The 288,358-nt window shown below is 42.5% G+C and overlaps 2 protein-coding genes and 1 long non-coding RNA gene across 12 annotated transcripts; all 3 read left to right on the top strand.

Annotated features, from left to right (window-relative positions):
- The first annotated feature begins 99,954 nt into the window (after positions 1-99,954).
- On the top strand, positions 99,955-101,968 carry LOC128423704 (uncharacterized). Its single transcript, XM_053409141.1, has 7 exons — positions 99,955-100,139; positions 100,494-100,635; positions 100,711-100,829; positions 100,920-101,069; positions 101,469-101,611; positions 101,765-101,879; positions 101,921-101,968. The coding sequence occupies exons 1-7, from the start codon at positions 100,080-100,082 to the stop codon at positions 101,966-101,968; spliced, it is 777 nt and encodes a 258-aa protein (XP_053265116.1). The 5' UTR covers positions 99,955-100,079.
- Positions 101,969-105,151: 3,183 nt separating this feature from the next.
- LOC128423363 (uncharacterized) lies at positions 105,152-106,717 on the top strand. The gene is made up of 2 exons (XR_008332734.1): positions 105,152-105,201; positions 105,291-106,717. It is a non-coding gene; the product is annotated as an uncharacterized LOC128423363 (long non-coding RNA).
- Positions 106,718-130,211: 23,494 nt separating this feature from the next.
- On the top strand, positions 130,212-259,673 carry LOC128423026 (transducin-like enhancer protein 4). 10 transcript variants are annotated; one of them, XM_053407680.1, is made up of 21 exons: positions 130,212-131,371; positions 132,215-132,312; positions 133,614-133,677; positions 135,120-135,164; positions 170,150-170,212; positions 191,226-191,300; positions 205,495-205,696; positions 207,416-207,432; positions 245,144-245,263; positions 246,192-246,245; positions 246,528-246,680; positions 248,790-248,922; positions 249,847-250,040; positions 250,405-250,481; positions 251,959-252,208; positions 253,364-253,611; positions 255,062-255,209; positions 255,648-255,798; positions 256,053-256,129; positions 256,923-257,390; positions 258,847-259,673. In XM_053407680.1, exons 1-20 carry the CDS (start codon positions 131,327-131,329, stop codon positions 257,028-257,030), a joined length of 2,322 nt encoding a protein of 773 aa, XP_053263655.1. In that variant the 5' UTR covers positions 130,212-131,326; the 3' UTR covers positions 257,031-257,390; positions 258,847-259,673. The 10 variants fall into 10 exon arrangements, with proteins under 10 accessions (XP_053263655.1, XP_053263654.1, XP_053263657.1 ...); XM_053407679.1 differs by having other exon boundaries at positions 205,492-205,696; XM_053407682.1 differs by lacking the exon at positions 170,150-170,212.
- Positions 259,674-288,358: the final 28,685 nt, after the last annotated feature.

The raw sequence follows: 288,358 nt of genomic DNA, 5'->3' as shown, positions 1-288,358 counted from the left end.
CCCAAAATTAGGTAGGCTCTACAAATTCCCTTCAAAGTATGACCAAAATTGTAATGGGTTTGATTGCTGGAGCCTAGCTTTCTAGAGCTGGTTCCCTCCCTCCCTCCCATATTACACTGAATGAGCACATTAGGTTTGGGTCCTCAGAGATGCAGAACACTACCTATTTTGTTGTAGCTGCCGTATTGGAACAAGTGTGAGTATGGTGCTGGAGGAGACTCTTGAGAGTCCCATGGACTGCAAGAAGATCAAACCTCTCCATTCTTAAGGAAATCAGCCCTGAGTGCTCATTGGAAGGACAGATCCTGAAGCTAAGGCTCCAATACTTTGGCCACCTCATGGGAAGAGAAGACTCCCTGGAAAAGACCCTGATGTTGGGAAAGATGGAGGGCACAAGGAGAAGGGGACGACAGAGGACGAGATGGTGGGACAGTGTTCTTGCAGCTACCAACATGGGTTTGACCAAACTGCGGGAGGCGGTGGAAGACAGGAGTGCCTGGCGTGCTCTGGTCCATGGGGTCACGAAGAGTCGGACACGACTAAATGACTAAACAACAACAACAGAGTATGTAGTAGAGGGGAACAGAATTTTTGAGAGAAACCTCTCTTTCTTATACGCACCCATCATTCAAATTCATCCAATTTCATCCAAGTGTTACAAATCTAAATATAAAATCGCCTTTGGGTCTGTAAACTTTACAATCCCGTGTTAGTGCTTCTCTGCCAGCTGAGTCCTCTGGCCACCCATGTTGACTGTAAGCCTCAAAACACCATTTTCATTACCCCAAATTAGACTCATCTTAACATGCTCCTAATTACTGACCGACAACATATCTCCATGTGTGTTTATTCAGAAGTAACTCCCAGAAGCATTCAAAGGATTTCAGCCCACATTATTATTAACTTATAATATCGCTCCTGAGTGAAATGGGTCTGTGGTAAATGAACATTATGAGACTTCACCTCTGGCTGATGTTTCTTAAAATATTCTGTGGATCCTCTTCTTATCTAGCAGGTGGGAAACCTGCTATTGCTACTCTTCAGGGCTTCTTCATGCTTAAATTGTACGTTAACTGCCTCCAAGTCTTTTCCTGACAATGTGTTCAAGAGCTGATTGACTAAACATGTAATTTCTGGATATTCCATGGGCTACTGGGAAGAAACCATAGGTTATCTTGTAATGCTGATACTTCTCAAATAATCTGATCTGAGCTTCTGGGAGGTCTTGCTAGAGTCACAGAGGGAACTTTTTTCTTAATTACTGGAGTGACTCACTTTCCATTGAAAGCAAAGAGGTTCCTGTTGGTGACATTAGAAAGCAGTAATGTGCCTTTGCTGTAACAGCTTAATTATAAGTCAGGGAATAATCACACAATATGCTATTATGCTGCAGGTTCCTCACACTCCTCCCTAGGGAATATTGCTGCTGTTCACACTAGGTGGGGGCGGGGCAACAGGCTCCGATCATTTCTGCTATGGAACTGGAGTTCAGAGGTCCCCTTTAGGGATCACAGGCAACAGTTTTGGTCTGCATTATAAAGTAAACTGACCTAATTTGTTAGTCATAGAATTAAATGTGCATCAGAACACATCAGTGGTGTAGCATGGGTTGCTGGCTCCTGGGGCAGGGCAAGTGCTGTGCCACTTGGTTGACTGGGCAGCTGGGGTGGAGGCCCTGCTCTTTCCTCTCTTCCCACCTTGTCCCACCCCAGAGGCGCCTCATAGCCATTGAATGGTGCTGCCACCTGGGCAGCTGGAGCACCTTGCAGGAGAGGGAGGAACCAATCAGGGAGGGAAGCACGAGTTACCAGGTCCCTCACCATTCCAACACTACAGTTCTATGATTCTATCATTTTCTTGGGAAATACAGGAACAATCCTTCATTTTAAAAAGCCTAGCATTTTTAAAACGCTTTGTACAATATGGATGTGTTGGAAACCCAATCTGATTTCTAAAGAAAGAAAATTTTCGAGTTTCTGCACATTTCACTTTTTCTTCTGCCATTTTGCATGCTGCCACATAGTGCTCACTAATGGTACCCTGTCATCCTGGGGAAAAGTGGCACGTGAGATGTCACAGGATTATTCTCCTGGGCTTGTAGTAGTAGCCCTGCTGTATTCTGCCTTGGTAAGACCAGGGGCGGATTTAGAGAGTGCAACTAGTTCACCCACACAACTATACAGTTCTATGATTCTATGATTATTTGGCTACTATTTCAGAATAATGTACTAAAAACCCCAGCTTGTTCTTTGACTGCAATAAATCAGGTATCTGTGAAAGATCTAGTAGGGATTCTCAATATTTTTGTGTGTGTCATGGGGTCACATGTCATCCTGCTTTCTGTGTGGAGGGTGGGATGGGCTGATAGGTGTGTTTTTTCTGGTGTTTGTTTCATGCCACTTCCTTCTGACCTCGTGCAAACTGTCAGTTTGTTAGCTAATTAGTTTGAGTTATGGCAGATAGAAAAAGGAGTTGAGGGATGAGTCTCAGCAGCCGTGCACTTTCATAGACCTTTCAGGAAGGAAGTTCTAGAGGTAAGTTGGTGTCAGTAGTTTCCTAAACGTGCAGTGGCATTCCTTTGATTAAAAAATAAAATTAAATATAGTATCCTGGAATTACAATATAGGCAAGAAGTTTGTAGTCTCAGCAATAGCCTCCTGTGAGGGCTTCTGTGATTAAAAGGAAACTTTCCCTTTTTTCTTTCTCCAACCCCCCCCCCAAATCCCCACATGACAATGTTTGCTGACATTCTGTAAGAGTGTCTGTGGTTAAAAGACAGGCTTTAACTTCTTCTTTCTACCCACCCCCTGAACTAATCCCTTCATGACAATATCTAAGGAGAAAATGGCAGATAGCAATGTGAGTATCAGGATGAGCCATAGTTCAGACAGACAAACACCGCTCCTCTCGTCTAACTTCTTCTAATCTCCTATAGTCCCACAAGTTTAAAATCCTGGAATACTAAGCAGTATATTTTTTTAAAAAAAAACTTGTGAAAGGACTGTGGTCATAACTCAGACATTTGGTGGCTGGAGGAACACAAGGGTAAGAATGGAGTGTGACTACAGCCACATAACTTTTCTCAGTTTAGGAAAAACATCATTGGTGTGTAATTACAGCACTCATGCTATAATAACAGTGACATGCGACCAAAGATGCAAATATTCAGCTCCAAATTCACTCTTATAAATGTTGGCTCACAAAACAACAATACCACTAAAATGGCAAGTGCAGAAAGGCCCCTAATCTCATTAGGTGGCTTTTTAATGGAAACTACTAGCTTAGCCCTTGTTCCCTGGTTGCAATGTGGGACTAATAACACTGACCTTCCTCACAAGTTTTGAACATACTATAGCATTTTATAAATGCTAATGGTGATAGTATGCTAGATCTGTAAGAGGGATGGGAAACTTGTTGCTCTTAAGATCTTATTGGGCTACAATGTCCATTGCCCCTGATCACTGGCCACACTGGCTGGGTCTGAGTGGAGTGGGAGTTCCACAACAGCTGGACAGGAGTGGTTCACCTGGTGGGGCACTGCTGGCCTTCTAGCTCCGACAATTAGTGCCACTAACAAGGAGAGGAGGGGAGGGGAGGCAATAGCAAGGTTGGGGTTGTATGGGAGTAGTTGGCCAATATGACTCCAACTTGGCCAACTCATCCCTCCCAGTAAATGGCAGTGATGTAGCTTCACCCCATGGGGCAAGGTGTTCTTACAGCTGGAGGACCACGGGTTCTCCTATCCCCAGTCTAGAAGAAACATCCAGAAATGTAGTTTGGTGCTGTCACTAGTTGTAGTGACAAATATCAATGGCAGTACCTCACAATGGAGCTCTTCTGTACCGGCTTCTGCCTCGTTGCTGAAGGAAGGAAAAGAAGAAAGCGTCATGATACCCCTTGTCCCAGCTAGAGTTTATAGTCCAAGTCTCATGGTTAGTGACATCTAATAGAGGTCAATGTTCCAAACATTTTCTGGTGCTTTTTAATAAATGGGTGGATTTGTTCTCTTTGCAGTTTCAGCCTGTAGAGAGCTTGATCTGAATCAAAGACCACCTGAAGAAATCCAGAAGGTGATATTGGCTGTCCTCTGGAGCTCACCTTGAATGAGACATTCTGCATGAGTGGCTTTGGCCACATGTATAAGAATCTTAATGATCTGTGCCATCCTATATATGTATTTACTGCAGAATGTACACAAATTGAGGGGAAATAATTAGTAATCTCTGCACTACAGTGATGATGAGACACCTGCAGGGTAATCATCCAAATCAAATATTTGTCTCTGCTTCTTCAGATGATATATCTCTTCCTGCAACTGTGGAATGGCAGCCGAGTGGAGCGTGTGTTGAAAGGTAAGAGCAGCAGATGGAATGAGGAGGGATTCCTCCCTGACTGTACAGAGCTCTTGTAAAGTCACTGCCAGCTATATCTATACCCTTTGCCACCAAACATTACCTTTTTCAGGGCATGTTGGCACAAAAGGTCTCTGAGGTGAAGCACATGAAGAAAGCCTGAAAGAACTGGGTTTGTTTAGTCTGTGGAAACGAACATAAAGCAATGTATATGCATTCATATTGAGCATTATCAAAAATTTAAAAGGACATTTCAAACAAGATGGAGGACTCCCTGTATTCCCCTCTGTTCTTTGCTGTCTCACCGCTCAGCAAAATCCGCTGTGTGGTGACATTATGGGGCCTTCTCTGAACTGGCACCCCATTTCTGGAAGTTACTTCCCTCAGATGTGTGGTGTGCCATTGCTGTTTAACTTTTTGCACCATATGAAGACATACCATAACTGTTTCCCTGGGCAGCTGATACAACAAGGCCAGCAATAAATTGATAATTGTCTGTTGTACTGTAAAGGGCTTTTTGTTTCAATTATGGTTGTCAATTTTTACTTGAATCTTTCAGTGTATGAATATTGTATTGTAAACTGCCCTGGGTTCCTAAATGATGAGCAGTGGCTTAAAAATTGTATAAATAAATAAACTCATCAACATTTTAATTCAGAATAGGACATGATCCACCACCATCCAAAATAATCTCATTAGTTTTGGGTACTATGCACATTGCAGAGGGCATTTGCCTGCAGACGGCATCCGCTGTTCTGCATCAGGCAACAAACTGTCTTGAACCAGCCCTAAACTACCTCCACATAGTCAGAACCAAATAAATGTGTAAAAGTAGCAGTTTAAAGCCACGGTAATCTTATTAGTCAAATGCAGTCCAAGAAACCTCACTTGTTCACCTCCACAACTATTGAAATCTCCACTGCAGCTGAACAACAAGGACAGATCTACAATAGGCTTTTAAAAATACCATTGATTTGAGTGATGTCAAACCAAGCACATTCTTAACAATGCAGTCCTTCATGCATGCATTCTCAGATCTAAGTCACATTGAACCCAATGGGTCTTAGTCTCAGATAACTGGGTGAAAGATACAGTGTAAGGGTAGTATTCAACCAAATTCTTGTGCTAATGCAAGGATGAGCACCAGCACAATGACATTCCCCCCTCCCTCTGCACAGTGCCCTCCCCAGAACTGCTTCAGAGGGTTGTGGTGGAATGTTCACATTAGTACTACAGTGACTATAACCCTAAGTCTCCCTAAGTCAAAGGGACTTTGGGCTGCATCAGGCTTACTCATAAAAAGTGATTCCTATCAGAATTTGTTGTGGTATTATAAAATACCTTCATTTAGAGTTTGCTCAGTTGTTTCCTAATTGGCAGTTCTGCTAAAAACATGAACAATTCTAGTATATTATATGCATTATTATATGTATGATATTATATGAATACACACATATGCATTCCACTTTTCCTAAAATAACCACTCTAAACAATAATACATATAAATGTATAAAAATATGTATGCATTAATAAATAAAATTATGCTGCAAAAATATAGTATAGCATGGGCCTTGGCTCTTTTATGCATATTATACATACAATATACATATTTTGTGCAGAATTTCCTTGTGCTTGCATATGATTAGGTGGGCTCTCTTTCTTTTATTGTTAAAGACCAACAGCAACAGTGCACAAGCAACTTGATGTAAGTGGGCCCTTGATACAAGAGGCGCTTCAATGCAAACAAAGCTTGGTTGGGTTAGAACCTGCAAACCCCATGTATAAATCCAATTAAAATAGATTCTTCCTTCACCACTACATAGCAGTGCCTTCCAGGGCATGTTTCTAAGCCAAGGGCAGCCAACACGGTGCATCTCCTTCTGTGTGCTTTTACTGCTTGCTTCCCTGCCCTAAGCAGTGTCTGAGCAACAGTGACATGAGCAAGGAGAAGCTTTAACCTCTCCCTTTGGGCAGCCACATGGCTTAGGTTCAGAGAATGAGCAGCATCAGAAGTTGCTAGGAGGGTGTGTTGAAGACATGTTGTCCTAGGCTCCCTGAAAAATAGACTCCTCAAGCTGGTGCTGGTTGTCCGGACACTTCATAACACTTGCTAATCAAAGGGCCAGTTGTTTTATATCCCTGGTGCTGGTGTCTTTGCAGCTGTTTCCAGCTCCTAGTTAGACCAGAGGTTCAGCATGACCGATTCTGCAGTTCTAAGCATCTTTGCTTAGGGACCAGGTGTGAGCACAGGGAGGTGTAATTATTTATCCAGGTGTGATAGCAAACAATTTGTTTTGTTTTGAAGTAACAAAGTCTTTGGTGTCTTCACACTCTTATTTTCTGATGGTAGGAGTTGGGAACTCTACAATCATGCACACAATTATCCTCATCAACATTTGAGTTATTCCAGGCTCTTATATTTAAATTATAGGCAATGTCTGACCATGCTTAGCCTGCAAGATGTAGCAAGATCAGAATCCTGTCAATATATCTGCAGGTCACTGTCAGATTTACTTCACTTGGAGATTCTGCACCTCTGATTTTACTCCAACCATATGAAAGGAAAGACAGATGGATTCTCTAACTTTCATTTCAAGAGAAGATGAAATGGATTTTGCTGAGAACATGGATGCTTCCACTTTGACAATAATATCTTACTCACATGTCATGTCCATGAAAAATATAAACATAAGATTTAGAAGAAAATATTTTGCTATACAAGTTCATTTTTTAGGAAATTTAAATACTAGGTATTGGGACTAACTAAAATTACTGAATTGTATCCAATGGTAAACCCACTTAAATCAATGAATATGGCTGATTTAGATTAATGAATATCAGTGGGTCTACTTTGAGTAGAAATTAGTTGGACACAACCCTTTGTTAGTATCAAGTAAAATGTCACAAAGTTATCAAGTTTTTAAAAACTCTTCATCAGGCTTAATGTTAAGGATAACAATGAAGAGGAATTATGAAGAAAACATGGGGCATGTTGTTGAAGAAACCCCCAAGCCTGCAGTTTGTAATAGGCTTAAGATGGGGGCAAGTGCAGGAATCTTTATGAAGTTAAGTGCTGTCTCTTACATTTTGAAAAACTACATTTTAAACCAAACGGACAGAATTACTCTAACTAGGAGCAATGGTGAAATACAAACCTAACAGCATTTTAATCACTTGAAGCTGTATCCCCCCCCACCTGAAACAGGTGCAGGAATGCAGACATCTTAACTTAATGATGCTGTATCAAACTGATTTCTTCACTGCAAGCACAAATGAATTTGTTATCTTGAACAGGTGTTTGAATATCGTCCAATAGACAGGAACACATAAAGCAAGTCTGCCTTAAGGGCATTAAATGTTTTATGATTCTGTCATGGGTTTTGGAGAGGTCAGAATGAGAAAGAACCTTACATTCTCCTCAATTTTCAGAACCCCCATTGATGGGGTGCATATTGGTTGAGGGGCTCATCAGCTGAAAGGACATCAGACCAGCTGTTTTGCATTGGCTGGAGAAGTTCCATAGGGTGTGACATAAGGCACTTATAAAAGCCATCTCCAACTCCTTGAGAGACTCCATCAACGGTGTATCCAAAAAAAATTACACATCACTTGGGAAGACAGACAAACTAATGTCAGTATACTGAAAGAAAAAAAGATCACCAGTGTCAAAGCAATGATTCTTCAATATCAACTTCGTTGGACTGGTCATGTTGTTTGGATGCCTGATTATCATCTTCCAAAGCAACTACTCTAATCCCACTTTAAGAACGGAAAGCATAATGCTGGTGGTCAACAAAAGAGGTTTAAAGATGCTGTCAAGGCAAACCTTAAAAGAATGCAGTATAAGCACTGACAACTGAGAAATACTTGCCTGCGAGCAGTGCCGGATTTACATATAAGCTAAACAAGCTATAGCTTAGGGCCCCACTCTCTTGGGGGCCCCAAAAAATTTAAAGGGAAAAAAACTGGATGTACATTTCCAAAATATAAGATAAAAAACAAATAAAATAAAACCTACATACAGCAGCAGTGTTTTGTGTTGTGTAGGCTCCTATGATGTAAGTCATGGGCCCCACCTACTCTCTAAAATATCACTGGTTTGCTCATTTCTATATATAGGGTGCCTGCATTCTGCATGTGCAAATGGCTTTAGATACCTATTAGGTCCATAAATTACCATATAGCATATATACCACACACACAAAAAGCAACAATTTGTTGTTGACAAAGACAGCTGGATATATAAAGGGCCCCATTACCTTCAGTAGCTGAGGGCCTCATCAAACCTAAATCCAGCCCTGCCTGCGAGTGCTCCAGTTGGAGAACAGCCTTTACCAAGGGTGTCATTGGGCTTTGAAGAAGCACATACTCTAGGTGAAAAGGAGAAACAAGCTAAGAGGAAGGTACATTTGGCAAACCCTCATCGTGATCAGCTCCTGCCTGGAAACCTATGTCCCTGCTGTGGAAGGACGTATGGATCCAGAATTGGCCTCCACAGTCACTTACGGACTTACTGTTAAGACTGTGTTCATGGAAGACAATCTTACTTGGCTACAGCAGCAGCAGCAGGAGGAGGAGGAGGAGGAGGAGGAGGAGGAGGAGGAGGAGAAGAAGAAGAAGAAGAAGAAGAAGAAGAAGAAGAAGAAGAAGAAGAAGAAGAAGAAGAAAGGCCTTAAGGGTATTTGCAAGGATGTGATAAAGGTAAAGTAGATGAGGTTATTGCCTGACCCCCTAAAAATATGTTTTAATATGGTTTGGGCAGTTTCAGAATTGAAACTGATCACATTCTATCTACCCTTTTATAATTTGTGTACATACTGCCTCTGACATTGCCTTTTGTTAAACTGCTTAATGTGTCTTGTCCCCCCTCCCATTTTTCCAACTGCACACAATCAGTTTTCCAACTGCATAATTTTTACTCCAACTGCGAATCTTGTGTCCGACTGCACACTAAAAAACCAAAAACCACCACCTGGGTATGGAGCAGGTACATTTTTAATATGGTAATAAAATTGGTCACACACTTTACAAATTAATTGGAGGAGTGGTGGCATTTACCTTGCTGGGAGTCTTTAAGCAGAGGCTGGTTAGCCATCTGTGTGGGGAATGTTTTAGAATTCCTGCACCAGATTTGAATTAGATGACCTACAAGGCTCACTCCAACTCCAAGAGTTGGGGAAGGACTTTAGCAAGCCGCTAGAACATCTGTCTGGCATGCAAAGTGCCCAGCTCCAGTCCCCATCATGCCCAGGTAAGTCTGGAAACCCTGGAGAGATACTATCAGCCAGGGTAGATAACACACTGTGTGCCTATGGCCAGATTTTGCATCAGACAGTTTCGTGTGTCCCAATGGAAAATATATGTATGCAGATAGAACTATGAAAATTAAGTTTGAATAAAATCGGGAAATTAGTGCTTAATATTTTTCTTTAAATTGAAAAAAAAATACCCATTCTTAGTTTTAGTTTGAATTTTAGATGGAATTTTTCTGTGTATGTAAAGCAAAACTCAATAAAAGTTATTTTTTAAAAAATACCTAGAAATGGAAATAAACCAGAATCGTGATCCAACAGAACTTTTTAATTCTAGATTCCTTTTGTTGTATGGGTGCGTTTTTAGGAGACAAATTCAGTTGCTGCTACTTAGCACCCTGTTCTGTGTTACTGCTCTTCTTGACCTCCACAACTGTACATCAAACGGTTCACTTATTTTCCCTTGGTCAAATGTATTTGAACTCTTCAGACGTATTTTGCAGGCAATAAATGAAGGCCTACCAATGTTGACGCTGCTGAACCTTCTGACAAGAAGCCCTGAATTAGAAATGTGACTACATATGAGATGCTCCGGTGAGATGAGAAGGCAGAATGCCATTTAAGCCTAATTGTAGGCACTGTTGCAATAGCCAATATATTCAGCATAGCTACTTCACAGCCCTAAAGATGCAATCATAATTTGATGAAGGTGTTGACTGAAGACACAGCAGATGAAGCTGCTGACTGAAATATTAGTGCAGTCGTATATAGGTCTCCTCAGAAGTCCCATAGAGCTAACTTGCAGTCTAAAGTGATATTTGAAGTTAATTTGGAACCTTTTTTAAAAAAATAAAAAGCAAAAGCTTTCTCCTTCAGTGATTTGAGGACTTTGGGCAGGCGGTGCCAAAAATGGTTTCTTTCCAAAGGGTTACACACATTACCATTTGAGTTTTACCTAAAGCAAAATGTGAAGCAAACTGAAAGGTTTCTCCATGTGAGGGTGATCCAACATGTGGCCTGAGGGCTACATGTGGCCCTGGATGCCTTTTTTGGCAGCCCTTGACAAAATTTGATGCACTCTGCTTTCCCAAAGCCAAGTAAGCTGGTCTTTGGAAAGGTGACATGAGGGCTTTGACAGGGTGCTAGAGTCCTCCCTCCTAAAGACCAGTTAGCACCTTACCAGTTTTGGGAAGGAGGTGAGAGGGCTCTAGGACCCCGCCAGAGCCTGCCCAAAGCCTGGTGCCTTGCTTAACCGCCAAGCTACTCTTGCAACCCATTTGACAGGAAAAGTTGGACCATCCTGCCTCAGACAGAATAGCTAGTGAATTTCAAGGGAAATCATCTGTGGAAAGACAGGTCAATTTACCAGGGTTGGGGAGAGTTTCTGCAATGAGCCACCATTTATGAGCATTTCTAGGAACATAACAGAATTATTTGGCAGATTTAGGCTGCAATCATATGCAAAGTTACCTAGCAGTAAGTCACGCCAAAGTCCATGGAACTAACCTATGGGTAAAAATACACAAGATTGTGCTGTTAGGCTACGTATCAGTACACACCTTCCGTATCAGGCTGCGTATCAGTACACACCAAGTATAGAGCTGCTCTGTGAAAGCTGCATAACTTTTCACTGCAAATGTTTACTTGAGTGGCCAGATGCAAGAGAATGGTACCCCAACATCTCTCATGCTACAGACACAGTACATCTGCTGAAATTCTCTTTTCTACACAACTTTTAAGGTACAGGAGCCTTGCCATGTTTTGTACCTGACTGCTCCAACATTCATTTAGAACCATAGAATTGTAGAGTTGGAAGGGATCCCAAGGGTCATCTAGTCCACCTCCCTGCATAGCTGTTAACGCTTCCCTTTTTAAAAGGGAAATTCCCTTATTCTGAATAGGGAATAAATAAATAAATAAAAGGGAATAGGTTGACAGCTATGCCTCCCTGCAATACAGGAATCTCAGTTAACGCATGCATGACAGATGGCCATTCAACCTCTGCTTAAAAACCTCCAATGAAGGAGAATCCACTACCCCCCAAGGGAATCTGCTCCGCTGTCAAACAACTCTTACCATTAGAAAGTTCTTCCGCAAGTTTCGTCAGAATCTCCTTTCTTGCAACTTGAAGCCATTGGTTTGAGTCCTACCCTCCAGAGCAGGAGAAAACAAGTTTTCTCCACCTTCCACATGACAGCCCTTGAAGTATTTGAAGATGGCTATCATATCGCCTCTTTTCCAGGCTAAACATACCCTGCTCCTTCAACAATTCCTCATATGGCTTGGTTTCCAGACCCTTGATCATCTTGCTTGCCCTCTTTTGCAGGCGTTCCAGCTTGTCAACACCCATTTTAAATTGTGGTGCCCAGAATTGGACACAGTATCCCAGGTGTGGTCTGACCAAAGCAGAATAGAGTAGTACTATTACTTCCCTTGACCTGGGCACTATACTTCTGTTGATGCAGCACAGAATAGCATTAGCGTTTTTTGCTGCTGCTGCTGCATCCCACTGTTGACTCATCTTAAGCTTGTAGTCCACAAAGACCCTTAGATTTCTAATATCACATGTACTGATATTAAGCCAGGTGTCCCCCATCTTCTATCTGTGCAGCTAGTTCTTCCTGCCTAAGTGCAGAACCTTACATTTGTCCCTACTGAAATTCATTTGGCTAAGCTAGGTGTGGGAACCTTGGATCCTTCAGGTGTTGCTGAACTACAGTTCCCATCAGCTCCAGAAAGCAGAGCCAATGGCCAAGTATCATGGAAATTGTAGTTCAGAGCCAAAGGTTCCCCAAACCTGGGGTAAACCTTCAGAAATCTGATCCAGTTTTATCCACCTAATTTGCTTATATAGCCTTCAAAAACATAAAAGACTTTAACTTTGTTCCACTGTGCTATAGAAAAAAAGGTTTGCTTCAAGAGGCACTTTAATATTACTTTTCAAACTTTTATGGTCGGCAGTGGGTAATTTATAGTGAGAAGAAGGACAAGTATAACACACACACACACACACACACAGAATATTGCTGGTACAAATGTGTAGAGTCTTTGTGCCTAAAGGAAGTCGCATTAATAACATTCATGATCAGCATAAGAGAATGAGTGTTTGTTCCCGCCTTCACAGCCCTTTGCCAGAAACAAAAAAAGAGAAAAGGGGGGGGGGATTGTAACATTTAATGAATTTGCCGAAACCAAAATCTTTATTCAAGGGAAACGAGACGGGTGGCCTGGAGTTACAGCTCTTGTAAAGCTCTGTCAGGGAGGCTATCGAGGAGCCTGCAGCGGCACAAATGCTCAAACAGTTCTTCAACATTCAACTTGACAGGAAGAGGGAAACAATGCATAGGTGGCCTGCAGTGACCCATTCTTGTGAAACATTTGCCATGAACCTAAGACTCATGATCGCTTAGCGCTCGGAGCATTCAAGGAAGGGGAGGGGTGCTGAGAAATGGCCTCCCTCTGAAATCACAGGAAGTTGTGAACACAGCAAATCCTACACGCCTCATGAGGCGTGGGAATATGGCTGGTGACTGCAGAGGACTGCAGGAGAAAGGCCATAAGACAGACTTCTGGGCTACAGAGGTCTAAAGCTACCATAGTATTGCATATCTGGACCTGCTGAGGTGACTCACACCCAGGGCTTTTTTTCTTAAAAAATGTTAAGGCGTACTCTCATTTTGACTGCAGAAAACCACCATTTTATAGTTCAAATTGGATTGGGGAAAATAAATACAGTAGATGGACAAAAATACAAAGATTCACAAAATGTTTAGCATAGCCCCAGAAAAGAAAGCACTGCTTAAACCCATTTCAGTGGTTTGCTTATCTAAAACATTTCTAGGCTACCTTTTAGGGCAAAACCCTCCTAAAACAGTTTACATTAACAAAAAGAAAACTTCAAAAATCACATTCTAATAAAATACAGATATAGATTTAAAAAACAAACAAACACACATTTAACAGGCCAGCAACACTATGGCTCATGAAAGCCAAATGCTTTTCCCTTAGGGAAGAATTTCCACAACATGGTGCCATAACCAAAAAGGCCCTGCTCTCCAGTTCCTGCCAAGGCAAACCACATTTTTAAAAGGTGTGTGTTCTTGTCAATTAATCATTAAACACTACAAGCCTGCAGTCCACTGAAAGAAACCAGCCATATCCTGGGGGCCCCAACTTCTCTTGCTGCCAATGAAAACTTATAAATGAATAGAGAGAAAACCTACCACGTGAAGCTGACACAAAAACCTCACACATACACTATGTAAAAGAAAGATGTCTTCCCCATCTCTCTTCTCCCCCAACCTTATACTGTAGACATTAATGTCTCACATTGAATATAACTGATTTGTAAAAAGACTTTATGCTCTGAAAATAGAAATGATAGCAGTGTTCAAAACGGCCATTGTTCTAGGTGCATTTTGCGACAGGGAATTTCATTGGCACAAGCTCTGGGCTCTGGGCGTAGTGCTGCGCCGAAGATTTCAGATTGAAACTGCAGAGTGGAAGGAAAGGAGGGTCTTTTTCTGCCTCCCCACTTCCAGCTAATCCCTGAAGACTGGAGAAGAGACCAGGGGAAAGACTACACCGTGTGAAAAATGAACATAATGTTTTAGCTGCAGTTCATTTTCAGCTTAGTATTCTTGTTATAAAAAAAAGTGCACCTAGACATTCCGTTGTTGCACCCATAACCTCGGTTTAAGGTGCCATTTAGCTCCTAGCTTTCATATCTCAGTTTCTAACACTGGGCGATATATGTACTTTTGTAATCCAATAAAGGGACGCGGGTGGCGCTGTGGGTAAAAGCCTCAGTGCCTAGGACTTGCCGATCGAAAGGTCGGCGGTTCGAATCCCCACGGTGGGGTGTGCTCCCATCGTTCGGTCCCAGCACCTGCCAACCTAGCAGTTCGAAAGCACCTTCGGGTGCGAGTAGATAAATAGGGACCGCTTACCAGCGGGAAGGTAAACGGCGTTCCGTGTTCTGCGCTGGCTCGCCAGATGCAGCTTGTCACGCTGGCCACGTGACCCGGAAGTGTCTGCGGACAGCGCTGGCTCCCGGCCTCTAGAGTGAGATGGGCGCACAAGCCTAGAGTCTGGCAAGACTGGCCCGTACGGGCAGGGGTACCTTTACCTTTACCTTTTAATCCAATAAAATCTTTTATACAAACAATTTTTAAAAAATAAGTGGCACCATTGTGGAAGAACACATCTTCAAAATACACTTCCATGTTCATAGGTTTTTCTTTTCTTTTCTTTTTTGTTTTCCCATTATTCTTTCATAATTAGACAAGAGCTTAGCATTTTTTATATTTTTTTTATTTTTATTTGTTATTGGTCTATGCAGTACTCCCAAACACTAAATGAACTTATTATGCATACAACTCCTTAATTCCTACAAAAGAAAACAATTAAACATACATTAACCAAAAGAAGTATCAACTTAAATTACAAAAGAAACTAAACATAAAAACATAAATCTTGACTTCCCTCCACCCATGACTTTCTTTATTTCTTTTCTTCTTTTCGCTGTGTTATCAATATTATTTTTAACTATCTCGTTTATACCCATTTCTTCTTAGTCTTTTACTCTATAAATTTCATTCATTTTTATGTATATTCATTTTTTTAATATACGGTATATACAGGGATTTTTTCAGCTGGAACTCTCGGCGCCTCTCAGGTGGGCACCATTGCCATTATGAGAGAACAAGTGATTCAGGGTGTGTTCCAGCACCTCTTTTTCTAGAAAAATAGCACTGTATAGATGTTGCTTTTTCACGTTTTGGTTATTACCACTTTGGAAACATTTGTAAGGAAGCATGTTATAAATCCTTAAATAAAATATATATTTTTGTGAAACTTTTTCCCTCTTGTTAGTCTGGCTGAGGAATGTCCAAGTTTGCCCCTTTGGGTATAGCTTAGAGACTGAACACATTTTTGCATTGCTTCCTTCCAGATCCGACAACAAATGTTGCATTGTCGAAAGGGCATTTTTAAAATGTGAAAATCCAAACCCAGCCACCCACAAAAATAAAAAAATGGGAAGAACCTTGTTTCCTTCACACAGATCCTCAAGACTGTCTAAGTTTTGATCATATGAGATGCAGCAGGTCCTCCAACATTTATAAATCTCTATATAGTTTACTCTTGTTTTTGAGCCACTTTCCTGCTGTAAGAATTCCCAGTCTTACTGAGTACAACTGCTTCTTGTATGCCTTTTGTTCTGGGATCACACATGCCCTCTTGCTCCCCTATCGCACATTCAGTTTCTTTTCCTCAAGGCTGTTCTTTTATTCAGCACTTCCGATAACAAATATTCATGGATAAAATACATTTACTCCAACTCCACTGAAAGTCTCTCTCTCTCTCTCTCTCTCTGTGTGTGTGTGGAATACTTAAAGATGCACCTCTTCATTTGCTTTAGCCTTCTAAAAGTCTTGCTTTATACAGAGAAAGCATAAAAAACTTCTTTGTTGCGGGGGTGGGGGTGGTGTGGTGCATGTGTTTTAAAAAGAAAAGCATTCCAATACTGTGCTGCACCCCCTTTCTTCTTTCTTATACCCTGTGCTCAGAATTCAAAGGCTCTCTTTCCCTTTTCTCCTTGACTGATCATGGGTATGTTGTAAGGAGACATGGGGAGAATGGGTGCTCTGGAAAGCCTCCCACACAGAATAGTAAACAGACCACAGGAACAATCAATGACAGACAGCAGCTGATGTTGGCAGGGCAGCATGTCTTACTCCCTGGCACTTTTCTCCACCAAAGAGGGTTAAGCTGAAGTGGGTGTTTCAGAAATTCAATCTGATCTGTCTGCTTCTGCTCTTTCCCTTTATGACGACCCACTCTTCCTTTACTGTATTTAGTGAATTTCCTTATTGTATTCATTGTGAGAGATAGATAGATGATGATAGATAGATAGATGATAGATGTGGATATATATGAGAGAAATATGGCATAATGTTGTTTAGTGGATTTTTTCCTCTTTCTTCCTCCTGTTTCCTATGCAACTTACAAACAATATTTTTTAAAAACAACGCATTCCTTACTTTTCACAGTGCTCACTGCACCACTCAGGGTCAAACTATGTGAGGCATCCTTCATGAAATATTAATAACTGGATCCATTCATATTATTAATTGTGCAAGCCATTGTACCACACTGCAGTCCTTAACTGGGCTGGAGCCTCCTGTACTTCCTACCATTGTGTTGTACAGTAATATATTATAAATTGATTCAGGGTGCCTCGTGGGAAGCTATTCATAAATGAAACAGATCCCGGCAACAACAATTCCATTGGAAAAGAAACTCCCACTGGAGAAAATGAGAAACTACCCTCCAATGCATTTAGAAGGCACAGGCTGGCTGAAATGGATTGGGACCACAATGACAGGCAGAAGGTGTTTTGTTTTTTAAAAAAACAAAACCTCCCCTTCCAAAAGCCCTGCCCTTGGAGGCCCAACTCCTGCAATTTTAAAAAGTCATTAATCAAAGTGAATGGCCTTGGTCTCAGTCTCTTCAGTTGGTTCATGTGAAGAAGCCATGTTGTCACTGGGCGGAATATTAGAAGGAAATTTGTATTTTTCTATTTGTTTAGCCATATGTCATGGTCAGGACAGTACCTGCCAGCCATGTCCTAGAGGTGGCTTGGGCTCTAGAGCACTGGTGGGGCCTTCTGTGCCTCAGTGGTTGATCCACCAGGCCATTTTGGGTTGACCTCATCCATCTTCCCCTGGTCTACACCAGGCAAGGGAAAGCTCAAGCCATGGCTAAAGGAAGAAGAATTAGGAGTGTGTACTAAGTGTGCTTCCAACTCTTCCTTTATGGGCAAATACATCACTTTTTGAATTTGGTGCCTTTCTTTCTCATTCAGCTCTGGAACTTTACCTTGTGAGGGAGATTTCTTTCCATTCCCATTCTGTAACAGGGAAACTGGGGGGTGGGGTGAGGTGAGGGACATGCCCAACCTGCACACTAAAACTCTGGAGAAAGAAACTTAAGATTTCCATCAAGCCTTCCCAGACTAGCTCCCTTGATTAAGAATGTAAGCAGTTATTGTTGTTTATAGGATTAGGTGTTTCTAGACACCGTAACTCAGTTGTTCAGTGTTTCCCAGCCGGGAGACTTATGGCCCCCTGGGGACCCCCCCCCCAGGATATTCCTAGGGGGACACAGGTGAAAAATGTGTGAATGGGGGGGCATAGCATGTGGCTAGGGGGCCAAAGAGGGAAGTGAGAAGGGAAGGGGGAAATTTCATTTTTTAAAAAAATCTGGATTGGCTGGCTATCCGCTTGGCCTATTACAAGTAGATAAGGGCCCACCAGGGTCAAATGCTCCTTTTTGCCACATGCATTTTCTTGGAGCAGTCCTGGTTTGTTTCTGGAGGGGGAGGGCGATTGCTGAGCCTCCCGCTTTGACCAGTAGAGTCCACGGTCCAGAACCCCCAGGTCAGGTAAGGGCAGTGGTGGGGTGGCAATGGGTAGGGCTGGGAGAGTCAGAGCTGCTTGGTGCCAGTGCTGGGCGTGGTGGCAGCCTGGGCCTGACTCCTCAAGGTGCAATCCACCCCAGCACCTAGCGGATCAGGGCCTTCAGATGCTGCCGAGGGGCGCAGGGGCCATCACCAGCATTGGCCTGGCTCTTCAAGGCACAGGGTGAAATCCACCCAGCACCTAGCCAAGCAGGGTCGTCTGGTGCTGACTTGCATCTAGTAAATAACTGTCTACTCAGAAGAAAGCCGCAGTGAATTCAGTGGGCCTTACTCCCAGGTAAGGGTGTGGGGGCCCATCGTGTTTTATCTAGGCAGCCAGGGCTCCTCCAAATGACAAGATCTTTTTGCACCAGGTCAGTGAAGACCACTTGCTTTTAAACATTCTCCCATATATACAGAACTCCCTGTGTGTGTTTTGGACTATATGTGTAGGATTCCCCCCCTGTGTCAAATAACTGGGGTCAAATAAGTGTTGTTTACTTTTTTATGATACATGGAAGATGGATCTCCCTCAGAAGGTTCTGGACTCTCCTTCCTTGGAGGTTTCTAAGCAGAGCTTGGATGGTGGTCTGTCATGGATGCTTTAGCTGAGTTTCCTGCATTGCAGGGGGTTGCACTAGAAAGATGGCCCTCGGGTCCCCTCCAGCTCCATGATTCTACGCTTTTCAGCTTCAACAATATTCCATTATGTTCCTATCACTTTATGTAATTTTATTTTGTAGCTAAGCCTTCTCTGCGACATACTTCTCATGGTGTGGGGTTTATTCTTTTTTCATGTGAGCAGACTGAAATGATGCAGCTCAGAAACAAATGCATCACTTCTGTAAGAACTAGGCTCAGGTTTGACTATATTTATGAGGCTGTAATGTCAGAAATACTCTCCCCCCTCCCCCAACTATAAACTGCAGCTGAAATCCAATTCTCCCTGTACCCTCCAAGAAGATCATGGCTAGAGTGGCCATTTATGCATCACCAAAAAAGAGGAAATGGAGCAGCATAAAACAGGCTTGCTAAAAATTTGCATGTGCTTATTTATATGCATAAATGCAAATTTAGAACTAAACACATGGAGAAGAGTGTGACCTTTGTGCTTGCTGAATCTACTTTCTGTGTGCTAACTGTTGATAGGCAACATTAAGGTCCTCACTTTCCGTTGTTATGTTTCTTTATCTTTAAACTGGACTTGGACAGGACAGCTTTTCAAACATAAATTGCCTTCCTCTAGAGGGCAGCACTTTAAATAGGCAATTGCCCTCTGTAGAGTAGGACACATACATTTAGACAGAAAACGCCTACAATGAATAGCACAACTTCAGCATTATCTTGGGTGGTGCTTTTTTAATCATTACTGACTTGGGTTTTATTTACACAAACGATAACTGTTTGTGTTCACATAATATAAATCACCTGTGCTGTTTGTTCCATAGTGCCCACAGTTCAGTCCCCATTCATCAAACTGTGAGGTGCATTACATTTGGTCAATGGTCTTCACCCTGACCTGGGGGATCCTCCCTTTCTGCTGACCAAGAGCTGAATGAGCCTTTCCCAAGCCCTGCAAGGCCTTCCTGTTTTTTGTCCTAAAGATGATCCATTGTTCTCATATAAAAGGGGAGATGTGGAAGGAATTCCAGCAGCTTCCTGATCATCATAACAAATAGAGAAGATAAATATAATAGAGCAAGGAGGAAAAGAGCAAGACATAAATTATAGCTACTTCAGAAATATTTTATTTTTTTAAAGGATGACACTCAGATGAACCCTTGAAAAGATTAGTATAGTAAATAGTGCATAATTCAGCATCGATTGCACCTTGCATTTATTTTGCTGTGTTTTGTTTTACTTCATACCTCCTTGAGAATAGCCCTTTGTTAGAAGACATTACTGTGAATATTTGTGGTGTTTTAGTAATATGTGTGTTTGCAAATGTACAGGTTAAGAATGTAGGAAGCAAATAGGCAGCAACTCTTGTCTTAAAGCAGAACTAATCCCAGTAAGAAATAACAGCTGCAATTCAGTTGCCTCCTAAATTATTTCTTGCCAGCCAGCTTCGAATTCAAATTATACAGTTTCATACCTATCCTGCAGGTAAATATCCCATTAAGACATCTTTCAGAAAGCTTTAGTACCATCCTCTCTGCAGGTCTACTCAGAAGTAAGGCCCAGTGAGTTCTATGGTACTTATTTCCAGGTAAGTATAGGCATAATGACCACAATTAGTTTGATGGGACTAATTTGATGGGCTAAGGTGAAAGGGCCAATTATGGAATGCTGTCCCCAGCAAGCCTCACCTTTGATATTCCTTTGGTGCCAAAATTTTTTTTTTAATTATTTTCTCAGGCTTTTAAAGCTTGCTTTGTCTTTCAAATCAATTTCAGCTCTCTGGTTATCATATCAAACTAGTTATCTGAATCTACCTTTGGCAAATAATCTAGTGAGCACTTACATGGACCTTTATGCTTTCAAATTCTTAGGCTTGTGTGCACCTTGGATTTTTCTTTTGCTTGTGATGGTTGCTCTTTGGCCAAATAATATTTAAAATAATAATAGTGCATTTTTTTCAAATAACAACATTCAGACTCAGTCAACAATGTGGTATAGCAGCAAAATAAGCTAATGCTATTCTAGGCTGCATCAGCAGAAGTATAGTGTCCAGATCAAGGGAAATAATAGTATCAATCTGCCTTGGTCAAACCACACCTGGAGTGCTGTGCCCCATTCTGAGCACCACAATTTAATGATGTTGACAAGCTGGAACATGTGCAGAGGAGGGCAACCAAGATGTTCAAGGGTCTGGAAACCAAGCCTTATGTGGAACGGTTGAGGGAAATGGGTATGTTAAGCCTGAACAAGAGGAGACTGAGAGAAGAAATGTTAGTCATCTTCAAATATTTAAAGGGCTGTCACATGGAAGATAGAGCAAGCTTGTTTTTTTCCTGCTCTGGAGGGTAGGACCCGAACCAATGGATTCAAGTTACAAGAAAGGAGATTCCAACTAAACTTGCGGAAGAACTTTCTGATCTTAAGAGCTGTTCAACAGTGGAACAAACTCCCTTAGGAGGCAGTGGACTCTCCTTCATTGGAGGTTTCTAAGCAGAAGTTGGATGGCCATCTGTCATGGATGCTTTAGTTGCGATTCCCTTCTAACTCTACAATTTACAATTTTATGAAGTCATACTTTGAATAGCCCCTTGATATCAGTGCAATCAATGAAATCAATGCAACTTATATAAGTAAATGGGCTTCTCTACGTATGGCTAAATCTGTATCCAACCCAATAATTATATTTATATTCTATCCTTCATCCAAGAAGCTCAGGGTACCATCCATGGTTCTTCCATCCCTCTTTTAATTTCACAACAGTCCTGTGGAGGTAGGTTAGGCAGACAGATCAAGACTGGCCTATGGTCACTCCTTGAGCTTCATGGCTGAATAACAATTTGAACCCAGCTCTCTCAGGCTCAGTACTCTAACCACTGTATCATGCCGGCTCTCAGATCATGTTTACAATTGTCAGGAAATCAGAAAGAGGCTAGTCACCTGCATTAACCTTGGTTCATACGTTAAAGCCAGTTCATATATTCATCAGGGTCAATTGATGAAGCTTCCTGGACACTGACACTTCATATTGTAAGTGATGGTAAGGACATTTGACTGCTCATTTAAACAATCTCCCTGCACAAAGAATGTCAAGGAGGAGGCCACACTGAACCATCCTCCTTGGCACGCTAATTTTATGCACAGAGAATTTTCGTATAAGAAAGGTTGGATTAGATGATTCGGTGGAGTGTATAAAAGTTGGCCTGTTATTGCCAACTTTTGTCCTGCTCCTGTTTCCGCCCTAATGGAAATTATTCAGGTTATTCTGCCTCCAGCTTCACCTCCATGTCAAGAAAATTCTGGCCTCCTTAACACAGAGCAGCTGTGTTGTTCTGTGTTGAGCTGCTGCTAAAGCCATAAGAGCAGATTAGTAAAAAGTGAGCAGCCAATTGTGTATCACAGTGACACACCAAATGATTATTTTATCAATAGTGAGTAGCAACGTGAACCAACAATGTATGGACAGAAGTGCAGTTTCATCTGTAATCTGATTTTTCTGTTTCTGTAACTCCAAATCTGGGCCCATGACTTAGTAGTACTGGTGTATCTTTTGTGTTCAGAATTCTTGGTCCATCAGTCCAATCCTATGACAGGATTTTTTTAAATGTTTAATGTTTTATTATGTTTTTGCATATGCTGGAAGCTGTCCAGAGTGGCTGGGGCAACTCAGTCAGATGGGCAGGGTATAATAATAATAATAGGAATAGTGCATCCCTATTTTCATTGAAGAAATGTTGGAAAGTATGCAAATGTTATCAGAAACTGCTCAATGGGCAAGGAAAATACATTTCATTTTGATTCTTGCCTTCCCACTGAAAGCAAACACAGAAGGGCAATTACGGAAATGAGCATGCATTGCCAAATAAATTAAAGACACAACTAAGCAATTATTGTCATCAGTTAATTTGATTTGCTCAATTTCAGGCAGAACAATCTCGTGACGCAGAGAAAATGTTGTTAATTGCACTACATATGAAAGGGTGGGAAAGGATGACAGGCCCAGCTTTTTAGAGTTGCGTTGCAGTTCTCAGATTCCGTTATATATATTAGGAAGGTGACAGGATCAGTTCAGGGGATTGAAGTATGACATCCTCAGGCATGCCAGCCAGGCCCGCTCAGACCTTGCATTGCCAAGAAGGACTAAAAGGAGCTTCTAATCTAAATGCATTCAGTGAAACACAATTTCCTGCTCACTGTGGAAAAGCCAGGGGTGTGGCAGGTCAGTGGGGATGTTGGAGACATGACTGTCATGCATGCCCTCAAGCCTCCTGCTTGTGTTACAATTCCCTGTTCAGGAATAACCCTGGGAACAGCATGGCTAATTTATTGCCTTCTTTGCAGAAGCAGCTCACCTGGTGAGGTAGAGTCATGGTACCAGCTTCTTGGTAGCAGCAGCACTCTTGCCAGCAGCAAAGTCAATTCTGTATGAGTACACTGCCAGAACCGTTGGACGGACTCTAGAGATGTGTCTATGTAGTCCTGAACTCACTGCAGCCTCACTCCTCTCCCTCCCAGTCGACACTATTGCTCAGAAGCTGGAATTGTGAGTCCACCCCACAAGGCTTGCTGCTTCTGCTTCTTTAGTTGGAATAGAATAGGGATTTTGTTGGTGTGGCAGCCACATGTCTGTCCAAGGTACTTTCTGCCTCCATTGATTCAGCTGGATATACCTTGGAGCTGGTGTTTTATGCTACAGTGGTACCTCGGGTTACGTACTTAATTCATTCCAGAGGTCTGTTCTTAACCTGAAGCACCACTTTAGCTAATGGGGCCTCCTGCTGCCGCCGCACCACCGGAGCACGATTTCTGTTCTCATCCTGAAGCAAAGTTCTTAACCCGAGGTACTATTTCTGGGTTAGCGGAGTCTGTAACCTGAAGCATCTGTAACCCGAGGTACCACTGTATATGAAAAGGTGATATAGATGTGAAGGGAATTAACATAATTCAGATTGGTAGTCCATAATATTTAGACCTACTGGGATCCTTAACCACCTCAGGAATGGGAGAAGTCTCTTCAAGTGGTCTGCTCCAGAATACTACTGGATCAAAATGGGCTTCTGGTAGCTTTTGGGGATTTTCCTATCACTTCTGTGGGTGGTTTTGTCACAGCCTTAACAAATCTCTGTCATGGAGAAACAACTGCTGCAGGTGGCACAATTGCTCTTAAATCCACTCCCTGGTCATAAAAGTAAGTTGTCTTTCTGGTGGTCCAAGGAGCTTCAGATGTTCAGACAAGGGTGTGGGGGCAGAGAAGCTAAAGTCAGTGCAGCAGAAGTGTTTGTCAAATCCAGCTAAACACATGGTATACTGTAATTCATTTTAAAGCCTAGTCCATGGCAATGGTGGGGAAAAGAAATATTAATTTTCTGCCACTATTGTTTCAGGCTGGTGTTGGGATAGATGCAACTTTGGTCACTCTGAGAGATGACAGAAGCCAGAAATTGGATGGTGGGGTGGGGGAGGGGGAGGTGTTGATTAACCTCTTGGTGACAATAGCATTAACTATGGTACCCTGGCTTGGCTGGCACATGGAGGCACTGTTTTACAGTGATTCAGTTCTTTCCTGGAGGAGTAATTCCCAAAGGTAGTGCTGGAGGATTTCTGCTCATCTCCGCGGCTGGGGACCTTCTGGGTCACCACTTCCAGACTTTGGAACTCCCTACCTAGGGAGCCTCATTTTGCCCCATCCTTTTTGGCTTCCTGCCCAAGTGTTAAGACTTTCATACTGAGTATGGGCACAAGATTTAAGACATAATATAAATATGGAGAATTGGGAAAAATTACGGAAAATGAATTTAAAATTTACTGATTGTATAATTTTGAAAGAGAACTATATGAAAATGATGTATCAATGGTATATTATTCCTGTAAAAATGGCCAAAATGTATGGAACAAGCTCCAATAAGTGTTGGAAGTCTAAAGAGAAAGAAGGCACATTTTATCATATGTGCTGGAGTTGTAAAACAAACAAAAATTATTGGGAAATGATTTATAATGAAATGAAAACAATGTTTAAGATAACTTTTGTTAAAAGACCAGAAGCCTTTTTGCTAGGTATTATAGGTCAAGACTCATCAAAAGAGTGGAAAAAACTATTTATGTATGCCACAACAGCAGCTAGGATGTTACTAGCCCAAAGATGGAAAAATGACAAGATACCAACAAAAGAAGAATGGCAAGAAAAACTGATGGAATACGCAGAAATAGCAAAGCTTACTGGAAGACAAGGACAATAGAGACTTTAAAATGGACTGGGAACCCTTTATGTTGTATCTACAGAAATATTGTAAAGAAGTGGACTCACTAGCAGGGTTTGAGTAAACACAATTAAGAAAACAAGCATAAAAGTTAAGATGTAAAAATGGGGAGATAGCAAAGGGTAAGATGTCATTTCGAAAAATATGCTATAAAAAGGTAAGAATATAAAGATATTTAAATATAATATTACAAAATTAAGGTAGAATAAGACAGGCAGGAGAAGCAAATATTTAAAGAACTAGAAGAGGAAGTTGAGGGAAGTCGTTCTTCTTTTTGTGATAATAATGATTGTGTTGAATATAAAACTGTAAAACCTAATAAAAATCAGTAAAAAAGGGGGGGGCTTTCATACTGAGGCAGACTTTTGACTTTTAGACGTTGGATTTATTGTTTATGCAAGCCTTGGGGGCTTTGTTGTGGGGGTTTTCCACTGCTGTTGCTTTTACAAAAATTGTCACTGACTTTGTTGTTCTTTTTACGTATTGCTGTTTTTATAAGCAGATAGGAAAGTTGGGGTGTAAACATATTTTTTAAATGTACTGCTACATGACCACTGAACAGTACAAAAGTTGCATTTTGTATCATTCTCTGCAAGCAACATACTATGATATATGTGTGTCTTTAGAAGCACACTATTGACATCATATAATACTCTTATTTATATGTGGGTATTACAAACGGTTCAGGGATTCCTATGATTCATGACTCTGAGGACAGAATTTATGGGACCCGAAGGAGTACGTATGCCCCTGAATCCACATATAGATAAGAGTAATATATGGTGTCCATAGTCGACTTCTTAAAGACACACTTACATTCTTAGGCAAGGTGATTGAGCAGGTGGTTGCCGAACAACTCCAAGCACGCCTGGAGGATGCAGACCATTTGGATCCCTTCCAATCGGGATTCAGGCCTCATCGTGGGACTGAAACTGCCTTGGTCGTGCTGGTTGATGATCTCTGGCGGGCTAGGGACAGAGGTGAGAGCTGTTTCCTAGTTCTGCTGGATCTCTCAGCGGCCTTTGACACCATCGACCATAGCATCCTTCTGGACCGTCTAGAGGGGCTGGGAGCTGGGGGCACTGTCATACAGTGGTTCCGCTCCTTCCTCCTGGGCCGTGTCCAGAAAGTGGTGGTGGGGGATGAGTATTCAGACCCCTGGGATCTCACTTGTGGGGTGTCTCAGGGTTCTGTCCTCTCCCCCATGCTTTTTAATATCTATATGAAGCCACTGGGAGAGATCATCAGGGGGTTTGGGCTGGGTGTTCATCAGTATGCAGATGACACCCAGCTCTACCTCTCCTTTAAATCAGAACCAGTGAAGGCGGTGAAGGTCCTGTGTGAGTGCCCGGAGGCGGTTGGAGGATGGATGGCGGCTAACAGATTGAGGTTGAATCCTGACAAGACAGAAGTACTGTTTTGGGGGGACAGGGGGTGGGCGGGGGTGGGGGATTCATTGGTCCTGAATGGGGTAACTGTGCCCCTGAATGACCAGGTGCGCAGCCTGGGAGTCATTTTGGGCTCACAGCTGTCTATGGATGCGCAAGTTAATTCTTGTCCAGGGCAGCTGTCTATCAGCTCCTGGTACGCAGGCTGAGACCCTGGTACGCAGGCTGAGACCCTACCTGCCCACAGACTGTCTCGCCAGACACACACGCACACACACACACACACACAATATCTACCCCAGAAGACTCAACCACAACAGCTAGTCAGTGGCCAAAGGCCTGTCTGGATAAAAAAGTATTTGACTGCTTGCAAAAGGAAAACAAGGAGGAGGCCAGCCTAGCCTCTCATGAAAGAGAGTTCCACAATCTGGGAGCAGCCATTGAGAAGGCCCTGTCTCATGTCCTCACCAAACCTGCCTGGGAAGGTGGCAGGATTAAGAGAAAGGCCTACGCAGCAGATGTTAATGGCTGGGCAGATTCATATAGGGACATGGGACCCTTCACATAGCCTGGACCCAAGCCATATAAGGCTTTGTTGGTTATAACCAGTACTTTGTGCACAAAAATGGACCAGTTGTCAGCAAAGCTGTTGTAACAAGGGGTCTCTGTTCTCCCTGTAACCCAAGGGGGGTGATGGGGGAAGGCTAACTAGTTCCTCTGCTTGAGGAATGGAGGTCAGGAAAGGATTGGACCCCTCTTTCCTTCTATTCTGCACATCAAGCTGAACAGGCCTTTAGCTAGTACAAAATGCAACAGGAGTGAATTGAATTCACTCTTAATTCTATTACAGATCTCTCTTCTGCTTAACAGTTTACATGCCTGGCATAGCCAACGTGGTGTCTTCCAAACATTGTGGACTGCAGCGGGTGGTGCTGTGGTCTAAACCACTGAGCCTCTTGGACTTGCTGATCAGAAGGTTGGTGGTTCGAATCCCCGCAACGGGTGAGCTCCTGTTGCTCTGTCCCAGCTCCTGCCAACCTAGCAGTTCGAAAGCACATCAAAGTGCAAGTAGATAAATAGGTGCCTCTCCAGAGGGAAGGTAAATGGCATTTCCGTGCACTCTGGATTCTGCCACGGTGTCCCAGAAGCGGTTGCACCAGAAGCGGTTTAGTCATGCTGGCCACGTTAGCTCAAAAGCACTCTGTGGACAAACGCTGGCTCCCTCAGCCTGAAAACGAGATGAGCGCCGCAACCCCATAGTCGCCTTTGACTGGGCTTAACTGTCCAGGGGTCCTTTACCTTTTTTTACCTTTTACCTCATCACCCTGGCTATTAGACAACATAGTGGCTTGGACTGATAGGAGTTGTGGACCTCAACATCAGAAGAGTATCATATTGAAGACTATTCTCCAATGCTGTAGAATCTATGGGCTGTATTCCAGTAAAATTCTATGAAATTATTGAAAAACTGCTTAGCCAAACTCTTGACATTACTTTTGACCAATCCAATTTGTTCTTGAAACAGAGGAACAAGCAAGCATGAAAACAAGTATATGTCATTCATAGGTTTGAGAAATATGGCCTGTAAACGTGCTGAATCATTCCAAACTGGAGCCATTGTTTCTGCAAAGCCTCTTGTTGTTCATTAGCACAAAAACTGTGTAATAAATATAATGAGAGATTGCTCGATTTACTCTGTCTTTGTCTTCTCAAACTGCCTCATGAATAACTAGAGAGATTTGTCTCAGAATGACTTATTTGCTTCCTGACCAATAAGAAATGTGTAATTTGTGTAATATATGGTTTCCTTGTTATGTTTAGCAGCTGAGTGAGGGAAACAAAAGAACAATTTGGGGTATAAAAATATACTTGATCATTTTAGTATTGCCCAGTATGTATTCAGCTTAACTGCTGGGAAATCTGTGTGTGAATGAAAGGCAGATTCTATTCTGTGGCTAGCCTTGTGGTCTTCTTTTCTGGCCCTCTCCTGTGCTTCTGACAGCATCCTGGCACTCTAAGATGTGGTTGGTGAAGCTTTTCACGTCTTGGAGATAAGTTATGGGAACCTGCTTGTTTTGTGTATCAGATTGCTGTTCAGGGCACAGGCTGGGATTGAAAAGGGATCATGTGGTAGCCCAGGGGGCTAGTTGCTTCAAGTAGTTCTGAGAAACCTGTTTTCTCTTTGCATTCTTGAGATACCTCAGTATATATTTCCTGGGGTTAGTCTCAATGATTAATTTGGCCTTGGAGTGATTCCATTTACACCCAGGTTGTGGCATAACACACCTGTTTATTGTATATTATTTATATCCAGCATTTCCTCCAAGGCATACACATGTGGCGGTTTCTCCCCACCAACCTATTTTGGCTTTGTAACGCCTGTGAAGTAGGCTTTGCTCACTGGTCAACAAGAGTCAACCAACAGTCAAAGTGTCTAACCACTACAAGGTACCTTTCTAAGGCATTTCAGGACATGTTGGGACAGTGTGCCGACTTAGGTTTGCTCAGAAATATGGGTATGAGAAATAGACCTGGGACAGTGGGAATAGAAAGTTTATATCTTCTGTGTGTGCGCGCGCAGACACTCAGAGTAGCCCCATTGAAATGAATTAATGTAAGTTAGTGATGCTATTTATTTCATTGTGTCTAGTCTGTGCGGCTGGAATGTAGACACACACATAGACACCTTTGGATAATGTATAATGGATGCTCCATAGTTTTTCTTGTTCTTCAAGAATGACGCATGCATGTGCACACTCTCATGCACCCACACGCATATGGAAAGTTTTCTTGTTGTGACCCTTCGCTATTGCGGCCACTGGAATTTTGGGTGGAGGCTTGGAAATGCTCTCAAGATTTAGTTGACAACTGCAGTTAAACATTTTAGCGACCTTTTAGCTCCTACACAATCTTTCTCAAAACCGACAGAACATTCCCTGTCACTAGGAGATAAAAGGAAAGGCAAGCTAATAAGAAATTAACATGTGCATAATAAAGTGGGCAAGGCTGAGATCCCGGCCATCCTTAGTGCAATTTCAAGCCATCACAAGGTACCAAACTTGCCATAAAGGCAGTTAGTATAATTGCCTGAAATTCCAACCACAAGGGGCAGATTCTCACGAACTGTTCTTGGTCTGTGGTGTATCCAGCTAGTGAATTTCTGTCATCTAAATTTGCCAGGCAAGTGGAGTCTTTGCATTGGTTCAGAGAGATAACTTCTAATTACATCCCCGATTAATAGTTCCCCAGCCTCCTCCCCTTTCCTTATGCTCATTTAAAAAATTGTTCTGGGAATCCTTTCATAATAACCTAAAAATCAACTTGCAATTATAAGTAGTTGTTTCAGGCAAGTGACAAGCACATAGTGCATTGAAATGCTTGCCCTAAGGCTGTAACAAGCTTACTAAAGCAGGAAAATGCAGAGTTGGGTTGCTCCATTTGTCCTTAACTCACCCCACTGGATTTACCAGCAAGCCCTGTGTTGTCTGAGCCAGAGGCACAATGAGGTTAATTCTAAAAATAATAATATTAATAAATAACACAAAATCACAAAATCTCTCTCGCTCTCGCTCTCTCCACATTTCCTCTCCTGCATTTTTGACTGACCAAGGTTTAGTATTCTGCTTTCCTGTGCACCAATGTTACAAAGTTCGAAATTGGCAGTGTATGTTATGGATTTCCAGAAGCACCTCTGTGCCTTTTTTCCTGAGGATCAATGCCATCATTATCCCTAGCTATTCTGTTCCCCCAGCTGTCTCTACTCATTCCATTCATCTTCCATGGAGATTAATTATTTTAGGGCATGTGTTGCTTGGTTAACAGATGAGGAAAGGTTAAACAAATTATCCATTTGCTTTCTTGCCACTGCATGAAATCATTATTAATTTTAACAAGGGATCCTTGCCCAATGTCAAGTAAAATTGTCAGGGCTGGATTCTACAAATTTGTGTTACTATGTTTATAAGTGACAAGACTATCAATATAAGGTTTGATCTACCTGTGTATCAGCATTGCAACTGACCTACACCAAGTGAATTTGCTTAGCTCTGTTTTATTTACATATTTGCAAGCCCTTCCCTATTCTTTATTATATTTATAAGTTTTATATGTCACCTTTTAGTGGTGGTTTATGAATATAACAGAATCAGAAAACTATATCTGTAGATCATTATTTTTCCCCTGAATTAAATTGAAATGACCGTGTTTTGGTCATTTCTCCACAAATTGCAGATGTTTTTCACAAGGTTAAAATTTTCTGAATTGTTCCTTCACATCTCAGGTCATACTTGTATATTATTCCACTGTTCCTGCCTGTATGTAATACCGAACTAGGAAATATATTGGAGAAACTTCTCTCATATGGAACTTTCATTCTAGCCTGTTAAAAGAAGGAAAACCTGAATTTCCCTAAGGGAAGAATTATAACTGTATAATTCTTACCTCTTTCCATTGTGGGAGTCAGACAGCAATCAGGGGAAGTTCCTCTGATTGGAAGAGATCTCTCTCCCAAATCTGTGGATCTCCTTTGTGTTAATTACCCAAATTATTTTCCCAAAAACACTACACTGAGGGGTGGCTACTGGGCATCCTGATTGTCTTATCAAATGCTAATGTTTTGGGTAAACTGTGTCTGGAACTATGCAAAATTTGCTAATCCTCAGGAATGTCACACCTCAACCTGCCTGAGCCATGGTAGCCCCACTTTAAGGGAGATGTAATTTCTGACCTTTGTAAAGGGCCAAAATGCAAACCTTTAAAAATAGTTTTTTTTCTTTGCTCTTTAGCTCTCCTACCTCCTTGCAAGGAGAAAAGAGAACAAGAGAAAAATAAAGACCTGCCTTGCTTTCTTTGAATCCTGCCTCCATCCATCCATCTCTTGACCGATCATGGGCTATGGGGACACAGTCCCTTGAGGAGTTGAGCTGCAAAAGCCAAACCCCAATTTTTCTACATCGCTGAAGCTGAATATGGCTGGAATCTCCCTGCAGACCTTTAGCTGAAGTTTGGAAGAGGAGTGCAGATGGCAAGACTGCAATGGGATGCTGGTGGTGCGATGGCACAGTCTGGACCTTCAGTTATTGTTATTGTTGTTGTTATTGTTTAGCCCAGGGAGGGCTAAAGCGATGCTGTAATCTGTCGGTAAAGGCAGCGGGGTTTGCCCCTCATGAGACAGGCTTGGGGGGAGTGGAAGAGAGAGAGAATACCACATTTAAAGAGCTATTTTCCAGATGGTAAGTTCCCCCTCCCTCTCATTCACCACAGGTCATGTTTTATATCTGTCACAGTACATGAATTAATCAATTAGGAAAATTGTATCTTTTAATTATCATGATAAAGTTAAACATAATACAGCGGTCACCGAGTGCCAGAAGAGAGTGAAGTGTTTCTTCTGCGCTAGTATGGGAGAGACAATTGTGAATTCAGGGAGTGAAGCCTCCCCCGCCCCTTCTCCATTCTACTGGAGGGGCTGTGCATCGTTTATCAAGCTGACTGGGTTGTCATATCAGTGGAAGGACCCTGGAGAGCCCTGACCATGAGATTGAAGGTTGGTACCAATTTACTGCAACACAAATGCATTGAACAGGAAAGAGAGAGCTCCTAATCTCTTCAATTTTCTTACATTACCCTGAAGGCCAGGGAATTAAATGAAACAGTAGCTGGTGACAACTTTAGAGGGTCCTGAATGCATGACAGGAAAAGTATTAAAATAGCTCAATAGTTTTTATTTTATATATGTGAGTTAATCTTGCCCCTGCATAAAGAACAAGGTTAGAAAGGACTGCCTCCTAGATAGAAGGCTCTTGGAGAAGAGAGAGCGAGCGAAAGAGCGAGATTCAGTGTAGTGCATTCCTCATCAAAATCTAAGCACGGTAAAACATTTCAGCATTGAAACAGCGAAGGCAAAACTATTATAATTTAAAGGGGAAAATATATTGTTGTTGGAATGACAATGTCTGTTTGAACAGTTATTTTAACTATGGCAAGAGGAAAACCATTTATCCTTGCACGTATCTGTACTCCAGTTGTGCAAACTGGATGTATAAGACAGCCTTGGTCCTTCTTCATCCAGTAGATGGTTTGGGTCTGCAGCAAAGTTTCTCCTTCAACCTGCTACATAGTGATGATGGCAGGGGCTGACGGGAGATGTAGCCTAAAATGGCTGGAGGACACCACACTTGTGAAAAATGGTTCAAGACTGAATAAATTTGTCAGCATTTAATATTATGCAGGACTCTTTGTTTCAGCTGAAGACAGTGGACTAGGAAGCTGCAGAATCAGGTGTGCTCCACCCGTGTGGATATGTAGAAAGAAATCGCCAGAGCTTGGTGTTGTCAGAAAGACTGACTTTAGCTAGTGGCATGGAAAGGATGGGGAACAAATGAGAGTATCGCTATAGATGAAGTCTTGCCAGCCTTTGGCAACCCACAAGAGCAGCTGGGTTGCGCCAGGTATAGGGGGTGCAAGGGCCTTCAGCCCCCTCGATATTTTGAAGCAGGGGGCCCAGTACCCCCAATATTGATGGGGCTGACATCCCCCGCCACCACGGGCTCCCTGCATGCCCCAGCCCCACTCAGGGGCCCAGGAGCTGGGATGGGCTTTGGACAAGCAACAGCAAGCTTCACCATCACTTGTCCCAGCCTCCAGCCAGGAGCCCAGGAGCCAGGATGGGGCTGGGACCAGCAAGGGCGAAGATTGCCCCTGCACATCCTGCCCACGCATACGAGAGAAGGAGGCCGTGCACGAAGCCCAGCTCCACACTCCCCATTCCCCCCCCCCCCAGTGTGTGAGCGCCCCATTCTCCCTCAGATTGGCTGTGGTGGGTCAAGAGAACCCCCAGAACAGCATGTGCAGGAGGAGGGGTGGGGATCCTTCTGTCTGGCAAACCAAAATGCTTATCCTGACCAAAGGATCACCTTAGCCCGACAGTGCATACTCTTTTAATGCAAATGATACAACTTTCTCAACAATCATACTAGATTCCATCAGTCAAAACTCAGTCTTTTGTGAAACAGGCCAGTGGTTCTTTCAAAAAAAGGAGTATGCATTACAGACAAGGAACGTGGAACATGACAATTCCTCCCTAGTCCTTTCACCACGGATATAAATTCTTAAATTAAGGCTGCAATCCTGTACCCACTTACCAGGGAGTAAGCCCCACAGAACTCATTGGCACTTGCTTCTGCATAGATACATACAGGATTGCACTGCAAAAGGACTTTCTCTGTTTCGTTCAAAGAAAAGCTGAGGTGGGCATTTGATGAAACCCAACAACTGAAATAATGCCTTTGAAAATCTGTGTGCCTTCCTGTTATTTATTTGTTATGTATTTGAAAATTCATAAAACAAGACTGTTTACAACATATAAAATACAATAAACTCAATCTATAAACATCTATAAAACTTAATTTAAAATTAAACTTTTAAAGGTTAAATTAAATTAAAAATTAACCTTTAAACTGGCTGGTTTAAAGATAAAAAAATAATATTGCGAAGGCCTGGCTAAACAAATTCACCTAACATTCCTAGAACAGTAGTATAATATTGTTAGTGTGGCTACTTACAATTCACTCCTGAACATGTGGACATGCATATAAATTTCAAAGTTTAAAGGGAATTCCTAGTAGATCTGTGTTCAGGTTTTCAGCTTTACTGACTTTTCCTTTCCTGTACTAATTTAATATGTGTTCAAAATTCCCAGCACCCTCTCTCAAAAGACTTCCAGATAGGATCATATGCGTTGTAATAGATGACAGCAAGATATAAATAATACAATGTGGTTATATCTAACAGGAAATGAACATTCAGCATCCAGATCCCTTCAATTTAAACGTCTGCTAAAGGCCATAATTTCTCTTTCTGTGCCTGGGTGGAAAAAGGAGAGTGAAAAATAAAAGGACAGTTATTATAGGATTACTATTTGCAATCCTATAGTTAAAGGTTAGGCTAGTTTTTCAACTGTAATATTTTCTAGGATTTATAGCTCTCCGTGTGTGTATGCATGCACTCTCTCTCTCTCTCTCTCTCTCTCTCTCTCTCACACACACACACAGAGAGAGAGAGAGAGAGAGAGAGAGAGAGAGAGAGAGAGAGAGAGAATATCTCACTCTCACACACAGAATCTAAGAATAGCATTTATTGACTGGGGATGATATTATTTAGGTGAATTAAAGAAACATTTTAATGCACTAGAGAATCATTAACAGATTATAACAAAGCATGCAACAGTCACTTCACCATTCATCTTTGCTCAGGTCCTCTGCAAGATGAGTCAGAGTTCTGTGTTGTATGTTATTCATAGCAGTCTTTGTCTGTTGCTTTCAAAAACAACCAATATTTCCTGTAAATCTGAAGACTGGCAGCAATTGTCTATATCTTTACCTGCCTAGTACATGGATAAGTTGAAACCTCTAAAAAAACACATTGTGCCCCCTGAGAGCCAGTGTGGTGTAGTGGTTAAGAGCGGTAATCTCGTAATCTGGTGAACCGGGTTCACGTCTCCGCTCTTCCACATTCAGCTGCTGGGTGACCTTGGGCTAGTCACACTTCTGTGAAGTCTCTCAGCCTCACTCACCTCACAGAGTGTTTATTCTGGGGGAGGAAGGGAAAGGAGAATGTTAGCCGCTTTGAGACTCCTTCGGGTAGTGATAAAGCGGGATATCAAATCCAAACTCTTCTTCTCTTCTGACCCACCCCCATCGTATCTTTTGTCCCCAACTATCCCAGCACCTGAACTGGGGCTGAGGCACATCAGGGAGGGGATGCCTAGATGAAGCCCTGCTCATCTTCCACCTACCAGCTTTAAGCAAGCGATATCTATATTACAATCATATGCACATTTACCCAGAAGGAGGCTCTGCTGCATTCAGTGAGGGTCACACTTTAGTAATCATGCTTAGGCTTGCAGCCCTGTGCATCTTTATGGGGAGCAGTGATCAAGTTGAACAGTCTCACTCACACACATGCTATTTTTCTTCTAAACGGGGGATCTCTGTCATCAGTAGCTGCCTGGCTCTCCAATATCTGTCCTTGGTCATCCATGCATGGACTGATTGCTCTCAGAAATACAAATTCCCCCAGATTTTAAACTTTATGGGGGGGGGGCAAGTGCTTCTTATAACTGGTTTGCCAGAAGATGGCAAACGAGTTTGCGGAAACGAATCCCTAAAAAAATTAAAAAGGCACACACGGAGAAATTTGTTTTCCAAAAGCCTCAATTGAATTTGAGTGCGATTCTGAGGTCCTCTTCTGCTCTGCCCTTTCAAGTAGGAAATATCATGACATTTGATCCACTGTCATAGAAGCATCTGCGAGACCTAATTCGAAGACTGGGGGGGGGCGCGGAGTGGAGGCTGAAATAACCTCTTTTCCTATGGGGAAAATTTAATTGCCATCTACAAAAGAGGAAATCAAGACAGATGGAGTCATTAGCCTCTGGGCATTTTTAGGGGGGGGGGGCAGAGAAGAAGCAAAGACATGGCTAGATTTTTCAGCAGGCACTGTATGATACACAGCCTCACTTGTGGGTTGCTGGAAAGAAGAAAAGGGAAAGATTTCCTAGATCCAAGGTGGGTTGGTCCTGGTATTTGTACAAGCTTGTTTTTATTTTCTTTTTAAAAAGCATGGAAAGCAATTTTCCCCTCTCTTGCATTTCCTTTTGTTTTCACAAGAAACATGGGGCACAGGGTTGGGAATTGTCTTTTTAGGCACTGGAAGAGAAAGCCTGGAGTGTGAATTGGTTAGAAATAAAAGCTTTATTTAAATTTACATGTGTTTTTTCAGTTGTATATTTTATTCATTTTGAATGTGTCCTAACACATTTTTGAAATTAATTTATACTGAGCAAAAGGGTGGTAGGGTGTCCTAAATTTCAAATAATTATCACCACATCAGTGTTTTGAAGATTCAGAATTCAGTAAACAATGGGCAACCACAACATCTGCTACCAATATGGGAAACTAGTAGATTCCTGATGGCACCTAATATTACATGTTGGTTTTAATCCATCTTTTCTGGATTTGGTAGCAACCTGGGGCGAGTTCTAGTCTATACTGTTCTAGTCTGTACTTGGAAGTACAACCAAAGTGTGAGCCATAATATAGTTGAATATCACCTGCGGCAATATCTCTGATAGCGGCTGAGAAATATCCCCCAGTGACCCCAGATGCTACTGGCTAAGTTCCATTATCCATTATTATTCAGTGCGCACATTACTCTTATACATCCAACTGTGTGTCCATGAATTGTAAATTCCCATGGCAAATCACATCCTCAAAGTGTTTGGATGCTTTGAATGAGGATTTGAAAGGCTGTAGCTGAATGGTAGAGAATCTGTTTGCAGGAAGAAGGTCTCAGGTTCAGTTCCTGACATCTCCAGGTAGTGCTAGGCGAAACCCCTGTCTGAAGCCCTGGAGAGCCGCTGCCAGTCAGGGCATACAATATGAGCTAGATGGACCAATAGGTCTGATGCAGTGTAAGGCAGTTTCCTGTGGGTTGTTATTGGTTATTTGCTGCTTCTATAGCCACAAGCACCTGGGAGAGGAAAGCGGATGTCCAGGCCTCAGGTGCAGCTAGTCTTATGTAATATGTCCAAAAGGGGATGCACAACTTCATCCACATTTAGATGTTAAATACCATGGGAGGAAGGATATAATTGTTTGAGCCACACATAATATAAAATACCATGAAATGTAGTGGAAATCTCCCAACACTTTCTAGAATCATTTAACTAAGCCTACTTGTTGCCTCTGATTTCCAACACAGGCAAGTCAATTGAGACGGATGGCGTGGTCCATGCACATTACATCTTTCCCTCTCCCAGTATAGGTTCTCCTTGAACCCAGGTTGGAAGCTGATCACCTGTTTGGAATGGAGGTGGAGTGAGAAAGATACTAGTTTTGAGTGGGCAGCAGAAAGGTGAACAGGCACTTGAACATCGCTAAATACAAGTTTATCAGCATCAGGCTGGAGAACCTGGCTTTGTAGAGCTAGGTAAAACCTCCTAATACTCTAATATCCCATAATCACGGAGTCAGCACACTGCAGTTCCTCCTTCCATCCAGCTGGGCTGGTGGTGCTCAAGTCCAACAGATAGCACTCTAGTGGTTCCTTCTCCTATAACATGCCACAAGTGGCACTAAGCTTCCCTGTTTTGAGACCCCAAGCAGCTCACATAGATCAAGATGACGTGTTTTCCCCCTAGATGTGGCATGTATAGATTGGATGGAAAAACAGAGCACTGCTGCTATTCTGTACAGACTTGTTATATCGTGTGAGCAGAGCTCAAACAGAGACCTGGTGAGGTGTGGCAGGTTAATTGTTTCGTAAGTACTACTTCTGTCAGTAATGTGGACTTGCTGTTTTTAAAAAGCAGTGGAAGGAACAACATGCACACTTCATATTACGCAGAACTGGTCTGTTTAATTAGGTGAATTTCAAATTTGTCGTCAAATGTCCCCTGTAGCACTGCAAAAACACTGATGTCAAGCTTGCCAAATTGGTGAAACTGGAGGGTTAAGAGAATGGTTTAACAGTTTTGAGCATACTGTGCACTATGCTTTGAGGGGGGGTGGGAGAGAAAGAAAGAAAACAATTACATTGCTTGAGTCAAATTAATCCATAGCTATATAATTTAACAAAATAAAAGCAACGAAAAAAACAGGCTTGATAACGCCAGAGAGACTTCTGTGCACTGAGGATCCCAGCGCTGTGGCTTAACTCTGAAGCTTGATAATTTTCAAAAATATGACAGCTGAAACCCACCGGCACATGCTGCAAAGAAGGATGTGATAAAATAACGCTACTCATCTTCAAGGCTGTCAGTTCAGCAATCAGTACTCCTATTCATCTCCGCGGCCTGCTAACTCAGTGCTACCATGCGATAGATAAACCCTAATCCAAGTGACAGCGTTCAAATCAGAACTGATTTGATTGTTCACATATGATACCACGAGACACCGAAAGCCTAAAGAGTTGATAAAAAAAAATGCCCTGGATGTCTCTTGTAGGCATACTTCCCCTTCAGAATCTCTTGCCGAGTAGGCTATACCAGCTCTTAAACCTGAGGTAATTTCTAGGTCATGAAAATGCTTTAGTGGCACAGTCAGCTCTTATCACAATCTAACTCAGAGATATCACTAGCTGGAGCCTTGAATGTTCAAAAATAAAATGCAGTCCAGACCTTGTAAAAACCCACACACTTTTGCTTTCATGTCTCAGTTACAGAAGGTGAATTTCTTCTCCTTTCTCCACACAGACAGGAATTGTTCTTAAAGAGATCAAACGGGAACAGATTAGTTTCTGTGCATACAGCGCAAGGCAGAGCAGAAATGGTTATTATGGCACATATTACAATATCGCAAAGCCATCATTGACTCCCACAATGTAGCAGATATACTTTCGACAATAGACTCAACAGGATTGTATTTAAATCTGATCCTGTAATTGGAATTCTGCAGGTTGACAGTGAGAGAATTACTTTCAGCTTCTGACACAGAGTCCTCAGCTCGGCTACAATAACATTCTTGCTCCATAGAGATGTCTTTTTTTTTTTTAATGCTGTTCAGTTTGCTTCTTCATTGGAGTCTCTTGAGCTTTGAGAGCACAGCTTCTGAGGCTGACAGAATAATAACAATAATGATTATTTATTACACTTATATTGCACCTATTTCTGGAATACTCTAGATAGCTTCATCAGAATAGGCGTCCTAGATGGCATGGTTTTTTCATATAGTACAGCTTCTTCTCTCTGTATTCTTACCTTTGCACACCATTTTCTCTCTTCACGTCCCCTTTCTCCCCTCCTCAGTTTTCCATGAGGTCCAGCAGCTCTTCTTTCACAATGCCAAACTTCCTGAAAAAAATGCTTACCAAATGACATACAGGTAACTGCCTTTTTATCACCTCAGACCATTGGTCCATCCTGCATTACCTATAGATACTGGTGCTGGTTCCCAGTACTATCAGGCATTGAACCAGAGTCCTTCTGCATGCCAGTGAGCTGTGACCATGGGCATAGCCAAGGGGGAGGCAACTGCCCCTTAAATCAGTAAAAATCAATACAAATCATTGCAAATCTGAGGTTCTGCCCCCCCCAACAAAAATCCTGGCTACACCCATGGCTGTGACCCTTCTTTATCTGTTGCACACTGGGAGAAAAGCTTTCAAGCATCCTACATTTGGAACAGAATAAAGCATTCATAGTTAATAGCATCTTTGCAGAATAGTTTGTTTACTAGTTGCAAAAGCTGGTATTTGTGGCGAGCGTGGGGAACATCAACCGTATATTTTTTTCTGACTCCTATTTGCCATTTTGTTTTCACTTTTGAATTAGGTCAAGTGTGATTATTCTAGATTGCTTTTATTATCTTTGACTCTGTATAAGGTAACAATCTTATATATTTAATTTCTCTGACAGGATGTCTGCTTCTTAGCTACATTTCAGATAATCACTACAAAGCTACCTCTTTTGGTTGCATAATGAAGAGCTTACATGCTATCTCTCATGTAGATGCCTCAAATTACTCCTTGTTCCAAACTTCATTTGCTTTCTTTTCTTTCATAGGTAAGGTAAAGTTAAAGGACCCCTGGACGGTTAAGTCCAGTCAAAGGCGACTATGGGGTGCAGCACTCATCTCACTTCAGGCCGAAGGAGCTGGCGTTTGTCTGCAGACAGCTTTCTGGGTCATGTGGCCAGCATGACTAAACCGCTTCCAGTGCAACAGAACACTGTGACGAGTGCCAGAGCGCATAGAAACACCATTAACCTTCCTGCCGCAACGATACTATTTATTTGCACTGGTGTGCTTTCAAACTGTTAGGTTGGCAGAAGCTGGGACAGAGCAACGGGAGCTCACTGTGTCACGCGGATTTGACAGGGATTCTTTTATTTCATAGTAGAAGGTTAAAAGTATTCCCGGTCCAAAATACCACAGGCCTATTTTTACACCAAGCTATCTTTATACATTTCTATCTTAAAGTAGTTTTAAATTACATTTACACCTACTGTAATGTAATTTTTACACTACTAAAGCATGTGATAGGTTTGAGTATAAATAAGAATTAAACCCTCCCTTCTCATATTAGAATTGCATCTTCAGTTCTAGAAGTTACTGTATATTGTGATTTACAATGTACTCTGAAGCGTTATTCAGTCATTGACGACAGTAGCTGATTTATATTAAATGCAGAAAACCCTTCATCACATTTGAATGGTGTCACAGCACGGACATCTATTGTGCACAGAACACCTTACTCCATTATATGCAAGAGCAGTTTTGTGATTGTCTCTCCATGATGGAAAGTTGTACTGTCTCAATTATTCTCTTATTCTGGCTCCACTTAATATTTGTGAGAGGTGACAAGAACTGGTGGGAGCTGTAGCCCTCTAGAAGTTGTAGACTCCCATCAACCTCAGCCAGCGTGACCCGTGGTCGGGGTGATGGGAGTTGTAGTTTAGGAACACCTGGCAGATCATAGGTTGCCCAGTAGACTCTAGGCAAAATGAAGAGATTCCCAATTTCATGGCTCCCTAGTATGGAGACAGGGCAGGTGGCAGGGAATGCTTAATCCTTCCTTGGCGGTCAATTATCACCTCCAAATGCTTTCTAGGCTGGTTAAAATCATGTTTCCCAAGTCATGTTCCAAAACTGGTAGTAAGAACAACAAGAGGAAAACTTAGCTTGTTACATCAGACAAACTTCACTTTTCCTTCATGATAAGAAATGCAGTTTGTGTTGGAAGTGCTGAAATGCAACTCACCTTGTATTGAAGACTGGTGGTGTGCATAGAAGAAAATAGGTAGAGAATGAAACCTCCAGACTTCCTAGATTGCTTTAAGCTGTGCTAGACTGATACTGATGGCTGCTTTTGTTATTTTCTTCCTCCTCCTCACATTCTTGCTGAGAACAGGCATGGCTCTTTGTATCTCCACTTGAGTTAAACTTAGGATATTTCCTATCAAGTATGTATTTCCTTTAATAAACTTAGCTTTATTATTTCCTTAAACTCATCATCTCAGTGTAATTATAACCAAGGGCAAGAGTGTGTTCCCTCAGCAGATTCAGTGCTCATTTCCACTTCCATGCTATGTGTTAACCTAGCACCCATCTTCCAAGAGTTAACTGACCTCAATCTGGAGTAAGTCAATCACACTTAACTTAAAATCAATGGAATATGTTAGTCACAACTAATACATATTTATGTTGAAATCCTAGCCATGCCTGCTCAGGAATAAGTCCTATCAAATTCTACAAGGCTTACTCCCAGGTAAGCATGGATTGGACTGAACTTAGCTTTCTTCGGTCAGGGTGATTGACATCTTGCACTGCCAGAAAGAAAGGAAGGAAGGAGTAGCTTACCATACGTCAGGAAAATTCCTGACATGTCCTGGTTTTTGGGTGTCAGGGGGGAATTTTGCAGAATTGGCAAAAGGTCAGGGAAAACCCAGGTTTATGGCAACGCGATAGAAAAAGCAGCGGAAACAGCTCCAAAAGCTTTAAATCACTATTTTAAAATCAACAGTGTTGGTGGGTTTCTTTAAAAAGGCTGAACAATCTTGGTGGTTTCCTAAAGAAAAAGAAAAAAACAACAACAATTTTGCGGGTTGGCAACCCTAAACGAGGGGAGAGAAAAGGAGGAATCCAAATTACTAAAACACAACTGTGATATCTATGCCATTGTAGAAGATATATGGCTTTTACAAGACGATCTTGTAAACCAGTGATCCTGGGGCTTATAAAGCCAAAGAAAATAGTCATTAAGTAGAGTCTGGTTTCTTTATTCGCTATTGGCTAAATCCCACTTGTTTGCATTATTAGTTGCCTCATAATCAAGTTTAGAAATATATGTATCTTTATATTTCTTTTATTGTTTTTGTTTGATGGTAAGAAGAGATATAACCTTGCTGAGAGAGTGACAAATTCAGTTACAGTCAAGCAATACTTGACAGGTTCTATCAGAAAACCAAACAAGAGGGGAGCATGTGTGCCTGTGACCAGCTGCCACAGTATTGAACGATGGATGTTTGATGAACTCGACCTGCAAATACACACAGCCCTCTGAAAGTCAGCTTAAAGTAATGACTGGGATGACAAAATTAACAAAAAAAGGTCTTGGTGGATATATGTATTTTAGTTATTTATTTAAGCCTCAGTTAAAAGAACCACAATAGAAAGAAAGAATGTATGAACTGTATCTACAATTATCAGTCAATTTGGTATACAGGGAACTAAAACATCAGTTTCATTATGTGGGTGAGCAGATCACTGGAAGTCTGTGCAGCTGGATTCATTTACAGATGTGCTTTGTTAGGAGCACATCACCTCGCTGAATGTTAATTTTTTTAAAATGGCCTCACCAAAGCCATCTGATATAGGCCTGATACACTCTTGCCTTACTGTAGTTTGACTTTGTCCCAACTGGCACTGGCTGATGTATGGAAGAACACTGAGTGGAACGCTAGAGGAGTGAATCATAATTGCCCAATTGTAGCAAATACTAGGTAAGACACTTGTCGATTTTGATTCTGGAAATTGTGTTCAGCAGATGTCACTCAGCATCTTGATAAGGGAAGTGCTCAGTGTGTTCATTATGTCCTTTCAAGTCAGAATGACAAGCAGAGCTGTAGCCAAAGGCTCCCCCCTCATTGTGCTAATAATATGTCATTTCCCCTCAAATGCTGAGTGACAGTGGCTCCCATTTTTCATCTACCTCAATGCGGCTTAACAGTGCACTAAGTTCCTTGTAGATTACATTTATATTTACTTAGTTTGATCCAAAGTGCAGGGAAGTCATAGAAAGTTTTGAAAATGGTCAACTTTGCAAAGTCTGCAAACAACATGATATATTTGAAAGGGTTATCAAGTTTACCTGGGTGGCCAGTCTGTATTTTTCAGGAGCACATCAAAGATGTACATCATATGACCAAAAGAAGTGCAAGCAGAGATCATGAAATTAATTGAAAACAACTTTGTGTTTCAGAGCCAGTTTTGAACTTATGTCTCTCAGATGAACATTTTGTCAGTTGAATGATGGTTGATTCTCTCAGTGGTGTGGACAGAAAGATCTCTCACACATGTGCCTCTTGATGTTAGGAGTAATTCAATAATCTAATTAGCATAAAGTTTAGGGGGGAAATGTGGAAGTACTTCTTCACAAAACATATAATGATGTGATTCATTGCCTCAAAATGTGGTCAAGGCCATTAATGTAGGGTCAGCCAAGTTATATGAGGATTCCACAAAAACCAGCCTCCCTGTAGTTAGTGCTTAAACTTAGAACTGCATAGCATTTCTACACTGTATAATCCTGGAAAAATCCTGCTGAAAACAAGAAAACTCTCAATATGAGGATAGCCAATCCATGTAATAAGCAGTACTTAATGTAGTAGCTGGGAGGGAATGCTTAAAGATACAGATATTTGTGAGGAATATTGGTTGTGGACATTTGGGAGTGTGAGGATTATCTCAAACTGAACTGTACAGTTATTTCAACATGACCCTTTCAGGGAAAAAGGAGCAATTGCTTTATTTTAGCTTCATTTTCCATTCATTATTGCATATTTGTTTTATTAATATTTTTTATATGCTGATCCATAACAAAGTGTTTTCGGAAGGGAAGGTCCCAAGATAAAACAATATAATAAAAATACTAAAAAATATACAATATGCAAGAACCTCACATGGGATCAGGAGCAAACAGAGCAGAGAGTAAAAATCAGCAAGCAAAAGCAGGGTGAAAGGTAGGGATACAAGAAGGCAGCGATTTTTGTTCCGTGTGTTCATCATGATCAGCGCTGTTTCTGCTTAGCTGCAGTTTTGTTTCCACTAAATACTAAGCTACTTGTCTTGCTGTCTGCTATTTTACACAATTGACATAATTATTGACATAATTTATGCAATTTACATATTTAACATAATTAATGATGTAATTATTTTCATACCATTCATGTCAGTGAAAAGGCCACTCATATCAATGCAAAAAAACACAATTTAAATGGGGGGTTTGTCATCTATTATGTGTTGTTTTCAGACTGAAAACAGTATAACAATGGTGAATACAATTGGTATTCACTAGAATGGTTTCTGTTCCAAACATGAGATGAATAAGCAAACATTGGCAATTTTTCTTCTGTTTCCATTTTCTTGTGAATTTTCTGACACCCTTAGTTAACAGCTACAATGAGATTGAATAGCTATGGGGAAATAAAAATATATTTTCCTGGAACCAATAGGACACTATGTAAATGCCAGGTAGACCTTGAATTTTACTGAATTCTAGACTTGAGCCTAGATTTCGGTGAAAAAGAAAAAGCATTTCTCCCCACTAGTTTTCATACAGAATGATTTTCCGTTATTATCATTGTAGCAGTGAAATGCTGGGGAATTGAGCATATCTATTCTTCCTAGAGCATGAGTGAGGAAGAATTTGTGCCACCAGTAGTACTCAATACACAATCACGAACTGATTTCCCATAGAGTTGCATGAAAAAAGCCGATCCCAAGCTGTGAAGCATCATCATATTAGTTTATGTGGTGTTGATGAATTTTATGATTGCAATGTTAAGCTTTGAAGGCCTTGATCATGCTGGCTGCGGGTGGCAGAGAAGGTGAGCAAACTGGCCTTCTGCCTTGCTTGTTTTATGCTCTGCCACTTCAAAGTTGGTAGCTGTGCCTGATTTAAAATCAATGCCCTCCTCCCCTTCACTGGTTTGACATTTAAATACAAATGTGTCAGTGGAAATCCAGAAAGGAGAAATGAAATGATTTTCTCTTTAGGTGCAATTACTCTGAGCTATACTCCAAATGAACTGATATGCTCATTATCCAACTTCACAGTAATCCAACACCACACTCTTGTGTAGTCAGAATTATATCTTTGGCTGCAGTAACCAAAGCTACCTTTGCAATAATTCATGTACGCATAGTGTATGCTTCTGATATTTGTGGCAACTTCATCATATGAGTTAAAAGAATTCCAGATTCATTTGTACTGGCCTCCTAGTGGGGAAAATGGAACTCGAATGACAAATTGTTCATTACTTTGTCTGATAAACTCTGGGTTTTAGTGACCTCAGCAAATAAAATATGGGGAATATCCCTTCCCAGTCTATACTTTTTTGTACTAAACGTGGTGGGGGTTGCATATTTGAATGCTTCTCTCTGCAAGAAAATTACAAGGATGCTGTAGTTTTATTAAAGTTGGCTGCCCTCACAGTTTACATAGGAGCAGCCATTGCCCTCTCCACCCCAGAAATGACTCAACACCCAGCTGGGCCTGTCATCCTTTCCCACCCTTTCAGGACTTAACACATACCCTCCAACCGCCATTATTTGGTCTGGATAATCACAACTGTTGGTCAAGACCAGCCTGGGCCAAAACTCTTCTAACTGGACTGCTGCCACACAGTACTTTAACCCTCAACATCCCGAAACTGACCATCTATACTGTTACAGGTGAAGAGACCAGAAGCCTGTTTGTAAGTAGCTATAATAGGATATAGGGGACGTGGGTGGTGCTGTGGTCTAAACCACAGAGCCTAGGGATTGCCGATCGGAAGGTCAGCAGTTCAAATCCCCGCAACGGGGTGAGCTCCCATTGCTCGGTCCCTGCTCCTGCCCACCTAGCAGTTCGAAAGCATGTCAAAGTTCAAGTAGATAAATAGGTACCGCTCTGGTGGGAAAGTAAACGGCGTTTCTGTGCGCTGCTCTGGTTTCTCAAGAAGCGGCTTAGTCATGCTGGCCACATGACCTGGAAAAACTGTCTGCGGACAAACGTCTGCTCCCTCGGCCAGTAAAGCGAGATGAGCACTGCAACCCCAGAGTCGTTCACGACTGGACTTAACTGTCATAATAGGATATTTAGGGTTGAACTAAAATGTTTATTTTGCTATTATCTTGAAGCAACATTCTGCCACTTTTATATTTCCTCTTCCTTCTTTTTCTTTTAAAAAAGGTCTTAATAAACTTCGTAAAATTTGGCTGTTGGGTCTTGGGTGCATTTGTACCAAACCTCTCAGGTTTTTCCAACCTCTCATATGCCTAGTCATTTTTGCTCATGCTATATGAGCAGGGATTGACTGAGGCTGTATGAGCAGGGATTGACCGAGAATGGCAGCGTAACCTGGTCTCCAGAGAGGGACAGGTCAATTGGATGCTACCTCTGCATCCAGTTTTGAATGCCCAGAAAGCAGTCTGGGCCAGAGGGAACATAAGTGGGTGGGGTGGTGGCCTGCTTGATAGCCCCTGGCATGACTGGCCTACCCAGACTGGCAGGCATGGAAGGAAGGGAGTAAGAGGTTCTTTACCTGCCCACCATCTGTTACGCTCAGGTCAAGAGCCTCTCCAGCAAGTAGGCACCTTGGACCTAGCCAAGCTTTGGCCAGCTCTTTTCTGACCTTGGCCCATACTCTGTCTTGCGGTCTTAAAAAGGCTACCACAGGTGGGAACACCAACAACAGTGCCCCCAAAGCAGGGGCTTGTGCTGTGGTGCAGCCTTCCCCACTATCCCATCAGTGGAGGGGCACCTTCTGCCCAGCTCTGCCCCTGCTAGCAGCAAGGATCAGGTATTAGAATTCCTACTTTATTTAGATATTTACATCTTAAAGTCAAAAAGTCTTCACGAAGTGGCTTACACTGTTGCCTTAAGGCCTTACAGGACACAGTCTTCAGTAGCTCACAAGACTAATCTAGTTCAGTGGTATTCTTATTTATTCCCAGGCCACATGGGTTTCCCTCAGGACAGGAGAGACGTTCAATTCAGTTTGCATTTAACTGCAAATATGCCCAATTTTCACTTTCCATAAACCAAAACACAGCCATCCTTCAAAATCCACGCTCCCCTTCACAAATCTCAGGTTTTGCCACATGGGGCAGCTGCTTCCCTTTGTACCGAACTGCCCTGTTCATTTCTCATAGGCTCTTGCAATTCTTATCCTGTCTTAGCAGAAGGAGCTGGTCGCTTACCATTGAAAGGGTCCTTTTAAAATGAATGAATGAATAACCTCAGCCAACCTCCGGTGTAGCGATGTGCACTGCAAATTCTGATGGACAGGCCCCTTTCATTCCTTTGCAGGGTACAGACTAGTTGCCCATTAGCCCCACACTTCATTACAAGTCTTAATATGCCCAGTTAAGAGTGAATGTTAATAATAATAAAAAAAGCTGAAAATGAGACAAGTCAGCTAATGGGAAAATTAAATGGTGCCAAGCACTGGAGCCAATTGAGCTGGAAAGGTAATACACACTATCATCTTGTTTTAATTATGATGTGTTTTTATTTGTTTCTGTTTGTTTAGCGAACCAGAGGGAAGGAGAGAGAGGGAGAGAGTTAGTACCAAAACACTGAGAAAAGCACTTACTTCAAAACAAAACAGTCACAGAGGTTGGCAGCACAAGGCTGAGCTTGGCAAAAACACTGTTTAAAGGTCATGCTGGCTGAAATTTAAAAGGCTTAAAAAAAACACAAAAAAAGCACTAGTGGTTGGGTTTTGTACGCATCCAGTTCCTAAACATCAGAGGAAAGCATAACCTTAACTCCCACCATGCAATTTTGCATATAAAAACAGAACACATTTCTTTACTGACAGATGGATTATTATCTGTCAGTAAAGTGTCTCTCATCTTGCTGAGATATGATTTAATGGTGTGCGTTTGTACGTGTTCTGGAAGGGGGTGGGTCTGCTGCAGAAAAGTCTAAGCAGGAAAATGAACTGGAAACAATGGGACGCAAATAGCACTTGCTGCAGGAGATACCCAGGGAGAAGAGTAAATAGCAGACAGCTGGTTTTAAAAGGGAATTAGACAAACTTATTGTGGAAGGTAAGACTAGAGTCATGGTGCTTATATGCTACCTCCAGTATCAAAGGCAACCTGCCTTTCTGAACACTGAGGAAAAACAGTGGGAGAGGACCATTGCTCTCATGTCTTGCTTGTGGGTTTGCTAGAGGCATCTGGTGGTCCACTGTGAGAAATGGGAAGCTGGACTAGTTAGGCCTCTGGTTTTGTTATGTACTGAAGTTCTCACCCTGGGCCAGCAGGGGGATACTGTAGATAGTTATGCAAATAAGGGATCAAAAGTGACGTTCAGTGATTGGATAGTTTTAGAAAATTGTTACAGTTACGTTGTACTGGAGCTCTATATAAGCAGGCTGACTGAACCCTTCAGTTCAGTTCAGTTCTGGCCTGGGAATAAACAAGAGCTGTTTGAAGAATCGCTGTGTCGTCTGATATGTTCACCCACAACTTAACAGGTCTAGTGGTGGATTTATGGTCTGCACAAGCCCTTTTCAAAGTCTCCATGTGACTATGTCAAAATTTGGGGTGTATGAGGAGATGATAACAATACTTCTGCCTTTTGCACTGTGCTCCTTTCTGCCCAAACATCTTGGGATCAGCCCCTGCTGGGGGCCAGGCAAGAGTAAAAGTAAATAATAAGGAATTCTCTGAAATGCGTGTCCACCTCTCCCCCCCAAAAAAGCTTTGGAACAATCAGGAGAAATGGGATAATAGTGATGGGGGTGATACTGCCTCTGCGCTGCCCCACCTCCAAGTAACTTGGGAACAATCGAGGAAAGGCTCGTAATGAATATGCCTCTGCACTGGGATCCCACCTAACAACAGAAGCTTATGTATGTTACCTTTATATTTTTTAAAAGCCCATTAATTTTATAAAAACACCAAAATGACCTGAATGTGGCTAATTGTATATTTCTTTCCTGATACTTCCTCATCTTAGCATTGATTGGATGCGAAAGCCCCAGCCACATGGATTTGGGGTGTACAAATAGAATGCAATAATAATACTTGCACTGTGGAGAATGACTCCCATGGCAGAAGACGTCTGTGTGGAACTGTCCTGTGACAAATGGCCACAGGATGCCAGAAGACTAAAGTATAGAGGGCTGGATTCTAAGTAGCTCTGCCATTCACAGAAGAGGGGAGCAACTTCTACCAATTTCTGTCTCCAGCAGCAGGTTGCCAACTCATATCACACACCTAGGAACATACCTTTTTGGGTGGGGAAGGGGAGGCAGCTTCTGGGGGAAAGTCTCATTTATAATATACAGTATATATATTAAAGTGTGGCCTGACAACAAAGACTTTATATTTTATTTTTGTGTGGTGCGGCTATTTTCCTCCAGACGGTACTTGTTGCCACAGCAATGCTGATCCATTGTGTTGCAGTTTGGATAAAGATGTCTCTAGACAGACATTGCTAGTTCTTTACCACCATCAATTCCCCAAACCATCGGAACATCTTTTTTGCCAGCTAGACCATACCAAACTGCTAAAGGGAACTTGTAAAGAACACAGCAAGATGGCCCCATCTCTTGCAAAGGATGCTTACGGCCACCTTTATTTACAACCAAGAAGAGCTGCAATACTGAGCAGTCAAGCTCCTGTATGTTCCCCACTTGGGAAGTGATGCTGCACACAACTGTTATGTTATGAAGACAAACTGTCAGTACCTGCTGTATTTACATTGCACATTAGATGTTTTAGCAGCCATTGGGAATTCCAAAATCCTGTCTTTACTGAGCTGTTACTTTCCGTGGATGTGGTAGATATGTGTGGATCAATGTGTTGATCAGCCACTTGGGACCAGCAGGAGTAAAACAAACCATCCTTCACCTTTCATAGAAAAAGAAAAAGCTGCAGTACATCATAAGCTGATCTCATATATCTATTTTGGCTTACACCAGAGGTTTTCAGCCTTTCTGAGTCCACAGCTCCCTCAACCAACTACATTCCAACCCCGTGGGGCTCAGGAGCCCAGATATGTCACCCTTTGCCTGCTGAGCTGGCAGCCTCTCACCCTTTTTCAAACACCTTCCTTTGTGGAGTGTTCCCTCAGCCTCTTCTCCTCTCCCTTCTCCTTGGGAGTGCTCCAGGCAGCCGCTGCAGCCACCCCTGGTCTCTAAGCCACCTCAGCTCCTGACAACCAGCACCCCTAGCCAGCCCCAGAGGACCATTTGCCTGCGGAGCTTGTAGTCAGGGCTGCTGCAACAAACAGCTATGCAAGCCTTTGGGAGGCAGAGATGCGAGAGGGCATCAGAAGAGTGAGTGCCTGTGGCATCCCTGACCATCATTCAAGGCACCCCTGGGTGCCATGGCACACTGGTTGAAAACCACTGACTTACAGTATGCTCTAATTGTACCATGAAATAAATATTTGTACCATGAAATAAAAAAGGTGATTTGCATAAGTAGCTAAACTTGCCCTGCATAAGTAGTTCTTTCAAACCATCTCATTGTACACAATATTCTTGCGGTTTAGATCTTTTCAAAATAGTATGGAAAAATGATCTCTAGAGCTGCTTTAGTGGCTAAATATCTAGCGTGACCACAATGGAAGCATAAGGAATTGCAAGGTATAATGTAGAACTTAAGAATAAAAGAGAAAGGGGCATACAACTAGCCTGAAACCCTAAAGAAACATGATTAAGGGGTGGACAAAAGCTGAATATATGCAATTGTTATTTATAAAAAATAATAGTCTTACTCCTTGGGTAGAGCATATGCTACATTTGTTATGGGAATGCCACTGCAAATAGTATCCCTATTGTGAGAGCTGGAACGTCACTGCCCATAATGTTTGCAAGGACTTTTGGGGGCACCACTACCTGCACAAACTCTTCCCTCTGTAATGGAACTAATGAACTAGAATCTCTGTGGGTTGGGCAGAATAAGCGACCTTATACACTGTCTTTTCCAACAGTGTGCACAACCCAAATTAGTGACTAGTGTATATATGTCCTAGTTTGGTTGCTTTTTTGAGGCATTAACTACCACTGAATAGTAGAATCATGGAGGGGTTTTTGGGTTGGCCATTAACAAAACTTTGCCCTCTTCTATATGACAGCCCTGTGAGTATTTGAGTCTTCTGTTCTCCAGGCTAACAATTCACTGGCTTTGCAAGATACATTTCTCTACCCCCTTGTGAATGTAGCTGTTCTAACCTCTGGCAAAAAATAAAGCATATGAACAAAGTAAGCCTATAATAATAGGGAAGTAGAGTTCTAGCATGGTGACGGACACGGCACCAGGCCTTTGTGGATCAAAATGTTTGTGAAACTATGTGGATGAAAGAATATTATTTGCAATATCTATTGTTAGAATGTGGTTTGAGGTGTCAATAGGAACCAGTAATGAATTTGCTGATACAATCATGATTCAGAGGTTATCATCCAAGGGTTGTTGTGTACAGAAAATAAAATTCCAGGTTGTTTCAGCCCCACTTCCCTGCTCCCTTCAGTAATTCACAAGTCACCCACAGTTTTTCTACACAACAGTGAACTCTGTCCAACAATAGCAAGGAAAACAACTGCTGCTGTCCACATGATCATTCATCATGGAGCTATTGTGAAAGACAGGCACATCAAGAAAGTACAAGTGATATTTCTAGGTTGTGAGCTCTCATCTTACTTCAGCCTTTTATTTGCCTCTCCAGTGAATTTGTAAAAAAGACCACGGTTGAAATGAACTCAGGGGTTTTAATGCTAAGATGGTCATACAAGCAGACCCTGGATCTTCCTTTCATTGGAGTCAATTGACACACTCAGCAGACAGGAATCAACTGCAGAAAATCAAGTGACATTGAAGCATGTCTGAATGGTGCTGCATTTTCTCATCTCCTGATTGCTGTGCACTTGACTGACAGCTGAATGTGTGAACTGACTTCACTTAAAGGTATTGCATATGAGACAATGAGGCCATGTGCAAAATTCTATCTGCAATGGTCCATTCCCAAATGCAAGCCATCACCTGATGTTGTAGATGAGAAACATGAAGGTGTGAATCAGTCAAGATGCTTCTCTCACAAGAAGCACAGCAGCGGCATACTGTCCACAGATGTTGTGTGTTCAGACCCAGAGACCTCCCCACTACATAAAAACATATTTGACTCAAATTTTAGTTTTGGTATTTGGCAGAATTTAGGCCACAACTTTATTGATTACAGAAAAGTGAGTGGTTGCATTGGCTCTGGTTCGACTAGCTCCCTACACCCTTGCAGGTAGTGCTGACCCAGAGCTCTATCATAGGTCAGCCAAGGGTGAACACCTGAGGTAGGTGGAAAGCCCAGGAACAGACTCTGTTCACTCCCCAGATGCTCCCCTGGACTCAGGCACGGGCACAACCCCCTCTCGGGGGTTGACCAAACCAAGTTGAGTCCCTGGATTCCTTTAACAGAATACCCTTCACATTGGGATGGTGAGACCGTTCCCCCATCCATATCACCTGAACCAGAGCTGCAACCCTACAAGTTGTGACAATTTGCTACGCGGCAGGCGAAAGCCAAATGGCAACAGCCAAGCAGGGAAAATTCCTGGCGTGCCCCTGTCCCAATGACAGACGACGGCATAGCAAGGTCTATTGCAAGATGCCCTAAATATAGGGAGAGGTGGGCAGGTGTTCCGTTTGCACGAGCCAAAAGAGAATCTGCGGGTCACGTGCAAGGGATTAAATAGGTCCCTCAAATTGTTTAGGCTGCACCCCATTGGTCAGATTACACCCAGCAACGAGGGACCTACCAATTCAGGTGTTGTGGCTATCCCATAGACACAGCCACAACCAGGAGGTCGGTCTCCAGGTCTCACCGCAACACGTGCCCTCTTTTAGGGAGGACACACTTAATCAGATGACTTATTGGATTCACAGTTGCACTAGTGGGTAAAAGTTTCTCTGTTTGTCTTATTCATGCACAATGCTCAGAGGCAGGCCTAGTCTTGCAAACATCTCCACATGTGACAGAAACTACTCATAGCAAGAGGTTAAGCACCCACATCAATCAGCTTCTTGCAGTCCAGAGATCCAAGCCTGGAAATGTATGCTGAAATTGTATCTGTCGGTATATATTTGCTGGTATAAATTATTAAATGAATTCTTTAAAAAGACAGCTACCACCTAACCTACTTTGCGTATCACAGACTCATATGTCATTTTGCAAGAGTGTGAATAACATGAGCTTTCAGCCTTCACCACTCTTGGAAGCAAATTGGAGTGCTTTAGCACATCTTCCGCTTTGCATTCTATTTGTGTTTAGCATGATGACTCCTCTTTGTTCTGTGCTTGAGTGTTGTAAGAGTCAAGGGCTCATCTGTCATGTTCTATAGATAATCTCAAAAACACCTTAGCAGACAAGGTTTGAACCCCAAGGCAGTTTATATTCATGAAAGCCTCCCCCACACAGAGGTCACATTGGAGTAAGATGAACTAGTATCATCAAATATGCAGTGTACATTACAAGAGCCTTGCATTGTAGACTTAACACCTAGTCTGCACGGGTGGGAACGTGATTCCTTTGTCCTCTGCTCAGTTGCTGCAATGCCGATAGGAACCAATCAGAAATGCAATGAGACAAGATGGTTTGCAGTTTTAGAGTTCAAGTGTAAATAAAAATATGAGTTTATAGCTATTGTCATGCCTTATTACTAAAGTGACAAATCAAATGTTGCCCCTAGAGGCACACACCTGTGTGCCAAGTGAGTGTAACTGAGGTGTAAATACTTAAGTAATAAAACACAGAATAGTGTGAGGTGCCAAGCTTTGGTACCTTGTCTATCATTTTTGTAGAAGCGTAAAATATTGTTGGAGAATGTACATTTTTCATTTCTATTCTGATGCCTCATTGTAGTGCACTGAGTTCAAAAACAATGCTTTCACCCCCCCTTACACCTTTATCTGGAAGTAAGTCCTAATCTAAGGTTAACAGACATCCTCGTTTCCTGGGGACAGTCCCCAGATTTACAAAAAAGTCCCCTGACAAAATCCATCTATTTAGTAGGAAGTTGAAAAGTGTCCCCAGATTCATTGAAAAATATCTGGTAACCTTATCCTAATGCTAATCCCACCCCCAGCCCCCAATTCTCTCCTGAGTGGTATTCAATATTTCTACAAAATGGGTGTGCTAAAGGGTAATGGTGGCCAAGATGATTAAGGAAACCAAGAACAAACAAAAAAAAGTTGACTCTGAATAAATGGCAATTTTGGTTTTCCGTGAGAGTGCGTTTTCACGGAGCAAGTGCTAGGACAAAAAAATTAAGCACCTGGAGACAGTATTTTAAAATGTGCAGACAATGAGCTCCCAATTCACTAAAAAAATGTCAGATTAAACAGCAACTATACCACTATGAATAAGTGCAGAAAGGCCTTAGGATTCATTTCAGCATAACATCCTGTTCTTTTCTGGCTTTCCCCCACCACTACAATATCTTCTATAAAACATATGACAGTATCAACACCCTCAACTGACTGCCTCTTTGGCACACCTCTGGAAGTGAAGTTACCAAATATTGTAAATCTGTATCTGGCAGATACAGATTTCTGCCTGGACTTACATTTTCCAGTTCTCCTCCATACAATTCAGTTTCTTTTGAATGTCCCCCTTGGTACCAACAGAACCTACTGAAGTGCATAAATTTCAGATGGCACCTGCAGATTTGTTGCTATGGACCTTGAAACATATCTTTGTAGTCTGTATCACCATATTTGTACCTATTAAATTAATTCCAGCTGCTTTGCCTTTCAGATTTCAATTCAGATTGAAGGTGATGGTGATGGCTGGCATAAGGATAGCTGGCTGTATTATCCAGCCCATCACCAGCTACAACATTTCCTTTTTATGAAACCCTGAAAGTACTTTGTAAATGGATGGAAAATTGAACAGGGATTTCCAAGGCTGGATCTAGACACATCAAAAATGCGTTTCAGGAAAATGTGTTCTAAACTTCAAAATCACGTTGGTGAAAGGCGGGACTCCACAGCGCCATCTGGTGTCACAGTGTTATAAGGCATATAAAGTGCTTTTTCTTTGCCAAAATAGATGAGTACCCCATATCCACACCAACACTGTAGTTTACAAAACAAGCAAACAAACAAACAAAAGCCCTCTAGATCCACTAGATATTTTAAATAGTGGACATTAAAACATTGCACTCCTTTGCTTTGAAATCTACTTTCCTGGCTTTGGTTTTGAACAGATCAATTCCAACTTTTCTGGCGGGGCAGGCAGGGAGAGATTGTTGTTGGCAATGAAGGTACACTGTGCAAAAGCTATACTTGCTCAAAGTACACTGTAGTTTGTATGACAGTCAAATCCTCGCTGAGCCTTAGCTGCTAGATCTAAAGAAAAACTCATTATAATAATTCATAGCACAATCTGGGTCTGGTTTGGAAGCTTGAGCTGCTGCAGAATGCTGCAGCCAGATTGCTAATGGAAACTTCTGGCCAAGAACATGTGACACTATTGTTAAAACAGCTGCACCGGCTGCTCATCTACTACTGAGACAGGTTCTTCTATTAATTCGCAAAGAACAAATTTGCAAAGCTCTGAACAACTTGGGTCCAAGATACCACCAGCTCGATCGCTAAGATTATCTGCAGTCTTTGGTTTTCCCCTAAGTCGGTGAGGCTCGTTTGACAACAATGAGAAACCGGGTGTTTTGTGTCATCTGCCTAGTCCTGTGGAACTCTCTGCCACTGGAGAGTCAGTGGGCACCTTCAGTGCTAACTTTTAAATGCCTGCTGTTTTGCTTTCACATTTTTTAATGCTGTTATTGTATGGTTTTTAAGTTTTTAATGTTATAATCTGCTTTGATATGTTTTGTGATTTAGCGGTGTATAAATACGTTTATAAATAAATAAATCCTATGCATGCGTACTCAGAAGCAGCTCTGCTGAGTTCGCTGGGGCAGACTTCCTGGGAAGTGAGTATGGGATTGCAGCGTTAGCTTTGAGTCTTTGACTATTAAGATAAGCTTTGCTAAACCCAGATGTTGGATTATTTGGATCTGTGTCTTGCAAGCAATCCTTACAAATCCCTAGCTCATTGGCAGGAGCTAAGTACAGGCTGGGTTTCTTCATCTTTAAGTATGGATTAAGAGGTGCAGATGTGGGTGGGGATTTGAAGGTAGAAGGGGAAGGCAAAGAAGTTAATCTTCCCTCTTTTGGACAAGACGGAAGGTGCCTAAAAGGTGGGTGCTTTTTCCAAACTAGGCCCTTGAAACCACCCAGACAATTTTTTGAGGAGGGGAAAGTTATTTGCCCAGAATATTAAAATGAGACAATGTTTTCCAAAATCCCCCAGATTACCATGCACATTTTGCCTTTTTGCTTGTTTGGTTTGGTTAAATAATCTGCGTCAGGCAAAGTTCCTTCTTCCTTTTTTTTAAAAAAAGATCTTATTCTATTCTGTTTTGGTTTATGGGGTTCTGTTGTCATTTCTTCCTAAAGTGCTGTTTCCTCACATTTGCATCTACCAGCCTTTTTAATGTGATATTCCATTTAAACTGCCTTTTAATTGTATGTGCTGCCTTGGCAGAACATGACTGATGTACTCTCGCTAATTAGGGCTCCAGTCAGCAGCCTGTGCCAGCTGGAAACGGAGAAACAAGCGTAAATTATTCTGTCATCAATCAGCTCGAAAATGTTTGAATCACTAATTAGTTTGCAATTTGGGTGACAGTTTATCTGACGCAGGCGGTGTCAGAAACTTCAGATCTTAGATGAATAATTTGCCAGCAACAAGCGCGCATTCCCTGCTTTTAAATACATGAAGGTTTATCTGCATGTTGAAAGGTGGCTCAGCAGTCTTCATTAGCTTCCAACTGGGACTATGTAAATCAGGAATCAGTGTGTGGCACTTCAGTCTGTGGTGGCTTAGCAGATGAGGTTTTTCCAGAGGGAGGGGGAGAGGCCTCCTTTCTCGCTTTTTAAAAAAATTAATAATTCATAAACCGATAGACGAGGGTGTTTGGGGCTTTAACGGCTTTATAAAAAAACATCACAATGGTGGTGTTTTCTTTTTTTTTAAGGCAATCACCCCTTTTTACATGAAAATTAGTTGCGCTGCATCTTGCTGTTTTCACTGATTTATTCTATCTCCACCGTCATGTGGCTGGAATGCTAAGCAGGAAGTGATTAGCCCTTGTCCTTTAAAGCGGGATCATTATTGGGGCTTTATTAAAAGGCAGCCTTGTGTTTCTGTGTAAGGGATGAGGCATGGAAAACATAAAATTGGTTACAGGGATTTATTTATTTTTTAAAAAAGATTATCGGTGTCTGAATTAGTGGGAATGTGTTTCTGTTCGAAATTGAGCTCTCTGAGTCCAAGAGTGCATGTTTCCTCACAGGTAAGTGCCACTGTGCTCAATGCTGCTTGACCACAGGTGTGGGTGCAGCCAAAGCACATCTGGGTAAGCCCTCTCTTTCTTTATTTTGAGTCTTGATTTAAATATTTATAAGCCTCCACTGTTATAGTAACTATAGCAAGGTGGTCTACAACATAACACACCAATGACAGTATTTCTAAAAGCATCGGTAACAGGTAAATGAGAATTTATTGTAAAAAAATTAATAAATTCCAACAGCCTGTCTGAACAATACAGTCTTTAAAAGACAGCTAAAAGAAAGGCAGGGTGGCTCCTGTACTTCTGGTATCAGGGAGTTCCACAAGGCAGGGCCTATCACACTAAGGGCTCGGTCCCTGGTAAAAGCCAACCAAGTCTCTGGGAGATGGTAGATAATCAAACGTCAGAAGATCTCAGTGATCAAAATTGAGCATAAGGAATCAAGTGGTCCTTAAGGTACTTTGGAACCAGTTTAGAACTTTGTGAATTAACTCAAGAACCTTGAACCTGGTCCAGTAGCAAATTGGCAACCAGAGCAGTTCTTTTGGCAAAGGAATAATCTGCTGTCCATCATCTGCTCCTCCAAGAAGTCTGGCTGTTTCACTCTGCATTAGTTGTTCTGGACTAGACGCACAGGCAGCCGCACAGAAAGTGTGTTGTAGTAATCAGGTTTTGAGGATGCCAAAGCAAGGACTGCTATGATCAAGTTATCCCAGTTCAGGAATGGTCACAACCGAAACTGGTAGGTGGTATTCCTAGCCACAGAAGTCACTTTGTTGTCGATGGATCTGTGAAGCTGTGAAGCTGCTCTTAAACTCTGTCCATAACAGGCAATTTACCCATTTCCCAGACACAGCAACCATTCACCCACAAGGCCCCTGTCTTTCCAGGATTCAAGCTCAGCTTATTGACTCTCATTTACCATCTAGTCTACCACCACAAGTCTAGGCATGGGTCCAAGGCTTACATGGTCTCTACTGACTCAGATTTAGTAGCAAAGTAGAGCTAGGCATCATTAGCAGGCTGATGACACCTCATTCCAAAAGCCCAGATAGATGTTGAAGAGCAATTTGTGGCTCATCACAGGGAACTGTGGTGCACCCTCTCCAAATGCTACTCTCAGGATATGATTCTGCAGGTAGGAGCAGGGCCACCATGACACGATGCCACTGATAATCACCCTGCAGAGTCAGGCCAGGAGTATGCCCTGGACAAGGGCATCAAAAGCTGCTGAGACTTCAAGCGGAAGGACCAGAGTTGCCCACATCCCCTTCTTCTCCTTATAAAGGTCAAACGCCAGGCTTATTCAGTCCTGAAAGCAGGCCTGAACCCAGCTAGGAATGGATTCAGGCAGTGCCAGAGCAACAGATAGCCGCGGTTTCTATCCCAGGTGAAGCCTCCAGAGGGGCGCCATTGAGTCTCCCAGGCTGTGTGTGTGTGTGCATGCGCAAATGCACATGGGGAGTGCCAAACTGGGTCTTTGACCAGGGTGAAACAAAGCCTAGTTTTGCCCCTGGATCCAGGTAATCAGTCTCATCTAGGAATGTCTGCAGTCGTTCCACCATGACCCTCTCAATCACCTTCCCCAGAAGATAAAGTCATAGGAGGGCTGAATATAAAATAATTTGCATAGGCAAAGGATGATTGCTTTCCACTTCATGGTTTTACATTATGGAAGTAATTCCCTGGAGTAATTCCCTGACTTAAAATACATAATGTTTTCCGGTTTGCCCATGTTATTTTGTATCAGCAAGACTTGTGTATGCTTAGACAGCTTGGGTAGTACCATATGTAAAAAATAAATACACTCTTCCCATATGTCAATGTGTATGACATATGGAATGGCTTCAGGAATATTCCCATAATTTTAAAACATGATAATGAACTTCACATACATTGTCAAAGCCCACTTTCAACACTGCAACATCATCCTTGCTGGACTTACCTCTTGATTCATCTCTCCATCTCAGTCGTTTAATAATGATTCTTCCAGGGTATTTTAACATTGCTACCATCATTATGACCCCCCTTGCGCCTATCTTTGGATCAGTTCGCACATCCATGTACATCACTTCATTTGGCATTATGCAATTTCTAAACTGCTAACCCTCAGCAGTTGGACATACAACCAAATCAAGATTAAAAAAAGGAGTCAGCAAATATATTACTTGCCTAAATGCAATTTTTTAAAAAAAGAATTTACACGGTTCCTGGATATACCAATGAAGGGGGCAACCAGACATCCTTCAGGAGGGACTTCCATAATGCGGGGGGGGGGGGGCAGGCATCACAGAGAATGCACTGCCTGGCTAGAAACTAAATAAAAAAAAACCTTCCAGTAGCACCTTAGAGACCAACTACGTAAGTTTGTTATTGGTATGAGCTTTCGTGTGCATCTGAAGAAGTGTGCATGCACACACAGAAGCTCATACCAATAACAAACTTAGTTGGTCTCTAAGGTGCTACCGGGAGGAATTTTTTTATTTTGTTTCAACTACGGCAGACCAACATGGCCACCTACCTGTGGCTAGAAACTATCATTGGTGGCACAACAAGGAAGGTATCTGCAGCTTGTGCCAATGATCAGGTGAGGCAATACTTGAGAAGGTGCTCCTTCAGGTACCTAGGTACCATATCATTCAGGGCTTTTTATACTAGTACCAACACCTTGAATCTGGCCTGGCAAATCACCAGTAGCCAGTACAAGGATTGGAGTAATGTGATTCTTTGCTGCCCAAGATAGCAACTGGGCATGGCACACAGCTCTGCCCTCTAGTAGGCTGGCATCCACCATCTGAGGCAGCCACCTCATTCTGCCTAATTGTAAGGTTAGCCCTACTTGCTCCCTGAATTAGTTTCTTACTATGAAAAGAGGAGCCAGGAGTCACCTGTACAGCGGTACCTCGGGTTAAGAACTTAATTCGTTCTGGAGGTCTGTTCTTAACCTGAAACTGTTCTTAACCCGAGGTACCACTTTAGCTAATGGGGCCTCCCGCTGTGCAATTTCTGTTCTCATCCTGAAGCAAAATTCTTAACCCAAGGTACTATTTCCGGGTTAGCAGAGTCTGTAACCTGAAGCATCTGTACCCCGAGGTACCATTGTATAACCTGCTTAGAACAGGCAAACCTGCTCTCCAGACATACCCTTGAAGCAGTAGGATCGAAGTCAGCCCAGGTAGCCCTTTGTGAAAGTAATTTGACTCTCTCATCCTCTAGCTACAATGGCCCTATCAAAGATTCAATGTGACAAAGTGTCATAAACGCCAAACAAGCAACTTGTGGCTCTTTTGCAGAAAACATAAATTGCTCACTACATTTCGGGGCAGATGGTCACAGAAGTCCTTACTCTTCATTCTGTTGTAAGGAAGAAGACACATCCTTATTCTGGGGGTGGGGAGGAACTTCAGTTAGTAACTTCTTTGAACTTTAGAAAGAAAAATGTCTTAATGGAGATAGTATGAAATAAATAGACATGATTTTTTTTTTCTTTCAGGCTGGGCTTTGCATGTTTTTCATATTCCAAACTTCATATTTTATTAACTGGGCCAAATGTTAGCAAGTGGATTCCTTTTGTAGGATCAGTTTTCTTGTCTAAAAAATCAAAGGCAAATCTGTGACTTATTATTGAACCCAATGCTTTTTGTAGTCTTTTACATTTTGCACTCAAACATTTTGCATTCAAATTTGTAATAAAACAAACAAACCAGTACATCCACGTTGGGGGGAAAGTGAAGATTATATAAAAATATAATACAACAGGTCAAGAAGAAGTGAACATTTTCTCTCCCTGACTCATTAAAATGTCCTGCTAGTAATTTAAAGGCATTTTATCATAGTTTAGATTTATTACAATTGAATATTTTCAAAAAACACATCTTAACTAAAATCCATTATGAGTGGTATCTAACATTTGAACTGCAAGGACCTTTGCTTTACATTTTTTATAGCCAACACACACTGCTATCTTGCAGATTCACCAAGTGTGTTTCCAGCCTGGCCATCATTTTGCATGCTGCAGCATTCCTCCGGCTTTGTGTCATTTGGGTCCCCGGGGGGTGGCCGGAAGATTATGGCTGTAAGAAACAAAATGTGGCGAATATATGGACAACATTCTCAAAGTGGTCTTTTTTAGAGGAGTGAATATGTATTTTCTAGAATACATTTTGAGAGATATTCAGTTCAGCTCTAGTGCTGAGATGTCCTATAACTGTGCTACAATGTGTTACAAAGGTGTGTGCGAAGGGGAGGCAGCTCATACGACACAGTGGTCCCTCGGGTTACAGACACTTCGGGTTACAGAAGCTTCAGGTTACACACTCCGCTAACCCAGCAATAGTACCTCGGGTTAAGAACTTTGCTTCAGGATGAGAACAGAAATCGCAGGATGGCGGCGCAGTGGCAGCAGGAGGCCCCATTAGCTAAAGTGGTGCTTCAGGTTAAGAACAGTTTCAGGTTAAGAACGGACCTCCGGAACAAATTAAGTTCTTAACCCGAGGTAGCACTGTAGATAGGTCCTCTCCTGTTCTTCCCTCTGTGCCCCCTCAACCGCCCTGGAAGATCAAGGAATCTTCCTGAACATCATGGGCTGATTCATGGCATAGATTGGGGACTGCAGTACCAGAATGAATCTGGCAGGAAGAAAACTGCTTTGGGAGAGTGGCTGTAAAGTAAATGGTGGTTGGGAGGGAGGGTTTAGCATTCCTCACCCATGTGCAGCTTTTATTGTTAAAGTCACATCCCCACTATCACTTTTCTGTGCTGCACATCAAGGAATACTCTATAAATTACATTCTGCCCCATTTGAGATGTTTTTGGATCTTATGCCATTACCTGTTTGATAGCAAAAGTGGAGCAGGATATGTTTGTGTGTTTGCGTCTTTTTTTGGTTCTACTCTAAAGGGAAAGAAAGATATCTAGTCATTAATCTCTATTTGTTGAATAATCTGGAATAATCCAGAAAGAATAGTTTGGGTTGGGAAATATTATGTCAAGTTAGATATCAACAGACTTAGCCATGCCTATATCTGCACAGGATCAGGTTGTAAGTCATGCCATACTGATTTAAGTGGAGGTTAAGTGACCCTAATTTACTCTGGTTTGTATTATCTGCCTTAAAAACTCTTGTGGTGAACTTGCAAAAATAAAGCTCAGGCATCTTGTCTGAACAGTGAGGAAATATGTGCATCTAAAACTGAAGAGATTAATCACACATTTTGTCTCAAAGCCAGGAAAAGTTAAATAATATTTATCTGATTAAATATGTTTAAACAAGAAGATAAGCCAAGTTGCAGTATTTCATTTGAACAAAGTACCCCGGTGGCAGTAACAACATTATCAATTATAGAAATGTTAGCAACAACAAAAACACTCAATTTCCCAACAAAGGTCAACACTAAATCCATCTAAAATATGTATGGCTCATAAAAGTAATGGCTTTGCAACTGTGATTGAAACAGATGTTCACAAAATCAGCATTTAGAAATAAAGACACTGTGCAGATCAGATTCAATTTACAAGTTAGTTAGAACAGAAATAGGGGTAGTAGATTAAGGACTATCCATACAATTAAAAATGAATGTTGCTACAAGTGAATAAAAATAAACAGCATAGAGGCAAAATGCTGAACTTGGTCTGGATTCCCTCTATAGTTCCTTGGGTTATTTTGAGAGTGTTATCTCATATTAACCTCTTCTCTGATTTGTTTATACCTGTTACAGGTAGGTAGCCGTGTTGGTTTGCCGTAGTTGAAACAAAATAAAAAAAATTCTTCCAGTAGCACCTTAGAGACCAACTAAGTTTGTTATTGGTATGAGTTTTCATGTGCATGCACACTTCTTCAGATACACTGAAACAGAAGTCACCAGACTCTTATATATAGTGAGAGGGTGAGGAGGGGTATTACTCAGAAGGGTGGTGGGAACGACCTATTGCAGTCATTAACAGTTGTCAACAGGTTTACCACACCTATCAGCCAATCACCCATTCCCACCACCCTTCTGAGTAATACCCCTCCCCACCCTCTCACTATATATAAGGGTCTGGTGACTTCTGTTTCAGTGTATCTGAAGAAGTGTGCATACACACGAAAGCTCATACCAAGAACTAACTTAGTTGGTCTCTAAGGTGCTACTGGAAGGAATTTTTGCATTTTGTTTATACCTGTGTTGAGGGTTGGTCAGTAATGAACCACGGGGCACAGGTACATGGGCATAGCCAGGATTTTTGGGGGGGCAGGACTGACGTGATTGGTCAGTTAGTTAAGTTTTTTATTATTTTACTTGATGTAGTGGGGCAGCTGCTCCTCACCCCCCCTTAGCTACGCCCATGCACAGACAGCAGCAGTACGAAGGATAACTGCCTTAGATTACCATTATCTGTGCTTCCCTAGCCTTGTTGAGATTACGCTCCTGTAAATGCAGACAAGGTAAAAGGGTTACTTCCTGTCCCACAGGTTAAAAACTGGCTATGGTATTGTTTACATGACCTGTTGCTCCCGAATGGAAACCTTTCAGTTATCTGGGCCCCTTTATCCCAGAGCTGTCAACATTTTCCCTTTTTTTAAGGGAAATTCCCTTATTCCGAACAGGATTCCTCGCAAGAAAAGGGAAAAATTGACAGCTATGCTTTATACCATTGTCCTTGTCAAAGGCAACAGTTAGCACAGATATATAGAAATGGCAAAAGCTGAGGCTAGAGCGGCCGCTTGTGCATCACTAAAAAGTGTGCATTGCATAAGATGTGCATATGCTTAACAAAAATACTATAAACAAAAATACACCTCATTGTGAGGCATCTGATCATAGCCTGCATTTAATCAAGGCTTATATTTTGATCAGATTCCTGTATTCTAAAAATGAGCTTAAATTCACAAATGTTTCTTTTCGAGACAGGAAACCAGCAGGCAAGGTCTTTGTCGCAGGCAAGGTCTTTGTCAGAGGCCCCTTTGGTTTATTGCGGTCATAAAACAGGCTGGGAGCAAAAGGTCACACTGACCATACAAATTATAGAATACAATCAAGGTTGCAAAAATAGTAATAATTATTGTGCCTCCCATTAAACTTGAGCCACATCTTCCTAAGGTTAAAAGGGCAAGAGCTAATACAAACATCAGCTGGCTAGGGAAGAGGCAACTCTCTGAAACTGCTTTGAATCTTTAGAATTTAGCTTAGCTTTTGCTAAGTTCCCTTTCTTCTAAAAAAAACATGTTATGAAATATATTGGCTTAAATGTAATTATGCAAAGGATTTAGAAAGTAAGAAATTATAGAATCATAGAAGAGTTGGAATAGACCATGAGGGCCATTGGGTCCGGACCCCTGCCAGACAGAGAGACGCCATCGGAGCACTCCTGACATATGGTTGTCGGGCCTCTGCTTGATGACCTCCAAAGAAGGAGATCTTTCATTGATAATGTGTGAGGAGGTGAACCCAAAATATCTGTTTAAGATAAAAATTAGCCACCATCTGTTTTGGAGTGAATAGGGCAATAGGGCAAAAGATGAAATGTTAGTTAAGGCACCTAGTCTAGGGTAAAAGGTTATCTAGTAATTAAGGTGCCTGGTCGAGGTAAATGTAAGATATATGACTACTTATTTGCCAATTATAAATAGAAGGAAATATAGCTCTTTGTCTCCCATAAAAGGTAATAGGAAATGGGTGTATCTTTTATGATTGGTTCTAGCAAACAGCCAATAGGAATTTTAACCAGGCTGATTGGACAGAGGCAGCCAAAGGAGGAGCAAGGGGGCTGAGCTGAGGGAATATAAGTGCTGGCCATAATGGCAGGAGGCCAGGCCAGAGCTTGGTAACCATATACCACTGTGCCTCACATTTATTTGTCTGACAAATAAATTATTATTTTAATTTCTCTATTGCTGCGTTGAATATTTCATTCCAGCTAAGCGTTAACCACAAGCAGGGTGCTACATTTTATGGTGCCTCTGTGACTCGGATAAGTGGTCTGCTGGAACGCAGCCCCTTCGCCTTACTGGGCAGGGTACAAGAGGGAGGACCACTAACTGCTTACCCAGCGCGCACTGGAACATTTTTTCCAGGGGAACGCAGAAGTCTCGTCTGTCTGATACCCTGCCCACCGACGGCGACGGACCGGGGGTAACCAGAGAAATAAACTGGGAACCAGCTAAGGGTAAGTGCACAAAGGGTTTGGCCCTCCAATTAATTAGGAGGAAGAGAAGTCCTGATCAAACTTCTGCGTCTCAGTAAGGGGAAACTGAGTACGCTACATGGCTGGGTACATCAGATGGTGATCTGGTGTAGGGAAAAGGGAAAGGTTGGGAGGTAGAGTGTGGTGAAGTATCCAGCGCATTGTATGTGTGAGAAAGTACAATCTGTAAGTGTGGAGTGGGTACTACTTCGTTTCTCAGTAAGGCGAGTGTGTGAGTGACTGAGTGGATACTTCACAGGCCCATATAATGGGAGTTGGAGGTTCAAAGGGGGGAAATACACCTCTTGAATGTATGTTAAATAATTTTAAGAAAGCCTTCTCAGGGGCATATGGAGTCAAAATGACGCCAGAGCGCTTGAGAACGTTATGTGAATTAGAGTGGCCGAAACAAAATACTGAATGGCCATCTCAGGGAACCTTTGATATAAATTTAGTAAGCAAACTTTGGTCTAATATCGCCAAAGAAACTGGAGGGTGCCCAGAACAATTTTCATATATAGATTCTTGGCTGAGCACATTAAATAAAAATCCTCCATGGATAAGGGAATGCAAAGTCCAACGATGCAAATTATTGGCTGTAAAAGCCGAAGCTAGGAAAGGAATCTTGCCAAATAAACTCAAACCCATTTTTGAGGGACCAGAGGAAGAGGTGCTTCCACCTCCACCCTATGCTCCACATCGAAGGGAGCCTAATCCAAACATTCCACCAGTTGTAACCCCAAGGCAAGAAAGTGGAATGAATAATGGGGGTGGAGTCACAGAACTTGATTCCTTGATAGATTATGATAAATATCTTCAGGAGGTCTTGGAGTCCTATAATAAAGCCCAAGCAGAAGTGGTTATTCCACCTGTGAGTCCCAGTAGAACTCCATCTACAGTCTCCTTTAGTGGAACAACCAATTGCCCACCCCAAACCCCTGTACATCCAAGTCCTAGAGAATTATTACAGGAGTTACAGGGAGACCTTGATCGGTCAGCAAGCAGTACAGCAAGGCGTATAAAGCTGCTAAAAGAACGCCTTGGGACAGATACCATCCCCTATGATTTGAGGCCCCTAGAGCAAAGCGAAGAGAAAGGTCACGTAGTAGCCCCTCTTAGAAGAGTATTTGATGCACTTGAGGAGCCTGTGCTGGTTAACGGGCAACCCGGACCACGGCCACCTCGAACTTCGACCCTCCAGTACATTCCATTCACAACTACGGATCTGATGAATTGGAAAAAACACACCCCGTCTTTCGCAGAAAAACCTCAGGCTATGATGGACTTGGTGACTTCAATAGTAAATACTCATAGTCCTACTTGGACAGATTGTCGCCAGCTCCTGAATACTCTGTTCACCACTGAGGAAAGGAGAGACATAATTGAAAAGGCACAGATATATTTGCGTGAGCAGGCCAGAGTGGGAAATATTTTTAATATTGACCGTCATCTCCAGGATAACTTTCCTTTGGAAGATCCTAATTGGGATCCAAACAATGCAATTCACCTGGCCAGGCTTACCACCTACCGCCAGACGCTTGTGCAAGGTATCCGCAGGGCATGCCAGAAGCCCACTAATATGTCTAAAGTCTCAGAAGTAGAACAGAAACCAAATGAGAGTCCGGGAGACTTTTTAGAGAGGCTGCAGGAAGCCTATCGTATATGGACTCCTTTTGACCCTGAAGCCCCTGAAAACAGCAGAATGATTACTGCTACATTTGTGGCCCAGTGCGCTTCTGACATTCGTAAGAAAATTCAGAAATCAGAAGGATGGGAAGGGATGCTGATGAGCCAAATTATGGCCATTGCACGCCGAGTTTATCGGAATAGGGATGAGGCTGAGAAACAAGAGAAGAAGAAGTGGCAGAAAGAAAAGATGGTAATGCTGGCCACAGCAGTGATGTGTTACCCATAACACTGTTTCGTGTTCAGTGTGCACCCACAAAAAGACTTAAGTTGTCACCTTTTGAGCTCCTGTATGGGAGGCCACCCTCCTTTGTTCAGGATATTCCAGCTGACCTCAAACAAATAGGAGACCATGTGACACAGGGACAAGTGCAATCTCTCTCCCGTGTTTTTGTCTCTCTCCCGTGTTTTTGTTGTTGTTTATCTTAACAGGTGGGCCCTCAAGCACACGCCGTGCAGCATTGCCAAGCCGATTCATCAGTTCCAGGCTGGCATAGCGTATGGGTGAAAGAGTGGAAACGATCCACTTGCACCTAAGTGGCGTGGACCTTACACCGTCTTGCTCTCTACTCCAACAGCGGTGAAGGTAGCTGAGGTGACCCCCTGGATTCATCACTCCCGTTTGAAGAAGTCCGAAGGCAGTTGGACGTGCAAAGGTGACCCCTCTAATCCTTTTAAAACTGACTCTCTCCAAAAACCCCTGTATCTAGCCCTACGGGGAACGGGCTAGGTCACGGGCAACATTAGACGACTGGCCTGCTGCAGCCACAACCTGGAAGCTGGCTGACCTGCGCACGCCTGAAGCTTGAGGAGCATCTGAACCAGCGATTGTGAACAGGAAGATTCTCTTATACAATTGATTGACTGCCCCCCCCTGTGGAACAATTATCAGGGATATTACTCATTGGGGATCCTTGGGATATATGTTTTGGTCTTGGTGGTTCCCCATTTCTGTCACTGGAGGAATTATATTGGGGCTAATATTTTTTTGTTATCACAATAAGGTAATCTTTTGTGGAAGGAATGCATATACTAGACATCAACATGATTTTATTATTAATCCTGATCCCTTGGGAAGGGGAAGGGTCCTTGAATTTGAGCAAATTTGCTAAATATGGATTCCACCATAACCACAATATGTGGGTAGGCTTAGCTGAGATGGTAGCCAATGTTACAAATAGGACCAATTGCCTTGTTTGCTCTCTTGGGCCAGATGATTCAGAGGGAGGTATGCCCTTATTACCAATACCATTAAATGCCATTGGTATGGTAAGCGAAATGCCACACCAAACAGAAGTACAGAATTTCCCCGGATGGAACTCAACTAAACCAATACGAGTTATACCTGTACAAGGGGAATTCTGTGTACATAAATCATCAGAGGCAGCTGATTCTACCATGATAGGCTCTTCTCATTGCCACTATACTTGGGATTATATTAAGAATAGTCAAACCTGGGCAAATGGTACTACCTATCGAACTCGGAATACCTTGCCCTGTGCACCTCCTTTTATTCATGCATGGAAAATGGTGTGGAACATAACTGTGACAGAAAAAGGCAATCTAACTTACTGCACTGTGAACTCTGTACCCCTTTTGATATTTCGCCTTATGCACTCCACATACCAAAAACCTCAGACCCGATGGTTGTGGTGGATATGTGGAGAATGGGCATACAAGAAACTCCCTTCCAAATGGAGTGGGACTTGTTTTGTTTCCTGGGATGGGTATTACCACCAATGTGGATTATGCCCACTAGTTCAGCCAAGCGTACACGAAGAAACGCTGATATTTCTCATATAGCAGGAGGAAGTACCCAAAGTTGGAGCGATACTGATGATTGGCCACCAGAGCGCATTATAGCCTATTATGAACCTGCCTCCTGGAATCCTGATGAGCTCATACAAGGGGCTCGGGATCCTATTTATAATCTAAACAGAATAATTCGATTGCAAGCAGTAGTGGAACTTGTAACCAATGCAACGGCCCAGAGTTTGAGACTTATTGCACAACAGTTGGATGAAAGTAGAGCCGCCATTTTGCAGCTGAAAATGGGAATGGATTATGTACTTGCCAGGCAGGGAGGCCTATGTGGAGTCTTGAACTTGACAGGGAATGCCTGTTGCTTTAACATTTCTGATAATGGTGAGGCAATCCGTGTGTTGGCCACAAAAATGGAGAATATAGCACATGTCCCAGTACAAATATGGGAAGGATGGGATATGGGATGGCTCACCAATTGGTGATACTATTGTCTTGCTTGTTTTTCTTGACGGTAGTAGTAATGGTTTTGTGTATGGTGCCATGTATCATTTCATGTTTTAGAAGTACAATTAGCAAGATGATTTCAAATGAAACTTTACCTCATATCATGGCCCTATACAGAGCTTTACCTCAGGAATATGATGAAGGTCAAGCTATCAAGGACACTTGGGAAGGTCCTTGAGCTTGAAAGGGGGGAATGAGGCATCTGATCATAGCCTGCATTTAATCAAGGCTTATATTTTGATCAGATTCCTGTATTCTAAAAATGAGCTTAAATTCACAAATGTTTCTTTTCGAGACAGGAAACCAGCAGGCAAGGTCTTTGTCGCAGGCAAGGTCTTTGTCAGAGGCCCCTTTGGTTTATTGCGGTCATAAAACAGGCTGGGAGCAAAAGGTCACACTGACCATACAAATTATAGAATACAATCAAGGTTGCAAAAATAGTAATAATTATTGTGCCTCCCATTAAACTTGAGCCACATCTTCCTAAGGTTAAAAGGGCAAGAGCTAATACAAACATCAGCTGGCTAGGGAAGAGGCAACTCTCTGAAACTGCTTTGAATCTTTAGAATTTAGCTTAGCTTTTGCTAAGTTCCCTTTCTTCTAAAAAAAACATGTTATGAAATATATTGGCTTAAATGTAATTATGCAAAGGATTTAGAAAGTAAGAAATTATAGAATCATAGAAGAGTTGGAATAGACCATGAGGGCCATTGGGTCCGGACCCCTGCCAGACAGAGAGACGCCATCGGAGCACTCCTGACATATGGTTGTCGGGCCTCTGCTTGATGACCTCCAAAGAAGGAGATCTTTCATTGATAATGTGTGAGGAGGTGAACCCAAAATATCTGTTTAAGATAAAAATTAGCCACCATCTGTTTTGGAGTGAATAGGGCAATAGGGCAAAAGATGAAATGTTAGTTAAGGCGCCTAGTCTAGGGTAAAAGGTTATCTAGTAATTAAGGTGCCTGGTCGAGGTAAATGTAAGATATATGACTACTTATTTGCCAATTATAAATAGAAGGAAATATAGCTCTTTGTCTCCCATAAAAGGTAATAGGAAATGGGTGTATCTTTTATGATTGGTTCTAGCAAACAGCCAATAGGAATTTTAACCAGGCTGATTGGACAGAGGCAGCCAAAGGAGGAGCAAGGGGGCTGAGCTGAGGGAATATAAGTGCTGGCCATAATGGCAGGAGGCCAGGCCAGAGCTTGGTAACCATATACCACTGTGCCTCACATTTATTTGTCTGACAAATAAATTATTATTTTAATTTCTCTATTGCTGCGTTGAATATTTCATTCCAGCTAAGCGTTAACCACAAGCAGGGTGCTACAATTGTGCTGGGCAGACTGTGACTAATGATCCGTGTGCCTCTTTAATCCTCTGGCCAGATAATCACTGCTGATGGACAACCTCAAGGCCCCTACTCTCCCTTCCTATGATTATTTATCTTTAAACCAAATAATCTTTCAAATAAAGGACCCCCTCAAGCAGAAGACTGGTCTCTAACAGCCTTTCAGATATGGGACAATCCACTATAAAACGGGACACATGACCACCGTACCTGAGGTTTAAAGTACTCCACTGGCACAATGGGTCAGTGCACTGAGCTCTTAACCAGATGCTTCCCAGACTGGATGATGATGGAGCAAGGCATCCATTGATACTGTACAATATTGTTCAAAGAAGAAGAGGGCCTTTGACTTTTTGGTCTCTTAACAATCTGTCACCTTAAATCAACCACTGCTAAAATAACATTACACTTCTTAGTAAAGTTGCCAACTTTTAAACTTACAACTGTGCCTTTAATAATTGATCTACAATTATTAGCAGCTGATTGTGTTCATCTCTAGACCCTGAGAAGTTCCACTTGCTGATTCTGGCATATCAAGCTGTTAAAGGAACAAAAGCAGGGCATGATAATTCTGTTGGCAACAGTAGTTCCAATTATTTGGTGGTTGAACTTAATTCTAAAGAGCAATGCTTAAGAGGCAAGTTTTCTTCCCAAATCCACACAATGCATTGTTATTTACTGGTTCTGTAGATCAGTGATAGAACACAGAACATTGCCTGAGAGCCAGCGAGATCAGCGAATATTCAAACATAATGGCAAGGCAATTGGCAAAGCTGCCTGGGAGCTCACACTTTCAAAAAGGATCTGCTCTATATAGCCACCTCAAGCTGCTCCTGCCAGCAATGGCAACCTCCCAAACTGGGAAGATTTGTCTTCATTTGCAGTCTTATCTTCTACCACAAGGGGGAAGACATAGACACTGCTGACTAAGGGAAATGTCAGATAATGGAGCAGCCTCTGTAGAGCACAATATGTAGAGCATAGAGAAGAGCAGAGAGGTAAAGGAGTGGGCCATGGTAAACACAGCTGCTATGCAAGAGATGGCTGGTCAGGAGAAGAGATCCATGATCCATCAGGTTGATATGGAAATGGCACAGCACCATGAAAGACAAGTTGTGACAGAAAGACAAAGCTAGGGTGAAAATGATGGCTAAATTGATACAGAATAGGCAGCAAATGTGGAGCGAGCAACTGGTCATTAGATCAGCTGGAATTCAGATCAAGGATCAGGTGCAAGCACACAGTGGCAGAGAGCAGGCAGGGACGTGGCTGATGTGCGTCCCAGGGACATGGCGCACCGCCCATTGGGGCGTGGCACAAATCCTGGGGAATGGCGCTCAGCACGGGGGGGCAGCCACGATGGAACCCCACCAGGATCGTTGTGCCGGGGGGAGGTGCGCTCCCCCCGCCCCCTCTTCCTCCGCCAGTGCAAGCACACTCATTGGTAATGCAGTGCTGCTGCCAGATAGATGCATATCACTTGTGAGCCCAATGTGTCCTGTTTCTGCACACATTTTAACACACTTCATGCCAAAATACTATTTTTGATACGTGTAATATATTGTTTGAGCTGAAAGCTGCACTGGAACATTAAAGATGTGTGAAGCTGATGGATAACTATGCTCCAATTCATTGCACTGGTCCAGGAGCTATGGAGCAGGTCACTTTGAATCAGAAGGCGCAAATATCAGCTTCCTCAAGCTTCACTACTAACCCACAGAAAGTGTGCTGAGGATTGCATCTTGAATCTCTTCAGATCTAAATTCTTCTTAAACTAGAAGTGAGCTGCTAGGATTATATTGTCTGAAATCACACACCTAGCAGAAAAGTTTTTGGAACCTTGTCTGCAGTTCCTGTGGTGAGGTTCCCTCAAAAGGGAAAAAAGACCAAAGACTGTATACAGACTACACAATTAAAGTACACACATCCCTAATGGGAACTGGAGCCTATCCCTCACAGAATTACAGTTCCCAGCACCCTTAACAATATATGTTTCCCAGGGTTTGGTGTGTACCCAGCCCAAAAGTGGGACTTGTTTCTGAGTAGGCTTGCATGTTTACTCTAAATTGGTCTGAATCCAACCCCAGGTTATTATTATTTTTACTAAAAGCCAAATCTCTGCGAGCACAGACATTACACAAATTGTACAGTTTAGTAACATAGCAATGTTCATTATGAGTGGCCTAATTATAGCCATCATTTACCAAGAGAAATCAAGTTGTTACAGAAAGCATAATAATGAACGTCATTTGTTTAAAAGTCAAGGAACCATTCCCCTCCACCCCAAAGGTATGAACCTTCAAACTCTGCAGGGTGTCATTATTTTTATTTCTGTTTAAAGAAATTAATATTCATAGAAATTAAAATGTAAATAAATGAATATAGAACAACAATCATTTACATTAAAATGTATGTATGTATTATGGATTTGTTTATTTACATGGAAATTACATAAAAACTAAAAGGAGCTGAAGTGGGGAAGAAAACTCATTTGCAGCCTTTCTGAAATTGTGTTAAATTTAGAGTCAAATTGTCTTGAATATAAACATGGATGTGTTACTCCCCCACCTTTCCAGCTCACAATAGTTGACTGTGCGAATGGTTTTTGAAGTCATAGTGATCTAGATCTCAAAAAGCAGACATTGTAGAGGTCATTTTCACTACTATACGCTTTCTGTGCCCCTGAAAATTTGCTGGGAGGGAGTGCCTGGAACAGTATGGGAGGTGGAATAGGTCACAGCAGAAGGAAGGGGGGAAATCTGTGATAATTGTCTCCCCCCCCCCTTCCACTAGCAGGAGCCTTTGCTACATCAAAGTCCCTCCCATCTAAAAATGCATTTATGGAACTGCAAATCTGGGTCCAAGCCAGTAACTTCAGTTTGCTGCTAATATAAAGAATGTGATCTGAAGAAGAAAAAACCAACAGCAATACTGCTGACCCAAAGATTGCAAATCTTATTTATAACAACAACCAATCTTTCTTGACTGGTGTTATTTCTGAAGAACATCAAGGAGTCAAAAATATTTTTCTCTAGTTAAAGTTGACATTGTTTTGACAGACCTTGCCTGAACAGAACAACAAATCAGTAAGAGAAAACAGATGTTGAATTCTATCAGAGAACAAAGAATTATAATGATCACCATCATGTGCAGAGGTTAAAATGCAAGCATCTTGCATAAAACCATATAAATGTATGGCACTGTGTGGGCCTTATCAAAGGGACTACTTCACTTTAAAAGGGACATCAGTTCTACAGCTCCTTCTGATCTTAATTTCATCATGTCATTTCCAAGCAACAATTAAGACTGGTCAAGATGGTGCTGTGAATTTCTTCCTAAGACTGGATTGTCTCGCTAAGATGATTTCAAATGTCTTACCTTGCAATGAGAAAAAAAATGCTTGCATCCGAACTACGTCCTAACTACATCCTAACAAGGCGCTGAATTTCTTTGGCTACCCTGAATAAATTAGCAAATAACTACTGGCAATGAAAAGATTTTAAAAGTTAAAAGGCTAAGATAATTAAATGCATATTTCAACAGTGTTTATCTGGCAGTGATTGGCTAAGGCCACTTACTGTGAAGAGCTGAAGAGCTAATTCAAGTGCTGGGCATCTCCTAGAGGAGGTGACCTTGAGGTCATATAATTGCAACCGTAATTTATTTAGTTAAAGAAGCGAATGTGTTCTCAATTAGCTTGGCAGCCATTATGATAACTCAAGTGGGATTTATACTTACTTGTGCCACTCTGCTATATGGATAATGCTATTGGACTTTTTGTTGTTGCCTCTGTTATTTCTTGCAGTTCATGAGGGTTTACACACACACACACACACACACACACACACACACACACCCCATGGAAAAGATCTGAAGGTTTGCTCTTTCTGATTAATGAGCATCCAATTCTAATGATGCAGATATTAGTATAATCACTGGGGGGGGCGGGACATGCCCATATTGACAGACTGGCGGGGAAAAGTGTGGCGTTTCTCCCTGCGCTGATTTGTTTTTCCATTGCAGAGTCTGAAGCATCTTAAATTTGCCCCATAAATAGGTGCCTGATCTGAGATTACTCCACCGCCAGGCCTCTAGGAAGTTTATCATAGATATGTTATTCTGTGGGGATTTGTATTTTCCCCCTACTGCTGTAATCTGCTGTCACTGAAGGAAAGGAAAGCAGTAATTCATTTCGCCTGCACTCTGTATCTCTGCTGCTTCAATCCTCCTGATCTAAACTCCTTGCTATATTTCTTTTAATTTTAGAAAGCTGACACATTTTCACCATTAGCTGGTCAAGCTGCATGTCAAAAAATGCTTAATAGCTGTAATCCCTCGGCTTTCACGTTAACAGGGTGTGATTTATGGAAATGTGAGTTCTAGTGGAGTCCATTATCAACAACCTCAATCATAACTAAAGTGACTATCGTGATTGTGAAGAAATAGTCTTGTACACAGGCTGGGGAAAGGGAGTCCTAGCCATAAAAAGAGGCTGTTTGGGCCTCTCTTTTAAAAGCTGAAGCAGGAGTCAGTCAGCTGAGGCAAAGAATTGGATGAGCATGGCTTTTAAAGCTCAGCCAGCAGAGGTCACTGTAACACTCACAGCCATTTGGGGTGACTGGTACCCCTCCCGGAGAGGCCCCAGCAATTTCTGTGCTTCATCGTAGGGCATCCTATATAGCAGGGGTGGCCAACTCCCAAGAGACTGCGATCTACTCACGGAGTTAAAGACTGGCAGTGATCTACACCCTTTTTGGGAGTTCAGGTCAAAGTTGTGAGCTTTTTTAGGGGATCCAAACTTGTTGAGCTTCTTTGGGGGGAGCCAGGGATCTACCAGGGATCTACCACAGACGTCCCGTGGCTGCTATATACCAATGGCAAATCCTATCCCTACATAGCTGTCAACGTTTCCCCTTTTTTAAGGGAAATTCCCTTATTCTGAATAGGATTCCTCGCAAGAAAAGGGAAAGGTTGACAGCTATGCATCCCTACATAGACAAAATGATGACACCTTTACACAAGAGAGAGAGAGACAGGAGGCGGCCTGGAGGAATGCTGACATTTGCCCTGAAAAGAGAGAGAAAGAGAGAGAAAATGAAGGGAAGGGAGGGAGAGTCTCACAAACAGCCCAACAATGACATAAAATACTGAATGGCTGCTGGGGTGGGGAAAGCAAACCTGTGAGGAAAGAGAATGGAATGGAGTAACCTGGAAAAGTGCATGGCTGGCTAGCTGGAATTCTGAACAGGAGCCTGCTGCGTGGCAGGATTTTGCCGGAGTCACATGTGTACCTTGTAACACACACACACACACACACACACACACACACACACACACGTATGTAAGATCAGGCAAACAAACCCTATGATAAAATCTTCACCTTCCATAGCAACCTGATTCTAAACCATTCACTGAATCCACAAATGGTGGTAAACAAATCCCTTTCCTTATGAAAACAGAGTGCATTGAGTGTCACAAACACATGCCTGCAGCAGTTTTCCTACAGAGGTGAACAGAATGTGCCCATGAGCCCTGTGGCAGAATATGTGCCAATGCCACTATGACAAAAGCAAAGTAGGAATATATATGCTTTGAATAAATGCTTTGAATATGACAAAGCAGATACCAGTGACTGAAACTACAGTGCAGTACTATGCAAATATGTGCAGGGCTGGACACTTCCTGGGTATGGCAGTGGAAGGATGTAGAATGACTCCTACCGGGAGGGCTGCCCCAGGGTATTTTGCAGCCTGAGGCATCCCCATCCACTCATGGTGTATAGTCCTCAAGGTGCATATCACCAGTAAATTAATTCTGGTCCCTGAAAATCCCACAAGAATCTCTTCCCCTCCTTGGCAGTAAAAATACAACATTGGCTATTTAACTCAAATTTTGCTGCCCTTTTATGACACCCAAACTCTGTTGCCAAAGGCAGCCTCCTCACTCTGGCTAATGATAGGGCTGGCCTCTACCTATCAGGAGACAAAAGTAGCTCAGAAAAATGTAAGAAGTAAAGTGTAAAGCGAGCTGTGAAACATGACATTTGAGTTTCTGAGAGTTTCTGACTTTTCAAGTTCTGTCCGTCCAAGATTCGAAGTGGAAGTCCAATGACTCTTGAGATACTGCTTAATTTGTCTACACTACATGTATATGATTTAAGATAACTTGTTATTTGTTGTATTTTTCATTCACTACCACCAGAAAATCTGGGGCAAAAGGAAATGATAGGCAATGTATCTACATACAAAATAAGAAATACAGCTTTTTAAAAGCTTGTCTGCTCCTTCTATCCCACCTAATTCAGCATTTGTGTACAACCAAAAAGGAACCAAGGGCTATTCTTATGTGTGATGTGTGCACACTTTCTCTCTTTTCCTGTCCCCCGGTGGGATGACCTGGGAAAGGAGTGATGCTCATGGGACTTGCTCAAAAATCCAAATGTTCCTATGAGCATAAAAAGGTTGGGGACCTCTGTCCTAAGGACTTTTAATATAGCAACCAGTACTTTGAATTGCCAACCTAGCCGTTTGAAAGCACGTCAAAGTGCAAGTAGATAAATAGGTACCGCTCTGGCGGGAAGGTAAACAGTGTTTCCATGCGCTGCTCTGGTTTCACCAGAAGAAACTTAGTCATGCTGGCCGCATGACCCAGAAAAACTGTCTGCGGACAAACGTTGGCTCCCTCGGCCAGTAAAGCGAGATGAGTGCCACAACTGCAGTCATTCGCGACTGGACTTATGGTAACTGTCAGGGGTCCTTTACCTTTTTTTTTACTTTGAATTGCAGGTAAAAATGAACTGGTAGTGCAGATCAAACAATATTGGAGTTGTGTGTTTCAAAAAGCAGGTCCCCAACATGAAACCTATACATATCACTGAAGTTGATGCTATTACCTTAAAACAGGGCCCAAACTAGAATTTATGTCACCCAAGTTAAAGACCCAGTTTGGCACAAAACCCCACACATTTGCGTACATTCACACACAAGCTGGGAGCCTCAATGGCGCCCCTCTGGAGGCTTCCCCTCGGGCAAAAAAAACCTAGCTAGAAGCCACACACTGTAGCTACAGCTCTGTTTGAAAGTAACATGCTCCAGTATTTGAAGTAAGCAGGTCCTGTATTCACTGAGACAGAATAATGGTTATATCTTGATAGAAATGCACACCACTCTCCATCCACGCACCACGCTTGAGATACGGAAAATTCAACAAAGAAGTCTTGCTGAAACGAAAGTGTCACAGGTTATATTGGAACATTTTTAATAAAATTCTCTTACCTAGATAAATCTATGCTCTCCAATGTAATGCTCAGATTAATTTTCCAAGACATATTGTGTTGATGTATTAATACTCAAAATCATCTTCTAAATGCTTGCTTTCATATTTGGCATAACTACTGTATCCGCTGTAGAAACTGCTTCTATTGACCTTTAGATTAAAAATATGTTGGATTATCATGATTGACACATTTAAAATAACCCGTTTTTGCTTGCCAAACACAGCAGAGCAACTTTTAAACATTCCCTTTTCTTTACCACTGCCTCCACTTTCATTAAGTGAAATATGGCTTTATTATATGCCACCTCTCATTGCCTAACATGCCCCCCCTCCTAAGTTCGAGAAGATTTACATTTGGAGCTAAATGTTTCAGTGATTGCTCTGTTGGATTTCATTATACAAGTGTAGTTAATCAAAGCAAGTCTGGCCTTGCAACTATGATTCATTGCATGTTTTTTTTGAACTTACTCATTTACACTGAACGAATATACACATTATCACCAGAGTCCCAGATTTTGCTTAACAGCCTGCACTGCGATGCCTTAGTAAACTACTTGCACCATGTGAGGTCTGCATAAACCTTTAACAACAACAACAAAAGTCACACAGCTTTTCCTTGCCTAGGGTAACTCACACAGCTATCTATGGCAAGCTTTATGGGTAGGAAAACAGCGTTTTCAGAAGCATCCATGAGGTTCCTGACCATTTTTTTTTGCAATGAAACCCTGACATTGTGTCATTTGGTTGGCAGAATATGAGTGTAGTAGTAATGGATTATGGATGAGGTCAGGCATTCCATTTTCCATCACCAAGTGCTGATCCAAAGGGATGCGGGTGGCACTGTGGTCTAAACCACAGAGCCTAGGGCTTGCCGATCGAAAGGTCGGCAGTTCGAATCCCTGTGACGGAGTGAGCTCCCGTTGCTCGGTCCCTGCTCCTGCCCACCTAGCAGTTCGAAAGCACGTCAAAGTGCAAGTAGATAAATAGGTACCACTCCGGTGGGAAGGTAAACGGCGTTTCCGTGTGCTGCTCTGGTTCGCCAGAAGCGGCTTAGTCATGCTAGCCACATGACCCGGAAGCTGTCTGCAGACAAATGCTGGCTCCCTCGGCCTATAGAACAAGATGAGCGCTGCAACCCCAGAGTCGTCCGCGACTGGACCTAACGGTCAGGGGTACCTTTACCTTTTTAGTGCTGATCCAACACAGCCTGCCAGGGCCATGACTTTTAAAAATCTCACTGTGCTTTTCAGCCATTAGTTCCTTCCTCCATCTGCCCCTCGTGGAAAATGAATGGTAGGTCTGGCTCTGTGTGGCAAAGCATGGCAGAAAGCTGATTTTAAAGTTCATTGATTTCAACACGTCTACTCTGAGTAAAACTTAGATGATTACCACCCCACCACAGCCTGCTGTCCTCCAAATGTTTGGGCCTACAATCCCCTGATCATTGGCCCTACTGACTGGAACTAACAGATATTGTTGTTAAAAATTGGTAGGTAACAGGTTGGGTAAGACTGCTTTGGTCCAAACATCTCCTCCTATTGTCAGCCAAATCTAGACTGTGTATCAATGTCATGTAGCTGAACTGAAGGAATACCTATATAAGAGAAAAGAAGCCTTCACCACCTGAAGCCATGTAGGGTAGAGTACCATAATCTATCTATAATGAAGGGGAGGCAGGCAGATTACTGTTATATGTGTGCTTTCTGGGGAATTGTGCAACAGCAACTGGCTCTGGAGGTTACTAACTCAGAAGGTTTGCCCACAGAGCAGAGGCAAGAGGATGGGAGCAGGGTGGGTGCAAGTAAAGCATTGTGTATCTAGGACTACATTTAAGTAAAGTCCTAACCAGCAGAGAGAATTGGAAGCTTTCCATGAGTTTGTTGGGGAAAAGGCAAGAATAATGGTTCTTGTCTTTCTACATCATAAGACCATTTAATTCTATAACTCTCAGATGACTGAATCTGACAAACCAAATTCCAGATCAAGCCAAATCCTTGCCTAGCCAACTGAAGCTTGAGAGCAAAACACTGACTAATCTTTTTGGAAGATCTATATTTATTTCTCGCCACCGGAGTGGGTCTATCCTGTAACTTCCTAAGAACTATTTTCCACATGAATGAAAGGATAACTGCAAGCATTTAGCTGTAGAGATAACAGCAACAGAAATAATGTGGTACACCAGGAACTATTTTAGCTTTCCTTTTAAGCTCTACCTGATTCAACAGCCTCTTTTCCATTAATTCTAATATTCAAAACTTAAGAACATCTTAAAGTCACAGCCAAGGTTTTATTGCACTCACATATTGTCTGTGTTCATCAAATATTTGCTTTTTCATTGTCACAACTAGTTCCAGAAAGCAAATGTGTCATGCCACACACACACACACACACACACACACACACACACACTTTTTGCATAATCTTTATAGGTATTTTTTTCCATCTCATAAAGCCGAATTCATGCACAAAGATTTGGTGAAGCAACATTACAGTAACATTTGACTCTTTGAACAATAACTGGACTTTCTTACAAGTAGGGCGCTTACTCTGATATTTGGCGGGGCGGGTGGGGGAAACGACACAATTTGCTTCATTTCCCATGTCTGACATTTAGTATTCATTGATTCTTTGTACACGAAATGATTGTAAAAGCTTCATTCAAATCCTAATCTTGCCTTTACATTCAATCACACCAGCCATTTGGGCCCCAATATGAAAAGCTGAGCAAATAAGGCAATACCTCATTTGAACCACTAATGCTTAAAATAATGGAAGCATATATTTGAATAATAATAATATATTTATTATTTCTACCCCGCCCATCTGGCTGGGTTTCCCCAGCCACTCTGGGCAGCTTTCAACAGAACATTAAAAACAGAATAAAACTTCAAACATTAAAAACTGCTCAAAACAGAAGTTTACAGAACATCAGCTTTGTATTTTCAAAATCAGAATGTGTGTATGCAAAAAAATTAAAAAACTAAAAAATATATGGCTGGGCAGAGGTGGCTTTATGGCACCCAGGGTGGCTGTGTGGGGGCAGGATGAGGGGGGTGGAATCCCCTGGTCCTTATTGTTCATGCTAAAATACGCACAGGAATGCAGCTGGGCATGTGGGCTTTATGTGTACAGGTCTGTTTCACCTGTGCTTATGTGAACAGATGGAGAAAACTTTCTTATGTGTCAGAGCCACATCCCTGTGCAGCTGAGTGTGGGGTGAGCAAAGGTAGAAGGGGAGGAAAGTTGACAACTTTTATGAAGCAAGAGCAGGTCTCCTAGCTATGTAGAGCAGTGAGTGAGCTTCTGCAGGGGCCATGTAGCACCATTCACTTACCTAGCAGTGGCAGAAGGTGTCCTTGACTGCCTAATAAAGCTTGTTGGATGTCTACTTGAAGCAGCAGGTGCTAACTTTGTGAACTGTCTTCCAGATTCACCAGGACCCAACCCTGTTCTCCTTTAGGCAGTATGGCAAAAGTTGGGCTCTTCTTTCTCTTCATTTTCAGACTTGCAGGTTTGCAGAAATCTAACTGTACTGTTTAGCATCCAGTGTTTTATTGATTTGAGGCTTAGCCATGTTTTCGTTAATTTTGATAATGCTCCACTTTTCTGTATTAAAATAATACATACATAAATAAAAACCATTGATAGAAGGGCCTCTTGCAGTGCCCTGCTTTATTCAGAGCTAGATGGTGGTGCACTGGGTTTAATCCCACCTGCCATCCCTCTGGCCAAACTTTTGAAACACCATTCCACAAGATGTGCTTCATTGCCATTTTCTCCGTTTTGCAAAATTTTGCCTTGTGTAGAATGTCTGGAAGAGATGGTAGTTGAGGAAAGGTGCCATAGTTTTAGAAAATTAATTCAAAAATGCAGTAGCCTTCACTATGGCAAGGTCAACTGGTTCATATGCTTATGAACACTGGAAGCTGCCTGAGGGGGAGCAGGAAGAAGCATAATTTTGTTGCTCCACTGGTGGAGATAGGGGTACGCTGGTGGGATGACACCACTGTCACTACTTTGCTTCCCTCTGTGGAAATGTCTTCCAGTGGAGCAGGGAGGAATGTGGCTTGCAGATCCAAATTGCTAAGGCCTGTCCCTATCAGGTACCCACAGGGGCAAGGTAGGCTGCAATATCATGGGCAGCTCCATGTGATCAACTTGCTCAAACTGAGGTCCCCAAAGCCAATAATGGCATACTACAGTGCACATAAACATTCAGAAAAAAAGATGTTTTCCTTCCAAATGTTCTGTGAGCATGTGGAATGTTCACTTGTTGTAGAACCCATGAAGTAGTTGACAGAAATAGAAAGCCAGGGCTGTGAAGTACGTAAAACAATTTCAGGGAGGTTGAAGCATGAAACTGTTCATAGAAATATGGGAAACTGTATTAAAGCTGCTTTATACTGCTACAAAAGGGATGCAGGTGGCGCTGTGGGTTAAACCACAGAGCCTAGGGCTTGCGATCAGAAAGTTGGCAGTTCGAATCCCCACGACGGGGTGAGCTCCCATTGCTTGGTCCCTGCTCCTGCCAACCTAGCAGTTCGAAATCACATCAAAGTGCAAGTAGATAAATAGGTACCGCTCCGGTGGGAAGGTAAACGGTGTTTCCGTGCACTACTCTGGTTTGCCAGAAGCGGCTTAGTCATGCTGGCCACATGACCTGGAAGCTGTATGCCGGCTCTCTCGGCCAATAAAGCGAGACTAGCGCCGCAACCCCAGAGTCGTCCGCGACTGGACATAATGGTCAGGGGTCCCTTTACCTTTACATACTACTACAAATATTCAGCAAAAACAAATAGGTGTCCAATCAGTTGCATGTGATCATCTCCTATACCTATGACAGCTATCAATCAGATCCCTAATCCGCCCCCCTCCACCAGCTCAAATGTCTTGCTCTCTGTTTCAGCACCAAAGTTCTTAATTTTAATTTTTTTATAGTATTTTTCTTACTCAAATGCATTATCTCTAAGTGTTTTTCTCTTCTCCTAAATGCAGTAAGTCAGTCTTCTTAATGATAGATTAGAGGAGTGTTAAAGGGTATAGTTATAGTTGCCATTAAAGAAATATACAGCAAATGCTCTTTGAAGGACATTCTTAGGAGAAATAAATAAGCATGCAAATGGGGAGAACATTAATGAAAAATCAGAATAGATACAACTGACTGCAAAACTGTTGCAGGTCTTGCTTGTATTGGCATTTTATGTCCTAACAGATCTTTGGTATTATTTTCAGGATATATTTTGGAAACATTACCAAGGTGGAATCTACCCACATATAAAAAAAAACAACGCTGTGAAAATGCTTTTTTAAAAAAACATTTTGAAAAATACATTGAATTTTGCATAGCTCATTGCCACCATCTAGTGTCACATTTGTATATTGCACTTTACAACACACTTAAAATGTTTTATTTGCAGCTGTATAGCTGAGCCCTAAGAAAAGCAGTTTGGGAAATATATTGGATGTATACTGTATGCTTCTACTTCTCTGTCCTTCCTTTGGGTTTGTGTGTGCATATACTTATCTGCTAGGGATATTGTTACATTGGACAAGTTGCCCCCAAGATTGAGGGGGCCTGACATGCACTGCACGTGTGCAATGTCACATTGTCTGGAGGAGGCCGAGCGCTCAGGAGGAGCCAGCCACTGAAGCTGCAGGGTGCTTGGTTGCACACTCAGCCTCCTCTGCCCCCTCAACATTCAGAGGGCCCTGCCCCATGTCAACAAATATTGAGGGGGCTGAAGACACCTTGGCCCCCTAGAGCTGGCACGCCTGGTAGTGATGACACCTTTGAATTAGTCAAGGCCTATAGCATGTCACAATGTGGGCTACTTTGTACACCAGATGGTGTTCACCAGTATCATGAATGCTGAACATATACTCTCTCATTCAGTTATGGAAGCATTTGTTCAGAAGACGTCCACTTCTGAATCCCTAGTCGGGTATAGTTGAATGAGAAACAGTGTGCGCACACATGGTTCTGAACACTAAAAAGTCACCTGTGCCATTGCTAAATTTCATTGCTAACGTTAGTTAGTTAGTTAGTTAGTTAGTTAGTTAGTTAGTTAGTTAGGGCACATATTCCTCTATGGTGGTTTTAGTCTCCAAGTTCTATTTTTTTTGATCTGCAGATTAGTGGTGGGTTTTCTTTTGGTTTTTTAAAAATGTATTATGATATCAATGTAATACCTTCAACTGGATTTTTACTATATTCACAGCTGCCTTGAGTGCTCTATTAAGAGGGGTAATGTGGAATTTCAAAATACCTAGTATATCAATCAATCAGTATTGTTGCATCTCATGTTATCCTGCTCTAGCCAGTAGAATGTTTTATGAATCTTCCATAAGGATGAATGAATGGTAAAGAACTACTTGTTCTTTACCAATATAACACGATGCCAATATGTTTTGATTATCTTTTGCAAGGAAAAGCTTAGAAGAAATAAATCAGCTGGAATGGCTGATAGTGAAAACAGCATTCCCTAGGGTTGTCTGTAATTTATTGTTCTTATAGACCTTGAGAGCAACCCTGACTGTCCCAGGGTTCAGATCCCTGCAGGGAAGATGCTTTTGGAATGTTTTAAATCTTTCAAAGAATGAAGAAACATTTCCATTATGGGACCAAATTGTTTCCCAAGGTTTTTTCCAGCATGGAGGTCCTTCGGACAATGGTATTTCATGTCTGTCCCCATGACATAATTCAGCAACAAGCTTTGGGATAGAGCTCGCACTCCATGTTGCTTGGTTCTGTCAAAGAATAAAATATGGGCCTGTGTTAAATGACACAGCCCTGGCTGGGCTGATTATTGCAGGGCAAGCACACCATGACATTCAAGGGATTCACATATGAAGAAGAAAAATTAAATTTGTCAGTCTCAGATAAAGCTTATTGTTTCAACCTTGAGGGAACAGACATGATACAGATCCCTAATAACTTTGCGGTATAAGAAGAAGAAGAAATCTAGGGCAGTAAAACCATGAAGGGTTTTTTTGAAAAGTGATTAGAATTAACGGTATAGAGAGATGATTGAATTCCCTGTTACAGTGAAATCTCATTTATCCAACTGGCCTGGGGAACCTCTGAAGAATTCAGATAAATATTCAGATAATCGGGCATGCTATTTATATAGTGGTACACTAATAGGGGTTACAAAGGACACACAGAATGAATTCATATACATTGGAGTTTCAAATACCTGAGCTTCAAATAATAGGGAGGAGGAATATCTGACAGATATTCAGGATGCAAAACTGATCATTGTTCTTCATTAATATTTACACAGTAATAGCCGGCCTGCTATGAGGTCGTGGGATAAAATGGAGGAAGGAATCTATATCTGCATATGCACAGCTTAGGGGTTGCTGAAAAAGTTTAAAACAGGGATGCAGAAAAGGGAGGCATGGGGAAGTCGTTGAAATTAGGCTTAAGAAAAAGAGGTTATGAAATTATACGTGTTTATATGTCTGTTTGTCTATGTATTGTGAGTTGTAATGTGTCTTAATTTATGTTGGAAAATCAATAAAAAATTTATAAATATATATATATATATATATCTGCATATGCACACTGCAATCATATCACAATGTCAGAGAAACCAGTTGATGCTCGTGGTACATATGGACCTACAAAGGCTGTTCTTGGCACACAATGCCTAGGTTAGCACTGTGTCTTCTAACACTGGCATTTCTGGTTGCTATGGAAGAAGTTCTTGAGAGTGTACTCATAACATTTTGTCTTGACCCTTTGCAGCTTCTCCAGACTGAAAGTCAGCAACATCTTCAAAGAAGAAGTGCACATTTTGAGCATAATTCAAACCTGCTAATCTTCCTGTATTTCAATAATTTCCTTTTTGAACTCAGTGGATTCCAGTGGTGGATTGGCTGAACATCTGGATTCATATAAGTTAGACAGGGAAATGGCATTAAAATCAACTACTAACAAAAAGACAGCCCAGAAGAAGCAGAGATAAAAGGTTTTTGATTTCAATATGGCAGCTGGACACATGGCAAACAGATTGGACCCTGCATCGACATTTTTATCCATGCTCCGAGTCACCTGATGAAGAACAGAGGTTGATCTATTAACAGTCCCCAGAGAACTATTCTGGGAGACTAGAATCTACGTAGCCAAGGTTTAGCATATCCACTGGGTATGCTACCCAGGATGGACTGATGCAAAATTGCCCCTGCACTATGAAATGCCCTTCTTTCTATCATACATGAAGCATCATCCACCAGGTGATTTAGATGCCTTGTAAAGATATATCTTAGTCCACACTTTCCATGACTGATAAGACTCGACCCTGTTATTGCTGAATTCCTGTCTTTATCTGTTTTATGATACTGTTTTACTGAGTTTTATGTTGTATTTTTGTATACCACACAGAAATTTTAAAAAATATTAAGCCGTTTAAAAATGCTTTGGTGTATTGATCTCCAGAAACCATACATGTATTTTATTTAGATGATTTTGTGTTCAGTTACACAAGTCTACATCAGCTTAATGTTGCCAAATGTTGTATGAAACATGATTTGTGGCCTTTTGCTAGTTAAGTTTAAAAGGAGAAAAGCAGATGTAGGTTTTCTGTATCTAAAGCAGCTGCTGAAAGTCTGTGTCTAGGCTACTGTTATAAGCACAGTTGGACTGGCTTGCATTGAATACATTAATCCTACATTGCTCAACCCTCTGCCCTCTACTTCTGCTACTCTAGAATCTGAATGGTTATAGACTATTCTCTTTAACTAGATCATTCTGCTATTTATGTCCGTATTAATAATCAGTGGGCTACTTCATGCTACTGAATTTCTCAATGTAATTCTGTGCTTAGATGCATATGGGGGCAACCAAGCCCATTTCACTGCCTGAAATGGTCACAAGTATTTGATCATGTAACTCATGATGTGAGCCTGACTAAACATGGCATTATAGACTTGGACTGGAAAAGAGGATTATTTTTCTTCAAACCGTGTTCCATAGATGCAGGGTCTCCTCAAAAACCTCTTGGGGCTTTGTCAGAGAGATGGTCATTAATGGTTGGTAAGCTTCCACTAGATACAGTTCCTGGAAGACTGATTATCTGCTCTGTGCAGTTGCAGGGCAGAGATAGTGTGCTGGGTGATCATGAGACCCAGAATAAATGTAGAAAGGTGACTTATAACAGGTCAAACAATTTGTCTGTCTAGTTCAGTATTGTCTGCTGAGGCTGGTAGTGCCTCAGGGTCTTTCCTACCACCTGCTACATCACCCCTTTTTAACTGGAGATGCGAGGAATTGAAACGGTGTTCTACCTCTGAGCTATGTTCCCTCCCTAAAGTTGCTGCTCCCTAGAACTCTTCCCAGAATGCACAGGCCTTCCGCAGAAGGCAAGTTAGTGTAGAAAGAAACTTTGAAAACCATGATCTAGCTTAGTCACCAGTTCAAAGATGGAATGTCATAATCCTAATGATTCTGGTAGTCATTTGTTCTACCTTTCTTTTCTTTTTTTAATAACCTCCAAGGAAGGAGATCCTGCCATCTCTGTCAGAAGCTTATAAATGTTGGGAATATTGCTGGAGTGCTTGAATTGAACTAGATTACCTCTGCTTTTCTTTGGTGCTCAGTAATTCATTTTACTTGATCATATTGTGGTGGTGGTGGTGGTGTTTTTTAAAGGTAAGATTTTGGAGGAGTAGAACGGAAAAAGATGGAGCAGGAGTTTGTGTTTAATATACCAGTGTGCGACCTACAGGACCCGAGATAAAGCACACCCATTACCTTCTTGTGAAGGCTACAGCCTTTGCATTAGTAGCCCTTTCTGAATGACATGGTACAGAAAAGGCTGTTAAGGGGAGGCTAATGCCTATACAGCCAGTGTAATGAAGAAATGGGAGGTTTAGGCCCAGGGAAGCACAGCTCCAACAGAAGGAGCTGAAAAGATATAGATAAGATTAGTGACATATGTAAAGGCACAGATACTGTGTGACAAAGTCTGTGCGGCTGAATAGACTGAAGCCAGCAGTAATAGGAAGCCCATGTTCTTCCTAATCCTCCCAGATAAGCTGTTCCATCCAGAATTATCAGCCAACAATCTTCAGGGTATCAGGCTGAAAATGAAGTTTCAGACTGCTTTGATTCCTCATCCATAAATGAGAAAGTGCCTGAAGGATCTTTATTTATTCTCACTCCCACCGAAACACTCTTCAAAAAGTGCCAATATACTAGCAACAGATGCATAAAGCCTCCATTTGTTTGATTGACAGAACACGATATAAAGCAACCCTCACTTGACATTTCAGTTTCATAAGACTCCTAGCAAAGGGAAAAGAGAAAGAGAGAGAGAGAGACTTCATCAGAAAATAAAGGGGGATTTATGCAAACTCACAGATAATGTTTCAGAATATTTCTCACTTTTAACTGCTTACCAGTTTCAGGGGGGTCATGAGACATTCTGAGTTGTTAATGATGAGTAATTTCAATCCTTAGCTACAGACTTGGCTTTTCCTACATTTCTGAGGCTGCTGTCTTTATTAGGGAGTAACACACTTACCGGAGAGTAAGCACAACTGAGCACAATGGGACCATCTTCCAAGTAAACATGCATAAGGTTTGGCTGTCCAATCCCTTGATATGCATTCCTGGAGGGGATTAGGATAGGGCAGAGGTGTCCCTCCAGAGGAAGACACTTTACCACCACAGAAGCCTCCTCTATGGTAACCAAAAGTGTGGATCATTGGAGAGCTACCTACCACCGCTGGTTGCCTTCACAAACCCCAAATGAGGAGTCTGGCCATCTCTGCTCCACCCCTGTCCCTCAGTGATCTGCCAGTTCCTAAGCTGGCCATTGACATGTGAAGGCTATCAACTGTAGAACAAGAAATTAAAAGAGACACACACCCAGACCATCAGGAACTGGCAGGACTTCAGATGTGATGGTGATTTTTGTTGTTTCAATTGTCTCTGAAGCCAGATGGGCCCAGACACCTTATGCAGTCAGAAGAATGAGAACAATCTCCTGTTTCCTTCATGGTCAGGAGTCACTGGGTGCATTCAGACATGGGGGTTGTTGCATTAGTTCTCCTGATCAGAGCTTGGTGGTAGAGCAAATGCTTTCAATGTAGAAGGTCTAAGGTTCAACCCCTTGCATCTCGGCTGCTGCCAATCACATGGGATTCCTGGGCCATGGGATTCCTTAGGTAGTATTGGGATTCCTGGGCCAGTGGTCTGCTTAACATAAAATAGCTTCTTCTGTTCAAAAGGAACGGGAGTAACATGCCCTTTGTCAACACACACACCCTTACAGAATGGGGGTTTTCTCCAACACCAAACATTTCCAACCACTCCTTCAGACCACATATTCCTCTTTAAAAATCACAATGTTCTTAAGCATGTTGTAATGTGATCAGGAGAGTGTAATGGAGAGAAAGTGTCCCACAGCAAACATGGATGTGATGCACATGCTTCTCTGATTTGAGTCTTAGAACTAAACATAATGGGTAACTTTTTTGCACGTATGGATTTTATTCCATTTGTTTAAATGGAAACTAGCCTCCAAAAAGAAAAGGAAAAAAGCTTACTAAGCAAGCTGAACTTAATATGACATACTGTTAATTAACTATTGTGTCTTAATGAAGTTTCCATTTTCATATGTGGCATACTGTGCCCTTGCATCTCAGAAGGTCACTGAATGAAATACAGCACAAATAGGGCCTGGAAATGAAAGGAAGTCTGTTCTCTCTGATTGTATTTAAAAAGAACATTTCCTTTTGACATAATCTACTTTTGTACAGTTCAGATAGATACAGTTTACTAGCTAGTAGAAGTCTGTTGTAGTGTCAAAGGAGAGTGTTTTGGATTTTATTTTATTTTTTTGCTTAAAGCAAGCAATTTTGTACCATTGGCCACAGAAAACACCGAAGGTTGCTGGCTTTTTCAAGTTTGCTGCTGAGGTCTGAACTCAAACCAGCAATGCTGCTCCCAAGTTTAGTCCCCAATACAGCTGTTAAAAGCTGCCATCTGTAGTCAGCCTAACTTGTCGTGTGCGTGTGTGTGTGATTTGACTTGGATCTGGGAGGTCCCGATGAAACATCTCTCCATTCCCTTCCTTCTCATCTAAAGCTGTTGTTTCCAGTTAGAGGGATACTGCTGCTGATGCCAATGACAGCTTCCCACTCAATGCAAACAGTTTTGGGAGAAGTATTAAACACCTCCATGTCCCTCTATCAGGGGAAGGCTGTGTGGCTGCCATTTGTATTTCTAAATAGTCCTGTGTGCTAGAGTCTTAAATATTCACTACAACTGCCAAATGACTAGGATAAGCTTGAGGCTGAATCCTCTGCCTGGTGTACCCTCAGGTGTTCCCTGCCCATCTGTGAGTTAGATTCAACGCAGGGGTTGGAGAGAGCTTCGTTGATAAAGCACAGTGGGGCAGGAGAATGGATAACAAATGCCCATCTTTTCCCCAAGGACAACAATGAACGTACTCATTGGCATATCACTGAAATGTTATGCTATCATCAGGTGTTGCCCCCCAATCTCTAGCTGAAGCGGGGGGGGGGGGGGAGAGGACATGGTGTCTTCTTTCCCACTCTGCTGCTCAATGGCTAGTGACAAGGAGATTTATTAGATTGTTGCTGAACAGATAAGGAGGGAGACAGAAACAGGACCACAGATGGAATGGGCAAGAACATCCAAGGCTGCCTTTGCTTCCACTTTTCACATTTTCAGAATAAAAAGCAGTACTGAATTGTATGGTGAGACAGTGGTGCTCACTTGACCTCCCAACAGCTGAGTCTCTTCTTCTTCTTCAGCAATCACTCGTAGCCGAGTAAGATTGTCTTCCATAAACATGGTTTTAACAATGAGTCCATAAGTGACTGTGGAGACCAATTCTGGATCCACAGGTCCTTCCACAATGGGGACATTGGTTTCCTGGCGGGAGTTGATCACGGTGTGGATTTACCAAGCGTGCCTTTCTCTTAGCACGTTTCTCCCTTGCATCCTGAGTTCGAGTGTCTTCAAAGCCCATGACACCTTTGATAAAAGCTGTTCTCCAACTGGAGCGCTCGCAGGCCAGTAATTCCCAGTTGTCAGTGTTTATACTACATTTTTTTAGATTTGTCTTGAGACAGTCTTTAAACCTCTTTTGTTGACCACCAGCATTACGCTTTCCATTTTTAAATTCGGAATAGAGTAGTTGCTTTGGAAGACGATCATCAGGCATCTGCACAACATGACCAGTCCAACGAAGTTGATGTTTAAGAATCTTTGCTTCAACACTACTGCTTACCAGGAAGGTGAAGGGTGCCGTGGCAGGGAACATGTGCGGTGCAAATATAGAGAAGTAATCCAGCAGTTTTCCACCATGCTGACCTCCTTGCCACCTCAGCCGTCTCCTTCCCAGTAAGCAGCAGTGACTCAGCTGTTGGGAGGTCAGGAGAGTACGGCCACCCTACCATGCCATCTGCTACTGGTAAAAAGCGTGACCCTAACAATATGAATACAAATCCACAATCATGGAATGCCTTACACTTTAGTAAAAGCTGCAACAACTGCACGTAATGGGGGAAATGGTTGTCTGAACAGCTTGGGCCCTGAAAAGGAGGAGGTGACATTGACAGAAAGGGGATAACCTGAAAGGAGAGGCATCCCATGAGCCTTTGAGGCATAGAAAAGTCACAACACAGTATGTGGCACTCTGCCCTGTTGATTTTAAGGGCATGTCAATACAGTTGTACCTTAGGTTACATACGTTTCAGGTTACATACGCTTCAGGTTACAGACTCTGCTAACCCAGAAATACTGCTTCAGGTTAAGAACTTTGCTTCAGGATGAGAACAGAAATCGTGCCCTGGTGGCCCAGCGGCAGCGGGAGGCCCCATTAGCTAAAGTGGTGCTTCAGGTTATGAACAGTTTCAGGTTAAGAACGGACCTCCGGAACAAATTAAGTACTTAACCCGAGGTACCACTGTAGTCTGGAACCACACCCAGGGAAGAAACAAGTAGCCCTGCACAATGTAAATTCAACCAAGTTTCATACCTATAAACTTTCTGCATTCGTTTTTCCTAATCTGAGCTTCCTGTTGGAGTTTTGAATACTTAGATGAGTAAATCACATAACATATTCTGCTTTCAGAATCTGTAATATTTCTGATGCAGAATTATTGGAGTAATCTCGCTGTGACTTCAGATAGAGAGAGAAAAGGTGCAAAATAATGGGTTTATGGCAGTTGTTTTTTTTAAATATATTTTTAGGTGGAATAAGAAATTTATTGTGATAAGTTCTTTCCTCCTTTTTTTGCAAAATGGAAGAAACAGAGAGAACATCTGTTTTCCCTCCTCCTTGTGTTATTGCAGAAAATGTAATGGATAATATGTAAAGAGCCCACATTTTGCTTTCATTATGTAGAATGGGCCTCTGCCTTGTGTTTGTTTATTTTAAACATATTACACTTTGTACATTCAGAGCTAGACATCTTCAAGCATGATGCTTCCCATGGCCCAAAGCAAACAGCTCTGATTCTAGCATCCTATTATGCGTGGATGAAAAGCTAGGCTAATAACTAATTTTCATCCTCGAAACACGCACACCCCTGACAAAATTTAAAGCGCTTGTATTTAATGCATGTTTACTAACATTAGCCTAAGGTGGACAATTGGGCAAGGGAGAAACACACCAAACCGGTTCTGCATTACAACTAAGCCATTTTCCCCCACTGGGAAGAACAAAATGAAGAGGGAAAGGCCCCAAAGCAATCACAGACATAAAGAGGAAGAAAATGAAGAAAACCAAGAATACCCTGTGGCAAAGCTGGACTCTTAGGTTTCAGGAATGCCACTCCCCTTCCCCAGCCCCACTCTATAGATGTCTTGTTCTTATTATGACCTAGAGTTTATGGGGAAGAGCCAGTTTTGAAGGCCTTGCTGATCAATACCTAGGGATAGGCAAATCTATCCATTTTTGTTTATCTGTTTTTCATTTTTTAAATCTTAAATTCAGTTTTCCACATCAGTTTGTTTTTATATTAAAAACTATGTATTTTTAGTGTGAAATTATCCTAATATAACACTTTAGCAAAGCTGTTTCCCCAAATATAATGCATTTATGTACATTATTTTCACCAATATATGCATTTTTACGAAGCTTTACCTGAGTTTGTACATTTTTATGAATATAACTTAGCTGGAAACTGCATTGCAAAATGGAAGGATGGCTGTGCTTTGGTTTGTTCATTGTTTTGGATACTGTCCATTAGGCAGGCTTGTATTTAATGTGATTTGAAAAAAAATTCTTCCCTACCCTACCCCTGGATGCATACCATTCTGTAAGACTACTCTTTTCCTCATTAAGCTCTGGTGCTTTAAGGGATATAGCTTCTGGGGTGCAGGTCTCTCTCCAGGCCTGCCCACAATAAACCATGACAAGTGTAAGGCTTCTTAGGTCTCTTAATCTCATCATGGCTATTTAACTCCTAGGGAGAGCTTTATAACCCTATAGTACCTGCTGACACTTAAGTGGAGCCTCACATCTTGGGCCTCTTGATCAGGCATAGGCAAACTTAGCCCTCCAGCTGTTTTTGGACTACAACTCCCATCATCCCTGACCACTGGTCTTGTTGGCTAGAGATGGGAGTTGTAGCCCCAAAACATCTGGAGCTCCGAGTTTGCCTATGCCTGCTCTTGATAATGGCAATGGGGTTCTTTTTTCTAAGTTAGATAAGTCACATCACACTGGTGGGTCTTGTTGTACTGAATACCACATGGCCTCTGAGAGATTCCCCAGGTACAACCATGACATTCACAAGAGTTTTTTGCACTGAAGGTGGTCAAACTACACCTATGCAGTGGAGGTTGTTCCATTAAGGCAAATGGGTCACTGCCTTACCACCTTCAGACTGCCTTCATCCAGCTGCCACCCTACCTTCCTATTTACAACAAAATACCTTTGTACAGTCATACGTTTACGTTTGCTTCATTTTATGTTCTTTCAGGTTACATCCTGTAGCGACCTGGAAGTACCAGAAAGGGTTACTTCCGGGTTTTGCCGCTCGCACATGCGCAGAAGCGCAAAAAGACGTCACGCGCATGCGCAGAAGCAGCGAATCGCAACCTGCATGTGCGCAGACGCACCACTGCAGGTTGCACTCTTTTCATGTTGCGAATGGGCCTCTGGAACGGATTCCATTCACAACCAGAGGTACCACTGTATTTAGCTCAGCCTTCACCTGCCTTCTGTCCTGCCCACCTGCACTACTACCAAGCCCATGTTTTGCGCTTCAGCTTCTAGTTTGGGTCTGCAAGATTTGAGTTAATGCATAAAATCCTGGATGCTTTGGCAATGGCATATTTAGTCAGGGCTCCCAAAAGCCGAGGGCATTTCAATATGAAAATACAAGCATTTGCTAGACATTTAGAAGCTTCCACCATCCTGCCCTTTTTGTGTAGGTTTCTTGTTACATGAAGATGAACCTTGACACCAGTGGAACAACTCCCATTGTTCTTGTTTTAAAACTGTACAAGTATTTTGCCTCATTGTGTCCACCTTTGAGGGTCATTCACGCATAGCATAAGTCTCTCCCTCCAGACTGCCTGTGTCTGAAAAATGAAAAACTAAGAGAAACTAAAATGGGCAGATTTTCCCTGTATGTGTGAACTAGCCTTACGTCAAAATACTCAGTCTCAACTGGTGTGTGTGTTCTACCACTAGAGCGTACTGTTTTACAGTCAGTGCAGAAAGGAGAACTGCTACAATAACAACATAATTTTATTCTTGAGGATAAGAACAGAAGTTTGGCATATGACAAACTGGGTAATCAACGTGATTAAAAGAGGCCTGACTCACCGTCTCTGTCTTGTGAAAATGCTACCACATTAGTTTTTCAGGGAAAGTTCAGGTAAAAGCTAGAGACAACTAGTGTGAAGATGTAAACAGCCACAAGGAAATGCTTTCAGCCATATGGTGTGCCTTGTATTTCAACACATGTGGTCAACAGTTTTCTCTCAAGATGATCAAAAAACATACACATTCACTCAAATGAAGGATAAGAAATCTGTGCAATTTTCTCCTGCTTTTCAGCGTCTTAGCTTTACCCTTCAAACTTTTTTTTAATGACTACAATGCATGAATCATTTCAAATGAACCACTGACAACAGGAAGTGTAGGCTTTAATGTTCCAATTTTGGAGGCAGTGGATAGTGATAGCTTTGCATATGGGAAAACCAGGTTGAATCACATGGAACCTTTGTGTGGCCATGGGCAAGTCAATCTCAGCCTCAGCAGCTTTTATGCAGAATACCCTACAGATTTATCATTATTATTATATTTTATCATTATCAAGTTTGTTTATATGCTGCTTTCCCAGCAATGTTCAATGCAGTTCACAATAACATTACGACACAAACATCAATACAACAATAGAACAAAGGTATATAAAATAGCATAAACATACTGTATGAAATCCATTATTAAAACATTTCAGAAATCATAGCATTTATCTTCACATTAGCCAGTTAACAAAACAACATCCCATCAATTAAATTCCACCATTATTGAGATTGGCACAAAAGTATCCATTTAGCTAGCTAACCTATCCATAAGGTCTGATCATGAGGTCTACTAGGCCACACGGACTCTCCTAGAACCTTGGCACTGAGGCTGGGAATTCCATGTTCTCAAGGGCCGTTGCCTAGCAATAGAACTTGTGACCATTTGAACTGAGGTTCCTGCATCCTCAGCATCTCGAGGTTTGCAGTGGTGGCCTGTAGTGACCTTTGCTCAGTCACTACATTAGAAGATGGCGTCCCAAAGATTCCTGGAGGTAAGTGGAGGTTGCCATGGCCAGGGGACTTAACTCTAGAACCTAGATTAATGGTCTCACCGAGTTTGGCAAAGAGCTGGCCAAAGTCAAAGAAAGGGTTGAGCTTTGCTCAAGTTGTAGGAAGGGGAGAAGGAATGCCGAAAAAGAAAATTTACTGTTCTATATTGTAGTCGATTGAATATTATTTTGAACAGAGGATTCCTTCTGATTTATGTACAGGAGAATCTGGGAGAGGCTTCATTTCTATTTCTACATATGCTGGATGTTATCTTTGTACTATAGTTTGGAGGGAAAGGGAAAAACAGAAGAAGAAAAGAATGTGAGCCCAGTGGAGGGGAAGGGGGTGCCGGATGGATCTGGTTTTTCTGCAGAGCATATGCAGGGAGCCCTGCTGCCCACCTGTCCCCCAACTGTCATGTGGCGGCAGCCATTTCATCAGGCTGCCTCAGTGGGAGATATGAGAACAGCATTCTAGACCCTGGGGCCTGAGCTTGTGAGTTGTCTTTTCCTCTGCCCTCCTTGCCCCCTTTCCTTATGTGTTGTATTTCTGTTGGTCAGATTGTTTATTACAATAGAAGTCTGCAATTAGGGAGTTTCTTGCATTTGATTTCATGGAAGGCTCTCTTGGGGCCTTTTTGGCTTAGGAGAGGGGTACAAATGCTCTAAAGGAATGAATGGATGAATAAGGTCTCTAAGGAAATTGAGGACAGAGATTTTAAGTTTCTTTCCCAACCTACCTTGCCTGCACTTTCCTGATCAACACAAAAACATGAATGGGTCTGATCCACTCCTCACATTCTGACGTTCCTGTTTCTCTTTTCTCGTGGACAGGGAATTGATTTCAACGAAGATCAAATATCAGAAGTCAGCCTGGAAGAAGGGGAGGATCTTCCTCCAAGGTAATGCTGTGCTAATCCCCTCCCCCCAATCATCAATTGCTTTCAAAAGGCCCCTCCCCATCCATTTCTATGGTGGTGGTGCTTGGGGTCTTTGAAGGATGGGAGGCAATAAAACCTTTTTACACAAGTGCTACTCCTTTCTCCCCTCAGCACCCCAACCACAGGTTCACCGGATGCGGCTGATGTTCCTCCCGAAGGCTTCAGCAAGGACCAGCTGAAGGCCAGACTTACAGATGTCGTCACCACGATAAAGAGTGGGAAGAAGATGCTCCGAAGGAAGGTGCTCCGAGAGCTTTCCAACCTCCTGCAGAAGATCCAGGAATATGTGAGTTACTGAAGCAAAGCATTGCAACCATGCAGGGCTGTCAAGGCCTTCAGGCTGCTCCTTCTACGCCCACCCTGCAAGGTGCCCAAGGGACAATCAGGCATCCCAGCACACACCCAATTTTAAGAACAGAGCTGGGCCATAGCAGAATGAATCCTAGTGAGTAAAACAGCTGATAAAAGAAGTAAAAAGCACTCAGTCACTACATTAGAAGATGGCGTCCCAAAGATTCCTGGAGGTAAGTGGAGGTTGCCATGGCCAGGGGACTTAACTCTAGAACCTAGATTAATGGTCTCACCGAGTTTGGCAAAGAGCTAGCCAAAGTCAAAGAAAGGGTTGAGCTTTGCTCAAGTTGTAGGAAGGGGAGAAGGAATGCCGAAAAAGAAAATTTACTGTTCTATATTGTAGTCGATTGAATATTATTTTGAACAGAGGATTCCTTCTGATTTATGTACAGGAGAATCTGGGAGAGGCTTCATTTCTATTTCTACATATGCTGGATGTTATCTTTGTACTATAGTTTGGAGGGAAAGGGAAAAACAGAAGAAGAAAAGAATGTGAGCCCAGTGGAGGGGAAGGGGGTGCCGGATGGATCTGGTTTTTCTGCAGAGCATATGCAGGGAGCCCTGCTGCCCACCTGTCCCCCAACTGTCATGTGGCGGCAGCCATTTCATCAGGCTGCCTCAGTGGGAGATATGAGAACAGCATTCTAGACCCTGGGGCCTGAGCTTGTGAGTTGTCTTTTCCTCTGCCCTCCTTGCCCCCTTTCCTTATGTGTTGTATTTCTGTTGGTCAGATTGTTTATTACAATAGAAGTCTGCAATTAGGGAGTTTCTTGCATTTGATTTCATGGAAGGCTCTCTTGGGGCCTTTTTGGCTTAGGAGAGGGGTACAAATGCTCTAAAGGAATGAATGGATGAATAAGGTCTCTAAGGAAATTGAGGACAGAGATTTTAAGTTTCTTTCCCAACCTACCTTGCCTGCACTTTCCTGATCAACACAAAAACATGAATGGGTCTGATCCACTCCTCACATTCTGACGTTCCTGTTTCTCTTTTCTCGTGGACAGGGAATTGATTTCAACGAAGATCAAATATCAGAAGTCAGCCTGGAAGAAGGGGAGGATCTTCCTCCAAGGTAATGCTGTGCTAATCCCCTCCCCCCAATCATCAATTGCTTTCAAAAGGCCCCTCCCCATCCATTTCTATGGTGGTGGTGCTTGGGGTCTTTGAAGGATGGGAGGCAATAAAACCTTTTTACACAAGTGCTACTCCTTTCTCCCCTCAGCACCCCAACCACAGGTTCACCGGATGCGGCTGATGTTCCTCCCGAAGGCTTCAGCAAGGACCAGCTGAAGGCCAGACTTACAGATGTCGTCACCACGATAAAGAGTGGGAAGAAGATGCTCCGAAGGAAGGTGCTCCGAGAGCTTTCCAACCTCCTGCAGAAGATCCAGGAATATGTGAGTTACTGAAGCAAAGCATTGCAACCATGCAGGGCTGTCAAGGCCTTCAGGCTGCTCCTTCTACGCCCACCCTGCAAGGTGCCCAAGGGACAATCAGGCATCCCAGCACACACCCAATTTTAAGAACAGAGCTGGGCCATAGCAGAATGAATCCTAGTGAGTAAAACAGCTGATAAAAGAAGTAAAAAGCACTCAGTCACTACATTAGAAGATGGCGTCCCAAAGATTCCTGGAGGTAAGTGGAGGTTGCCATGGCCAGGGGACTTAACTCTAGAACCTAGATTAATGGTCTCACCGAGTTTGGCAAAGAGCTGGCCAAAGTCAAAGAAAGGGTTGAGCTTTGCTCAAGTTGTAGGAAGGGGAGAAGGAATGCCGAAAAAGAAAATTTACTGTTCTATATTGTAGTCGATTGAATATTATTTTGAACAGAGGATTCCTTCTGATTTATGTACAGGAGAATCTGGGAGAGGCTTCATTTCTATTTCTACATATGCTGGATGTTATCTTTGTACTATAGTTTGGAGGGAAAGGGAAAAACAGAAGAAGAAAAGAATGTGAGCCCAGTGGAGGGGAAGGGGGTGCCGGATGGATCTGGTTTTTCTGCAGAGCATATGCAGGGAGCCCTGCTGCCCACCTGTCCCCCAACTGTCATGTGGCGGCAGCCATTTCATCAGGCTGCCTCAGTGGGAGATATGAGAACAGCATTCTAGACCCTGGGGCCTGAGCTTGTGAGTTGTCTTTTCCTCTGCCCTCCTTGCCCCCTTTCCTTATGTGTTGTATTTCTGTTGGTCAGATTGTTTATTACAATAGAAGTCTGCAATTAGGGAGTTTCTTGCATTTGATTTCATGGAAGGCTCTCTTGGGGCCTTTTTGGCTTAGGAGAGGGGTACAAATGCTCTAAAGGAATGAATGGATGAATAAGGTCTCTAAGGAAATTGAGGACAGAGATTTTAAGTTTCTTTCCCAACCTACCTTGCCTGCACTTTCCTGATCAACACAAAAACATGAATGGGTCTGATCCACTCCTCACATTCTGACGTTCCTGTTTCTCTTTTCTCGTGGACAGGGAATTGATTTCAACGAAGATCAAATATCAGAAGTCAGCCTGGAAGAAGGGGAGGATCTTCCTCCAAGGTAATGCTGTGCTAATCCCCTCCCCCCAATCATCAATTGCTTTCAAAAGGCCCCTCCCCATCCATTTCTATGGTGGTGGTGCTTGGGGTCTTTGAAGGATGGGAGGCAATAAAACCTTTTTACACAAGTGCTACTCCTTTCTCCCCTCAGCACCCCAACCACAGGTTCACCGGATGCGGCTGATGTTCCTCCCGAAGGCTTCAGCAAGGACCAGCTGAAGGCCAGACTTACAGATGTCGTCACCACGATAAAGAGTGGGAAGAAGATGCTCCGAAGGAAGGTGCTCCGAGAGCTTTCCAACCTCCTGCAGAAGATCCAGGAATATGTGAGTTACTGAAGCAAAGCATTGCAACCATGCAGGGCTGTCAAGGCCTTCAGGCTGCTCCTTCTACGCCCACCCTGCAAGGTGCCCAAGGGACAATCAGGCATCCCAGCACACACCCAATTTTAAGAACAGAGCTGGGCCATAGCAGAATGAATCCTAGTGAGTAAAACAGCTGATAAAAGAAGTAAAAAGCAAACATCAGGAAAAGAGGGATGGGAAGTCAAAAAGAAATTGATATTTTCTGTATAGGATGCTAAATGTTTTGGAATGTTTTGAAGATTTAATAAAAATGTTTTATGAAAAATGGTGAAGGGTTGCTTCTCTTATCAGTCCCTTCTCTGGGTTTCTTCTCAGCCATCGGTAGTGCTTCCTGCATCCTCCCTTGGCCAACTGGTGGCGATTTCCTGTCTGTGTGCACTGGATCCAGACCTGGAGTGCAGGCAGCGGGCAGCAGAGGCCCTCTGCCATCTTCTGCCCATCCTGTGGCGCAACGAAGGTAAGACTGGAAGAATGCATCGCAGCATGGGGTGGGGTGAGCAAGACCCAAACTAACTTTGGCTTTCCTTTGCAGAGACGCTGGCACGAACGTCAAGGAACCAAACACTCATCATCAGAGCTCAGAAGGTCCTCAATTCCACCGGAGAACCGGTTCCTGAATTGTTCATCAATGACTGCTACTCTCTTGCCAGGGTAAGTTGCTGTTCCACAGAGAAAGCACCTGGGCTTTCTGCTCCCCAGCCCTGCCCTGTGGGCATCTCTGACCTTCCTCTCTTGCTTCAGGTCTTTGGCACCTTTCTCCCTGCGGAGCAGCTCTTGGAGGCCATGTGCTTCCTGGCCAGCAACCTGGTTCTTGAGAGCAGCTTCGACCCCTTGGACATCTCCCACCTGCTGCAAGAGTTCATCAAGCAGTTTAGCGGCAAAGCGGTAGAGGTAAGGTGTCTTCAAAGGTAGGAGAGAAGAATCTCCGCTTTGGTGTAGGGGAGGCAACCTAATGCCATTGGGTGGCCAGGACTCATGTTTGTTGAGAGGGCCCTGGCAATGTCAGGACAAGAAGGGTCCTGAGAAACATGGGTTCAGGAATGGGGAATCCTCCTCCTCCTGGGAGCAGACTGGTAAGCTTTTCTCTTGGCCCACAATGGAGAGGGGAACTGGTTCCCTGGAGCTGCCTGTGTCCAATACTCCCAAAGACCCTGATTGGTACCTTTGAATGAAGATGGCTGTAGTGGCACAGGTCAAGGGTCCCCCTTTCTATGAGGGATGGAGGGATCCGCCTGCAGACAGCCCTGCTTCCTTGTACTCTCCAAGCAACCCTTTCCTTTTCTCTGACAGGTGGAAGTGCTGCTGGAGGCCTTCTACAAAATCACCCAGGGGCCTACAGTGGAGGGCAGAAACATGGCCGTCTTCACTTTCTCCATCTTGTCACACCACCACCTGGTGAAAGTGGTTGAATACCTCCTCCAGTTTCCCTTCGGGTATGGAGCCCTCCAGGTTCTACTGGGCTAAGGGGAAGGTTGGCAAGCTGCAGGGCTTGCTCAGAAGGCCCTTGCTGCCATTTCCTCTCTCTGGAGCATGGCAGCAAGCAGAAGACTTGAATCTGATCATTGCTCTTGTTTTTGCATTCACAGAGACTGTGAGAGAGTATGGAAGGAGGTTTCGGCATCGGCCAACCAAGAACAATTGCTCCATCTCATGGCCGAACAGCTTTACCAAAGCCCCTTGGCAGAATCAGCCACCCAAGTGGTAAGAACGAACCACCTGCTTTCTGGCTTCCTTCCTCCCAGGGTAATATTGAGGGGTTTCTGTATTCTGCAGAAAAACAGGGAAAGTGACTTGCACCTCTCTCTTCTACAACAACATCTCACCAGCCTGTTCCACGCCATCCTCCGGAATTTCCCACAGCTGCTGATCGCTCTCCTGGGGATGGTTGTCAACTTCCATTATGACCAGGAATTCCTTGGGTGAGTAGTGTGTTGCAAAGGGGCCAATGGAGTCGTTTTCCCTTCAGCCTCTGGGGGTTTCCAGTCCAACTTGGTTTTCTAAGGGAGGCTCTCCTTCAGGCGGCTGCTAGGGAGGAAGGATGGGGAAGGAATGTGAGTGTGTGGCAATGACCCTCCTGGTAAAACTGGCCTTGCTTTTGTTACAGAGGGGCTAAGAAAGTTCTGTACCTCCTTCTTGGCACCACTGGAGAGGAAGGAGAGACGGCCATCATAGACCAACTTTTCTGCCCAGAGAATTTCAACCAGGGGTTTTCTGCCATGGTGAGGCAAGAGGAAGAACAGGGTGACCTTCCAATGGTCTGGCAAACGGAGTTGAAGGTACAGGATCGGACTGTGCCCCTGTTTGCTTCCTGCGGTGTCTCTCCTTCCTTACCAATATCTGCTTCTCCATTTCAGAGCTGTCGGAAAGCGACGCTGGTGGATCCCTCCCATGGTAGAAAACATCACCACTGCTCTCGAGGACCAGGAGTTTGCCGGAATGCCACAAGTAGCGGCAGCTATCTACATCGAGGTGAGGGGACCTGACGTGGGAGGAAATGGGTGCAGCAAGGAGGCCCTGGCTTGGTTTCTACCGAGTGTTGGGCTTTGTGTTCTTTGGCTCCCTTTGTGTCCTTGGTTCCCTACCAGCCTTCATCAGAATTTGGACCTTGCAGCTGTCTTTAGCTTCCATATTCTGTGGCTTTTGTCAAGGCTACTTTGAACCTAAGGACTGTTGCCTGTTTTAGTGTTCCTCAGAGTAGACCCATTGGATTTGATGTCCATGACAAACGTGGGTCCATTCACTTCAGTGGCTTTGCTCTGTGCAGAAGTACAGATGGTGGATAAAAAGAGAACCTGCCTCAACCGCTCATCACTGAAGAGTTTCTTTCTCTTTGGGCCTCTTTAGCTGCTCAGCTGCCGTCTGCAGATCTATATCCCTGTGAGGATATACTGGAGCAGCTCCTCACCTGGCTGGAACATGACCACCTGCAAGTCCGGAAGCTCAGCGTCAGAGGGATATCCCTGCTTCTGGACTCTGACATGGCAAGTGATGCTCAGAGGGAGGGGGGAGGGGGGTACAGATCCCATTTCTAATCATGGCCCAGCACTCTTTTGCTGACATAATGCTGAAGGGCCTGTGCTAAAAGAAAAAATGTGGGGCCTTTCAGACCTTTGAAAAGATGCTCTCTTTTGTGTAGGACCCTTTGCTTCTGTGGCTGTTGCTGCTGGATTCCCTCCCTTGTGCAGACGTCGATGTCCTCCCAGACTTGATGCACCTGGTAGAGCAAGCCTACCTCTCCAGAGAGCTGGGAGAGGAAGAGATGAAGGTGCTGACGGCAACCTACTGCGGTCTGGCTGCCCATGTGAGTATTAGGGAACACATGACATCACACACAGTGGAAGGCTTTGGAAGAGGAAGGGTGGTGTTTAGACTGGCATGCAGTGGAGATCTTCTGGCTTCAGGAGGGTGTTCCTCTGGAGCACCTTCTCTTGGAAGCCTGCCTGGAAAACACAGGGGAGGAGGATAGGGGGCTGAGCAGCCTCAAAACACCCCGGTGGGCAGGCGAAAGGAAACTGCTCTGATGAGAAACACAATCTCTGATGTTTTCTGCCTACAGGAGGAAGACTCTGTCCGGGCCTCAGCCATACAACATCTGGGGCTGCTTCGGGGCTGGGTGAGAGACCAAAGGCTTCCCATAACAACAACAGACGAAGAAGCCATTCATGAACTGGTCGTCGTCCTCATTCACCTCGAAGACGAGGATGAGGTGGCCAAGGTGAGGGCCAAGGAGTAGGAGGGAGGGATTGTTCTCAGGAGCTTCTGAGATTTCTTTTACGGCAATTTGTAACCCTCTTCTCTTCTTGTGTTGCAGGCCGCAAGGAGGGCTCTTTCCCATCTAGCCCCACAAATCAAGTGGTGGGCGCAGCCCAACAAATTTAGCCTCCACTTTGCTCTCCACCAGGCTGCCAAGCATCTGGTAAGGTCCCTCTGCTTCGTTGGCAGCTTTGCCCAGAGATGTCCTTGGGGGTGCAAGACTCTTCTGCTACCCCTCAAGCCTGTCTGATGCCACTTCTCCTTTGTCTTTGCCAACAGAGCAAGATGTTCAGCAAGAACATCCTTCGGAGTGCTGCCTTGACATGTACAAAGCCGCCTGCCAACAGGCTGCCAGCAGTCTCCAGGGTGGCAGCTCTGCTTCTGGGTAAGTCAAGTAACGTCCTTCCCTTGTAGGGATGGACAGAAACGTCTTGGAAACAATGGCAGGGAGGACGGGCATGTCCCCAGGCCGCTTGCTAGATAGGGGTCCATCTGCGCCCAGATCTTGCTCTGAGTGCTCCACGAGGGTGGAGGCCACTAGACGCATCAGAGCATACCTGTCCCCCTGTCAAGCTGCCTCTGTCTCCACTGCTTTGCACCGAGATGATGTCCCTTTTCTTGCCCTGTGTCTCTAGGTCATCTGGCTTTCCAGGATGCCAGTTTCATCCAGAGCCAAGACATGGCATCCTATGGCACATGTAAGTGAGATGTACGGAGGCCAGGGAGGGATGCTTCTGCTGAGAAAGGGCTTTAGGGGAAGGCAGATTCCCAGATGTATGTGCAGATAGAGGTGCCACAAGATGAACATGCAAAGAGGATTGGAATGCCCTCTCTCTCACACAAATATTCCCCTACCCCACACCCTGGTCTTGGGAGGAGCTCTGGTGGGGGTGCTTTGCAAGTTTTTGCCTTGTGAAAAGCTGATTCCTCCTCCTCAAGGGGAACCACCACTGCTTGTGTCCTGGTTGGGGTGGATACCCTGTGGACTCCTGCATCCCCACCTACAACCAGCGCACCTCCCCGGCCCAATTGCTGGGGCCACCCGACGGCTGCCTTAATATTTTTGATGGATGGCTCTTTTCCTATGCATCTCCACCTTGCTCAACCTTTCTCCCTTGCCACTCAGGGCTGGAAGAGATGCAGCAGCATGAGGAAGAAGGGCTCAGGCGGACAGGGAGGAGCTGCCTGAACATCATGCAGTGGGTCTGTAAACAGTGGGCCTGTGTTCACAGGGAACCTTACCCGCAGGACTTCCTGAGCTGCATGCCAGGTGAATGAGGCATCTGGTGGGCTATTTGGACATCTGGTGGCCTGTTTGGATGTGACGTTTCTCAAGGACCCCCTTTCTCCTCCTGGCAGAACATCCGCAGTACCGTCAGGCCAAGGCAACGTGGACATCAGAGTTGTGCTGCAGAGGTTCCAAATTCTGCTCTCTGCGGGATCCAGTCTGGACCAGCACCAGGAACATCAATGCCATCAGGATCGACCAAGAGGAGTGGTGCTGCCCTCACGACCCTCCATACATAGCGGTAGGAAACCTTTTTGTTGTTGTTGTGTTTCTTGTTGATGTTGTTCTTGATTGTTGTTTTTATTGATGGATTTTGAATCTCAGGGTGGTTCACAATACCAAGCTACAGTATATGAAGCACAAAATAGATAATAAAAATAATCACTGCACAAAATTCATGATAAAAATATCAGAACATAATAAAAATTAAAATAATAAAAAACATATGCGCAATGAATAAACAATACAAAAGCCCCGAAAACACTCCAGCCCACAAATACAAAATCTAAATCAACATATCACGTTTAACAACCGTTTAGAACAACCCCGCCCTGCAAATCAAACAGCACCCACCCAAGATAAAACCCCATCTTTGTTAAAACAGTTATGTTAACACAAGGGGGCTGGCCCACGATCTGGTCCCACCCCCTAAGTGCTGCTCCCAAAGGGACAATCTTATCTTTGTTGTTTCCCCTTTGTCAGGAGTCCCGCCCCCAGGACAAGCAGGCTCCCCCAGTTGCTGGTGGTACGCCCAGGGTCCGGTTCCTTGCAGGACTCTCTGCTATCCTCTTGAGTGAGGGGTGGCAGGCAACCCCCAAGCAGTAACTTTCTTCCATTTCTTTATTAGAAAACACCTCCCCCTTTTAATTTTTTTTTTCACCAACAGCGGGGATTATGTTGGGGGCAACTAGAGGGACTAACATTCATGAAATTTAATACCCTTTCTAACATAATCTCTTTTCTCTCTTTCCTGCATGGAACAAAACTGTGATGGAAAATGGCGGCCTATCTGCTGGACCCTAGGGGGAGACCTCCGGAGAAAAGAAGACCCCATCAAGAATGTCATCAGCCGGGAAAGGAACTGCCCTGAAGACAACACCTGCAACATTGACCCTCCATCTAGCAGTGAATTTGAGGACTGGACACTTTTTATTGACTCTTTCAGGACTTAAAACAGCAAACAGGACTTTTTGTAGTGAGATAGGTAAGTTAAAATGGATGTATAGAATAGTATAGGCAAAATATGAAGCATTCAAGGATAGGTAACACTATGCTAGATAGTATTTTGTATATTATTTTTGTTCCTTCTTTTTTATAAACATCTTTGTTCTTTCCCCCCCATTTCCCCCCTTCCCATCACTTTATTTCTTTATAATTTTAATTCTTTTATTAAAAATATATTTTTTAAAAAGGGTAAATATGGATCTTATGGTTTATGTTAAAATGTGTAAAAAATCATTTTGTAAAAAATGAATAATATTTTTGTTAAAAAGAGAAATAGGTCTTTTGGCTTGTGAAAAGTAAGCTAGTAAGGGAAATCTCTACACACTTCCCTGGAAGGGTGCCCCGTCGTCCCAAGATGGAGACACAGAGGCTAGTGGCAGGGGTTGCATCTGGTGAGTTGGGAGGATGCTGGAATCTGGAGAGGCAGGAGATTGTCTTGCTCTGAGCTGGACCCAGAGCTTTGGCCTGGGCAACCCTGGGAAGCTAATGGGGAAGCAAGATCGGTTGGAGGGTTACTGCCGTGAAACGCTTCATCCTAGCATCTATGTTAGCATCTATGTGCAAGCAAAGCCTAATATCCCAAAGACACCCCAGTCTTCATTCCAAGGAAACTGAACCCAGGCTAAGCGCAGGCAGCCCTAGAGTCGTCTGCCACTCAGAGATGGGGATGTTCACAACTGTCCCTTTTCAGCATCCTGCCCCACTTCCTCATCAGTTCTCTCCAAATGCATCTCACCTGCAAGCTAGGTAAAAACTTTTTGTTTAGGGATGGTTTATGTTTAGGCAGCCCTGGAAGAGATGCAGCAGCATGAGGAAGAAGGGCTCAGGCGGACAGGGAGGAGCTGCCTGAACATCATGCAGCGGGCCTGTAAACATCGGCAGAAAGGCAGGGTCCAGCGCCTTGTGAGGAGGCTGCTTCGCTGTGTTCACAGGGAACCTTACCCGCAGGACTTCCTGAGCTGCATGCCAGGTGAATGAGGCATCTGGTGGGCTATTTGGACATCTGGTGGCCTGTTTGGATGTGACGTTTCTCAAGGAGCCCCTTTCTCCTCCTGGCAGAACATCCGCAGTACCGTCAGGCCAAGGCAACGTGGACATCAGAGTTGTGCTGCAGAGGTTCCAAATTCTGCTCTCTGCGGGATCCAGTCTGGACCAGCACCAGGAACATCAATGCCATCAGGATCGACCAAGAGGAGTGGTGCTGCCCTCACGACCCTCCATACATAGCGGTAGGAAACCTTTTTGTTGTTGTTGTGTTTCTTGTTGATGTTGTTCTTGATTGTTGTTTTTATTGATGGATTTTGAATCTCAGGGTGGTTCACAATACCAAGCTACAGTATACGAAGCACAAAATAGATAATAAAAATAATCACTGCACAAAATTCATGATAAAAATATCAGAACATAATAAAAATTAAAATAATAAAAAACATATGCGCAATGAATAAACAATACAAAAGCCCCGAAAACACTCCAGCCCACAAATACAAAATCTAAATCAACATATCACGTTTAACAACCGTTTAGAACAACCCCGCCCTGCAAATCAAACAGCACCCACCCAAGATAAAACCCCATCTTTGTTAAAACAGTTATGTTAACACAAGGGGGCTGGCCCACGATCTGGTCCCACCCCCTAAGTGCTGCTCCCAAAGGGACAATCTTATCTTTGTTGTTTCCCCTTTGTTAGGAGTCCCGTGGTTAACATGAAGGAATATTCAACATTATCAGAGATTCTAACCTTTGAACAAGGAACCTCATAGCTCAGGGTTGGGATCTGGCCTAGCAAAGGACTTGGGAGTCCTCTTCAAGCTTGAAAAAGAAGCATGTTGGTTACTAGCAGGCCTGGCATTATGAAGGTGGCTTCGTTTGGGATAAATACCTTGCTTCCTTAATACAAAATTCTCTTTGCAGGCATTGCTGGATTCCAACTCTGATAGGCCCAAGCCAGATGACGGGAGTCCTCTTTCCTCACAGCTCCAGCCACTAACTTCAGGTACTTTGGACCCCGTGGGTGATGCGCAGCGTACATTAATAATGCAGAGTTTTTAGAGAAAGAATAAGAGCTTTGCTGAGTTAAAATAAACGTCTCCATGGTTCCAAACAGTTTGACTCTGCTCATAACTGACTCTGCTTACAACTGAGGCAGACTGACTCTGACTGAAATCTTACTGAGAGAAAATGGCCGCCAAGTCACATGTCAGAGTGACTCAGCAGTTGGCAGTTAGGCCTGAATAACTTTAGTAGGCCCAAATGACTGTGCAGTCCCAGCACTTCCCAGCCTGCTTTGCTGCTTCTGCTCTCATGTGTCTTTGTCACATGACACTCCCCAAAGACCTAGAGAGCAGAAATATAAACAGGCTGGGAAGTGCTGGGACTGCACAGTCATTTGGGCCTACTAAAGTTATTCAGGCCTAACTGCTAACTGACATGTGACTCATTCTCCTTATAAGTGGCAGCCATTTTCTCTCTGTGTTCTCTGTAAGATTTCAGTCAGAGCCAGTCTGCCTCAGTTATGAGCAGAGTCAGTATGTAATCTCAGTCAGTGTTGTTTATGGAGAAGTTTATTTTAACTCAGTAAAGCTCTTATTCTTTCACTTAAAAACTGCATTACAGTCATACCTTGGTTAAATGTGCTTCAGGTTGAGCGTTTTCAAGTTACGCTCCGCAGCAACCCGGAAGTAATGGAGTGTGTTACTTCCGGGTTTCGCCACTCGCGCATGCGCAGACGCTCAAAATTACATCATGCGCATGCGCGGAAACGGCAAAACGCGACACGTGCAGATGCGCAGTTGTGTCTTATGGTCTACTCAGGATGCGAACAGGGCTCCGGAACGGATCCCGTTCACATCCAGAGGTACCACTGTGTTAATTTACACTGCGCGTCAGTGGGTTGTATCTTTGGCTCACTGAACTTAAGAGACATGGCTAACTTAGACCCAGTAATTTTATTGAGTCTACTTTGAGCAGGGCTTAGTTGGGTACAACCCTTTAGGCCTGAACTGGCCTGCACATTGCAATCAACCATAGGGTGGCCACGTGCCCTACTTTAGAGAGGACAGGTCTGTATCTGAAGGGCTGTCAGAGGACAGTCCTTTATTTGAAAAAGTCATTTTTATTGACTGACTTGTCCATGGCTAGTTTAAATATAAGGAACCAAAAGCGGGGTGACCAGGGGTATTCAATTTGCCCATCAATAGTGACCACCTTGACAGCAGACTGAGCAGGCACACAATTCAGCTGACCACAGTCTTCCCCACTATGGTGAGATGTGTTGTACTTAAATTTAAATTGTAGCAATCCTTTGTATATTTGCGTTTATACATATAAATTAGCATATTTAAATTTTATGAAAGTAGTTCCCGTCCTTCTTTGGTGATGAATGTCCCCTTTTCTGGTGATTTGCAACTGACCATCAGACTCCAAAATCAGCTTGATGTGTAGTGAATATGAGGCAGAGGGAAGTTCTCCTTTCCTAGTCAGACTGCTCTATCGATGACAGGCATATCAATGGACATACCAGCAGTGAAAAAGAAATACTGAGGTATGCACAACCAACAGAACCATATTGGCATGTTTACTGCCATACTATTGCACACAATCAATCTTAGTTCCAGGTAAGTGTGTGCAGGATTTCAGTCAAAATGACCATTTGTGCTATACCACCTCTGGTAGAAATACAATTTGTAACTTCAAACTTCATCCTGGAAAAATGCTGCATTTTGTGACAATTGGCTAGCTGGTCTTTGGGAAGGAATTTATGTTCAGTCAGTGCTGTTCTCTCTAGAAAGGAGGATTTCTGAACAAAAACCTCTACCTCTTCATGCCCAAAGGCATATAATAAATTGAGTCTGATGTGCCAGTATGGACAAGTGACCTGGAGCTGTACAGTACCAATTTTGTTATGATCCTTGCTGCTTTACCAGGAGCTGGGAGACACAATGTGGGCCTGGCTGAGCTTGCATTTGGATGTGGGTCAAAAGAATTTAATGCACAACCAGTGAGTTTCTTAAGGTCTCGTTGAGGAAGAACTTGAGGCCACAAATGCTGTGAAAATGCTGTAAAAATATCTACCACTGTACTTCTTTACACTTACACAGACACAGACACATTTCTTATGAAGTTTCAATCATTGCTTGTGTATGTGTTCAGCAATACAAAATGCAAAGAAATAATACTATCACAGAGCATCCAGTGACAGAAACGTTGGACAAAAACTTATTTATTCATTTATTTATTGCATATAATCTAGGACTGCCATACACCTGGATTTTCCTGGACATTGTCGGGATTTCAGTGGCGGAACTGATGTCCGACCTCAACAACTCTGGCGGGTGTCAATAATGTAGGCGTCTCTCCTTTAAATGCTCAACCATTTTGGTGGTTTCCTTTAAAAAAGCCCTGCAACTTTCAGGATATTTGGCAACTCTAATATAATCAGGGTGATGCTCTAACATGGAGGGTGGAGGAGATAGTTTGATTGTTGCAGTCCAGCATTTGAAATACCAGAAGCAGCTTCATGTTAAGAAGACAAATGGTTTAAACTGTGTGTGTGTAAGAAAATGTATTTTAATAGCTTGGTAAAACTTCTAATAAAATAAAATCCAAACATGTCTTTCTTCACAGAATCATAGAATCTTAGAGTTGGAAGGGACCCCGAGGGTCATCTAGTCCAATCCCCTGCAATGCAGGAATCTCAGCTAAAGCGTCCATGGCAGATGGCCATCCATCCTCTGTTTAAAAACCTCCAAGGAACTAGAGTCCACCAGCTCTCGTGGGAGTCTCTTGCACTGCTGAACGGCTTTTACTGTCAGAAAGTTTTTCCGAATGTTTAGTCAGAGTCTCCTTTCTTGCAACTCGAAGCCATTGGTTCGAGTCCTACCCTCCGGAGCCGGAGAAAACAAGCATGCTCCCTTCTCCATCCTTAAGATGGAGCCTTTAAGATATTTGAAGATGGCTATCATATCTCCTCTCAGTCTCCTCTTCCCCAGGCTAAGCTGCTCATAAGTCTTGATTTCCAGACCCTTGATCATCTTGGTTGCCCTCCTCTGCACATGTTCCAGCTTGTAAACATCCATTTTAAATTGTGGTGCCCAGAATTGGACACAGTATTCCAGGTCTGACCAAGGCAGAATAGAGTGAGACTATTACTTCCCTTGATCCAGACACTAGACTTCTGTTGATGAAGCCTAGAGTAGCATTAGCTTTTTTTGCAGCTGCATCACACTGTTGACTCATGTTAAGCTTGTGGCCCACCAAGACCCCTAGATCCTTTTCACATGTACCGCTAGTAAGCCAGGTGCCCCCCATCCTATATTTCTGCATCTGGTTCTTCCTGCCTAAGTGCAGAACCTTTAATTTGTTCCTATTGAAATTCATTTTGTTAGCTTGTGCTCAGTTCTCCAATCTGTTAAGGTCATTTTGAATTCTGATTCTGTCTTCTACAGCATTAGTAACCCCTCCCAGTTTGACGTCATCTGCTAATTTGATGAGCATCCCCTCAATTCCTTCATCCAAGTCATTTATAAAGATGTTGAACAACACTGGGCCCAGGACAGAATCCTGCAGCACCCCACTTGAAACTTTTTCCAGGATGACAAGGAACCATTAATGAGTACTCTTTGGGTTCTGTCAGTCAACCACCTACAAATCCACCTAACAGTTACCTTGTCCAACCAGCATTTTACCAGCTTTCTCATGAGAATATAATGGGGGACTTTGTCAAAAGCCTTACTGCAACGGATGTTGAAAAAGATGTTGACTCAATTTATCTGACCAATCTCAAATTCTGAACACTTTAATTCATGTTTTTCTAGAGTCTCTTTGCTACTTCATTTGGAGACAATATTGTTCCTAGCTGGAACTCTTAGATAGAATTAACTGGGCACTATTCAACAGCTGCTCCCCTTTGCTTCAATGACAGATATAAATAATTCTCAGATTTATTTAGTTTTTGTCTTATTCACATTCAGGAAACAAATTAGAATGGTACATTATTTGATCAGAATCTCCTCCTCCTGTATGTTAAGAAGTACGAGGCACCACTAATTTCATTGGTGAAACTGGCTTGTTTCAATGGTGAGACTATTAGCTGGTATATTTGCAAAAATAATCTCATTCCTGCTAGGAAACAGCAGTTAATACAGGCAGCTGTATTTCTAAAACTGAACCCTTTCCCTTCGGCCCCCCTGTCATTTACCTCTGTGTGTGGGTAAAACCTCAGCACCTAGGACTTGCCGATCGCATGGTCGGCGGTTCGAATCCCCGCGGCGGGGTGCGCTCCCGTCGTTCGGTCCCAGCGCCTGCCAACCTAGCAGTTCGAAAGCACAATTAAGTGCAAGTAGATAAATAGGTACCGCTTTCTAGCAGGAAGGTAAACGGCGTTCCGTGTGCTGCGCTGGTGCTGGCTCGCCAGAGCAGCTTCGTCACGCTGGCCACGTGACCCGGAAGTGTCTGCGGACAGCGCTGGCTCCCGGCCTCTAGAGTGAGATGAGCGCACAACCCTAGAGTCTGTCAAGACTGGCCCGTACGGGCAGGGGTACCTTTACCTTTTTTTTAACCCAGGGGTCTGCAACCTTTAAGACAAAAAGAGCCACTTGGACCCGTTTCCGAAGAAAAAAAACCTGGGAGCCGCAAAACTCGTCATTATAAAAATAACTTTTTTGTCACTTTTTTATTATTTCTTTGTTTGACCCCTCAGAATTACTCCTCCTCATAGAAATAAACGTTAAATTAACAAGTTACCTTTTTGTGTGTGTGTGTTCTTCACTCCCCTTCAAAACAGTGACCAGCGTACATGCCCCCTTTCAATGCAGTGACCAGCGTACGTGCCCCTTACAATGTAGCGGGCGGGTGGGAAGGTGACGTCGGGACGGTGCGTGACTAACGCATGCACCGCCCCCATGCGACGCCACAGCCAGTACAGCGCCCGCCACAGTGGGGAGTGTCGAGGCGCACAATGCGCCTCCTCCCCTCACTAGTATCCGCCCCGGAGCCGCGGCAAAGGTGTAAAAGAGCCACATGCGGCTCCAGAGCCACGGGTTGCAGACCCCTGGTGTAACCCCTCCCCACAGGGATTTTTCTCCCAGTTTAATTTACTTCTGGTTTCAGAGGAAAAAAGAGTTTACATAATGAAGGCAAATCTTTCAGCACTCTGTACCCATGCAATCCTTTTAAAAAGTCTTAATTCCCCTTTCTTAAAATTTGAATTTTTCCACTTTTCAGCCTGACCTGTCTGACAAAACCCATTGCCACCTATAATGTAGATCTGGCAAAGAAAAAGAAGGCCTTTCTAACACAGTCTTTTCTTGCCAATGTGAACTGTTAGCAGAATTGCATATTAAGCTATAGCAATGCTAAAACTGTTATTTATTTTCCAGTTTGTTTACCTATGGCGCAGGCAGGTTAATATGGCTAATCTACGATTGTGCTTAGTTGGCTTCTTCAGAGATAACTTCAAGGAATGTTTAACGTGTGCCCCTGGTTGTCAGTCACAAGCTTGGAAGGTAATGCAAAAGGGTACCTTTACATTCTGGTATAGTCCAGAATTCAGCTACTTTGCATTGCACCTCATCCTTTACACAGGATGAGATGCAATGCAAAGTAGCTGCATTCTGGGCTATACCATTTCAGGTCATAGTTTTTTGAATGCTCCCCCAGTACCCTACAAGTAACTTAACAAAACTTCTCCTTGATGTTTTAGGAATTTTTTTCCTTAGGAAAACACTCAAAACTATGACCCCCCCCACCTCCACCAATTGCAATCTAAAATGGTACAGTCTAGAACTTTATCGCCTAATTTGTGTAATGTGTCAAAGGAGCTCTTATTCCATTCATTGAGGGAATGTCCAGCCAGGTTATTCTGATAACCCTTTCCAAGAACAGCAAAGTTTCTTACACAGTTTTCTCTTCTGCACATTATTCTGCCAAATAAAGTAATGGCCTTTATTACCTTGTCACTATCTCTGGGTCCCTCTTTCTATAGTGTTGTGGTGATTATTAATGTACAGCATCATAAATATCCTTAGAAGGAAAGCTTAAACTATTCCTTTCGACCCACCGATCTCTTGATTACATCATTTGCAAATGTTTTCACTGAGCACATTATGAATTTCTCTAAGGAGTATAAAATGTGTTTTAAAGTAAGCACAAAATGCTCTGATAAATAAAAACACTTGAATGATCTTCCTATTGGGTAGGAATGTCTATTTTAAAAATTACACCCCTCTTTTAAAGAAGCAATTGTAATAAAAAATGGGTATCCCAAATGGCTAAGTTACATTCGATATTCCTTGTCCCTGTGGTATGCACACTTTCTGAAAAGCTAAACTGACATAAACATTACTTTAAAAACTAATCAGGGTATATGGAAATGACATAAAATATCAGCACTGGTACTTAGAGCTAATCAGAAAATATTGCTTTGACAATCCGAAATCATAATATTTTATTGTGATTATTACCCACTGTGGTATCTCAAGTCTATGTGATCCTGATGGGCTAAGCCAGGCAGAGACAGCACCACAAGCCTCTCCAGATTGGTTGAGCGCTGCCTTGCCAAATAACTTGAGAGCCACCCTTCCTCATGGATATGAACTTCCCTAGGTCCTTACAGAGGGAATAGCCCCCTTCTTGCCAACTATGCCATTGCTGGACCGAGATGTCAACATTGTGCGGCGGATATATTCATAAAGGCTTGATATTTTCATAAAGGCTCCTATTGCTTTGTGATAGGAGTTCATTGTTTTCATGGGATAAATGAAGAACAGAGAACCAGATCAGATATTCCATTTTTCCCCTCATGTGTTTTGATAGCCCTGCAGGGTGCCTTCACATATTGGGCGATTTTATAAGTTAAAATGTATAATCAAGCCATAAAGTGAGACAATTGTGTTATGTGGAAATCTTAAAGTTCCTCTTAGGAGTTAATTTACTGTAAAGACGACGTTGATTTTATATTATTAGCATATGAGCCTGCAATGTAAATCTACAATGTTTTCGGCAACCTGATATTTGTGATTTCTAACATTTACTGGAAACTCTTCTTACTCTGATAGGTCAATTATTATCCTCCTGAGGGGGAAGAGGGGAAGATGTAGAAATTTGACAATGCCAGAGAATGCTCCCTGTTATTTTTCACTACTTGTTCTGTTAGATAGTATCAGGGAAACACATTATTCCTTGCATCTAGAGTTTAAGGCTGTTAGGCTGATGTCAAAGATAAGTAAGAGAGATGAACTATAGCAAAAGTCTAAATGCCATCTGAAAGCAAGATGCCTCTGTTCAGTTACAGAATATTTCCCCCCCTGCAATGGCTACTTGTAATGGGTTATTGTGTTAGGAGCCACAGAGCTGCCTCCAGTTTACTTTAATTTATTGTTGCAATAGCTCATGTACTTCAACAGCCTAAAGAGCATTTCCCACAGATTAGTTAATAAGATGCAGCCCCGAGAAAGGCCCAGTGACTCTGTTTGTTACCGTCTGCTTAGCGCTGCTCTGGCTACAATATGCCAGTGCTGAAGTCAGTGAAACGGCAAAGGCATCATCAGCACACCGTCGTCCAAGGAGAAGGCAAGCTGATACAGCAGCAGAGATACTTTGTATAGAGGCAGCAGAAGCTTCCAGCAAATGACCCAAGCGATTAGAAAAGAAAAATAGACAGGAATGCGATGAAAGGACAACCCCAAGCAGAGAACCATTATGAATGAACAGAGGGGCACTTTTTTTTTTTAGTTTTCAAAAATGCACATACTTAAATGTAAAGGAAGGTCCTGACCAAGATAAAACACTATAAAAGAGTGACACATTTGATGGATGTGTCATAAGCCTTGAAACCAACACACACACACATCAATTGCTTCCTTGGCTTCAGTCCAGTGATTTTTATTTGGGAAAGCCACATGCTAGTGCGGTTTTGATTGCAGGAAGTGAGTGGTTGTGAGGATACTGTTTTATTGATGTGCTTAGTTCCCCCTCCCTTCCACCCCCGATAGGGATGCTGATATGATGGGAACTGTTCTGTTTCTTGGAAAGAAGGGCTAGGAACATAGCTGTCAACTTACAGATATGAAAATAAGGGACCAGCAGCCAAAATAAGGGACCTGCAGCCTCACCTGTTCCAGGCACTCCAGTCTTCCTGTCCTCCTGCAGATTTGTCAAACTCATGCTGGCAGCTTCGAGAACACTGTCCAACCAACTTTGTAACCAGAGGTTCAACTGACTAGAATCTGAATCACATGCACCACAAGGCCTATGCAGCCTCAACTTAAGATGGCTCCCCAGCCTGGCTTTGCACTGCAAAGTTTGCAGCAGCACATGCAACAAAATGGCGTCCAGCATTCAAAAAACCCCTCAGCTTGCATTAACTAGCCACACACAAGGCATGCAAGCTCCACCCCCCAGTCATTCTTAGACTTCTTATTGGGTGAGCAACACAGCCAAGCAACACAGTTGGAGCCTCTCTCCTCCCTGGCCGGCAGGCAGGGAGGGAGAGGAGCTGCTTCCTTTGAAATTTAAGGGACATCATTTAAGGGACATTTAAGGGACATCCATCAATAAGGGACAGCAGCGGGACATGGCACTAGAATAAGGGACTGTCCCTTCAAATAAGGGACACTTGACAGCTATGGCTAGGAAACCTCAGTTTGTTTTTAGTAATCTGTCATCCAGCCCAATAAACTTCCCCAATGCTTTTATTTTAAAATAACACAAACACATACAACTCCCTGGCAATCCCACAACTGTGTGTGTATTTATGTGTGTGCATCTGCAGGAAGCCTGTTGTGCTGCTATTAAAGCCAGTGATGGCCTTTTTAGACTGCCCCTTTCTTAATACATTTGATTTGCACTAGCCATTTCCAAGTAATGAGAGGGAGTAGGACTGGCCTTCCTTCAGTGGATACATGAGGATTATCCTGCTTCCCTATTTTAAGAGATGTGCTCTCCACTGCTGGAGAGAAGGAGTACAAAACATCCCAAGTGAAGAGAGACAAAGATTGCAAGGGCCAGATGAAACAGGCCAGAAAGTTAGTTGTGTTTATGCCTTATCTGATGTCACTGTAGTATAGGATGCCAGTTACACATTGCCAAAAAAGAGGAATTCCATCAACAAAACAATTGACATGAATCTGCACAAATTTTGTGTGCACTAATGTATATGTATAGATGCAAATTTAGAAATGTTTACAACAATCTAAACAGAAATATGCAATGAATCTCACCTTAGTGGAAAAGACTGTGGCTGAGTAACTGACTATTGCTAACTGTTGATGGGCAACGTCAAGGCTCTGGTCTCCCTTATTCTGGTTCTTTTAACTGGATTTGGACCAGACAGCCCTTCAAAGAGAGGATGCCTTCAAACAGAGGACTGTAATTTGATAGTCTTTTAAAGAGAGGCCTTTTTAAACTTGGCCACATAGCCAGCCTATGTCATTGGCACCATCCTGTAGGTGCTCAAAGCAAGTACTACTGCTATTACTGTCCTAAAAGAAACAAACAACCACCTCATGTATTATCATCACTGTGTTTGTTTGCTTGCTTGGGCAACAATTACCATTTCTAAGCAATTGGAATACAGTTTTAGCAGTGGGAAATAGTGAGTTTACTCTTGATAAACCACCTGCTGATGGGATGTGATCTGAGCAATCACTGTTTAGTCTCTTCTCACCCCAATAAACTAACATCTGCAAGGTCCAGATATACTTTTCGTATATAAATGGTTTAAGATTCAAATATAATTCAGGTTCAGTCATGTCTCCCTATCCATTTGCTTCATTGGATTCCCCATGACCCAATGTATACTCATATAGATAGGGATGCAAGACCTGCATTCACAAATACTGTAACCAAATGGTGTCATCCAAAATCAACACATTTAAAACTAGAAAAGCACCAGCCAGGTACACAATGCTGACTCTTGCCCAAAGGGGCTTGCATCATATCAGCATAAAACAAGTGAAAAGAAAAACAAAGGAGAATAAAAAGTCCCAGAAATCTATTTGGGAACAGGCACTCACTTGTAACCTGAGAGTCCTTCTAGAGGGGCTTCATATTATCTCTGAAAACTCCATGCATCCACCCCGTATGTGCACATGCTTCACTTTCAACCAGGATTTTGGGGATATGAAAAATATATTTATAGAGAAAGCATTAAATTGTTCATTAGAACATGAAAAAATGTAGATGGATTGGAAGTCACACCACCTTTTGCACACAGCAGTAAATAAGAGTGCAGCAACCACTTTTCAAATCAGTCCTTCATAGCTAAACTCCTTTCATGAATAACTTTTCCATAACAAAGATACATATATATATATATATTCTTACTTATATATGATATTCTCACCAAAGGAAGCAATAAGGACAAAAAAAACCCTCTCGCCTAATGCAGCTATCAACAGGAGCAAAACTTTTTTAAAAATACACAAACGTTTTCCTAACTAGTGTCTTGAACTTCTTGCTGAGTTGGCAGACCCATAATAACATGTAAGTCAACTTCAATATGGAATTGAAGATTAAAAGAGAAATGGTGTCTTTACACTGTTAAGAGAAACCAGGAAATCTGCAGCAAGCGGCGTGAGCAAAAGAAGTTTGAAATCTTATCTATACTTTCAAAGTAAGTTCCATATCTTTCTTTTTTACAAAGAACATTTGTCCTAGTTTGGTGTTTGTGTGTGTTTATGTTTTCTCCCCTTCTTGCTTCAGAATTAGACAGCCAAAGCAAAAAATGGGTGGGGTGGGGGGAAGCATTCTTTTGTTTAAAAACCCCCATTTTAGAACTGATTCTGATGCTTGGTTTTATGTGGTACTAATGCAGCCCTTACACAGAGTCAGTTTGGGGCATAAGGTAAAGGTAAAGGGACCCCTGACCATTAGGTCCAGTTGTGACCGACTCTGGGGTTGCGGCGCTCATCTCGCTTTATTGGCCGAGGGAGCCGGTGTACAGCTTCCGGGTCATGTGGCCAACAAGTTTGGGGCATACTTCCCTGGTAAAACAATAGAAACTTACTTCATTTGAGTCGTTACCAGTTTTAGAGAACATCCTGCTGTGTTTCTACATTGACTGTGCATATAGAGTCTCATTTCCTCATGTAGATCTATATTGCTAAGTTGGGGTGAGCACTTCTGAAGAATCTGGGTATGGCCAAATAACTATTACAATACTGTTATATAGAATATTTAATATACTGCCATTCCATCTTAGTTGGTAAGGCTAAATGGTCCTTAATGGTAATTCAATTCTTTTTTGAACTTGTGACTCACTCCCTACTTTCCTCTGACTGTTCCTACCTCCTGGATAATATCTTTCAGAAGAAAGCAACAGGGTGAGAACAATATGGGTGAAACCAATTCTGCAAAGGTCAGATAGATTTGCTTAATTGATGTGACAAAGGGATTGCAGCTCTCAATATCCTTAACCATTGGCCAGGTTGCCTAGGGATGATGGGAGTTGGAGTCCAACAGCATCTGGAGTGACAGAAATGCACACTCTGAATCCCAAAATTATTTCCCACTTTTTCTCTCACAGTGGATGCCATGAAGGTGAAAATGGAATGGTAGCTGAATGAACATGCTGGTCTTGCAGTGTATGTTCAATACTGGCTGGCGCCCTCACCGCAAGGTGGCGCTCAGAGTTCCATCCTCCCTCCAGGTTCTTCTCAACTGCCTTGTTTCCAAGGTCTCCTGCTGCTCTGTTTTCTAGCTGCACTATTAATACAGATGAATTTTCACCTCTAAATGAGGTTGTTTAGTTCTCAGATAGTTAAATGTGAATTAGTATGGACCTATGGAGGCTGATTTCTATTACATTGCAAATCCATAGGGAATTCCTTGCATGTGTTTGCTCAAAGGCACCCATTAATACATGCTTCAAATGGTTTTATGTTTGGATGCAGTTCAACTGAATTCATACTGTGACTGCAAAAGCCAGGGGTGATTCCTATTCCCAACAGAGATGCAGTGGCAGCCCAGCTAGCTCTAAGGATGAACGGATCACCATATTTCTGGTCCATGGTCCATATTCATGTCCTTTCTGCCATATTTTTGCATTTATCTGTTATTTGTTTTTAAAGAAAGACCAGCTACATGAGATTGTACATTTAAATATGTAATTAAACAAAACTTTTGAAAGAATTTTCTGATAAAATATTGGAAGATGTTTTATTTTAAAAAGTACTATGTGCCACAAATTCAATGTAACGTGGTGATGTACAACAGTAGAGATAATAAAATCCCATAAAAATAGTACAAAATGCTTAGGTTCAGTGGATGAACAAAAAATCCAAAGAGTTGCATAGACATAAAAAGGTCTTCAAGAGACACCTGCAAATAAAAAGCAAAGGTGCCTGCTGAATCTTTGCTAGAAGAGCAATACACAGCATGGGACCAGTGACACTAAATACCCAACTTCTAGTGGAGACCATTCAAGCCCCTGTAAACATAGGGGACAGTTAGCAACACTCGTCCAGATGATCTCAGTGATCAAGCTGAGATATAACGTAGTCTGTAAGGCATCCTGGACCCAAGTGGTTCCGGGATTTGTATATTAATACAAGAGCCTGGAACCAGGCCCAGTAGCATATGGGCAGCCAGGTATTACCTGCTGTTGGCTACCTGCAATCTAGTCACTCTAGCTAGAACTTGCAGCCAGGCCTACAGGCAGCCCCACCCAGAGCACACTGCAGTAATACAGTTCCAATATTACCAATGCATGGGCCACAGTGACTAGATTATTCCTGGTCACAGGTGGTGTATCAGATGAAACTGGCATCATCATCATTGTTGTACCCCACCCATTTGACTGAGTTGTCCCAAACACTCTGGGCGGTTTCCAACAGAATATAAAAGAACACAATGAGACACCAGGCCTAAAAGCTTCCTGATACAGGACTGTACTCCTAGCCACAGAGTTATGACAAAGATCCGTCCAAAAGCAACAGCAGGCAAGACTATCTAAATAAATTGTATCTAAAAATATGCATTTTAAACACATTTTGATATGAGTCTTAGCCAACAGCTGCACCACAAAATTCAGAGATGTGCATGCAAAATCCGTTGCAGTCTTGGTGAGGCGGATCAGGTGACTTTGCATCCGAACTCACAAAGAATTAGTAGTTCCTCAAGCTTCTCCAGCTAGAACAAGCTATCTATATTGATCTGTGCTTTAGAACTGATTCTTCCTTCAAGGTGCTGAAAAAGCGAAGCCTTTGTTTCCTGATTTGTGTTCCAGCTGTGACAAATGTGAGATAGTGCTAAAGAAGAGCAGGCCTCCGTGCAGTGTGGTGTGCCTTTGTTGCCACTGAGTAACCACAGCTAAGTCTTCCCCATTTGAGATTATGAAAGCATGCTTTCCACCCAGTGTGCATCTTCCAGGTACAAATTTGATGCTGGACCAGTAGATTTCACTGCAGAAATGAACCACTCCCCTCTTTCCAAAGTTTGGCCCTGTATAAAAAGTGGAAGCTAGTGGGCAATTTGTTCAACAATACTGCTTCTGGTTGCTTCCCAGACAGAAATTTTGGTGCTACCACAGCTGCTCTTTCTCTGGAATGTGTGTATGGAAAACCTCCAGCCACACTGCTCTGACTTTAGTATAATTGCTGACATTCTTCTTCATTATTAAAGGCTCACTCTTCTGAAAATGAGACCACAGCTGATAAAAATGGCCGTAATAAAATGACTCATTTTGCAGAATTGGGAAATCTCAGTGGTAAAGTCCTTGCTGTGCATGCAAAAGGCCTGAGGTTCAGTGTCTAGCATCTTCAGTTTCAAAGGACCAGGGGGAATGGGACATGGAAGCCCTCTGCCAGAGAACCTGGAGAACCACTGCCAGCCAGAGCCTACGGTATTGTGCTGGTGGACAAACAGTGTGTGTCCTGGCCTAAGGCAGCTTATACTAGAGTCTATGTTTGTGTGTGTGTGTTTATCCTGTTGGCAGTGCATTGCAGGGTTGGACTAGATGCCTCTATGGGCCCCTTCAAACTCTCTAATTATGTGATTCTATGATTCTACGCTACTCTTGCACAAGCAGCCTCTAATGCTCTGTGATTAGACAAAGGTTTCTTGGACAAGACAGCACTCTGATTTCCTTTCTTAGAGACACACTATGACTCCCATCTACACCTGAAGCCCCAATGCTTTGAATGCAGTGCAAATATATAAATATATATAATTATTTTGACTTTTAGAAAACATCTGAAGGCAGCCAAGTATAGGGAAGTTTTTAATGTTTGATGTTTTATTGTGGTTTTTGTTGGGAGCTGCCTAGAGTGGCTGGGACAACCAGTCAGATGGGCAGGATATAAAATAATAATAACTATCATCATCATCATCATCATCATCATCATTATTTTATTTATATCTCATACTTTCTCCATGAGTTGCTCAGAGTTGTCTCAGTTCCTCAATGAAAACAAGGGGAAGAGGTAGAAAACTATAGAGCATGCACAGTTATTATTATTATTATTATTATTATTATTATTACTGTAGAAGAAGAAGAAGAAGAGTTTGGATTTGATATCCCGCCTTTCACTCCCCTTCAGGAGCCTCAAAGCGGCTAACATTCTCCTTTCCCTTCCTCCCCCACAACAAACACTCTGTGAGGTGAGTGGGGCTGAGAGACTTCAGAGAAGTGTGACTGGCCCAAGGTCACCCAGCAGCTGCATGTGGAGGAGCGGAGACGTGAACCCGGTTCCCCAGATTACAAGACTACCGCTCTTAACCACTACACCACACTGGCTCTATATTGACCTGAATATAAACCTCACTTTTTCCCCAAATTCCGATCATGAAAAGTTAAAGTGCGGCTTATATTTGTGACAGTATGCAGCCAGGAGTATGGGGCAAACAGCGCCAGGAGCGCGGAGAAGCGGCGCCCGCCCTGTGCGTAGTCCCCCATCCTCTCCCCCAAGGCCGGGAAGGGAGAGAGAGCGACGAAGGAGTCATTTTAAGTTCCAAGTAAGGTGAAGAAATGCTTTTTGCGAGTCTAAAGTATAAAGTGCCCTTCCATTACAATTCTAATGCAGCTGGGCTGACCAGCCCTTGCCAGGGAACTGCCTTTGGCAGAAAAAAATGCTCACACACCCCTTACTTTCCTGTGTGTAGATCATGTATAGTGTGTAAAATGAATCAACCTTAGCTATTTAAACACATTCAAAGTTCTGAAGAGATCATAGAATCATAGAATTGTAGAGTTGGAAGGGACCACAAGGATCATTCTAGTTAGGGGCGTCTTGCCCATAGAGGCTAGTGGTGCAGGGCGCCCGGGCCTGGAGGGCACCAGGGAAGAGGCGGAGGCCGGACGCAGCGCCTCCCAACATCAGCTCGCTGCCCTCGCCTGCCTCCGCCATGCCGCGCTGAAGCTGCGCCACGCCCGGAGCCTCCACCTGCCATGGCCACCGCGGCACAGGTGCCAGGGAAGAGGTGGAGGCTGGGCACCGCAGCTCTGTAAAAAGGTCGGCAACTCTGGGAAACGGGGGTGGGGGGGTGGAGCAGCGCCGGAGGGATCTTTGCACCACAGCGCTGGATATACTTAAGATGGCCCAGATTCTACTCCAACTGATTCTCTTCCTCAGCTTCCCACCCCTCCCTCTGTCCCTCCATAATTTCTTTCTCACACAGTAGCAAACCCACAGGGGATCCTTTTCACTTCTTTTTCACTGGGAAGAGCCATGCAGCCTCTGCCATTCACTTTTTCATCTTTCTCCCCGGCTGGGAGCCTCAGTGGCACCCCTCTGGAGGCTTCACCCGGGGCAGAAACCCTGGTTAGATGCCCCCTAGCTACAGCTCTACCAAAGTTAAGCACTTCAGTACCAAAGGTTTCAATAGGAAAACAGTATTCGCCCCACTTACGAGTGTTCTACTCATGCACAACCGCATATAGACGTGGTGCTGGGAAATAATTAATAATTAAATACGTAATTCAATTCATACCTGGAAATGGTGGAAGAGTGCTGGAGAGCCCTCATGGCTAATGAGGAGATCCTCTCTCGAATCCAAAGAGAACATCAGGGAGGGCGGAAAAAGCACAGTGAGGGTTTGTATACGCTGCTCAGCCTCCCCGTCTAACAGCTGATGTGCTGATGTGCAGCAGCAACGAATTTTCCACTTGTCCTCCAACTTCCTGCAGGTCCCAGAGCTTCACTTCTAGCTGTGGACATATTTGGATAGAGTACCGTATTTTTGGTTTGGATTGAAGAGAGTGGCAGAGAGGGCGTTTTAAGGGCGTTTCCCACTTTATGCAATTTCGCTTGGGGGGAGAGGGCAGAACATAACCCCTGTGTAAGTGGGAGTCACCTGTAGTTCAGCATATCATCAGATCTACATTCAACTCCCCTCCCCCCGGACCCATGTAGGCTTTAGAGTTAAATATCATCTGAAATAGTTTGCTTATTATTTGCAATCACAAATTCTGGCTTTTCACTTTGCAATCTTTTAATTCCCAATTAATTAATTTGTGGCTTCTCAGTTTGCAGTTCTTGACTTCATAATTTGTACTTCAAAAATTGTGATGTGGTGGCTTATTATTTAGCAAATTAACCTTTATGGTGCGGATTTGAAATACGGAAATAAATTACTATCTAATATGTCATAAATAGCTGGTCATGAATTACAAAATGTCAACTAAATAATTAAACTGTGACTTCATGACATCACCGGCAGACCCCTGTTCATGACTACCATGTTTTCGCAGGATGTTACTACCTACGTTCAGTGAGAGAAAATGGGTGTCACATCTGAGCATGCACCATGTTTATTTTTGTTTCGCAAACATTTTGCATGGTGTATGTGTGTTGTTGCCTGGGACTGCTACCCAACAATTGCCTAATTACTACAAAAGTTATCTGGCTTGCAATTACTGCTTCTCCCTCTGCAACTTGGAATTCCTTCTGTGGTATTTTCATAACAACGTCAGTCATGAAAAGGCAGGAATGTTTGTAGGCAATTCTGTAATGATGCTCAGATTAGAAGTCGAGTGCCCTGAATGAATTCCGCAAATGCCACCCTAAACTCCTCAGAGTTTCAGCCAAATTATGACTTCGCCTATCCTATATACTCAATAGTGGTGAGGAACATTTTTCTGGCCAGCAGGCCAGATCCTTATCTCCTCAATCATGGCAGATCAAAGTTGACAAGTGGGCGAGACTGTTCATCTGCCAAGCACCTCATGTCATTACGACATCAGGTGATGCTGTTCTTTGAAGCCCTGGTTGTTGGTACTTCAAAGCACAGTGCAGGGCTGCTTGCAAAAGGGCTTTCAAGCAACCCTGGGCTGCTTTTTGAACTTCCTAGAAGTCTTACAGCAAACTCTGTTCTCTAAGTTCTAATCTTTATGCAGCCAAAATGAGACCATCTACACAAAGTAAATTAAGTTTGGGGAGGACTGATTAGGTTGACTGACTTTTCTGGCTGGCTTTACAATGTAGCATCATGTTAGAAGTCTCATATGTTCTATAAATGGAGGCCATCACTGAAGGTAACTTAGTTGAGGCCATTCTGGCCACCTGTGAATGGAGCACTCTTCTGTACAAGATGCACATGCTTCCCCCCAGTGCTGGCCAATGGATTTTTGATGAATAAGGAAAATGAGGGTACCTGATATGGGGAAGGATTTGCCCTGTTTTCCAGTGCAAAAGGGTGGAATACTCTCCCTGCTGGCTCTAGAATGTCTAATGAAATACCTGCAGGCGAACACTCCTCTGATATTTAGGTGAAGGGAGTTGCCTCCTCAAAGGCATCATTTGGAGGTTTTTAATGTTTGCATTAATGGGAAGAGGCCTTTACTGTGGGAGTGTTACCGCTGCCAAAACTACTAATTACTCATACAGAAGACTCAAGAACACACCCTCAATTATTGTACTGCATGAAGTAACTGCTTACTTTGTATGTCTCGACTTGCCAAGGCCCAGTTGTGGGACACCATAATTAGGATCAGTCGGTAGATAATAATGCAGGAGGCTTTCAGTGGTGTGGGATTGCTTTCTTTGTACTTGCTTGATAAACTCAGTTTCATGGCTTAGAAAGATTTCTCAGGTTAATGACTTACATTAAAAGTATATGATGCCTGGCTGAGAAGGCGTCTTTGGCAGTGGAGAGGTTTGTTCATGAGGCATCATTTCAGAACTGAAGAATCAGAAGTCTAATTTTATCTTGCTACAATGAGGGGGAAGATTCCCGGATGAACTTGTATTTAAGCTCTGTAGAATTTTGTGTGTCAATTTGAAATTCAGTTTCAAACTGCCATTAGTTATGTAACACCGTCCCTAGAACAGAGCAATGCAAGTGTGTATACAACAGAAAGCTCCAGATTGATCATGAAAGGGAGAAACTTGCAAAGGCTGTTCCAGATACTAGGCACAATCCAAAAGAAAATTATGGGATAGTCACATGGAAAAAATGGGTAGGGTATGAGGGTAGCTGTGTGCTTAGCCGTGTGCAATGGGGTGTGCTTGCCACTTGGGGATACTATTGATAAATAAACCACAATGGTGATAATAATGACTAGTATGCACAAGAGCAGGGGTAGGCAAACTAAGGCCCGGGGGCCAGATCCAGCCCAATCACCTTCTAAATCCGGCCCGTGGATGGTCCGGGAATCAGCGTGTTTTTACACGAGTAGAATGTGTCCTTTTATTTAAAATGCATCTCTGGGTTATTTGTGGGGCTTAGAAATTCATTCTCTCCCCCCCCCCCAAATATAGTCCAGCCCCCCACAAGGTCTGAGGGGCAGTGGACTGGCCCCCTGCTAAAAAAAATTGCTGACTCCTGCACAAGAGCATTTCCCTGATATAAATGCTCACACACCAATAGTGGCAAAAGAAGACCACTGGTGTCTTATCTTAGAGCACGATTCTAACTATGTCTATTCAGAAGTAACTCCTATTGAATTCAATGGGATTACTCCCAGGTAAGTGGGGGTTACAACTGCAGTCTTAATCATCATGGGTATTATTCTACTGGTAATATCTTTTCTGCCACCTCCTATAATTCACAAATGCTTACTGGTACTCCTTGAAAGCTGAAATAGCTACTCAGGAGTGTCGGCTTGGCAAGAAAAAAATATATCACCAGTGCTATTTAATTGTGCACATGCTCCCTGTGCAGTACTAACACCATTCTTGCTTTTTACTCGTGGTGTGTGGTGCTGGTGCCCGCTTGTATCTGCTCCACATGAGCTGTGCAGCCTTACAATGTTCTCTTTGTTCACATTCTGTTGTGCGCCTGCACATGGATACGGACAAGAAGTGTACCTACAGTGGGCTAGAGACGCTTTCTTTTTTTGGTTATGATTGTATTGATTTTTGAGGCCCAAATCAAGATGTATACTTCAGCAGTAGCATTCGCTAGGTGGCCTGGGGTGCACATTGTCTGCAATATATTTTACTGTGGTGTTCTGGCCCCCTATTCTTCCTCCCATGTTATCACCCTTGATGGAGGAATCGGGAACAGTAATCTGGGCCTAGTTTTAAATCAGTCCTGTGAGCTTAGGTTATTCTGGACAAGGAGTGTTGGCGACTGAATAGCATCCTACCTCTGTCAGATGAAAGCAGGCACACTTGTTTTACACTGAATGGGATGATTATCGTGGGGGGGGGAGCGGCCCCTCCCTGTCCTCCTTGGCTACACCCATGCCTGGAAGTCTTCCTTGGGTCAGAGGGCATGGTCTGACGGTACATTAGGCCACTACCTTGTCAAAGTCAGGCAGATCTGGGTCTGGTAGGGGGACGACTTGTAAAGTAGTTGTAACGACAGAAGAACAGCAGAATATGAATGTGGCACAAGAGTGCCAAATCTGCTTTAACTGCACGACCTGAATTTGCTGGTACTGTATGTGCCATTACTTAAAATGGAGACATTGTGCGTAATACACATGGGAGTAATTGCATCGTCATAAACACTACATGCATTTAGGAATCACTTGGCATGTACATGTGTTGTGGGAAGCCCTGGTGTTAACAGCTGTATGCATGCAGCAATCCTATGTGCTGTGTAAAGTTTGAAGCCGCACTAATTCCCTGCTCCATTGCACTTCCTTAAGAAGCCGAATTATGTGCTCTTCTGCTTACTTCCATAGCTGCCCGTCGAATTGCAACCCTAAGGCTCTCAGAGCAATGCGTTTGCCGGCAGTACAGCTCAGGGTCCATTGCAGATGTACACTCGGCTCAGCCACAGCGTCTCGTCCATGCTTTGGCACTAAAACTACAGCGTTTGCCAATATTCCCCTTACCCCGCAGTCTCCAAACAGTTTGTTTTTCACCGTAGCCTGCACAATGCAGTCGTGTTCCATCTGGGTTTTCTGTGCATATAAGCAAAACTACCAGGTTTTTTTTTCCGGGGGGGGGGGACGTTGCTTGGTTGCTGTTGGAGTCAAGGCGAACCACCCTCACTTCACCCGCTTATCAGAAAGGGAGGGCGACCCGACTCCGTCGCAACGCCCTCGGATTTCGAAAGGAGCATCCGCGTTCGGGGTGATGGCGGCGAAGGAAAAGCGATGCAATGTGCGATGATTTCCCAATTAACCGCGCGCAAAGCCTCTCTGGCAACGGGGGGGGGGAGTCCCGGCCCGTTTGGCCCAGCCTAGGTCTTTCTCTCCCTCTCCCCCCGCCCCGAAATTACTGCTCGCCCGCCGCCGCTCTGGACAGAGGTCAGGGGCGCTGAGTAAATCATCTCCGGATAAATTATCCGTTTGAACAGCCTTCATTTCCTTCTGCCGTCTCTCCCTCTCCGTGCCAGGCGTCTTGGTGCCCAATTAGCAGCCAGCCTTTTTATACCGAGGGAAATCCTGACATATCCCTAAATGGAAGAAAATGAAAAGATCGCAATCTCTCCCGCCCCCCCCTCCCCCTTTCCCTGGGCGTCGGTGTCCCCATCCCCCCCCCCCCCTCTCTCTCTGCAGCGTTTCAGCCCCGTTCACATGAAAATTATGCCAGCTCCAGTGGCGCGTAAAATTGATGTGAACTGAAAGAAGTGGGATCAGCGTGCGCTCCCCTCTCCCGTCTCAACAGGGGTTTCGGCGCGTTGCACAAGGCCGAGCTTGTCTCTTTAAGGAGACATTGGCCCCTAATTAGTCCGCATTCCTCCCGGGGTGGGCGATCCGGCGGCGCTGAGTGGCACCGGGCGCGGGGGGGGGCGGCGAGGCGGGGAGGTTCCGCGGATCCCCCGCTCCTCCAGCCGCGCACCTCCCTTGTTGTGCCACCACCCAGCGCACAAGAGCCGGCGGCGGCGGCGGCGGCGGCGGCAGCAGCAAGCACCCCACGTTACTTTGATTGACAGCTGAACAAATGTTTCCCCTGTTCGAACGCCGGCGCAATCGAACGTCAGCAATCTCAAAGCTCCACCTCGGGCAGAGCGGAGGAGGGAGGGGCGGGGGCGTGGCCTTTGAGACGGGGCCTCCTGGTTGGCCGCCGAGCCCAGCCACGTCTGGTCCCCACGTGGGGGAGACGGAGCGGAGCCGCCCCCCCACCTCAGAGCCGTGAGCCCATTTGTCAGCGGCGAAATGATGGGCATTAATACAGAACGGCGATTAATGAGTGGCCGTCGCTGATTGGTCGTTGGCGACGCCCTCCGTAGGAGGAGCTGTCGCGGCGGGGGAAACAGACAGGCGGCTAAAGAGGCTGCGCGCCGGCCGACGGGAGCGGTAGTTTATTTTTCCGACATCGCGCGCGTAGAGGCGGGGGGATGGCTCCGCCAAGGACTCCACTTCCCAGGGTGCTTTGCAGCCACCTTGTCTTCCGATTGTTGTGAATATGTATCAGAATGTTAATGATTTGCTGCTGCTAAATTTGGTCAAAGGAGTCACCTCGCCAGAGCGTGTTGTTGGAGCTGCTCGGAGCGGTGGGTTTGGGTTGCCGCTGCGGTTTCGTGCGATATTGTTCCGTCTTGCTCTCTGCAAGAGTTTGGAAGGCAAAGGAGAGGATAAAAAAGAGGGAAATAAACAACTCAATCAAGCGAGATCGCATTTCTTCTTTTTTAATTTTTAATTTTTTTTCATTCAAGGGGAGGGAGAACAAGAGCCATTTAAAGGGGAAGAAGAAAAACAAAACCACAACAAAAGGGTTATTGCACTTAGACCTTTGAAGACGCGTGTAATTTACTCGGTGGGGAGAAAAGAGACGGGAGTGAAAACAACACGTTCTTTTCATCTCGGGAGTTCCTGGTGGCTTTCAAGAAAAAAGGATTCCTTCTCTTCCTCCCCCCCCCCCGCCTCCTCTCTCCCTCTCTCTCTCTCATCTGCCTCGTCGCGAAGGGCCAACAACTAAGATCAATAAAAGTTTTCAAACGGAAGAGGCGGCTGCGAGAGGCATCTGCTGCGGGGAGGATCGCGCTTGGTATGAGCGGAGTTTCCCTCTCCCTTCGCTTCGCTCGCCACCGAGGGGGACAGGCGGAGGCGGAGGCGGGTCAGCCGCGGTGAAGGCAGAGCAGCGTCGACCCTCGGACCGCCGGAGAGCCAGCGAGGAGGGAGCCGCCGAGCCAGCGCCGCTGGCGGGCCGCGAATGAGCAGCCTCCCGCCGGCCGCCGGGACATCGCACGCGGGACTTGCTGGGAGCGCCGCGGCGCCGGGACCTTCGGACTGCGCCTAGGGCCCTGGGCGGGGGAGCGGCGGGCAGTGGCCGCAGCCTCGCCGGCGCGGCTGGTCGTTGGCCAGGGACGCCCCCGGGGAATGTTGCACGGGTCCCCTTCTGCCGGGGACTCAGACGACGCCGCCGCCTCTCGCGTGTCCCCCCCGGGGTGGGAAGGTGCGGGCAGAGCCGGAGACGCTCCTCGCAGCGCCGGGCAGCCCCGTCCTCCTCCTCCTCCGCCGCCTCCATCCCCTCCTTTGCATCGCTGCAATTCAAATCAATGAACCGAGTTTTCTTCCTGGCCCAGAGAACCCACTAAATCGGTTTGGATGATTCGCGATCTGAGCAAGATGTACCCTCAAAGCAGACACCCGGTGAGTAGCGGCGAGCCCCGGGGCGGGAGGGCTGGGGGTCCAGCAGCATCTCCCCCCCCCCGCGACCCTCCTCCTCCTCCCCCGAAAGTCTTGTTTACCAAATGGGAGGGGCGGAACTGTGCGGTCGGTCCGGGGAGGGGGGGGTGGACGAGAATAAAGACAAATCTCTCCCCCCCCCCCCGCTTTGCCTCCCGCTTGGAGAAGGCAAATGAGCGAGGGAGGAGGAGGGTGAAGAGGTGGGAGGGAGAGTTGGGTGAAACAATTGAGTTGTAGCCATTTTCTTATTGTTGTCTTTGGCTTTCGAGGCTTTACGGTGTCAGGGGCTGGTTTCCTAGTACTTTCCGGCTTGCTTAGCCTTTGCAAGAGTCACAGGCAAATGGAGCGGAGGAGCCGTCCTCTTAATTCGGTTTAGCTGCCCAGTGCGTTGCTGCTGCCCATTTGTACCTTGCGGTTCCCTTTCATCTCCCTCCGTGGGGCAACACAAGACCCCCCCCTTCCTTGAGCCCTTGCTAGTGCTGTTGGCTGGCTATCATGCTGGAGCGGGAAGATGAGCCGAAGAGCCGCCGCCGCTGCCTTTGCCTCCCTGGGCGGCTTCTGGAGGGGCGGACGAGGCTCCGCTCGGTGGGCGCGGGAGGCGAGCCGGACGGGCATGATTGAAAGACAAAAACACTCGGCGCGTCCGTGCGCGCCCCCCCCCCCCGCGCCCCGAGTGAGTTTTAATTGCTCTTTTCCTGATTGATGTCTGGGTGACCTCGGCAGGCATGTTTGCATGTGTTGTGCGCGCCAATGGCGAGGCTGGGCTGAGGAGTAATTAAAACATTTCCTTCTGATGACCGCTTCTAGGCACCGCATCAGCCTGCTCAACCCTTCAAATTCACCATTTCCGAATCCTGTGATCGGATTAAGGAGGAGTTTCAGTTTTTACAGGCTCAGTACCACAGGTAATGATGTTTACTTTCCCTGATCCTTGTGTTTGCTTATCTCTTGTCACTCCCCCTGCTACCCCTCCAGACATGGGCATGTCTCTCTCTTCTCCTTTTAAAAAATCATACTCTTGTCTTCATTACAAAGAGACGGCATCTTCCCTGCCACTCTGCCAAACAAAACAAAGCGCAGCCTTCCCGGGTCACAGCCCTGATAGAACGGTGTCATTTCATCTCCTTTATCTTGGCAAGGAGCTGTGCCCACTTGACTGAGGGAGGTTTCAGATGCTAGGAGTGTGCTTTTAAACATAGCCCTGAATATGTTCATAAACACTTCATCAAAGGTACTCGTTATTTTTTTTTAAGTTCTTCTGAATTAATCCAGGTGGTGGAAACACGCCTTTAAAAGGTTAGTCTTGGCAAATCTGAAAGCAAAACGCAAATAAAAGTGCTCTTATGGATTGGGCAAAGCATCGGGAGCAAAGTGTTTGCGAATCAGGAGGTTTGGAAGCTGCTGGGCAAGGATTTCTCCCCCTCCCGGCCCCAGTTCTGGGGGTGTAAGCCAACAGGATTTGAAATCTCGCCCCCGCCCACCCATGCACATCTTTGCTTAAATTAAATGTTTTGACCCCACTCCTTCATATCTTGCGTGACAATGTGCAGTGTCAGGTGCTGATAGAATGGAATTGGAGCTGGAGTGTTCTCTCATTATCCTTAGGGTAGAAGTACTTTTATACTCTTCTTGACAAACAACTCTCAAGATTGTTGCAACCTTAAGTGTGTGTGTGTGTTGGGGGTGGGGGACTGCAAAGAAGGCTTTATTGCTCAGAAGATGTCACTTGTATATGCTGTTGTGCTGCTTCCTTTAAAAGCCTAAAACCTTTCAACCCTTTCTATCTTGAGTGGTTACTCAAAGTTATATTGCCCGTTTAAGGGCAAGCGAGATCACACGTAAAGGCAGCTTAAGTAGTGGTCTTTTTGAAAGAATTCTACAATAGCAGGTGATATTTATCCTTCGAAGACAGTCAAGCCGCCTGCCTAAGAATTCCATTTTCTGACCTGTTTCCCTTCCACCACCTCACCCACGCAAGATGCATTTGCCTGAAAACTTTCCTGCATTTTGGTTTGAGCAAAGGACAAGTGGATCTTATCGACAAGGGAAATCATAGATTCGCTCTAACTACTTGAATTTGGCTTCTTATTAATATTACAGAGGATAACCTGCAGGGACTTTTCATATATCGAGAGGCTATGCAAAGGGGCATTATTAAATACTCATGGATGTGTGTGTGCCTGTTTCTTTTTTTTTTCTTGAACAGTTTAAAGCTAGAATGTGAAAAACTGGCCAGTGAAAAGACAGAGATGCAGCGACATTATGTCATGGTAAGCAAGCGGCATAACGAATTCAAAATGTCTATTAGGGTGGTATACGAACAGAGAGGAACGCAAAGGTTGCTGGAGGCAGTCAGCTAGCTAGTGATAAGAGGCACTGTTGTGATGAAGGTTGCGTTAGGAAACCTTGGCCCTGAAGGTTTTGCGCCTGCTTGTTATTAGGCGCTTTGACATAATTTTTTCTGCTCAGTGGAACAATCCACTTGGACTTTCTTGTGTGAAATGAGTGTGTCCATTTCAGCACCCACTGGGTCCTGCATGGCAGAAGGTCCTTGAAGATTCTTGGTGCTTTAAGTATAAAGAATTCCTTACCCTTTGACATATTGATGAAAATATGATTAGCTGGTCAGAGGCGTATCCGAGTTTGCATGTAGTCTTCAAGACAAAAGCTTCCAATCTATGCTTCCACCTGCCATTGATTTGCAGAATAAATTTGTCCTTTCAGAGAAAGATATTTACATTTTAAGAGGCAAGACAAAGAGAACCAGCACTCTAATAAAAAGTCTTAGTTCTTAAACCTGTTGCTTAAGAGCTGCCAATTAAAGGCTTCATGGTTAATTGAGGACGTTGGTGACCAGAGTTTTTGTAGAAAGGACCTCTCCCCTCCCCAGTATGTATTTGTGGACTCCCTGCAGCAATGATTGGCATATGATGAAGTCTCTAAACACCTAATTTTCTGATGGATTGTGACGACACCCAAAGAGCTGTTTTCTATCTGCTCATCTGTTTATATGAGGAAATAATTGCTTTCTTTATGTGATGGAGTGACTGTTTTAAGGAGGACAGTAACCTTGAGATATGCCGCCTTCTAGCCAGAGCAAAAGCTATCCATCAAAGCTTCTATTCTGGCCTTCACATGTTCTGATGTTGCTTGTGCATATGGTACTAGCTGGCGAAGCCAAGCTATCCTGCAATACAGGAACGCAGGGTTTTCCTTTTCTTTTTTTAACCACACACACAATTGTGTGTCTGCTTTGAATCTGAAACGCTCTGCTGTTTTATTTCTTTGCAAAGCCTATATTTGCTTGTAGTCATTTCATGTTTTTAATTTAAAATATCGAAAGAAAAGTCTCCTCTACATTGCTGATTTATGACCCTGTCTGCTTTCTAGCATTTCCAACATTTTACCATCTTAAATTGGTGCTGTGGAACAAAATGTATACTTGGGCTCTGTCTGATCTTTAATAATTGTATTTGTCATTTTTTCCTTTCTGGTATGCATGTGTGTGATTTCCTTCACCCCCTCCTTTTTTGAGTGGTAGTTTAAACAAATGTAGAATTAAAAGCAGACTAACACAAATTAGGAATGTGTATGATTTGAGGAGATTCAGCTTAGTTACATTATGCTGCATATGCTTTCAGAAGATTGCAAATTGTGTGTGTTTGTATGATTACATATTCTAAAATGAGTTCATTTTCTTCTTTCTTCTTAGTATTATGAAATGTCCTACGGGTTGAACATAGAGATGCATAAACAGGTAGGCAACACATTCCCTCTTTTTGTAAAGTTACTGTTTTCTTCAATTTTTAATCCACTTAAACTACAGCACTTCTTTCATTCAATTGTAGACAAGATCTTGATATTTTTTTTGCTCACCGGGACAAACTTTGAACGTGCCATAAGAGCCTATGCAGGCAGGTGTAGGTGGTCTTAATATTTTGCGAACATTCCCTAAAATGCCTGCGTTGGATTTGTGTTGGATAAATGCTGTTGGATTTGGTAACACTTGTGTGAATAATCTCTGCCTGCAAGTAGTCCAGTTGTCGCCTGTTGATAACAAAATCAGAATTTTAGGTTCGAGCTGTCTGAGTTGAAGCTACTGCCTTGTAGATGAGCAGTGGACCTGAGACCAGTCTGTGTATGGTGAAGGGGCCAGTTGTCTTTTAAAGTTGTTGGATGTGTAAGTTGGTGAACTTCTTGAGATCTGTAGAATGAAAAAAGGAAGTTGATGTGGAATGAGAAAGCCTGCCTCTGGGTCCTTTTATGTGGACCACCTCAGGAAATCCTGTGCTTCAGTGCCAAACACTCTTCACGGCAGGTGAGCTTATACTGATGTGCCGCCCTGGTTGTAGACACCAGCAGTTAGGCCACGACTGGTAGGTTAATTTTTGTTTTTAGGTAACTCACTGAATGAGGCTAACCTTTCCTGGTGAAGAAGTGTGATTAAACAAAGTTTTTTAGAATTGTGTATTGCTGAAAGTTATGGGAAGGTGGTAATGGAAGTCCTATAGCACTGCAGCATAATTCTGATCAGGTGTTGAATTCTGTACAGTATGTGAGAAAATTTGACTTCAGAATTTTGGTAACTGCTTCGTAGTTTGTTCCTGTATTTACACTTCTACGGGTTTGTCGCAATAGTTAACCTGCTAAACTGGGCATAATAGTAACATACTAGTGTCTACTAGCTTAAATTTCCTATTCTGTAACATAACAGGTTTTGCCTGCAATTCAGTTCATTTTAATTGCGCCAATTCAGATGTTGAGGACATGTGCAAGTATTCATAGGGTTAATGGTTAATATTAAAATTAATTAGTGCTGTGAGCTATTGGGAAGAATTGTTAGCGTCCATCGCGAGGAATTGTTCAAAACATTTTGAAGTCAGAAAAACTTTGTTATGTCTTGAATTTGATGTAAAAACTCATCCATCTACCTTTTTTAAGGACAATAGAGTATTTTTGTATCTAAACAAAATTGGTAACCAAAATCCTCATGGATTAGCTTATGTGGTTTCTGGTATGTGTACCGAAAGGGCCATTAGCCGTTTGTTCAGGAACACATTGAGAATAATTTAATATATGTATGTAATCTTTTTCTTCTTCTTCTTCTGGGCATGGGGAACCTAGAAGGTGGAAAAGTCTAGATATAAAGTCTGTAATTGCACTGCCTCAGTTTAAAACAAAGAAAAGTGGGCTTTAATTTTATTTCAAATATTTCACATTGGAAACTGCTTGCATCAGGGTGCTCTGAGTAAATTTTATATTTAATTTGAAAATGTGCTGATTTTGAAGGATTGAGTTTAATTAGAGTATCGTTTTTCCCTCGCTGTCATTTCTGTTCAGATTAGTAGTGTCAACACTCCACCTTTGCAGAAAACACTTCTTTTAATACTTTTTATCACATGCTGCTGACTCTAATGAAATGCAGCAAAGAAAGTTCTTTGCAGAATTATCATTCTGAAGAATCTTACTGTCTTATCTCTGTGCCTCTGCAGTGTAATATGTGGGCTTGGTAATGTGGATCATAGCATTTCCCCACCCGCCTGCAACCCTATCCAGTCAAGTTCCCCATCTGACATCATGGAAATATTGAAAGCCTCGCTTGCTTAAAGCCACCTTCTTCAAAGGGGACAAAGCCTTCGGACCCCCGCCTCTTTGTTCTGCCCTCCCCCACTGCCCAAATTTTACCCAGTTGAGGCAGAGTGATCTGCTTTGGGGATTATTTGTGGGTTTTGCTCTTATATTCAATCACACAAAAATCCTGAGGGCGGTTTATCACATTATGGAATACAGACAGCTCCGCGAGCCACCTACTTATTATATTTCCTTTATTCCTGCCCCTCCTCCATTTCTCCCCCCCCCGAAAAAAAGCACAGAGGCCTATCTATCTTTATTTGTTTTCCTAGGCAGACAGCCTTGGTTTCTCCTAGCTCCTTTTCCAGATGTAGTTGCTGGGTGCCCTTGTAATGGAAAGCAGGCAATAATGGAGCGAAGTTGCCCTGCGGCATAATTGGGCCTAGTTCTCAAGATCAGGTTAGGCTTATTCGCTTATTAGATTTGTGTCTCGGCGGGTTCAAAAGTAGGGCTCCCTGGAGTCCCTGAAAGTACCCTAGTAATTGGTGGCCCTGGTATTTGAAACCTTTGTGTATTTTTCTGTTAAAACGTCTGTTCTTCTTGGCTGCTCCCAGCCACCAAGTATTTATTTTCAGAGAATTTTTTCATTGGAACAGAAAATGATGGCTGTGATGGAGTCATGACTCTGTGATTTAGCAAATTGATAAAAGGATAAATGCACATAGCTGGCTGGCGCTGTGTGTGTGCCTTGAGGGTGGGGGCGAAGAGGATGTGGCAAGGTCCCCCCCCTTCTTTCTCCTCCCCTTTCGCAAGGCTGATCATCAGTCATCCTGTGTTGATTTTGATAGAAGACTATTAAAGTGAAACCTATGGGGAATTTGTCATTCTGAAAGGAAAGCTAATGTAATTAGTACCAATTAAAGTACATTTAGCAAATTGGATTTAATCTTAATTAAGCCTGCATAATGTTGCCAATTTTTAACAATTATGTTTGAGAACATAATTAATTTAGATTTTGGTAACTGAGTAAATAGCATTAGACTGATAGAATTAGTTTTCTGAATTATTTAGGTTTATTAAAAAACAGACACCCAACACCAACAACCCTGGCGTGTGGCACAGAATTGTTGTTGTTTGTTGTTTTGCAATCTCTGCTAAAATCAAAAGAGTAGGACAAGTGTGTTGGGAGATGCCAGATTAAAATGTGGTGTTCGCCCCCCTCCCTTTTGTTTTTGCGTTGGGATGTGAAAAAAAATGTAAGCATTGCTCTCTATGGCAAGATGCTATTGATAAAGCTATGGTCCTGAATATTACTCAGAATAAAGTGCCTTGTGTTCAGTAGGATTTATTTCCAATCAAGCATGCATGCAATTGTGTTGTTAACAGCATTAGTGTCCTGAAAAATGTTTGGATTTTTTAATGGGCCAAACCTTCTTAAAAGCACATGCACACACTAGCACTTCTACATAAATTCAAAAACATATGGATGTGCTATTTCTCTGACTCTTTGGATTGTATTTTTGTTATTTTAATTAGTTGATAATGATAGGGTATAATAATCTCATCGTTTTAGTCAATCGGGAATTGAAGTGCTTTTACTCCAATATTCACTATTAAAATAAGAATTAGCCCTTGGCTGCAGATAAGACAGTTATGAATAGTACCAGTGGGAAGTTAAATAGGAGGCAAATATCATTCTCTGCGTGTGTGTTTTTTCTGAGTTGAGATTACAGTGGCCCTTTTGTTTTTCAGCAAAGCTCTTCCTAGTTGAAAGCATTCTCAGATAAACTGACTCCTTTTCCTATGGATATTTTCAGGAGATCCGACCTTGGAGCTGGACACAGGAACATGAATGGCATGATTTGTTTTCGTGCGTGCGTTTTCAGAACCATCCCTGTACTCCCCTCTTTCCTTCCTCCCTTTCATTGCAATCCATGTAAATTTTATTACAAGTCTTAGGCAACAACCATTTGAGTGCTTCTAAAATATTAATTGAGTAGAAATGAAAGGGCTCTGGCCAGCTGATAGGATATCATAATCGTAGCTGCAGTAGTCGATGGTAAATGATGATAAATGGCATTAGGAACCTTTTAGCAAACTGTAATAACTACAAGGAGGGAAGCGGTATGGATTTGCATTATATCTGATACCCTCTGGTACCAAGTGGATTGCCAATACTGCTTGTTTAGCATTTTCTAAGGGCAATAGGATATTGATTTCTGACTTACAAGGAACAGCTCTATTTTCACCATTGAAAAGTATTGCAGGTTGTTAAGAAGAAATTGACTTGAAGAGGCCTGACTGCTGCCCATCATGGAGCAAATAAAGCAAAACTGCCGAAGCATGGTGGTGCAGTGAGATGGGGCCCTCAGCAATTTGTTGCTATTAATTTACCATGCTCGACAGCAAATCAATCGGCATCTACTTCATCTGCTGGAGAAAATGCTGTCCAGGGCAGATAAAAGGCCCCGCATAGTACAGGGAATAAGGCTGGATTGGCCAAACAGAGGCTGCAGTTAATGTGTAAATAAGTGAAATCAAGGCAGCTCTTGCAGAGGAAGCTGTTTTTAATTAGGTTGGGGCTTTATAGTGAGCTATTTAAGAAAGTAGCATAGAGCTTGGAGGGGAGGAGCAGATTTATTGCCGACTGGGTTGATATATGGTTCGTATGACATCCTAGCCTTGAGCCTGCTTACTGCTGGTGCTTCAGTAAATTACTTTGGTAAAAGACCAAAGATGGAAATCCATTTGTTTAATTTAGAGCTGGATTTTGACTGTTTTTCATCTCTGGGGCCACAGAATGCTCATATTGTTGAGAACTGCTGGTATATTCTCTAATGTAATGAAGGGTCAGTGGGTTGCTGAGGTCTCTGGCTTAAAGGAGGGCTCACGTCAACCCCTGACCCACCCGTAGTGGAAAGCCAGTGCCAGATGCCATTTTTCTTGGTACCAGATCAGGGCTGCTCACCACCCCATCCTCAGGTACGCACCTGAGGTATGTTTCCTAGAGGGGACAAAAGAGAGATCTGCCACCACATTCTGTGTGTCTGTCTGACAAGCAAACTGGAGCTGTTCTCAGCCACTCTTGGTGGCCTGTTGTCCTGAGTGGCAGAGTGTGTCTACCTGAGCAGGTGAGCGAAGCAGCTGCTGTTTGTTGGTTTGCAGCCTTCCTTCAAGTAGTAGCTGCCTCCACTTATACTCTGTACAGGCTTCCTTATTCACTTAAGTGTTGAGAACAGCTCGGTGTTCAGATTGGGACAGAACTCGCACGTGATCAAGGATCCTCTCTGTTGGGACGAGTGTATCTCTCTTTACATTCTGAACCCACAACTCTGTGATCTGTGGAAATTAAGAAAAAGGAGTGTAATTGTTTAAAGGACATTTCTCTCTGTTTATCTTTCTGATAAACGGAAATGTTTTTGGATTGCATAAGGTTGCACAATGTATGTGTACTATATTGATCCGTAGCTGGAGAGATGCTGCCCGCTATTCTGGAGGGAAGCTGAGGAACCCACTAGAATTGCACCTCTTGAGTTTTCTCTCCATTTATAGACAGTAGGAAAGATTTAATTGAGATACCAGCAATGTAGTAGGAGCTGGCAGAAGAACTGGGAGGTTTAACATCAGATACACTAGAAGTGAAAATGTAGAAGATTGTGGTGTCTCACAGTGTTAAGGTTCTAACCGTGTGATTTTCTAACCTTGAGTTCTAACCTTGAGATTTTCCATCAAGTTTTAAAATATAAAATGGGTTGACAAATCAGTATGAAGGCCAGACTTCATGTGTCCTAGTTTAAGATTATTAAGCATGTATTGTGAAACCGATTAAGCCAAAATAGCTCATTTTGGACCACACCTTCCTATCTGTGACATTTGGATCACAGAGCCCTCCTATGGCCACAGCTCTTTGGACATGGGAGAATGGGGGAAGCAAGGGTTTGTCAGCAGGAGGAGATTCTTGTAAACAGAGCCATACATTTGGGAACAGGAGCAGAGAATTTGAGAATAGGATATTCTTATTTGGTTTTTTTATGAAGTTGTATTGTTCCAAATTTAAAATAAAATGTACATCTTTAATAAAATGAGGTTTGCTGTTGCAGGACCTCAGTTGCAGAGGCCGTAGTAGTTCCATAGTATTGCTGTAGCAGGAAAGGGATCAGTTACTCTTGGGATAGCTGGATCGAGGCTGATATGCTCTAAATACCAATTTGTTCTCCCTCCCATTTTTTTGAAAGGCACTAATTTCCGCGCTGTATCACTCAGTTTAGCATAAGCCTCATTTACCTGCACTGCCTGGAAAGAACAGAATCATTTGTATAATTAGATTTTCGTATATTTGAGAAATAATAAATAAATAATAGTAAAAAAAGACTGCTTATATAACGTTCCATTGCCCCACAGGTATGAATGGCAAATGGGATACCTATTTTCCCTCGATGCAGTTACACTAACATTTTGCAAAGCAAAAACATATGACATGGGTTAACATGGCCACATCCTTAAACATCCACAATCCAGATGTCTAAAGATTTAGCTCTTTTATCCGCACTTCACATACTGTGAAGGAGAAAAACTGATGTGGCAGCAGCAGCAGCAGCAGCGTACCACTAGCAATTGGGCCCATTTGGTAAAAAGTTGGCTCATGCTACTTTTTAGGCTGCACGCAAGGCATTTTCCATAGTAAACACACAGTTTAGAGTGTGAATAGAGGTACACCTTGAAACAGCAATATGATGTTTACCTCTGTCAAACGTGATTGCCATGTACAGTCTGGGATGTTCTTGATGATACAAGTGAGTTTTCCATCATGTTTACCCATGTTCTTATTAATTGCTGCGTATTCATAAATAGAAATATTAGGGCTGATTGAGTTTGATTTGTTCTAATTATTCTGGTGCAATTAAACTCCATACTTGAAAAGTAAGAGAGACGAGTTTGTGTGACTGTATGAGCTCAGTGCCCATTGGGAACTTAATAGTTCTGAGCGCACCATTTGCTTCAGGAAGTGTTTGGCTACACGTTGGGAGAAAGTCATGCTATTGGCTCTCTGAAAAATTTGATGTCTGTGACGTGTAGTGAATGCCATTTATTCCATGCTTTTTTTGCACTACAAAGCAGAACTGATCTCAGCAGGTCTGATGCTAATTGGCAAACATAGGTCAGCTTGTAATGGTGAGCCTCTAATCAACAAAGCCTCTAATATTCCTCTTAATTGAAGAGTGTAAACACTGGACCAATTGTCAGTCCATTGAAGTTAAGACCTAAATATTTATGCCAGCGTTGCAGCCTGCGAGTAACAGCCCATGAGGCTGGCATAACAAATTATTACTATATTGCACTGTTGCAACAATTGGTGACCACCATTCTTCTAAACTTTTATTCTACTGGGTAGCAAGTCTTTGGATTTGGATGCTACATTTATAATCAACAGCTAGAAAAGCCATATTAAGGAACATTTTGTTTTTTGTTTAGCTGGTGTCCTATGTTGTGATTTTTAACCAAGAAAAAGAAAATAGATTCTCTTCTAATATTACTGAACAGTTAAGGCCCACCCCCTACTTTTTTCTTTCTCTGATTTCCTTTGCAGACATGTGGGCTGGAGTCCTCCAGGTTAATATCCAGAGTGGTTTTGCCAAAGCAGCTGGTCATATTCCAGAGCAGGGTGGCCAATTAGGGATTTGTGGATCACAATACAGTTTTATCTGTCCTTCAGCAGTGCCTGTGAAATTTTTGATGGAGAAAACATACTGCATGCTATTTAACTCAGTGAGCAGGACATTTTTGTTTTTTGAAAATACGCATGTGTACATTTCCCTCTTTTAGCTTATAGAACCATAGAAATCTGGAACTGGAAGGAATTCTGATGGTCATTTAATGCAACCAGCTGCAATGCACACACTAGTCTCCCATCCAACAGGAAACCATACTGGACCCTGCTTAGCTTTGCAAATGTGCTAACAGTTTTATTGCTACACCACTAGGGGTTATGTAATGTCATGGTCATTCATTTCAATTAGTCTGGTCCAAATTAGAATGTGCTTGCTTTCAACCCAAACTCAAGTTGTCCTTTCATAGTCCTTTTGTGTGGGGTTTGATGTATCACTAAAAATAAATGTAGGAAGTTTACTTTATTTTCCTTTATAGACTCCAAATATTTACACATTTATTCCTACTAACTCAAACTATTTTGGAACATCTTCAGCTTATCATTCACTTGATGATTCAAATATTTATAGCATGGACTTCTTTCAGTTTTTGGCTCTGAGTGTTAATGGTAAAAGACTGGAAATTAAGCCTTATGAGGAGCGCTTGAAGGAGATTAGGTATGTTTTGCCTGGAAAAGAGGAGATTGAGTGGAGATATGATAGCCATCTTCAAATATCTTAAGGACTGTCACATGGAAGAGGGAGCATACTTGTTTTCTTCTGCTCTGGAGGGTAGGACTCAGACCAATAGCTTCAAGTTATAAGGAGATTCTGACTAAACATTCAGAAAAAGCTTCTGGCATTAAGAGCTGTTCAACAGTGGAACAGACTCTCAATAGAGATGGTGGACTCTCCTTCCTTGGAGGTTTTTAAGCAGAGGTTGGATGGCCACCTGTCATGGATGCTTTAGCTGAGATTCCTGCATTGCAGGGGGCTGGACTAGATGACCCTTGGAGTCCTGTTCAACTCTGATTCCATGATTGTTCCTCATAGCCATATCTAAAGTTACATTTCTGTTCTGACATTTTGAGAGATTTTAGGAAGTAGGTAGAATATGACTAACAATACTCATTTTGATAATGCAAAAGTAGCCAGATGTGATCTGAATTGTAGACTGTGGTAGATAAAATCTGGGAGGTTAACCAGGCACTTTCTCAGGCTTCCATTTGACTGCTCATGTGTTCCCAAGTTGTGCGTCTTTGGTCATTATCTGATTGGTTTGTGGTGCCCCAGTTGTGGAATCTCCTCTAGGAGATAAGGATTAAGGATCTCTGGACGGTTAAGTCCAGTCAAAGGTGATTATGGGGTTGCAGCGCTCATCTTGCTTCAGGCCAAGAGAGCTGGCGTTTGCAGAGAGATTTCCGGGTCATGTGGCCAGCATGACCAAACCACTTGTGGTGCAACGGGACACCGTAACGAGCGCCAGAGTGCATGGAAACACCGTTTATCTTCCTGCCACAGCAGTACAGTGGTATCTCGGGTTAAGTACTTAATTCGTTCTGGAGGTCCGTTCTTAACCTGAAACTGTTCTTAACTTGAGGTACCACCTTAGCTAATGGGGCCTCCTGCTGCTGCCGTGCTGCAGGAGTACAATTTCTGCTCTCATCCTGAAGCAAAGTTCTTAACCTGAGGTACTATTTCTGGGTTAGCGGAGTCTGTAACCTGAAGCATATGTAAGCTGAGGTACCACTGTACCTATTTATCTACTCGCATTGGTATGCTTTTGAACTGCTAGGTTGGAGCTGGTACAGAGCGACGGGAGCTCTTTCCGATTGGCAAGTCCAAGAGGTTGAGTGTTTTGGACCACAGTGCCACCCACAACCCCAGGACATTTTGGCACCTACCAGGCCTTTCCAAGTTGCTTCTGGCATTAGTGTTTATTGTTTGGAAAGCATTGAGTTGGTCCCAGAAGATGGTTTCTATGATGGTTCTTTAATTTATTTTAGGCATGTTTCTTATTTGTTCTTGTTTGTCTGTTAGGTTTCTTGCATTTTTATTAATTTGTAGGCCGCCCTGAGATCCTAGAATGGATAAAAATAGATGAAATAAATAACTCAAAATCATGAAAGTGTTGCCTGCTAAAATGAAGTCTTTTCAGGTTCTAAAATCATTTCTGACATGTGTTTGGAAATACTTGATTCGTTTCAAGGTCCCCTATGTTGATTGTGTGTTAGTCTGAAGGGCTCTGATGATGAACAAAATGGAGCCTTCCTTCCTTCCTTCATTTCATTCTTGTTTTCAGTAGTTGCTTTAGCACTGAAGGCGTGAATACTCTGAGTGTGTTTTGTGTATCTATATTCGCTCAAAAGCCTCTCCTTGTCTGTGGTTACCTGATGTGTGAAAACACCCCATGCTTACATACCACAAAAGAAGTTCTCATGTAAGCTTTTTTTTTTCTAAATAGGGATTTTATTGCAGGTTTAAAAAACCCGTAGAGATACTAGTTCTGATTTTGGTGATGCTTCTCCTTTTGAGGCCACATTTCCTGAACTTGTGTTCTCCCTTCCTGCTTTATACCAAAGGCAAGGTTGAGTTGGACCTGGTCAGCTGGGCTTGGCTGCTCGCATCCTGGGCTGTAGTAATCACTGAACTTGATTGTCAAGGTCAGAAGGTTTTAGATAGATAGATAGTTTCATTTTGGGTTCTTTGACTTGTTGCAATCAGGTTTTCTCCATACATGAAAATTTGGAAGTATGCTGATGTAACCAAAAATGCAGTTTGGTGTCGTCTGTGTCAGGAGTGGTCATGTAAATTCTGGGCCAGGCTGTTCTTAGGTTTGGCGCAATGGTGAACTGAATGAGGTTGGATCCTGTTAAGACAAAGACCTTGTGGGTGGTGGTGGGTTCCTGGGTCTGAGAATTGGGTAATTTGCTTGTTCTAGACAGGGTTGAAGGAGCAAGTGCTTTTCCTTTCAAAGTCACCACTGGGGACTGAAGTGACTTGGAACACCTTTCACCAGCTTTAGATGTGGTAGCTCTCGCCATGCCTGATCTGCAGTAGCCTTGCAACTCATGCATTAGTGCTTTATAAAGCCCTTGAGGCTAGTCTGGAGGCTGCAGCTAGAGCAGGATGCCATGGCTGGGTTGCTAAGTGCAGCCGTTTACAACAAGCATGAAACACTGCTTTTAAAAGAATTGCATTGGCTGCCAGCTGGCTACTGGGCCAGGTTTAGGGCAGTGATGTGTTTGCAGCACTTGTTGAAAACCAACTTCTTGACTCAGGCCTTGGAGCTCATTAGTATGCCTTGTTGCATTTTAGTTAATTATGTATGTGACTGTATTTATTGCTCTTGTTTTCAATGCACCGTTGTTAATGAACTTCTATTTTAGTTGGCTGTAAACTGCCTTACTGTTTTCAAATAATGGGTGGTGCCTGAATGATTTTAAATAAATAAATAGGAACAAGGGTAAGAAGTATTTCCTCTCCAGTGAATACACTTGATAATAACCATCTCAAAATGCTTTCAATGCCTGCTCCTGTATTCAAGAATTGAGCCCTTCTTAGAAGGATGATAAAAGACTGCCACTATATTATACAACTATGCAGGGCTTTTTTCAGCTGGAACTCACAGGAACTCAGTTCCACCACCTCTCATGTGGGTTCTGGCACCTGTCAGGTGGTAGCCAATGCCATTCTAAGAGAACGAGGGAGACGTTCATGGTGAGTTCCGGCACCTCTTTTTCTAGAAAAATAGCACTGCAAGAATCAGTGCACAGGCTTGCTCCTCATACAGATGTATGCATGTATGTTTAAATGGAACTTACTCACAGGTAAGTGTGAAAAAGCTTGGCGCCTTAACTCAATCAAACTAGATAATTTCTTCAACTGCACGACTGCATTCCTATTGCTTTCTGGGTCATAACTATACGGTTTCCACGCTTGCCTTGTTGGGGTAGCATGATGGGCCAACATACATTCTCCTTGGCTTTTTATACCATGTCTGTTCTGTTTCCTCTTGGGGTGTGCAGTGTAAAATATCACACATCCCAGTTCTCTTTGTGGCTATAAGGCCAGAGCCTCCACCCCACCGACCCCCCACATATATTACTGTGTGCAGTGCATCCCTGTGTGCCATAAGCTTTACTGCAACCTTCTAGAGAAATGTTCTCCTTGGTGGTATGTTTCTCTTTTCAACTTGTATGCCTGAGTCTCCAAATCCCCATATTCATTTTAGCTTGCAATTCCCCTCGCCACTTTATTTAGGAAGGTATTGAACAAAAATGAAAGGCTAACTAGATGATGAGAAGCCACTAACCCACTACTGGCCTCTAGCACCACCAGTATAGAAACAGTAAATAAGGCATATGGTAATGCTGTGGTTAATCCATCAACTGTGCTTTCAATTGCATCCTCAGGCCAGGGATGCAGATTTACTGTCTTAGAAAAGCATTTCTGAAAGCTGAGGGACCCGTTTCCCCTTCCCTTTTCAGAGTTTGGACCCAGAATCAACAAATCAAAGTACAACAAGAGCAGCATATGCTCTCTGCAAAGACTTAATAAAACATTTTGGTACTTGTAGGCACTGACAGAAAAAAGCTGTGTGGAAATTTAATACTGCAGAGGGATGGTGAAATAGAATGAAAAAAAGAGTAATAAAAAAAATCCACCAGCTATAGGTTGAGGCTGTGTGTTGACGATAGAAGTGCAGTTGGGGGGTGTTATAAGTTGTGATTGCTACCTATTGAGGGGAGAGCAGATAGAGCTGAAGGCCACTGGGCCTTGTCAGTGTTTTTGTGTTGCACAGATAAAATGGGCTACAGAAGATTAATGTCATCACCAAGAGTCTGAGCCACTCAGTTTGATGACACTTGGCCTTCAGCCGTGCTTCAGTTCTTCCTCCTCTTCTTCCTTTTTTCAGGTGAGAAGTTCAGCGAGTGCAGTTTCTCCCGTCACGGTACAGTTGTGTGAAATCCTGATGCTAGATGAAAGGAAGTCTGTAAAAATATTTATTTAGTGGCCAGACTTGTCACTGCTTGCGTCTATTAGGGAAGGGCCAGCTTAGTGGTAGAGCATGATGTGCTTTGCATGCAGAAGGTGCCAGGTTCATTCCTTGGCATGTCCAGGTAGGGCGGGGGGAGGCTCCCGTCTGAAATCCTGGAAAGCCATTCCTAGTGGGTGTGTTCTGTGCTGGGCCTTGGAGCCTGATTTGGCATAAGGCAGGTTCCTGTGTTCCTATGAATTAGCAACCTTTTGGAACTTAAATGAGCCCCACTTAATGCAGCTTTCTGAAGCCCAGTTTGTTTGGCTTAATTGCTTTTCTTCATTGGAAGGATCTTTTTTATACTGGTGAGGAGACGGTGTCTTAACGCTGTAGGAAAAGAGAGTTTAGCTAAGAAGTGACTGAAGGTGTGGTTTCAGCACAGAAGAAGAGAGGAGCAACACCAAAAAATAAAAAAACTGCAAAGCTCAACAGTGGAATTTATTTGCATGGCTTAATGTTCAAACGTGAAATCTTCACCAGAAGCATCTTGCATTCCCTGTAGACGTAGGCCAGTCAGTAACCACAGCAGTTTGCTCAGAAACAAGCCCCATTCAAGCATAAAACAAGTTGCAATCTCTTTGCCTCCGGTGAAAGACAATGGCTATGTTCAGATTACCATATTTCAACTTGAGCACAAGTCATTTTGCTTTGCATGTAGCCTCTTCTTCCTTCATGTGTACTTGAATGAAATAAGTCTCCAGTTAGGGTCGTAAACCAAGGGGAACCTTGATGCCACAGATGTTGCTGGACTCCCATCGCCACTTGCCATTGGCCACACTGGCTGGGGTTGATGAGAGTTGTAGTTCAACAACATCTGGAGGTCCATTGTCTTAAAAAACCCCTTCAAACTATGATTTAAGATCCTGGCTTATTTCATAGCTAGTAACCATAGTTTCCAAGTTTGCTTGAAATGGTTCGGTGGAGACTTCTCATTTCATATAGATGAGGATAGAACATATTGTGCGTGTTGGCAAAAGACTCTAGCATATCTTGGTTTATTAAATTGAGATAGGATCTTTTGAACCCAACCCTATATGTTGAAATGCATTGAGTACATTAAGTATTGTAAGTCAATGCTACTTTTGAGTCCTGGCTTGAGACTTTGCTGCTTCTCTGTTTGTTTTTTTAAAATGTAGTTTCTTGTTGGCCACAGAAAAAATATTTTAACATGCATAGTAGAATTCTAGTTCCAAGTGATTGTTCCCATCTCATGTATTAATCCTTTGAGGAACTACTTCTGTAGCCAGCAAAATACCTGAGAACACAATCATGCGGTATTCTTGTTTTTACTGTATTCTAGTTCAAAAAAACATAGAAATTGCAACTGGATTTAGAAAGTGTGGAGAAAAGCACTTGAGGGAATGGTTTGGCAAGAAAGGAGAATCTGATCAGGGAAGAATATTGTAGTTTGACGGTTGTGAATGAAAAGATAAAAATAACCCATCAGTTGAAATAACAAGGATGGAGGAGTCTAGGTTGATGTGAGGAGTAGGAGTGTTAAGTGATACTATTCAAGCTTAAAACAAGATCTGAAACAAATATTGGCAGAGATCTTTGATAAATTAGGAGTTTTTATTCAAGTAAATGAATATTTTGACTATGAGTGAAAAGCAGTGTTTGCTTTATCTCTACAATTAAAGTAGCACGTGTAGGACTTTTCTGCAATAAGTGATTCTGTGCAGATCACAGTGTTCCCAGGTACTTAAGTGCATTGTCTCTTTGTGTGTTTGCATATGTGAATTATGTTTAGTGCAATGTAATTATATATTTATGCCTTATTAGTCATGATAAAAGACAAAATGGGCCTTGTTAACTCACTGGGGTGGTGATTTGGTCCTTGCGCCATCAGCCTTTACCTGACACAGCTGTCTTGTAATTAACAATTGCTGCGGGGGTGGGGGCTTTGTGCTTCCTTACTGCAGACCCAACTTGTGGATGGCAACTGGGGAGGAGGCTAGCATGGGATGTGACTGCAGGGGTGGGGGCCAGTGGGGAATTGCTAATCCCTGGTGGTTCTCTAACTAAGCCATGGCAGGTTTTCTGTCACAAGCCGGTCTACAAGTGTGAAATGCAAACCAGAAGACACTGTCAGAATGGACACTGAATAGCACAAGTGAGAAATCTGTGGCCCAAGGCAGCAATTTATGGATTGGCAAATAGTAATAATTTTCAGCCTGTTTCTCAAATGTTACTTTTTTGTTGCACACAAGCTCTACATGATTGGCACATAGGTAGCAATTTAACATGCTATTTCTAAATGCCCCCAAAGGCTTCTGTGAGCCGGTATTAGGGCCAAGTGGTTTTTCCTCTGTACTTAACAGCCATGCCAGAACTGGCCAGTTGGAAGAAGCTTGGCTAGGAACTGGCCTAGCAGAAAAAAAGCAGAGCCCAAAGTTAGGAAATTGTGAGTGTTGAAATGGATGCAGACATCAAACAGGGGGAAATGGGGGGGGGGAGTCTCAGATAAATGGGAGGATCCTAATCTCACAGGAGTGACCAAAGCACTTCTGTATTTCTGTGAGGGGGGAGAGACAATGTGCTTAAGATGCATTACCTCCCTGCCTACCCCCAACCCCAGTTTCTGGTGAACTGATGGAGGACAACTTGCTCCTCAAGTATCTGTAATTCACCGGTGCAAGATCTGGCAGCTGACGAGTCTCATCGCCCACTGAGATCCAGGGAGAAAGATGCAGCTGCGCTTACATGCTCCCATTCAATGTATCAAAGCCATTTGAGGCATGGGGCCTACAGTGCCGCTGTAGCAGGGATGCTGTGGCCTTGCACCTTCCATTACTCTTACGCTGCGATTTGCACCTTCCCAATGTTGCATTGTGCTACTGCGGGTGAAATAAGTTGTGGGTAAGGATAGAGTAAAGGAGGGAGAGGGAAAGAGAAAAGGAGGAAGGATACTGGGTGCAGGAGAGAGAGCCACATGCATTGTACAGGGGATGAGGGAACCTAGAAGAACAGGAGGAAGTAGGAGAGTGATTGGATGGATGCGGAAGAAGACCCACCCCTTTCTCTGTACCTGAAAGCGTTCTTTTCCCACCCCATTCTGTGTTCATGAGAACACCATGGAGATAAGCAGCATGGTGGGTGGGTGGTCAAGAGAGAAATAAAACCTTCTATTTATTGATTTTGGGCCTGTGCGCTTCCTTGCGCCACTATAAGCAGTTTTGGCAAACTAGCCCCCATAGTTATGCAGGCACAAAAGGCAGCGCGCATCAGGCGTAAGTCAATCAAAGTCTACACTGGAGTCGTGGTCTGAGGGAGGCTTGCAGAGAACAAGGAACAATGGGGAGAAATTACTTAATTAGTTTTCTCTACACGTCTCCGATTTCCCCGCAGTACCATTCACTCTGTATGACAGCCTTCCCATTTCACAGTACTCCCTTTGAAAGATGGCAGTGTATTAGCATGTGAGACAACTGAGTGCAAGGGGGAGAGAGTTCACCACAGCAGTGGCACTGTCTGCATTCTTCTTCTTCTTTTTTTTAAAGAGAGAGGGGATATATCTACACACACACACACATATATATATATATATATATATATATATATACTAGATCTAGATCACATATGACGTGGCACAAAGTAAGACAGCTACTGTGAAGATAAAAGCTCGGAGCTGGACAAGGCCACGGTGGCAGGCAAAAACGGTTCAAGCACATATATATCTATTTCAAATCTACCACATGCAGAGTTTAAAATGACTGTGTGCGTCTAAAGTTTAAGTCTACATCTTTGTCATGTTTATTAAGAGAGGCGTTGTATGTGTGGTTGACTTCCAATTTTGTGGCTTATTCACATGTTTTTGAAATAAATGATTAAGAGTCTCTCCAGGGAACTTGGCAATGACTCCACAGCATTCCCAGGCTTGTCTTGTGGGAAATGTCAGCTTTGGCCCTCTGCAAGTTGGGTTCAACTTATAGGTCTTGGCCATGTGTGTGGGCTTCAGGAAGTCTTCCTGTTCCAGTCACAGCACCCAGAGGGAGAGAGACTCCCTGGTGTGACTCTCTGGGCACCCACACTGTTGCGCTTTTGCTGCTGGATGAGCACCTTCCTGTCCTCCCAGGCCTTTGAATAACAATCCACCAGGTGCCTCATTTCTTGCACCAAGTTCCCCTTTGCTGGCTTTTGTGGTTTCAGGTGGTTTAGATAGTTTTCATGGCTGGGTTTTATGCTTATTTTAAGTTGTATTTTATTTTGGTTCTGAATCATATTTTTTCTGAATCACTAAACTTTATTGTTTGTGTGAACAGCCCTGTGAACTTGGTTGGATGGGCGGTGTGCAGATATAATTAAGAATAAGAATATAATTAAGAATAAGTTGGGGATAATAATGTGACTTGCCACATTGAGCTCTTGGGGACCAAACTGGTAAGGGAAGAATTATTATTACCCATCCTCTGTCCACCAGGTAACATGGGAAGGAACTGAGAAACTGAGAGCATTACACCTGAAGGTAATCTGAAGGTAGCAGGCCTCACAGGAAGGCCTGCAGTAAGTCTCAGTTTGTGTAGTAGCAGAAATCACAGCGGCAGTTAAAAACATTAAACAAGCAATAATGTGGTTTTCTGATTGTCTGTCTTCTCATCTCTGGATGCCTCATGGTTAGTGTGACCAAAGTCTGACGAAAGTGGTTCTTTCTTCCCCTCACATACCTCCATCCATTTTGATGTTATGGTGAATTATAATGCTTCACCCCCACATGCCCCTCCCTTTTATCTGTTTTTAAGTCATAAAGATAAATTTGTTTTTGACTTTTGGGAGGATCAGCAGAAGGAGACTCATGCATAATCAGAGCTGCTTTTGTGTCTGCCTCGTTGACATGTAAAGAGATTTCGGTGTTATACTTGCAGCTGCTCTTGGGGCCGCAGTGGCTAGGACAGGAAGGAAGTCTTCCCCATTCTAAGAACAGGCAACAAATTTTTCAACAAGGCGGTAGCAGAGGATCTGTGAGTGATGTGTACTTTAACTTGCAAAGGAGGAATTCACATATCTCTGCTGCAGGTGGAGCAGAGATGCTAGTTTTCCTCCTTTCTGTGTCAGGCTGGAAACACAGAGCAATTTGCCTAGCCTGTCACCGCTTCTCTGCATATCTACGCTTGCCCTGAGTAAGTGACTGAAGTGGTCTGCCATCCACTGCCACAAGAGAACTGGTGTGCTCCAGTGGTGAGAGTATTTGAACTGGGAAGTTCATGGTTAAAGCAGGATTCAAGCAGGAAGTTCCCTGGATAGCCTTGAGTGGAACTGATTGGATTCCTATCCCACCTTCTTCTCCAGGGAACTCAAGGTGGTGAACCTGGTTCACCCCCCGTGCTGTTTTTCTGGCAGTAGTAAACAGTACAGTCATACCTCGGGTTGAAAGTGCTTCAGGTTAAGCATTTTCGAGTTGCGCTCTGTGGCGATCTGGAAGTAACGGAGCACGTTACTTCTGGGTTTCGCCACTCGTGCATGAGCAGATGCTCAAAATGACGTCACGCGCATGTGCGGAAACGGCAAATCGTGACCCACGCAGACGCGGGTTGCATTCGCTTCGGGATGCGGACGGGGCTCTGGAACAGGTCTCATTCGCATCTAGAGGTACCACTGTACATAGAACTGGCACTTACCACCCCCCCACCCCATCAAATCTTGTGATAAGGTAATGGAGGGTTGGGAGAGGAAGCAAGCAACGGTGGCTGAAAGGGGGAGTGTGAAAAGCAGGAGTGGTGGCTGTGGCGAGGAAAAGGAGGCCCTTGTTTGGGGCTGCGGTTTCCGCTCTCAGTCTCCCCCTCGTCTGCCTCGCAATGCACTCTCCCCCCCTCGGATAAGTTGCTATGGCACTGCCTCACTTTCCTCACTGCTCTGCGAGCAGCTGGGCAAGTGCAAGAGCTGGATTCCCTTTCATCTATACTTGCTGTTTCCATGTCTGTGGGGAGGAGAGACAGAGAAGTGCGAGAAGACAGGGACCTTTCTAGCACTACCGCCCTCCACTCCAGTGGAGAGGGGCACGCAAAGTGGGGCAGGAGAGAGGGAGAGAGAAACGAGGGGGAAGAGTAGGCATGGCCAAACTTGGCTCGTCAGCTTTTTTGGGACTATAGTTCCCATCATTCCTGACCACTGGTCCTGTTAGCTAGGGATGATGGGAGTTGTAGTCCCAAAACAGCTGGAGGGCCAAGTTTGGCCACGCCTGGGGAAGAGGATCATGGTGAGTACTGGCACCTTTTTTCTAGGGGAAAAAAGTACTGCCCCCCCAACTTAGTCCCCATGACAACACTGTGAAGCAGGTTAACCCAAGAGGCAATAACTGGCCCAAGGTGAACTTCACAGCTGTGTGGGGAGATGAGCCCTTTAACCACTACACACACCATGCACCTGTCTAGTGTGCAGGCAGGAGGGCCTTTTTAAAAATGTGGATGACTGTGACACCTGCCGGATATTCCTTGAATAAACTAGAGCTGAGCCAAAATGTGTCCTGGAGGAGCATCACTCTCCCCATCCCCTCCAATGGCCCAAATTATGATAGGACTGGGGCAATAAATGAGTGCCACCTGAGAAATTGTTTGAGAATGTATTCTCCCCATTTAGCTGCAGTTTGCTGTGGCAGGTGAACTGGGCCAACGTTGACCAAAACGCCCTCACCCCTTTGTGACTTAAGGCAGTTCAGCTAGTCACTGCCTGTAACTTTATCACCGCCAGAAAGCCTTACGGTATATTGCCTTACGGTATATATACCCGGGCATATTCATGTTTATGGACATCTTATGCAAGAGAATTATGTAATGGGCCTCTGTCTTAAGTATTTCTTACATAAACTTTGCTGTTGAGTCAGTTTCTCATCTGTGCATGAATGTGACCACTTTCTAGGAGCATGTACTCCTTAAGCCCTCCTCATTTCTTTGTGTGGTTGGCATCTGGTCATCATAACAGATATATTGATGTCAATCCCTTGCTATCTTAAAGGGCAAGAAACAACACCTTATGAGTAGATGGCAGTAATAGGATCCATGGCTAATACTGATAGAATAGGCTCTTCCCTCTCACACCTGTCAGCAAGCCTACTGTTTTTTAGTTAGTTCTAAAATACATAAAAGCTGTACACTCTTAACAGAGGCGGGACATGGTCTGTGTAGCCCATCTCACATGTTCAAGGAATCCCTGTGTGCTTGAAGGTGCATGACCCCCCTCCCCTATTGATGACTGCTACAGCCTTAGTTTGCCTCTGCTCCATTTGAAAATGAGTTATAAAAAAGGATAGTTAGAGCTATCTTACTCTTGGTTGCTTTGTTCGGGATAACAGTGTTGGGTATTCGTTGATCCTATAATGTCGACCCAAGTTTGTAGAGAGGTTTAGGGTACACATGCTCTGGCTGAGGGGGCCGTGGCCCCATCCCCAGGCACATTTTTGGGAGGGGGCGCAACCAGGCGCCCCCAGAACCGACTCCTGCGCATGTGGCAGTTTCCTGGTACCAAGAGCCAGAGTATTATCTGTGTTTGTGATTCCTAGCAATTGGCATTAAGAAGTATCCTGCCTCTCCTACTAAGTTATCCAAAATGTATAGAACAAGCACCAATATTTGTTGAAAGTGTAAAGAAAAGGAGGATACCTTTTATTATATGTGGTGGTCATGTAAGATAACAAAGTCTTTTTGGGAACTGATATATAATGAATCAAAAAAAATGTTTAAAATAACATTTGTTAAAAAAACCCAGAAGCATTTCTATTAGGAATTATAGGTTCCAATATCCCAAAAGACCAGAAAAGACTATTTATGTATGTGACAACAGCTGCAAGGATGCTACTAGCCCAAAGATGGAAAGAACCAACAGTTCCGACCAAGGAAGAATGACAAGCCAAATTGCTGGTCTATGCTGAAATGGCAAAACTGACTGGGAGACTCGGGAATCAAGAAGATAATGACTTTAAAAAATAATGGGGGAAATTTATAACTTACTTAGGAGACCATTGTAAACAAATAAAAATGATAGCTGGACTTTAAAAACAACTTGTCAAGAAACAAAAAATATGGATAATTTATAGAGATGAAAACTGGAGAACGTAATGACATGCAGTTTTAGAAAAATTATGTTAAAGACCTATGCAGGAAATGGGGGGAAGTCATGAGATTCATAGATGGAAGTAATCTAATTAGACACAACAATACAGTAAGAGTAATTTTTTTGAGGAACAAAGGAAGGAAGTCATGGTTTTCTTCTATGGTTTTCTTCTGTAGATGTGTGCCTTTTCGTTTTTGTTTTGTTTTGTTTCCTCTGCTTTTTTTTCTTTTTCTTTTTTTTGTATGTTCCGTTTTTGTTTGTTTGTATATGGATTCAATGTTTGTAATTTTTGTTATGATTCTGCATTGAAAACCATTTTTTTTTTAAAAAAGAAGAGATTCAGAGAATCTCATATATGGATATGGTAAAAGTTTTTTCTTTTTATTAATTGGAATATGTTCTTGTAAAAGCCAATAAAAATATTTATATTAAAATAAAATAAAGGTGAGCTTTCACATAAAAAAGAAGTCGTATCCTGCCTCCAACAGTGGAGGTAGAACATAAACATAATGGCTAGTAGCCACAGATGAAATTTTATCCCTTTTTTCATCTTTGTGAGATGCATTTGAATGCCCATAGACCAGAGTATATATAGTCATACCTTCGGTTGAATGTGCTTCGGGATGAGCATGTTTGAGTTGCGCTCCATGGCAACCCAGAAGTAATGGAGCGCGTTACTTCCGGGTTTTGCTGATCATGCATGCGCGGACGCTCAAAATGATGTCACACGCATGCACGGAAGTGGCAGAACACGACTGTCGCTTCTTACGTTTGCTTCAGGATGCAAACGGGGCACCGGAACAGATCCCGTTCACATCCCAGGTACCACTGTACTAACAAACTGGAGCAATGCTTGCACACCCTGTAACAGATGCAGATAAACTTCCAAGCAATATAGTGAGTTATCAGCCGTCTTACCTTGTAGCAAGTATGTGAAATGATGTCCTGGTCAGTGTGTGCTGTCATGTCTTCTGGAGAATTTCAGTGCAAACCCTAACTTTCTGTAGTATTCTTCAGAGATTGCTGTGTAATGCATTGTACAGAAGCTGCTTGTTGAGGTGGAAATTGTGTGGGACAGGTGATATAATCGTATAAGAAGGCTAAGAACCAAGACACTAAAGATTAGAGCATTACAGCTGGGAATGTGTAGACATGCAAAGTTTGAATAGCAGCCCAACCGATAAAGAAAACCCTAATAAACATCAGTTGTCCTTTGGAGAGAGATCTGTTTTTTCAAATTACAGTGGTACCTCTGGATACGAACGGGATCCGTTCCGGAGCTCTGTTCGCATCCTGAAGTAAACGTAAGACACGTCTGCGTGTGCGCTGGTCGTGTTTCGCCACTTCCGCGCATGCGTGTGACGTCATTTTGAGTGTGCATGCGCGAGCAGCGAAATCCAGAAGTAACACGCTCCGTTACTTCCGGGTTGCCGTGGAGCGCAACCCGAAAAATATTCATCCCGAAGCTACTTCAACCCCAGGTATGGCTGTATAGTGTTGTAATTGTGGAACCTGAGCTTTTGGAATACTAAGGCGATCGTTGTGATTTCAAACTTCTTAAGATGATTGTTTTCGCCAGATTTTACACCTTTTGTCCATTGCCTCTATAATGCTGCAAAATGCAGGCATACGTTTTGAAATAAATTTATTTATATACATAAGTATTTGATGTTGGGTGGGAAGGACCCTTTTAAAGACACAGACAAAGGAAAGCATTCTAAAAAGTGAGATCAAATGTACTTGGAATATAAATACCACCCTGTTGTGAACTGCCAGGGTGCTTGGCTCATTTATTGAGCTGCATATCTGGCGTGGGGATTTTGGGTTTTCAACTGCTCAAGACAGACTGCTTGGCCTCCAAAAGGCTTATGCAGCCAAACTTGTCAGGGTTTGGTAAAAGCCCAAATAGATAGAAAATAGCCCAAAATTACATGAATAAACGAAAACATGCAGTCTGTTTCCAAAACCTATTAACTAGATCTAGAGACTTCCTGCCTGCCTGCCTGCCCATAGTTGGTCACAATCCTTCAGCATATGTTCCAAAGAGACCTTGCAAGAGACCACTGCTTCTTTGTAATGATGGAACCAGATTAGATAGTTCAGATCTGCATGCATGCCTTGTTCACTTTCAAAGTGTGCTAATTTTTGGTGCTGTTGCACCAGGATCCTAGAATGACTTAAACTTTGCTAACTAAATCTAGTTTTTAGATTATTAATTTTGTTTATGATTGCTTGCTGCCATCTGGGACTGAAGAGAAAGAAAAAGCATAGCAAATAATAGAGTCTTGGGTAACAAGGTTTTGGGATGGGGTTGCTGCATAACTTCATGTGACTGAAGAGTGTTTGCATATGCTGAGGAAGAACCATTCTTCAGCCACCAGTTCATCTCCTTTTTGTTCTGTGGTCTATCTTCTCTTATCCCAGTGCTGGTGGGGTAGGATTAAAAACCATGAGAATAATAATTTCCTGGATAAAGAGGATATTTATGTCTTTGGGGTGGCTAGAACTGTGCTATAGTGGTTCAGGTTTCAGAGAAGGACTGGGAAGCAGTGGCGTATTGTGGGTTGCCAGCGCCCGGGGCAAGGTGCAGGGAGGGGAACACATGCAGTACGCATACACACTCAACTGCCTGATGGTTTCTGCATCACCCAGGAGATTGCAGCTGCAGGGATAAGAAAAGAAGAGTCGCTCCGTTGTCTGAAGAGGTGGCTTCCTGGTTCGCATGGAGAAGCCGTTTTCAACGGAGCCCAGCGTTGGAAGCAGACAGTTGTATTGAGGCAGCACCGGGTGTTGAAATTATGGCCCCTAAGAATTTTTCGCCTGGGGCAACTGCCCCGTGCCCCCCTCCCCTTGCTATGCTACTGCTGGGGAGACCCTGGTATATATCCTTACTCAGTTATGTAGATTATGGATGTATGAATGGACTACTGTCAATGAGGTCATATTTCCCAGGATTACCTCCCTCCCAGGGTTATAGTGAAGATAAAATAGAAGGAAGAGGAACCATGTTCACTATCTTGTTCTCTTTGGTGCAAAAGTGGTTTATATTTGGTATATGTATGTATGTTGAGCTGGGACCAGATTTGCCCTTCACAAACGGAATGGCTCTTTTTGCTGAAATCCAGCAGAGGCTCCCACTGAAGGAAGGGATGGGGGCACTTTTCTCCAGTTCCTCCTGATGCCCCCAGAGCAGCTTCCCTTGCACTGGACACAGTTCTGCTCATGGGTAGTCTGGCTCCATAATCAATAAGCAAGGCAATGCTGTAAATGCATAAATAATAATTATTTTTCTAGTGAACATATCAAAACCTTAGAATACATTGTTATGTAGAAGATTGGGGAAGGATGTTTCATTTTTTTTAAAAAAAGCAACGCAAATGTACAATAATATGCTTTGTTTAAAAATATGAAAAAATGAATTATTCTTGGACTCAGTATTAGGCTGTATCATTTTAAGAAATGGAAATAGCCTGTCTTCTCTGGGTCATCACTGGTGTGTTTTTATGCAAGGGGAATGCTTTTTCGTGTTAAGGAAGGAAGCGGTAGACACGTCAGTATTTATTAACATTTTTGACAAAGTATGGCAGCACAGGCTATCCTTTTTAGGTTTTGGCATGAACAATCGCCCTTTTATTGGGCCATTAATGCTCTTTCGGAACATCGTGCTGCATCCGCAGGCAATAATTTAGCAGCTGTTTATCAGAGGCTTTCATAAAGCCCTGAATAGTCTTCTAACATCCAGTCACCCTAACACCAGCGTTTTAGAATCCATGCCTGTTTTTAAATGGGAGATCTGTGAATGTGGTTGTTCAGGGATGCGTGACCCACATAACCTATAAATTTGATTGGAAGTTACATTGCTGGCATAGGCTGATGGATAGCAGATTAGAACCCTGATTAACCATGTGATTCGCAGGCTGGGAATATATTGTCTAAGCAAGATTCATCAGATGCAATCAGAATTTCAAGTGGTCAGATGAAATTCAAATGTGCCGTGTGGTTTCTCCCCCCCCCCCCTTTGTGCTTTTCTTCGTAGGTTGCCTTCTTTCTCTTGCCCCCCCCCCCATTTCCAGTGCTGAAAAATACTTCTTTGATGAATCTGCTCCTCACCCTAAAGCTGTCTGACTGTTGTTCATCAGAAAGCAGGTCGCAGTTCAGTGAGCAGAAGAAAAGATTTTAATAGAAGCTGTGCCAAGGGCTGTAATGCATCATTTTAGGGCCCTAATTACATTACAATGACAAATATCAATGGTGACAACAGCAATAACCTACATCCTTTAATGGCTGTGCTGGAAAAGGAGTTTGGGCTCTGTGCCATTAGATTAGACTCGGTTTCAAAACAGAGGCCATTAGAAGTGTGTGTCCACAGTATTATTGGCCGATAACTGAAGCCCACTGGAAAGCCTTGTAAATAAATGCCTCTCTAAAGCATGGCCCCATGGGACAAAAGAAGCAAAATTAGAGGACCATGGAAGCAGCAGTGTTTCCGAGGCAACTTTAGCTTTCAAAGTGAAGAATTGGCTACTTAATTTTGTGAAATCCTGCTTCTCCCCCTCGCTTGGTCTCTTTCTCTGCTTCCTCTTGCCAATTAGGAGGATCATAAAAACTCTATTGGCAAAAGCATCTGAATGAAGAAAAAGAGCATCTTAAGCGAAAGTAGCTTCCTTAAATGTTTTGCAATATGGATTTTTTTTAAAAAAAGAATGAATCAATCAATGCAACTACTTTGTATACAGAGTTGAGCAAATGCTGGCAAGAAATTATGTCATTCATATTAACCTAGTTGGGGGCCAGGGAGAAATATTCCAGATCTGGTGTAGCCAATGTGCCACCCTCCATATGAGAGACAACACACCCCATCATCCGAGGGATGATTGTATGTACAGATAATTACAATAAAAACATATTCTAGGTCTTAAAGCTCTATATTATGGTATTTAGTGCAATGGTGGGTTGAAAGCAACTAATGCAGTTGATGCAGGAACATTCCCAGTAAGTGTTACTGGGTGCAACTGTAGCACAAAATTTTATTTCTGGCACAAAGGAGGTGGAACCAATAAATAGGCCTTTAGTCATGGGCAAGTCCCTGTGCATAGGAAGATACTTGAGAGCCATGAAAACTACATGTGGCTCACTTCATCATTGTCTCGTTTGTGGCTTGAAAACCTGTACAGTGGTACCACGGGTTAAGTACTTAATTCGTTCCGAAGGTCCGTACTTAACCTGAAACTGTTCTTAACCTGAAGCACCACTTTAGCTAATGGGGCCTCCTGCTGCTGCCGTGCTGCCGGAGCACGATTTCTATTCTCATCCTAAAGCAAAGTTCTTAACCTGAAGCACTATTTCTGGGTTAGCAGAGTCTAACCTGAAGCGTATGTAACCTGAAGCGTATGTAACCTGAGCTACCACTGTACTGTACTAACTTCCCACACCCAAGACATACACTGTACATGGGAGCTTGTTGCTAGTGGTAGGCAGAGTTATTGAAAAAATTACAGTGAGGCCCAGGAGAGGTTGCCAACCAACTAAAGGAAACCCAGGATTGGCTTTGCTTTGCTTGCTTTCTGGCCAGTTGCCAGGACAGCGTGGAGCAAGGCCCTTTTCTCTGCTCCCTGCTCCCTGCCACTTTTGTGTCTGTGTGTATCATGGATGAATAGATGGCTTGTGCTGCCAAACACCACTGGTGCTCCATCCTTGGGCCCACTGTGGGCTCTGCCCTTTGGCTGTACCCCTGGGCTTGCCACCTGTCCTGGCTGGCTTTGTGCCCATGTCCCAGTATTTTATTAAATGCTATTTTTTTATGTTAAAAAGAAGAAGACTGTTTTATTTCAAGAGCTGGCAGCTCCAGGGGTGTGCATCTCCACCCACCGCTCACTGCCTCTGGATATATTGTCCTTCCTGTCTTAAAAATACAAACAGATGTAAAAATTCAGTCCCGAGTCAGTAGAATCTGCCACTGGCTGCAAAGGGGAACGTGTAGCAAACGCTTGGCATGTAAAAGGACTTGTTTGGAATTTTCGCCCGAGAGTTGAAGGCATGTTGCAACTGAGAATTGCCTTTATGTGTGATTACAGTACAACCAAACATCGCTTACCAGAAAGCCGTAGATGTGTGCGGCGATTCTGTCATCTGCTTTAATGGGATGTGAAGAAACGATTGAAGAATGGTTTCAACAAGCCTGTGACCAAGAATAATTTGTATACCACTAATAATACCTTTGCACGGATAGTACACACAGAACAAAATGAAGGTTTCTGCTGTGCCCGGAGAGTTGTATAATCCTTTTGCTACACTTTTATAGTATAACGATGCCAGAGCATCTGGGTTTCAGGGGTTTTTTGTTTTGTTCCTGGGGTGAGGCTCATATTTTCAGGGAGGGGAAATTACCTTGCGTTCTCCCTTTGTATGATTCTCCTCCTCCTCCTCATAATTATCTGGTTTAGCAGGTGGCAGGTTACAGCAGGTTTTGGGTGAACACATAGAGCAACCCGCTTATTTGCAATAAACTTTTATTTGATGGTTAAGATAAATCTTTGGCTTTGAGGGAAAGATTTACACAGGCTTCTGGGTGGCCAGCCCTAAGTATTGTAAAAACAATGAGTCAGCCACCCTGCATAATCACGAGAATTTTGAGAATAAAATAAAGCTTAGTTGCCGTTTTCATTATCTAACTTTCAGTGTTCTGTAGTGCTTCTGTCTGCATTTCTCCCACTCACCTAGGAGACACGTAGGTTTTTCCTAAGGCCTGCCTAAGAACCACATTATCTTTTACTTCAAACTCCTTAGCTGTCATGTTTGTAGGTGATCTAAAATCTACAGCAGGGTTGCGAAGCCTCTGGCCCTTCAGACGATGTTGGATTACAGCTCTCATCTTCCCTTAGCATTGGCCATGCTGATGATGGGAGTTGGAGTACAAGAACACCTGGAAGGTTGAAGATCCTCGATCGCTGGACTTGGAGTCTCTACTTTTACAATATTTTATATCTTTGCACAGCATAACAAAACCAGCTTCCGGTGTCACAAGGTGAACAGCAACAAGCCATAATCTTGGTTATTACCATCATGAGAAAGTGGCATTTTTAAATTTTATTCATGCCTTACTGGCAAAATGCATTTTGCTTGGAACTACCAGGAACTTCAGTTGGCTCCAAATAGGGCAACAAGACTGTAAATGGGGACTGGACGATTTGACCATATTATGCCAGTGCTCTGTCATCTGTTCTGACCTCAACTTCATTTTTTGACCCTATTCAATGTGCCGGCATTAACATTAAAAACTTGAAGTGGCTTGGGGCCAAGTTACCTGAAGAATCACACCTGTTCTGACACTAAATTATGCTATAGCCTCCCCCCCCAGGTGTGCTGGATGGCTAATAGGGAGAGAGGTGTTTTTTTTAGCAGTGGCACTCCAGCTGTGGAATTCCCCCTCTCCACAATAGAACTTCCTTTAGCCTATGCTGGACTGTCTAGCTTTATTATTTTATTCGCTTCTTTGGTAGATCTAGCTTGCAGTGTAAGCCACCCACAGAACCTAATGCTGTTGGGCTCCCTATTAGCATTGTGAATTAAATAAATAAACGTTTTGCCCAGTGCAAATTGTGGAAGCAAGTGCATCCTCCCCAAATCCCTTTTGTTTTTTTGAGGGTGCCTTAGTCTCTTTTTAAGGTTTGTCACCAACATCATTTCTTGTATGGTCAGTTATAGGAGCAAAATTTTGCTTAGCCAAAATGTGAGGCCTTCAAAATACACAGTGCAAGCACCCAGATGCCCTGGCATTGTGGAAGCAGAAGTAGACTTTTGTACAAATGAGTGTACCAAGTTTATTATGGTCAGTATCTTGAAGTGTGTGTATTCTTTTTTAAAATTGGTTTTATTTGATTGTAGCTGTAAAGGTGCTCAGAATCATGTGCCTGTGGTACTCCTCAGGTAGACTTCCATACAGGTACTGACCAGGCCTGCACAAAATTATCTTCATGATAGCCATTCTCTACACCCATACTGGATTTAAATTTTATATTGGACCCTTTAATGGGGAAAACATAGCTAGTCTAGCCTAAAGGGGAATATCAAATTAGCCTTGAATTTAGATTCTGATGAAATTTCAGTAGTAACTTTATTGAGAACTGTACCTCTATTTTCTTTTATCCCAGCTGGTCCAATAAGTTGATAATGATTTGCAATTAAAGGTGCACTTGAAAAAATGGGTCAGTCAAACAATGTTTTCTTTACATAACGCCTACTATCTATTATAACTTGCTATTACTGTGGTCATCTTCTCCTAGTGGTTATAGATCTTCAAGATGCTGGAACTTCTACACAATGGAATAATAGTGAGCATTATGGGATTTACGGTTCTGCTGGTAGGCTGCATTTAAAAAGGGTGTTTGTGGAGTTGCAGCATAAATTAAGAACATTCATTTAGTGACTCTAAACATGTTATTATCTCAACATGCTCTGTTTGTTTTCTTAATTTTTCTTCTTCTTGACCTTGGCCAACTTCTGTTCCTTTCACACATTTTCTTTTAGCTCAAGGGAAACCATATCTCAGTGTTTTCCAGGAAGATGGCCTTAAATCCTTGTTTTCTTCTGTATGTTTCCATCTGATCTTTTATCCTTGCGGAAGGTACTGTCTTAACAAGTGCATGAAACCGGATTTTCCAGCCTAGGATCATGAAAGAGCTGGTAGTTTGGGAGTGGCATAGACAACTGTAATTAAAGCCACAAAACGTTTCCATTACTCCTGCTTGTCATCAAGCAGAATATTATGAAAGTTTTCACTTTTTTCAGGTTGTTGATTTCAGGTGAAACCCTTGTAGGTGATGGCAGCACAGAAAATCTGGAAAGAAGTGCAAGCAACACCAACAATTTTATTATTTGTACCCCACCCATCTGGCTGGGTTTCCCCAGCCTCTCTGGGCTTCTTACAACATATCTAAAAACATAATAACAAAAGCAGAGGAGAAAAACAAGGAGCATACCATGAAAATCTGATAAGTTATTTGGGCCAGGTTGTGAGGGGAGAGTACAGCCAATAGTAGAATGAAAGCAATGGGAAGCAGAGTGAGAAGGAATATTGTTTTTTAAAATAAATTAGTTCAGTAGTTATTATTCAAGAAAATAGTTCACCAGCCAGGACTGCTGGATGAGAGAGAATGCTGTCCCCATCATTGAGAAGTTTTCAACATCTGCTGAGATCATATATGTTTTATCTGGGGACCAAAGAGATGATTGGCCAGTTTGTATTGTATACAGAAGTACACTTCTGTACTACTGCTATTTTGTAATTCAACTGTGAGTTGGATAATTTTATGATTTTAGTGTTGGTTTTATGTTATACTTTACTGTATCCTTTCCATTCAATCATGAGAACTTGGGTTGAAGGGGTGGTATACATATATCTAGATATAGATATAGATATGCACACAAACACACATACACAGTGGTACCTCTGGATGTGAATGGGATCCATTCCGGAGCCCTGTTTGCATCCTGAGTAGAATGTAACACGTGTCTGCGGGTCACGTTTCACCGCTTCCGCGCATGCGCGTGACGTCATTTTGAGCGTCTGCGCATGCGTGAGTGGCGAAACCCAGAAGTAACACGTTCCGTTACTTCCGGGTCGCCGCGGAGCATAATCTGAAAACGCTCAACCTGAAGCATATTTAACCCGAGGTATGACTGTATATATATATAACACCATCTCTAAACAGGAACACAAGGTTCAGGAAGAAATAAGATGCAAACAAAGGTAGTAACCTGCGTGCTATAGGTATATCTCATCAGAAGAAGGGTTGGTCAAAGTCCACTGCAATTTCATGTGGTCTGTCATCAACTTTGTGGGGGGCCTGGAGTCATGTGGACCCTGCCTTGGGTCCCTAGGTGGTGCTGGACCACAAGTCCCGTCAGCGACCAGTGTCTTGACTAGTCAATTTGTTTGGTGGTGTTTTATTTTGCCATTCAAATGCCAATCTTAATATGAAACATGTCACCGGCCCGATACATTTCCGAAATGGACCTTACTTTTGATATTTGGAGATTGCCGCATTTGGATTTCAATAATTATTGCACCTTGATAGAACCACACAGGTAAACCTGAAGATCATGGAGGTTGGGCAACAGGAGGACACAGTAACGTGGGGGTTATTGTAAGGTTACCAGACGTCCCCGTTTCCCGGGGACAGTTCCCAGATTTACAAATCAGTCCCCATACAAAATCCATTGAAGTTGAAAAGCTTCCCCGGATTCATTGAAAAAAATCTGGTAACCTTATGTTAATGTAGTCTCTACAGTTACAGTTACTGCTCATCCAGTGAGGGCAGGGCTATTGCACAAGGACCCTTTGAATTGTGCTGTAGGGTAGAGCTTAACAATCTGGTGTTCTTGAGCAGATGTGTAGACTGCTCAGTTTGAGCATTATTGTCAAGCGAAACTGCTGCCACTGGTGTGATCAAAATTCTAGCTTCACTTGTATAATTCTGTGTATGTAACTTTGCACACATGTTCATATTGGAGTGTGCAAGAATGTGAATTGTGCTTGCAAATAGAACTTTTGGTGCTCCCTTCCAAGCAAATTCAAACTTTCCATGCACATAGGGAGGGTATCGTAGCTCAGTGGAGGAGCACATATTGTGATGCCAAAGATCCCGGGTTCAATTCTTGGCATCTACAGTTAAAAGGTTCAGGTTGCAAGAAATATGAAAGAATTTTTGTCTTGAGACCCTGGAGAGTTGCTCCTGTTCAGAGTAGTCAACACTGCTCTAAAGGGAAAAATAGTCTGATCCTGCAGTTTCGTAATGAAAAAAGCAACTTTGCATTTCCTGGTTTTCGGCAACGTAGTTGGGGTTTCCTTAGTAAGGATCTATCAGGAAGAATGGCTTCTTCTTGGTCACTCTGTATTCTTTTCTGTGTTAGACAGGTTTTTGAAGTATTTGCCTTTTAAAAGATTGCATAGTGAGAAGGTCGAAAGGGTTGCTGATGAAAGAAGGAAGCCTAAATTAGACAAGTATGAGTGTATCTGTCCTTCGGGTAATGACTTTGCATGAAAGAGCATTTTGTCACTGAATGTAATGACAAACTGACCCAAAGTAGAATGCAATTTTAAAATCTCCCTTTAGAGGTGGCCTGTCTTCCTTCCCTCTATTAAAGCAAAGCACGTAGAGTAGATTACAGAACAGAAGGGGCTGAATGTGCACCATGTGAGCGATTGGGCCATATTTTGAGAACAGAAAGCGCTCAGTTTCATGTTGAGCTGCTCTGTTTTTATTCTGTGCTAACTAGCTAAAACGTTTTGTTCACAGATCTGCTGGTATAAAATGTGGTGTTTAGGTGACACTTTATGCTCAGCAAAAACCTGTTGATGGTTCCGAAGTACAGTAACAAATTCAAGAACTCAATGGGAGAGAAGGGTCCAGCACCCTTCACCACCGTCCCCCCTTTAAGGGATTTACAGTATTTATGCAGTTAGAGATATGCAGCAGTGTTGACTCTCCTGGTTAAGAAAACTCTTCGTCTTGAATAACCAGTCATTGTTTTCAAAAAGTCAGGGTGGGGGTGTTGAAGCCATGTCCCAGTTGCTCAGTACCTCTGAGACTTGTGGCACAGTCCCAAGTCAGAAGGATTGAATCCTAACCCACCGTTTCATGAGTGGACAATGTTCCCACTTATGAACAATGCTCCCCCCCTCCAACCCTCCCCCACCTTCCCTTCCCACTGCATCTCTCTTTGGCACATCCCATTTCATTCTGGAGGGTCCCTTGACCCTCAGGAGCGGCTTTTTCGAGGGCTGCATCAAGGAGTAGAGGCTGGGAAAGTTCTGTTTGAACGTCTTTGTATCCAGGTGTGAGTCATTTGCTGTGGCAGGTGTTTTTGGCCCTCCAGGTGTTACTGACTCTCATCAGCCTCATTGGCCAATGGCTAGGAATGAGGGGAGTTGCAGTTCAGCAACATCTGGAGGGCCAAGGTTCCCTGCACCTGTGCTATGGGACGAGCCTTTGTAGACACAAATGCCTATCATCAGAATGTGCTGTAATCTGGTGAAGTGCCTGGAAAAGCTCATGTAACAATGTACAGTATTATTCTTTAAACTACAATGGACTAACGCAGCTGCCTCTGAACAAAAAGCAAGCTGAAGGGACTCTTATTTCAGGACAATATGTTAGTAGGACCAAAGGTTTTCTGTCTTCAGTTGGTTTGGGTAGCTGAAGTCAAGAGGATGACTGCTCCATCCTTTGATGGGCTGCTGAGCTAGGGGTGTGAGTCCTGTTCAGCTAGGGATGCTGGTATGTGGACCGAGGTTCATGGGTCTGCTTTTATTAATGGTGAAGTTGGAAGTCTGCGGGAACAAGCCCTTGATCAAATCCACACTATTTACAGATCCCTAAGGGATGCCAGTTCACATGACCCTCGAGCTGATGTTAACTGCTTGAAATTCCTGTGCATTTTGGTTTCTTGCCATGGCCAGTTGCTTGTATGTGGTCACTACCATGTGCAGGGTTTAGGTCTTTTGCGCACCGCTACAAACACAACATCTCTCTCTCTCTCTCTCTCTCTCTCTCTCTCTCTGTAATTATGTTGAAGTTATAGTCCTGTGTGAAAGGACATGTATGCAGGAATGTCAAGCAAGTATCACAGCAGTTGTGTGGAGTGGCCCTGCTAACAGGGCTCATTTCAGAGGCATTGGATTGGGGGCTTTAGCAACCAACCTTGTTGTGTTTTTGCAAGCAGGGTGGTCCAGGGTGTGGTGGGCCTAATGTTCACCCTGTGCTTGAGGCTAGAGTTTATCAAAAAGCAAGCACCCACACATCATCACGTGTGCATCTTGTGCCCTGAAGTGGAGCCCAGGTGGCGCCCCCTCCCACCAGGAACAACACTTTTATTAAAGTCTTCCTGAGGCATTCAGATACCAATTCCTGCCTTCGTTCATTTTTAACTGGAGCTGTGCCCCTGTAAGGGGGTGTTTTTAAATATGGAGGTGTTATCTGTGGGGTGTGCAAACGTTTTGCTTTTAATGGATTGTTCTGATGTTAGTTGATCAATCAGATAAAAACTTTTAATTGTCCAGTAGTTGTTTGTAAATAAAGTGCTCACTTCAGTGTGAAACTTCCCTTTTTTTAAAAAAAAACAAAGCAAAACATACACTTGATCCCATATGCAGTTGAAAGATAAGGGTTTTGCTTTTCACTTTTTTGGGGGGGGGTTGCAGGGGTTGTGAGGAATCTTATTTAAGAAGGGAAAAGTGTGTGCCAATCTCAGAGGTTGTTTTTTATATTAAAAAAACCTGCTTATTGTGCTACAAAAGGCTCCCGAAATCTTTCAAGAAAGTCCGATTCACCAATGGAAATTCAATTCTCTGTTCTGCATTGAAGCTCAAGCGCTTGCTATTATGAGGAGCTCTCAGAGCAGCAAGTGGTTATTGTTGACCATTATTCGCTTCCTAATTGCTGAACTGGGTCTGCCACTGTTGTTCCTTACATTTGATTTCCTTTTGGAAGGATGAATACAACTGGGTAATTGTAGAGTTCCAAGGAATCCAGAGTTCACCTAGGTCTAAAACATGCACATGAGTGATGCAAGATCCTCCAAACCTGACACGCCCTGTTGGACCATCCAGTACAATCCAGATGCTGGAATTGCAGAGAGTTAGCTAAACCAGGAGATCTCTATGCTTGGGTTGGCAGTGAGGTCCAGCCATAAACACTGAGGCAGCAGAAAGCACAAGAAGAGGTCTGGTGCATCAGACCAAAAGACCCATCCTGGCCAGCATTCTGTTTCACCGTGGTCAGCCAGGTGACTGTGGAAAACCCACAAGCAGGACATGAGTGCAACAGCCCCCCTCCACTCTAGTAGTATTAAAGCACTGTTGTTTTGATTCTGGATGGGATATACAGCCACCATGGCTAGAGGCTGCTGAAAGCCTTGCTCATTAATTTGTCTAATCTCGATTAAAGCTGTCCAAGTTGGTAGCCGTCTCTGCGTCTTGTGGTTGTGAATTTAATCATCTTATGTGCTGCATGAAAAAGTACTTTTGTCTGTCTTGCAGCATCACCTAAGGTTCTGTTATTGTATGGGAAGGAAAAAAGCTTCTTCCTATCCACTTCCATCAGTGTTAGGCTGTGAAGGTGAGGGGATAGAAGCTGCAATTATCTTTCACCCCATGTTTTAAGAGTTGCTTATTGGTCTTTAGGATATGCACAACCGCATGCTGCTGTCCTCCTGCAGTAAGGCTATTTTTGTTAGAGAAAGGGCAGCTATATGTCTCAACCCACCAGAGGTTCCTGTTTTCCTGCTTCTAGCTGCTTTGGTGCAGCACCTGAAGCCAGTCCAGAGGACTGAGCTGCCCATCTGTCAAAACGGCTGTTTTAAAATGTGTTTTGCTCTTTCTTTGTGATTACAATAGTATGTTTGCAATATGTTGCTCACTAACTTTCCCTTTCTCATCCACAGGCAGAAATTGTCAAGAGGCTGAATGCCATATGTGCCCAGGTCATTCCTTTCTTATCGCAGGAGGTAAGGGGGGCTGTTTATATGTGCTGGCCTCAAATTGCAGGATAATTGCTTTAACTAAAGAGGAGATGAGGTGTCTCTCTGGCAGTGCAATGCTTTCAGTGTTTATATTTCACTTTTCTGCCATTTCATTTCTTGTCCATCATCACTTGGGTTTAATATGCATGCAAAAGACAGTTTTAAAACAATGATCCTAAATATTGGTGCCTACAGGATCTCTGTCCTGGTGCCAATGTGAAATTGGAAGGACCTTAAGGTTAATCTGACATCCTGTTTCTTCCAGCCAGGTGCCTCTGGACATTTATAAAGAGGAAAGAGAATTGTACCATCAAACTTTGCTTTGCTGCCCACCTCCGCACTCCCCCAAATGTAGTAATTGGAGGCATATTGTCTCTGAACATGTAGGTTCTAGTTAGAGGTCATGGTAAAAGGTATTAATAGTCCTACCCTCCATGAATAAACCTAGTCTGTATATATCTAGTTCCATCACCATGTTTTTGGAATAGTGAAATTCCATATTTGTGGTTTGCGGCATCATAAGCTGGAAAGCCTGCATCCTATTCTGCTTTCGTCCTGCTGCAGTAAGCATTAGGATCGGGCTGCTAGTTATATAAAAATGTTTGCCTGTCATTCTGATACATTGGTGTTAAAAAAAATGACTCTGTCAAGCTGGCATCTAATAGGATATATTGAAAAATTGCTGGAAAGGCATGATTTGTGCAGCATTCTTGACAATTGGTGTTAAACTTGGCAGAAAAATAAGAAGAGCCATCAACTGCTGATGTACTAGAGAGTAAACAGTAAACAGGCTAATGCAGGTCTCTCCCGCTCCACCATCTGGCCTTGGTTCCTCTTTCTTCAACCTGATTATTAACCAAGGATTAAAAAAAAATCTATCTAGGCTTGGAGAGAGAAAATTCGTATTGACTTGGTGAGCTAGTTTTCCAAATCTCACACTTTCCTTGAAATGAAAAATTATGCTTTCCTAATAGGCTGCTGGTAACTTTTTACCTTTGGCTAGTGAGGAAATAAATATGACTCTTAGGCCATGAAAAATATCATATGGCTTAATCGTAGATTAATGTTCATTGGGATTTGGGAGGAGAGAGTAGACTCAGTTTGTCCTGGAATAATGGAACCTTTCACATCCCATCCATTCCTTATTTTTGCATGGTTATTTCTCTCTCACTTCTCGGTAATCCTAAGAAAGGCAATCTGGATCTGGGGGACTTCTGTTTACAGCATAATCAGGATTTGCTTATGATTCATATTGAGTGACGGTTCTGTACATCTTATCATAGCTAGACTTGACGCCTTTGGGTCCAAACCTCTTTATATGTATTTTGAGTATGGTCAGGGATAGAAATGGAGTGTGACCTAGAAATGAAAGCTACTTTTTCAAAGGCAGAAAGCCCTCCTTCCCACCAAAAACAACAACCCCCACATCAGTGCTTTTTCCCTAGAAAAATAGGTGCTGGTATTCACCATGGTTAAAGTAAGTGCCACACCCTTTTTACCCCCCCCCCCCAAAAAGAGAGGTGCCAGTACTGCATACACTTGAGTAGCCCCTGAAAAGAAAGCACTGCCCCACATAGAGCAGAATGAGTGATTTCCCCACTCTTAAGGCAAGCCCAACTGAGTAGGCCTTACAGCGTTGTTTCATGGGGTTTGGGTTTTGAGTCTATAGCACTGAGGTGAGGAACTTTGGCCCTTCCAGATATTGATGAATTACAACTCCTATCAGCCCAGCAAGCACCGCCATTGGCCTGGAATAATGGGAGTTACAGTTCAGCAACATCTGGAAGGCCAAAGGTATCCACATGTGCTATAGTGGGGGAGGGATTCCGTAACTGGAGTGGAGTAGCCTCTGAAAATACCACCCTTTCTATTCTAACAATGTCTAAATCTGATTCAAGATGGCATTGTTAAGAGTGTTCTTGGGGACCCCAGAGATTGGAACAAGTACTGTACTGGGGTAAGTTCCTCCAACCCTGTTAGAAGATGGGTTGCTGCAATGTACACTAGCAAAATAATATCAGCTTTTTTGGATTCTGAAGACAGTGTATGCTCTGTTACACAGCATGTCAGTGTTACAAACCTAATCTGGTCACGACTTCCATCTCAGGAATCTGGAGATAATTTTTAGAACTGTCCGGGAATTTGCATTCCCAGGGTTTATTGTAGGAAACCTTGGCTCCTAAAATTGGAAAGTATTTGACATTTATAGTGCAAATGCCCGTAGCAGGCCTAATATCTGCTTTCAGGTGTGCTATGATACTTACCTTTCTTTGTGATTGTAGCTTAGATGTTTTCCTTTGAAACAGGGTCACAATATTTCCTTCTTCCATTTTCCATATAGCATTCCAGTTCACAAAAATAGTTTCTCTCTTTATTCACTGACAGTGCATATATGAAAATGTCTTTTTTTTAAATGGAGTCGCCCATTGAAATTACAGATGTGGTTGGGGCAGATGAACAACAGTATGGAATGAGTTATCCTGCTGCTTGTTTTATCATCTCATTGGTTACATAAGCAGATGTGTAAAGACAAATCCCTGGTACCCTAAACCCTTGTGATTATCCTGTTGGGTTGTAATTTTACAAACAGTGGTTTGTTCTGCTTCTAGTCTTACATATCCTCTGCCATTTGTATCTGACTAGGGAGCAACAGGATTCCAAAAGAAAAATAATTCTCAGAATTTCCATATAGAGTTTAAGTAGAATGCTAGAAGAAAGGGGAGAGGAGGAGGAGGAGGAGATTTATCTCCCCCCCCAAAACCCCAATTATTTCCATTCCTCTGTATCTTACATTGGGGTGGACAGAAGATAGATTAGGATCTATTGTCAGATCAGCAGGGTTTCTAACTCACAGCTGTTCATGAACAGTACAACTTTTCCACCAAAACTAGGCTTCTCACATGAAGAAAGTAACTAGGAGTGGAATTATTGGTTGAGGATTGCAAATTCAGTTCAGTTTTGGTACTGAAAACAATTTCCTGGGCTCAGAAGGTATTCAGTGGCACCTTGTACCTAGCGTATGTCTTCTTCACTTGGCTCTGGCTTGTAAATATTGGAGTTCTAGTAAAAAAACACCAAAGTGGATCCTAGTGGCCTGAAGTCTGCCACTCTTGCCATGCACAAAGTAGCACATATGCCAGATGTTGAGGCAGAGGTTTCATCTTTAATTCCACTTACCCTGTGTTCTCTTCTCACCACCTTACCATCTGCTTGGCCATAGGAAGCAAGATTTAAAGGCCAGTAACCACATACTTTCGTTTAAGCAATGCCTTCCCAGAATTGTGCTCATTACAGTGGTACCTCGGGTTAAGTACGTAATTCATTCCGGAGGTCTGTTCTTAACCTGAAACTGTTCTTAACTTGAAGCACCACTTTAGCTAATGGGGCCTCCTGCTGCTGCTGTGCCACCGGAGCATGATTTCTGTTCTTATCCTGAAGCAAAGTTCTTAACCCGAGGTAATATTTCTGGGTTAGCGGAGTCTGTAACCTGAAGCATATGTAACCCGAGGTACCACTGTATTGGACAATAATGTTGAAGTGTATCAGATTCTAAGTAGGTCATTTCTCTTTATCAATATTTTGAAATCACAGGTAGGATTACACTATTTTGTGCAGCAGTTAGCTGAGATGCGCAGTGTTTGGTGGGGAGTACAGATCATTTGTATCTGTAATGTTAATTATTTCAGCTATTTACTGCCCCTGGCAGTAAATGTTTCATCTAGGGCCACCCAGCGAGTGAGTGGTGGTTTGAGCTAGTGAGCCTAGGTCTGCCATGTCCATATGAGATATTATTTTTATTACACCACATTGGGCCTGTTGGATGGTGGATTACAGTTTTTAAAAAGTGGACCTTCATGAATTAAGAGACAAGAATGAAGTTCTCTGGCCCATGACTATAAACTTGGTATCAAAAATAATGAACCACTAAATCGAACTGGCACTGCCATGTGACAGAATAACCCACTGAAAGCGTGATAGGCAGAAATTTCTGTCTGAAAGCCCCAACCCCTTAAAAAGTGTTGCCATTCATTGAGGTAGTGATGAGGGGCTATTTGCGCTCTGCTCCAGATAGCAAAATTTTGTGGGCCAGCATTGTATGTGTGTTGGGGGGTGGGTCAGGAGTGCCAAATAGTTATAAAGGAGCGGCAGAAGGAGGAGTAAACTCATAAAGACTGTATTGTTTTAATTAGTGTTTTTATGGAGCAGTCAAGTAATTTCGTTGTCCCTGAGAGGGGGCAATGACAATAAAGATATTATTATTATTATTATTATTATTATTATTATTATTATTATTATTATTAAAAAGGATTGGTTAAATGTGGTGCCACACTCAATGTGTGAGTTCTCAGCACAATCATTTAGTTGGTGGAAATACGTCCTTGTGAGAGTACTCCACAACTCCAAATTCTATCTACACCAAGGCAACTTGAAGCTTGCACCTGTAAAAGTACATAAATATGGTATATTTCCAAGCATTCTCCTATTTTGCTAAAGTCTGGATATTTCCTATTTTACATAATCTATTTCAGCTTTTGTATTGATATGGAATACCACATTTTTTAATTCAAAAATTGAAAACCGGTCTCTGTAGATAAATCTATTAAAGCTTTAGTAGTTGATTCAGTTACAGGTCAAATTGGCGTTCATTTTATATGGTGATTTTTTTCAGGGCTGAGAAAAATGATTTTTTAAAATTCGAGTGAGAAGGGAGTTTGGGGGATTGATGATAAAAAGAGGGTTTTTAAAAGGAGTGTGACATTACTTGAGAACATTTATAAAAATGGGCAACTTCTGGCTATGTTAGGTGGGATATAAATGCAATAAATAATAACAATGACTGGGTGCTATTCTTAAAAAAGGGGGGGATTGGGGGTGGCACAAAAAGTCTTTAGCACCATGGCATTATAGCAGGAGATCTACAGGAACAGCCTTTAAAAATATCTAAATAATTTTTAAAAATGCAAATTTGGATGGCCATAACATATGTCTTGGGAGCTTGGATGGTATAAAATGGCACTATTTACACTATTTACAACCTCAGCTGACAACAATTTAATCAGTCAGCACCATTAAAACATTGAATAGTTTAGGTCATCAGTCTCTTACTTCTGCACCTCAAAGACTTCCAAATAACTTGACTGAAGTAGGTGGTGGTCTGAGCAGTAACGTCACAGTCAGTGATATAAGATGCCTTTGGCAAAGTCTCAGTGACTCATGGGTGGCTAACCCATGCTAGCTCCCATCAGCCTCAGCTAGCAAGATCAAGTATCAGGGATGATGGGAGTTGTAGACCAAATGACATCTATAGGGCTGCAGGTTCCCCATCCCTGTAGTAGATAAAGTTGGGTTTGGAGGTGCAAGAATAGAAAGATGTCTGTTTCTACTAAATATCTCATGTTCCCTCAACAATATGATTTGGGTGTTCCATTTTTCCATGTACCATGGTTAGTGTCTGCCATGTCCTTTTTCCATCAAGTTTGATATAAGCTCACTCTCCTTGGTTCTCAGTGTCATTGTTTTTGCACTGAGTTACACTAGTTATAAAAAGTGTATAACTTCTTTTAGCTATGTAATCTGAAGAGGCAGTTTCTTTCAGGTCAGGCCACTTTGGAATGAGATTCTTCTCTGGAGTTAGAATGGATACTCTGATTTGTCTTTCCATTAGCAATTCTGCCGAGCTATATCCGGTAGCTATCAGTGATGTTGACCTGTAGCTTTAAAAGAGCAATATGTCAGTCATTCTGTCTCAATATTTTCTTTGCAGTCTGTATTGCTCTCTCTGCCTCGCTATTTACTTGAAGACAGTGAGATCTGTTGATAATATGGTAAAAGTGGTAAGTTGTTGAGAACAAGTAGGATTCTGCAGTTTGGTTGCATTATTGGTTATGGGTGTTATTCAACCAAGTTTTATTCTGAGTAGACCCACTGAAATTAATGAACATGACCCAGTTAGGTTTATTAATTTCAATAGGTCTCCTCTCAGTAAAAACATTGTTTAATATCACTGTGAGTCCATCTGGAATGCCAAAGCAAACAGTGGTATTCAGTTAGCAACAAAGCTTTGATGGGTAATAGGGAAGGGAAGGATATTGATATAATGGTAGTCCAAAACAACAAAAGTCTGTTGGCTTCCCAGTTCACAGGCCATCTACTAGTTTCCCCCCCAATATGTGTTGCATAGGTCAGCAACATGGTGCCTTTCAGCATTTATTGGACTCCAGCCCCCATCAAGGTCCATCCAGCATGGCCGATGGTCAAGGATCCCAGCAAGATCCGAAGAGCACAACATTGGCATGTAGTGACTAGCAGTTCCTTTTATTGTGCTGAACTATTTCGTTTGCAGTAGTCAAAGGATAAGAGTTTATGCTTTGTCATTTCCAGTACTAAGCCTCATTGCTCTCTGCTTGGCTCACTTGCAGCATTTGTCTAGGTAAATAAGGGCTTGGGTATCTTCCATTAGTAGCCTGTCCAATTCTTTCAGTTCCAGTCATTTTGACCCTGCTCCCCTCAGGTCAGTTATCTGTGTTGTCCTTGATGTCCCCAGGATTCTGCTTCCCCCTCCTGCTCCTATGTCAACTGCTCAGTAATATTAGGCTGTCTCCGTTTGCTCTTTGGTAGTATAGTATAAAAGTCTGATTCCTCATACTCTAATATGTCAGGAGGTAGTCAGGTGCACATGTAAACTTGGAGGTCAAACCATGGAATATGGTGCCTAGAGGTAGTGGCAGCATGGACTTCCAGGCAATAGAGCCCACAAAGAGGGATGAGTTTGCCTGGTTGTCTGCTGTTCCTTCTGAAGTGGTGGTGGTAGCATCAAGGTGCAGATGGCACCAGAGAAAGGCCAAATATGGCCCAAAGGTAGCGCTCTTGTGACGTAAGGAGTTTTGTCATCTTCCTTGAGATATCTGGAGGAATACTTGTGATTCCCAGTGCCATAGCTAGGGGGAGGGGAGGGTAGCTAGTTTTTTTGCCCTGGGTTAAACTTCCATAGGGGTGCCATTGAGGCTTCCAGCCTCTGTGTGTGTGTGTGTGTGTGTGTGTGTGTGTGTGTGTATACACAAATGTGCATGGAGGGTGCCAAACTGGGTCTTTGATCCTGGCTAAATAATGCCTAACTTTGCCCCTGGTGTTTCCAAATGGCATGGACTTAAAAGAGAATCTTGCAAAAGTTGTGATAAACGTAGTCTGTTTTGCATTCTGATATGTTATGGATTGGGTGGGGAAGCTGATCTGGCTTATGGGCAAGATTTTTCCTTCTCTGCTCCTTGCAAATCAAATTCGACAGGGACTGAGACATCCACTTTCTGGTGAAGGTCCTCTAGTACTGGAAGTACATATTTTTCTATAAACCTGATAAACTTATTAATATCACTTTCCCAAGTTGTCTGATCTGGATTTAGATCAACCAAGTTTACTGGCTTGCCATTCCATTTCTATAACTTTGTGAAGGATTAGGTCTTCTTTTAGCTTCATTCTTCTTGAAAGCCATTTGTTTGGAATTCCAAACACCAACTTATATATGGCTCCTCTTAACAAAATAAAAATAAAAATTAAGCCATTCATTTCATTCAGCCAGTTCATACAACACTGAGCAGATTACTCAAATGTTTGTCCAGGTTTATGAGCTCTTTGATAGAAGGAACGCATCTCATAAACTACATTTATCTTGGGGATGAAATAGGCATCATACTTGATTAGAGCAATCTAAGTTGTGCTTATGGTCCTCTTTGACAAGGTAAAGGATTTTTTAAAAAATTGTTGGGTTTCTTTCTGTGTAGCAATAAAGAGTGGAGTTACATGTACAATTCCTTCACCTTTGTGGAGTTTTGTGGTTGGGGAAATTGGAGAAAACTCAGTACATGCTAAAGTTTTGAAAAATCTAATCCTGTAGCACACACACAAAATGTGATATGAAATAACTGCTATGTTATGTGGGCCACTAGTATTCTAGTATGCTGTCTCCTGTGTTGCTTGATATTTTGGCGGGGCGGGTGGGCAGGGGATACACTTCTTAAAAAGAAGTAACTTGGTGTATATGTGCTTATGATTTTCTTTTTCCTTATGTCTCCAAGAAAAAAATATATATTTTGGATGCCATCAAGTGCACTCTTCCTTATAATTCAATGCAGGAAACCTCCCTGCACATCAGAATCCAAGCAGATCTTCCAACATTATCCAGACCATAATGTGCCAGCAGAGGAAATGAATGAAATTGTGCCTGCTAAATGGAGTGCACTGTGGTCCATGAAAGCTGATACCATAATACATTTGTTACTCTTTAAGCTGCCACACATCTCGTTTTTAGTGAACGTAAAGCTCCCTCGTGACTTCTGTGAATAAGACCCACCAAGAGCTGGTGAAAAAGGCAACCTAGTCACTAGCCAATATAACCCAGGGGAAAGAATCCTTTCTGACTCTAGCTATGGTGATCAGTCATCTTGAGCTGTAGAAGAATAATTCATCAGATTTTTTCCATTTTCAATTTTATTGAGAAATAAATCCATTAGAGCAGGCTTCTTCAACCTCGGTCTTCCAGATGTTTTTGGCCTACAACTCCCTTGATCCATAGCCAGCAGGACCAGTGGTCAGGGATGATGGGAATTGTAGTCTCAAAACATCTGGAGGGCCGAGGTTGATTGAGGAAGCCTGCATTAGACTCTACAACTTGTATCTAGTTGTGGTATTACTTTATACTCTGAGACCATGTAGCAAAGAGAGTAGTACACCCTGACTGGAACACAAATATCAGAATCCGGAAATATAGCACATATATCAATGCTCATTGTAGGAGATGATTTTGATAAGCGAAGAGTCAAAACTAGGAACCAATTGGAAAGAGCATGGCACTCCCTTTCTGTGGTCCAAACCAATCTACACCCCCTCTTGTTTTCTTTTGTTAAGCTTTTTTTTGGGGGGGGTAGCATAACAGCACTGTACAGATCTGAACCTTGGCAAAAGATGGTAGACTTGGAGTAGTCTTCGAGTACCTGCAACAATCTACCTGATTTCTGAATATGCCTAGGGAATGATTGTTGCAACTGCCTATAATCATACTAGGGCGGGTAGTATCTGTGAACAGGATGCACTAGAGATCCTGGTGTTCTCTCAGAAGCAACAAGTAAGTGCTGCTTTTTCATATCCTGGGCCACTTTACTTCTCAGTGTAAAACAGAAACACCTAAAGAAGTTGTCTTTTGTTTCAGCCATGTGAAGGCATTGACGCTTATAAATGCTCCAGTCTGTATCCTTCCTTTTATGCGCATATGTAAAAAAGAAAGAAAAGGGAAGGCTGGAGAATGTCATCAGTCATTTATTTATTGTGCCTGTGGGGAAAATGAACAAAATGCAGTGGCTGCATGCACTGATGGCAGTGTTAGAGCCTGATAATCGTGCTAGGTTAACTCATCTGATTGCTTGTTAACTTCGTAAGAAATCAATGGCGTGCGCTAACATGGTTCGATGGAAGAGATCATCGTCTAAGTCACCAGAGATTTCTTACTAAGATTATCATTGTGGTGTGCCACCATTGTCTGAACTATATGCAGGGCACTTTAATCAGCATGCCTAAGAACATTCTGACCTTGCCGTATAAATGATCTCAGCAGCAAACCAGCTAAAGACCGTGGAAACTCTTGCTTCCTTATAATACTTAATATGGTGTGTTGCATATTTCTAGTAATCATGGCTATTAAGTGGGATAATCAGTTTGTATATTTATGCAGCGTAGGGTCAGACTAGATGTAATGCTAAGTGCAGGGCTGCCTCTGAAAATGGCAGCCCCATAAAGAAACCCAGTTTAACCCTGTTTAGGCATTCTTCCCCCGGTGTAATCATGGTGGTGTGAGTGTCAGAGCAGGGTGTGCTCTCTGGCCCCATTCTTCCTTTCTATTGCATTAACATTACTGCTCCTGCAGTCCTTTGCATTGGGGGCTGGACTTATGCAGCAATTATGTAGGAGATCCCCACACGATTTAGAGCCCTAGGAGAGGCATAGGCAAACTCGGCTCTCCAGATGGTTTGGGACTACAACTCCCATCATCCCTGACCACTGGGCCTGCTAGCTAGGGATGGTGGGAGTCCCAAAATGTCTGGAGGGCTGGGTTTGCCTGTGCCTGCCCTAGGATATCATGAGGCAAAAACGGTCCCTGGTGCAGAAGTAAAACCCCAGCTTCTCACATGGGAGTGAGTTGTGGGAGTGTGTAGCCACAGAGGGGGTGGGGCTTAAACTAGACACTCTCTGTGGCACCCCCGGCCCCTGTGAGTCCTTCTGCTCTTCACCGCTTGGGCTCGCTTGTCAAGGAGAGAACTGGTCAGCAAGCAGATTGTAGCAACTGTTGCTCGTTTTCCTCAGGACTATCACCACTCTCGTCTTCATCTCTTCTGAGCTGGCCAGTAGTTGGGTGGGCAACAGTGGAGAAAAGCAGCAGCAGGTCCAGGGTGGGTCTGGGGCCAGTGCCCATGCCAGCCCTTGACAGATGCCAGGGGTTGGGTTAGGATATGGGTTGCCTAATTCCTTCTCTGCTACAAAGCATGCTGGGTATTTTCATGCAAGTCTTGTTCTCTTTTCCCTACCTAACCCATCTGTCAGTATTGTGGCAAGAGCCTCTTCTAAGATGACCTTCCAGTTGTTAGTGGACTCCTATTCCCACTATCCCTGGCCACAACATGCAGGCCACTGTGTTGATTATATCTGCACTCGCTGGATCATCACCTTGCCGTGGTGAGTGGGCTTACATGTTCCTATGACCCTTGTGAGTGAAGCTGTCAGGAGTCTTGTACTCCACGCAGGGTCACCCAAGGCGGTAAGGTCAAAGGGGAGGAGCTAGACAAAGAATGACCCAAAAAGTCCTCAGCGGCAGAACAGGCGGAAGATTACTTAAGTAGTTATAACTTTGCAGCTAAAATGTATGAAAAAGCAATTGTGTGTTTGCAGGAAGCTATGACATAATAACTCCTTGCTTGCTTCTTGTGCTGTATGTGAAATGGCCCCAATACTGAAAGACTTAGTTCCTTAGTTTACTGGTTGACCCATTTTATTTTCTGAGTATGTTTCCCAAAGGCTTAGGCAAATGAACTAAGTTTCCTCATAATGTATGCTCATTCTAGCATCGTCCAGTGCTAATGGCATGGTACTCCATTGGCATATGATAGATGGAGCAATATAACTTTGCTCTACTGCTTTCCTGGAACAGGAGGAGGGTGACCGTGCTATTCTACACATTTTGACTTTAAATTTAAAAAGTGCTGAGTTTTAGAAGACAGTAAAACATTTTTACAAGATGACCCAAGGACTTGGTGCGGGGAGATTGGTGTTGCTCCACATTTGAGGTGTTACAGGCATTCTTCAGTAGACGTCAGTGAATCTTGTTCAACTATTAAAATGCAACTCTAGCAGTAACCATGCAGCTCTGGGGGTGAGGAGTAAGTTTCCCAGTCACTAAACACTGTTTGAGTGCTTGAAAAATGTGATATCCACTTTATAGAAGTTCTACCTTGAGGAACAACAAATGTACATTTGTTACACCATACATTAGTACATTGTACGTTAGTACACTGCAAACTGATTTATCTGGGAGGACCATCAGTCTTCCTGTCTTTCCCCACTTTCTTTTTGCCTTTATTTTCCACCTCTACTCATGGTTTCTTATCAATAGACAAACAATATGATACGAGAACTATCCATTTCCCTCCTGATAAAGGAAATGCATGCTGCTGCTTTTTTGAGGCACATGGAAATCCTGGAGACTTTGCATTCAGAACATTTGTGCTGTGTTCCTTTGCCAACCGTAACCTTCGAATGTGACTTACTGTCAATTTCCATGGGACTAGCATCTTCTGTCTGGGAAATGGTCATCATTATTGTCTTTGAGACACTCATAGAGGTGAATGCGTATCATAAGCACTGATGAGCAAAGGCTAGTATTTGACTTGTACATTAATTTGTTGATGCCAGAAGGTCTCTGTTTCATGCTACACTCCCTATGTGCACAATTCTGTTCCACAGTGATTCTACACCAGTGATTTTTCTTTTCATCAATAATCTCAGTAGAAAAATATTTTCTGAAAATTGTGTCCTAATGGTAATGTTATTGCAATTAGTTGACCTAGGATGCAAATAGGGTAAAACTACTTGTTTAGCTTGCAGAACATATAATAGGTCCTAGAACAGACAATTCAGCGGTAAGTCTGTGAGCTCTTAGAAAAGGATGCTGACATTACTAAGACTCAGCATAGCTTTTTAAAAAATAAGTTATGTCAGCTGACGCTAATTTCTTTCTTTTTTGATGGAGTACAAGCTTGGTGGATCAGGGGAATGCTGTGGAAATAGTGTATCTTGATTTCAGTAAGGCTTTTGACAAAGTCCTCCATGATATTCTTGGAAGGAAGCTGGTAAAATGTGGGTCGGACAAGGTAACTGTTAGGTAGCTTTGTAGGTGGTTGACTGACAGAACCCAAAGAATACTCATTAATGGTTCCTCATCATCCTGGGGAAAAGCGTCAAGTGGGGTGCCGCAGGATTCTGCCCTGGGCCTGTTGTTGTTCAACATATTTATAAAGGACTTGGGTGAAGGAATTGAAGGGATGCTCATCAAATTTGCAGGTGACACCAAACTGGAAGGGGTTACTAATGCTGTAGAAGACAGAATCAGAATTCAAAATGACATTAACAGATTGGAGAACTGGAGCCAAGCTAACAAAATGAATTTCAATAGGGACAAAGGTAAGGTTCTGCACTTAGGCAGGAAGAACCAGATGCACAAATATAGGGTGAGGGACACCTGGCTTACTAGGAGTACAAGTGAAAAGGATCTAGGGGTTTTGGTGGGCCACAAGCTTAACATGAGTCAACAGTGTGGGATGCAGCAGCAAAAAAATAGCTAATGCTATTCTAGGCTGCATCAACAGAAGTATAGTGTCCAGATAAAGGGAAGTAAGAGTACCACTCTATTCTGCCTTGGTCATGCCACACATGGAATACTGGGTCCAGTTCTGGGCATCACAATTTAAGAAGGATGTTGTAAAGCTGGAAGGTGTGCAGAGGAGGGCAACCAAGATGATCAAGCATCAGAAACTAGACCCGAGGAGGGCATGAAGGATTTGGGTATGTTTAGCCTGGAAAAGCAGAGACTGGGAGGAAATATGATAGCCATCTTCAAATATCTAAAGGGCTGTCACACAGAGGGGGGGAACAAGCTTGTTTTCTCCTGCTCTGCAGGGTAGGACCTGAACCAGTGGCTTCAAGTTACAAGAAAGGAGATTTCAACTAAAGATACTGTCAGAAAGTTTTTCTGCAAGAGCTGTTTGATGCTGGAACAGTCTCCCTCTGGAGGTTGTGGACTCTCCTTCCTTGGAGGCATTTAAGCAGAGGTTGGATGGCTATATGCCATGGATGCTTTAGCTGAGATTCCTGCATTTCAGGGGGTTGGACTAGATGACCCCTGGATCCCTTCCAACTCTGATTTTATGGTAAAGAAAATGGGCGATTCAGCAATGTCTTACTGAACCATTAGTAAGATATACTAGATATTTCTCAAAAGAATGATCTGAACAATGGGCTATTTATGTGTATTAGGCTTGCCATACGTCAGGAAAATTCTGGTTTTCGGGTGTAAACATGGATTTGGGGGAATTTTGCCGAATCAGCAAAATGTCGGGGGAAACCTTGGATGTATGGCAATGCAATGGTAAAAGGAGTGGAAACAGCTCTGAAAGCTTAAAAAAAGCTCAACAATTTGGGTGGGTTTCTTTAAGAAAAGCAATTCTACTCTTTGAAATATGGCAACCCTAATGTGCACTAAAAACAACTATATAGCCAGTGCGGTGTAGTGGTTAAGAGCAGTAGACTCCTAATCTGGGGAACCGGGTTCGTGTCTCCGCTCCTCCACCTGCAGCTGCTGGGTGACCTTGGGCCAGTCACACTTCTCTGAAGTCTCTCAGCCCCACTCACCTCACAGAGTGTTTGTTGTGGGGGAGGATGGGAAAGGAGAATGTTAGCCGCTTTGAGACTCCTTAAAGGGAGTGAAATGTGGGATATCAAATCCAAACTCTTCTTCTTCTTCTTCTTCATATACTACTCTTCTTCCTACTTAGGATTTTCAGATGGTGTATAGCCAATTACAGAACCCACCCTGTTCCAAAGCCTACAACATCCATTATTTCTTAGACTACAACATCCATTATTTCTTACCATTGTTCAGGTTGGCTGGACTGATGGAAGTTGGAGTCCACACTGGCCACTCCTGCTATAATGCAATAGAATGAAATATATTCCCAGTAAACTTGGGATAACAAAGTGGATTATACGAAGTAATATCTACACATATTTTATTTATGATGCCTGTTCTACACACTGATACAGAAATTGCCTCCGCTATCTCCCACCGGTCATCTGCACCAGTATTAACTATGCTCTCTCTTTTACTACCCAACCTGAATTACTCGAGCTTGTAGTATTTGCCTGAATCTATTTAAAACTTTACTTGCTATCTTGAGACATTCAAAAGCAAGTTGTTTTTCCTCCACTGTGTTTGTGTGTGAATGTGTTTCCCTCCAAGGAAATGGTGCTGTGCTAGTACATTACACCATGGAAGAAGCCGTGGGTATTTTATGTAGCAGGAGAGTAAGGAGCTGCTTCAAGAAAACTCTGGCTCCCACCCGGTTTTGAATACAATGTCTTTGGTTTCTTTGTCTGGTCCTTTATAATGGCTAAAAAGCCTCTTACTGTAGTTAAGACCTGCTCTTCCCACCCACCCACCCCTTCTCCCCAGTTCCCATCAATATAAAGAAAATCCTCCAGTTCTTAAATCTCTTTTCAGTTAGTGTGTACTACTAAGAGAGTTTTTAATGCTCTGCTAGTGCTCTGTGGGGTGGCACTGACTTTATTTTTTTTTTGGTTAAACCTACTTTTCTAAATCTTTTAAAAGTAAATGTTATCTCCAGAGCATTTGCAAATTCAGACTCTGTGCCCATCCTAAAGAGGATTAACTGAAATAAAGATACATTTAACAGCAAAAGAATATCTGGATGGCCCCCCTTTTTCTTTTTTTACTAGGAAGGAGTGTGCACAGAAACATGTATTAATGCCTTGGAGTAAATGTTTAATATTGAAGCACTCCATTCCTTTCTTATGCTTTCTGGGCAGAATAGCAAATGGAAATTATTTGAAAAGAGGATTTTTAAAGGCTTCACGGCTCTTCTCAGATGTTGGGAAATAAAATAGGCCTGACCTACATTAGCAAAAAAACAATTTGGATGGTGTTGATAATGGCGTCACATGGAGCTTCCTATTGTCTGATGCACTGATTACTGATGAGCAGGATCATATTAGACTAATATATTGTATCCCCCCCCAAAAATACTTCAGTTGTCGTTTTTGTAGAACCAGACAGAATCCCTTCACTTTGTACTTCATTCTGAATGATGGAGTGAATTGCCATACTCTTATGTTAGTCTGCATTTAAAGGTATTAGCTGGCTTCAGAAACTTTAGTCGTGTGTGTGAGAGTGATTTTATTAAGAAGGAAGTTTTTAAAATGTATTCTCTTGAGCTCATTCATGTGTAATCCAACTATAGCACTTACAACAAGGAATCGAAAGCATCTGAGCGCCTTCCCAGGAGGCACCTTTGGTGAAGTGGTGGCATCCTTCTGGTTTGTGTTCAATCAAGAACCTTCCTTGCCTGGTGACCACCAGAGATTTTGAACTCTAGCATGGTCAGTGGTCAGGGATAATGGGAGTTGCAGTCCAGCAACAGCTGGAAGGCTGCGGACTTCCATATTAGCAACTTTTAAGCTGATCAAATCCAAACTTCATTGGTTGTGGCCTTTATTTGTCAGCTTAAAACTTCTAGAAAGAAACCACCAGCAGCAAGTTGCTATCTCAACAAGAACCTCCCAGTAGAGATTGATGCAAATACTTCTTTCAGCATCTTTGTCTGTTTTGGTGTTCCTTGGACACACACCTTCTTATTAATTATTTTGCTTCCTGTCTTTCCTTCTGGTGAATTTGGGTTTGATTTATCCGAGTTTATGCTCTTTGTTCTTAGGGACAAAACTTCCATTTCTTAAAGTTATATGTCTTGCATTTTGTAGCCTCCTTGATTCACATACAGTCTGTGATAGACATTGTATTTAAGCCTCTATTACAAATGTATGTGTATGCTTGGAAAATTAGGCTTCATGCTTGTTGAAGGTATGTGAGGCTTCATTCTTCAACTTCGCTTTTCACTCTCTTGCAAAATGTGATGCTGGAAAAGCATATTTGGGGTTTATTTTTTTGGGGGGGGGAGGGGTTGGAGTAATTTTCCACTTAAACATATTTCATTTTCAATGTTATGGTCACTGTTTCTAAGTAGCTCAACATTGTTTGTCTTGAATCAGTTCCTTGGCATCACTGGTGATTAAATCAACAGTCGCCTCTTTCCTTGTAGACTTACAAATAACTGCATCAGGGAAATTTGTCTAGTTCTGTAAAGCCCGAAATTACATTTTACCCTCATATATTTATGGCATTCATTATTATATTTTCTACCTTCTTCCACCTTCCTGATGCCTCCTCACATTTCAAGATCACCATCAGAATTTTGGTCAGGTAGCATAATATGTCCCTAATACTGTATTGCTTTTTTTGGCTTGAACTTCTACCTGTAGTGATTCTGTGAATAAACTTGTTTCCTGCAAGAGCTGGGACTGTGTGCTTCCTTTGACATAGCGGTACTCCAATATGACCCACAGATTTTGTATCCAGGGATACAAATAACAGTATCCTATTGATTTTTTTCTGCTCTTCTACGCATCTGATTCTGCCCCCTCCCCCCCGGCTTGTCCACATTTGATAATTACTTAGCTGTTAATCCATTTCCTCCACCACCACCATTTTGAATTGGTCTGGAGAAGTCCACAACCACACGTATTTGAATTTGTACTTGAGGAGCAATTTTGGTCTTTCATGTTCATCCCAGCAAGTGATCCCTGTTGTGTTTGCCGCCTCCTTCTGTTTTGTTGATTCTATTATGCCAATTAAGGATGCACAGGGCATGCACTCAAATAGCTGAAGGCGCGCATGAGCACACGCATAGATCACCCTGGAGAGCTGCTGCCATCAACGTAGGCAGTAGTGAGTTAGATGGTGCAAATGACTTTAGGCAGCTTTCTGAGTGCCCTTCGTTTGCAGCTCAGAGCCCAGAGTTGGGAGCAGGGAGGCAAGTGAAAAGTCAAAACCAATCCCAGGTTTAACCAACGTTTTGGACTGGGAAGAAGGCGGAGTTCATTCCTTATCCTCTGTAAAACCCTTGGTCCCCTGGTGAGTGTGAGTAAGATCAAGCATTGGTAATCAGGCCCTGGTAATCCTGGTCTACTTTCCCCAGGTTTAGATGCTACACATACAGCCTTTGTGATCTTGGGTGCCAATTATAGTTCATTCAGGTAAAACTTGGGTTCCATTCAGGTAGATTTTGGGTTCCATTATAGTTCATTCAGGTAAAAAGGCAAAGTTGGAAAAGATGAAACTCAGTGAAGAAAGAAATGAAGGCCCCACTGCATACCTGGGGGGAAAGTAGTTGAGTGGGGAAGAGGATTGGGGTGGGGAATGATCAGGGTCTAAGAAGGACGTGGGGAAGAATTCTAATAGTTGTGAAGAAAGAAAAGAACGAAGAAGAAAATGGCAGAGGGGAGAAGGATTCCAGGATTAGAAAGCGATGGGGAATGTAAAGAGGCAAATTGATGAGAAAGGAAGGGAGCAGGAATAAATTATGAAATGAAGGAAGGCTAAAAGATGGAAGAACAAAAGAAGAGGAGGAGGGTTAATTTTGACCATTCCCAACCCACCAGCATTCTTCCTTTGAGGCACCACCGTATTCTTAGATGTCCCAGGTCACCACTTGGATCATCATCATCATCATCAAGTCATTGGAACCAAACTTAGCAGCTGCCGCTCACGGGACTCAGCTGGTTTATGAGTGACTTGAGGAGGGAAGGGAGGAGACAGTGACCAGCCCCTCTGCTTTTCCTGCTAATCCACCTTCACCTTAGGGAACAGAGTAAGCCAAGTGTCTGCGAGAGTCGGGGGGGGGGCAGGAAAGGAACAAAACAGAGAACAAGGGGAGGCAATAGCCAAGTCCTGTGTTAGAAGAAGTTTAAGGTCTTGTATCTATAAAATAGATGTTCATAAATGTACCAAACACATGCAAATATGTAAACCACAAGTCTGAAACCCACAGAAAAGTCCTGAAACCATTTTCTCTCTCCCAAAATGACCTCAAATATTTCTCTGCAAGGTCTAAGGAAATGGGAAATCTCCCCATTGTCTCTGTGCTCACAAATCCTGCCTTAACGGCACATTTAAGGTGTGAATAGGGTGAGCCTGTGACCTGGATTCAGGAATTAAATAGTTATAACAAAAGAGTGACTAAAACCCAGATAATGCATTCAGGTAAATGGCAGACAGTAGATAAACAACGCACTCAGATTTCTGTTGTAGACCGCCTTTTCTGTGATGTAGGTATGATGTATCTGAGGGGGGTGTTGGGCTACACCCCTTCTGTGATGTATGTATGATGTTTCTAGGGGTGGTCTGGAGTTTGAGGGTGGGCAATTTAAAATGTCTATATAAGGGTGGGCACACCTTTGTTCTGGGTCCCTCCCCGCTCCTGTGTGTGAGGGGGAGCACCCTGTTGCAACAGCTTTAATAAAGATCAGGCTTACTAGCTGCTTTGCTTCTCAATATTATCTGGTTGGTCTCTGTTATTTTCTCCTACAACCAACAAAAGGACTCTGTATGGGCTCTTGGGTACCCCATAAGGGAAAAGGAGCAGTTTTTTCTCATAGCACCTGTAAGCAGCAGCACACAAGAAGCATTGCCAGCAAACCTGGTGCCAGTCACCAGGTCCAGTTTTAAAACTACTGCTGATTTGGATTTTTGCAGCCCTCTGTTTTCCTGTTTTGCACTCACTGCACAAAGCTCTTCATGTTTGTGGTTGGTTTCCCGTTTTCTTTTAAAGTAGCTGAATGCTCAGCAACCCTAGTAAGAATTCTCTCTGTGCACAGAAGCAACAGGGCAGCCCTGTGCGTGGGAGTTTTGAGTATGTTTATACTTCTTTGGTGGTGGTAGTATGATGCTGGTGTCCTCCATCATTACGTCTAGAGCTGTGGTTTTCAGCTGGGGTGCCTTGAATGGTGGTCAGGGATGCCACAGGCAGCACCAGCCTCCATCCCTCCTTCCCTTCCTCTTCTGATGTCCTCCCACGCCTCTGTCTCCAGAGGTTTGTGCAGCTGTTTGTTGCAGTGGGCCTGGCTACAAGCTCTCCAGGCGAATGGTGCCTCTGGGGTCAGTCAGGGGATGCTGGTTGCCAGGAGCTGAGGTGGCCTCCGAGTAAGCAAGCAAGCGAGAGAGGGAGCCCAAGGGGAGAGGAGAGGAGGCACAAGGGAAGGTGTCCGAAAAGGGGTGAGAGGCTGCCAGCTCGGCAGGGAAGGGGCCACATAAAACTGAGCTCCTGAGACTCGCACTCCCCGCAGGGGAGCCACAGAAAGAATGTAGTTGGTCAGGGGAGCCGTGGACTCAAAAAGGTTGAAAACCTCTGGTCTAGAGTAAGGAAAATCTTGATTCTTGCATCGATTCACCAACAGTCTATTTGGCAATTCATTGTCCAGTGTTCCTACAGTTAGAGTATCCTGCCCTTTATCTTTACTTAGAGCTCCATCTTACTTACTGGAGTGTCGTTTCCCCTAAACGGAAAAACTTTGTGGCGCTCCAGTCTAGAACATTTTTGATTCCATTTTGTGCACCACTCTGCTTTTCTAGAGGGCAAGCAAATTTCAAACCTGCTGAGCTGAACAGCATTGAGACTTTAACAATATGTTCAGTCTACCTGATCTTTACGAAACAAATTGCATTGAAACTACCATGGCTCTAAGCCAAGGGCTGCTGAGAATTATGGTTCTTTGGGAGGGGCCAGAGATATCTTTTTAAAAAAACCAAAAACATTTCAGCACCCTCACCCCAAACTACCCCTTTTTGACTTCTTGGAGGCTCAGGGGAGTCATGGTAGTTAAAGCTGTGTGATGATACAGCGCAGGTAAGACAGCCTATCTCAGTTCAAGCCTCAGACATTTACTGGTATCTGAGAGTTTCATGATGGCTTTTTTTCGTAGTGTAAGCATGTTTAGAATCTCAGCCTTAGCCTTAATCATGGCTCTGGTGATCGAAACAGCCAAAGGCTTTCACATTTTGATTGAAATATGAACAAAGATTCAACATGTATTTTTCCCTATAGCAAAGCTTCTTTAAAATGTGCCAACGCCTGTGTCTTCTGTCTCCAGACTTGTAATCCTAAATTAGCAAGCTTGTCTTTGCCTTGTTTACATACAGATGAAAGGCCAGGGTGTTTAAGCTTACTCTCTCGCTCTCCTCCTCTCTTGCCCTATCCTCTCTTTCTCTTTCATTTAATTGCTTCAAGTCTGGATTAACCCCTTTATTGGAATAAATAAATTTAAAGCTGAAGCAAGTTAAGGGATATATTTATATCAAAGTAAGCAGTCAAGTGCACAAGTCAGGGAGAATTAGAACTAACGTTTGCTTTTCTGACAAGGAAATAGCGTGGCTAGTGGGTGGGTGCCTTGTTTTTCAAATGCATCACTTTGTTCACTACATTTTGCTGTCTTATTCCTAGAGAACGATTCTTGCAGTTGAGGACAGCACTGTCCTCTTAAGTCAAAGATTGGTATGCTGCTGTTGCCCATTTGGAGTAGAGAGTTCTCTCTGGGCAGAGAGATGAAAGCTGAATTCCAGTTAATTACTTGGTCTGGATAAAATAAACCCTCACCTCGAGCTATCTTACAAATCCTCCCAGAATTCTTGCTCTGTAAGGCACATATTATTTCAGGCCTGCATGCAATCTAAAAGAGGGGTTTTTTTAAAGCTTATTTTTAAAGGAGAGAAGGAAATTCTGTGCTTAATTCACTAGAAAGCAAATAATTTTATTCTGTTTCTGATCTTCATTTATAGCACCAGCAACAAGTGGTGCAGGCTGTGGAACGTGCCAAACAAGTGACCATGGCAGAACTGAACGCAATCATTGGGGTATGTCGTCTTTCCATTTTAGCTTTCATAGTCTTTTTTAAAATTAGTTCACTTTCTTTCTTTTTTCCTCCAAACTCTGCTTTTTGTTGTGAAGTTTAGTTCTCTCAGCTGGTCAGAAATAAATTGGACAGCAGTGGCTCCAAGCACTGGTTAATCTGTGCTTCTACAAATTGGTCAAGCTGTCCCTTTGTTGCAGCCCACCTAACAATATATACATAAACGCTGTGCTTTTGAAACTTCGTAACAAGCCAGCTGGTAAACAAAAGAATTCTACTGACCATGTAGCTATTTCTCATTTTCATTTTTCCAACTCATTTCTTTTTAAATGTGCAGAAGCTCAAAAGATTGACAACCAAATTGACAGAAGATGCTTCTATCTGGTGGAGAGCTTTGCCAGCCTTGTATTTTAAGATCTTTCAGCCCCTCATTTACTCACTGGAAGTATCTACGGGCATCAAGATGTAATGTGTGAACTGAGACATCTGCTGTAGCAAGTTCCACAATCTGAAATGTACTTCTTTTGAGGATGTGGAAGCTGCCATTGTAGAAGAACAAGTAGGATAATGCAGAAGGTGTAGGATTTGCAGTACAGTGGTACCTCGGAAGTCGAACAGAATCCATTCTAGAAGTTCGTTCGACTTCCAAAACATTTGGAAACCAAGGCACGGTTTCTGATTGGCTGCAGGAGCTTCCTGCAGCCAATTGGAAGCCACGTCGGACGTTTGGGTTCCAAAGAACGTTTGCAAACCGGAACACTCACTTCTGGGTTTGCGGCATTCAGGAGCCAAAACGTTTGACTCGCAAGGCATTTGGGATCCAAGGTATGACTGTAGTTTTTATCTGATGTGCTCCTGCAAAGCATGCATTTGGTTTTACTTATTTTTCAAAATTGTAACCCACCTCTCAAGCAGGCCAGAGTTCTCAAGGTGGTTGTAAAGAAATAGTGGGGAAAGGTTGTGTCTGTTTTTAAGTCATATCATTTACAAATTAAAAATTAATATCTAAAATATTAGTAAACATTCATTAAACATTAAACAAAATATAAGAAAACAACAAGAAGTCATCAGCCACAGGAAATAGGTATTTTCAAAATTGACCATCAGATCTGATTATTTTCTGAATGCACGTCTCATTGCTTAGGGTGGAGAATGGCTTCTGTGCATGAAGGAGGAGGCTAAAGGAACATCTGTGCAAACCTCAAGATGCATTTCAAAGCTATCCAAATATGATCAGTAAACTGCACACTGATTGTGTCTTGACTTTGCATAGTGTACACCCTTTGACCTTTTTTTGCTTGTTGTTTTTCGCACCTCTTTTTAAAACACCTCTAGAAGAAATGGTGCGATTGAATCCTGGAAACAAAGCGCCCCCCCCATGTGCCCTATTTTAGTTAGACAACTAAGAGGGCTACTTTGGCTGGTCAGCCATTATACCAGGGTAGAGCACCTTGTTTTCTCATGTTGCTTTTATTCCTTTTAACAATTCCAGCATGCCTTTGGGGCCTCTTTGCAAATATCATTTGGGTTGTTTTGACCTGAGATAATTGTATTTTGTAGCAAGGACTCAAAGTGCCACACACAGGATTCTGTGTCCACACCTAGGAGATTTTCCCCACCAGCCCCTTGTACTCCAAAGAGCTTGAGGTTGATATTTTAGATCAAATTCAGTGTGGCACAAGAAGCAAAATCAGCTCATATGGAATCGCTTTCCACTTGCACTAGTGCCTTTGTTTGTAGCTAACTCCAAGTCTCTGCCATCCCAAATACATACACAGTTTTATGGAAAGCCATAAGTCATATTCCAAGGCAAAGGTGGGTTGTTGGGGTTTTTTACAGAATTATCTAGGAATAAGGGATTGGGTAATATGACTCGTAGTGGCCATCTATCATTACATTTCAGTTGGCTTTTTACTTTCTTGAGAGCCGGTGGGCTCCTCATTGGCATTAACTGGGACAAGATTTTGTCCCAGTAAATTTAATACGAAATGTGAAATGCTGCCTGCTGAATTTCAAACATTGGGCACACAGTAACAACATTTAATGGGCTCCCTTTAAACAAAGGAGGAGGAGGAGAAAACTTTTAATGATTCACTTCTAAAGGCTGATAAAACAGTTGGTTGTTCAGAAGTACCATATAAAATAAAGGTGAGGAAAAATCACTAATAGCCCCATGATTCACATCTGTAATTATTCAGTTAGTTCAAGCAATTGTTTAAGTTATTCTAATGAAGACCTTACCCGTGTGCCTCTCCTTTCTCTGCCCACTCGCAAATGCTTTTTTCCCTTTTGTGTATAGAATATACATAAAAGTCTCCCTTTAAAAATGCACTGTATCAAACACGCTTTGAAATGCTAATTATTCCATTTACTTTCATTAAAATTCAAATTGCTGAGTGAAGATGTGGATAAGGGTTGTGGAATAATCAATCTGTAGTGAAGATATTCCTTCATTTATGCTTCTATCTTTTAACAAGGAAGTAGGGGCACTCTGATCCTGGCTGACAGTAGTGTAGAGCGTGGTCTGATTGTAGCTTGTTTTTCTTAATAGGCTATTTTGAGTGTTCTTTCCTATCCCTCTGACCACAAGAAAATACCAGCAGTCAATTAAAAAATATAAATGGGAAAGAGTAACCTTTATTTCCTCTGAAGTGCCCCTTAGAAAGGAGGAGATGAATCAGACAGAGTAGGTTGTGTCGAATCATGAATAACATTTGTTATATGTCTTTTACGCTCCAGTGGGGAGACTAGAAGATGAATAATTTCCCAATTAGTTTTCATTACCTAATAAAACTACTGCTATCTAAATATTCTTTGAATAAAATAAATTGCAAAAGGTCTGATTTTTTTTTTAAATGTAAGTGCTTTTTATGTAAAATTATGAGAGTGTGAACCTTGCTTTGCTCTGATTGTTAGACATTTTTAAAAACCATTCAACATTGTTTTAGTTGATGGACATGCATCTTGTAGTCCAGTGTGTGTAGTTTTTGTTTTATTTCCTTTTTTGACTGTTGTGTGGCGTTTCAGTGAAAATCTCCCTTTTAATTTTAACTTCAAACTGCACCAAATGAATGCTTGCTACCAGCTGGAGCTACAGCCTTTCAAACTAATTTAGATACCCTACATGGTTATACGTATTTAAATGAAGAAATATGAGAATAACATTGTCTTGCAAAAGGCATTTAATTTCACTGAGCAGGTAGAAGAGTTTATCCTCGCTAGGTGGCTTTTTAAACTGATTTTGGACATTCACAGGGCTGCGGGGAAACTCGTTCTTCTCCCATGTGCCCACACTCAGCCATTTTCATCACTTCTTTTAAAAAATAAATCTCTGTATACAAAATAATAGTGCTTCATTAATATCCATATTTTGGGGTTCCTCAAGCGGTGCATTATCTTGAGTATATCTCAGTAGAAAAAGGCAGGGTGTAAATGATACACATACATACATAGAAATGTTAGGAAAGAAAGTGCAGCTCTTTGTAGAATAAAATATACGTACATGGGAGATATATGGGGTCATCAAGGATTGATCTAAAGGAGTTCTGTGATGTAGTTCAGTATTTTGTGAACATGTATTTGTAGTACGTTGTAGATCCTTCATACCTTGATGCTAGGATTTTGTGAAACCTAATGAAACACCTTGTTAACTTTGCAATATTCTTCCTTCATTGGTAAATGAACCAAACCACTGATCCATGCCATTTAAATGTGGAATGCTGAAGTGAACTTGAAACACGGAGAGACGGGTTGTTCTCTTGACAGTAAACTAGTTGTGTTTAATGGAATGAAACACTTATAATGACTTCTTTCACAGGTCATGTTCCATTGAAAATTACTGACAGATTGTCACAAGTTAAATATTAGCCATCCTTCTTAAAATTTGTTTTTCAGGGGAAATGAAAGGGGGCGGGGAGAAGGATTTCTGGGGGAAACTTCACTATTATAATTATAACAGAACCCATTTGAGATGAAACTACTTTGTCACTGTTCACATTCCAGAGTTTTTATTCCAAGCTACACATATAGAAACATTTAATGCCCCCTCCAGAAATACTGCTCTTCACTGAAATGTTTTGGCTGGAGTTCTCTGTGCAGCTAAATGCCACTGGTCTACGACTCTTTCCTTTTTTCTGGTATACTTTTACATAAAATAGGTTAGAGTCTACCTTGAGTATCCCGAGATCCCCTTCTCCTTCTGTTTGTGCCGTGCTTCTCCAGCCTGGGACTGGGGCTTCTTCAGTGGACCAGGGCCACCAACTCCTGAGTAAAGGTGGCCAGGAGGCAGAGAAGTTTGGAGGGGAGAGAAGGAAGGGGTCTTTCTTCTCTGAGGGCAAAGGACCAGAGAGAAGTTGTTGAAGAAAAGGAAAAGGTGAGGTAAAAGATTGGTATCTACCATCATCAGTAGTATTGATAGTGCTACCTTAATGGTGATTATAATAATATAAACTGGGAATAGAAAGGAGAAGACAGGGTGAGAAGTTGTTTGCTGTACCCGCTCTCAAGGAGGCAGGGGCAGCATCTTAAAGAACACAGTGTTAAACTCTAATTAATGTATCATTAGAATGAGAAATGGGCAGGTGAAGAAAGGGATTTAGAGTAGGAGTCGGCATACTACAGCCCCCGGGCTGGATCAGGCCCATCTGGTCCTAAATCTGGCCCGCGCCGTGAAGCTGGAACCCGCCACGAAGCTGAGACTCCCAGCGATGACAAAGGGAGGAAGAGGCCAAGCAGTGGCAGCTCTGCCAAACAAACGCCAATCAGTGGCGTTTGATTGGCAGAGACGTCCCCGTGCCGCGCTGGGGTAAACTAGGTGTGGCAGAGCTACCGCCGCTCAGCCTCTTCCTCCCGTTGCCGCCCTGGTGCTCCTGTGGGCCAGAGAGAAGAGCGGATGAGCTCACTCTTTCTCTAGGCAGGGAGGAAGCCTGTTTCGTGCCACCGCCGCCAGCCCTTCGGCGAATGAGGCAGGTGGCAAACCGAGAAGGCAGCTGGGGCTGGGGCTGGGGAGGAGCACTACTTGCCCCCCTCGCAGTGTGCATAGGAATCAGATGATAGAGATAGATTAGATAGATAGATAGATAGATAGATAGATAGATGATAGATAGATAGATAGATAGATAGATAGATAGATAGATAGATAGATATAGTTATACATCGGGTTAGATGTGCTTCAGGTTGAACACTTTTGGGTTGCGCTCTGCGGTGACCTGGAAGTAACGGAACGCGTTACTTCCGGGTTTCGCCGCTTGTGCATGCGCAGATGGTCAAAATGACGTCACGTGCATGCGCGGAAGCAGCGAATCGCGGCACGCGCAGGCATGGGTTACGTTCGCTTCAGGATGCGAACAGGGATCCAGAACGGATCCCGTTCATATCCAGAGGTACCACTGTATATAGTCCGGCCCTCCACAAAGTCTGAGGGACAGTGGACCGGCCCCGTGCGGAAAAAGTTTTCTGACCCCTGATTTAGAGTAATAGAGATGGACAGAGAAGAATATGGAAGTAAGTTTGGAAGTAAGAGGGAAACAATTTAAAAACTATTTGTACATATTGACCTGGATCAAAGAACTACCAAACTGTATTTCAAAAATGTCAGCTGTCCATCAGCTCCCTATTTCACATTGTAAACTGCTTTTGACGTTGGGGTGTTTCAAAAGCAGTTTGTGAGAGGACATTGGGATCTGTTGCTGAAAGCGGGAAAATGTTGCAAAATAAAATACCTCTCTGGATCACGGCCACTGTGATAAGCAGTTAGTATAGGTGACCCCAGCTGAAACTGAATGGCTGTAGTTTACTTAGAAGCATAGAATTGGAAGGGTCCCAACGGTCATCTAGTCCAACCCCCTCCAATGCAGGAATCTCAGCGAAAGCATCCATGGCAGATGGACAGAGGTTAAATATACAAGGTTTAATTTACTGCATGTGAGTGACAGCGGCTGACCATTAATTACAGTCTTATGCTGAAATGTATGTAAAGCAGGAAATAAATCTGATGTTGGCTCCATAAAGACATGTAGAGTAGATTGTGATGTCAGCAATCAAAGGTACAAACAAAATTTTGTAATAAATAATTTCCATTTTAAAATAAGGATTTCATTTTTACTTATTATGTAGACAGCACGCTTTTGGGGGGCGGGCAGGGCTAGCAGAAATCCACTGGACTTTTTAAAAGGGGAGTAGTAAATTGGAACTTAAATAAATTGATGGCTGTTCAGCGCTCCCCTTCCCTCAGTTCTGGAGGTAGTGATAATTTGTCTTTAAATGTGTTTGTGTATCCTCATATGCATACACACATACATTTATGTGTGTGCATACCGCACACCGTTGCCACATACCCCTATTTATGTTGCATACAAGTGGAGCCTTGCACTTGTGCTTGTTTATCACAGAGGGAAATGTAGCAAAAATGTAAGAACCAGGTATGCAGCGATGTTCCAAAAAATACAATTTAGCACAAGAAGTGCTGAACCTCAATTTTTAGCAGTGACACTTTAATGATAGGAAGCCTGCAAAATTATTTGCTATCAATTGTGAAGGCAATAACAAGCCTTGGTGGTTTTTCACACTCTCTGTGTTAAGTGCTTTCAGAATGACAGCGTAAACTGTGTTAGAGAACTCCAAGGAAGTAAAACTGATTAAAATGTTCATGCTTGAATGGTGCTGATGGAATAGTTCATTTGGACTTTCCCTACCTCCTGCAGCTCAAGCTGAAATATTAAAATTCAGTGGATTTAAATCTCTCTCCCCTCAGCTCAGGGAAAAAAAACATTACATTTTAATAGGTTTTAAACTCATAATTCACTGGTTTGGAGCAGTACTATTAAATCTATTTAAATATTACTTGTATTACTAAGGAAATGATTTAAATGATTTTGCCTGTACTGTTTCTCTCATACATATATATATATAGTATACATATATGTGTATAATTTTTAAAACAGTCTGGTTTAACCTTTAAGCATTTTGTTTTATTAATAAAATTATATTAATTGCTTTGGAAAATTAAAAATGTGTTAAAAGTGAATGGCAAGCTTTAGAATAATAAACCTTTTAGATTGCATATAATTAGTAGATTTAAATTTTTTCTCATTAATGCTTTTGATGTAAAAACAATCCATTCTGTGTTTGAGATTGAAATGTCTCTGCATTCCTCATTTCCCAGTATTTTTCTTTATTATTTTTAAAGAGTGGGCAGCACATTGCTTAAAGCTTTTTGGAATATAATGTTTATTCTTTTGATTAGTACTTAACGTGCCACCTCCTTTCTATGTTTTCTGAGATATTTGGGGTTGAGAGGGAAGTGGAAATCTCTGGATAGCCATGTGGCACAGATAAGTGCATACAAGTTCTAATAAAAACTTAGCATCGGTGCATGCTATTATCCCCGTGGCGCCACTGGTCCATGGCTCATGCTGCTAAATGCTAATGCATTTTTGCACTGGTGCTGAACGCAAGGAGGAATTTCTGACTGTGTGAAGGGGCTGCTTTTTGCCTTTCAAATGAGTTTACTCTTTGGGTCTTTGATCTGAAACAAAGGTTAAGATATAAGGGCTAGGCTTTGGGATGGCATAATTTGGCGCAGCTCCACTGAGTACCTTGATTTATGCCAGCTAAGAGTGCCTCCTCCTGAATCTACACAGGGAAGAGGATTTGACTGTCCCCGTTGATTCTGAACGTTTTGATTTAATGCGCAGGGAGGGGAAAGTCGCATTTTCTCTGTAAATTATGGATGGTTACAATTTCAGTTTGTTTAGTAAAGTCATTCCCACCGAATGTGTGCGTGTTCAGAGCTGCCAACCTCTGAGAGCCGGGGAGGGTGTTGTATAAATTAGTAATAGACTGTGACCTCTGTGCAGCAATCACTTATTTTTCTGGCTTTTTATTGTTTGATCAAAGGCTCTGCCTACATTAAGCTGTGCTCGGAGCTTAAAGGCTGTAAAACAAATTGGCCACCTGCTGTATACTGTATACAGATTGCTATGGCGGGAAGGCAGAAGAGGGGTTGACATAATGGTGTGTCTGTTTCATGTTGTCTTTTGTTTCATGTTTTAGGAAACGCTGAAATATGCCATATCTTATTTAATCACAGTGTGAAACAGGTGCAGTGGCATGGCTCAAAGTGTCTGCAGTTGGATATTATACTGTCCTATTTGGAGATTTTAAATTAAAGTATGAAAATTTCACTTGGTGCAGTAGCTTAGTACACTGCCTAAATAGGCTTAATGAATTCTTGGTGGATCATAGTACTTGTCATGAACGGTTTCCCCTCTTCATCCCCTGCTTCAGTCTTGCCAAAATTACTGGGAATAAGACTTCTGACTAGGCTCTGCACATAGTGATGCTAATTCAGAAGAATTCTGGTTATCAGCCATTTTCCCAGGCAAGACAGTTCCAGGTCTTCTCATATTGGGGCGTGTTTTGCTGCATTTCAAAGGTAGTCTAAATGAACAATATAATACCTGCTTTGATGAAATTTCATCCACTGGGAAAGTTCTTTATTATTTTTCCAGGCCTTTCTCACTCGTTGCCTTTGTTTTTGCCACTGCTCTTGTGCTGCTTTTGTACATTTTACCATTTGTTTGTTTGTTTTGTTGTATACATTAGTTTTATTCATTTTTATTCTTGTTGTAAGCTAAACTTGGTTATAGGAGGGCAAAGTAATCCTGCAATGAACCAGTAGGGTGGATGGTTTTGGTCTGACGAATATTGCAAAGCCTAACGTTTAAAATGCAGAAATACTAAAAGAAGAAGTGGGCACAGGATTATTCAATCCCTTGGCCATTTTGACGGTTCACAAGGGATGTGTGAAGGGAAGCAAAACTCTCTGGGGAAAATGGCAGACTGCTTAGTTGGTTCGTTGTTACAAGTGGGAAGATGCACCCAATAAGTTAATTTCCTTTCCTAGTCAATACATATGGGCACACCCTAGTTACTCGGGTGAGTGTAGGCATTGCAGAAGCTCTTAATTATCATTTTAATGTTGTTAGCTGCTCTGGGCCCAGCTTTGGCTGGGGAGGGCGGGATATTAATAATTAATTAATTAATTAATTAATTAACCAACCAACCCACATATTGAGAGCCATTGGCAGTTAAAGTGACTATAGATGTGTTGTTCTCATATCTTTGGCCAGTTGTCCTTTGCACCATGCTAATTTAGACACAAAGATGTAAAATTAGAATTACCATGTTTAAATAGAAGTATAATACATCTCACCACAGTGGGGAAGACTGTGACTGGTGTGCCTGCTTAGTCTGCTGTCCAGTTGTTAACAGTTGATGGACATATTTAGGACCTTCCTATACAGGACACATGTCCACTGGAATTCAAGCCATGGCAAGTCCTCACATGAGTGATGGATTTGTCCTGCTGGCTCCAAAAGTGTGTTATATGTTTAAAGAAGACAAAATCTTAATGGATAACAAGTAAAATCCAGTCTGTATTAGGGGAGGGGAGGTAATAGCCAGCATCATATGAAACCTATTATGTCTTGTTCAACATCAATGGCTGCCTTCTAAATCTGTGATTTCCCTCTCTTGCTAATGCTCATCAGACTTGTTTTCCTGAAAGAAGACATGCTACTGACTTTTCCTCGTACATTTATTACTCAATGATAAAGTCCAAGAGGTCAATACTAGTATGGGAGGCAGGAGTAGTGGTTAGTCTATGTGTTTTAACCCTGCATATTTAACATACCAGCTCATGTTATAAGGAATAGGATTTTTGAAGTGTGTGTGTGTGTGTGTGTGTGTGTGTGAGAGAGAGAGAGAGAGAGAGAGAGAGAGAGAGAGAGAGAGAGAGAGAAGGAAGCAGGATTTGGGGTGAGTGAAATGGATCTTGGCTGCTGATTTACTGTTAATTTAATATTAAGGATTTCTATGTCTTGATATTTTATAATTTATTTTTTCCCTTTCTAGGTTTTGTAACTTTCTAGGTTGCTTATTTCTCTTTCTCCTCTAATTCTATTTCCTCCACTTGGTAGCTGCTTTTGTATGCAGTGTGACTTGAATAGTATTACTAATGAGAATATTTTAATTGGATGTTGCCTCTATTTTCCAGGCAGCGTTGAAAGGATATACATACAGCATGCATGTGGGCTGAGATATAAAGTGAGGTCTTTGAGAGATTAATTTGTCAGTTAACATTAGAAATGTCTCTGGGTTGGAGGAGGATGTTAGGGCTGTTTGGATAATGGCAATGAGCTTTCAGGGTCTGTAAGGGGAAAAGCACTAGATTACTCTGGCATGGCACTGCTTGGATGATATCCAGTAGAAACCTGAATTCTTTCCAGGAAAATAGGCTTCTGAATGTGCTGACTCTAACAAGAGAACATTAGAAGCTAATTTGTCCATGGTTTATAAGCACATTGTGCTTTTAATTTGATCCTTTTTAGATACGTAGTTGGGAGATTTAAGCTTGCCATCAATATTTCATATCTTAGTTAGGAAATGGTAATGAAATCAATGGTAAACTTTTTTTTGACTCCCTCCATGTTTTCCCACTTCCCCTTTAAAACACACCAAGTCAGGTTGATTCTCATTTTGTATTATGTACCTGGAGATTAATACCAATTACATGAAATGCCATAGATATTTATTAATAGACGAATTACCTGAGTTTCTGGTCAAGTGCTGTGTGTGTGAGAGAGCAACTCTACCTGCTTTTAAAAAACATTCTGAAAGATTGGGCTCATGTTTCTGAGGTTTTTAAAGCCTCCTACATTCATATGATTTGTTTTAAGGGAAAGCTTGGGCGTTCCTTTCAGGTTACAAAATGTGAAGTGAGAACTGGTCCTCAGCTCAGAAATCCTGATTAGGATATTTGATTCCAGAAAAACAATTAAAAAATGACTCCCTTGATTTCACTTGCCATCTAAATTACAATTAAATAATAAAGGTGATATATTGCTATCCCATGTTCAAGAGTTCACATATGCTTGTTGACTGGATATTATTTGAATACCTTTAAGATAACTGGTTTGGTATAACTTCGTAGTGAAATAGTAGTGCCCAAAGGACTCTCCCCAATTTATGATGCCACACTCCATTACAGAATATATTTGCCTTGGTGACACTATTTGCTTAATTTGTAATAGCTAGCCAGATAGTTGGAAGGTAGGATAGCATTGAGTATATAATTCAAGTCAATGTTGCATTTCCTTGAAAATGTTGGTGATTGCTAATGATCCAATCATAAATGAATCTGGTTCTTTTTTTTTTCTAAGAAAGAGTGAGGCCTCTAGAACCCATTGGGTGCCTTTTCAGAATAGATGCCTGTCTAGAGCCTCCGCATCTCAACCTACTACAGTATCTCCCTTCCCTTTTTACAGACTATGTGCAGGGCAGGAGGAGAGGATACCACGACACACAGGTTGAGAGCCTGGGTGCAGGATGCAGTGATCCTCCTTCTGTATGTGATGAATCCAAGGCATCTGGGCATTATGGGAAATGCAATTCTTAGATTATCTGAGATATCCTTGGTAGATTGAGAAGACAAATAATAAAGCCAGAAAGAATAGACCTTTGTCCTACCGTGTTTTAAACTGCACACATTGGAAGTCGTGTTTGCATTGGAAGCCCTTGTTGCCAATGTCAAGGGGGAGCCCAGGTGACAGCAGGATGGGACAGAATTATTGGATCACATTTTTATTAAATATTTTCTTGGTTTAGAAAAGCTGTGCATTGTCTCTTTTTCAGGTTGTGGAGCCTTTTCTACAGATCAGTTACATTTGATATGTTGTATACAGTATGAGGTTGCTGAAGAAGGGGGGAGAGGAGAGGTGGGATGGTGAAACTTATATTTTTTTCTATAGTGTATGTGTGGGGTTTTGTGTCAGCATCAACCGGGTAGGTTCTCTTCCTATTCACTTAATATATTTCCTTGGTATTGAGAGGGATTGGGGGCCCCAGGATGTGGTTGGTTGTCTGTGTTTGGCTGCAGTGAGGTTTGTTCGCGTTCCTGAGGGGGGTGATTGTTGGGTCAAATTAGCCATATTGATTTGTATGCTGTCGGTGGATTCTTCTTGTCTTGAGGGGCTGTGTACATGATAAAGGGGAGCCATACTGGTGAAGGCATCCTCTTCTATTTATCCCAGCGTCAGTTTCAGTTTATTGGTTAGCTTTTCTAGTATGGCTGTTTCTCATATGATTTGGTACCACTGGTCCATGTTCACTCCTGACAGGTCTGGCTATGATGCTTCTGGCTGCTGAGAGTAGGCGTGTTGTAAGCTCTTTATAATGTGAGTGGACATTATCATCTTGGAAAACGTTCAGTACGGCCAGTTCTGGGGTGACTTCTAATACTTTCTTAGTTATTTTGCATATTTCTTGTAGGACAGTTGATTGGATCACACCTCTCAAAGAAACATCTTTATTTTGAAACGTTCACCCTGTAACACTGATGTGGCCTCAGTATTAATTTCAGTTTGAGCAGGAACTGTTGGTTTATGTTTGCAACTTTGTCACAGCACTCCTTCTGTAGCTAAAGTTCTAGTTTTAATCTGAGCAGAAGTCGAACTAGGATAATCCTTCCAACGGTTTAAAACCAAAAGTTGCAATAAAATAACTGATGCAGCTGGTTGTACATCTAATTTAAATCCAGGGTGAAACGGTGGGGGTGGGGTGGGGGGATGGTAGCTTAATATATACCGTTTTCAAATGATAAATTTAATTGAAAGGTAATAAGATTTGCACATAGTACAGTGTTGCCTATTTACATAATAGGCAGGGGTAAGTCTTGGAGTTTTGATGTGGTGTTTTGTTTCTGAAATTTGGTGGTGGTAATGCAAGTTGTTCCTGCCCCTTTGTAAGCATTATTATGGGCTTGAACACACACACACACACACACAGAGAGAGAGAGAGAGAGAGAGAGAGAGAGAGAGAGAGAGAGAGAGATTGCTTAAAGAGCATAGTTTGTGAAAGCTGATTTCAGAGTCATTTTGTGAAACTCAAGTAAAGGGGTGGGGGGCAGGGGGAGTGGGCTATTGTCTGGGCAAGTGTGAACTGAAGCAGTTCCCTGTTAGGATAGATTGAGCATGACACATTTCTTCCCTTTACCACTGTATCCTGCCCCCCCTCCACGATTCTCACTCAGCAGCATCAACAAACCATCCACCCCACAATGGTTAGTATAGTAGAAAGCTTGATGCAGCCTTGGCTGAGGTCAAGCACTCCAATTCTAACCTCTCAAGGGCTTTCTCTATGTGTTGCCAGTGTACTGGTAAAAATGACTTTAAACTCTTGTCAGCGCAGTTACTGGTGCATGCATCACAGTCCCACTCAAATAAACCTGTCACAACACAGAGTCAGCAGCTAGAGAAGAATACAAGGGCAGGCCTCTAGCTTTTCATTCGAGCATCACTAAACGTGCACAGAGTGCCCAATTATTTCAGCATTATTGAGCAAGCCTACAGGAGGACCCAAGCTTTGCTACATTAGATTTTCTTTAGTAATTTGCTCAAGTACCGCTGAGGACACTTAAAGGACTTAAAACGGTAGCTGCAACCAGTTTCCTTTTCTGGATTGTTAATTCAGGTTTCCTCTTTCAAATTAACTCTCACTGCACGCTGCGCAGCAGCTCTAGGAGAACTGTTTAACACTAATTTTCTCAATTTTCTCCCTTTTTTTGGTGCGTGCGCAAAACTTTATTGCTGCTTTCATTGTTAACTTGTGTGTTTTGATTAGACATGTGTATATATGTGTGTTACTGCTCCCGGAAGAGCTGCTCTTGAAAGGCCAGGCTTATCATTTTGGTTTTGTTCTCTCCAACACTGCAGTTTAAAAATAGCTTAATAAAGTTCATGATGTGCAGCCTTCATCACTGTCCTACCCCCTAATTTTCCAGACATTATAGGACACAGTGCCACTCTAGATGTTTAATGGACTACATTTCCCATCATCCCTGGCCATTGGCTGTGCTGGCTGGAGATGATAGGAATTGGGAGTCCCAACAGCATATCGGAGGGCGGTGCGTTGGCTACTCTTGCAGCAAACAATTGTGTATTTCAGCCAATTTCATTTATCAAATGTCTCCACCTGCACCAAGATGCTGTACTGTCTTTAATTATTTTTTGTGAAGCAAGGCCATTGACTGGTTGACAGCCCTTGAAGATACACGGGCGCAGTCCAGTGCACAGTTAACTGCATTTAAATCTCCCCTTCCTGGAACAAATTCAATATCTGTGTTTAATTTTTCACAGCAGCAGCAACTCCAGGCCCAGCACTTGTCACATGGACACGGTCTCCCAGTGCCTCTCACTCCGCACCCTTCAGGATTGCAACCACCAGCCATCCCACCTATTGGCAGCAGCGCTGGCCTCTTGGCCTTGTCGAGTGCCCTTGGGGGCCAGTCCCATCTCCCCATCAAGGATGAAAAGAAGCATCATGATAACGACCACCAAAGAGGTAGGCGATGCTTCACTGGCCTCCGGGAAAGAAGTTTGCCTTTTTTAAAATATACAGCCTGCCTCTTCATGGAGAGGGAAGAGTGGGTAACAAAAGATTTGGTGAGCATGCAAGGGCAAGAGTCATCTTGGAACTCACGGAAGGTTCAGCAGCCTTAAAGAACTGAACTCATTCTGTTTTCATGTCACCTATTCATAGAATCCCCTCGGTGGAACATGTGCATGGTTGGCATGGTAGCATACATCTCCTTTCTTTGAAAGCCTTTCTTAGAATCCACATTTTCCATATGCCCTTTGGCTTGTCTCCCAAAATTTATTCCCTACTGTAACCAATCCCGAAGCACATGTAACTGCATTTGCCCACATTATTCCCTCCCTACCCTTCTTTTGCCCATCTCTATTATTTTCATACTCCCAGCTTCTTGGGGGCAGAGATCTATTTCTTTTGCACCCCAGGGAGGTCACTTCAGTGCTGCTAACACAGCAGTTTGACTTCACCCCCGGAGGTGCATTCCATTGCTTCTCGAGACAGGTGGATGCCAATAATTCTGTAAGGCACCATGAGTCAGGTGGCTTTCAAATTTCAAAGGGCTGTCCCACAGACAATGGAGCAGAATTCTGCCCTCTGGAAAAACAGGGAGCAACTAGAACCAGTGGATGGAAGTTGCAGGGAAGCAGATTTCTGATCAATATTAGGTGAAACCTCCTAATAAGAGCTGTTCAGCGGTGAAAGGGATTCCCTCAGGAGGTAGTGGAAGGTTCACGTTTGCAGGATGTATTTAAGGAGAGGATGGGCTGTCATTGTCCAGGATGCTGTAGTTGCATCCTGCACCACAAATCCTGCATCTGCGCAGGGGTTTAGAGCACATGACCTCCAAGCTCCCTTCCAACACTTTGATTTTGTGATCTGCTGATAGCACTATATTGCTAAACCATGGTATAGCATTGCAAGAACAAGCCTGTATCAGCCTTGGGCGGCACACATCTCCTTTGCACAAGGAGGTTAAAGGCTTCAGCCTTTGATTTAGAACGGTCTAAATCAACTATTAGTTCTGATTCTTGTTAGAAGAGTTAACTTGATTCTCTTTGGTGTTAACTAATAAAATAACAAGCCACCGCTCCATGAGTGTGAATATCACAGAGAATAGTGGTTAGTTCTAAAGTGGAAATATTCAGCCTCATTTTGTGTTCATAGTAGGATCGAGAGGGAGGGCTATAAAGCCAGAGGTTAAGCATTATATTTGGGTAAATAAAAATAATATTCTATGTATAACCCTTGATTTGGATGGTGTATAGATGGCAATGTTGGAAGTGTACTCTTGTTGGACTTAAGAAATTTGCTGTGGGCCATAATGTTAAGAGATAAGGATTGAATACAGTGTGCTTTGCTCCTATCTCTTCTCTTTGAAAAGCAAATATTTAGCTATACCTTGTAGCGTAGATTCCTACATTATTGCTATAATATTTATTGCTAGAAAGTGTCGGTAAGCCAATACTATATTCAGATGATAAATTCAGTTTATAAAATTAGTTGCACAATACAGGTGTCAATAAGAAACTGCACATATTAGATTATATGTGTGTTATTTATTTATTTTAGCAGGGATTAGGTTTGGGGGGGAGGGTAAAGAAATGCATAATTTGATGTAAGCTAACATTTCTCTCTCTCCCCCTCCCCCTTGTCTTTCTCGCCATGTTGGTGCTTCTGTTGTGCATGAAGATAGAGACTCCATAAAGGTAAGACGCCATTTCACAACTGGAAGGATTAGCTTAGAAGAAATGCAGTACTTTTTATTGTAGTTGAAGTAAAGCAAAGGAGGTGTTGTGATTGTAGCGAGATATAATCTGTATTGATTATCAGAGTCTTGGGTCAGCTATTCCAAAGGTGCTACATATAAAGACAACCTCAAACGGTCCCACGATAATGATCAGTAGCTGCTGTGAGAACTATTTATGTGTGCTTTGCTTGTTGGCTGATTCCTGAGAAATACATCCTCCTCTTCTTATCAGGAAGTTTTCAGGATGAATGAACTGATGCATGCTGGCTCTTTTGAGAGGTTTTGGGTTGCAGGGGAGACAACACACAAGGGATCCTTCCTGCTTCCCCAACTCCTAAATCCCAAGAGGACCTTCGTTCCAATGTGCAGCTCTGTAGCAGAGAGAGAATTCACTATGGGCTTGTCTCCCATCTGTTAAATGGTTGTCTGGAGTGACTCCCATAATTCTGAGCCTAGTAATGAATATTTTCACTGGAATTAGTGTTGGTGCCTAGAGGCTTTTTGATATTTTAACACAAATTAGCTGTACCGAAGCATGGCCTTTCGGATCTTTGGGTATGAAAAGCATCCTAAATGTGAGCGCTAATCTGTTGTCAAGCAGAAACTAAGACAGATGTCTTTCTAATAGCATTCTCCAACTCAGGTTCTAAGTTGGTATGCTATGTAAAATAGAATATTAGCGCTGATGTAATAGCCCAGAATATAATATGCTTTGTATTTTTTTATTTTTTTGGTATAACAAAAATTATGCCAACTAGCCAAAAACAGTTTAATGGCTGCTTGTATGACACAGTACAAAACAGATTCAATTGATGATAGTAGAAAAACCAAATTAAAATAGACAATAGTCTTGTCTATAACATGATAAAATAACTTCAGCCAGAAAGTAAATTAAAAGCTATTCTAAACAAAAAAAGTGTATAAATTAATTCTCTAAAAGTCATCAGTGAACCAGCCAACTCCCACAGCATAAGGTTGGTCAGTACCTGACCACTCCTGAACATTTCTGGACGCGTATGAAATGCATTTATTCCCTGCTGCCAAAACTCTGGAATAGACACACATCCTGAATGGATTTTTTGCTATTCATGAGCTTCTCATGTATTTCTAGAAGGGGGTTGGAACAAGGCTGGCATAGAAACTGCTCTGCCATCCTCTGGTGCAGGAGTAGCCAATGGCCGTGCCATACAGGTGCTGTTGGACTCTAGCTCCCATCAGCCTCAACCAGCATGGCAGTTGGTCATGGATGATGGGAGTTGTAGGCCGGCAGCAGCTGAAGGGTGTCTGCTGAATACGACTAGCCTGAGGATTTCTCTCAACACTAGAGTTGCAGGAGTGGTGGTGGCAGATGATCCCTTGCCTCTTTCCTACCCCAAATATGACTGGAAGCCTGCTGTGCTCAAGCAGAGTACCAGAACACTCCATATTCAAGGTGGAGGCATATCAGTTGATGGTCCATGAGCTTGGCAGGTGCTTATAGGGAAAGCTAGAATACCTCCACTTCTCAGTGGCTTCAAGCTGGACAGAGATTGCATGGGGTAGGTGTATGTCCTAGCAACCATAAGGTTTTGGCTAGCCATCCAAAATTAGTTGACTCCTGACTCAGAACCTGCTAAAAAGAAACCATACCTGGGCATGCTCCAGCAATGTTTTCACACCCCAAATAGAAGGCTGTGGTTCCAGGCTGAAGTGCTACTTTTCTCCATCCCTACTGTGGAGAGGAGTTGCACAGGGACAGCACCACCACAGAGAGGAAAAAGCAGCCTTCACCATGCTCTCTGTTCCCACTCACCTCAAATGGAAGTAAGATCAGGAACATCAGCACAACTCTAAAGTTTTGCTGTGTTCATTCTTCAAAAAAGATCTCACAGGGCTTTCCGAAGATGCTCAGGCTTCATTAAATTCCCACCCATCTACCCTGTTCAAGAGAAAAGGTGGCTTAAACCTGGAAGCAGTTGTTTGCTTTTTTGCACATTATTTGTAGTTGATGCATACTTTCAGATAACCATGAAGCATGTAAGCAAGAAGGCACTTTCTAGAGCAGGGATGGGAAACCTATGGCACTCCAAACGTAGTTGGACTCCTATATCCATCAGCTCCAGCCAACATAGCCAGTGGCGAGAGACAGCAGACGTTGTAATCCAACAGCATTTTGAAGACCACAGGTTCCTCACCTCTGATCTAAAGTATATAGGACTTAAGGTTTTATGCAAAAACAATCTTGAGCAATTGGAAGTGTTCCATACTCAAAGCCTTTTGTCTCCAGTAATGACAGTGAAGTGCCAGAGTGACTTCAGGTTTGCAGTTAATGACTCTAAAGCTTTTTCCTATGTACATTTCATAGTAAGTTTTTTTTCTGATGTGCACAGAGACACACTCCCAAGTGCAATGTTCCTAACAATACATGCATAAGACGCTACTACTAAAAACAGAGTTGATCTTGATGTGTTCTTAGATGTGATTTCCAGATATGCATCATTGGTGCAGATGCAATTTAGCATTAAAATAACAGGAAAGCATAAACCTGCATGTATGAAGTCCACCTTGGAGAGTGAAGGAAATGGCTTTATGTTAACAACTATTTTTCTCTCTTTCCTGAAATGGGAGAGGTCTGCAGTCTGAACCCTATCCCAGTCCTCTGCTGGTGCTGTTCACAGCTTTGTCATGTTGCAACAGAGTGAATTTGACCTTGTTCTTGTCACTTTCACAGTTACCCTCAGGGTTCTTAACAGCTGCAAACTGACAAGAACTGTCAGTTTTCCATCTGCAATAATTTTCAGTGTGTGCAGCAGTCGCAGGATAACTGTCTTTCTGCAGACTGAAGAAGCCAGCATTAAATCAGTTTACACATGGTTCAGTTTCCCAAATAATAAGTCCTAAAAACTTACCCCTCAAAAGAAAGGAAGGAAGCCATGTGTATGTATGATATATGTGCCCTACCTTTCTGCCCTAAAATACCCAACCAATTTACTTAATAACTGTTAAAATAAGTTCACCCAAAAAAACCCAGTCCCCAACAAAACAATCCATTTTGTTGTTTTTCTTATTTGAACTATAACAGTACAATAAAAAAACGTAATCCAGACCAGTTGGTCTATAAAGAATTTGATTTTGCCCTTTCTCATAAAACCCTGGGTTCCCTTTAAATGCATTTCCAGTCTCCAACAGAGTCTCTGTAAATCATGGGTTGGGAATAAGATCGAACTGGTGGGCTGCATCCTAAGCTGCCCCCATCCCTGATGGCTCCCACCCTCAGCTGCATGCCATTGTTGCAGGTAGGCAAGGTCACCCCCTAGCCAGTCACTCTCCTGACATCCCTATATGATGCCAGATGACCTAACGTGAAAGGAACAAATCAGGAGCACCCACTGAGAGTGCCCTCCTGATGCTTCCCCTTCTTCCTTTGAAGGCGTGGCTTGGATTCAGACAGGGGGTGCAAAGGAAGAATGCAAGCAGGGAGCAGCTCCACTCGAGAGATGTAGTGGTGAGGTGTCATGGCTGAAGGCTTTCTATGCTTGCATTAGTGTTTCTGCTTTGCATATTTCTGTTGTGATCTTCATGTGTGTGTTTTCCTTATGTTTTAAAGTTGGTTTTAATATGATTGTACACTGATTTTCAGATCCGCTTCAGTGGGAGGAAAGGCGAGGCATAAGCTGAAAAACAGAAATATACAACAAGGACTATATGTGTTTCTCTTGTATTTGCAGCCAGTTTTCATTCAACTAGTAGTTATGGCTCTGTTAGTTTCTCTCTCTGCATGAACCTAACAGAATGCATGGGAGCAACTTGTGATCTTTTGAAGAGGTGCAGTCTTCAGCCATGTATGGTGGCCTTGCAGGGGCAAGCCTCCCATTTCTTGGGACTGCAAAACCAAAAGGGTTGCCCAAGCAAATATAAGGCCGTTTATGATACAGCTTATGGCTGGAAGGCTGCATGTGATTTAGGAAAATAAAAATAAATTGGGCCTGTATACTAGTGATTTAGGACGCTGGTGGTGCTGTGGTCTAAATCACAGAGCCTAGGGCTTGCCGATCAGAAGGTTGGCGGTTTGAATCCCCGCAACGGGGTGAGCTCCCGTTGCTCGGTCCCTGCTCCTGCCCACCTAGCAATTCCAAAGCATGTCAAAGTGCAAGTAGATAAATAGGTACCACTCTGGTGGGAAGGTAAACAGTCTTTCCGTGCGCTGCTCTGGTTCACCAGAAGCGGCTTAGTCATGCTGGCCACATGACCCAGAAGCTGTACGCCGGCTCCCTCGGCAAATAAAGCGAGATGAGCGCCGCAACCCCAGAGTCATCTGCGACTGGACCTAACGGTCAGGGGTCCCTTTACCTTTACTAGTGGTTTGGAGTATAAATAGTCATGGCTATCTCCATGAGTTTTTCCATAATTTGTGAAAGATTGCATCATTACCCAAAGCTTTTAAGTAAATATTTTTTTAAAAAATGTTACTTCTTTTGCTTTACCCCTTCATATGAACACTTAATTGTTTGTTGGTTGCTTTTATGTTTTTTAACTTACTCATCTCTTTATAACAAAGTCTTCCAGCAATTTAACATGGAGAATTTATGGTTAGACAGGGGTTTGAATCTGAATCGTTAACTGATGAATGGCATGTTAACAAATCCTGTGTGAACCATGAATGCATGTGAACGATATTGCAGGATGGCCAGCGTCGCTCAAAACTGAAGAAAGGGCAATAGAGATTAACCAATGAGGTGTGTCATTGTTCAGTAGATGCGACTAATTCACCTGCAATTAATTTGGGGTTACTTTTTTCTAAGCCATTAGGTAGACATCTGGAATGACAGCATGCAAGGGTGCAACTCCTTTTGCACTGATTTATTAGACAGCGATAGCTATAAATAAATGTTTGTCTTGTACAGCCATCAAATCGCAAGTTGGATTGTGTCAGCATCTAGGGCTTGTTGCCAGCTTTGCAAGGTGAAATAGTTTGCTAATTTCCTTAATGTGATCCGTGATGCCCAGAGTAGCAGTTAGTTGCTTGTTCTATTGATCTGCCCTCTCTTAAGTGGCTCCTGGTTAAGAGAGGCTTTTTATGATTGTCTACTGTGTGACTTGAGATGGTTTTTATCAGCCAGAATGTGCCAGTTGCCAGCAGCTGGAGACTGTGTGCTTGTATGAAATAATTTATTCATGCAAGATAATGCTCCTTAACATTTAACAGGTAATGAACGTGACATAAATTTCCTCCTTGCTTTTAATTTTTCCCTTTCCTCTTCTAATGTGCAAACAGGCAGCTCTGGTGCTCTAAATAATAAGTAATTTTTGGCCATCTGTCAAAAGGAAATTTCAATACAAATTTAAATTAATGGTGCCTGAAATTTTTTATAGCTCCTCTAAAAGCCTCTAATGTGCAGAAAATTCTGAATCTGCTGGTAGTAATTAGTGTAGCATGTAATGAGGATGTGGGCAATGTTATGCAGCCCCAGTGTAACGTTTTGATATGGTAGCAAAAGTTTGATTTATACAAGGTTGTGGCTGGGTTTAATTGTGAGAGACGCTTTCAAGTGTTTTCTTGAAGATACAGATTATTAAGCAGGGCAGATTTTAGAATAGCTCATAAAATGTAAATTTAGGTGTTGCTGTAAGAATGAGATAATTAAGGTAGCCTACTCGCTGGTGTGAACAGGAAAGAAATATGTCCAATTGTATTTTTATTCCCATATTTTTTGAAAAGATGTGACCACCATTCCATAAAGGGCTCACAAAATGTAGAGGACTAGATCAATGCATAAAGGGGGATCCACAGGCCAGAAGTAAAGAACATCAGTGAGAAAGGGGTACAGCATTTCTTTGCACAGATGTGTAGAAGAAAAATAATTTACACAGGTTCAGATCCTTTGAAATGATGAAGATGCAACTGCAGACCACAACAAATGAACTTAAATAGCCCTTGAGTAATCTGCTTTATGTTGCTCGGTGAAATTACATGTTTCTTTTAAAGTGCTAGCTAACCAAATGAGTAATAGTAATTTAGGCTAGAATCCTAAGCACACTGAACTAGGGTTGTAAGCCCATTGGACACGGCGAACAGGAGGTAGCTGTATGTCCTCTTTTTCTTTTTTTAAAATAATTTTTATTAACCAACCAATCAAATCAAATCACATCACATAAATTCCGAATTACAAAGCTGAATTTTAAATTTTTTGTTGGGGGGACCCATATTTCAATTTCCAAAGGGGATTCCAATCATCTTCTTGCTGCTGCGTTAATATCCACAAATCTGTCCAAATAATGTTCATAATTCTAACCAGTCCTCTCTTGCTGTTCTCACATCTCATCTTGTTCGTATATTTTTCTTTTTTTCTTTATGATCTCTTCTGATAATCTCCTTAAGCAGGTAAACACCAGTTATAATCCTGTGTGAATTTTCCGTTCGTTCAATCATCATGTCGAGATGGTTTCCATATATCATCACTTCCATAAATAAAAGCACTCTTTCCACCATCAGTCTCGTAAAACTGTCTCCTTCTTTAGTCCCTCTGAGGAGGCTCACTCACAATATGAAAACAAATCTACTCCTCCTCCCAGACATAAGTCTTTCGACAGAACTTGCCAAAATGGCGACGGTATTTTTTACTGCGTCATTCCAAAGCTCTTATACATTCCACGGTCTCCTTAAAACATGCTTTGGTTAGAAAATTATCTCCACACAGTCTTAAATCCTCAGCTTAAGTCATTTAAACGGCATTTCTGACTTGTGACTTGGGGGGGGGGGGATTCTTGGTTAATCACAGAGAGAAAAGAAAGGAAAGTTTTTTCCCCTCCCCCATCCAGTCCCGTTGCCGAACATCCCGAGCCTTAGTGTGTCTTCTCATGATTTATTCCTGTTCCTCCGACCCGTCTTGTTTATCAGAGATCTCTTCAGTTGGCAGTCTTTACTCCCCCTTCTTCCTTGAAATATGTGCATTAGCTTCCTCCTAATGGTTTCTTTTGAAGTTGCTGCAGCTAGAGGCGTGAATCAGAGACAGCGTCCAGGAGAGCCGAAGTCCGCACAAGGGCTTTCTGCCTAGTGCCCCCACCCCCACAAATTCGGGGGTGGTATAGGGCACAGCAGGCAAGGGCAGTCCCCCCCCCACACGCTTGGGGGGGGCAGGAGGCTGTTTACTCCCATCACAGCCTCTTAATTACCTCATGTGGGTCGGAGAGATGTTATTGTCAGCCATCTTCCGATGCGCCCCTAGTGGCCCCCCGTATGTCCTCTTTTTCATGAATATGTAAAATAAGAGCCGTCATAGTGATCTATAGTTAAAAGTAGAAGTTGGCAAATGTGTCCTCTTTTTTGCCCTTCAAAATATGGGAACCCTAATTCTGAATAAATATGCACAGAATTCACTGTTGGAACAGCCCCCTTCAGGCATATATCACTCAGACTCCAACTTTCTCAACTCAACAACCTGTATCCATGCATTATGTGTAGGCCTTGAAACCTATGTGTTTTTGAACCCCATGAATTATTACTTAGAGAGAGCTAAGCATAATGATTTTGGTTTGTTTTTTCAAATGCAAAAACTAACACATGGTTGGAAAGCAAAGAAGCTGTGTGGCCTTCGTTGGTCCCACTATCCTTTGAATGCCTAGAGCCCCTTTCATGTGAACATGAGTGCAACTGTGGAAAATCTTTATTTTTCTGTATTCTTTATACTTTTTAAAGTTTAGTGTAGATAATATGGTATCGTTCGCACCATTGTTGTTGCTAGCAAATGTGCAGTCTGCCACTTCTATACTGACATGCCATAAGTAGCGATTGTTCTGCTGTGCTTCCCAGACCTTTAGTGTCACGAATAATAATAATAATGTTATTATTTATACCCTGCTCATCTGACTGGGTTTCCTCAGCCACTCTGGGTGCCTTCCAGCAGAATGTAAAAACATAATAAAATGCCAGACATTAAAAACTTCCCAATACGGGGCTGTCTTGAGATGTCTTCTAAAAGTTGTGTAGTTCTTTATCTCCTTGACATCTGATGGGAGGGCGTTCCACAGGGCCGAGGCTGTTTGAAATGCAGCAGCAGAGATACTCCTTCAGGTATGCTGGGCCTGATGTTTGACGTGAAACACCAGAGATCATTCTGTGTACAGCTTAACGGTTAATTCTGTTAGCATTAAAGTCTACTAATAAAGAGGGGGATAGGTGGAGATATTGCTTAGCAGCTGGGCAGAATGGTATGATCTTTGCCGAAGTAACACATGCGCTGATTGGCTGTGTAGTTTTCAGTGACTTTTTCCTCTGTATGTTTGGTTGAATGTTTACAAACGATGTACAAGGCCTGAAGGAAGAAAGACAAAAGCTCTCTGTTTCTTTCTCCTCAAACTATACACTGGTTCATCTTGCTCACTAAATTGCTATCAGGATTTATTTTCTCTTTCCTCAACTCTGTCTGCATTATTTAAGTGACTTTGCTAACAATGGGTAGTTCTGAGTTGCATTTTCCAACATAGGGAATTGTTCTGCTCTGTTCTTATTTTTTAAATGATAGAAACCATTTGTAGTGGTGATGATCAAAGTAAGGAAGAATTTACCAGACTGAGAGGTGCAGGCAGTCTGTCTTTAGTTTCCTGTAATATTGACGTATTAAGCCAGTGAAAATGGGGAATTTTGCTTATAGATGCCTTTTGCTTGCTTACTGGCAAGTCTCATAGTGAGGTGGGAATACACCTCCTCTTAAGACTTCTCCCTGTGCTGTGGGTTGTGGTAGCTTTGTGGCGAGGGAATAAATTGTAGCAAATTCAGCAGTTTTAGTAAAGTGTCAGTGGACTTATTTGGCAATGTAATGTTAAGTTGTAATAGAAAAATTACTTTTGAAAGCAGCATTTTTAAGGCCGCTGTAGATACAAAAGAATAAGGAGAGACACCTGTAGCAGAGAACCTTGTTAGTTATTATGTTTATGTGTGTTGATTTTTTCAATTACTACGGCACTATATACAGTCATGCCTCTAGTTGCGTTAGGTTCATGTTGTGGATTTTCATGTTGCGCACATGGCAAATCTGGAAGTGTATACTTCTGGGTTTCGCTGCACGCGCAGAAGCGTTCTGCGTGCTTTGCGCATGCGCAGGAGCGCACTATTGCATCACGCACACACGCGGAAACGGCACTCTACTTAGGGACTTTTCGGGGTGCGAACGGCACCCTGGAACGGATTGCATCTGTAAGTAGAGGTACCGCTGTATAGAAGTGTAGCACTTTTGTATTGAGAGAGCACCCAGTTTGCTTTCATAAAAAAGCACAACACGTTGCTGAAGGAGATGTACATTGAATGCCACTCATTTTATCAGGATTTTTTTTTAAAAAAAATCAGCTCATGCCAGCCTCTGACTTACTGAATGTGTGAACAAGCCTGGAGACTGATGATTTATTACAACTCTTCACAACTCTTGCCGCTCCCCACTCTCTGGATTTGTAGACTCTGTTCGCATGGTGAGTTGAGAGTCACCCCATCTTCCTTGCTACCAAGACTCAGGCGGGACTGAGGCAGAGGTAATCTTCCGAATCTCAACAGCAGGACTTTGAAAGCAGCAACTACCTATTTCCACTCCAAGAGGTTGACATGAGTTTTGATTAGCTTTTCCAGGATAACATTTATAAAGAGATGCAGTGTGAGTTTTCCTTTGTTTCACAAGGGTGTATTCCCTGGAGACGCTTGGTATTTTATTTTATTTCCTATTATTTTTTGGAGAAGGGAGGAAGGTCGCCGCATTGTAGCATGACGAGAAAAATTTGTTGGTCTGGCAGTACAGCAATTTGTGCAGTATTAATTGATACCTGGCTTTGGACGTGTAAGCTGTGGGGAATGTAACAGGTGCTGTAATTCCAGAAAATGTGTTGCAATTGTGGAGCAGATGAATAAATATCTGTGGGGCAGAGCCAGTCCTCAGGTGGTGAAACATGAGTGGATTGATGATGTGATTGGGTGAGACAGGCTTGCTTGTTTGCAATCTCATCCAGTGACTGCTGAAGCAAAGCAAATATTAATTAGCAAGGCCCTGTTTGTTGTCTTGGTCTGTCTTAAGTGGCTGATTTTGCATTGTTCTTTATAATACCCTATATTGTTGTTGGGTCATGAACATTTTGCAACTATACATATACATATTTAAATTGCATCATTAACCTGATATTCTGGTAAATGCCTTCAGATGGGGACTTCTCCCTGACTAAACTCTTTTTAGATTTCTACGTTTTTCTCCCACACTCAGTGTTTCCTTTCTAATGAAGTCATCTTGTGCTTTTTAATTCAGCATAGAACAGTCATTTGAGAATAACAGCATGTATTCTTGTTGCAAAAATTAGATTTTCCATCTCTCAGTGTCCTGTGTGTGTGGATATAGATATAGACATGTGTGTCCATATTTCAGTGCTAGAAGCAGTCTTATCTAGTATCTTCTCCCAGCTTCGCCTGCTGAAGAATTGCTTTATGCTTGTGAGGAGAGCCCCTGTAAAGACACTTCAGACAAAATCCTCTGGTGCCTACATTACTAAATCTCTGACTGATTAATGATTTAGAGAAACATGAATTTTCTTTCTCCAGATGTTCTAGTCTCCCAGAAGACAAAAATCTTATGGACTTATTTATTTTTAACTATTTTTATACCACCCAATAATAGGAAGTTATCTAGGTGGTTTACAAATAAAATGATTACGGTAAATTCTAGGGTGATACACAACTAAGTGATACTTAGTGGACCCACTGAAAGCAGTGGACTTAACTAGGTTGATACCACCTTTAAAGTCCAAATATAAGATGAGGCAAAAACAAAAAACCCCAAAGCACAATAAAATCAAGGTAAAATCAGCAACATGGGTTATATGTTCCAATGTTTACTGAGTTACTGGAAACAAAACGTGGTGTTTCATGTAGAGTGAACCTGGATGTTGGATGTAACAGAGATCTAGTCTAACCGACTCCCTGACATGCTAGCTTTCTATGGGCATAAAAATGTTTATTTTTGTATGGAGAAGCATTCAGTCATGTCAGCCCTTATCTGCATTTTGAAGTAACATGGCCCAGACATAAGTTTACCAAATTAGTGAAAACTAGGTAATTTGTTGAATGAAGTCCAAGTGGTGGTGTTTGTAAAAATGGACAAGGTCTTGCCCAGTCCACTTACCCTGCAATTCAGTCTTATCAATCCCTAATACAGTTCAGAGAAAATGGAGAATAATAAATTACTGAATTAAGTACTTTGAGATTTCCCAAGCTGTCATATAGTTTTACTATCACAATTAGCTTTTATATGATGGTATTAAGAAGTTCTACACTTTATTCATAGTTAACAGAAATGGCTCGAAAATAGCAGACTTGTATTTAAATTTCAAATAAATTCTAGTATTATCGCAAGCGGAAATGGGTGCTAATCAAACATCACCAAAGCTGAACCTCAAAAAAAGCCTCACGGTCTTGCATGCTTTTTCTGGTAAATGCTTGAATTTAATTATAAATAGTTTTGTAATCTGTAATACATCTGTGCAGTCTGAAACCTACATATTTAAGGAACTCTATGATAACATATTTAAACAAAGGGCCTTATGCTACTAATTTATGCATGTATTTATCGCAGTTGTATAACTGCATAACTAAGGAGTTCAAAATGACATATGCAAGTTTATTTTTTAAATTTTATTTAAGAAAGCACAACTATCATGTGAGATAGGTTAGATGAGGTATTGTGACTTGCTCAAGCAAACCTGGCTTGCTTCATGACTGAATATATATTTAAACTGTCTTCCTGGTCCCTACTGCAACCATCACTCTACTCTTGTAAATGGTGCTGGAGTAGCTGAAAATAGGCTTGGTCATCCATTTTCCCAATGAGTCTGGAAATTGTTAATATTCTAGGAAGAATGTAGGAAGCTACTTACACTGAAATATACTAATTGGTCCATCTCAATACTAGCAGCTGCCTTGGAACACAACCGCTGAATAAATGGGGAGTTGCTTGCACTGGCAGTGTTTCTTAGGGTGTTTCCCTGCACTGGCTGGAGATGTGTTCCATCACTAAACTCTGGTTGCTAATGTAACACTTCCATAGTCTATTCAGGAGATCTGTGTTGCAGAGATCAACTAAAGTACAGTACCAGTGGTTCCCAATTGATGATCTGCAGGGGTAGAGGGTAACCCACCCAGGGTGTCCCTGGCACCATTCACATAACAAAAACCACCATAGAGATAACAAAATTCTGAAAAGTAGGGGGCCTATGACTTGGCTTTTGAAAAATGGTCCGCAGTATTTAGCTAATTGCCAATTATGCTTCTATTCCTTGTGAAAATGGGCAGAACAAGAAGCTATGGCACTAGGGCAACAATTTTAGCTGCTTAAAAATGTTTTGGAAAATATAAATGTTATAGTCCCCTAACACCCTGGAATGTTCTTCTGTGGCATCGGCTTCCAGATACAAGGCTGCACAACATTTAACAGCAGTTCTTAAATTTGCCAGTGTCTTAAGACTTTTCAATATTTACCACTTCATTAAAGTAGATAATGAGTAGATGGATCTGTGTGTTTGAGAGAGAGGACTTGATAGCCTTCTGCATATTTCTAGTCCTATGGCAAACACTATTCCAAAAATGTTTTTATGATGCTGTCAAATTTCATACTGCAGATACCCCATACTTTTAAGCTTTCAGAAAAGTTGGTGTGCATGAGTGCTCACTGTAAATAAATGCCAAGTGTTTGTTAAGATAATGCCAGGTAGAACTCTGACTTTGATTAATGTAAGAAGGTTTAATTTCCATATTGGTATTATTTTGGAAAATTGATATATTAATCATAAATATGTTTTTTTAAAAAGAAAAGAAGTAGTGGGAAATGGAAAAATCTGACAATAAATTTAAGCTACTTCCTTTTCACCTTTTCATACCTGATTCATTTAATTAGATAAAACAAATACATCTTGGATGACCCATTGCATATAGCAATGTTTGAAGTTCTATGTTTTCTTAAGCTACATTTGGCCTTTGAAGAACAAAATAAAATAGGAAATGCTAATGTTTTTTTCGGCCAACTAAGGGAAGAAAATAAAAATGTCACCATGGTAACAAAGCTGCTTTCTAGATGGCTTCCTAAGATATGCCTGAACTAGAAGCAGATGTCTGATTTGAGAATCTTGCCTCCTTCAATGTAAACAAATAACTTCTAGGCAGGTGTTAGAAATAATATGGAAATCCTATTAAGGGGCCCTGGGTTCCTGTCAGTCAGGAAGCCCCTGCCACAAAAGGGCTGGTTGTCTGAAGAAAAGAGACAGAGTAAATTCTCATTAGGCTTTAGCTTTCCCAGGAAATGATTGTCTCTGCATGTTATTTCTCCTGTGAATCTGAATGTAAGCCGTTACTTCTATTGATCTATTCTGCTCGCCCTCTCTTTTTCTCTGCCCCCCTCTTTTTCCTGGATTAACACTTGATATGTGCTGCTACTCTACGATTTGTGACATTTGTGATTTTAACCCTCAGCCCCTCAAAGAAGAAGGGAAGAGACAAAACCTCTTTATCTTAAGCATGGGCTGGCCTGTTGAGCGTGAACAAACGCTGAGGTGTTGAACTCAAAGTGTGATGGAGGAAGAGTAGAAAGCTTCTGAATAAAAGCATTGAGCCAGGTTATTTGTCTGACTGTTGAGTAGATTTGTTCTCTAAGCCTCGGTTAAATGGTTCAGTGTCGCAGGAACCAAAATTTCCTCCCTGCTATAGGACGGCAAAGGCTGAAGAAGCTTGGCGAAAAGTCGCCTTATTTTGGACTAATTATTACCTGGTTTAGATCAGAGGCATTCTTTTTCTCCTAGAGAATTAGGAGGCGAGTGCCCAGTGCTATATATAAATATCCAACTGGTAGGGAAAGTATGTTGCTTCACGATTCCGTAAACATGCCGAAGAGGTTTTTAAAAAATAGCTTGCAGCCGAATTTTACCACAGGCCTATCTGAGGCTAACCTCAGGAAATGCATATCTCAGATCTGGAAGCTGAGCATCTTTCCCACCCTGTTGCTATCTGTGTGTGGTGGGGGTGGCATGGCTGTGCATAGCAATGTGCTTAATAATACTCTGAGGGTTAAATGTGGATAAACACAAAACAAGCCTCCTGAAAAGCCTTGCTATTATCATGCAGCATTTCTCGGACTATAGTCCCCGAGACACACTTCATAAAGCCAATAAAGCGCACACTGGTGGTCTCCTGTTGCCCTAGCAACGGGCCATAGGGCACAGTGTATGTGAAATGCATGAACATCTGTGAATTAATCTTTTTTAAGTTTGTTCTTTTCTTGGCACTGATTGGGCCACTCTGGCTTGCGCTTGTGACATTGCGTGAGGAGGGATAAGCTGAAGAGTTCCCCTGGGCCCTGCCCTAAGTGGTTGGCAGAATGGAAAGTGAAGTGAGATTTATCCAGGCAGTGCTTTCAGTAGTTGAGGGATTTAGTCTGACAGCCCTCTCGGTGGGACGTTATTAGCTTACTTTCTGCTGCATTGGGGAAATGAATAAAAAATTTTCTAGTAAATCTAGGCATTATTGGGTTTATTGGTTTGCCACGAAAGCATAATCTGAGGAGAAAATTGAAATAATCGCTTGTGTTTATACTGCAGTTTACTGGACCTTACCACTCCCCAGCCTGGCTCTTATTGGGTTAGGGAGAGAAGGAAAATGGTTTAGAGCAAATCCGAATGTAAACACGGAAGAGGGGTGATCCAGTTCTATAGCACCAGTATAATTTTCAGGCATCGTTGTTGTTTTTTTAATTTGGGAGCCAAAATAGTGGAGGTGGGTATAATTCTGGTGCTGCTGAAATTTGAAGTGTGACACTTAATCATTACAAAGCATACGAACATCAGCCCACAGTTAGCTTCTCCGATGAGCCTGAGTGTTGATATGTAGTGCTTCTTTCCCTGTACCCCTTGGGCACACTACAGCGTAGATTTTGTGTTCAGCTCCTAATGTCAATACCAGATGCTCACTTGTAAACTGCTTGGCTTACCCTTGTTGTTTTCCACTGTGTCTCTGAGAGGACTGTAGGGGGAACACTGTGTACGTCATATAATCAGTTAATGCTGCGTGCAGTCAGTATCTTAATGAAGTGAAATACTGCTTTAATCTGCTAATTGCATTAAGAGGGCAACAGATTGCTCCATATTTCTACTTCTTTTTGAGCTATGAGCTTATCAAAGAATACTGAGGTGCTTTTAAGTGAAGCATATTATATTCAGTCAGCCCAGAACCATTTGTTTTCAAATACTGGCTGATTGAAGCCGTACCTCCTGGCTTTTCTGTATCTCTTGAGAGGTTAGCAGCATATTTGCGCAAATATTCTTTTTATTTGCTTAATAAATGGAGGGGGAGGGATTGCAGCTATGCTAGGATTTGTGCCCATGCAGTGAATTTGCAGGCAAATTTACTTAGACGTCCGTCGCATTGTGTTCCATGGGGCTTGCTCCCTATGAAGTCTAGTTAGGATTACAGGCATTGTTAGTTTTCACGTCTGAAAACTAAAGTTCAAAGACTACAGGGGCTACATTTAAGGAATAAATATTTGGGGACAAATTTTAGGGGACAAATTTGGCTGATCCCTAACTCTAAGGCAGGCATGTCCAAAGTCTGTTTCAATTCCGTTTAATTTCCTGGGGTAAAAAACTTCAATCTTTAAAAAAAGCTCAACTAACTTTGGGACAAAATCCTAAAAGAAAAAAAGAAAGCTGAACAACTCCAATAATAAAAAAACGGTCAACAACTTTGGTCACTTCATCAAATCTGTCCCTCTTTGAAAAAAGTTTGGACACCACTGCCTAAGGTAATATAAGTCACTTATAGTAGATGGAGGAAACAACCCCATATTGTAGACCAGGGAGTGATTCTGCCATGGCGATGGAGGGTGGAATTACATTGTGCACAGAGGAAGAGGAGTTAACAAACACAAGTTGGTAGTTGCAGCTTCCGATTCAACTGCCCCCACAGTTTAAAGCATGGAGACAGGTGCTTGGTGTGTCTTATTTAGGAGGCTTTGGGCATAATGCTTTGAAGCTCCTACACTGATTTGTGTCTTAACCCTCTGCACGGAATTGTTTTTATAATTACTGGAGAATGTGTTTTATTATTATTAGTTATAGTTTTATTTGTTTTTAACCTAAAATTAGCCACCTTAAGATTTTCAAAAGAAATCCAAAATGGAAATGTTTCACATAAATGGAACTAGGACAATAATTTATCGCTTCAGATAAGATGTTAACTGGGTAGGATTTCGGCTATTAAAATTAATATCCTTCCAAAAATGTTATTCCTATTTCAAAATATCCCAATAATTAACAGCACTCGATGCTTCAAACAGTGGCAGAAAAATATACAGTGGTGCCCCGCAAGACGAATGCCTCGCAAGACGGAAAACAAAAGGGTTTTCCATTTTTTGAGCTGCTTCGCAAGACGAATTTCCCTATGGGCTTGCTTCGCAAGACGAAAACGTTTTGCAAGTTTGTTTCCTTTTTCTTAACACCGTTAATACAGTTGCGACTTGACTTCGAGGAGCAACTCATAGAACGCAGTGTACATAGTAGCCTTTTTTGAGGTTTTTAAAGACTTTGGTGATTTTTGAAGCTTTTCCAAAACTTCTTTTGCAGCCATTTGGTAAGTTAAGCTTTTAAAACTTTTTTTTGGGGGGGTTGGATTTTGGGTTGGGGTGTTTGGAATTCAAGGACTTGGTGTTGGGGACGGGTTTGCAAGAATCTGGAAGCTTGTGTGTTTTTTTTCTGCATTTTTATGATTTTCTGTGACCATTGGGCCACTCTGCTGTTTTTTTAAAAAAATTCTGGATTTGAATTTCTGTGTGCTGGGTGGCTGGGGGAACAGTTGGGGAGGGGTTTTCAAGAATCTGGAAGCTTGTTTTCCCCCCCTGCATTTTTATGATTTTCTGTGACCATTGGGCCACTCTGCTGTTTTTTAAAAAAAATTCTGGGTTTGAATTTTGAAATGCTCTTTACAGTATGTGTGACTTTAAAGAGCACTTAATAAACTCTTGTTGTACCAAATTTGGCTTTGTTTGGACTTTTTTTGACCATAGGAACGCATTAATTGATTTTCAATGCATTCCTATGGGATTTCGTGCTTTGCAAGACGAATTTCGTCTTGTGAGGCACCACTGTATCAAGGTTTATCTGGCAGGGAAGGAAGCCCAGAATAAACCATAAAGTCATGACTGGTATAAAAGAAAAAGGAGGCAACGCTCTACCGGACTTCCAAATCTACTTTGAGGCATCACGTTTATGGTGGATAAGAGACTGGATGTTGTTAGAAAATATCAGAGTGTTGAATTTGGAAGGGCATAATGTACAATTTGGGGGGCATGTCTGCCTATGGTATGGGAAGGCAAAAAATTATAAAACCTTTACAAACCATGTCAACAGAAAAAAATTATACAGAATATGGAAAAGTACAAAAATCTATTAAAAAAGAAAACATCAATGTGAAGCCACTGCAAGGAAAAGAACCAATATGGATAAAAATGGTTAACATATAAAGAAACCCTAGATCTCACAGGACAGGAACCAAGGTGGGAAATCTTGAGGAATTAAAAAATATATTAACGGATTGGTTACAGATAGATCAGATTAACGAACTGTTTACAATAGATTAAAAATCGGATTTGCAGAACAAAAATCTCAGTTTACAAGAGATGTATTAGATACAAAAGTTAAAGTATTATCAAAAATGTACAAACTTCTTCTAGAGTGGTAAACAAAAGTGGAATTTGTGAAATCAAGTATGATTAAGTGGGCACAGGATGTGGGTCATAATGTTAATTATGACCTATGGGAGAATTTATGGGCAGTAAATATGAATTTTACAGTGTGTTACGCATTAAAAGAAAATATGATGAAAATGACCCATAGATTGTACTTAACACCTGCCAAACTAGCGAAAATGTTTTTTAAAAAAGAAAAAGGCAAATGTTGGAAATGCAGTGAAGTAGAGGGATCTTTTTTCCACATGTGGTGATCCTGTAAAGTAATCAGGGAATTCTGGGAAGTAATTTACAATGAATTAAAAAATATATATTTAAAAAACCTTCCTAAAAAAGCCCGAGACATGGGATATAAACTTTTGCTATATATTCTGCTTCAAAACTTTTAACCACAACTGAGTAACTCTTAAATGATACATTAAAATTAGCTAGGTCTATTCCACAGGCAGGGACGCGGGTGGTGCTGTGGGTAAAACCTCAGCGCCTAGGACTTGCCGATCGCATGGTCGGCGGGTCGAATCCCCGGGGCGGGGTGCGCTCCCGTTGTTCGGTCCCAGCACCTGCCAACCTAGCAGTTCGAAAGCACGTCAAAGTGCAAGTAGATAAATAGCGACCGCTTACCAGCGGGAAGGTAAACGGCGTTCCGTGTGCTGCGCTGGCTTGCCAGATGCAGCTTGTCACGCTGGCCATGTGACCCGGAAGTGTCTGCGGACAGCGCTGGCTCCCGGCCTATAGAGTGAGATGAGCGCACAACCCTAGAGTCTGGCAAGACTGGCCCGTACGGGCAGGGGTACCTTTACCTTTACCTATTCCACAAGCAGCAGTAAGATAACTATAAGCTGATTGGTAAATAGTGTGATTTTTCTGTGCCTAAATGAGTACCACACCTTTTTACCACTTAGTCATCATCTTGTTGAATATTTATTCAAGATGTTAAATCTGTCCCCTACAGACTTTGGCTCTGTACAACTATTAAAAACCATCATTTGAATGTTTATGGAGCCTTATATAGAGTTAAGATAGCTTCCAGAAGATCTGAGGTTCTGCCCCCCCTTAACAAAAGCCTGCCCCCCTAACAAAAATTCCTGGCTAATGCGCCCACCCCCACCAACATACGGTAGAAAGGTAGCTATTTAAATGCTTTGTTTGTAAATAGAACATGTTTTATTTATAATTTTTATAATTTATACAAAATACAATTACATAAACTGATAGGAAAATAATGGAATATTGTTGAAGCTGAAAAACACAGAATCATGGAGCTGGAAGGGACCCGAGGGCCATCTTCCTAGTGCAACCCCCTGCAATGTAGGAAACTCAGCTAAAGCATCCATGACAGACGACCATCCAAGCTCTGCTTAGAAACCTCCAAGGAAGGAGAGTCCAGAACCTCCTGAGGGAGATGCATCTTCCATTTATCATAAAAAGTAAGCAACACTTATTTGACCCCAGTTATTTGACACAGAGCGGGAAACCTACACATATAGTCCAAAAGGTGCACAGGGAGTTCAGTATATATGGGAGAATGTTTAAAAGCAAGTGGCCCTCACTGACCTGGTGCAAAAAGATCTTGTCATTTGGAGGAGCCCACACACCCTTACCTGGGATTAAGGCCCACTGAACTCACTGCGGCTTTCTTCTGAGTAGACAGTTATTTACTAGATGCACGTCAGCACCAGCACCAGATGACCCAGCTTGGCTAGGTGCTGGGTGGATTTCAGAGTCAGGCCCAGGCTGCCAAGCAGGTCTGGCTCGCCCAACCCTACCCATTGCCACCCCACCACTGCCCTTACCTGACCTGGGGGTTCTGGACCGTCAACTCTACTGGTCAAAATGGGAGGCTTGGCAATCACCCTCTCCCTCCATAAACAAACCATGCTGTGGTCCCCATTTATACATTTTTCACCTGTGGCCCCCTTGGAATATCCTGGGGGCCGCCATATAGCCCCTGGTTGGGAAACACTGCTATAGAGGGAAGTGATGGGCAGGTGGGGTTCATTAACTGGGGAGGGTAGCTCATCTAGGAGAAGGATAACTCTGATCCTAAATATCTGCTTCCTTGTGGGATATCTTTGGGAGAAGAAAAAGCGAGGGAATAAACCCTACACAAATCTGGAGTGGAGTCCCTTGTGTGCCTCCTTTCAGCAATTTCCACAGCCAAGCTGGTGTCAAATGTATTTCTCTCCTTTGCTTTGGACAACATCAAGGAGGCTGAGAGGCAGATCTTGTTGTCCGGGCAACCCAGGACCTCCATACACATTGCCCAGGCTTGTACACCAGGGACGTCACTTCAGTCTCTCAAGACAGATGGATGCCAACATTGACCATGGTTATATCAAGCACTCATTTCAAACTTAAACAGAAAATTTTATTTGCATATTTTCTTTTCCAGAGTCACTAGGGATCAAATTAATTGAAAGGCAGTTATGGTGTGTTCAGTGTGCACAATACAAACACAATGAAATAGGAATACATCATTTAATAAATTGGATTAATTGATCTAAAACCTATTAATTGACTAAAAAGTTGCTCTGACTTTTTAAATACTGGCAGGAGATTTTTAGAATATACAATTTTAAATTTAAGTACTACTAAAAACCAAAATTCTGTGTTTTTTTACTTCAGAAGTATTTGATTATGTTTGCACATGAGTGAAAGCAATCAATCAATAATAATTTTTCTGTAACATACCAGACAACCTCTTTCAAAGGTAGACTACAATTAGTGCATGTATAAAAGTTTACAGCCAGGATATTCCATCAGTTTGAAGCTGCCTGCACTAACAAGGAAATGTTCTGGGATGAAGTGATTGCACCCTAATATTTCCCACTTCCATTTTTTCTGAAATCTGTGGTTGTTTGAAGGGGGGGTAGGGTGCACCATGCCAGTCCTCGCCCATAATTAGCATTTGGACGCTGGAAGAACATGAAATAAATTGCATCTATCCATAATGCCTTTGTTACCAGTGCTTCTTTGTGGGAGTTCCATTACTGATTTTATGACATGAACTCTTAAAAGCATCTTCATTCCTCTGTTCATACCCAAATTGTGATGCCCAACATCAAGCTATTTTGCAATTCACAATTGTTTATTTTCCCTGCGACAAAATGAAAAGGTATTGTAATATTATAGCTACATGTTGAATTATACAGTGGAGGGGAATCAGGTGGGGGGGGGCAGGGACCTGTGATGGTGATATGTGATCAGTTGGTAGATGGCGAACCAATACCAAGTCCACTTTTCCTGCCTTTGGCCACTCTCATAACAAATGTGCTTAGGTTTAGAGCCCCAATTTTTAGTCCTTGGAGCTGCTTGGCATAAAAATTACCTTATGAAAATGCCAAAAGATAGTGTGAGAGAGTATTCACATGTAATGCTGAGTCATGATTTAGCACTACCTGAATGTGATCTTCCTCCTCCTCCTCTTACCACCTCTTTGCTTAAAGGAAGACTTTGGAATATTTTGCTTGGTTGTTTCCTGAAAACTGGGAATTGTGGTTTAACATTAACTGTTATCAGTTTCAAAGCATGCCACATTCAAACAATGAGTTATAAAGCTGGTTTGTTGAAACAGTCTGATTAGGCTCTGTCATAATCTCCTCGTTGCCTCACTTTGGGCAGTATTCAACTAAGTTTTATTAAGAGTAAACCCACTGAAATTAGTGAATGTGAATAGGTGGTTCATTAGTTTTATTAGCTTTACTCTAGAGTAGAACTTAGTTGATTATAACCCCTTATGTTAATATGGATGGGCTGTCTTGTGAGCTTCCAGGCGGAGTGGAGGTTTGAACCTGCCTTTTCTACATCCAGACCCTCCAAACTTTTATACTGTACCCCTTCGTCACATTGGCTCTTGCTAACCATCCACCCCTGCAGGTTAACATGGATATGAAAGACTTCACTGTGTGTGTTCTCATCAAACTGTGGTGTGCAAATGTAACCTCAGAGGCATAAATGTTCTTTATCACAGTAGTGCATACCTATCCCTCCTTCCTTTCTCTTGTAATGGTGCAAGAAGACTTTTTTTTGCGGGGCGGGGGGAGTATAGAATCAATTATAAGCTATGGCATTAGGTTGTGGTTTTTTAAAAAGAAAAGTAAGGGCCTAAGTTTACTTCTGTCCTCTGTGTCAGGATTTGCCTAATGCGCCTTCCGTTTAACAAATTGGACAGCTGGCACTTCCTCTGAAATATTTGAGGAGCCTTCCTTTAAGCAGTTTATGTGACGAGCCTTGAATAATTCATGCACGACAAATGATTAGACAAGCCCTCGTCTATCTGGCTGAATTATTCTGCATGTTTGCTGAAGCAGTAAAGCGGGAGAAGAGCATTTCCTCCTCCAGAGGGTTTTACAGTGGTAGTATTGACCCACCCCTAGTTATTGGGTTTCAGCCTTTTGTTGACATTGTTGTAAATGAAAGCGGCCTGGACAGGCCTTGAGCAGCTGGGGTTGGATAATTGTGAAGGATTCGCTGCTTGTTGCTGTTACCCTCACTGTTTGTAGTGGGTTGTTTGCTTTGCCTTGTGTTGAACTGTTGACAAAAGCATTAGATACAAATGGGAACAAATAAAGTGGTGAGGTGCCAGGAGGGCTTGGCAGACATGGAGGTTTACAGGCTGACTGAAATGAGGGCTGTCGGCACTTAATCTGGATGGGAAAGTGTCTAGAAGGTGCCTAGGATGTTTGACTTCTCTTTTCCCTGCTCCCTCTCTCTGTCTCTCCCCCCTTCAGTTGCTGTTTGCAAACAAAGGTGGTAACAAAGCAAAGAAGAATCGCTTCTACCACTTCTGAACTATATGTGTTTTACTTTGATGGAGTTCCTGCTCTGACTCTGGTTTCCCTTCTGAGAGAATCTGGTTTGTGGCAGGCAAGGGTTAAGCCTTTAAGAGAGAGGAGGGGGAGCTGGGAAAGTGCAGGAGATGGAGGATTGGAGAGAAATGGGAAGTGCAGGATTAGACTAGTATCCACCAGAATGGTATAGCCAGCAAAATTGAAGTCATTTACTGGAACGCTTTTAATTTGGTTTAAACAAAATGCTCTTTTGTATATTCAAATGGGGAGTAGCTCAGCTGTTGTGGAGCCAGAAAATTAATGGTATTTTTTAGTGAAATAGCAGAAAACCATGTCAACAACATAGCTGTGGATGATAATGCTGGAATTTTTATTCATGAGGAATTATCAATGCAGGTTACTGGACAGCATAGTGTGACTGCGAATGACTGAGCATGAGGAAGCGGTTGTCCTCCTGCAAAGAGAGTTTCATTTAGCCTTCCGAAAGGAGGATGGGATTTTAATTCTCCCTCTTCCTTTCCTCCTATGCTTTGCAAAGTCAGAGGGGACTGGTACAACCCCCTGCAGGATTAGTTGGGTTTTTCTTCTGGGAGTTATGGAAAAAACTCAGAGTGGCAATTTCTTAGGAAAATCAGTAGACCTGGTAGATTTCAAACGGCGCTGGCTGGTGTGAATGGTGTGACAAAGGATCAAATGCACTTAGGGAGACTTATTTCCAGTAAAGGGGGACTTTCTCTGAGATCAAAGCACCATAGAATTGTAGAGCTCAAAGGGACCCCAAGGGTCATCTACTCCAACCCTCCTGCAATTCAGGAATCTTAACTGAAAACGTCCAGTGAAGGAGAGTCCACCACCTTCTAAGGGAAACTGTTCCACTGTTGAACATTTCTGACCGTCAGAACGTTCTTTCTGATGTTTAATTGGAATCTCCTTCCTTGTAACTTGAATCTATTGGTTCGAGTCCTACCTTCCGGAGCCAGAGAAAGCAAGCTTGTTCCATCTTCCATGTGACAGCCCTTAACATACTGGAAAAAGACTATCATATCTCCTCTCAGTCTCCTCGTTACCAAGCTAAACATACCCAACTCCCTCAACTGTTCCTCATAAGGCTTAGTTTCCAGATACTTGATTATCTTGATTGCCCCTGTCACTTCATCACCCTCAACTTGTCAATATCCTTCTTAAATTGTGGTGCCCAGAACTGACACAGTACTCCAGGTGTGGTCTGACTAAGGCAGACTCGAGTAGTGCCATGACTTCCCTTGATCAGGACACTATACTTCTGTTGATGCAGCCTAGAATAGCATTAGCTTTTTTGCTGCTGCATCAAACTGTTGACTCATGTTAAACTTGTCTCCCATCTTATATTTGTGCAGCTGGTTCCTCCCATCTAAGTGCAGAACACTTGTCCTTGTTGAAATTCATTTTGTTACTTTTTGCCCAGTTCTCCAGTTTGTTAAGGTCATCTTGAATCCCAATTCTGTCTTCTGTGGCATTAGCTACCCCTCCAAGTTTGGTGTCATCTGCAAACTGGATGAGTAACCCCTCAATTCCTTCATCCAAGTTATTTATAAAGGTGTTGAACAACAATGGGCCCAAGACAGATGCAAGGGTTTTATCTGTGCTCTTGCTAATGTATAGAAAGGGGTGGGAAGCTGTTAGACTCCTAGAATTTGGTCCATTTGAACGGCAAGTTGCAATAGCTTTTTATCTGCAGAGGGTCACATGGACTTGCGTTCAAGTTTGTTTCTTCCTTGACGTATGGTCAAGGGCAGTCTTAGCAGTGAGTCCTTAAGAAGCATAACTCCTGATCAAGGCCACTGTCTCCTGGTATTTAAAAGGGGGCAGTTGGGCCTTGCCTCGTAAATAGTAATCACCCTTGAATTGCCATTGTAGCAGCATCTCGAGAAACATCCCAAACTAGGATACATACGGCTCACATTTGAAGATAGATATCTAAGGATGTGGTTTCCTAGACAACCTTGATGAAATGTTAGCTTTTGCAAAGATCTAAACCCACACCAGAGACATTGTTATCTCCGTCCCTGCTGGGTAATTTGTACACTGCAATAGTTTGTTTGGAAACATGCCTGTTGTTCCTTAAAATGGTACTTAATGTTAGATTAGAGAACAGAAGCATCTCCCCCCCTTCTGTTTATATCATTTCATTTCTGAACCATTTAAAATGAAGAGCTTGAGCATGTATAGTGTTCAGAAACCTTTCAAATGATATTTTTTAAAATAGATAAATTTCAGCATGAAAATGTTAGAGATGGAGCCAAGGAGGGGGAAAAAGCTTGGCTCATTCCATACAGCTATAATGATAATATATTATATCCCCTTTCCCTGAAAGTGATTCTAACAGCTGAGTTGAGTCTGGTGAATTTAGGAGTGCATGCCAGAACACTGTTTTAGAGGGATTACTGTAGTCTGTTTTTTAACAAAACTGAAATATGGATTCCATTATGAAGTACTTACCCCGCCCCCCAAAATAGAGACTTCTCAATGTATCTAAAGAATAAAACAGAAGGTTGCATGTTTGAATAACAGTTATCACGCTTAACACGTTGGCAGAATGTGGGAGAGCACTAGACAACGAAACCTGTTTTTCAGCTGCTCTAGTTTGAATTAAAAATTTATTGGCCACTCGTTGCTGACATTAAAACATTTCTATCCAGACAGGCTTGATCATGCTTTTAACATCTAAAAATTTAACTGAGCACTCTTTCTCCTACCAAGAATAGAAAGAAAAAGAGGCAAGAGCTGTTCGCAGAGCTGCAAAAAAATTAGGTGTAGGAAATCATGACTTAAAAAAAAAGGCAAAATGGATATTTTAATATTGAGTTCCTTTGCAAATGGGATATGCAGGGTTATAAATTATGGTGTACTCTTCCCCACCTGTGGTTTTCAGGTGGAACTGGTCCAATAGATTTCATTGCCACTGCCACACTCCGCCTATGGGCAAGGCCAAGTGGTAAGCTTCCTTTTTTCTTTCAATCAACATTTCTAAAGCTACATTAAAAGTGCCACCATTACCAGTATTTACAAATAAGAAGGCTTGTGTTGCAAATCTCTAGCATATTTTGAAATAGGTATGAGGCTTGGCACCCTTTGAAAGTGAGCTTTCCCTTCCCTGTGAAAGATTTGAAAACTATCCTCAAAGAAGATCAGTAGTATCAACTGCAAGCTAAGCTATACAAGTAAATTTCTGTCAACTGCACATAATTCAAAGAAAATATCTGTAAATTCAACATATAAGTGTTAGGAGATGTCAGGTTTTAAGAACCAGTTACTTGTACATTTGGTGGAATTGTAAAAAAAAATACTGAAAACAGGTTGTATTAGAGTTTAAAAGTATCAACTAACTGTTAGGTTAAATACAAGGTGACATTGAAAAATAAAGCATTAAAATGTATATCTGAATGTGCTAAAAGTGGTTAGAACAGACACAGAACAACAATGGGGAGAGGGGGAACCAATGTATGACAGGCCAGTCAAAATGGACCCTATTGCCAGAAGCTCCTCCTGCATTGATGATGTGTAGGGACTGAATTATACAAGACCTTTACTGGGTCCTCAGAATCTGATACAGGTGCTTTTTAGCCCCATTCACAGAGTAGCTCCTCTGCTTTAATAAGGAGTGAGTCAAAAGAAATACAAACAAAAGCTGGGAGTTGTCTTTCTCTTTCTCTGGGCAGGTCCAGTGTGGTTTCCAGAACTGGTTCTGGAAGTGCAGCAGCCTCACACTGGTAGTCTTTCTCTCTGCCTTGGCCTGTAACTTCCCAGCCAGAGGTAAATTCACCATTCTTCTTAGCTTTTGTTGGCTTGTATCCCTGCCCAACAAGGGAAAGGATATGCTGGTTCTTTGAAGGTAGAAGCTGCACCCTCTGCAAAGCTCCCTTCTCCGAGGATGTATAGCCAACTCATCACAGCAGGTCTTCAAGAGTTACAGACCTTGCCTTCTCTAGTCTATGCCTTTCACCACATGAAATTGCTCCCTTGGATGAAATTGAGCGGGTAAAATGATGGCGAAGATTTCTTTGTTGCTGCCACAGGATAGACCAGCAGTGTGTTCTTACCTGTGCTGAGTCATATTCATTATGAATCTTCTCCCATTTACATTCCAGTCATTGGCCCTGCCACTTCATTACCCTTAGTTTCCCGGAATCTCAGGAAGCCAACATGGCTCTACAACTGGGTCAGGGGCATTTGGGAGACAGCATTTGACTTAGCAAGACCTGAGAGCAGTAGTGCTCCACCCACCCACAGCTCTGTGGCGTTTCTGGGAATACCTGAGGGGGTTTTTGAGGGTCATTTGCATGTCTATCCATGTAAACCAGGCATGTCCAAAGTAGATTTTGGTTGGTGTAATCTGGCCCCTCAACAACTTCAAAAAACCTCAACAACGTCAATCTCAATCCTAAAAAAAGGCCAACAACTTTGGTTTGGACACCATTGATGTAAACAGAACAATTCTCCATCCCATTCTCTTGCAAGACGCATAACTGCCAGTTTTAAAGCATTATATGTAGGGTTCAGTTATGCTCAGGTGTGGTTTATACGATAGAGTTTGGTGATCCTTGTTACATAATACATATTTGGTCTCATGACTGAGCCCATCCTTTTAAATTACTGACCTGGAAGAGAATTTCCCTTGGCTTCGTTTTGCTGCATTATCCTCTGCACTGCAGCCCTAGTGACCTTCTCTCTCACAGTGTTCTGGGGATCTACAGACAGGGCATGACCTCATGCCGCATTAGCAGAAATTAGAAACAAGGAAGTAGATAATGGTTGTTTATATTGTCCTTTGCATGAATACAGTTGGTTCTGAATAGGCATTTTTACAGCCTAATCCTGTGCACGGGGACTGTGAAGGAAGTTCCATGGAGTTCAATGAGACTTACACCCACTTCAGAGTAGATAAGATTGCAGCTTTAGTAAATGTTTTAGTAAGACACCTCAGCCTTTCTTAATTTCTGCTTTCACTTATTCCCCCCCCCCCCCCGCAGCTTCTAAGCAGCTCACTACCAGGCCCACTAGGGGGCTACTAAAATATGTAGCAAACATTTACTGTAGCTTTAGTTTTGTTTATTCACTTTTTTTTTAGTATTATTGTCCTTTACTTCCTTTAAGCTGCAATCCAAACACACTTACTGTATTGAGGAGTAAGTTCCACTGAATACAAAGGCACTTGTTTCCAAGTAAACAAACAAAAGTGTACACTGTTTCAATTTATAGGGATTGGTTTGGCATCCTATGAAAGCACCCTGGTGGTAAACCTAATCAAAATGTTACGCTTCTCACATTCTTGGGAACTTGACTGTTTTTTGGTGGGGAGGGATAGACTTAAAAGTCTTGCTTTCAGTTTTGTTACACCCACACATAACTACTGGCCTTGAGTAGTGAGTTGTAAGGTTGTTCTAGACCAGGCATGGCCAAACTTGGCCCTCCAGATGTTTTGGGACTACAATTCCCATCATCCCTGACCACTGGTCCTGTTAGCTAGGGATGATGGGAGTTGTAGTCCGAAAACATCTGGAGGGCCAAGTTTGGCCATGCTTGCTCTTAGACAGTCTTGTGAGATGTGTCATAAAAAATAATTCTATTGTCAACTATAGTTGGTATTAAAAAACAACTGTGCCAGGAATTCCTTTCCTGTCTAGCATTCTTAGCAGTGTGGTGTCTGCCCTTTACAAATATGTCAATGTAGACTGACTGCCTCCATGCTAGTACTTTAAAACCATAGAGGGAAAAGGGGCAGGATTGGTCCCACAAAAACAGCCATTCTGTCTTCTGTACAAATTGCTCTGGTTCATGCCTTCCTGAGCTATGTGCCATGTAAATTTCATATAAGTTTTACTCTTATGTCATGAGTAGGATACGCACCAAGCTATCGTGGAACCACTGAGATGGAGAACAGGAGACTCAACACCCCCCAAAAAACCACATGATACATGTTGCAATGAACAAAGCCATCACTTGAAAACTCAAGGTGGTCACAACCTTTAGACCTTGTGTTTTTTTCTCCTGAAAGATGTTCTGTACCTCCATTACATTAAAATAGGTGCCAGTTGCCAAAACACCTTGCAAAATGACTACTAAAAGAGTTTCCAAACTTCTCGGCAATTAGGTTTTTTAAAAAGGAAAGTTGTTCTGTAGTTGTCCCTGTTTGATCTTGCTGCTACAACACTTCACTCCCTCCTCCCTTCTGTGCCATTGCTACTATCCCCTTCTTAGTCCAAGTCCTTTTTTTCTGGAATAATTAAATCAGACTAGCTACTCTGCCTGGTTTTTCCCTTTCAAATGCTAATATAAATTCTGATTCCATCCCAACATAAATTTTATAACTTTTTGTTGTTGTTTATCCAGTGTGTCTCTTGCGCCCAAATGTTCAGTGTTTATCTGAAAACATAAAGATGCGTCCCAGCTCAGTAGTGAGCTTTCAGTCTCTGCCAAACTCAGTTTATCATCTGTGAGTCTAGAATATTAACTTTTCTCTCTCAGTAGTTGTGGGGCAATATCCACCAGAAAATAAAGAAGATGCCCATAGCTAGTTCAGAGTTGGTCACCAAAACCAAGACTAGATAGAAAATTTCAGCCCCGTCAATATTCTGCTTACTGTTTTTTATATTCCTAGAACAGTAGTTTGAAATGCAACACAAACATAAAAAAAAAATTGTTTAAAGAGAGAAGCGAGTCCACAATTTTTCCATTCTTCAACCTCTTTAAATGCTCCCTTAGTACATCCAGTGAGTGTATTCAGAGGGGCAGTTTAGGTCCCTTTGCATTCCCATCCCATGGCACTTTCCCATGGCAAGCCTTCATTGTCATGAAGAGAAGTGGTTGGTTGTCTGATGGGTGAAGTGGCATGGAGAACTCTGCTCACATTCTTTTTTTAGCACAGTAACGCAAAAGGCTGGAATTCTGCTATGGTTTCCTAAAATCCAATGCATTGCAGACAGAACTGGGAAGAGATCATAACTTTGGGGTAGAAGAGCACATGTATTGCATACAGAGAGTCCCAGTTTCGACTCCCAACACATCCAGTAAAAAGGATCAGTAACTTGCTGATAATGGAATGCCATTCATTGCACCCTGGAGAAATGCTGCCAGTCAAAGCAGACAACATTGGGTGGTCAAAAGACCTTCCCATGTTGACCTTCCTATTTCTGCATGCCCCTTTGCAACTCTTAAGATTGCCTCTGCTTGTGGTAGCCGCAACATACCCTCAACACAAGCAAATGGAACCCATAGCTAGGTAGGTTCCTGCTAACTGGCTTTGAAACAACTCGAGAATGTGTGATATAAGAAGGCAGATCAGCATGGACTCTCCCTCATTGAAGTTTTTTAAGCAGAGGTTGGATGGTCATCTGCCTTTGATGCCTTCGCTGAGATTCCTGCATTGATTCCTGCTCTACAGTTCTATGATTCTATGCCTTTACATTCATAAACATGTTCATTCTATGTACCTGCTAAGACTTTCAGAAATGCCAGGAACCTCTTTTGTGCTTGACCATTTTCCTTTCTAGAAGTCACACTCTTACACCACCACCTCTAAGAGTCTTTCTTCTTTAAGAAGCCATGGTTTATGAGTTGTATATTTATCCTAAACTTCTCTTGCTGCAATACAGCTGCTTTCATGCTTGCATGGAGACCTGTGTGTGCAATAGTGTACTGTATTGTTAATTCTAAGCAATTTTTGGTATTGTCTGTCTGGAACAAAAACTTCCTTCATTGCCAAGAAACAGAAGAGTCTATACATTTATTTTCTCTGTCTGTATTCATCTTCCTGCTAAGAAATGCCTTTTATCATACCCTGTGCCTTTATTTTTATCAGCCTTCCCATGAAGCTATTCCAGTGATCTTTCCCCTAAGCGTTGCTGCTGTGCTCTTCATTTTCTTTCACTGACTGTACTTCAGCATGGTTGGTTACTTTCACCCTCCATTGACCCTTGTAGGTTCAGTAGCAGCTAGGCCTCACCTGTGTTAGATCCCCTTAGTCAATGATTGCAGAGGAAGCTGTATGTTAAAGGATTAATTTTAAACTTCCACCTGTGTAGCGCAAGGTAGCTGCCCTTGCTGTTGCTTTAAACACCTGTTAAGCTCAGCCTTTGTGCACTTGTGAATCAGGAGGGGCCAGAGAATCAGCAGCCCATGCTGGCAGAATTATGCTGCAAAATTGGCTGGTATTTTTTGACTTCCATTGTGTAACCTGATCTGTCTGTACAAATGCTGTGTGTGTTTGTGTGCGTGTTTAACTGCACACATTGAAGCGAACCTGCAGACAGCTTAGCAAGACCCTCCAAATTAGTTAAATGTTTATATATCGCCAGCCTTACAACTATGATTAAGCATTTACGCTTTCGGTTTTCCTTTTCACAGCACTCTACGTTGTTTTAGGTAAGAATAGTCTAATTAGTTCAGTTTGCTGTTTATGGGTAAACAAAATGGCCTGCGTAGCCTGGTATCTCATGTCTGGCGATAAATTGATAGCCAGGGGTTTTGTTTTTTAAGTGAGAGCTGCTGATGTGATTCTGAGGGCAAGTTGTTCCAAGGGTGACTGAGTCAATAAGACTATATACTTCTATTAAATTTAAGGCAGCAATACAGAACCTGCAGTTCTTCAAATGGTGTTTGACTTCAGCTCCCATCACCCCTGACTATCAGCCATGCTGGCTGCAGCTGATGGAGCTGAAATCTGAGTCCGGACAGATCTGGAGGGCCACAGGCTCCCTCCCATGTTTAATGTCTCCTAAGCTGCATTCTGCTTCTACTGATTCCTCCCACCCCTTTCCTCTCTTTTCCTGGGGCCTAAAAAACCCCATTGTTAGAAGACCTGTGTGAGGGCTTCTGCTTGTGCATTGGGGCTTTCCTCCCTCCCTGCATCCCATGTACTCCCACAATTGGCTCTCAAAGGGTGGTGTGAACCCCCAGAACGGCATGCAGGTGCAAGGGAGGAACTGATCCATCTGGCAAGTTGATATGCTTGTGCAGATTGAACGTTTAACACAGCACAGTGTTGAATTTGACACTCTATGCTTCCACCCTCTATGTTTTAACTATTCAATTACTAGTTGAAGTAGATGCTAATGGAAGTAAAGCTGGTGGGTTACTGTTGTGCCTCAGCAAGGAGGGTGCTCCACAGAACAGGGACAGCCTTGGGGATCCCAGTGGATGAGGGTGCAGGGTGTACATTTAATCCATCAATTAATCATCCAGATTATATGGGCTAATCTAGGCATAGAGCATCCTTTCTTGATATAGCAGAAATACCATGGATCCTTGGGATTCCCCTCCCATTGTGTAGTATTGCCATTTTGTCAGTGATTTGCTTTATGTAGACTTCCGATCAAAAGAAAAAGGAACTTTATATGTTTTTTGCAAAAAAAATTTTACTTCTATTGTTAACTACCAGAACTAAACATTTGTATTCTGCTATATTATATAGGACACTGTTTTCTGTTAATTAACTTCATTTAATCAGCAATTAGTGAAATTAATTAGCGGGTAAAATGGCATATAAACATCAAACACTGCCTGTTTAAATCATAATTTTCATTAAAAGTAATGATTGAACCCTTGCATTACTAATATCAAACCAATTATCTTAAAGAGCCAATGTGAGACAAAGTGATTTGTACTTGAATTTTGTAAAATGCACAATTCTTAAGGCTGCAATCCAGAAATGGGCAGTCTTAAAGCCTCATTGAAATCAATGAGATTTCTACACAAGTAATACGTTAAGCTACAGTCCTGCAACACTTTCCTGAGATTAAGCACAATTGAATGTAGTATGAGTTACTTCAAAGTAAACATGCATAGAACTTTCATACAAGTCTGATTGACTTAACTGAGGCTTAAATGTGTCTACTTTCTCTGGAGAGAATCCAAAAGCTGCACTCTTAAGCACACTAGGAGGTCTGTTCCATTGGAGAAAGTGAGATTTACTTCTGAGTAAGCAGGTCTAGGCTTGTTCTGGAAGTCTTGTGGAAGATTGTGCTCTGGAGACTAGGACCCAAACCAATTCAAGTTACAAGAAAGGGGATTTCGACTAAACACCAGAAAGAACTTTCTGACAATGAGCTGTTTGACTGTCTCCTTCCTTGGAGGTTTTAAAGCAGAGGTTGGATGGCGATCTGTCCTGGATGATCTGGCGGAGAGTCCTGCAGTGCTTGGGGGGTTGGACTACAGAACCTTCAGGATCCCTTCCAACTCTGATTCTATGATGACACACTGCAAGCATAAAAGGGACATTCAGTTTGAACTCCTTTACTGTATATATTATGAGTTCGCACTCTTTCTTTGTTGCTATTTAGACTCTTAAGCATGTGGCTTTGCATATGCTGAATGATTATACCCAAATGGCCCAGAATCCTCTTGTGCGGCAGCAGCTCCTAGAATATCTTCAGAGTGGAAATGAAAGGCAGCATAGTAGACTCAGCACAAGTGCATATTCAGCCAAGTCGCCTTTTCTTCTGAGGTCATTTCCCTGCCATGCATACTTTTATCAATTTTTTATTGTTGCATTTGTACTTTGAGCAGACTTTATAACACCAATAATGTCATTCAGATAATTATATTATAATTGACCATCGCGATGAGCATCCTTGGCTTTTACTATGGTTTGTTTAATACCCCAGGATGGTCAATTATCTCATAATCCCCACTTTGTTGGGAATTGATGTTTTAATTATTGCACGCAAAATACATCATTGTCCCGGTGTTGTAAAGTTTCACAAGGGAATGATCACATTTTGAGTCCTCAGCCTTATTGTGTGGGAGGGTTCTCAGTTGTCCTTAGTCATTATTTCCAGCTCTAATTTTCCTGAATTCCTCTCCCCCCCCCCCAACTTGGTCCGCCTGAGGTTAACTGTCTAAGACGCTTTGCCAAATGGTTGAACAGTATGGAAAGCTTGCTTTAACTAGAGCTTTATTTTGCTGTATTGCCTTCTCCCTTGTTGCACTTTGACCCACATATGCTAATGTAAGTAATATTCAGTGGACATTGGGGGGTGGAAGGGTAATAATAAATCTTGGTTTGCAGTAATTTGAAGTACTAATTACTGCAGGCAGGCAGCATGCTGATGTTTGCCGTCTTGCTGGTGAGATATTTATGGCTTTCCAGGAGGGTTTCACCCTTTGTGATCAGTAAATTTTAGGATAGGCAGGCCATAGGTGGCCTCTGCTTCCAACAGTGACTGACACCCCACAATTGCATTAAGGGACGTGGTGCCAACTCCCTGCAGTGTGTTCATCTGGTTGCTACTGTTTTTTCCAGCACACACCCCACTTTACCTCTGCACCACTTCCATTCCAGCTGGGGGCTGTGTGCAAAAGCTTCCATCCATATGATTCTCCTAAGAGTGTGCTTAGCATACCACCCAACTGAGGCCTGGGGGCCTTGTGTCACCTGAATGATATTCAAAGCATGTGGTTGAGATACCATGTTATATGGATGCAGGCAGGCATATCAGCATAGAGGGGTGGGGAGCTGTGCTGTGCAGTTATGTGTTAAAGAGGTCTTAGTCATGTCAAATAAATCAATTAGAAAAACCTCTAAATCAGTATATGGAGACTGATCTAGCTTCCAGTGTCCATATTTTGTTCTAAAGATCCTCCTGATTTGACATTTATTTTTAGTTTCAAATTTTATTTGATTTTCCTTAAATTATAATTACAAATAACAAAGTTAAACATCTTTTTTTCTTAATAACTACTCTGGATTCCATAAATGCAAAGTCATAATAAGTACAATCACATATTTAGTCGGTATATATTTTACAATATTTCAAATACCTTAGGTTTTAAATAACATGGTCTAGTATTCCAAATATTAATACAGATTTATCTGTTTTTATAAATTTGTTTTGCTTCTATTTACTTTTAATTTGCGTTGGGAGTTTCTTTGCTTTCTTGCATTTCCACCATAAATGGGGGGGGGGGAGACACCTTGAGTATTAGATTTACATTTTCATCTTCTGATGCTTAAATTTTACAAGTGGCCCCAATCTCACTACTGCTCTGCCTCACCCTTCTACCATCCTGTTTAGGGCAGTGATTCCCGTTTGGGAGGGCAGCTCCATTGCACTGCCCCCCACTCCATTATTTTTGAAAGGTGTGCAAATGAACTCCCTTCCCAACACCAGCCACACCTTTTAGAAACATCAACTAGGGCACACCCAAAAAATATGCACAACTGTTCATGTGTACAGCCAGATGTCAAATGGTACTGACATTTCAAGGTCTTGTCCCAAGCTTGTCTTTTTAAAAAAACAAAACAAAAAACCTTCCTCCTTGAAATTGGAAGCAAGCAACATTCTGTATAGTTCTAAGGCAAAATTTCTATTGTCCACTGACAAGTATTTATTATCAGATTTAGTATTTTCCCTTAATCAAACCCTTTCTACTTAATCCACTTGGTCACATTAAAGTTTCTCCTTACACTTCTGTACCCAACTGCATTGAATAATACTTGTTTATGTGAATCAACCGTGTGTGCAAGTGCAAAAAAAAATCAGTTTGATAACACTGTAATTGCCCTCCCCCCACTGAGAATTAGTCTTTTGCAGTAATTGATGTGGTGGATCATCACCACCCATGTTACCTCTGGTCAGTCACATTACTTCTGTTTACCGGGATGCAGGCAAGGTAGTGCAGAGGTTGACATGAAGCACTGGATTGGCTTCACAGATGTGTTTGCACCACAGCAGCCCCATTCCTGCCTCATCCTCTACCTCCTGATAAGCAACAGCAACGTGACCAACTGGACACCAAGTGAGTGACAGTGTCCCACCACGCCACCTGCCACTGGTTTTGTGTCGGTGGCGATGCTTAAGAGATCTCCAGCTCCCAATTCCATCCAAGACTAGCACTTTCCTGGGGAGACAGAGTGACTACTAAAGTAGTTTATGCTGTAGGTTTGCAGTGGTTCACTTTCTCTAAATCCCTGTATTTAGGTTACACTCTAAAATTGGGATAAAGGGGGGTCATATAGAACAATATTTTCAAGTGTATGTATGGGCCATTTTTTAGGTCATGTATAGACAGATGCTAGGCAGTATACATTGTCCCAGTGTGTGGATCACCCTTTAAAGAGCTAGCCATAATTTAGCTGCTTTATCATGCTTCTAGGGTGCTCTAAATTATAACGTTATTAAGCACCAGAATCAAAGATTAAAAGGGTATTTGTGGCACTGAGGCTAACTAGATTGAGAAAAATTGAAACCATGTGGTTTCAAAGTTATGAAAATAAATACTTTCGTTTCAATCAGTACCATGGTTTACTCCTCCCTCTTTAGCCATCATTCTAATTGTCATTCAGCAATTAGTTTTCTCCTTATTGCAGCCAATTACTTAGAGAGAGAGAGAGAGAGAGAGATATGAGTCATAGTAAATTGAATTCAAATTATAATCTGCCTTCTCTCCATTTGTGGAATGAAAATAAATGGAGCAGGGGTATTTTTAAGACATGCATAAGGGTATTTGCATAAAACTGCGGGGAAAGCTCTAGGTTTCTAGTAGTATTAGGACAAAGGGGAAAGGATCTGCCCCTGAACCCTAAATATTGCTACTTAGAGATGAGAGGTAGTTAACAACTTCTTTATACTGATCCCAGCCCACTTCCCAACACACCATGAATCTTTCATTAGATCCTTAACTAGATCCTTGTGTATTGCATGCATAAGGTAACTAGATCCTTGTGTATTGCATCATAATCCTTGTGTATTGCATCATAAGGGGCATTTTTGGTGGAGCAAAGAAACCTAGTGTGAGAATGGGATGCATAGATCCTGATTTGCAAGATTAGACCAGATTTGTGTGTTTCTTTCTGGTGTGGTTACTTTCCCTGCCCCCCTACCCACGTATTTTCTATTTGCATACATTGCTGGTGCAGCATGGGGCCGGGCAGTTAAGAAACTGCTCCTGTAGCATAGCAGTAACACACAAATGACTATATAATGCTTGGGACCAGAACCACAGCTTCTGTATACAGCTTATGTTTTCCTTGGGCAAAACAGTGCAACATTAGCCTTCTGTTTTTAATATGCAATAGGTGTTCACACATGATATTCTTCTAGACTCTGGGAAATAAAATCAAGCACTTGGTGTGTAAACATATAAATGAATAACTCCCTGAGGCTGTTTAGGTAAAACATGTATAAAACATGTATAAAATCCTGTCTGTTTTTAACTGCTAAACAAGTTGTAATGATTTCTGTGGGGCTTTCTTCAAGTGTGTTAAACATCAGGGTACCAAGATGATCATACGATATTACAGTGTCATAGGAAAGAACACCCAGCATTAACGTTGAAGGTGTAGTTTTCTTTTTAAGTAAAATAGTTCAGAGTCGTGCCCCCCCTTTTTTGTCTGATCTGGATTTTGTGTGACTTAACAAAATAAAATTCTTACTAGAGGGCTGCTTGCTTGCTTGCTTGAAGTCATAGCAAACACTGGGATTACAGGCTGTGTTCCCTTTATTAGGACTCCACTTCTACCTTTCATTATGAGGTACTAACTTTCCTGCACCATTGAGATGGCAAGAAGGCTTATTCTCCCGTGTTTTCAATGTGAAATGACAGCAGACGTACTAGCAAGAAGACCTGCTCATGCAGTGCTAACCCCCCCAGCCTGCTCTTTCAAGTGGCGCACTGGTGCAGCCACCCACAAACTTACCAACTTGAGAGTAATCACCCCTGTTTTCCGCTTCCCTCCATCAGGATAGTAAAGTGCTCATCAAAGATTAGGTCCTCTGGGAGAGACCTGGTGTTTGGAAAGGTCGCCTGGCGCTGTTCCCCATTCACAAGACCCTGTTCACAAGATCTGTTGCAGCCTGCTGTCTCATGAAGTAGATATGGGGTTGTTTTCCAAGTGAGCCCCCCAGCCAACTGCTTACAGTGGAAGACAGGCAGAGATCTACTTATGACTAAGTTCCACAAAGCCTGATGCTTGACATGGCTGCCTAGATTATTTCCAAGTAGTTCATGTGCTGCTCTAATACTGTGCCAGGAGCGGAACCATTTGCATCTATTTGTTGTGGAAGGAAATATGAGACCCTGTTTGTGAAGACAGAGCATTAGTTGTTGGTGATCTTCTCAAGGATGAGATATAAACACTTTCAGTCACCTTTCCTCCTCTTTTCTCTGATTTCAGAGCTCATCTGTGTCTCCATCAGCCAGTTTCAGAGCCTCTGAGAAGCACAGAAACTCAACAGACTACTCCTCTGAAAGCAAAAAACAGAAAACAGAAGAAAAAGAAATAGCAACTCGCTACGTGAGTGAAACCGTCTGTATTCTGAACATTCCCAAATGCACCAAGGCTTCTGCATCTACTGCCACCTCCTTCTCATACCCCGAGAAGGGCGATAGGGCAGAGATGGCTCCAGTTCTTCAGTGAAGGAACGTGCTGGGCATGCTTGGGCATGTGTTCCCAGTGAAGGCAGCTGTTCTAGATCATCTGTACGGGCCCTTCAGGAACCAGGGAAGGGAGATGGGTTGCAGTTGCAGAGGTGGCAGATGGTGTCATAGGCAGTAGACTATGAGCAGAGCCGTACAGGCACTTCCTCGTAAGGGGGGGGGGGCTGTGCTTTTACAAACTTGCCTTTATGGAATTCTGACAACACCCCTAATTGTGAGCCCCTAATTTAAGTACGGGAGGCAGTGGAAGACAGAAGTGCCTGGTGTGCTCTGGTCCATGGGGTCACAAAAAGTCGGACACGACTAAACAACTAAACAACAACAACAACAACAATTTAAGTACTGAGTTTCAGACAACTGGTCAAAATTGTTTTATCTCAGGAGGTTTTTCCACCCTGAATGTTTCTCAGATTTCTACATTAAAAAATAATGAGATTTTATGTTCTTTGGATTTTAAATTTTGGAGGTTTAATATTTTAAATTTTGTATCTTTGTTGTAAGCTGCTTTGAGACCTATGCTGAAAAAACAGGAGATATATTTGCATAGATTTAGTAAATAGTCACCTTCTAAAAGAGGCCAAGAGCTATTTTTTCTGCTGTGACCCATGGACACTTCTGTATGGCCCACCTAGCATGTCATTCATTCATCATTGCCCTTACATTTTTGTTGTCATAATCGTTTTGGCTGTGCAGCACTACCAGTCTTCGTATTTGAATAAAATATATATTGGTTGTGCAAGAAGTTACAGACCTATAGAATGCTTACTCATTCTTCTTCACTGCAGGACAGTGATGGTGAAAAGAGTGACGACAACTTAGTGGTTGATGTTTCCAATGAGGTATGTGCAGTATCACTTTTGCTACCATCATTTATTGGGCTTGCTTCTTGAATACTTAGGGATTTGTTTTTGTTTTGCTCTGCTTCTGTTTTGAGAAGGAAAGGATAAATTTCTTCTCTTCATCAGACCCAATGGGAAAGCATCATCACTGTCATGTCCTCTGGGCTGGAAGTATGTTTCTTTGGCCATTTCTGCCAAAGGCAATAGTCAAAGGAGACATATGTCGCTCATCCAACCTACAGCAAATAGGATGCCCTGATTATAATTACAGTTTGTTTTCAGGATCCTTCATCACCACGAGGAAGCCCAGCACATTCTCCAAGGGAAAATGGCTTGGACAAGACCCGTCTACTCAAGAAAGATGCACCAATTAGCCCAGCCTCAATAGCATCTTCCAGCAGCACTCCTTCCTCCAAATCCAAAGAACTTAGCCTTGTAAGTGACTATACAATCTGTGCCCATGCTCGTATCCCTGTGTGCACTGCTGGGTGCCTAAATAGAGAGGGCGAAATAATGAGATGTGCCCCAGTTGCACATCTTGATACAAAACTGCCTTCAGTGCATTTCTACTTTAAAAAAAGAAAAAGCACATTGAAACCCAGGCTCTTTTTAGGTGATAGAGAGGGTTTGTTCTGCTAGCAGTGTCTGAAAATGATGTATATGCCTTTATTGTGATATATTTTTTTCATGCCAGGAAGCTTGCCATTCTGTGGATAAATAAGAGCACACAGGGGTTCTTTGAATATTTTTTTTCTATGGCAGTTTACAGTAAATTCAGCTTTCTACTTGGACGTGATTTGCTTCTTGGCTTTATTTGTATTACTGGGCTATGTTCAACTACAATCATTTTCTATCTAAAAAGTAATCTGTCATTTACAAGAGCCTTTCTTGACTTGCATAACAAGTCATAATTCAGAAAAAGGGCTGCTTGCAAAGCCAGAATAATGTGTTTCTGTGTTCGTACATACATATGCACATATGTGCACTGTGTGTGTGTGTGTGTGTGTGTGTGTGAGAGAGAGAGAGAGAGAGAGAGAGAGAGAGAGAGTAGAAAATGCCATGCCTTGCTCACATTTTTCTCAGAAAGACTGTTCTTTCTCTTCTCACACTATTGGCTAGAAGGCACAGAGAATTGGAGGCAAATTTAGTAGTAGCCCTTAGTGCAAAATTGGTTTTGCAAAATCCCAGGCAGAATAAGGAGTTAGCATGTGACTAGTGACCTGAAACAGGGTATATGCATTTTTGCACCCCTGTTCCTATGTTACAGTGCAAAGGTAGGGGAGGAAGGACTTAGGCAAGCACCACGACTCATCCTCCCCTACTCCATGAGACATTACCATATATTACATTAAGTTCTGGGCTGAATAACCATTGAACATTGCATGTGTCACTGATGCCTTGCAGAAAGATAGATTCAGACAACCAGATTCAGACTCCTCCACTGTACTCCTTAACTTCTTTTGTCTGAGTGCTGCAGAAATGCTGTTCTGATGTTTTACTCTCTGATGTTTTAGCCAATGTCGTAAATTTTGTACTTCATATTTTTATTTTTTTCCCCTGTAAGCTGTTTTAAGACATGTAGCAAAAAGCAAGATAGAAATTTCTTAAATAATTAAGACAGACTGAACTAGGTTTTGCAGTTTGGTCGCCATCCCTTTTGGGTTCGTTGGCACATTGGCAAAGCAGAGGGACTGTCTTGGGCACCAGACACACTGCAGCCAAGTCTATTGTCTACAATATAATGCTACTTTCAAACCTACTTTCATCGGGGTGACCCACAGGACCCCGTGGGCACCAAGGAGAGCTCCTATGGGCATACCTGAATGGGCAGGCACCCCATTGGTAACCCCTATTTTAGAGTATTCACGGCATGATGGTATTGTAATTTGATAATAGGAGTTTTTACACTTTGTTGAAGGAGTGTTGGCAGTGGGATCCATTAAACGTCAAATCCCTTCATTCAGTTATGTACATTTTGGGACAGAGAAGGAACATACCATTGCCTGATCCATCCTATAAATGTGGAGACTGGAAATATAATAGCTGAGTTGAAATCCTTTCCCATCCCATCACTGGGCACCTATCTTAGAAGTTACGGTTCCTCAGCTTCATATTTCTGTCTGTGGAGGGATGACTTAGTGCTTCCAAAGCGATATGTACTGTAACTAAATAAATGATTATATAAGTAGGAGGGCCTAAAAATAACACCACTTAATGTCTGCCCTTTACCTTTCCTGGAAACACCTTAATGATCCAAATGAGACTGGCTTTTAATGCTAATTACAGCAAGCAAGTACTTGATTTTTTGTAATACAGACTGCTGGGAAGTCTGCCTATGTAGATCCCACTGAAATGAACTTCTGCAAGTTGCATTCGTTGTTGTTTTTGCACAAGCTGTAGCTGGATGATTGCACCCTTAGATGCCAGGAAGAGCAGATAAAAACTGAAAGAGAAACCACACAAGTCAACCCATTCTAGATTGCGCTTTTGTTGATTGCCTTTTGCTGAAAATGTAAATAATCTACCTGTCTCTTTCCACATTAGAATGAGAAGTCCACCACCCCTGTGTCTAAATCGAGTACCCCCACTCCACGGACTGACGCGCCAACTCCCGGCAGTAATTCCACACCAGGATTGAGGCCTGTGCCTGGGAAGCCACCAGGAGTCGACCCATTAGGTTCGTAGACCACTTGAAGGAGGGGGCTGCCCTCCTTTTTTTAAAGATCACATTGCTACTTTGCACTCTCTCACCCATAAAGTGGTTGAGCTCAAGACCTGGGTTCAGATTCCACACCTGCCCTGGGTTTGCTAGATGATCGTGAGCAACTCATTTCATGGTACAGCAGCAAAGGTCAAGACAATGAAGCAGTTTGGCCTTTACAAGTGACCTCATTCAAAATTTGCCTTCAGTTTTCTGTCTGAGATTATTCACCTGTGCAGAAATGACATTTGTTTGTTTGTTTGTTTGTTTGTTTGTTTATAAAAACATTTATGTAACACTGTAGCATAAAAACATATCACAGCAGTTTACAACAATATAAAACCAAGAAATGACATTATAAAAGTTATTAAAAAAAGTTAAAAGCAAGCAGAAATAATAAACAAACATCAATAGACCATTGTGGGGTATACTCTCTTTTGCCTACATAGGCCTGGCACAATGGAAAGGTTTTCTGCAGGTGTTTAATAGGGGGCACAGAAGGCTCCCACTGAGTTTATGGGCAGTGTTCCACAGGACTGGGCCAATGACACTAAAGTATTGATTTCTCATTGTATCTCAGTCGGTGGAGCATGAGAGACTCTTAATCTCAGGTTAATGGGTTTGAGCCCCACATTGGGCAAAAAGATTGCAGGGCATTGGGCAAGATGACCCTTCCAGCTCTTTAGTTCTCTGGTGCCATCAGCCTCACGAACTCTGGGAATGACCAAAGATACTGGGATATAAGGGTTCAGGTAGTCCCCCAGGTATCTTGGACCCAAGTTCTTCAGGGCTTTGGAAAGCAGTGCAAGAACTTTCAGGCTCAGTAGCAGATGGGCAGCCGGTGCGGCTGTTTAAACAATGATGTCACCTGTCCCCCCTCCCCACTTCTATGTTTTGTAGCTTCAGGCCTAAGAACGCCCATGGCAGTACCTTGTCCTTACCCTGCCCCCTTTGGAATAGTGCCCCACGCTGGGATGAATGGGGAGCTGACCAGCCCTGGTGCTGCCTATGCAGGTCTCCATAACATCTCTCCTCAAATGAGTGCAGCAGCAGCTGCCGCCGCCGCAGCAGCAGCATATGGGAGATCTCCAGTGGTGAGTTTATTTCTTCCTGGTTTGTATCCCATACTCATTGTGCTCCTGAGTGGAAGGGGAGCACAAAAAGGGAAGTAGACTGCCCTAGAGAAGCAAAATAAACCAGGAGAGGTTTAAAGGCAGTATACCTCTGAATATCACCTGGTGGGAATGACAGATGTCTGGCCGTGGCTGGAAACAGGGTTTGGGAATAAGGGTCCTCTGCTTAATCCAGCAGGGATTCTTCTTATGTTCTTGAACCTTAGGGAGGACTCTTTTAAAGAAATGTTTGTGAGCCCCTGAGATTAAAAACTAATGGCTAGAATTCCATCAATTCCCATTAACGCTTTGAACTTTCTTTCTTCTGTTTGTGGGAAAACTTCAGGTTGGTTTTGATCCACATCATCACATGCGAGTCCCAGGCATCCCTCCCAATCTGACAGGCATCCCAGGAGGAAAACCGTGAGTGTTAAACGTACAAACTCAATCATATTATTAAGCTTTTGTTCCTTTTGCTTCCTCTGTGATACTGAATTCGATGCGTGGCAGAGGGTGGTTAATCCTCCTTTTAATCTTAAAAGCCTATTTGGCAGTTTTTCCCATAGGTGAATATGCGCCAAGGGTATCGGATGCTGCGGATAAAAGAGGCCATGGGCTAGGGGTTATCCTTCTGCAATGGGACGTGCTGGACCACAGTAGCTCAACTTGGCACAGAAATGCAAATTGCAAAGGGCTCTCTAGTGTGCATGTCTTCAGTGTTCTGCCTCTCCGTTTTAAAAATAATTCCTTTGTGCACAAAAGAAGCCCTGCAATCAATTGCAGACTTACTGGATTCCATAAACAGCACTTTGCAGAGAAAGAAACAGCAAAATGTTCTGTTTGATTGAAAATACTAAAAAGAATTATGGTATTGTAATGTACAAATGCATCCTTGATGGAACTGACCAGAAAAGGTGACCTACTCTAACAAGCTTGGTTCACTGGGAGCCGGGCATGAAAGAATTATATAATTAATACTGAGTTTTCACTCACATTCCTCTTCAATGAAGTGAAAATAGACACAGTGATCCCAGGGCGTTCATTTGTGCATATATTTACGGCATTACAATCCCCTTTTGCAAGCAAAAAAGCAAAAAGTGGCAGAGCTCTTGACGATAAGAAGTCATTTTTCACATGTTTATTTGGTGTTTTTTTTTTTAAAAAAAGCCCAATCAGTTTATTTTTTGCACTTTCTAAGGCATAAATACTATATGTAAGAAAAACATTTAAAAGGCTTATGCTTCTTCGCATGCCAGTATGTCTTAGAATAAAGCTACAGCAAATAAGGCAGCAGAATTTCCTCTTCAGGAAAGATTTGTGATCCATTTTCAGTGGCCTGTGTGAGTTTTCCATTTGTGCACTACCTCCATGAATCTGCTAGCCTCCCCCATCCCTTCCATTAGCCATATATTTCCATATAATGTACTCCAGCTGTGCCTTCAATAAAGTTGTGAGCAATGACAGAAGCGCTCCAACACGTTGCATCTTAGAACAAAGCTGTTTTGAGCAGTGGAGCGCTCTCCCTAGCAGAGCTTTTGAGATGAAGTTGTTGATAGGTTATTCACAGGTGGTGTAACTGGCAGTCATATAACATGTTGTTCCTGGTGAGATGTACTGTTTGCCATGTTGGCTCAGCATTTATTGGTCTGCCATTTTGGCAATTCTTTCTGAAGAAATATATATATAAACTCCTTGGTATTTGTGTCGAAGAAAAAATATTGCAAGGGGCTAGAATGAATTATGCCCAACTATGTTAAGCTATGTTTCACAAATTGTGCCTTAGCCTGGATCTTTTTTTTAAGTTAGGAGAGACGTTCTGCATCTATGTAAACCCTTTGTCTTGTGCATACCACACATGTGGCTCATTGAAACATGTTTTTCTCTCTTCTTCTTTCCCTAGGGCATACTCATTTCATGTAAGTGCAGATGGCCAAATGCAGCCTGTACCTTTTCCTCCTGATGCCCTCATTGGGCCAGGAATCCCACGTCACGCTCGGCAGATTAACACCCTGAACCACGGGGAAGTGGTCTGTGCAGTTACAATCAGCAACCCCACAAGGCATGTGTACACTGGTGGGAAAGGATGTGTCAAGGTCTGGGATATCAGTCATCCAGGGAACAAGAGCCCTGTCTCTCAGCTGGATTGCCTGGTGAGTAATGGCAGTCAAAAGGTCTTTAGAGAGTTGGTGCTGGCAGTGGTGAGGTGGCCATGGAGTCATAGAGACCATTGTTGGGTGGTTGGGGCATCTGTAAATTAGTCATCCAATTTGATGTTTCTGCATATAGTTTAAGTAGTATCAAAACCCAGTAATTTTGCTAGCTGCTTAATTCATCAATCACATATTTTAAACTCTGGGATTTAATTGAATTTCAAAGGAACCTGTCAACTTTTAATATAGGTTTCTGTTTGTGTATCTCTAAATTTAGCTTATACATTTTCTATAGAGGATAATTCTTTAGTTTTGGGTGCTTAACCAAGAAAAAACATAAACATTAGATATTTTTCAAATTATTACCTGCATTTGTTAAAACTGACATTTATTGTGGCTGCAATCCAGTTAAAGAAATTTTAACTGGCTAATCATGATGTTAGGAGATTACCTAGTTCATCATTTTATTAGGTTAACATGAATTTGCATCTGAGTAAAAGCAATAATTGTGACGCAAGAAGCATATTGTGTTTTTTTAAGATGATGCACACAATGACACCTATAATCTTACAAGATTTTAATAAATAAGAGAAAAAATGTCAGACTTGAGAAGCATTGTTGTTCTAGCTTTTGGTTCATTATCTTTTCCCCGTTCTTGACCTGATACTTTCTTCCCCTGTATTGCTACTATTACAATACTGAAAATACTTGCCAGATCTTTGTTTCTTGATTTTTCTTATTTCTTGGCAGTGGTGGTAGATTTATAAAGTCACTGTCTGCTGAGAGTGACGTTGGTCTCCTTCAAGGGGTTAAAATAACAGAAACACAAACTTGCTCCAAAAAAAAAGTAGACTTCCATAAGCACTCGAAAGACTCGCAAGCTCTGAACTGTTTGGGGCTGGGCGCAGGCCTGCATGTGCGTTTTGATACTAATTAAGATTAAATATCTCTCACTGCTGAATTTTGTAGATCAAGTTTAAGTACTTCCCTAATGTCGTGTAATTTTCTGGCATTAATCCACTTTATCATTGTCATAAGTATAAATGGCTCATTAAAACCAAGAGGGAATACAATACTTTTATGGATTCCTGCTCTCGTGTTAATGCTGTTTTCCTTTCCTCATGAGTAATCTCTTGATGGCTTCTGTCTCTACAGAACAGAGATAACTACATCCGCTCCTGCAGATTGCTCCCCGACGGCCGCACCCTGATTGTTGGCGGGGAAGCCAGCACGTTATCCATTTGGGACCTGGCAGCTCCAACTCCGCGTATAAAAGCAGAGTTGACGTCCTCTGCTCCTGCCTGCTATGCTCTGGCAATCAGCCCTGATTCCAAGGTCTGCTTCTCCTGCTGTAGCGATGGGAACATTGCAGTCTGGGATCTGCACAATCAGACTCTGGTCAGGTAGGTCAGCTTAAGACGGATTGTCAAGCCAACTCTAAATGTGTTCACCATACACTGTGTTTGCACTGTAAATGTGTTCACCATACTCTGTGTTTGCACTGTAAATGTGTTCACCATACTCTGTGTTTGCACTGGGGGTGTCATGTGGTTGGAGCTATAGCAAATGAAGCAGCCATAAACTTGAAAGGTCAATAGTTGTTTGCGCATTAGGCTTCCAGAATCATGAATTATTACCTTTAATGCTGGATTATTTGGATGGGAAGAGTCCTAGGGGCTATTTCAGCCTTCCACTACCCATTCTGCCACTGTTTCTCCATTCTATCAAAGGAGACATTTCTAGGCAGTTGCTACCTGTGAAGCAGCAGCCATTGCAGACTGTCTGTGTGTGTGTGTAGTCCAAAGGTTAGAATTAGATTTTTGATTGGTGCTGGAACGAATAAGAGTATTAGTATTAAAATACACAGTATGGCTCAAGTGGCCTACTAATTTGTTATTTTTGTGCAGACATAGTGGAAACAAGGGCTTTAGCTCAGGGCTGGGGAAGAGACCTGTCTTAAAATTCTGGAAAACTACTTCCAGTCAGACCATACTGAGCTAGATGGGTAAATTGTCTGATTCTGTTTAAAACAGCTTCCTATCAAAATTATGTATATGAATTAATGGCTGAATAAAAGACCCTGGTGTTTGTAGTCTCTGCAATTAGATTGTGTGAACATGTATATTTGATTTTGAGTGGCTGTTAGAAAGTACCAGTCATGTGAACTCCTATACTTTCTTTTTTCCTTTGTTTCTTCTTCATTGACTCATTATGAGTCCTTTGGGGCTTGGGTGGAAAAATTGATTTTTTAAAAAAAAAAATTAAAAATGAATTAATTTTGCTCCTGAGATCTGAGGGCAGGGCAGGCAGTAAACCTAATTAAATACAGATGAGAGTTTAAGTACCTCCAAGCTGGGAATTCTTTGAGATGCATTGGTATGCTGTTACTTCCAGTGGAAAAAAAGGCTAAAAAAACTAATAGCCTATGCAAAATCTGAAGGGTAAAAATACATGGAAAACATGGGTTGTCCTCAGCTAATAATCATGTTCTGTGTTGAAGCCACTCTACGGGGGGGGGGGTGTTTACAGGAAATGCAATGATTGGGTTGCCAGTGAGAGAAGGTGTACATATGTTGGATCTTTTAAAACGGATTTTCTTGAAACTGCATATTTTTTAAAATGGGTTCCTCACCAACCACCATCATACCGCAGATCGCATCTATCTCTACTGACTAAAGAGCACAAATTGTGGATCTAGTGCTTTCTTGCATTACCTTGATGCAAAAACATGGATCGTGCAATTTGTTTTCAGTATACATCCAAAAATTAAAATTGTGTGTGTGTGAAATTCCTGCCTCAATTCATACTTCTTTTGAAAGTGATGGCACTTTTGCCTTATTTTGACATTTCCAGGCAATTCCAGGGCCACACAGACGGAGCCAGCTGTATTGACATTTCTAATGATGGTACCAAGCTCTGGACGGGAGGCCTGGACAACACAGTGAGATCCTGGGACCTAAGAGAAGGCAGGCAGCTACAGCAACACGACTTCACATCACAGGTGAAGAATTCACAGCATGTTAAAAGTGATGTTTTTATATTTTAAAAATCAAGGTTCTTAAAGCAGGCTTGAAGAACAGCCACAGAAGAATCTTTTCCTTTGGCTTTTGCATCCTTTAACTGGTGTGTGTAGGGCTCCTGTAGATGATCAGCTATCTATAGGTCCTATTCCAAGATAACCTGTATGAAAATACTATTTCAGCCCATCTCAGAATTAAGATGTAGGTCTCGATAAGTGCTGTAAGTTACACAGTTAATTGAGTTTTGTTTATATGAGCTGCTGTCTCTTGAACTAGTGCTGTCGCTTCATTAGCATCTCTTTGAAAAATAAAAAACTGTGTTAGACCAAATTATCTTCCCAACAGCAGTAAATTCCGTCACCGAGACAGGTGTGTAAAGCTTTCATTAAGCATCAACCTGTGTACTATTTTAATTGCAGATCTTCTCACTGGGTTATTGCCCAACTGGAGAATGGTTGGCAGTAGGAATGGAGAACAGCAATGTTGAAGTGCTGCATGTCACAAAACCAGACAAGTATCAACTTCATCTTCATGAGAGTTGTGTGTTATCCTTGAAGTTCGCTCACTGCGGTAAGCAGTTCAGTATACAGTAGCGCCATCTTCTGAACCTGCTTCCCATAAAAACCAAGAAGGGAGAATCAAATGGCAGATATTTAATTGTACATGTATGGTTGACTTTTGTTTTGGTGAGCCATTCAGCTGCAGATCATTGTTTCAACCAGGGATAAAGAATGTGTGGGAAGGGGAGAAGAGAATAGATTTTGTTGATGTGCAGATTAATCAATTGGAAAACTGCTTCTAATTCTTTTTAAATCTGATTTCAGGCAAATGGTTTGTAAGCACTGGAAAAGACAACCTTCTGAATGCTTGGAGAACACCTTATGGAGCCAGCATATTCCAGGTAAAAATCATAGAGGTGGGATGATAACCACATACGAAGCAGCCTTATACCAATGGTTTGTCGTAGGACCTTGTAGAGTTTCTGTCAGCGAACATTCAGCAACTTCCCTTTGCAAAGCAACATTTTACCACCCTTTTTCCATAACCCCACCTTAGTCTTTCTTTCTGCTACAGACTTTGGCAGTTCTCAATGTTTCTTTCAGTGTTCTCCTTAGATACACAGTTTTCCTTTCTTTGCCATTTTGGCACAGCATGCCTTCATTTGCCACGAGGGCTATTTTTCACAACCAGTCAGAAAAATAGTGATTGGGTAACATGATTGTCCGGAAAACATGCAAGACAAGTTTGCACATTGTTCAAGTCTATGGCTAATTTTTGTGCTGTGGGGGTATATGTTAAATACAATTCATGACGTTCTGCACGTTCCTTCCCAAATTGCCTGCTTTGGGGCTAATTTTTAGCCTGTTGGTTAACTTTATGACAACACATTAGCTGTTTCTGTTTCCCCATTAACTACTGAAGGAATTAATTGGGTGCTGTGTAACAAAGTAGGTTCTTAACTTGGTTTTAATCTCTGGAGGACAGTTCATGTAAACAATAACATGATCAATGTCTCAGGTCTGCAGAGTTTATTGAACTTAAGTTTAAGGATGCAGAAACAAAATGACGTTAGGAAGGACGCAAAAATGGCTAGACCATTCTGAAAAAGTATTGTTTGAAGGGGAAGAATTTAATATTGCAATTTTTTGTGCAAAGGATGGTTAACTCTCTTTCTCTCTCTTTTCTTTTTTCAGTCCAAAGAGTCATCTTCTGTGCTTAGCTGTGATATCTCTGTGGATGACAAATACATTGTTACCGGTTCTGGGGACAAGAAGGCTACAGTCTACGAAGTTATTTATTAGAGACAAATCTGAATGGGAACTGTACTCCTCCTTGTAGCACTTTGCTGTATATTTTTCTTCTCTCTCTTTCTCTCTTTCTCTCTTTCTCTCTTTCCTTCCCAAAGTGAGGACAGAAACTGTTCATCACAATTGTGGACTTTCCCCACCAGACTTGCTATTTAATATCAGGCACCCATTAAGGACTTGTAATACCAAATCTCCAGCTGTCTACTTGGAAGAAGATGGAATAAGCATACCTAACAGGGAACTGACTCTTTCAATTATGTATCATAGCTGTAATGTATTTATTTTGTTTAAAGAAAATCTTTTTAACAAGGAACTGACTAAATAAAGTAGTCTGCTTCTGCCTTGGATTTAAAGGTATGTTGCATTCTCAATGTTTGTATTGTTTGTGTGGGATGAGGCTATTTGGGAAAGAATGGGAATTTGCCATTTATTACCTAGTGTACACATCTGCACCAATTCTGATCTCAAATGAGTGCTTCATTAAATTCTATTGTTTAATAAGTAATGCTTAATTTATTATAAGAGGTGATAAACTTGTTCAGATGAAAGTCTAGGAAAACAGGGACTGCAGAAGATCTCGCCTGACTTGCCTCGCCTTTGGCTTTGCCAGACAGCCATGGATGGCCTTGATATTTGAAAGGTCCGCTACATGTTAAAACAGACAATGGTCCAATTTGCACTATAACTAAACTAGGAGTTATCATTGCAGCCCTGAGGCCTTGTTTGTTCTCCCTCACTCTCCACCTCTGGTGGAAACTTTCACAAATTGCAGTTGTCCCTCCCAGTCCAAATCCAGATAAACTGATCAATGTTGACTATGGATTAGGGAAGAAAACCAACTTCAAAGCATGGTGCATGATCCGGGCTTATTTCCCTATATGTTGGTGCTGTGCTCCTTTGATTTTATATGCATAGGCCTTATGCAAACCTTGCACCTGTGTGGGGGCATAGCAGGTCCAGAGGCAAGTCAGAGCCAGACACAAAATGATCAAGGCGCCTCCCCACCAAGCATAGACTAGATGTTTCTCCAGACCCAGGCCAATCCAGACATAATCAAGCATAAGTTTTTCTGGCTGTCTTGAAATCTTGTGCGGACAAACATGCTGCCTGGAAATTTGAAAGGGGGGGAAATTGGTAGGTAAAGGTAAAGGGACCCCTGACCATTAGGTCCAGTCGTGGCCAACTCTGGGGTTGCAGCGCTCATCTCGCTTTATTGGCTGAGGAGCCGGCGTACAGCTTCTGGGTCATGTGGCCAGCATGACTAAGCCGCTTCTGGCGAACCAGAGCAGTGCACGGAAACACCGTTTACCTTCCCGCCGAAGTGGTACCTATTTATCTACTTGCACTTGACGTGCTTTCGAACTGCTAGGTTGGCAGGAGCAGGGACTGAGCAACTGGAGCTCGCCCCGTCACGGGGATTTGAACTGCCAACCTTCTGATTGGCAAGCCCTAGGCTCTGTGGTTTAACCCACAGCGCCACCCGTGTCCCTATCTCAAAACTGGGTTATATTATTGCCTCTTCTGATCTCAAATGGGTGTTGGTTTAATCTCAGGAGGCTACACACAGTGGGGTCTTGCCTGCTGCACCTACTGTATTTTGGGGCTCATTCAGTAACTCTGATTTATCAACGGCAAGTTCAAGTGACATATGAAGAGGGTATCCAAAAAATACGCCCAAAATAGAATTGCTATATTAATCTGCCATTTTACAGTGTTTTGTAAACAGTGCTGTGTATGTTATTGTTCTTTTGAAACAAGTGCAGTGTGTTGCCCAAAATGATGAATATCACTTCTCTTTTGTATGTTTCAGAGAGAAGTACAATAATGTGTCTCCAAGAATGACCTTCATCCCTTCTGGACATTTTTGCCACATTTCTTTAAAAGGGGAGATGTGAGTCTTTGGGCAATTCTGCAGTTACAAAGATTACAAAAAAATATTTGATATATTCATTGGAAATGGCACTGAGAAGGGAAAGGATTCTACAAGTGTACAAACTATAAAAGCGAGGACCTCAGAGGTAGGATTTAGAAGAGCACTCATTCTGAAGTGCAGAACAGAATGGATTTTCACTCGGGAGAAGGACTTGCGTTATTTACCGCCAGTTTTACCCAAGTCTTAGTTGAACGTCCCTGAAATGGACGCAGGCTGAGCCATTGTGCCAGAAACATTGTGTTATCTTTTTATGTTGTTGTTGTTGCTGTTAAACTATGACCTGTGACTCTTTTTTTTTTTTTTGAATGCTTAAAAAAAAATCTTTTAAGTCTGTGGATCTGCTGATGTACAGTGCCTTTGCTGCTATGGATCAAAATCAAAAGAACTGTGTAGATAAATCTTTATTGTGTAAGTAGAAATTTACTTAATTTCATACTAGAAATGGGTTAATGCTGCAAGTTGAAATGGACTGTTCATTGAAGTTCCAAATGTGGTAGCAAAAAAAAGATAATAATTGTGTTAAGTGCTCAGTGTTTGATGTCATTAACAGTTTCGTAATACTCTACAGTGTAGAAAGATTTTGATACTAAACTGTGTCATTGTACATAGTTCTAATGCATTGTATTGACCACAAGTACTTCTATAATGGTAGATTATCGTTTGTGCATTCAAACTTTTAAGCATTAAACATAAGTAACTTGTAAGATGTGGTTTTTCTAGTTTCCCTCCCTCTGTGTGTGACAAAAATGAGCCCAACCAACAGGCATAAAAGCTTTTTAAGCCTACACCATGAACAGTGTGTGTGTTAGAAAGAACTTCTCACCCATGTGTGTCTGTTTTCCCATTTATGAACAGAAGAGAGATATGAAATGCAGTTTTTGCCAACTTCATGAGCATTGCAGGATTCAGCTCCCATTTATGTGCCCTTTTTCAGGGAGTTTCTATACTGCAGACTTAAAGTGTTCAGCAGTCATTCCCCGGGGAAAATTAGGAATTGCAGTTTTGTAAGAGGGAGTTAGAAGTGTCTGTTAGAAAATTCTCAGCATTCTCACCAAATTAACAATTCTGTACATTTGTCATCATTTGCGGGAAGGCACAACAGTAAAACCAGTTGTATAAAATGGATAGAGGTTTGTGGTGTAAATCCACCCTTCCTTTCTATCTCTTTCTTGTAATTTTATCGATTGGGTGTGGAAGCAGGTAATGTTCCACATCCAAAGAACAATCCTCTCCCTTCTCTCCTCAGGAACTCTGAATGCAATCTTCTTTCCTTTGGTTCTATGGCATTATGTGTAATTGACATGATCACATGTGTGGGGAACCTTTTTTTAAAAAATCTGGGTTGACAGCCTAGATTGAAGCTTGCTTGGGGCAAAGTGATTTGTATGAGTGCTCTAATTCACTTTGCAACTGGTCAGACTGTTCTAGGGCTGTTTAAGGTGGCACATTCAATGGCAAGATGATCTTGGTAGCATACTCTTACCATCTCTATCCATTTGCACTCTTCAAGGCTGACTTGTGATCAGAATGAACAGAAAACAGCCTACTGCACATTTAAGGGTTGTGCTAATCAGCTCTCAATGATAGTTATGTGATAGTTGTCCCATCTTGCCCTGTTGCTGCCATTGAATTTAAAGCCTTGACCATAAAGCAATCCTTCAAACTGCTTTATTCCGAACATCGATGAGGCCGCTCTGCTTTGCATGGCCTTCCCTTCCTTTGTCAAATTAATTTCTTATATTCTGTTAACTGGGATGCTTTGAAAAGCAAAATCCAGTTAAATCCAGGCCTCTGATTCACAAGTAGCAAACAGTGACTGATAGCCTTCTGCAAGGATAGCACATGGTATATTACCTTGATTGCACTCCCTATGTTACATTAAGTCTGCAACACATCACAGGGTGCAGAGGGTCAGATCAGAGCCATACCTGTTGTGGATTAGTTGTCATGTAACAAGGTCATGTGAACTAAGATTCCAAAGGGTTGCTCATTTATGTAATGAATTATGGTTATGTATGTAATATGGTTTGGGCCAGTGGGTGGTAGTACTGAAAAGAGAGTAGAGACGAGGTCCTAAGTCCCACATTTTCCACAGTGTGCCCCCTTCACAATCAGTGGGAGAGATGAAGCTTGAAGAAATATGCTGTAGAAGATCATATTTGACAAGCTCTTAAATAATGCACCTGCCGCATCTGCTTTTGAACCAAGAGTTACTGAACATAACCCCCGAGACTTCACGTTTCTTCCGGTATTTGGAGTACAGCATCTCTACCCCACACAGCAAGTTTTTTTTTAATGTCAAAACCAATAAATGTTTTTACTTTTACCAAAAGATTTTCTGTCCTGGTTACAAGGAAACAGTATTATAGTGTCTTTTTTATTATTAAAAAAGGCGTAGCCTGACATTTACAATGTGTCCATAAAACTGCTGTTGACTGCAGTGAAGAATGCCTGTGGGTCACTTGACTTCACGTGGATTCAGTCAAAAACGTTGCCTCTGTTTTTCATTTCTTATACAGCTATGATGCTTTGTCGTGGCCAATAGAGTTATCTTGTTAGTCAAGTCAGGATTTTTATTTTTATTTTTGTCTCTTCAAAGTATAAATGTGTGGGATCAGAGAGATTATTAAAATATCCTCATATTGTTCTACTAGACAACTGAATAGTGTTCAGAACTTGAAGCGAAATTTAAAGTGCAGAAATCAAGGTTTGCAGAGCAAATGTGATGAGGTGTTTTTAGAAGTAGAATTTCTTAACTCAGGCAGAAATCCTAAGGTGTCAGAACAGACAGTCCAACTCAGTATATGACAGTTTCCCATGTTTCTTAGGATCCCTTGAATCACCTCATGCCAAATTTGACATCACAGCTGTAAATCCAATCCATTCTATGACCACTTGGACACCCAACCAAGGGATGTACGATCACACACTTAAAGCATAGCATGTGATATAATGTGTTGAGTTGTAGAGCTTAAAGGTAAAGGGACCCCTGACAGTTAAGTCCAGTCATGAACAACTCTGGGGTTGCGGCGCTCATCTCGCTTTAGAGGCCGAAGGAGCCAGTGTTTGTCCGCTTCCACAGACAGTTTTTCCAGGTCATGTGGCCAGCATGACTAAGCCACTTCTAGTGAACCAGAGCAGCTCACGGAAACACCATTTACCTTCCCGCCAGAGCGGTACCTATTTATCTACTTGCACTTTGACGTGCTTTTGAACTGCTAGGTGGGCAGGAGCAGGGACCGAGCAACGGGAGCTCACCCCGTTGCGGGGATTCGAACCGCTGACCTTCTGATTGGCAGGTCCAAGCAGCACAGTGGTTTAAACCACAGCACCACCCATATATATCTATATTTTCAAACGTATGTCGTGGGACAACACTAATCTTAGAAAATGTTTTTCCTTCTCAGCAGTGTGGTTGCGTTTCATGCAGATGTATTTAGCTGGGGAAATGAAGCTAAAAATTTGTCAAGTAAATGAATCTCCAGCATTGGGGATGAAGCTCAACTAAGGTTTTTCAGTGAATAGAAAAAAGTTTTTTAAAAGAAAATTAAAGTAAGCAATAAGACTTAAAAATATATCATTGATGAAAATCAGTAGTTGTTTAAAAGCATATTGAGAGAACTGTGCAGCGTCTCGAGAGTGCTGCGTAACTATGTAATTTCACAGTCTCTAAATAAATCTTCTGAAGTATGCTCAATTGCCTCACATTGGCTCCTCTGGGGGTGGGGAACATCTAAACCCAGCTACTAAAAGAAAGCCTTGTTGTTGTTTTTCTAAGGATGGATCCCTATACTTTTGGAAAACTGCTGCCTTAATGCTTCTCTTCTATTGAGCACCCCAAATCATGGGTTGCTTTTGAAAAATTAGGTATGTAGTGCACTTTTGACTCCTAAAATACATTGAACAATAGTGCAGGAGTATGTAGAGTCATTCTACTAATGGGTAATATGCTGAGAGAGACTCCTTCAGAATCAAGCTTCCCTTCCCGTGGAGAGCAGGGTTTTGTATAATTAAAATCAAGCCACACTATATGATTCTCCATCCTAAATAGACTTCCTGGGTAGGCTGCCATTGCATTTAGGTGATTGGAACTGAAGTGGAAAGCTCTTTGCCAAGCTGATGGACAAGTGGAAAGTGGAGGCAGGTAAAATGATTTTTTTTTTTAACTTAGTGGAGAAGCAGGCAAATAATTCTTAATGCATATTGCTCATGTTATTCGTGACAAATGCATTTAACAGTAGAGATCATAGAGGGCGCAAGCTTGTGTTTGGCAGCTGCTATATTTTTGCCAAAGAGCTCTTGGGCTCCATGTCAGTGGCCTTCCAGTGCTTTCGCATTTGATGGGGTTGGACAGACTTGATGAATTTGGTCAGAACAAGCACTATAATCTCTTGCCCTCTTTCACTTTACAGTCCTGACTTGTGAAAGGAAGCCACTAACCATGTCACTATGACAGCTCTCTCTCTCACACACACACATGTACGTCACCTACAATAAAAAATGACATTTATCCAGCCCTATTTTGTCCAAAGACCTTGACAAGAGAAAAAAAGAGGTGAGAAGGGGAATATAATAATAATAATAATTTATTATTTATACCCCGCCCATCTGGCTGGGCTTCCCCAGCCACTCTGGGCGGCTTCCAAAAGAATATTAAAATACTGTGATACATCAAACATTAAAAGCTTTCCTAAACATGGAATATTTCCATGTTTGCTCTGTTTGAACTCCAGACAATGCTAACTTTTACAGTGGAAGTAAAGGGTTATTTGGAAGTGCAAGAGAATGTGAAAAATGGAGGAAAGGGCTGGGTTGCTGCTTCCTTTGAGCTCAGCTTCTGAGAAGATGCAAAGCTGTGGAGACCAAACTCTCATGTTAGCATCAGTGTGGCTCAGCAGAGATACTCAGAATATAAGAGACTTTATGAGAGTTGAACATTGGTGTCTGCTGAGTTGCTGACTCCTTGTTCCAAATCTCATCTGTCCCTTGCCTTCTGCTGTTGCTAGACTACAACTCCCATCATCCCTGACCACTGGCTATGCCAGTGGGGCTGATGGGAGTCCCAAGAGCACCAGGAGGGCCACAGGTTCTCCACTCCAGGAAGACTTCTAAGGGAGCAGGACATGGAGATTCAAGAATTGAAGGCCCTTCAGTTTCCTTCCATGGCTGCCTATTCTTGCCTCAGCATTTTGTCTACCCAGATTATTTATTTGTTCATCAATTGTAGATAGAAAGAAACACACACACAACACCTCTAAGCAGGTCAAAGATAATGGAGCACTGAGCTTTCCATGGGGCGTTGCATCTCAATAAGATCGATAGGGCCCACCGCCAGGTCACCCGAGGTAAAGAGGTGTTTCCTGCAGCAGGCGTGTGGTTGCATTCCTCACCATCTTCTGCAACTTTAAAGGGGAGATGGAGTTCAGCTGCCTGTTGCAGACAGTGCCCTTTTTGCCATGGGGCTTCTCTGATTTGTTGGGATGGCTTCTCACTATTGATATGCCTTATAGGGTGGTGGTTGTTGTAAGGACTACTGGCAGAATGTATGTGGAGCTATGGACACTCAAAAGTGCTACCGAAATGCTAAAAAATTATTAAGTCCGTCTCAGTGAGATCAGCCACATTTACTGCCACGTAATTGTGCATCGGATTGCAGCCTTAGTCACAGATGGACTATCACTAGAATAATTTCATTACAACTGAATTACAAGGATTTGCTCTTTAGGTATTTCTGCTCTGGTTCATGAAGTTCACACTTGCTACGAACACAAGGACAGTGGGTGTAAAGCAAATTTATAATCATGTCTTTTTTCCAGTCCAGTCTGCATTCATCACTTAAAGTAATGGGTTTTGTTAACTCTGGATTTCTGCTGGTCATATGACTTTTGCAGTCCATTAAAATTCCAGCTCAGTGAATTAATGTAAGAACAGCACTTGACTGAAAACATTCTGGCACAGGAGACACAGGTATCAGATGATGCTTTCCTTATTATAATCCATACCCTTGGCTAGCCTCCTTGCTCCAGCCCCTGGTGGTTGTTTTTTACGTGGGTCACTGAAATATGCTAGGGTTTATTGCAGGCTTTGTTTATGTATGGAGTTGAGTCTCAGACAGTGTCAATTAGGTAAATAGGCAAATATGAGAGAGTTAAGGCTTCAAAGTTGAAATCAATGTATAATGGAGCAAGTTTGCCGGTGAGAAGCCAGCTGTGAGATTAACTTGATAAGGGATCCAGTGTGATTCTCTACTGCTTACAAAGGGTGTCAAACAGCCTTTTAGCGACACCAGGAAGAAAAGCTATGATTTGTTTACATGAAAGTGGTTCAAGCTCTTCATCTGTGACAAATTGTGTATGTCACGTCAGTACATTAAAGTTTACCATAAATCACTTACTCTTGCCAAGATAAAAGGAAAGTTTATCATTTCTCGTCACACATACACAGGTTTAACTTTATGTAGCTATCTCCACCCTAAGAAGGCCTGATAGTCTGTGGTGCCTATAAGCATTGCAGCTGTCTCTTTTCATAGATAAATTGTCTGTCATCTCATGCAGAAGCCTCTAGGTGACACACAATAAAACAGATTCAAGAATTTGAACAGCCAAATGCAGCTTATTAATAAAGAAAACAAAACAATTTACAAGAAGCTTCAGTTCCAGTGAGGGACTGTGGCATCAGCTGTAATCCAGTGGGAAGGTTAACATTCAAGCAGTCCAGTGCTGCCTGCCCCCAATTCACCTTTTGCCACCCTGAAGGGTCAACAAGTAGGCACATCAGACATGGGTCCAGTTCTTAGCTGCCAATCAAATTGCAGAAGCCCATCTATTCAAGTGAGTATCCATTAACGCCAGTTTAAAGAGATGATGAAGTTAATACTGGTTAACTGATGTTTAAAATATGTACACGGTGTTAAAAGACCTAGAAAAAGAAAAGGATCATTACCCTGGGTGCCTCTTTAGGCAATATAATAATAATAATTTATTATTTAAACCCCTCCCATCTGGCTGAGTTTCCCCAGCCACTCTGGGCGGCTCCCAATCGAGTGTTAAAAACTATACAGCATTAAATATTAAAAACTTCCGTAAACAGGGCTGCCTTCAGATGTCTGTTAAAAATAGGATAGCTGCATATTTTCTTAACATCTGATGGGAGGGTGTTCCACAGGGCGGGCGCCACTACCGAGAAGGCCCTCTGCCTGGTTCCCTGTAACCTCACTTCTCGCAATGAGGGAGCTGGCAGAAGGCCCTTGGCGCTGGATCTCAGTGTCCAGGCTGAACAATTGGGGTGGAGACGCTCCTTCAGGTATACTGGACTGAGGCCGTTTAGAGCTTTAAAGGTCAGCACCAACACTTTGAATTGTGTTCGGAAACATAGGCAAAGCATCCCAGACTGGGGGCTACCATTGAAAGGTCCCTCTCATTTGTTGCCACCTTGCATAATTCAGAATGAGAGGCCTCCATGGTTGGTGAAAGCCAGCACTTTGAATTAGGCCCAGTGGACATGGGCAAGGATCAGTGTGAATGTGTTCATAACGCCTGGTCCAAATTAGCAATCTTAACATCATATCCCGTGCCAGGCCATATTCAAGGGCAACCAGTTACAATTTATAGTGGAAAGTGTTTGTCCTTGTGTTTGCTCTCTATACTTTGGGACGCCACATTTTGAAACCCCCTTTTCTTCATTGCCCCTTTCTCAGCAAAGCCACAATTAAGTAAGTTGTAATCCCAGCAGCAGAAGTGTCTGTGCAGACACTTATATTGTAATGAATGCATTTATAAAATAATTCAATCACATTTAATGCTTCCTATAAAGCATTCTTGTTTGAGCTAGAAAAATGGTGGTTTTAATTACTGACACTACTTGTTCTACAGCCTGGACAGGATGTGATTCATAATCTTCCTGTTCTAATGGAATGTGTTTAAATGTGAAAGAAAAATGAAGAAAATTACAGCCAGTCCTATATAACTACAGTTGTCATATTTGAAGACGAATCTGTTTTGTCCCTTTGCATTGTACCCCCAATTTCATGCATGTAAATCCTCTTGAAGTCACTCTCTGCGTGTTAAATCAATGGAATGTACATGTGTGTTAGGAGAGCGTCCATTCTGTTTTGGAAATGACTGGGGAAAGGCCATAGCTCAGTACTAGAGAGTCTGCTTTGCATGCAGAAAGTCCCAGGTTCAGATATCCAGGCAGGGATGGGGAAGACTCTGGAAAGCTGCTGTCAGTCAGTGTAGATAAGACTGAACTAGGTGGAGCAGTAGGCTCAGGCTAACAAAATGAATTTCTATAGAGACAAATGTAAAGTTCTGCACTTAGGCAGGAAAAACCAGATGCAGAAATATAGGATGGGGGACACCTGGCTTACTAGCAGTACATGTGAAAAGGATCTAGGGGTCTTGATGGACCACAAGCTTAACATGAGTCAACAGAGTGATGCAACACCAAAAAATGCTAATACTATTCTAAGCTGCATCAACAGAAATATAGTGTCCAGAGCAAGGGAAGTAATAGTACTGTATTACTCTATTCTGCCTTGGTCAGACCACACCTGGAATACTGTGTCCAATTCTGGACTCCACAGTTTAAGAAGGATATTGACAAGCTGTAACATGTGCAGAGGAGGGCAACCAAGATGATTAAGAGTCTGGAAACTAAGCCTTACGAGGAATGCTTGAAGGAGCTGAGTATGCTTAGCCTGGGGAAGAGGAGACTGAAAGGGGGTATGAAAGCCATCTTCAAATATCTGAAAGGTTGTCACATGGAAGAAGGAGCATGCTTGTTTTCTCCTGCTCTGGAGGGTAGGTCTCAAACCAATGGCTTCAAGTTACAAGAAAGGAGATTCTGACTAAACATCAGAAACAATTTTCTGAGAGTAAGATCTGTTTGACAGTTGAATGGACTCTCTCAGTGGGTTGTGTACTCTCTCATGGATGCTTTAGCTGAGATTCCTGCATTGCAGTGGGTTGGACTAGATGGCTGTTGGGTCCCTTCCAACTCTAAGATTTTCTGATTCTATGGACTTGGTATTCTATTTTCTGACTTGGTAGAAGGCAGCTTCTATGATGATTCATGAGAGAAACTGAAAACCACATGATCCCTTTTCTTTATAGCTGGATTAGAGAGAGATGTTGAATTTGGCAACATTCCCCTCCATCCTTACGCCCTTCTGTCAATCTGCTGGTGAGCATAGGATCTCCTCTTTTGTGTATCACCAAGAGCTCTGGCGACATCAACTTCCGGGCCTCATAAAATCTGGCTTATGGAGAAATGAGCCAGACTTCAGACCCTTCCACGGCTCATCCCGCCCCTAATCAAAACATGCTATGCAAACTTGCAATAGCTAAGTGCAGTAATATTCGCTGCAGCTGTGCTGGGAGAACACCTTTCAATTTGCCTCTCCGCCTAAGCAAGCAGCCGCATTAGAGAGCAACCTCTCACAATGGGCCTAATATCTGCGCTGGCTGCTTGCCAGGGGACAAATGTTTCTTGGCAGCTCTGAAAAAGAGATCCACAAAAGAAAGTCTGTTACCACAAGACACGTAAGACTAGCCTTGGGAAATATAAATCCTGCTGTGTGGAAACCCAATTAAACACAATCACTGATCCCGTCTGCTTTTTTTTTTTTTAAAGCATTAATTGCATTAGCAACATTTCTAAGAGTAACACAAAAACAAAAACAAAAAAGAATTGTAGCCAGGATGAACTAATCCTCTTCTACAACACACCATGCGCGAAATGTTCAAAAGCTGTAAACACTGAAGGGGTATTGGAGAAATGAATGCACAGGTGTTGCAGCGTTTGGGATGCTGGGTTCTTATTACTATTATTATATTATTTTCAAGACAGGTGTACTAGGGAAGAGATACAGCTCAATAGCAGAATCTACTTTTGCAGGGGTCAGTCCCTTGTCACCCAAATGAGCAAGTTTAGTGCTCATTTCTGTGGTATTTGCCTTCAGAAAAAAATCCATTTGCAAATAATACGAGGAAATGAGAGCTAAACTTGCACTACATTCCACTATAGTACCAGAAGTGGCTTTTACGTCATGGGAAAGTTTGTGCATAATGTGGAAATTAACATACCTTCCAACATTCATCAGATGAAAATAGGGTCATTTTAATCTACATCACCATGCAATTGTGGGTGAATTTCATTGGTGGAGGGAGCGGCTGACCCTTCTCAGATGATGGACACTGACAAACTGGAACGTGTCCAGAGGAGGGCAACCAAAATGGTCAAAGGCCTGGAAACGATGCCTTATGAGGAACGGCTAAGGGAGCTGGGCATGTTTAGCCTGGAGAAGAGGAGGTTAAGGGGTGATATGATAGCCATGTTCAAATATATAAAAGGATGTCACATAGAGGAGGGAGAAAGGTTGTTTTCTGCTGCTCCAGAGAAGCGGACACGGAGCAATGGATCCAAACTGCAGGAAAGAAGATTCCACCTAAACATTAGGAAGAACTTCCTGACAGTAAGAGCTGTTCGACAGTGGAATTTGCTGCCAAGGAGTGTGGTGGAGTCTCCTTCTTTGGAGGTCTTTAAGCAGAGGCTTGACAACCATATGTCAGGAGTGCTCTGATGGTGTTTCCTGCTTGGCAGGGGGTTGGACTTGATGGCCCTTGTGGTCTCTTCCAACTCTTCTATGATTCTATGATTCTATGATGGGACGCCTCCTCTTGCTGCTGCAACCCCTTCCCCACTCAAGGGGACACCATGACACCTTGGGAATCAGTGATGGCTAGAGGGCTTTCAGGATGGTACTGACATTTTTGAGGCATCTAGAGGATATGAATTAACAGTTAGGGGAAAGTTGTGAAAATGGAATAAACTGCCATGTGAATACAGCCATACTCAGCTGCCACCATTCATTTTGAACCACTTTAGGCGAGATGGCCCAATGTTTTGGTACTGTATAATATGCCTGTTTCTATAATTCTTCTGATTTTTTTAAAAAAACCTGTCTAGTTTTTTGTTTTCCTTTACTTTCACCAGCACCTTTGGAAAACTTCCCATATGTGCAAGTTTTGTTTGTTTGCTTGCTTCTTTTCCCGGGAGGGCAACACTGAGATATTTGAGAAAGGAGAAGAAAATAAACGGTGTTTGTAGAACGTGGTATTTCACCTGGAAAAGAGTTCCCCAAATGTCCCTTTATCCCTGACAACTACAGAGCAGAAATTCTTCAATGCTCTTGTGACACTATCAGTCAATACACCAATCCCAGCTATCTTCTCACAGCTGTTTGAAAACAGGATGGGGGACTAGATGGCACTTTGTTCTGATCAAGCAGAGCTCTTATGATTTCATGTCTGTATGCTCCTTTCTGTCTGATTTTAGATTGTAAGCTCTTTGGTATAATAGTGCAGAAGTGGTAAAATAAAATAGCAACAGGGGCACCACAAATTAGTAAAAAGGTAAAGGTAAAGGACCCCTGGATCCAGTCAAAGGTGACAATGGGGTGTGATGCTCATCTCACTTTACTGGCCGAGGGAACTGGCGTTTGTCCACAGACAACTTTCCAGGTCATGTGGCCAGCAGGACTAAACCGCCACTGGCTCACAGAGGACCATGATGAGTGCCAGAGCGCATGGAAACGCCATGTACCTTCCCACCACAGTGGTACCTGTTTGTCTACTTGTACTGGCACGCTTTGAACTGCTAGGTTGGCAGGAGCTGGGACAGAGCAACAGGAGCTCACCCTGTCACGGGGGATTCAAACCACAGACTTTCCAGTCGGCAAGCCCAAGAGGCTCAGTAGTGTAGACAGCAGTGCCACCCGTGTCCCTTCCACAAATTAGCTGTGACCTTTCAATATGGGCTGAGTCAGTCCCCATAATCATCCAAGGAATCAGCAGTTCTCTGTGACTTAGGCAGAGTATGGATGATGCTATCACCGTTTTCCTATTTATATGATGACATGTGAAGGCTCCAGTTTCCTGGGCACGTTGTCAACAACTGTTCCTGCCATATTTATTTTAGGAATTCAAACTGGAGGGGGTGCCTACACTTCCTCACATCTGACACCCAGTCTGGGAAATGCTGGCAAATCATGCATAGAGACTCTTGTCATCATTGCTCATTAGCTTACTTTTTAATGCATCTTTTCACCTACCATTAGAGGAACTCAGCAAGGTCTGGAATCTATTCCTTTCTTGGGGCCGCAAAACAGCATTGTATGGTGGTGGGCAAGCAATCTTGGCTCCCTGAAGAATGCAAACACGCTTGCTGCAGTCATACTTCCATTAGTAGGTGTACACATAAAACTGTTTTTTGTGTGTGCACTCCTCAAAATGTGATGTATGATGCAGCCCTCATGTTCTCCCCTGTGCCATCTTTCTGAGCTGGATTAGATTAGCTTTGTTCGTAGGAGTGAATCTGAGGTCAAAGTGTGCAATAATTCCTATCAAGGTTAGAGGTTCCTGACCTAGTGCTCTCTGATCCTGAAATAAGCATTCATGTAAACAAAAGCAGCACTGTTATCTCTGGGTTCACTATTCCACAGTGCAACATCATTCCTGTGGGTGGTCCAAGGAAATTGTGAGTGGAATTCCCTATTAATGCAAGATAACATCCTTCAGGTTGAAAATGTAGGAATCTTGGTTGTGTAAAGTGGCCTTGAAACACTGAGCAGTGACAGGCAGCTGCTTTCATGACCAGGTAAGGATAATAACCTGGACGTAGGCACACAAATCCCACAAACTCACCCTCCCCCCCCCCCACTGTCTCAAACCAGCTCTTGCTTTCTTTTTGATAGTCACAGTCTTCCCACCCCCAGATAAAGTCTACTCTTCCTTTAAGGGATGCTGGAAATGGAAATGAGCGTAGAAATTGCCACACTTTGCATGTTTGTCTGAGGTCAGGAACAGAAATTATGTTACATTCTCCATAGTTTTTGACACTTTCTTTACATTGAGATTAATTATGTCATTAATTGTGTTAGTTTTAGCACCAGCAGATAGCAAGACAAATAACAGTTTTCAGCAGAAGCTGGACTGCAGTGGAATAGACAAAGCCCTGATTGCCATGAGCACAGGATGGGATGGAAATGGATGCCTCGTTTCATCCCCACTGCCAAGTAAAATCAACAAATGGTCTTGTGGTGCCTTAAAGGCTAATGCTGCTCTCTTTCTAAGCATGGTTTTTTAAAAAATGAAAATAAATCCTAGTTTAGATTGATTAAATCTCCTGGAACACAATTGATGCAATAGGCATCATCATTACAGTCATACCTCATGTTACATCCGCTTCATGTTACGTTCTTTCAGGTTACGTCCCGTGGTAACCCGGAAGTACCGGAAAGGGTTACTTCCTGGTTTTGCCGCTCACACATGCACAGAAGCGCAAAATGACGTCATGCGCAGAAGCAGCGAATTGCAACCCGCGTGTGCGCAGATGCGCCTCTGCAGGTTGTGCTCTTTTCATGTTGCAAACGGGCCTCCAGAACGCATCCCGTTCGCAACCAGAGGTACCACTGTATTAATAATATGGAGTGCTGTATCAAAAATGCTGAGATTGTGTAATCAAAAAGATGCAAAATGTGGTAAAATTGGGGGTTGTGAGAGAGGCCCAAATATATACAGAACAGAGACCAAAGGGACTGGGAGAAGAGACCTCCTCCCACTTTTATTGAATGTTGCAGTGCATGCTCTGAAGTAGAAGAATGGAGAGGTGCAGACAAGCTAATCTAAAAAGAGAAAGTGGATACTTAACAAACCCCTGAAACTGATGCTGAGAGGAAGTGATCAGGAGGCAACATGTCTGCTTTGATCTGCTCTCCTTCAATTGCATAGATATACAATACCTTCAGGTCTGAGGGCATGAACTTCATGCAATCTATTCCAACTTCTTTCCTTTGACTTTCGGGAGTTACCTGAGTGTGTGTCAGATGGTTACTAGTATCCAACTGTGACAGATAGTAAAGATACACCAAGGCCATTTTTCAGCTTAACTGATGATACCCAGTTCCTAGTCTCATTTAGCAAATCCATTTTGGTCCACTGGTATACCTGTATTGATTTGATCTCAAGGCACAGAGCATTCATAAATAAATTTATCCCATGTGCATACAGAAAAAGTATTATGGTTACTTTCTTTCTATCATGATTAGGGGAACAGAGTATGACTTTACTGTGTACATGATTAGAGGAACCCTGTCACCCGAGGCTCAGGTGGCCTTGAGAGCCAGGAGGACCTTTTCCCGCCTCTGGCTGTTTTGCCAGCTACAGACCCTTATGACAGAAATGATGGCTCCATGATCTAGTAACTTGCAGCCTGGATTGCTGCAATGCACTCCTTGTGGGGCTGCTGTTGAAGATGACTTGGAAACTTCAATTGGCAGAAAATGCAATGGTCAGGTTACTGTCTGGGGTTCCATCTAGATCTTGTATAACAGCTGCAATAGTTCTTTTCCAGGCACAATTCCAGGTGCTTGTGTTAGGGTTTAAAGCCCTAATGACTCAAGACCCAAATATCTCTACAAACCCTCTTGGGTGTTAAGATCAGCGGGGGGGGGGGGGGCGGCTCTTGGGAGTTCCTATGGCCTCAAGAGCTTGCTGGGGGTGGGTAGGTCAGGAGATGACATTCTCTGTCATAGCTTCTAAGTTGCGGAATTCCCACCCCCAACCCCCGAGGTGTGTTTGGCACCTTCAGGATGCAGTTTTCATCTTCTGCTGAAGGCATAATACTTTACCTAGGCCTTTGACACTTGAGTTGCATGTTTTAGGACTCTCTATTCTTGTAATGGGACGGGGGTGGCGCTGTGGGTTAAACCACAGAGCCTAGGACTTGCCGATCAGAAGGTTGGCGGTTCGAATCCCCGCAACGCGGTGAGCTCCTGTTGCTCAGTCCCTGATCCTGACAACCCAGCAGTTCGAAAGCACGGCAAAGTGCAAGTAGATAAATAGGTACTGCTCTGGTGGGAAGGTAAACATCGTTTTCGTGTGCTGCTCTGGTTCGCCAGAAGCAGCTTAGTCATGCTGGCCACATGACCCGGAAGCTGTACGCTGGCTCCCTTGGCCGATAAAGTGAGATGAGCGCCGCAACCCCAGAGTCGGTCACTACTGGACCTAATGGTCAGGGGGCCCTTTACCTTTACCTTTATTCTTGTAATAGTAATTTGTTTTCAAGTGATTTTAATGCATTGCTTGGACCTACTCTGGGACCTTAGGGTGATTGTTGACCTGTTGACAGTGCAAAAGCAATCTTCAACTGTCAGTCAACTGCAGTTCGCTTTTGTGCATGTAAAGGCAAAGGGCACCAGCTTATCCTTTGCTTCAGGCAACAAAATGTATTGGGCGAAATTCAGCAAAAGGTGTGTGCAGAACAAAGCCTGCATGTGCAATGGGACTTCCTTGCTCTCCACGCCTGTGCACCCAACACTTCCTAAATCTGTTCTGGAAGGTTGTGGGGGATGAAACACAGAACAAGTTTAGAGGGGGCAGAGGACAGGAAGAAAGTTCTGTTGTGTGAGCAGACCTTTCACCTCCCCATGCATACCCCAATCAGTGCTACATTGAATTCCACCCCTTGGGCTGCCCCAAACTGATTAACCCTGAAGGAGCGTCTCCGCCCCCATCGTCCAGCCCAGACAATGAGGTTCTCCTCCAAGGGTCTTCTGGTGGTTCACCCACTGCAAGAACTGAAGTTACAGTGAACCAGGCAGAAGGCCTTCTTTGTAATGGCACCCTCCCTGTGGAATGCCCTCCCTTCAGATGTCAAGGAGATTAAGAACTAGATAACTTTTAGAAGACATCTGAAGGCAGTCCTGTATTGGGAAGTTTTTTATGTTGGATGTTTTATTATGTTTTATATATGCTGTAAGCTGCCCAGAGTGTCTGGGGAAACCCAGCCAGTTCGGCATGGTATAAATAATAAAAATCTTTATTATTATTATTATTATTATTATTATTAACCCTGATGGAATGTGGCCAGCAACAGAAAACAGTTTGTCCATCCTTTCCTCAATGTATGGAGCATAATCCACTGGAAAATTAAACACATTTTAAGTCACTGAATAATTCTGTTTGATCCTTGTGCCAAGAATAGGGTTAATACCTGATGAGATTAGCAACCAACAACCCAAAGACAAATAAATGCAATTGAACAGTGTCTTTGTACATGCATGTTCACAATTCAGTGACCGTGACATCAAAGCTTTGTTCAGGCATCCCAATATGCAAGTAGGGGAGTTGGACTGCACATATTCTGTCTCTACAGGTTCATTAAAATGCTACACCCCCCCCAATAAAAATATGCATATGCAGGCAGAGGGACACCCCCCCAGGAGCCACACAACTGAATTGAATTTCAGTTACAAAGTCAGTTAATCTTGTCTATCACGGTCTAGTTTAATTTCTTGCAGTGCCGAAGCTAGAGGCGGATGGGATGTCACTCCTAGAATTTCTCTTTGGAAGCAAGGCTTGTTCTGGTGGCATTCTAAGCCTGGCAAACCACGATGCCCTCTGTTTTAAAAAAGAACGTGGGCTCACTAATGCCTTGGAATGATACTCTTAAACTTCCATTAGCCTCCAACTCCACACCGGAGAGAAGTGTAAAGTTACAGCAAGATGTCAGACTGTACTAACTGGGAACTTGGTATACAATGTAAGGTGAAAGTGATTCTAATATAAACCCCTTTGAACTATTTGCTTTTAAAGCACTTTACACTGCAAAGAGCGAGGGAGTGCTGTTGCCATGCGGAAAGTCAGATACTGAACTCATTTCCAATAAGAATGTGCCAATGATAGTGGGAACTGTTAATTTAGTGGAAAATGACAGAGATACGAATGCCTAGTAAGGAATTCTCTGAATGACATGGTAAATGAACCTGCTCAGATCATGCTTAAAAACAGAGGCATTGGATGAAAGAACTCACTTCCTCTTTGGACAGGGTGAAGCTGTTGTTGACAAGAAGATATAGGCAGCACTTCCGAGTATAAAGGAACAGGGGCAGGGGTGTGTGTGTGTGTGTGTGTGTGTGTGTGTGTGCGCACCTGTTTCACACACATTTACATGCTTTGCCTGTCTTTGTGACTTGAGGGGGCATGCGGCGCCATTGCCTGGAACAGAAGGCAGGGATTCGTGAATGATAGTTCTATGATAAAATGGGGAAGGAGGAAAGTGTGCATGTCACCTCAAACTCTTTTGCAGAAAGATGGGATATAAATATAAAAAGATGTAGGAACTGAGCCCTTACAGGCCTCATTCATTCCTGTATCTCATTAGAAGTCTGGCAAGAATCCATCACCAAAACTACTGCCCTGATACTTTCCAGGTCATTACGAACTGCTTCTTCCTGCCCCTGACAACAGCAACCTCCTCTCCCAATTTTATGCAAATTTAGCCGATGGCATGAGGGAAGTTACAGTGACAAGCCAATTCCTCCTTATGCAAACAGTGTAGGTAACTTTCCCAGACTTGTTCGCCAGAAACCTTAGGCATAATTGCAAGGCAGACATGTGCCCTACTTTACAGAAGGCAGATCTCTATTTAAAAATGGCTTTTTGGTCCAAGTCCAGTTAAGCAACACAAGGATAGTGTAGGCTTCTCTAGATGCTATTCTAGCTCTATGGTCTACCTTGCTTTCACTGTTGTTTGGCCTATTGTGATAGACAGCAAGATAACGGAGTCTCTGAGCTTAGATAGTAAGGCAGTGTTTAGTAGTTGTGAAACTACAGTGGAACCTCTACTCATGAGCACAATCCGTTCCGGAGGCCCGTCCTTATGGCAAAACGGTTCGCTGGTAGAAGCGCCGATGTGCGCAGGTGCATTTGCCGGCAGCCCGCTTCTGTGCATGTGCAGACAGCGGCAGCCGCTTCTGCGCATGCGCGAATCACAGCAAACCCGGTGTTTGCCGCGGTTGCGACTTGGAGCGGGCCTAAGTAGAGTGGGACGTAAGTAGAGGTTCTACTGTATTCAGACAGGAGTTAACTGGAGGGCTGAGTTTGAGCAAGGAGCGGCAGAAGCTGTGAGGAGATGGTCTCCTTGGGCCTCACTTCAGTCAGGAGGGGAGAGATCTTCTAGACAGAGAACTCTCCCAAGCCAGTCACAAGGGCTGAGGGGATCCCCTGGGTCTTTTATGCTGCTAGAAGTACCTCGGGAGTGTGTTTGTTAAAAAGTTGGGTAACTGACAGAACGTACCACCTTGGTTAGGATCCAAAGTATTAAGCTGTGGTTTAAGCTTGTTTAAGAACCAAATAATTATACTGTAACATCTATGCAATGAAGTTTAAGAAATGGAAGTAACAAAACTAGAAATAAGACGAGCATTTACCATCTAGTCTAGATAGAAACCTGCAACATCTAACTGAAGAGTATTAACTTAAAATAAGCAACTGAACTTTAAAAGGAGTTTTGTGTTTATTACCTTGTTTAGAAGTCTGTAACATCCACTATATTTAGTATAATTATTAATAAGTTAACAGTTACACAAAAGAACTTAATCTCCTGACTCCTCTTTTGTTTTATCAACTTGGTTCTGTAAAATAAATATTTATTATTGGTTCAGCTTCTGTGTGAGTCTCCAAGTATCTAAGTTTATCCTCACACAAGAACTAAACGATAACCCATCGTGGTTATTGTAGAGTATACGGAGGGGGTTTGTTGCACCTAGCTTTTCAGTTACCGAGCTTATCAGATATATATCTTCCTATATACATAAATATGTAAGGTGTCATCACTCTGCAGTTTGTGTGGCAGCTGCTAGGCAGCCATGCAAAACTAACATGACAACCTCAGGCAGAGTGAGCAAGCAAAGCAGGCAGGCCAGTGCCATGAGTGGGCAAAGCGGGCAGGTGAGTGGTCCAGGTGGGCATTTCCATGTTCTGGGTGTTGCCGTTGCTGCCACCTGCCGCTCCCACTTGCTTGCATGCAAAACTGGGAAGCCAAGAATCTGAAAGAGTGGGTGGCCTGGCTAAGCGAGGGCCACTCATCATTGTCGCTGCCACTACCCACAATTTGCTCCAAATCCCCTAGTCCTTCTGTGGTTTTGACCAAAATATGAAGGGTGGGGAATGGGTTGGTAAAGGGGTGAGGGATAGGTGTGGTTGGCAAGCAATGTAAGCAGAGACAGCAGCAGCCCCTGGGGTGTGTGTGTATCAATATATTCACACATATACACATGCTGTATATCTTACCTTTGGGGCTCAGTTGTTGCCTACATTGCTGATCGTAGAGGTTCCTGTAAGTTTTTTTATTATGACTTGCTTTTCTTCCCTTGAAACATTCCCTTACTAATGTGATCCTTCCAGGTATATAACATAGAAGACAGCTATTTATTAGAAGAGCCTGGAACTTACTTTCTCATCAGACTTTCCAGGGCTAGAACAGCCAAAGAATTAGCAAATCCATCAGCACCATTGTGGGCTTCAAAGAGAGAGGAAAACAACAAGCCATGTTCAGCGTGAAATGTGTTTTGTTTTGATTGGGTATGTGTATCCAAATGCACTTTGCAAGAAATCTTACCTTGTCTGAATTGCAGCCCTGTTCTTTTTCAGCTTTAGGAAGTGTTTATGACTGTTAAAATAAGAATGAGAAATAGAGATGTGAAACAGATGCTATTTTCTCCTGCCAGACTGAACATTTTTTGTTACAATCCACCATCGTCTGCCTGTCTCCTATGGACAGAGCTGTGTCCCCCCCCCTTCCAAAAAATTGTATGGAATCGATGTATCTTAAAGGTGGATTTGACAGAAAGAGTCACTGTAGTGGGACAGCTCATGACATCCTACTGCAATTAATTTATTAAAACTTAACTTCCTTGCTCCCAGAAACTACAGAATTTACAACAAATATATATTCAGTCCAAGCAAACAAAATGGCACATGAATTGTGGGCTAACCCAGGCTGCTTTGACAGTGTAGCAGCATCAGTTGATGTGACTGTGAGAGCAACTGTTACCATTGCTGGTGATGGTGGTATGTGAGTTTGGAGCTTAACCCTCTGAAGTTCACAAAGAATCCCACATGCACTAGAGTTTTCTGTGCATGCACAGCTAGGCACAAAGGATTAGACACAAGGGTCACAGTTCAGTGCCTGAGTGCAGCCAGTTCAACGAGACTTTACCATTATTAGTTATGGAATAATTTGAACTTGCAGATCTTTGCTTTCCAAAGCCAGGTGTAGTTGTGTGCACAGTTTTCTTCTTTTGTGACACTCACATTTATATCTTTCCTATGCTTAAACATGGGCAGTTGAAATGCATGCATTTGGAACCAGTGTGGTGACAGTGGACAGAGTATCATGCTTGGGACCAAGGAGGGACATGTGTTCAATCTGAGTGACACAAGAAGTGACTTTATACCAGGTCAGACTATGTGCCCATCTATCTCAGTAGATAGTCTTTTTATCTGGTGATGCCAGGGACCTTTTGACACATGCTCTGCAACTGAACTATGGTCTTACCCAAGCAGTATATCTCAGCCTAGCCTACTTTATAATAATAATAATAATAATTTATTATTTATACCCTGCCCATCTGGCTGGGCCTCCCCAGCCACTCTGGGCGGCTTCCATAAAAACCAAAAATACAGTAAAATATCACACGTTAAAAACTTCCCTGAACAGGGCTGCCTTAAGATGTCTTCTGAATGTCAGGTAGTTGTTTATCTCTTTGACATCTGCTGGAAGGGCGTTCCACAGGGCGGGCGCCACTACCGAGAAGGCCCTCTGCCTGGTTCCCTGTAGCTTTGCTTCTCGCAATGAGGGAACCGCCAGAAGGCCCTCGGCACTGGACCTCAGTGTCCGGGCAGAATGATGGGGGTGGAGACGCTCCTTCAGGTATACTGGACCGAGGCCGTTTAGGGCTTTAAAGGTCAGCACCAACACTTTGAATTGTGCTCGGAAACGTACTGGGAGCCAATGTAGGTCTTTCAAGACCGGTGTTATATGGTCTCGGCGGCCGCCCCCCAGTCACCAGTCTAGCTGCTGCATTCTGGATTAGTTGTAGTTTCCGAGTCACCTTCAAAGGTAGCCCCACGTAGAGCGCATTGCAGTAGTCCAAGCGGGAGATAACCAGAGCATGCACCACTCTGGCGAGACAGTCCGCAGGCAGATAGGGTCTCAGCCTACGTACCAGATGGAGCTGGTAAACAGCTGCCCTGGACACAGATTTGACCTGTGCCTCCATGGACAGCTGTGAGTCCAAAATGACTCCCAGGCTGCGTACCTGGTCCTTCAGGGGCACAGTTACCCCATTCAGGACCAGGGAATCCTCCACACCTGCCCGCCTCCTGTCCCCCAAAAACAGTACTTCTGTCTTGTCAGGATTCAACCTCAATCTGTTAGCCGCCATCCATCCTCCAACTGCCTCCAGACACTCACACAGGACCTTCACCGCCCTCACTGGTTCTGATTTAAAAGAGAGGTAGAGCTGGGTATCATCCGCATACTGATGAACACCCAGCCCAAACCTCCTGATGATCTCTCCCAGCGGCTGCATGTAAATGTTGAAAAGCATGGGGGAGAGGACAGAACCCTGAGGCACCCCACAAGTGAGAGCCCAGGGGTCTGAACACTCATCCCCCCCCCCCACTTTCTGAACACGGCCCAGGAGGAAGGAGCGGAACCACTGTATGACAGTGCCCCCAGCTCCCAGCCCCTCAAGACGGTCCAGAAGGATGTTATGGTCGATGGTATCAAACGCTGCTGAGAGATCCAGCAGAACTAGGAAACAGCTCTCACCTTTGTCCCTAGCCCGCCGGAGATCATCAACCAGTGCGACCAAGGCAGTTTCAGTCCCATGATGAGGCCTGAATCCCGACTGGAAGGGATCCAAATGGTCCGCTTCTTCCAGGCGTGCCTGGAGTTGTTCGGCAACCGCTCGCTCAATCACCTTGCCCAAGAATGGAAGACTTTGCAAGGTTGTTCAGATAAAATGGAATATTCCCCAACTACAGTATATTGAAAGGCATATGTCTGTATGTCTGTATTCTACCCTAACATTTGGTATGCTTAACCCTACATTCTTAATTTTACCCTGTGATTCTGGAAGCTCACAATCCTACATTTTCAATTGCCCTTCTTTACACTGAATACCCATATTCACTTAAATTATCAAATGCTTCAAATTTCCTTCCCTGCCATGCTTTCTTTTCTTTGTTTGCTATAGATTTAGATGTGACATGAAACTGTGCAGCACATTTGTTATTCTTGAATGCTCACTGAGAGCATTTTATAACCCAGGAGAATACACATAATTTTCTGCTTTAAAGTCATAAGAAGTTATTTGTCACTCAATCAAAATAAAAATGTCATTTCAGTATGGATTTGCAGAAATGACAGAATTTTATTTTCCTGAGCAAAACAGACAAATCCCTATTCCTAGCTCAGTAATATTTGCAGCTTTGCTAACTCTTTCCTTCTACTGCTTGCCAGCAAACATCACTTAATGGAAGTTTTTGAAGCAGATGTTGCAGTACTAAGTTCACACAAATTATAACACTCCATGTAAAAGGCTTGGAACTTTAAATAATATTTGTAAGGCACCTTCTCCTTTCAGTTCACAAGCCTGACCATCTCACAGCTTTCACCCACAGCTCTTTTGTGACCTTCCTCATTCATCTCAACAAACCATGTGTGTTGAAATGAGCCTTTTGAATTTTGATATGTCTGTCACCCAAAAGTGAAGTACATATTCAAAGGATTCCTTCACACATACAAAACAGAACTTGGTGTATCATATTTTTTGTGTTCCTTTATCTGCCAATTGTTTTAATTAGACTGCATATCCCTTTATGAAGAGTTATATTGGCCAAGGGTAAGTAATATTTAGATTCACAAGACCACTGCCATCCATGACTTGATAATGGATGGAGGAATTGATCTGGCATTTGTAACAGAGACTTGGTTGGACATGGCGGATGTACCTGTTCCTGCTGAGCCAGTGTGGTGTAGTGGTTAAGAGCGGTAGACTCGTAATCTGGGGAACCGGGTTCGCGTCTCCGCTCCTCCGCCTGCAGCTGCTGGGTGACCTTGGGCCAGTCACACTTCTCTGAAGTCTCTCAGCCCCACTCACCTCACAGAGTGTTTGTTGTGGGGCAGGAAGGGAAAGGAGAATGTTAGCCGCTTTGAGACTTCTTAAAGGGAGTGAAAGGCGGGATATCAAATCCAAACTCTTCTTCTGTGCTGCTGCTTGTGGGTTACGCGCAGCAGCCCAGGTCATGTGGTCTTCCCCTGCCATTTAATGGATCCAAATGGTTTCCAGAGAGTGGTAGGGTATGTCTTATCCCACGAAGATGGCCTCTCAGCTGACATGAATGCGGAGTTAACCAGGGCCATTGACTGGCTCTGAAGCACCCTCTCCGATTGCATGGAGCCCAGACAGCCCCATGGGTTTCCTTACAGCTGAGGGCGATAAACAATCACTGAGATGGCTGGAGCACCGGTGGTGGAAAACTCATTCTGAATAGGACTGAACACGGATTAGAGCTCAACGTCGAGTGGCAATAGCAATGGTGAAGAGGGCCTTCTTCACTGCTGCTATTGCATCTACAGAAAACAGCACCAGGAGACTCTTGCAGGTGGTTCATAATCTAACAGAACCACCTTCACCATTGGGGCCTATTGAGGACCCCATGATCTCCTGCAAGTTCATTCCAATTTTCTATAACAATGTGCAAACTGAAATGCAGGTATACTTTTAAATTGGCAGTTCTCTGAATTTTGCAGTACAGCTCTACAGCATGAGAAAGTATACAAATGTGCATATTAGAGGGAAGTGTACAAAAATGCATATATATTGGAGAAAATAACACATAAATACAGTGCAGTAGGGAAGGTTGGATGCAAAAATATGTATAATTGCATAAACATTTTGTAGTAGGAGAAATACATACTAAAATGCTGGACAATGTGAAGATTTAAAATAAATGAATTCCAAAGTGATTAAAATTTGTGATCTGAATTTTGGATTGGAAAAATGAGAAACAGAGAGAAACCAAAACTGACAGATTTGTCCATCCCTAGACCAAAGGGATTTCATCAGCAAGCCAAATTAGGTATGATTATGTGCTACTGATTAATGAGTGGAGTGATCCGTTTGCATAGCAGTCAAAGCAGAAAACAGTTGCATTCTACATGACTACTAAATACAGCTTATACATGCATTCCATGACCTTCCTGACATCTCTTCCTGTACAACTGGGGATCAGACTGGCATGCACTACTTGTCTCAGCCCATCTGTTTCTTAACTCTTAGACTGAGAAAGGCCCTTGGATGTACCTCCAGGAAGACCTAATGATGAAATTACTTGAAAAACCATCTCAGATGAATTGATTGCAACATGCTTTCTCCTACTCTTTTGTTCAGGTTTTGGGGTGTCTGCATGGTCCTCAACTTTCCTTTGTTCTCTTCATTTCTCCAGCATCTCGTTTTGCTGGAAAGTGTTTTACCTTGAATGCTGGGAGCCAACTTTCTCTCCAACTTTACTTTGCCGCCCCAATCCACTTCTCTCTTCCTTGGTGTGTGCTACCTATAATCCCTTCTCCAATACAGCCCTTCAACCCAGCCATGAAACCCTGCCTTATTCCTTCCCTTTTGATATGTCTTCTCAGTACCTGGATGAGAAGTGAGCTCATAGCAGCAGCTTCTCATTCAATTCAAAGAAGACCCTATTTAAAAAGGAGATTTAGGCTGCAACCCTATAAACCAGCAGTGAGGAACCTCCAGCTTGTTAGACTAATTAGGTCTGGTAGGCTTTCCTGTTTCACCCATGGGGCCATTTTGGACAAGCCACACCCACTTGCCCTACTGCTCACATTATGTAACTTATACAGAGATCTTGGCAGAATGTAATGATGTAAGGGAGAGGGTTTTGAATTCTCTGGGAAATCCAAAGTTTCAAGGTCTCAGAAACAACTCAGTTTTGTTTGAGAGACCTTGAAGGATGACTCAATTCATCTCTGAAGATCCTCAAATTTCTCTGACTCTGTCTGATTTGGTTCAGGATTTGTCCAAACCAAATGCACATTCCTACAGTAAATCAGACAGGCAAGGGTTTTAACATCACTGCCTAGGATAGATGGGTTATAGCAGACCTCTGGATTGGCCAAGTCTGGTATAAATTCGGGGAGCTTTGTTTTGTCTTTGCCCCACTAAAGGTTCAGAGTCACGGCCTGCTGCATTTTAGCACTCTATCTGCCATTTGCACCTTGTCAGGAGGGCTGCCCACTTTCCCTGCATGGCTTGATACCATGGCACTTCTCTGTTGTGCACAATTTCTAGCACATTGTGGGCATTAATTGGACTGAGCTGCACAATCTCTTATTCTCCCTCCTCCAATCAGGCATTTCAGCTCAGTTTAATTTGGGTTAAGAGACTGCTGAGACTGTTTATGTCTTTTATGGGTGTAATCAAGTGCACTTCTTCTTGCATAGTAGGGAAGGCCTTCGAAAAACAAGGTATTGTGGTTTTAATAGTCTGCCTTAAATACTTTCTAAGACCAACTGTTCCTCCCTCCTCTCCCAACTACAGAATATAGAGAGAGAGGGAGAGGGAGAGAGAGTCTTGATAGGTTACCAGTAGGATAAAAGAAAGTCTTACCTTTTGCAATTTGTAACATAGTCTTATGTGAGCATTGGGAAAGGACATCTGTCAATAAATGTCCAAATATCAAACCTGGGAGTTTAAGCAAGCCCCAGCCTTTTGGACCATGGCCATCTTCATTTCTAAGTTGATGCTATTGCAGCACCTGGTCTTCCATACTTGCTAAAATACCTCTTTTTATTCATTCTTTGTCCCACAGTCTTTGTTTTGTTGTGTTGAGAGGTGCCCTTCCCCTTTTACCCTTTTGGCTATGTAGAAACCTGAGATTTTTCTTGTCAATGTACATTTTCTTTAACTTTGAGTTGTCAGCGTTCTCTTTCAAGCTCTTTACCCTTGCACTATATTTTATTTCTTTTGTGCAATCTGTCATTTTTTATAAGTCTACAGCTCTTCACCAGATGTGGCATATGCAGGCTTCAGATCCATTAACTGTTGTACTTCATCCCAGTTGATTCTGAAGCACTTTGCAAGTTCTCCACTTCACAGCACTTAATCAATGGCGACACCAAACAATAGATGCGGATGGCAGACATTAACACAAATTGAGTACAAGCTGCTTTTCTTCCATCCGTTCAGATGCCTATCTCTTGAAAGTCACTTACTTTCTCTTAGTGATGACTATATGCTGGGCCATTTTGAATTGGTGAGAATAAAGCATCCATCTCCCCATTTTTCATCTGTGCTCATGCTTCCTGTTCATCATGCGAATAACTTCATTTTTATAAATGTTTAGGTAGGGCAAGGTCTTCACCTGAAGTATAGCCATGTTGCTTGGAACCAATCATCACAATACAATCAGTATAATTAGTCCACATTTTGCAATCCCATGGGATAAGTCTACTGTTGGTCTGCACATCTCATGCTGCTCCCCCAAACCAACCCAAATTCATACCTAAAGTGAGAAGATGTACTTCTGGTTACTATGTATATTCCCCCCCCCTAAATATTTACAATTCAACACATAGCACCATAGTCACACATTAAGTAGTCAGTGGACTTTTTGTAACAAATTAAAGGTAAAGGTAAAGGTCCCCCTGCCCGTACGGACCAGTCTTGCCAGACTCTAGGGTTGTGCGCTCATCTCACTCTATAGGCCGGGAGCCAGCGCTGTCCGCAGACACTTCCGGGTCACGTGGCCAGCGTGACAAGCTGCATTTGGTGAGCCAGCGCAGCACACGGAACGCCGTTTACCTTCCCGCTAGTAAGCGGTCCCTATTTATCTACTTGCACTCGGGGGTGCTTTCGAACTGCTAGGTTGGCAGGTGCTGGGACCGAGCAACGGGAGCGCACCCCGCCGCGGGGATTCAAACCGCCGACCTTTCGATCGGCAAGCCCTAGGCGCTGAGGCTTTTACCCACAGCGCCACCCGTGTCCCCCTTGTAACAAATTAAGAGTGTACAAATAGATTCAGTTGATGCTGCTCAATGTATGTAGACCCATGGTGCTTTGCTTACACAGGGAATCAAATCCGCATCGGAATCGGAATCTACTTCAATTCTATTTGAACATGTAGGAAGAAATCAAACGTAGAAATCCTAGAACTGTAGAACTGGAAGGGACCACAAGGCTCATCTAGTCCACCCCCTGCAATGCTGACATGTAAAAGCATAGCACTCCTTCCCCTTTTAAAAAAAATTATTAAAGATTTTATTGGTTTACAAAAATACATGCCTTGTCTCTTTTTTCAGGTTATACAGTCCTTTATACAAATCAGTTACATTTGTTGTGAGACATTAGTGTTGAGTACAGTAAAGGTTGGGGAGGAAGAGGAGGGGTGGGGTGGTGAGGCTTATATTCTTTTCTATAGTGTACGTGTGGGGTTTTGTGTCAGCGTCAACTGGGTAGGTTCTCTTTCTATTCGTTTATTACATTTCCTTGGTAGTGAGAGGGATTGGGGGCCCAGGGTGTGGTTGTTTGTTTGTGGGTGGCTGCAGTGGGGTTTGTTTGCATTTGTGAGGGGGGTAGGACTTGTTGGGACAGGTAAGCCAGATTGATTTGCATGCTGTTGGTGGATTCTTCTTGTCATTGGGCTGTGTATGTAAGGGGGGCCATACTGGGGTGAAGGTGTCCTCTTCTGTTTGTCCCTGTGTCAGTTTCAGTTTATTAGTTAGCTTTTCTAGCAAGGCCATTTCCCATACAATTTGAGACCATAAGTCCATGTTTACTCCTGACAGGTTTCTCCAGTATCTGACTATGAGGCTTTTGTCTGCTGGGAGTAGGTGGGTTATAAGTTCTGTATAATGCGAGTGTCTTTATGATCTTGGAAGTTATTCAGTTGGGCCAGTTCTGCGAAGAGTTCTAACACCTGTTTAGTTATTTTGCATATCTCTTGTAGGACTGCTTTCCAGAAGGGTTGGATTTAGGGCATTCACACCACAGGTGGAGGTATGTGCCTGTGGAGGTGCAGCCTCTCCAACATCTTGTGAGGTTCCTGGGTGTATCAGCACCAGTTTCTGTGGTGCTAAGTACTACCTGTAGGTGAGTTTCAGAGTGAATTCCCTTCTTTTGGCTGTTACGGACTTAAAGGGAGGTTTTGACCACATTCTAGTCCATTGGGTGGGGTTAATTTCATAGCCTTTGTCATGCTCCCATTGTTCTTTTGATTGCGTCAAGGGGATTTGTGGGATTTTGGAGCAGTATTTTGTATATTATGGATGCCATCCCTTTGCCATGTCCCTCTGCTGTCAGGAGAAGGTTTTCGAAGATGATCAAGGGCCTAGCGGCTGTTGATTTTAATCTTGGGTTTTTTTTAAAAAAGCATGTAGCTGATGGTGTGTTAGCCAAGGTATTTGGGTGCCCCCTGGTTTGTCTTGTATTTCTTGTATTGGTATGGGTTTGTTGTTTTTGTATAAGTCTTTTAGACAGTGCAGGCCTTTGGTTTGCCAGGTTTTTTTGCTGCGTGTTGTAATAGTGGGTGATGGGCCAGGGGGGTTAGTGGGGATAGGGATGAGGATCGTTTGCCTGCTTTTCCCTTGTGTGAACCTGTTCATTGTTGTGGGGATTTTCTTTGGTTTGTTTTGGAGAAATGCGTATGCTATTGTGGGGATGTTTTCGATTGTGTCTCTAAGTGGACCCATTGTTCCGTCTCATCTGAGGATGGTGGAGGGTGTGTGTGCTGTGTCCCACTGGTGTAGCGGTGGTGACACTTGCCTTTCTTCTGACAGGAAATGCTGTGTGGTGGGGGGTGGGGTCAAAAATGAGGGCTCAAGGAGTGCCAGTTGAGGGGAGTGAGAAATGTCCCTGTTTTCATTTGAGGAATGTAGGAGGTGCATCAGGTGATAGTCCAGGTGGTTGTGACTTGTTCCAAGTGGCTTTGCAGTCCAAATAGGAAGTCATGGTGGGCCTATTTAAGTCCATGAGCTAGAGGTTCCCCACCACTGTTCATGAATATGTTAACGAGGCTCCATGATTACAGACATCATGCAGAGATGTTAACGAAGTTCCATGATTACAGACAACTTCCGGTTAAGAGCTCCTAGTGCATAATAGCAACAGAACCCCCCCCCATCAACTGCAGTCAGGTTAGGGTTTGCCTTATATAAATAACTGAAAGACGTCAATTTAGAGAAGACAAAACAATCCTCCTATGAAACTGAACACTTTCAGCCTGAAAAACAATGTGACAAACATCAAAAAAGAAACCTGACACTGGTAAACAATAATCAATTATTTAAAACTATTCTAAGGAAAAGTGCCTCAATTTATCCTTTTCAAATGAGAAGAGCAAGAAAATTAGGTTGAAGCTGTCATCATATTAAATTGGCTATACTGCATTTTAAAATGAACCAGTGTTGAGATTATTCTTTGCTCTGTAACAATTTACTTTTCCAACACAATCCTTTGCTTGCC

The sequence above is a fragment of the Podarcis raffonei genome, chromosome 11 (genome assembly GCF_027172205.1).
Source record: "Podarcis raffonei isolate rPodRaf1 chromosome 11, rPodRaf1.pri, whole genome shotgun sequence".
NCBI lineage: Eukaryota > Metazoa > Chordata > Lepidosauria > Squamata > Lacertidae > Podarcis > Podarcis raffonei.
The sequence above is the reverse complement of the archived record's forward strand: the minus strand, read 5'-3'. Positions and strand labels throughout refer to the sequence as shown.

Excerpts from the sequence above, each read along its gene's own strand:
- LOC128423026 (XM_053407679.1), top strand. The coding sequence starts at position 131,327 with ATGATTCGCGATCTGAGCAAGATGTACCCTCAAAGCAGACACCCG. Across the intron at positions 245,264-246,191 it reads AAGAAATAGCAACTCGCTAC|GACAGTGATGGTGAAAAGAG; the intron begins GTGAGTGAAACC and ends TCTTCACTGCAG. Across the intron at positions 255,799-256,052 it reads CTTGAAGTTCGCTCACTGCG|GCAAATGGTTTGTAAGCACT; the intron begins GTAAGCAGTTCA and ends ATCTGATTTCAG.
- LOC128423704 (XM_053409141.1), top strand. The coding sequence starts at position 100,080 with ATGCTCCGAAGGAAGGTGCTCCGAGAGCTTTCCAACCTCCTGCAGAAG. Across the intron at positions 100,636-100,710 it reads CATCCTGTGGCGCAACGAAG|AGACGCTGGCACGAACGTCA; the intron begins GTAAGACTGGAA and ends TTTCCTTTGCAG. Across the intron at positions 101,070-101,468 it reads TTAGCGGCAAAGCGGTAGAG|GTGGAAGTGCTGCTGGAGGC; the intron begins GTAAGGTGTCTT and ends TTTCTCTGACAG.